General features: G+C 45.1%; 8 protein-coding genes, 1 long non-coding RNA gene and 2 pseudogenes across 29 annotated transcripts; 5 read left to right on the top strand and 6 right to left on the bottom strand.

Moving 5' to 3' along the window:
* Positions 1-4,713: 4,713 nt before the first annotated feature.
* LOC311583935 (small ribosomal subunit protein eS27-like) lies at positions 4,714-6,210 on the top strand (annotated as a pseudogene). Its single transcript has one exon. The product of its transcript is annotated as a small ribosomal subunit protein eS27-like (transcript).
* A 97-nt stretch (positions 6,211-6,307) lies between these two features.
* Positions 6,308-15,698, top strand: PIAS3 (protein inhibitor of activated STAT 3). 2 transcript variants are annotated; one of them, XM_084757920.1, is made up of 14 exons: positions 6,308-6,449; positions 8,873-9,290; positions 9,456-9,540; positions 9,689-9,739; positions 9,937-10,027; positions 11,189-11,323; positions 11,479-11,584; positions 12,073-12,146; positions 12,248-12,408; positions 13,299-13,432; positions 13,512-13,680; positions 13,856-13,989; positions 14,172-14,209; positions 14,568-15,698. In XM_084757920.1, exons 2-14 carry the CDS (start codon positions 8,876-8,878, stop codon positions 14,835-14,837), a joined length of 1,863 nt encoding a protein of 620 aa, XP_084614046.1. In that variant the 5' UTR covers positions 6,308-6,449; positions 8,873-8,875; the 3' UTR covers positions 14,838-15,698. The 2 variants fall into 2 exon arrangements, with proteins under 2 accessions (XP_084614046.1, XP_084614045.1); XM_084757919.1 differs by lacking the exon at positions 6,308-6,449 and adding an exon at positions 6,508-7,122.
* A 135-nt stretch (positions 15,699-15,833) lies between these two features.
* NUDT17 (nudix hydrolase 17) lies at positions 15,834-18,587 on the bottom strand. 6 transcript variants are annotated; one of them, XM_084757925.1, is made up of 8 exons: positions 18,128-18,587; positions 17,796-17,979; positions 17,579-17,604; positions 17,367-17,459; positions 17,022-17,120; positions 16,732-16,871; positions 16,146-16,220; positions 15,834-16,011 (listed from the first exon to the last, which is right to left on the bottom strand). In XM_084757925.1, the coding sequence occupies exons 1-7, from the start codon at positions 18,317-18,319 to the stop codon at positions 16,193-16,195; spliced, it is 762 nt and encodes a 253-aa protein (XP_084614051.1). In that variant the 5' UTR covers positions 18,320-18,587; the 3' UTR covers positions 15,834-16,011; positions 16,146-16,192. The 6 variants fall into 6 exon arrangements, with proteins under 6 accessions (XP_084614051.1, XP_084614050.1, XP_084614049.1 ...); XM_084757924.1 differs by having other exon boundaries at positions 16,191-16,220; positions 18,128-18,586; XM_084757923.1 differs by having other exon boundaries at positions 16,191-16,349; positions 17,022-17,042; positions 18,128-18,583.
* Positions 18,588-22,003: 3,416 nt separating this feature from the next.
* On the bottom strand, positions 22,004-39,269 carry POLR3C (RNA polymerase III subunit C). Of its 2 annotated transcripts, XM_084757365.1 has the most exons (14): positions 39,122-39,268; positions 37,275-37,440; positions 35,686-36,127; positions 34,328-34,413; positions 29,597-29,701; positions 29,380-29,472; positions 27,147-27,227; positions 26,893-26,944; positions 26,152-26,212; positions 25,627-25,777; positions 24,746-24,847; positions 24,571-24,620; positions 24,016-24,165; positions 22,004-22,549 (listed from the first exon to the last, which is right to left on the bottom strand). In XM_084757365.1, the coding sequence occupies exons 2-14, from the start codon at positions 37,419-37,421 to the stop codon at positions 22,468-22,470; spliced, it is 1,602 nt and encodes a 533-aa protein (XP_084613491.1). In that variant the 5' UTR covers positions 37,422-37,440; positions 39,122-39,268; the 3' UTR covers positions 22,004-22,467. The 2 variants fall into 2 exon arrangements, with proteins under 2 accessions (XP_084613491.1, XP_084613492.1); XM_084757366.1 differs by lacking the exon at positions 29,380-29,472 and having other exon boundaries at positions 39,122-39,269.
* A 187-nt stretch (positions 39,270-39,456) lies between these two features.
* RNF115 (ring finger protein 115) lies at positions 39,457-98,506 on the top strand. 2 transcript variants are annotated; one of them, XM_084757368.1, is made up of 10 exons: positions 39,609-39,695; positions 65,210-65,268; positions 66,043-66,094; positions 69,234-69,291; positions 84,355-84,554; positions 91,584-91,655; positions 92,960-93,032; positions 93,906-93,999; positions 95,937-96,052; positions 97,264-98,506. In XM_084757368.1, the coding sequence occupies exons 2-10, from the start codon at positions 65,259-65,261 to the stop codon at positions 97,393-97,395; spliced, it is 807 nt and encodes a 268-aa protein (XP_084613494.1). In that variant the 5' UTR covers positions 39,609-39,695; positions 65,210-65,258; the 3' UTR covers positions 97,396-98,506. The 2 variants fall into 2 exon arrangements, with proteins under 2 accessions (XP_084613493.1, XP_084613494.1); XM_084757367.1 differs by lacking the exon at positions 66,043-66,094 and having other exon boundaries at positions 39,457-39,695.
* An 8,219-nt stretch (positions 98,507-106,725) lies between these two features.
* Positions 106,726-148,184, bottom strand: CD160 (CD160 molecule). 5 transcript variants are annotated; one of them, XM_084757553.1, is made up of 8 exons: positions 147,899-148,184; positions 147,038-147,468; positions 146,388-146,441; positions 132,646-132,838; positions 116,666-116,807; positions 112,097-112,423; positions 108,938-109,069; positions 106,726-107,235 (listed from the first exon to the last, which is right to left on the bottom strand). In XM_084757553.1, the coding sequence occupies exons 4-8, from the start codon at positions 132,703-132,705 to the stop codon at positions 107,219-107,221; spliced, it is 678 nt and encodes a 225-aa protein (XP_084613679.1). In that variant the 5' UTR covers positions 132,706-132,838; positions 146,388-146,441; positions 147,038-147,468; positions 147,899-148,184; the 3' UTR covers positions 106,726-107,218. The 5 variants fall into 5 exon arrangements, with proteins under 5 accessions (XP_084613679.1, XP_084613681.1, XP_084613680.1 ...); XM_084757555.1 differs by lacking the exons at positions 146,388-146,441; positions 147,038-147,468; positions 147,899-148,184 and adding exons at positions 126,388-126,776; positions 128,454-128,582 and having other exon boundaries at positions 132,646-132,717; XM_084757554.1 differs by lacking the exons at positions 146,388-146,441; positions 147,038-147,468; positions 147,899-148,184 and adding an exon at positions 134,598-134,724.
* On the top strand, positions 144,580-177,437 carry PDZK1 (PDZ domain containing 1). Of its 5 annotated transcripts, none has more exons than XM_084757545.1 (10): positions 144,599-144,707; positions 145,274-145,344; positions 162,920-163,131; positions 164,170-164,416; positions 167,682-167,818; positions 168,551-168,746; positions 170,038-170,234; positions 175,065-175,289; positions 175,731-176,003; positions 176,866-177,437. In XM_084757545.1, exons 3-10 carry the CDS (start codon positions 162,922-162,924, stop codon positions 176,917-176,919), a joined length of 1,539 nt encoding a protein of 512 aa, XP_084613671.1. In that variant the 5' UTR covers positions 144,599-144,707; positions 145,274-145,344; positions 162,920-162,921; the 3' UTR covers positions 176,920-177,437. The 5 variants fall into 5 exon arrangements, with proteins under 5 accessions (XP_084613669.1, XP_084613671.1, XP_084613670.1 ...); XM_084757544.1 differs by having other exon boundaries at positions 144,600-144,707; positions 145,274-145,348; XM_084757543.1 differs by lacking the exon at positions 145,274-145,344 and having other exon boundaries at positions 144,580-144,707.
* On the top strand, positions 157,345-159,135 carry LOC311583737. The gene is made up of 3 exons (XR_014774654.1): positions 157,345-157,365; positions 158,057-158,232; positions 158,727-159,135. It is a non-coding gene; the product is annotated as an uncharacterized lncRNA (long non-coding RNA).
* GPR89A (G protein-coupled receptor 89A) lies at positions 177,379-209,764 on the bottom strand. Of its 3 annotated transcripts, XM_084757549.1 has the most exons (15): positions 209,591-209,726; positions 208,056-208,125; positions 200,277-200,336; positions 199,072-199,175; positions 194,347-194,453; positions 193,700-193,801; positions 190,648-190,768; positions 189,544-189,624; positions 187,438-187,547; positions 185,514-185,602; positions 184,657-184,749; positions 182,135-182,230; positions 180,116-180,205; positions 179,257-179,322; positions 177,379-178,315 (listed from the first exon to the last, which is right to left on the bottom strand). In XM_084757549.1, the coding sequence occupies exons 3-15, from the start codon at positions 200,301-200,303 to the stop codon at positions 178,109-178,111; spliced, it is 1,293 nt and encodes a 430-aa protein (XP_084613675.1). In that variant the 5' UTR covers positions 200,304-200,336; positions 208,056-208,125; positions 209,591-209,726; the 3' UTR covers positions 177,379-178,108. The 3 variants fall into 3 exon arrangements, with proteins under 3 accessions (XP_084613675.1, XP_084613674.1, XP_084613676.1); XM_084757548.1 differs by lacking the exon at positions 208,056-208,125 and having other exon boundaries at positions 209,591-209,764; XM_084757550.1 differs by lacking the exons at positions 199,072-199,175; positions 200,277-200,336; positions 208,056-208,125; positions 209,591-209,726 and having other exon boundaries at positions 194,366-194,453.
* A 4,353-nt stretch (positions 209,765-214,117) lies between these two features.
* Positions 214,118-225,793, bottom strand: LOC311583734 (gap junction alpha-8 protein-like; annotated as a pseudogene). The gene is made up of 2 exons (XR_014783561.1): positions 224,171-225,793; positions 214,118-218,637 (listed from the first exon to the last, which is right to left on the bottom strand). The product of XR_014783561.1 is annotated as a gap junction alpha-8 protein-like (transcript).
* Positions 225,794-247,822: 22,029 nt separating this feature from the next.
* On the bottom strand, positions 247,823-249,660 carry GJA8 (gap junction protein alpha 8; the record flags this gene model as incomplete). The annotated part of the gene is made up of 1 exon (XM_084757551.1): positions 247,823-249,660. The coding sequence occupies exon 1, from the start codon at positions 249,143-249,145 to the stop codon at positions 247,823-247,825; it is 1,323 nt and encodes a 440-aa protein (XP_084613677.1). The 5' UTR covers positions 249,146-249,660.
* Positions 249,661-285,222: the final 35,562 nt, after the last annotated feature.

A 285,222-nucleotide genomic window follows, 5' to 3' on the forward strand; every position in this document is an offset into this window, starting at 1 on the left:
GCCCTCCCTCTTCTGCCCCGAGTCCTTTTTCTCTACCTCCTGGATCCATGATCTTTTCATGTGTGTGTGTTTATGTGTGCACATGTGGGTGTGCTCCTGCTCTTGTGTGTGTAGAGGTCAGAAGTCAGTGCTGGTTGTATTCCTTGATTGCTTTCTACCACATATAGATGTAGATGATATAGATATATTTTTTTTCTCTCCTTGATCGCAGCTGCCTAGCTGTAACATTACAAGGAACCAAGCTTGATTTCAGTGCATTCACTAAAGAGCCCAGGGTGCTTACAGAAATGGGCTTCCTGTGGGGAGATATAAATAAAAACATAGCACTTCCAGGCTTGGAAGCAGTGGCCGTGGAGGCTTTACCTAGCATCACACAGGCAGGGCAGTGGAAGCCTTCCATTAATCACCATAGGAAAGAAAAGAAGAGCTGGTTTCAGAGTGTATGTGCATGGGAGGATCGAAGACAGGAGGACAGATATATCATTGGCAGTTGGGGGTAAAAGAAGGCTAGTGTGGAGTCACAGTGCACAGTGCACCTGAGACCTGTGTTACAAGCTCATAGATGCATTATTTGTTTGTTTGTTTTGGGCTTTCTCTGTGTAGCCGTGGCTGTTCTGGAACTTGCTCTGTAGGCCAGGATGGCCTTGAACTCAGAGATCTGCCTGCCTCTGCCTCCTGAGTGCTGGGATCAAAGGTGTGCACCACCACTGTTTTTTATTTTTGTGGTGGGGCTCACTCACTATGTATCCCAAGCTAGCCTTGAACTCACAGCTATACTTCAGAAGTCCCACACTTTGCTATAAATGAATATATAAAAATGAAATGTCTCTCCATCCCCTCCATGAGCTTTTAAAATGAAGATTGACAGAGGCAGGTTTTTATTTTTTCCTTTCAAAGATTTATTTTTATTTTAGGTGTCTGAGTGTTGTGTTTGCATGTTTGTCTGTGCATCAAGAGTATGCAGTGCTCAGGGTGTACCTGCTCCTCTGAAACTGGAGTCACATACAGCTGTGAGCCACCACGTGGGTGCTGGGAATTTAATCTGGGCCCTCTACAAGAGCAATACGTTGTTGTTGGTAGTTGTAGTATGTATGTATGTATGTATGTATATACGTATGCATGTATGTATGTATGTATGTATACAGTGCTCTGCCTGCATGTACATTTGTATGCCAGAAGAGGGCACCAGATCTCATTATAGATAGTTGTGAGCCACCATATGGCTTCTGGGAATTGAACGCAGGACCTCTGGAAGAGCAGTCCGTGTCCTTAACCTTCTGAGCCACTCTCCAGCCCCTCTCTCTCTTTTTTTTTTTTTTTTTTTTTTTTTTTGCTTGCTTGTTTGCTTGCTTGCTTGCTTGTTTGTTTGTCTGTTTGTGACAAGATCTCACTATGGAGCTCCAGCTGTCAAGGAACTTGTAGAGATCCACCCTCCTCTGTGGGAAGGATTGTAAGCTTTGTCACAGGTGAAAGCAGCCTTGGTGGGCTTTACCCTTGGGCACCCCATGGATACCTTGAGATAGACTGGGTGGAGCCATCCTGGGCTTGGAATTCAGGAAGTGGACCTGGGGATTCCACTTAGACTATTGTTTTTTTAATCGATCCTCAATGGGAGAAGGAGACCGCCCTTTTCACATGACACAGACAGGTGGAAAGCAGAGAGCAACAACAGGTTCAGACCGGACCAGCACTCAGGCCAGAGACACCTAGGGACCCATCCCATGGACCGGATACCAGAAGGTTCACTCTTTTTTTCCCTTTGACCTTTTTTCCCTCTTGTGTAAGCTAGTTGGGTTGTATAATAAAGTTTAATTGTTAAGAAACAGAGCCTACACTCCTCTGCCTCCAAGTGCTGGGAATCAAAGACTTAAGTCACCATGCCAGGAGGCAACAAGTGCTCTTAACTGCAGAGCCATCTTTCCAGTCCATAGATTTTTTTTTTTTCTTTAAGATGGTCAATCTAAGATAGTGTATCCAGGGCTGGAGAGATGCCTCAGCAGTTAAGGATGAATATTAAGCCTGAGGTGGTTGGTGCACTCAGGAGGCAGAAGCAAGTATATTTCTGCAAGTCTGAGGTAAGCCTGATCTACAGTGATAGATCCTTGACTTTAGAAAACAAAACAAACAAACAATAGAACCCAAGGGGCTGGAGAGATGGCTCAGAGGTTAAGAGCCCCAGCTGCTCTTACAGAGGTCCTGAGTTCAATTCCCAGCAACCACATGATGGCTAACAACCATCTATAATGTGACCTGGTGCCCTCTCCTGGCCTGCAGGTGGACATGCCGGCAGAGCCCTGTATTCATAATAATAAATAAATCTTAAGCACAAAAACAAACAAACAAACAAAACAAGAACCAATAGTGCTCCTGCAGAGCACCCCATTTCACTCCCAGTACCCATGTAGGACAGCTCACTCTTGCCCGTGATTCCAACTCCAAGAGGGCCTGACACCCCTAACCTCTGAAGGCAATCATGTGTTCTCTCACACATCATTAAAAACAAACAAACAAAACCAACCTGGAGCCTGAAGTTACCTCAGGTAGTAAACACGCATGTTTTGGGGCTTAATCTGCTGCTCCCACATGGTGGAAGAAGGAAATTATACAGCTGTCCTTTGACCTACACACCTATGTGGCAAGTGCACTGAGTGCACACACTCAGAGAATAAATGGAAAAAACAGAAATAAAACTTCTGTTAAGATCTTGCCTATATTTGACACACATGGTCTTGTGGGATCACCAGTCTTTGTTTTAGGTACATATAGGGATATGGGAGGGAAAGTCTGAATTAAAAAACAACACACACACACATATCCTAAAGGAGTTTTCAACATACAAGTGACTCTGGACCACAGTGAGAAAAGTCTGGTCCTTGAAGGAAGGCAGGGATACCTGGGTTCCGTTCTAGGACAGAAAGATTTGACGTCTCAGCTACCTGGCCCTCCTCTAGCCTGGCTACTACGGGACAATGAGATCATCCTAAATCTAGTGGCCTACAAGCAGACCCCTCCCTCAGCCCGCCCTCTGGTGGGTTAAGCTGGGTCAGGCAGCTGGGGCTTGGCAGTCGAGTCTAGCTCCAGAGAAAGAGTAAAGAGAGACTGCTGTGGAAAACTGGGGCTACACACGGGCTGCAGGAACTGCTCCAGAGTTTGGCTGCGGGGTGGGGGTGGAGGTGCAGCTGAGATATGTAAGTTAGATCAGTGAGAAGGAACGGAGCAGCTTTGGGGTTCATGGGGACCTCTTGGCACTTCACAGAGGGAAGCAGAAAATCGCCAGTGGAGGGCACCTAAAGGGCGCAGTAATTTATCTTAAAGAGAAAAACAATCGTTCTGTTTTTTCTCTCAGTTACTAGAGGGACTGGCACACTCACTCCTCGTTACATGGAGGTAAGGGTGGGAAAGCCAAGAACCAGCAGAGAGGAAGGTCGGAAGAAGATTTCTTTCTTTCTTTTGTCTTGTGTGTGTGTGTGTGTTTCGATACAGGGTTTCTCTGTGTAGCCTTGGCTGTCCTGGACTCGCTTCGTAGGCCAGGCCTGCCTCTGCCTCCCAAGTGCTGGCATTAAAGGTGTGCGCCACCACGCCCAGCATGGAGATTTCTTTTGGCTAAGTTCAAGTGTGTTAGGAAACAGCTTTGGTTTGCCTCCTGGGAGCTGATCCCAGCATGGCAGCTGGGAGAGGTCAGTGATGGAGTAGAATGTTCCCTAACTCCTGCCCTTTTGACAAAATCTATACCCCTACAGTGCCTTAAACTGCCTCTTCAAATTCAAGCAGTGCATTTTCCTGCCTTTCATAACTGCATGCAACCCCTCGCCCCCCCTCTCTAATCCTGATGCTCCCTCTACGCGCCCCCCCTCCCCACGGACTATCTAAGGAGATTTTTGGTAGGCACCTTCTGCTTTACTTCCTTTTCCAGGCTTTAGACTGTATATAGGTCTAAAGTGGGTGAGGCTTGGGGGTCCACAGTGTCAATCACAGTATGCTATAAAATACATGTGTGCTGGTGCCCTTGGAGGTCAGAAGAGGTTGCTGCGTCCCCTAATGCTGGAGTTCCATGTGGTTGTGAGTCCTGGGAACTCACAACCCCCACAAGTGTAGCATATTCTCTTACCCACTGAGCCATCATCACTCTAGCCCTCACACTGGGAGCCATGTCTGATCTGCTTTTCTTTCTTTTTTTTTTTTCTGAAATATTTTGTTTATTCATCTTACATCCTGAACACAGTTTCCCCTCCTTCCATGTCCAACTTTCAAATTAACATTTTAGGGATGTCCTCTTTTATTAAATCGCTAAGAATTAAGATGAGGCTGATTTTCTGTAGTGTGTTTCTATAGCTTTGTTGAGGTGTAATCAGAAGCACTGTGTCCTGTGCATGCCATCATGACATGTGATGCCAATGAACACTGTCTGAGAGGTCTTAGCTCAGATTCAACATCGTTGTTTATGAATGGCAATTTTTTAAATGTCCATAGAAAATTTTTGTTCTTATAATAAAAATATAATGGCTTAGCTATGGACAATAAATATTTAAATATTCTCCTATTATCACTCCCCAGAATGTGTCAAATTAGTTTATCTTTGGATTGTATTGTTAGAAAGTTTGGTTTGTTTTTTTTTTAATTGCCTTTTGAGTTTTTGAGTTTCATCAAAAAAGAATTCAGGGCCTTATTAAAAGTGTGTCACCTTTGAGGTGATGACAACCTCCCTATGAAAACATGCCTCTCGAAAAGGATCTCGTGGAGGAGAAGAGGAAACACAAGAAAAATCATCTGGTTCAGAGCCCCAATTCCTACTTTATGGTTGTGAAGTGCCAGGCTGCTATAAAATCACCACGGTCTTCAGCCATGCACAAACAGTCCTCTTGTGTGTCAGCTGCTCCACTGTTCTCTGCCAGACTACAGGAGGAAAAGCAAGGATGACAGAAGGATGCTCCTTCAGGAAGAAGCAGCACTGAAAAGACCTGATTCAAGATGAGGGGGAAACTACCCCAATAAACACATTTTGGGTTAAAAAAAAAAGGTGTGTGTCACCACACATGGCTTCTTTCATCTTTAATAAGTGATAAATTGATATACTTATTTTTATATACCTATTAATCTGGGTTCTGACGTCACAAGAATGTCTTGGGAAAAAAACAGGGATATCAAGCTTAGAGAGAAACAGAAGAATACGGATCAGCAATGAGCACAGGTGGATATGCTGGCAGTTCAATAGCACTGCTCCTGCCTGCCTGGCACATGTAAGGGGTTCAATGCCTGCAACAGACAAGCAGCGCCAGGGCCTGATTACAATTCAGACGCAGGAGGCAGCATATGGGACTTATGGCCAAATACTTAGCCTAATTTAGCTTGAGAGGCCCGTCATTCAGGCAGCAAGGACCCTGCCCCCACATCCCCAGTGTTAGCGAGGGTGATCATTTCCCTAGGAACAAACCCAGGAAGTAATCAAGGATAGTTTAACAGGCACCTAGGAAAATACTGTTAGCACCAAGCTTACTGCTTGGGTTGGGGCTCATGGAAACGATTACACTGAAGGCTTAAGCTAAACGGGATCACTCCTGGCATTTATTAGAGCTTTCCTTTTTTTTTTTTTTTTTTTTTTTTTTTTTTTTTTTGCATGTTTGTTGAACAAGTTGCCTCTGATGCCAGATTGAGGTTTTGAAAAGTTTTAAGCCCTCAGCATTATCAATCCCTGATTAGCATTTTAATATTTACCCCCCCCCCCTTTTCAAACATTTACTGGACAAATGACACTATCCCTGAGGCCCCAGACAACCATAACGTGGAGCCTTTACAATAACTAGTATGAGGCACAGTGCTCTAAAGTGGATATCCTCATAGAGCGGAAGTGAATCACTCAAGTCTGCAAATGAGTGGCCAGCTTGGGTTGAGACAAGGCCCTCTGGAGGGTCCAAAGCTTTGGATGGGGAGCAGGCATTTCTGAGCGGAGCAGAAGTGTCTCCTCTGTACGTTTTCATTTTGAACGATAGGAAGACTAGGATCCCTAGTTATTGTGAGCGTATTTGGATTGGAGTGCGGATAGAGGGCCATCTGTAGGCTTTGGGTTGCTCTATTTTCCATTTGTGGCCCAGGTTTTTCCCCAGACAGATGGAGATCTCATCAGAGAACCAACAGATTCTCCGTCCAGCCCAGTTCAGCCCTTACACTCACCCAAGGGGTCAGAGAGCCACTGAGACTTTGAATGCAGAGATTCTCACAGGAGTTATTATCTCCCGCCCGGCTCCTGGGCTCCGCCTCTCTCCCCTCTCTTAGGTCCTGGCGGGCTTCCCCGGGAGGGGGCGGCACCAACAGCAAGGCTAGGCCGGGCGGAGCTCTGGCCCGGGCGGAGCTGCGGCTGCAGCCTCCAGCTGCCGGACCGAACTCCAGCCGAGCGGACTGCGGGAGCGGCGCGAGCCCTTTCCGCACTGGGGCCCACCCCTGCAACTCTGCAGGTAAGTCTTGTTTCCCGCACCCAACTTTGTCGCTTGTCAACCCTAGAGTCGTGCGGCGCTAGCAGGAGCTACTCTCGTAGTTGCTGTGTGTTCGGGGTGGGGAGGAGATGAAGGACTGGGAACAGTTGTCTCCAACAGTTCACAAGTCCCCCAACTTCCCCAAAACGGACCAGAGCGCGTCACGCCCAGAGTTGGCAGAACTCAGGGGTTCCTCTGGCTAAACTTGCACAGATCTCCTGAGGACAAGGGCTCCAACTTCGCCGCCCCTCCCCCATTTCTCGGGGCTCCGGCAGTTCCGGATACTTTCTCTCCATCTTTCAAGTATCCTTGGCTCCCTAAAAGCCCATCCCTCCGGGCCCGCCTCCTCTTCGTTACCCGCCGGGCCCCGCGATCCCTGAGCTGCACACTCCCTGCGGGGGGCCACCGTGTCACCGGCTGGCCGGAGACTTGCAGGGGTGGCCGGGCTTGCGGAAGAAGGGGCGAGGCCGGCGGCGGTCCGAAGCCCGGCGGGCGGGGCCGGGAAGGGGAGGTGTAGGGGGCCGGACGGGGCGGAGCAGGCGGCCTTTGCGGCCGGCGCTGGGGCGGAGAGTTTGCGCCGGTCCCTGGGCCTGAGCTCCGGCTCGGGCTGGGGCGCCTGCGATGTCTCAAGATGGCGGAGCTGGGCGAGTTAAAGGTACCGGCCCCCCTCCCCTAGCCCCATCAGGACTCGCTCGGCTGCGCGCCGAGGCGGGGAGGCGACCGGGCTAGGGTGGGCGCCGGCGACGTGGCAGGCACTGGCTGCAGGGATGCGCTGGCAGCGCCCGCGAGAAGGGGCTGCGGCGGCGCCCCGGGGGCGGGGCCGCAGGGCAGATGCAGGGGTGGGGTGGAGTGTGTATGTGTGTGTGGTGTGTGTGTTGGGGTGAGGGCGGATTGTCGCCGCTGGGGGCCGAGGCACAGGGGGCGGGGACGCGGGCCGTAGCCTCTTTTAGTAGTAGGTAGTTGCCAGGTAGAGTCAGACGAGGGAAAGCTGCTGTAGAGGCGTAGGGGCGAGCCCATCAGGCCAAGAGATGCAGCAGGAAGGGGGAGACCTAGGGAATGGGATCCGAGGGCCAAATGTTGGCATGCTCCGGGGGACGCGAAGCTTAGGATGGAGGCTTTGGGGCGCCTGTTGGCATTTGAGCCTTGGGAAGCGGCAGTAGGCGGCTGAGATGCAGGGGGCGGGGCAGTACAGGAGCGCACCTTAGGAGCTGGGGCAGGAGCATCCTGGAGGCTGAGGGAGAGGAATTGTCTTAATGAGGCCCTGTCGTTGGAGAGGCGGAGAAGTGTGAACCATGGGATAGAAAGATAAGTTATAGAGCCGATGGAGAAATAAAAAACAAGTAGGAGGAGCTAAGGATGGAAAGGTAGAGGGACAAGGATTTCATCACATTCCTGAAAAGGAACCCAAGAAGAAAAGGACTTGGAGAGCTAATGGCCTGCCCGTGACTGGGTCTTCTAGGCATTCATAGAAGGAGCCCCACAAGGAGAGAGATCTTGCCCCCCAACACACCACCACCACCACCACCACCACACAGTCTTCATCTGAGGACATCCCACACGACCTGAGACCTTCATTTTCCCCATCCTTTGGCGCTGTTCCATCCTTGTCCTGGACGAGCTAGAGTTCTAGCCACTGGGCCGGCTCCTTTGAAGAGCTAACTTCTGTGCTCTGGTCCATGGACCCCCCCCCCCCATTTTCATTCCCCTGGGGTCTCTGTTGAGAACCTTGCCCTGGTTTCCACCCTGGTGGGCCTGCATACCATGTATGAAGGAGAGAAGTGAGGTGTTAGTTCCCCACAAATGGAATAAATCAGCCCAATTACATAGACTTGTGGAGTCACTCTCCTCCCCCCCCCCCACAAGTTTTGGTAGCTTCCTTCTAGTAAAACAGGGCTTTAGGAGTATGAGTGTGTAAATAATGTCAGAAGGGGTGGGGATGATGAAGATGATGATGATAGTGTTGAGCTCTGACCTAAAATCCCTAACCATGAAAGTTTCAATTCAGAGATTTGGGGAGCAGAGCGATGGATTAAGGTGATTGGGAGGGGTACCTGGGGGAGGGGGGATAAAATCCTCTTGCCACCTGGGTTTTCCTTCTAGGGCTGTCTGCCCCGAATCCTTCTCCTCCTCCTCCTTTCTTATCTATTCCCCAGGGGGCTCGGAATGCCCTGAGAGTCTGAGCTCTGGGAGCTGATAATCAGCTTAAGGGAGTATCAGGATTAGGGAAAGGCTGGAGGTAGGGGTCCCTGCCCATTCGTTGAGCTAGTCAGGTCAGCGACTCGGAGGTAGTGTGCACTTTTAGAGCATCTTTCAACACTGCGGGTGGAGGGGAGGGGCTCAGCATCCATGCCATCAGCAGGACAGGCCTTTGCCAAGCCGGATCGTTTCTGCGCTCTTCTCTCCAGCACATGGTGATGAGTTTCCGAGTGTCTGAGCTCCAGGTGCTCCTTGGCTTCGCTGGCCGGAACAAGAGTGGACGGAAACACGAGCTCCTGGCCAAGGCCCTGCACCTCCTCAAGTCTAGCTGTGCCCCCAGTGTCCAGATGAAGATCAAAGAACTGTACCGCCGGCGCTTTCCCCGGAAGACCCTGGGGCCCTCTGATCTTTCCCTGCTGTCTTTGCCCCCTGGCACCTCTCCTGTAGGCTCCCCTGGCCCCCTAGCGCCCATTCCTCCCACTCTTCTAACCCCTGGCACCTTGCTGGGCCCTAAGCGTGAGGCGGACATGCGCCCTCCTCTGCCCCAGCCCGTGCACCCTGACGTCACCATGAAACCACTGGCCTTCTACGAAGTCTATGGGGAGCTCATCCGGCCCACCACCCTCGGTATGGCTGACTGTGGTCCCCCAAGGCTTTCTGGGTTCTGGTTCAGGCTGGAATTGTTCCCTTTAGATTTTAGTCTCGGGGGATCAGCAATATGGGATGGGAGCAAGCAGCTTCTCGGGCCAGCGGCGTGGGCTTGGGAGTAACTGTGCCTTTGCGTCGTCCTAGCATCCACATCCAGCCAGAGGTTTGAGGAAGCGCACTTTACCTTTGCGCTCACTCCGCAGCAGGTGCAGCAGATTCTCACATCCAGGTACACCTCTCCTCACCTGCCTTGTCCCTAGAGACTTTCCTCACTGTTCTGCTTTGTCTCGGTCTTTTGCATGTCTCCTCTCTGCGCCCCGGGACAGCCTTCTGTTCACCTTCCGAACTGACGTTTCTGTTTCTCTTCCTTGTTGCAGGGAGGTTTTGCCAGGAGCCAAGTGCGATTACACCATACAAGTGCAGCTGAGGTGAGTTGTCGCTTATAGAGGGTGGGTGAGTATGACATCTCCACAGCCCCAGCCCACGCTGGCCTTTTGACTCTTCTGGGTGCTAATGGCTACAAATATCTATGACTGATTTTAGTTTTTCTGGAGTTCCCCACTTCAGTGCTAGAGTCACCTCAGAAAGCTGCCATTTAGTCATTCATCCTGTCCTTTCTCACCAGGTTCTGTCTCTGTGAGACTAGCTGCCCCCAGGAGGACTATTTCCCCCCTAACCTCTTTGTCAAGGTTAATGGGAAACTCTGCCCCCTGCCGGTAGGTAAAGATTCGTCCCCTTTGGCAATGAATATTAAGTCAAAAACCTCTTCTTGAAAAGACAGCTTGAGCTGTCTTCTTGAAAAGACAGCTTGAGCGTGGTGGCGCACGCCTTTAATCCCAGCACTCGGGAGGCAGAGGCAGGTGGATCACTGTGAGTTCGAGGCCAGCCTGGACTACAAAGTGAGTCCAGGACAGTCAAGGCTACGCAGAGAAACCCCGTCTCGAAAAATAAAAAAATAAAAAGAAAGAAAGAAAGAAAGAAAGAAAGAAAGAAAGAAAGAAAGAAAGAAAGAAAAGAAAAGACAAGACAGCTGAGGGGTTGGAGGTAAAGAGCACTATTTCTTCTTCCAAAGGTCAATTCCCAGCAACCACATGGTGGTTCACTACCATCTATAATGAGATCTAGTGCCCTCTTCTGGCGTCCAGGCATATATGCAGGCAGATCACTGTATACATAATAAATAGATCTTTAAAAAGAATAGGACAGTGCCTGCCATGTAATATTTGTATAGTTTATTGATGGAGTCAATATAGAGAGTATTAAAATAGGGCTGACTAGTAGGTGGACCGTGCTCCTGTGGAAGGCTGCACGTCTAAGAGAATATGGACAACAGAAACTGCTGATACCTTAAAAGAGATGAGTGGGGTGGGGGGAGCTGCTCAAAGTTTGTTGAGTAGAAAGTCGGGGAGGTTCTGGGAAGAAATGAGGATGGGGATGAACAGGATCAAAACACATTGTATGAAATTCTCAAAGAATTTGTAAAAAAAAAAAAAAGTAAGTAAAATAAAACAGGGCTGAATAATTTTTGTCAGAACACAGAGATGGACACTAGTTTAATACAAAGGTTTAGAAAAGACTTCTAAAAGGATACGCTATCAGATGAAAGTGGAAGACAAGACGTGTCCATTGTTCCCTGGGACCCAGTGGCTCGGTTTCTAGTTTTTGGTGCATAAATAAGCTCCCCCTATTACCCCCCGAAGTGAACCCCTCACATGGCCCTCCCTGTGCAGGCTCTTGTTTTGCACCGGACCCCTGTTCCTTCCCTCATGAGTGAGCTGGCCTCGCTCCAGGGGGTAATCTGAGACAGGATTTCTGTTGTTAGAGTTGAACCCCTTCCAGGTGTTCTGCCTCCACTAACAGATCCCTCGCTTCCTCAGGGCTACCTCCCCCCAACCAAGAATGGAGCTGAGCCCAAGAGGCCCAGCCGTCCCATCAACATCACGCCGCTGGCTCGGCTCTCGGCCACCGTTCCTAACACCGTGGTGGTGAACTGGTCATCCGAGTTTGGGCGGGTGAGCATAGCTGCAGCTGAGCAGTGCACAGGCCACGGGGGTGGGAGGGGGGCACACTTCTAGTTCCTCTGTCTCTGGTCTCTGTGGGACAGAGTACGCAGGGAAAGGGGAGGTGTGGGGACCAGAAGCTAACTCTCTCCCCCTTCCCCAAGTAGAATTACTCCTTGTCTGTGTACCTGGTGAGGCAGTTGACTGCGGGGACCCTTCTACAAAAACTCAGAGCAAAGGGTATCCGGAACCCAGACCATTCCCGGGCACTGAGTGAGTAACAAATAGGCTTTTTGCTCCTTCCACTTTGCGCTCAGGGCTTCCTTCTGCCCTTCAGGCTTTATCCACACGGCTTCCTGCCCTCCCCACTCCCCCTGGATGCCTCAGTCTCTGTGGTTGAGGAGTTAGGTCCTCACAGAGTGAGAATAGCTTTACTCTTCCTAGTCCTACAAGGGCCCCACCCCTACTAATACCGAGTTCTCAGTACTGAAAAGCCCTAAAGTTGATTCGGTCTAATCACCCTCCTCATGTGATGCTTCCCTCTCATGGAGATCGCCCCTCATGTAGCCCAGGCCTCACCCCGCAGCGTTTAACACCTTCAGGGATGGAGACATCTGTTCTCCATACTTAGCCTTCTTGATCCAGATTCACGCCGTCAGCCCCCAGAGACTCTCCTCAGCTGCCTGTCAGCTGGGGCTGTCCGCTGCCAGGCTGCTTCCAGCCTCACTGACCCCAAGGCTCTGGTCTCACTCTTGTTTCAGTCAAGGAGAAATTGACGGCTGACCCTGACAGTGAGGTGGCTACTACAAGTCTCCGGGTGTCACTCATGTGCCCGGTGGGTACAAGGGGAGGTAGGAGCCGGGAGGGCTAAATTCTGAAGAGGGTTCCTAAGGGTACTAGAGCGAGGTTTTCTAGAGTGAACTCTCCTCTCGTCAGCTAGGGAAGATGCGCCTGACCGTCCCATGCCGCGCCCTCACCTGTGCCCACCTGCAGAGCTTCGATGCTGCCCTTTATCTACAGATGAATGAGAAGAAGCCAACGTGGACATGCCCTGTGTGTGACAAGAAGGCTCCCTATGAGTCTCTTATTATTGATGGGTAGGGCTCTTCAGCTCCTCTCCCCCGCGTTATGGCTTACTTCTCATGAATCCCAGGTATCACCCTCTACGTCTCCTTTAGCCATCCACCATGTGTGTGACGTTAAGGACCTCAGCACTGTGCACGCATTGTCTCATTGAGTCCTCGTAGTACCCCCATGACATAGGTGCCATCATTACAGATGAGGAAAGAGACCTTGGCTGAAGGTCACATTCGTAAGTGGCAGAGCATGCATTGAATTGCTCCAATATATTGCTGATGACAACTACCTGAACTTCTTTTCATTTTTACTATTACAAAGGCACAGTAAGGTTTCTTTTTTTTTTTTTTTTTTTTTTTTGAGACAGGGTTTCTCTGTATAGCCATGGCTGTCCTGGACTCACTTTGTAGACCAGGCTGGCCTCAAACTCACAGTGATCCACCTGCCTCTGCCTCCCTTGTGCTGGGATTAAAGGCGTTTGCCACCATGCCCGGTGGGTAAGATTTCTTTTGTTCTTTTGTTTGTTGTGTTTGTTTTGTTTTTTGAGGTCCTGGGTGTACTTATATAGCTAGTCTTTCCCCCCTCCCCCCACATAAGCAAATAGTTTTCTTGGTCCTAAGTGGCCTTTACCCCCTTCCACAGCCTCCATTAGGGCTCCCACAGTGTCTTTTAAGAAGGTTTAATGCTGGACCTAAAATTTGTGAAGCTCTTTTATATCCTCCCCCACAATGCTGGAGACCAAACTCGGGGCCTGTGTGCTAAGCAGGTACTCCATTGTTGAGCTACAGTCCCAGCAACAACTCAGAGAGGTCCGGTAGGGTGTGTGATACAGATGAGGTGACTAAGGTGCAGGATGTGAGTCTCGGAGCCATCGCCCAGCCTCATGAGTCCCCATGTCCTCCTCCCCTAGTTTATTCATGGAAATTCTTAACTCCTGCTCGGATTGTGATGAGATCCAGTTCATGGAGGATGGATCCTGGTGTCCAATGAAACCCAAGAAGGAGGCATCTGAGGTTTGCCCCCCGCCAGGGTATGGGCTGGATGGTGAGTGACCCCCTGCTCCCCAATTGAGCTAAATCGTGAATGGCTCTTTTTCTGAGACAGCCTTCTTAACCACCCACAGGCCTCCAGTATAGCCCAGTCCAGGACGGAAATGCATCAGAGCAAAAGAAGAAGGTTGAAGTCATCGACTTGACACTCGAAAGCTCATCCGATGAGGAAGATGTACCTCCCACCAAGAAGCACTGCCCTGTCACCTCAGTGGCCATTCCAGCCCTTTCTGGAAGCAAAGGGTATGAGGAAGGCTGCGTCTGTAGCAGAGGGGACAGATGTCACAAGTGCCTTCTGATCCATCACAGGGCAAGCCGTAGGACAGGGAAGGGTGGAAGGAACGGGACCTTTGGCAACTGAGCTGGCAAGGGTGTCTCTCCTTGGCTAGTTTCTCCAGCTTCTTCTATCTACTCCCAGAGTCCTGACATCCGGTCACCAGCCATCCTCGGTGCTACGGAGCCCTGCAGTGGGCACCCTGGGCAGTGACTTTCTGTCTAGTCTCCCACTACATGAGTACCCACCTGCCTTTCCACTGGGGGCTGACATCCAAGGTATAACACTGACCCTAAAGGCGGGGGTGAGGTCCTGCCCTGCCATACCCTCTCCAGAACTATTTCCCTAGGGATGGGCAGGGGGAAAGGGATGGGGAGTGGGGGGCGGGGTGGGAGATTTTTTTTTTACGTGTGGTGAAGGGGTCAGGGGGGGTTGATTTTTCTTTTTCTTTTCCTACCAGGTCTAGATTTATTTTCTTTCCTTCAGACTGAGAGTCAGGTAAGTAGTCACATCTAGGAAGATCCAAGCTCTCAGATGAGTCCTTTCTCTCTTCCCCTGCCCAAGTTCCCTAAGGATTTAAAAATACTTTTCCGAGAGGGGAGAATGTGGCAGCTTATCCTCCTTTATCCTCACTGGCACTTTACGTTCACACCTGTGCCTTCCTAGCTCCTTATTGCCTGTCTCAAGGCCAAGACACAGAGGAGGGGCCAGGGGCAGTAGGGCAGAGGCAGGGAGGCCCCCTGCTTTTCCTCTTAAGAATGCCTTGGGGGTCCATACCCCAGGACACAGTTCACAGATGAGTATTGGGGGTGGTGAGTCAGGATAGAAGCTTAAACTGTCTCCTTCATTCCTCTAGCACTACGGTCCTTCTGTCATCACTTCACTAGACGAACAGGACACCCTTGGTCACTTCTTCCAGTACCGAGGAACCCCTTCCCACTTCCTGGGCCCCCTGGCCCAGACCTTGGGGAGCTCCCACCGCAGCAGTTCCACTCCGGCGCCCCCTCCTGGTCGTGTCAGCAGTATTGTGGCTCCTGGGAGTTCCTTGAGGGAAGGGCATGGAGGACCTCTGCCTTCAGGTCCCTCCTTGAGTGGCTGTCGGTCAGATGTCATTTCCTTGGACTGAGCTATCGGGATTCTGAAATCTTCACTGGCCCCCAGCACTGAGCAGATATGCTGTGGGTTCCCAACCCTGGCTGCCCTGATCCCTCCAGGGGTCTTTGGCTAAAGGCCAGGCCAGACCTCCATGGATACCTGCTTTTGGCCTTATCTCTGCCTAACAAGGCCAGTACTCAAAGGGTTAACATTTAACCTTTTTAAAAAGGATGCTGGGGTCTGTTTTTGGAAGCGTTCTTGATGGTGGCACATTCCTTTGGGTTTGGTAACCTAGGCAGTGGGAGGCAGAGGGAAGGATAGGACTTGAGGGAAGGAAGTGGTCCTCAGCCTGGACCAGATCTACAGCCTCTTGGGGAAAGGACACTTTCCCTTCCCAAACCCAAATGCCAGTTCTTTTATGTCCGTTCCATTCTCTGTGGCCACACAGCCAGGTGGCAGATCTGAGACTTGGAGTTTCAGAGATGGACAGAGAACTCTATTTTGGGTTGCAGTTTTCTTTTTTTGTACATAACTAAGAAAACCCCCAGATTTTCCAAAGATGACTTCCCCTGCCTTTTACTTCCCAGTGTGACTTGAGGAAACAAGGCCTTAGTTGTGAGTCCCAGGGGCTTGGGGGCGGGGCCTGGCCTGTCAGCTCCCTGGGTCTCTCTATTTATGTATTTAAGTTCACAATATTCTTATGCTAAACAGCCAAGGGCCTAAGCTTCTAGTGACCTATGTTGAGGCCTAGATCATTCTGCACCTTCTGTGGGACTAGGGGCTCTGTGCTCTCCTTCCCAATACTCAGGCCCCTTCAGGGCCAAGGCCCTATGATGTGATTTTTACTTTTTGTTCCCAGAGTTCTCACCTACAATAAAGGTTGTGAATGTTCTGTGAGCGTCATGGAGGGGAGGAGATTTTTGTACTTAGATTTCCAGACCCTTGATCTGTGGGGAAGAGGGTCCATGTTCCATCCTTACACTTTCAAAACTCGTTTTAAAATTTTTTATTGCTGTGTATGTGGGCATCTGTGTCATGGTTTTGCATGTGGGAGTCAGAGGCGAGCTTTATGGAGTAGGACCTCTCCTTCCATCTTGAAGGAGATCCCAGGTATTGAACTCAGGTCTCTGCCAGTCTTTCTACCATCTCACAGGCTGCCATCCTTCCTTTGCTGGTCCAGGATCCATGTGAACTTCACTTTTTACCTGGGAGGGAGTGAGGGCATTCACACAAGCATATCCAAAAGCCTGTTGTTCTCTCTCCCTTTGTCTTCTTGATGTCCATAAGAACACCAATCCATCCCAACCCAATGATGTGGTACCCTCAGGTCATCCCTTACCTTCATCTGCCGACAAGGATGTGGTACCCTCAGGTCATCCCTTACCTTCATCTGCCCAGATGTTGCAGCCAAAGCCTGAGAGCAAACTTGGTTCCATCACTGACCCTTTCTTTGTCCTCTGCGGTGGGTGGGGTTGCCCGCACGAGTGTGGACAGAGGCAGGGCCAGGGCCCGGGTTTCTCCATCATCTTTCAGTTCGGTTGCACTGGATTAGGACAGTTTCCATCTAGGTTGTGCCTGGTAGCTTACAATGAACTTCAGTATACTGAGCCATTTAATCCTCCAGACCATTGCAGAAGGCAAGGGAGTGTTAACTTCACTTAACAGGAAGGAAACACATTCGAGGAGGTTTAAGTGACTTTCTCTGGTGGGAGAGTAGGGCTCAAACCTAGATCTTCAGTGCTAGCTAGTTGGAGCATGAGTCCTTCCCATTTGGAGTCTTTGATCTCAGGTGGTCTTTGGTCTTTTAATTATCAGTAGGCTGACTCACACCCTAAATTTCTTCAACAACATGCAAAATGCACCCTTCCATGTATGCATGTACATGTATGTTGTTGTATGCTGATAGCTAAAGTAGAGGTTCTTACCAGAGAGAGGGTGGTAGGTCCTGGGAGAGAAACGTGGGTGTCTTTGTCCCCTCTTCTGTGGCGGCTGCAGCCGCTGCTGCTACATCTGGTCCCAGCCACATAAAGGCGCTCACCTCATTTGGGTTTATTTGGATCCTGGCCTGGGGTTAAGACATGTTGATCTTTAGGAGCTCACAGGTGCAGAGGAGACAGACGGGTGGTGGGGGGCAGGGGCAGCTTGAAGCTCCCCTTGTCCTATTCACAGTCACAACCAGGTCCCATCTCCCATCTTCCTTGCCTGCCACACCTACCTGGAGCTGCTGCTGTGACTCCTGGGAGATCACAAGGACATAGAGAATGAGGTGATGGTATTTGGGGGGACCCCAGCTCAGCCTAGGAGGGTAGGCAGCCTAAGAAAAGGCAAAACCGATTTAGCACATTGAGAGAGGGAGACTTTCTGTCTTAGAGACTTTGGAAATAGAGCTTAGGGAGACAAAATGCTGGCCCCAAGCCTAAGGTGTGGGTGGTAGGTGACAGGTAAGGGGGGCATGGGTGAGGGCTGTGCTCTGGGGACTCCAATCCATCTACACTCTTCCCCAGTGCCAAAGTCAGACAAGGATTAGTCACCTGGACTTCAGGGGGTCATTCTTTCTCACCTCCCATAACCCCAGAAGGACACAGGAGAACTGGTTCTGGGCCAGCTGCAATCCACACTCTTCCCTCAGCTCTCGAAGCCCACACTCCAGTATCTGTGAGCCAAGGGGAACAGGTCAGATTATCCAGAGCTCAAGCCTACCATGTCCTTTTCCTTGTCCCTCCCTTAGCCCACACCCAGGGGGACTCCACTCATAGGTCGGCAGCCTGGTACCTCCTCATCAAGTTCCATGTGCCCACCTGCAAGAAGAGTGGGCCCAATTAGTGAATGGTGGTCGTCTTCAACCAGGGACCCCATCTTTCAGTGGGGAGAGGGAGTTGTTTGTTGGGTACACACAGACCTTGGGCCACCACTGTAGGGGACTACCCGATAGCAATGTGGCGGGGAAAAGGGCAGGTGTTTTCCATAGCTCCTGTTCCTACGTGCTCACCTGGAGGGACCCAGACGTTGGGGTAAGTGCGGAGAGTGCATGTCCTTCGGGTCAACAAGACAGTCTGGTCACTGGACTGAAGAATGACTGCCACACTCAGATCCACACTTCGATTTGTGAGCAGCTCAGTCCCGGAGACCCCACGCTGCTGGTCCAGAGCCGCAAAAGGGCAGAATGGGGGTCTCTGACAAGAGGGGGTTGACTGAGCTAAGACTTCGGAAGCAGGGTGGGACTTGAAGAAATTAGGGGCGCCCACGGCTGGAGTTGTCCTGTTGCCGCCAGCCCAGCCCCCAAGCCGCCATCACTCTTCCCTGCTGGTTCCCTGTCCCAACCTGGATCGGAAGCCTCTCCGAGGCGCCAGGGAATGAACTGCTGGCGAGGACAAGCTGTCCTCGCTCGAACCTGCAATGCGCATACCACGGCCCAAGTCCCTGCTCGGCGCCCAGGAGGCCACAAACACTCTGTGTGAAGCTCACCGACTCCAAGCGCCCGGACAGGCGCAGGAGCAACCGTGCAGCAGCCATCGCGCCGCTTTAGTAGTCGCTTGCCTGGTGCCCCCTGGTGGCCCAGCGCGGTGAGGCGAGTCCCTTCCCGCCGGCATGCGCAAGCCTGGTTTTCCAGGCCCGCTGGGAAATTTAGATACAACTTTTGGGGACAATCTCTGAGTGTAATGTTCATAAAAACACAAGCCCGCCACATAGTCTCACTTCCTCTTGAGTTATTTCTGACTTTTTTGTTTGAGACAGTAATCCCCAGGTAGAGTGCTTTTTAAACTGGCCTGAACTCCACTTAAACCCTGTCCACCTTTCAACAGGGGGCACCTCAAATGATGTCCCAATTTTAAAAAGAAAACAAAAAGAAAAGTAAGCAGGGTGACATGTAGCCCAGGCTAGTCTCAAAACTTGTGTAGCTAAAGCTGGTGTTGGCTTTCTGACTGGTAGGCCTCCATGTCCCCCTGCCTGGTTTGTGCAGGTTTGAGGATCAATCCAGAGGCTTTATGGATACTATACTTAGTAAGAAATGGTGAATAGCTTGATAATTGCATGGATTTATGTCAATTTGGGGTTGGGGTGGGCACGGCAGGCTTGTGGAGATGGGAGAAGTTGCTTCTCCCCTTCCATAATGTGAATGCACGGGAAAACCTCAGGAATCGAGGCCTACCCCATGAGCCAGAACTCATGCCCAGTGCTTCCTGGATGGCCATTACCTGACACTAGATAAGCCATGGAGCCAGGGGAAATGCAAATACTACTGTCTGCTAGAGGAACATAGCACTGAAGTGACTACTAATGGCATTCTGCTAGATTCTTGGACCCGTGTCCTGCTCAGCCATCATCAGAGCAGCTTTCTCCTGCCACAGATGGGAACAAACACAAAGGCCCACGACTGGACAGTGTGCAGAGAGTGAGAGACTCTGGAATATTTAATCCTAAATGGAATGTCTTCATCCCTTCCCTTAGGGCTCAGAGAACCCTGTGGATGAGGAAGTGGAAAGACTATAGAGGCAGAGGGGGTGGAGGACGCCAAGGAAACAAGTGATGATGTACATATTCATATGAACTCTGGGATGAAGGATGGCTACATGCACAGGGCCTGCACAGGTGTAAGCTAGAGGGGGTCCCAGCACTGAGAAGGGAAGTAGACACATACTCATCCTTAACCCAGAAGCTATGCGTGCAAAGGAAATTAGTTTTCGCCAATGGACTTTCACTGGGTATGCAAACCACACTTAAGCGCAGGCCACATGCCCAGCAATAGATGGCCAATACAAAACAAACTCAATGGTATATTTGGAGATTTGTTTGTTTCAGAATGCTTTGTCTGCACCTTCTTCTCCTTACAGAGTTTGCTTTTATGGGTCTCTCTCTCTCTCTCTCTCTCTCTCTCTCTCTCTCTCTCTCTCTCTCTCTCTGTGTGTGTGTGTGTGTGTGTGTCTGTGTGTGTGTGTGTCTGTGTGTATCTGTGTGTGTCTCAGCATCTGTATGTGCTTCTTTTGTTCCTTGGCTTTTTGTTTATTGGGGATGGGCTATATGGCCAATGTTCAGCCATCTTGTCAGAACCTAGGTTCCTATTTCTCCAGAAGTCTGCCATTCACCAGAACCTAGCTGACCTTGTCGCGGTTCAGCAGTTAGACACCTGTTGTGGTTTATTGTGGGGGCTGGTCATTCCAGACACTGAGCTACTCCTTTTCTGGTGGGACTACTGATAAGATCAGATTAAGGGCCAGCTGCCTGCAAGCAGCAGTTTTGGGAGCTTTTTCCTGACTAACCAGATCCTTCAGGACTTTCCTAGAATTTCTCTCCTGCAGTTATAGCAGCTGTAAAGGTAGATACCTACCTGCTGGAGCATTCCAGAGTTAGGTATCCACAGCAACCCTTGCTTATGCAAATACCCATGCCTCTGTGCCTATATAAACTCTGTGAAAATTTTCAATAAACGGGGTTTGATCAGAGTGCAGACTTGCCCTCTTCTTCGTGTCTAGTGTTCTGTCTCCACACAGGAAAAATTTCCTCCGGAGTGTTAGTAGAACCCCGGCGGGCTGGGGTATTTGTTGTTTGTTTTGTCCGGGGGGGTGGTGGTGGGGGTAGAAGTGGGGAATATCTGGGAATAATTGGGGACAGAGAAATTGTAATCAGAATATATTGTATCAATAAATAGTTTTGATTAAAAAATATCCAGGTTGTCAAGGTTGGCAGCAAGGAACTTTACTTCTAGTCTAGGGCCCCCTGTTTATTTTGATAAGTCGTGTTAAATGTAGAAATGGGCACTACACTGACACTCAAGTGTTTAAAGAATTACAGCATTGGTAAGAGGGAAAGAAAGGCCTTATAAACAACACTTAACTGTATTAAATGAACTAAAGCCACTGGGACAAACTGTATTCAAGACACTGACACACTCTCGAGTAGACCAAAGAAAGGAGGAAAATAACTGTGTGTGTAAGTGTGTGTTCATCATGTTCCAGACATTAAAGTATTCTACATATATAATCTCAGGTATTCTAGAAGCCTAGAGTGGCAGATGTGTCTTATTTACATATTCAGTATTACTGCTTGGGCCATTTTAGCTGTCAGTCATAAAAACAGGTTTTCTTGCTGCATGTGCAGTGCGTGCTTTAACCCTAGGGTTTGTAAAGCCGAGGCTGGAAGACGGCTGCAAGTTCGAGGCCAGCCTGGTCTACACAATGAGTTCCAGGCCATTCGAGGTATATAGCAAGACCCTGTCTCAAAAACAAAACCAACAAAAAGCCCCAAGTAATGAAGTATTTTTCCTCTGCCCACAGCAGTCTTTGTCATTCTGCACTCTGTGTGCAGGTGTTAAACATTATAACTCAGTAAAATTGGCACACTACTGCACATGGAATTGGTACTTACGAAGAAATTTGAGGGACCAAGATGGTTTGAAAATGTCCCTCAGAGCTCCCCTTGGGTGTTTGAACAGTTTGAGAGGTTTGGGAAGTGTGGCCCTGTTGGAGGATGTTGCTGCTCCTGCCACCATGCCTTCATCCCGCCACCTTGGACTCTGACGCTCTGGAACTACGGCCAGGAACTATGCTCCTTGGTCATGGTCTCTATCACAACAATAGCAAGATATCCAATTCAGGGATGCTTCAACACAGGTTGGGATGACTTAATTTTTGTTTTGTTATCATAAGACAAGTTCTCCATTGCCCACACTAGTCTGAAAGGCATTAAAAGGCCCAGGCTAACCTTGAACTTGTAGTAATCCCCCCAATCTTAGCTTTCTTCTTGGTGTATGCCTTCATGCTGATTTGATGGACTTTAGTCGGGGGTCTTTCTTGATTGCTTCCTCTTATTATATTTACTTTTATGTATATGTGTACATACCTGTGTCTGCCATGGTGCCCAAGTAGAGGTTCATTACAGGATAATTTGTTAGTTTGTTCTCTTCTTTACCTTATGGGTTCTGGGGCTGGGTCATCAGCTTTGGTGGCAAACTTCCTTATCCACTGAGCCATCCATCATCTTGCTGCCCTTCACTTTATTTGTTGAGACAGGGTCTCTTTCTCAACTAGAAACTCATCAGTTTGTCTAGGCTGGCTAGCCAATGAGCTTCAGAGATGTGCGCATCTCCCAGGACACTGAGCATCTGAACTCAAGTTCTCATGCTTAAACAGGAAGTACTTTATCCACTAGGTCATCTCGCTGGCCCCTAGCCGATTCCTTGATAAGAACTGATACATATAATTTCAGTTAATCTTATTTATTTAAGGTTCTTCCCACCATGAAGATTTGGTGAGAGAAGAATATACTCTTTCAGGTGTAACATGAACAATATGGAAATACAGGAATGTGCGATTTAGCTGGGCATGGTGGCACAGGCCTTTAATCCAGAACTTGGGAGGCAGAGGCAGGAGGAGCTCTCTGAGTTCGAAGCCAGCCTGGTTACAGAGTGGGTTACAGGACAGCCAGGGATACATAGAGAAACCTTGTCTTGAAAGACCAAAAACAAACCAACCAAACAAAAACCCCAGGAATCTGTAACTTATCCCACTGCAAGGGATGTATCTAAGGACCACCTCTTCCTCCTCCTCTGCTTCCTTCTCTATCTCCTAGATCTTTGGAGAAGGGCGACAGTTTGTAGTTGGGTGTAGCATCAGTTGGCCAGCATGGGAAGGGTGGAGTTTGATGCCAGCATGGCTTCTTCTCGTTCACTGTCTCTTCATGGTGCTCTCGATGTACGACTCCAACAAGAAGATGGTTTCGTCTACCTGGATCTCACTGGCATCCAACCTAAGTGGAAAAGTGAAAGCATCTGTCTGGGTTAATACTCATTAGCATATTTGAGACTGGAGGCTGGGCTGGGTGTGGCCACACAGAACTTCCTGTTTATCCCAGAACAGATGGAAACTGAGAGACTCAGAAGATCCTCCTGCTACATCTCTCCCACGCCAGGCACCATGTAGCTCCTGAGGCTGCGAACACAGCGTATAGCCTGAGAGTAGTTAAGTTTTCCTGCAACTGAGAAAACCCAGCACTTATATGTAAAAGTGTAGGTAAAACGGTGGAGAGCTTTACAACCATGAGAGTTGAAGAGTCAGTGCCAGTTAGGAAGAGGAAGAGCCTTCCCAGCTCTGATAAAATCCAGCGAGGACAGTAAAACCACAGTTAACACTGCACTTAATGATGAAAAGCTCAAAGTTTTCCTCCTTAGATCAGGAACAAAGCCAAGATGTCCTTCAGAACCTTGCAATTAGGCAAGGAAAAAATAAAGGCACTCAGATTGAGAAGAAGTAGAACTAGTCACAAACATGGAGAGAACCTCTAGGAATGCACAAACAGATTCTAAGAGTTAATCAGCCCGCACATTCCCTGCTAACCAGCGAGGGGCAATGAAGACAGAAGTGAACCGCGTGCTACCACGCAAGGCCCCAGAGCACAGCAATGAAGTTGGAGTGCATGCTGTGAGAAGGAAATCAATCAATCAGCCAGGTGTGGTGGTGTGCATTTGCATCCCAGCACTTTGGCGATGGAGGTGGTGGAATCAATAAAATCAGTCCAAGGCCACTGTGGGCTGTATGAGACCTTTAATAAAAAAATATAGCCCCCTCCCAAACCAAAGGACGAACACACACACACACACACACACACACACACACACACACACACGTATACATGCACGTCCATGCACATGCAAGAAAGCTGATACTGATCACCTTAAAGATAACACGTAACTTAGGGGTTGGAGAATTGGGCCACTGTGTAAATTGCCTGTCATTCAAGTGTGAGGACCTGAGGCTGGAGTCCCAGAATATACAGAAAGCCAGATACAGTAACATGCATCTTCCTCTGACCTCCACATGCATACACACACACACACACACGCACGCACGCACGCACGCACGCACGCACGCATGCCTGGCATATGTGGACACACACACACTCACACAGGCACCTTCACATGCACACATACACATAGAAACACACCCATTATCTATGTGAGAGCACTGTGATACACGGGCTATAGGATGAGGTAATTGCAAAGCTCTAGGCAAGAGGTAATGAAGTTCTGTGCAAATGCCAGACTTGAGACCGAAGTAAAATTCTTAGTACTTGGTCAATGACAGAGACGCCTCTTGAGCGCTGGGATTAAAGGTATCACTCGCAGTAGGCTCATTCTTTCAGTTAGGGTAGGGAAGTCAGACTGGAGGAGACAGTGAAGCCATATCTGTCTGAAAGGCACTGTTGCCGCCGCTTACTTGTTCACATTGCGCTTCAGTGTCTCCAGCTGCTGCCGCTCGGGGGCTGTGACCATCTCCTCTACCTCCTGCAGCTGCACGTCCTCAGCACCCGTGGCCTGCATTGATGCAAGGATGGCTTCCACCCGCTGAGACTTTTCTAGCAGCCGCCTGTCAGACAGACACAGCCCCAAGGAATGTTCCGTCACCGAGATTCTCTTGCCCTTTATCCCAGAGGCCCAGCACCTCCCTTTCTGGGTTTCACCTGAAGACATTTTCCACAACTAATTACAAGTAGAACTTTGTTCCTGGCATTCACTGCCTCTCAGCTGCTCTTAGCTCTGGGGTCAAGTGCACACCTGATAAATCTGCAAAGTTATTTAACTGGGGGTGTAGTCAGTAAGGGTAAACTAAGGCATGGTTATGGCAACGCAAACCTACGACTCCATACAACTAGACTGGGTGTTTGGCTACTGTTTCCATTCCTACAGCGAGTTTTCCCTCAGGCTGGGCAGGGGGGTTTGGGGGGTGGAGGCAAGAAAGAAAAAAAGAAAATTCAACAGAGGATGCACTCACTTGTTCTCCTTTGTTTCAAACTGCCGCCTTTCTATCAAGTTGGCTATGCTCTGGGGAAAGAGAAGGCCGACTTGAGACAAGCGCGGTTGTTTAAGTGGCTTGGGTAGTGGGGACAAGGGAGGCAGAAGGGCACGGCTGGCTGTGTGAGGATGGGGAGACACCCACACCCTGTTACCTTATAGCACCTGTGCAACAGCATTCTGGCCGCCGACAGCACATTCACAGTATATAAATAGAAGGTCCTGGAGGGGGCATGGTCTGGTGTCTTAGGAATTTCCTGTGTGTCCACAGAAATAACGAGAGAAATTGTACTGTTCTTCAGATTGGCAAAATAAACACCCGCCCGCCTGGCACTGTCAGCCCTGACACTTTTTTCTTTCATAGACAATCAGTAGCTATGTTTATGACATACGCAGGCACATGAGACACGCTGCCCAGCTTTCAGTTTGTCTATCAGCATCCTGAGGGAAAGAAAGGGAAGGCGACTAATATTTACTGAGTAAACACTACAGGTGCCAGGTGGGTTGCATTTGATTTTCAAAACCGACCTTATTTATTAGTAACTGAGACAGCGTGAGACAATGTAGCCAGTGCTGGCCTTAGATTTTCAACCCTCCAGCCTTAGTCGCCTAAGTACTGGATCACAGGTGTGCATTACCACACTTAGTCCAAAGCACACTGTTCTGGTGTCAATAACCACCACCATGTTACAGACATCAAGATGATGGTAGTTCAGTTGCTTAGTGGATTGACTCCAAAATCCACTCAAGCGGCTTCCTCAAAGGGTCCTCAGCTCTACAAGGATCCATGATGGCTAAAGGCTTGAGGAAGGTGAGCAGCAATGGGCTGTGAGCTGATTTCTTGCTGTGCTCTGTCTGTCTCTCTCACTAGGCCAGTTAAAGTCTTCCTGGCCCTTCAAGGATTTGCTTTGCCTGTGTTAACCTTTCTTCCTGTTTCAGAAGTGGCTGCAGTATCTGTCTGGGGACCCAGAAGGACTTCCTCAGGAGTCTCTCCTGCCCAGGCCAGCCTTGCTCAGTATCCTGAGGCTGTGGTTACCTGGAGGGATATGAAGTTTTCCGAGAGCATCTTATACAACATGTCCTTTGCCTCCTTGGCAGGGATCATCGCAAAGTCCTCCACCTGCTTCTGCTCCAGGTGTCTCTTCTGCAACACCAGACGGAATATCCTGGCACAGCGAGACCCGAATCTAGGAAGAACAAGAGGGCTCACGGCTTGCCTTAGCTCCTGGTCTCAGGGTATGGACGGAGCCAGGAGCACAGAGGGTAAGGGCATTTGGAGTTCCTCCGGAGGCTGGGGAGGGCACTGTTAACCTGCTCCTTTGAGTGCCACCATTCTGACATTACAGAGCTGCAGGGTATTAGTTAATCTGCCTAAGTAGGAAATAACTTTACAAGGAAGGGCAGTTTCTAATGGAAAGATGAGACCAAGTGTGACAGGGTATGCCAAAAACAAAAACTGAACAAATAAACAAAAGAAACCAAAAAAGCTATATTACCTGCTCAGTGAGTGGGGTGTGGACAGGAAGTGTCTGAGCCCAACCCCAGTGGGCGACGCTCTTACCTCTCCTGGATGACAGACTCCAGAGTCGCAGTGGCCAGGGACGCTAACGCCTTGTGGAGGTCTTTATGTAGAGGGTTAAGGGCATTCAGTAATGCTTGGTTTCATGACTGAATTCCTAATTTATAATTAAAACTTAAGTGATATTTTGCTTTTCACCTTTCGTGTATGATATATGAGTTTATTAACATGTGTAAGGGTCTTGCTTAAGTAAACTTTTTAAAAAATATTTTCTTTTTCAGAGACAGGGTCTTGCTGTGTAGGCCAGATTGACTTTGGACGTTCAACTTTTCTACCTCTAATTATATGCATTTGCTATCACATTCACCTCTCCCCAGCCCCTTCCCTTTCTTATCTCTCCACCCCGCCTCCAGCCCTCCTCCTTTCCCTGTGGCAGTGAGGGTGGTCTGGCCCAGCACCTTGAACAATGTAAGTGTGGTGCTACTGAGCGACAGTCCAAAGATTTTTTTTTCATTAACAAAACTCACTGAGAATTCACAGAAAACTATTTCACTTTCTGAGCTTCTTTAGTGTATTAATCATTGACAAAACCTTTTCCTGTGGTGGTGGCACACGCCTCCAATCCCGGCACTTGGGATTGGATCAGGGGTTCAATGCCAACTTCTAGGATACACAGCAAGTTCAAGGCCAGCCTGGGCTACCTGAGACTGTTTCAACAAAAACATAAAGCAACCTTTCCTGGGTCACCTCTGCTTCCTAACTCAGGGGTCCTGGCAAGGATACTGATGACATACATTCCTCCACCGCTGTCGCCAGACTTTCCAATAAAATCGAGCTGTTAGAGAGAGTGTGAATGCTGTTAATTGAATGTAAAGCACAGCAATTCTGTTTCCCATAGAGTAAGTCTGGTGACAAGTCTGAAGCAGGATGAAGGGAGGCAGTTAGTCTAGGACGGCTCAGGAGATAGGTGGCCACAGGAGAACATTAGGATTTAGTGGCAGCGACAAACTGTGAACAGACCATGGGGCGGGACTTACGGGGTCATCTGCCAGCAGCGTGAGGTACTGATCCAGGACCTGCTTAGAGACGTTATAGCCGACGGGCAAGGATCTGAAGATCTGGGGAACAGAAGGAGACGCTGGAAATGGGGCAGGGGGACTCAGAACTGCTAATGTGACTGAAACGAGATGTCCTAATTTAGACTTCAAAAATCAAAATGTCTAAAAAGTACTCATAAGTATCACTGCTTATAAGAGTAAAACAAAGGCCAAAAGGACCACATGCCTTGAATCCCAGACGTTGGAAGCTAGAGGCAAATGGATCTCTGAGTATGGGGCCCGGTCTACATAGTGAGCTCTCAATAGCCAGTGCTACATAGTCAGACCCTGACAAAAACAGAGAAAATAGGAAACATCCCCAATGTCCAGCAATAATTAAAGTAAACTACGACAAGTACAGTGGTGCACACCTGAGATTAGACGCCGGGGCTAGAGACGGGCTGTTGTACAGCTGTAGTCTCCAAAGGTAAGCACTCCGTTCTGGGGGAGGCTGCTGAGACTCCGGAGGCTAAAACCTATGAAGCTTAAGAAACTCACGATCCTGGGCGTGGTGGCACATGCCTATAATCCCAGCACTCTGGGAGGCAGAGGCAGGCAAATCGCTGCAAGTTTGAAGCCTGGTCCACAAAGTGAGTCCAGGACAGCCAAGGATACACAGAGAAACCCTATCTCCAAACCAAAACCGAAACCAAAATCAACCCCTCCTCCTTACTCCTCCACCCCTCCCCCATCCCCCTACCCCATACCCCCAACCCCGGCAAAAAAAGTAAGTCATGAAGTTTTCAGGGGCCAATAACTAAGAGAGTTAGGCCTTTAATCATAGCACTAGGGAGAGGCCAATCTAGTCTACAGTGCCAATTCCAGGACAGCAGAGACCCTGTCTCAAAACAAACAAATCAACCAATTACAAAAAGCTTTGAAACAATATAACATATAGTAACAATACTTCAGTAAGTATAATTATAAAAGTGATAGAAATGCAATGTTCAAATGCCAAGGCTTTCATCAGAACCCAAATACAAAGATAGCCTTTTTGCTGTTCCCAGCCTGGCTTCGAATTCCTGAGCTCAAGCAATCCTTGTAGCCTTCTGAATAGGTAGGATTCCACGCATGCGCCAGCACACACATTGCTACTAGATTTTTTTTTTTAAGATTTATTTATTATTTATATGGTATTCTGTCTGCACATACAACTGCAGGCCAGAAGAGGGCATCAGATCATATAGATGGCTGTGAGCCATCACGTGGTTGCTGGGAATTGAACTCAGGACCTCCAGACGAGCAGTTAGTGCTCTTAACCTCTGAGCCATCTCTCCAGCCCCTCTACTAGATTCTTAAAACAATTAGAGTTAAGTTGTACTTGACAGATAGACATTTGACTATAATAGTGGCTTAACTTTTTTTTTTTGAGGTTTATTTATTTGGTTTTATTTGTTTGTTTTTGTTTTTTGAGATAGGGTTTCTCTGTGTAAGCCCTGGCTGTCCTGGAACTTGCTTTGTAGATCAGGCTGGCCTTGAACTCAGATATCTGCCTGCCTCTGCCTCCGGAGTATTGGGATTAAAAGTGTGTTCCGCTATGCCTGGCTTTAAATTTTTTTTACCTGTATGTATGTTTTGCTACATGAATGTAAGTGTACCATGTGTGTGCAGTGCCCAAGGAAGCCAGAAGAGGGTGTACGATCCATTTGAACTGGAATTACAGACAGTTGTGAGCTGTCTTGTGGTTGCTGAGAATTGATCCTGGGTCCTCTGGAAGAGCAGCCAGTGTTCTTAACTGCTAAACTATCTCTCTAGCCATGGGTTAACATTTGTAAAAGCTGGATCCTAAGGTGGTCAAATATTTCAGTGCTCACTATTTCAAAAAAATCCTTGCCCTACTCCAAGCAACAGAAAGCCCCCTTTCCCCAAGGCTCAGACATCAACGTAACCATACAAGCTTTGTCTAATAACTGTTATAATACCTATGTCTATCAGAAAGCTGGCACAATATGAGGCTAAACCTTTGTGCTGGTGGCGCACACCTCTAAACTCAGCACTTGAGAGGCAGAGGCAGGTGGATCTCTGTTAGTCTGAGGCCAGCCTTGTCTATAAGAGAGAGTTCCAGGACATCCAAGCAGTTTTACAGAAAAACTCTGTCTTGAAAAAAACCAAAAGTGAAAAGACCAAAACAAAACCCCCTGAAAACCAAAAAAGAAAGACCACTGAAGCATACCTCATTGGAGGACAGTGGCTGGGTAAATGGGGCAACAGAGGGTGTGGTAATCTCACTCATCCGGAGCATTGTCCGCACAATCTCACTGCTTGTCTGAAAAATAAACCAGAACTCAGAATTCACTGTTGCTGCCTCTGGCTCTGAGCCAGCGGCCACATCTGTCAACCACCCGGAAGACCTTCTTTGCTGAACCCTAGTTGACCCACTTGGGTATTACCTGGTCCATTCGGTTTGCTACTGCGCTCACAATGGCTTGGTCACGGAAGTGCTGGTGGAATCTGTCCAGGTTGACTTGCCAGTAAATCCCATCATCTGGGGTGGGCTGAGCAGAGAAAAGGATCAGAGAGAAATACTGGAATACAGGGCCACTTCCTAGTGAGTTTGATTTAAAGTTCCATTGTTTTGTCATATTTTTTGGAGTAATTAAATGGGCTAGACAAAAAAAAATCCAGAGTGTGGGTGTGTCCTGACCAATTCAAACGTCAAGTTCCCTGGTCATCTTCCTCCTCTGTAAATTCCTTTTCATTACCCTCCGATCTCTCACTTGGCACCTCGCTTACTCTCTGCAAGTAACGTTCCTCTTGATTTCATGGGGAAAAGAGACACCAGAACTCATTCAACTTTGAGCAAACATCTTCGCCATCTCCTTTCCTTCTTCCTGATTTCCCAGGAAACTATTTCTCCCCTTGGCTGAGGGCCAGGGCCACACTGCTGTTCAGACCCTGCCCTCTCACGGGGCTCAGGGTCCAGATCAAGTGGCCTCCTATCCTCTGAAACTGCAACCTCTCCTTTATTCTCTCTTCTCATGAGCTTTTCCCCTGCCCAAGTCTCTTTCTAGAACTTTCCTGCAACCCTACAATTCCCTTCTTCCCCTCGCCGGCTATTCTAGGCATCCCCTCAGCCCCTCCCCAACTCTGAATGAAACCTCAGTTGTTAGTGGCACTCTAGTCCCACCCCTGGCCTCAAGGACCTCCTCTTGGCTAAGGTCAGAGGACACTCCCCAGTCCTGATCTTATTTACCTTTTTTGAAGTCTGTGACATAATTGGACATTTTCTCAATTTACCTCCTAAAGCACAGGGACTAGAGCTTTGTGACACCATGCTCAGCTAAATGTCTCTCTATATAACCCTGGCTGTCCTGAAACTCACTCTGTAGACCAGGCTGGCCTCAAACTCCCAGAGATCCACCTGCCTCTGCCTCCTGAGTGCTAGAGTAAAAGATGTGTTCTACCACAGCGAGCCAAAATGTCTACTTAAAAAAAATTATTTATTTTATATATACATAAATATACACATGTGTGCATGTACATAAATCACATGTGTACATGTGATTGTCTACATTGATGTATCTGCACCAGGTACATGCTTGGTACATGTGGAATCCAGAAGAGGATAACAGATCCTCTGGGGTTGGAGTTACAGACAGCTGTAAGCTGTCATGTGGGTTTTGGAACCAAATCTGGGTCTCCCATAAAAGTATTCTTAACTGCTGAACATCTCTCCAGCCCTGCAAGATTCCTTTCTTCCTTCTTTGCTTGCTTTCATTTTAGTTTTCTTCTGAGACAGGGTTTCTCTGTGTAGACTTGGACTGTGTGAGTCCTGGACTCACTCTGTAGACCAGGCTGGCCTCGAACTCACAGAGATCCCCCTCCCTCTGCCTCCCTGAGTGCTAGGATTACAGTCATGTGCCCCTGCAGCCAGCAAAGATTTCTTTCTTTAATCGTGTTATGTATGGATGTCTGCCACATGTGTGTGGGGCCCAAGGTGACCAGAAGGTGTTGGAGCTCTTGGAATTAGACATGGGTGCTAGGAGCCAAGCTCTGGGCCTGTGGAAGAATAGGAGGTGCCCTTAACTGCTAAGCCTTCTCTCAAGAGCCTAGACATCTATTTCTATTTATTTTTGAGAGAGGGTATCTCCTTGGGCTTAAATTTATCATGTAGACCAGAATGGTGGCCCAGGCATCCTCCTGTGATTCTGGCTGGGCCATATTCATAGCCTGAAGATTAAACATGCCTGATAGATGACATTTGTAGACTTTTAATAGTCCTTAGCTTGCTTTTCTTGTTATTTAGAGAGGGTCTCATGTAGCTCAGCTGGCATTGAACTTACTACGTAATTGAGGGTGACCATGAACTCTGATCTTCCTGCCTCTACCTCCCAAGGGCTAGAATTACAGGCATTTACCACTACAGCTAGCTACAAAGTAATTTTGGCCACTAAATGGGTAAGAATGCAAGAAGGAAGGCCACTGAGAAGAGCATTGGAGACGTGCTGACAAGAGACGGTAGAATCTTGGGGGCTGAAGAGATGTCTCCGTAGCTAAAAGCATTTGTTGTGCAACCATAAGGGCCTGAGTTTGGATACCAGCACGCACATGACAAGGCAGACATGGTCTCTGCATGCCTGTAATTTCAGCTCTGTAAGGGAAAAGGATTGTTGGGGCTTGATGGCCTAGCCAAAAAAACCTACAAGATTCAGGCTCAGGGAGAGAACATGCCTCAAATGAATAAGGCAGGACTTGACAGAGGCCACCACGGGATACTCTCATGTGGCCTTATCAGTGCATATGTGTACAGGCATGTGTACCTACACAATACATGTACATATAACCCCCCTCTATATACAGAAAGAGATAACCATTTCTTAGACTAGGGAGAGAACAGGAAAGGTAAGAAACAGTTGGATGGGAGATAATTTGGAAATTGGGCTGACAGGTGTTAGTGAGATAGAAGGGATTTTACCTAAACTCATGGTAGTGGAATCTGCTTCCAAGATAAGGAGGCTTAGGAGGGAGCAGGTACGTGGGAATGGGAAATCAATTACTCTGTGTTGGTCATGCTAATTTCTTTTTCTGTTGGGGTGTATGTGCTTAATGCTGTGTCTATATAGGTGTATATGATGTGTGTGTGTGTGTGAATGCATGTGAGATAGTATGTGTGCCATAGCATGTGTGTGGAGGTCAGAGGACAACATCAGGGGCCAGCCTTCAAATTCTATCTTGCTTTGAAACATGGCATCTTTGCTTGATGTCTTATACAACAGGGTAACTGGCCCGTGAGCTTCAGGAGATTCTGTCTTGCCTCCCACCTCATTTTAGGAGCACGAGGATTACAGATGTGACCACACATCTGGGTTAAGTGGGGTCTAGGGATTTGAACTCAGGTTCTCATGCTTGCGCAGCAATTGCTTTGCCCTCTGAATTATTGCACCAGCTCCTAGCCATACTTCAGAGACCCCCTCACCTACCTCCCGGACGGGGACTCCTTGGATCTGCAGCAATCCTACTTTGTCAGTCTCTCTAGTGCTGGGATTATGAGGCACACCTCCACATCTGACTTAAGATGTTCATTAGTCAAATTAATAGGGGTGCTGTCAGGACATTTGCATGTAACAGTTCAGGCTTAAATAAATCTATCTATACTCAGACCCCACTACTAGCTCCACGTGTTCTACCCATACTGAACATCTTGAACTTTTTCTATTTTTTCATTTGTTTGTTGCTTTTTGGAGAACAGGGTCTCATGTAACCAAGGCTTGTAGAGGAATTTTAATTCAGTACATAATTACAGACACACCTAAAATCCCAGGAGACAGAGGCAAGCAGATCTCTGAGTCCAAGGCGAGTCTGATACAGAACAAGCTTTAAATAAAGAAAAGCTTAGGTCTGGGCATAACAGTACATGCCTTTCATTCCAGCATTCAGGAGACAGAGGCTTGCAGATTTCTGAGTTCTATTCAGGCAGGTCAGTTGAGTCATTGAGTTGAGAGAGATAGTTTAGTTCATGGTACAGAAAGCAATTTTACCAGGAGAGCTTTACAGAGAGAGGTTGAAGAGAGAGCAAACTAGATGCAGGTGAAGACAGTATGAGCCAGAGAATGAGGAGCCAGAAGATTAGAACAGATTGCCAAAGTTAGTCTGAGGCCAAGCAGAACAAGTTAGTGAGAAAGTGAGAGAAGCCAGATTGAATCAGTCAGCTTGGAGGGAAGTTTGAGTCAGAACAGCTGAGTTGAAGCAGCCAGCCAGAGCTCAGGGAAAAAAGGATAAAAAGGGGGCGTGGGGGTGAGCTTATTCAGCAATAAGTCTCAGAGGCTGAAAACATTCTGGTCCTAGATTAGACTGTACAGAGGCTAGAAGAGAAGCTTCCAGGTTCTAGGTTAGAGACGGAGGTAGTAAGCCTCAGAGAGGACAATTAAATTAGGCAAATAGGAATTACTTTTCCACAGGCTGGCTTTAGACTTACTTTGTCACCGAGGATAAGCCTGAACTTCTGATTCTCTTGCCTCTACCTTCTCAGTTCTGGAATTATTAGATGTGCAGCACTGGTCGTTTGTTTTGTTCAAGACAGGGTCTTACTATGTAGCACTGGCTACCTTGGAACTCATAGACCAGGCTAGCCTCCACCTCAAAGAGACCTGCTAGTCTCTGCCTTCCAAGTGTTTAAGTTAAAGGTGTGGGTCATCATACTGGGCACCACTTCTGCTTTTATTTGGTCATGGGGAATCAAACCCAGGGATTCCCGCATGCCAAACAAGTGATTCACCATCTGGGCTCTCTCTCTGTTGTTGTTGGTTTGTAGCCTTGGAACTCATACAGACCCTCTTGCATCTGCATCCCTGTTGGAGTTAAAGGAATGCGCCACCACACCCAGCCCTGCCTTTTCTGTTCAGTGCAACATGTTAACCCTCAGAAGGGAAATGGAGTATTCCCTCCACAAGGCCCCTCCTACTGTCCGGAGGCCTCACTGACCCTTAGTGAAGAGGGGGTAGGGGAGAAGTGGGCAGAGAGAGCAGTGGGCTTCTGCTCACACTGGTCAACCCCTGACCCACGTTTCCTTAAGTTCATATCCTTGTACTTCTTAGGGAGCACTCAGGTTCTGCGGGGCTTGTTATCTGAGGGCTGTTTCTGGCCAGCTCTAGGGTAAAGCCTGCCAGTCAGGAACCTGTTACCTCCTTGTCATCTGTGTATTTTGGTTTCTTGGCCTTGGGCTCTCCAGTCGCATCTTCTTCAGAAGATCTCCTCCTTTTACCTTTTCCTGACAGATAAAAGGATTGAACAATTAGACTATATATGTCACATGATGACAGGAGGTGAGCTGGTGCCTCTTCATCCCAAAGACCTTAGTAGCTGCCTAAGGGCACAGCTGGCTGTTAAGGCTGAGGAGGTATAAGAAACTCAAGTCAATGAGGGCATCATCAAGAAAATCCATGTCTGAACCGGAGAGATGCCTCAGTGGTTAAGAGCATCGGTTGCTCTTCCAGAGGACCAGGGTTCAATTCCTGGCACCCACGTGGCAGTTCACAACTGCCTGTAACTCCAGTTCCAGGGGATCTGACACCCTCACACAGAGGTACATGCACGGAAAACAACAATCTACATAAAAAATACAAATAAATAAATAATTTAAAAAAAAAAAAAAAGGAAAATCCATGTCTGCCCTCAAACTGCTTCTCCTCCTCCTAGTCTCCCTTCCGTGAATGGCACCAGGATGCTCCCACACGTGCAAGTCACACACACAGACGCCGCTCTTGAGCTTGGCTTGTCACTGCTTCCAGTTCCACGTTCCCAGGTCTGTCTCTGTTCGCCTTCGCCCAGCCTCTCAGCCTTTAGACAATGGACATCGTCAGTCAGATGGTGCCACTTCCCTGCTTTGCATGCGAGGAGTCTTCCCTTGCTCTTAGGTGAGAGGACAGACACTCCAGTGCCTTGCTGACCTAGTCCCTCTGATGCTGCTCTGAACCTTGCTCACCTTGCTGCGATGCTCACTTTCAGTTTCTCTAATGCTCTACTTCTTTTCCTAACTACACACTAGTCTTAAAAACACCCATCTTCTGCCGCCTCACTGGGAAGGCCTTACTTCTGCATGAAGACCCAGACCAAATTCCACTTTCACAGAAACACATAAGCCTTCCTTCCCCTGTACTAATTTATTCCCTCATTACATATTTTTGAAATAGCTAGCTCTGCCATGTTTTTTGTTTTGTTTTGTTTTTTGTTTTTGTTTTTGTTTTTGGCTTTCCCAGACAGGGTTTCTCTATGTAGCCTTGGCAGTCCTGGACTCACTCTGTAGACCAGGCTGGCCTCGAACTCACACTGATCCACCTACTGCTGGGATTAAAGGTGTGCACCACCATGCCTGGACTGATTAATGTCCTCCTGGCAGGGATCATGGCTTTTCCATCATTATGTACTACAATCATTGGGACACAGAAAATAACCAGACACTCAGATGCTCATTCAAACAACAGCCAGTGACGAAGAAGCCACAATTAGGGCAAGTCACAGTTCCAGGATGAAGATTCCTTACCTATCAAGCTCAGTTTGGGAACTAGGTACATGTCCTTTTCATTAATGACAAGGGTTGGGGCAGGTGGCGGCGGCCCAGGGTCAGAACCGTCAGTGGCAGGAACCAGGGGACAGCGCTGTACAAAGTGAGTATCTGCCAGTCGCACAAATGCATTGGACACATCAGCATAGTCCATGGTCTTGCCATCCTCCATGGTCTCTGTGAGTCGGTCTGCGACTTTCTTCACAATAGCTGACATTGTCATTTTGCCGTTCAGCAGGAGCTCCTCAACAATCAGCTCTCCGGTGTCACCGTACAGTGTTTTGGTAGTATAGATGTACCGGGGGTACCTAAGCATCCGCAGTACCCGGCTGCACTGGGCTTCGTACTCCACCACACCGCGTTTATGCACATGATAGATCACCAGGTTATGGTGGATGAGGACACAAAGGGCTTTTTTCACCTAGATAGGACCCAAACAGAAGAGTGGGAAGAACCGAAGCAATACAGCCCACCACTGCTAGCAACAGTTCCCCGCTCCCCAGATTAGTGAGCATCAACTCACTGGCAAAGAGGCTTTTGAATCTTTCTACATTTTTTATTTAAGCAGATGGGCCTGAGTTGAACAGCAGGACCTACCTTTTGTTTGCCCTGAGAACTCCTATGTCTAAAGAGTACAGTGTCTGCAGCCAAACTTATCTCCAGGTCCCAGGGCCCATGAACAGCAGAGCTTGTTCTGTCAGCCATCTGGGCCAGTTCCTGCCACGACAGGACAGGGACTGAACTTGACTTGACTGTACACAGAATCTCACTTTCTCTGTGCGTTAGCGGAGCTACTGTCAATGGAAGAAATCAAGAAAATTCCTTGCTTTGACATTCATATTATTCCAGATCTCTATCTATCTGATACTTTTCTGTTTTGAACCAGGGGTCTATGGAACCCAGTGTAGCCTTATACTTGTTTTGTTTGTTTGTTTTTCGAGACAGGGTTTCTCTGTGTAGGCTGGCCTCGAGCTCCCAGCAATCCGCCTGCCTCTGCCTCCAGAGTGCTGGGATTAAAGGCATGCGCCACCACGCCCGGCTGTGGTAGCCTTACACTTGTTATGTAGCTGAGGATGACCTTGAACTTCCGAGCCCCTCCTCTCATGTGCTGAGATCATAAACATAAGTCACCACACCCAGTTTTATGTAGTGTTGTAGCTTAACCCAGGGCATCCTACATGCGTTGTAGTCACTCTACCAACTGAGCTACATCCGCAGCCAGGACCTCCATAAAATCTTTCACGTCACAATGTCTTTTTTTCCTACCATTTTTCTTCCTTAAAGGCAATACTAGATGAGGAAAGTTCCTGTGACCAGAAGAGTGTGGCATGGGAACAGCAAAGGTTACTTACATAGTGAAGGTGAGCTGGGACGTCCCCGAGAAGCAGTGTGCTGGGGCCTAAGTACAATGCCACACCCCACCCCACCCCACTGTGGTCCTGTCCGTAGGGCAGGCTTTCTCTCTTTCTACTTTCTAGGGGAAGGAATACCACTGTTCAAAGGTGATTGAAGGAAATGAACTAAAGAGGTTAAAGGTTAAAGAGGTAATTGATAGTATCTAAACATACCTGATCCAGTGATGCTCTTGTGTCATGGGCAATTACTCTAAGTGGCTGGCTGCCAGTTCTGATTAGGTGGACTCCAATTTTTTCTACGATCTCACCAAAATGCTCTTGCAGCAACAAAGAACACAGTTTAATTTCTGCTTGAGTCATTGCACCTGGAGCATCAGACCTAGGAAAGAACAATATAAATTCATTTTCCCCCCAGAGGGCAACGTGACAATATACATCAAAACCTTAAAATCTTGAATATATTTGGCTTAATTCTTCAATTTGGGATCCTTTGTTCCAAGGAAGTAATAAAAACCCTGCCACCAGTTCTACTCATAATATTGACATTGACACAGTAAGACAATCCAGCATCACCTTTAATCCCAGCACTTGGGAGGCAGAGGCAGGTGGATCTCTGAGTTCAAGGCCAGCCTGGTCTATAAAGTGAGTCCAGAACAGCCAGGCCTACACAGAGAAACCCTATTTCAGAAAACAAACAAACAAACAAAAAACTCCACCACCACCACCACCAAAGAATCTAGCATCTATCAATAAATTATGTTGTAACCTTAAGTGAGTATATGCTACACCAACACTTAAAAAGTCTTTGTACACTATAAGTAGCATAGAATTATTTGTAATGTATATAGAGTAATTGTAGCAGTTGGGCAGTACGATGGTGTACACTGCCTGTAGTTCTAGTACTCAGGAGGCTGAAACCAAAGAATCAACACTTCTAGGACAACCTGGGGCACAAAGTTCAAAGCCAGTCTGTGTTACACAGTAAGACTCTGGTGGGTGATACACCTGCCCATCAAAACAAAGGACTGGAAAACGAGACAATGAATTTGCTTTCTAAAGCCAGGTATGGTGCTGCATGCCAGTAATTCTAACACTTGGGAGGTAGAAGCAGGAGGGTCAGGGGTTCAAGGTTACATATTGAGTCCAAAGCCAGCCTGGCTACCTGAGACCCTGTCTTAACAAACAAACAAACATGCCATCCTCCCCTTTATTTTTATAGGATTATATGTGGTTCCAATAATCTTTGAAGACTGAATTCATCATCTGTAATTCCAGCACTAAAGCTAGGACTCCATAAATCCAAGGCCAGCCCAGGCCACATAATAAATACCCAGCAAACCTGGTCCAGAGTGTCAGAACTCTAAAAATAAAGGGTGAGGGGAGTGCAAAGACTTTGCAATCTATCATAGATACAAAGAACTAAGGTTCACGACTTAGTAGGAGTACAAAGTATCGTTCCTAAACCAGAAAATACAACTTAGAAAAAGGAAGTAAAGCAGAACAGTGGTGGCGCACGCCTTTAATCCTAGCACTTGGGAGGCAAAGGCACGCGGATCGCTGTGAGTTCGAGGCCAGCCTGGTCTACAAAGCGAGTTCAGGACAGCCAAGGCTACATAGAGAGACCCTGTCTCGAAAAAAACCAAAGAAGAAGAAGGAGGAGAAGTAAAGGAGAGCTTCTTGACAGGGTGTTTCAATTAGGAGACAAAGTTATGTTCCTTTGAGAACCCTATTAAAATTTTACACCTTGACAAATGGGACCCAAGCAGGAATGGACATAGTTGATTTGCAAATTACCTCCCTATCACAAGCTGCTATCTGCCATTATTCATCTGTTTCTCCTACTCTTTAGAACCTAAATCTTTGTCCCTCTTGCCACGGTGTCGCAGGGGAGACTATTTCACTTATCCACGTCTTTGGAGAAACATCCTTAGACCAGTTGCCATCCTTGAAAAGCATTTCCAAGGCGCCTGGCTCCTCTCCCTTCACGCAAGTTCTTGTTCCAGACTTCGTTTCTTGGCCCAGATTCAGGGCCTCCTCATTCCGGCGGCGTTTTCACTAACCTCGGGGTCAGTGCTAATTTAGAAGCTCCAAATGTTACCCTCTCGAGACCAGCAGCTCACGGGGGAGCCCACTGCCCCTTCTTGGAAACGCAGTACCATGCAGGCGGACGCGGAAGAGGTCACAGCATGGACCGCTCTAGCCCGCAGTGTCGGTGGTTTCCGGGAACGCTCTTTCTTTCCTCTCGTTGGAAGGCTGGAGGACCGGCCAGGGGCTGTCTGAGGTGCTGGCGGGCGGGTTCTCCTCTGCTTTTGGTACCGGGAGGCGGGCCTCGGGTCTTGCGGCCGCTGGCGGGCGGGCGGGCCTCTGGGGGCCGGACGGGCTCACGTGACCCTTGCGGGCCCTGGAGCGGCGGGCGGCACAGAAGAGGCGGCGGCGGCGGCGGCGGCGGCGGCGGCGACCGCAGCCCAGGAGGTAGCGGCCTGGGAAGGGACCGCCAGCCGCCCTTTCGGACATCCGCGGCGCAGGCGAAACATGGCGGAGGCCTCGGCTGCGGGGGCGGACGCGGGCTCTGCTGTAGCCGCGCACCGTTTCTTCTGCCACTTTTGTAAGGGCGAGGTCAGCCCCAAACTACCGGTAAGAACCCCCGTACGTCCCGCGCTCGGGCGCAGCGCCGATCCCTCGCCCGGAAGGCTGGAAACTGGGTCTTGAGCTGCGCGCTCACCCGTGATTGCCCTGACACCGGTGTCCTCGGTACCTGCCGCCCGCTGTCTCCGGGCACTAGCCCAAACCTTAGGCATCAGGGCCCGAGCCGGTCACTTCTACCTAACCCTCATTTCCGCGGCGCCTCCAGTTTGCCCCTCATTTCGCTTCCGCTCTTTAATACCACCCACCCCCGTCTTTTTGTCTTCCTAGGTCAATTGTCACTACGTCTTGCGCCCAATTTGCTTGCAGTTCTCTTCCGTGTCTCCTTCCCGCGATGACCTATCCCCTGTACTCCTTCCGTGGTTGCATCTCACCTTCTCTTATTTTTCCCCCTACTTCTCAACCAGATCCTCCCCCTTCTGCATATCCTCAGTGAGACAAAATAGCGGATTGCTGAGGACTCTTTAGTAGGTTTTGTTGAAGTACAGGAGGAGGAGGAGGAAGAGGAGGAGGAGGAGGAGGAGGAGGTTTGGAAGGTAAAAGGGAAGAGGGAGATTTTGCTCTTCCGTGGTCCCTGTGAAAGTGAAAATAGTACCAGTGACTTGCACACTGCGCTCCCTGTTGCTATTGAAGGAAATGACTTTAGGAAGAAGGCAGGACGTACTGTTTCAACTTAGTTTATTTTGGATGTCACGCTACCAGTGTCTTTAGCTCCACTTTCCTAGCCCTCCTCCTCCTCCGTTCTTTCTGTTCAGAAAAAATACAGGACAGAATGTTAAGAGACTGCTTTCTCTGATATAAAATTGTTTCTCGCTGGTTTCTGCCAGGCTGTCAGCCACTAGAGAGGTAAGGCTATGGTTTGAGAAGAAATTGCTTCTGCAGCATGCTAGCCAATGCCAGCGCTTCTTTTGGGTTGGATTGTAGTTACTGTGAAGAGACTGACAAGGTGAATGTAATGTTAATTGCACCTTTGACTAATTGTCTTTGTAGAATTATAGGTCTTTTTTTCTTGGCGGTTGTCGAGGTTTCTTCTTAAAATGAGTGCCTATACCATAATTTATTTTATACTCATGATATCTTTTTGTTTGTTTGTTTGTTTTGTTTTTCGAGACAGGGTCTCTCTGTGTAGCCTTGGCTGTCCTGGACTTGCTCTGTAGACCAGGCTGGCCTCGAACTCACAGTGATCCACCTGCCTCTGCCTCCCGAGTGCAGGGATTATTGTTTTGTTTATTTATTTATTTTTTTTACATCAGGGTCTTATCATGTAGTCCTGGATGTCCTGGAAATTGCTATTCAGAACAGGTTGGCCTGGAACTCACAGAGATCTACCTGTTTCTGCCTCCCAACTGTGAGGGATTCAAAGTGTGCACCACCATACTAGTCTTTTGTTTGTTTGTTTGCTTGTTTTTGTTTGTTTGTTTGTTTTTTGAGTCAGGTTCTTGGAGGGATGGTCTGGTGTATTTTGATGCTAATTATTGTTTGTTGTCTCTGTGACCCACCTTTTGATTAATAAAAAGCCATCCTACCTGGGCAGGGCAAAGGAGATAGGTGGGGCTTAGAGAAAGAGGAATCCTGGGAAGAAGATCACCACAAGGCGGAAGGAGAAGAGACTAGAGGAGAGGGCCTCAGGAGGGAAGAGAGAGGAAGGCCACCCTGGGTTAGATGGAGGAGAAGCACATGGCCCAGATGAAAAACATTAGCAAGTATATGGGATTACAGATGGGAGGTAGCTTGATAGAGGTAGAAATTATGAGAAGCAGATGGCGTGGGATTGAGGCAGGGATCCTATACTTGGCCCACAATGAAAGTAATTTTTCGGGTTATGTCAGCCCTGCCCCAGGTTAACTAAGCTATTTTAAAGTATAACAAGTGTCTATGTCTTAATTGATAAGTAGCCAGACCTACTGATAATACTAATAACACTGGTAGTTTAAAAACAATAAGGGTTTCTCTGTGTAGCCTTGGCTGTCCTGGAAGTTGCTCTGTAGACCAGGCTGGCCTTGAACTCAAATAGATCCACCTGCCTCTGCCTCCCAAGTGCTGGGATTAAAGGTGTCTGGCACCATGCCCAGTTTTCTCGAGTGCACTCGAGAGCAGGGCTACTAAGTTTATGTGTTGGGGGTTGGTCTTATGCATTGATTTCTCTGCATGGTGAGATTAGGTTGCACTCCAGACCTGTGCATTATTGAAGAAACTCCTGTATCAATGTTGTATAAAGAATACTCCCCAATTATCTCTGATTGGCTAATAAAAAGCTTGAACAACCGATGACTTGTTATTTCTTGATAGACTCTCCAAGTGAATCACTTAGGAATTGCTCTTACTGGAAGAGTTTTCATATTTATGATGAAAATAATTCTAGCAAAAAGTGGTAAGTTGAGATTTGGGGGACACTTTTTGTTTTTAGACCAGGTCTCTATGTCTGGCTGCCCTGGATCTTAATATGTAGATCAGGCTGCTCTGCCTGTGCTGGAACTCATTATGTGGACCTAGAATTTTAAAATCAGAGATTCTGATCACATTGTCTGAAGAGTTCAGGCTTATATATGATAGGATAGAATGGAGTTATCTTGTTTTGTTTTGTTTTTTTGTCATCAGATGATAGAAGAAATATTTGAAAGAAATTTCCAGCAGCTTTTGCTTCATCTGACTATTCTATTGAAAGACCATGTGGGCCCAAAACTAATGGAGCTATTACACTACACTGGCAGGATGACTGGACAGAATCCCACAGAGGGTTGCTTCAAGGAATGTAAAGGTGTGCTTTAGTTCCACATACTGTCACCATCCCCCACTCTCCTTTAAGGCCTTAAAGGGTTGAATTTAGTATTCATAATAATTATATAGTAGAGTAGCCTGCTTTGCATATTGATGAGACTAGTGTGGTTCTTAAGTGTTTCATGGAAATCATGGCATTTCCCAGATCCAGGTGACAGACAAGTTGAACACTGATGGGGCATTGCTCACCTCTGGCTCAGCCGGAAGGCAGTGGTGGCCTCCTCACTTTCTAGTTCTCTGTTAGGCTCTCTTCTTTGATCTAGTAAATGTCCGTCTTTTTAGTAAGTAATGCTGTCTCATTTGGCTCCTTACCAGCTATTACTACAGGCATTATTCATTGTGTTGTACTTATAATGGCTCCAATATAATCATTGCCACATAATAATGGTAGCTAAATAGTAGATGTAGATTTCCTTTAGAATTTATACTGCTTAACTAGAGGAAAAGTATTGGTTTGGGATAAGCTTCAAAGATGCTAATCATTACACTGCCTTAATCTGGTCACTTGCTACTTAATATCTGTGCTCTCTACATGATTAGTATGTATTATTTATTAAGTCATTTTGATTGAGTGAAGGATAACCTTGATGTTTTGTGAGCTTTATATTTTGTTTAAAAATTGTTTTGCATTGTGTGTGTGTGTCATGGTGCACGTGTGGAGGTCAGAGAACAACTTGTGGAAGTTGATTCCCTCCTTCTGTTATACAGGCCCTGGGGTTCAATCTCAGGTTGACTTGGTGGCAAGTGTCTTTATACTTTGAGCAATACTATGAGCTGGCCCATTATTTTTAATTTTTTCTTATTATGTTTCTTTTTTAACATACATATTTATATTATGGGTAAAATAAACTACATGCAGCAGGAAGAACCATAGGACAATCAGGAATTATATAAATGTTACATTCATAGTGATTGGGCTATTTCTATTTGTCAAACTTTAAGTAAACATCTTTCCTATCTTGTTGGGTCTAAATTTCTGAATGGAGATTAATATCTATCATATCTCATCTCTATTAACTTAAAACATCTATCTTGATCTAAAAACATCTTTACCCCTGACCTATTAAGCTTAATTGACAGACTAAACTATCTGGTCTTCAAACTCATTAGAGACTTGAGAAGAGATAAAACTTAAATACTTGGAGTTCAGGTTAGCAGCTTCCAAAAGGGAAAAAAAATGGCTGAAACAATTTACTGCCTGAACAGTCACCAACACTATAACATTGGAGCATCATCTTCAGCCTTTTGGCCCAATATCTCTGACAGACATATTTGTGAGGCAGAAACTGTTGACGACTTGCTTACCCTCTCTTGGCAGAGTTTGGCCATCGACTCTGCCTGCATCTAAACTTGCCCATTTTTAGGCGGAATTCTATCTGTGGCAGAAATGAGGACGTTTTGCCCAGTGGCTAGTTTGCCACATTTGAAGCCAACCTCTATAAGGAGGTTCTTTGATGCTTGTCTTCTTCTTTGAGGCAGGCTGGGTGTTGCCAGGAGTTAACTTGTCTTACTGTCAGAGAATCTTTAGAATAATAAAAATGTCTTTAAATACCATATTCTGTAGGCCTCTGAGGTTTTTGAAGGTTTTTTGTTGTTGTTGTTGTTGTTGTTGTAGTGGAGTTTATTTAATGAGCATGGGGGGAGGGGTACCCCAGAGAGAGACAGAGACAGAGACAGACAGACAGACAGACCGACAGACAGACAGAGGAAGAATAAGAAGGAGAGGAGAAAGAGGAGGATAGAGAGGGTTTTGGGCTTTTTTGTTTGTTGTTTTTGGTTTTTTTTGTTTTTTGTTTTTTTGAGAGGGACAGTCTTGTTAGACAGGCTGCTTTCAAACTCATAGTGAGAGTAGCACAGAACTCCTAATCTTCCTATCTCCTGCTGGAGTTACAGATGCACTACCACCACTACCAACATCATACTCTTGAGCTCTTTAAGAAGCTATAATGGGGGTTGGGGATATGGCTCAATGGCAGAGCTCCTGCCTAGTATGTGCAAGGCCTTGGGTTCAATCCCTAGTAACTTTAGTCCGCTGTGTGCCTGTAACCTCAGCACTTGGGAGGTAGAGATAGGAGGATCAGAAATTCAACGTCATTCTCTGCTGTGTAATGAGTTCAAGGCCAGCCTGGGACACATGTGACCCCATCCAAAAACAAACAAAACAGCTCTAGTGACAGAAAATGCATTGCTGAGTTTGAACATAAAGTGTCAGCAAGTGTGTACCACATAAAGTCAAAAAATAACATTGTTTTATTTTTAAAAATTTTGTCATGTGTGTATGCATGCATCATGGCACATTGTCAAAGTCTGAGAACAACTTTTTGGGAGCTAGTTCTTTCATTCTCCCGTGAGTTTCAGGGGTTCAATTCTGGTCATCAGGGTGTCGCTTCAAACTCACTGTGTAACTCAGGATAACCTTGACCTGATTCAGATCCTAGGTCCTCCACCTCCAACACCCCTACTTGCTGATGTGCACCAGTATATCATACTTATTTAGACAGTGTTTCACTCTGTAGTCCAGGTTGGTCTAGAACTCGCTATCTCAGTATAAAGCCTTGAACTCTTGGCAGTCTTCTTGCCTCAGTGTTAGGATTACAGGTGTGAGTTGCCATGCTTACCAAATCTGTATTTTTAAGGATAGAAAGTTAGTTATACCCTCAAGATTCTGGTTAGTGCGTAAGTGAATACTGGAGTATTTTGGAGGACTTTCTTAGTATAAGAAAAAAAAAACTTTAACTCTATTGCAGATAAAGTTCCTTTGTGAGCATAAATGCTGACAGGATGCTTTTGTGTTTCTTTATGTTTAGTTGGCTTTTTAATGACCTTTGCTTTTGTTCAGGTCCAGACAGCCAGCTTGTAGAGACACCTGGGTTGCTTCTTTTTCTGTATTATCAAACTAAAAGGGACTTAATAATTACTGTGTATTTCATCTTTCTACAGCTTAGCTCTAAGAAATGAAGGAGAGATATATCAAAGTGGAGTTTGATTGGGGGCTGTTTTACTCCTCATGAAATACTTAGCAATCTCTGTAGACAGTTTTGATTTAACAGCTCAGGGCTGGGAGAGGACTGCAATTGTCATTTGGTAAGTAGCAGACAGAGCTGCTGCTAAACCTGCTGTAGACCCAAATGTCAGGAATGCTGAGGTTGTGAGTAAACCCCATAATGAACAAAAGGACGAATCGATGGGCATTGTCTCTGTGTGCTAGTGGGGCTTAAGGTTTTGTTCCAGGGTAGTTTTTATTGCTTTCTGACTTTGGGATCCTGATGAAAATTTTCAGTGAGATAACTGAGATAGTATAATTTTAGCCAAAGCCCCCATGGGATAGGATTGTTTAGAGCCCGGACTAGAGTTGGGTGGCTGGTGGCTGCCATTACATCAGAGCAGATCTGTTAGGCTGCCTCTCTCTCTGTCTTTGAGGTTAGGGACACCAGAGGCATTAGATTACTCACCTACAATTACACACTGTAACCTAAAAGTATCCAATTTTTTTTGTTGGTTGGAAATTTCATAACAGTGTATGTAATTTAGTAAAACCATCGGGGACTCCGTCTGAAAACAAAAGGAAAATATAACAATCATAACTTTTCCCTGTAACTCACCTTGGTATTATTTCTTTTGTTTTTTTCACACAACTGTTGAGACATTACATATGCACAGGAGATTGCATTTTTTAAATTGCATTTTAATTTATTTATTTATTCACTTTACATTCCCATCGTAGCCCTCCCCTCCTCAGTCCCACCCTCCCCTTTCCCCTCTCCCCTGTTCCTCAGAGGAGGGGAGCCCCCTAACCCACCCAGCTCCTCAGAGGAGGGGAGCCCCCTAACCCACCCAGCTCCTCAGAGGAGGGGAGCCCCCTAACCCACCCAGCTCCTCAGAGGAGGGGAGCCCCCTAACCCACCCCAGCTCCTCAGAGGAGGGGAGCCCCCTAACGCACTCCAGCTCCTCAAAGGAGGAGAGCCCCCTAATGCACCCCAGCTCCTCAGAGGAGGGGAGCCCCCTAACCCACCCCAGCTCCTCAGAGGAGGGGAGCCCCCTAACGCACTCCAGCTCCTCAGAGGAGGAGAGCCCCCTAACGCACTCCAGCTCCTCAGAGGAGGGGAGCTCCCTAACACACTCCAGCTCCTCAGAGGAGGGGAGCCCCCTAACCCACCCCAGCTCCTCAGAGGAGGGGAGCCCCCTAACGCACTCCAGCTCCTCAGAGGAGGAGAGCCCCCTAACGCACTCCAGCTCCTCAGAGGAGGGGAGCCCCCTAACCCACCCCAGCTCCTCAGAGGAGGGGAGCTCCCTAACACACTCCAGCTCCTCAGAGGAGGGGAGCCCCCTAACCCACCCCAGCTCCTCAAAGGAGGGGAGCCCCCTAACGCACCCCAGCTCCTCAGAGGAGGGGAGCCCCCTAACCCACCCCAGCTCCTCAGAGGAGGGGAGCCCCCTAACGCACTCCAGCTCCTCAGAGGAGGGGAGCCCCCTAATGCACCCCAGCTCCTCAGAGGAGGGGAGCTCCCTAACACACTCCAGCTCCTCAGAGGAGGGGAGCCCCCTAACCCACCCCAGCTCCTCAAAGGAGGGGAGCCCCCTAATGCACCCCAGCTCCTCAAGGAGGGGAGCCCCCTAACCTACCCCAGCTCCTCAGAGGAGGGGAGCCCCCTAACCCACCCCAGCTCCTCAGAGGAGGGGAGCCCCCTAACGCACTCCAGCTCCTCAGAGGAGGGGAGCCCCCTAACCCACCCCAGCTCCTCAGAGGAGGGGAGCCCCCTAACCCACCCCAGCTCCTCAGAGGAGGGGAGCCCCCTAATGCACCCCAGCTCCTCAGGAGGGGAGCCCCCTAACCTACCCCAGCTCCTCAGAGGAGGGGAGCCCCCTAATGCACCCCAGCTCCTCAGAGGAGAGGAGCCCCCTAACGCACTCCAGCTCCTCAGAGGAGAGGAGCCCCCTAACCCACCCCTCCTGAGTTGATGTTATCAGTCTTCCTTCTAACACTAATTCTTCTTGTGGTCTAAAGTGAATTTAAGGATACCTGTTAGAAGCTAGAGTCAGCTACTGAGGGGTCTTTCCTTTTTCTGCATAGAAGTCCTGGGAGGCAAGCCGCTCCAGCATTGGCAAGTGGCACCTCCGGTATTATAGTCTCCTTGCTAGCCTGGGCATGGGAACCCTTGGCTTTTAGCAGAGGTCCATTGGCATAGAACTCAGGCTGATTAACTGAGGTTGGCCCTGATGACTTCATAGCTCCCTGGCACTTTTCTGGTGACTGGCACCTGCAAGGTTTAATCTCTGATTCCTTAATAACCACCAGCAGCTTCCTGCTCTTCTCTGGCCTCTGCTTCTACTTCCCTTCCTCTTAAAGTGTTCTTTGGCTGTTGCCAGAAGGACTTCAGGTACTGGTTTCTGTTGAAACAGTATTAGGCAGCCAAGATGCATGTAGGGCAGCCTGGGTACATATGGAGGGCTGCCTAGGAACATGGGACTGTGTGCAGCCAAGATTGCTTAGGGGCGGGAATCCGCTCCTACCAGGGCAGGATCCGGGTAGGTGATAGGGGAATGAGATCCCAGGCAGAATTCCATTGGCAGCACAGCTTGTATGCAGGTCTGTGGGTGCAGCCGGTGGGTGGTTCTGAGATCTCCTCAAGCAGGCACTTTGGCTGGGCCTCTGGCTCTACTGTTTCTTCAACTATCAAATGGTTGGAGGTGTTTTTGCACTGAGGAGCCAGACTCAGGGTGCCAGAAACCAGGTGCTGATCCTATTGCCAGCAGCTTGTATCGGAACCCTGTAGCCAAGCTTTTGGGCTACTTTATTGGGTTCTACCACTCTTCACCCCAATACCTTCCAACCTCCCAACACTAGGTAGGCAAAAAAGGGTAGAGGGAAGTGGGGTGTAGATCTCATTAGACTGCTTCCTGCTGATTAAGTGTGCTGAGTTCCTTGGGGCAAATTTCATCTTGGCGGACAGGATATCCAATTTTTCTTCTTTGCACAAGGCCTCTTGACAAACTGCAACAGCAGAGAGAGTGGGATCGGCGTTGGAGTACCTCCAGCCACTCCCTGAGCAGGAGACACCATAGTTATCAGCTGTGGACAATCTGAAGCTGTCTCATAGCCCACATCTGGGATTAAAACAAAAAACACAGGCACATAGCTGGGTTTTTTAAAGGAACAAAATTCTTCTTACAGCACCCAGCATTGGGGATCAGAAGCTGCTTGGAGCTCAGAGGTTAAGGTCAAGGTCAACCTGAGAGTACAGACAGGACCCAGGTACAAGCTGTACTTCAGGCCTGGTGCCATCACCATGTTGGTGCAGCTGCCAAGCACTAGGCAGCTCTTAGGATACCCAAGGATTGGCATGTGGGGCAAACGGGTCTCAGACTAGAGGGAGTAGTCTTGGCTAGAGCTGGAATTATAGGTGTTAGCCACCGTGGTGTTCTGATATGCCTGTACGTAGTGAAGTGATAACCAGTCTTGCTTTGAGTGGTTTCGGGTTCCCCACTCTTGACAACTTAACCTGTTCGGAAACTTGGCTTAATCCTTATTTTGTGGTAAAGTACCTAAGATTACCATTTTCTTTCCCTAACTAATATATTAAAAAGTGTGATTTTATAGAGCATATTGTTTGTTTTGAGATAGGATCTCACTACATAGTTCTGGCTGTCCTGAACTTGCTATGCAGACTAGGCTGACCTTGAACTCACAAAGATCTGCGTGCCTCTGCCGTCCAAGTGCTGAGATTAAAGTCCTGAACTACCACATCTTTAAAGAGTAAAATTTAGTCTTTGAAAATATCTTACATTTATATGATGTGGGTTTTTTGTCTTTTGTTTTTGTTTTTGTTTTTGGTGTGTGTGCGCGTGCACGCACACACACAGATTTGTATATTGGTGTCCTGCCTGCATATATGTGTATGCATCACCTGTGTGCCAGGTGCTCAGGGAAGCTAAAATAAGGCCCCAGATCCCCTGGAACTGAACTTACAGATAGTTGTGAGCTGCCATGTGGTTTCTGGGAAGTGAACCTGGGTCCTCTGGAAGAATGGCCAATGTGCTTAACTGCTGAGCCATCTCTCCAGCCCTCCAGTCCAGTATATAATATATTTTTTTATCTTAATCCACCCAGCACTCTTCCCTCTTACTTCCTCCAGGACCTGTGTCGTCTTCTGTTTAGTGGAGTGCAATTAGTGCTGACCGTATGGTCATTAGCATGGGCCACCCACAGAGACATGGGCAACCTACTAGCAGCCACATCCCCAAAGAAAAGTGACTGTTCAGCTGCTGTCAACTGCAGTGTCTCCCCAGCTCAGAGTAGGACCTCAGGAGTTCTTCCCCAATCTATGCTGGAATTTAAAAATATATATGAATTTTATTTATCTAAAATTTATTTTACTTTTATTAGTGTGTGTGTGTGTGTGTGTGTGTGTGTGTGTGTGTGTGTGTGTGTCCTTCATAACCAGAGGAGGGCATCCGATCTGCTGGAGCTGGAGCTGCAGGTGGTTGTAAACTGTTTAGCAGTGTTGGAAGTGGAACTCTGGTCCTCTTGAAGAGCAGTGAGTGCTCTTAACTCTTGAGTCATCTCTCCAGCCCTATCAGTTGGTGCTCTTGGTTGTTTTTTTTTGTGTGTGTGTTTTTGTTTGTTTTTCAAGACAGGGTTTCTCTGTGTAGCCTTGACTATCCTAGACTTTGTAGACCAGGCTGGCCTCGAACTCACAGCACTCTGCCTGCCTCTGCCTCCCAAGTGCTGGGATTAAAGGCATACGCCACCACACCCGGCTCAGTTGATGCTCTGAAACAGAAAATGGAATAAGACTCTACAACAAATCAGGGCCTTTGATCTACAATTATCTCTTGGCTTGAAATTAAGGTACTTGTTTAGGAGCTGTGATGTGTTTAAAACACTTATGGTCCTGATTTTAATTAGGAGTTTCTTAACATGTGATACTCAAAGAGAATGAGTGGTAGGATGTTGCTAACTAGTATTTATAATCTCAGAGCTCTGTCAGTCTTGACTCTGTCAAACTAGACAGCAAATAGGCCATTTGTTTTAGATATAAGAAAACCATTTAGAGTTGCTAATGTAGACATAACACCACAGTGATATGCTGAACACTTGATACAAACTACAAACGTGTAGAAAATTAAAGAGTATGTAAGTTCTACAATATAGAACTTGATATAAATAGGCCCTGCCAAATGTCATATATTTTGATAACTGATCCTTGAAATGTAGGAGGCAAAGGCAAGTAATGCATTTAAGTCACCCTATTCCTTCTCTTGCTGAAGTGGTCTAGGTGTCCTCCCATGATGTTCTTATAACTGGGTAAATACTAAAGCTAAGCTGTGTATAGGGCGCTGCTCCTAATGCAGATTGTGAATGATGAGAAGTACATCTGCCTGTTTATAGCTTTAGATTAAATAGCTAATGAACTCTGAAACAGTTGAGTGTACCCAGTAGTAAGTATCTTTTATTATTAACTTCTATTTGACATGCAAAATAATAGGGTTCATTACTTTATAATGTGAGTGTGTGTACCTACGGGCCATAGCATATGTGTGGGAATCAGAGGACAATCTGCCAGATATGATTTTCCCCTTCTACCATATTTGTCCCAGAGATCAAACAGGTTCTTAAGGCTTAGCAGCAAGTGCTTTCACACTGTGAGCCATCGTGCCTGCCTACAATAATGGGTTTCAGTGAAATTTATTTTTATTTTTAAAAATTTACATTTCTCTCTCTCTCTCTCTCTCTCTCTCTCTCTCTCTCTCTCTCTCTCTCTCTCTCGCTCTCTCTCTCTCTCACTCTCTCTCTCTCTCTCTCTCGCTCTCTCTCTCTCTCTCTCTCTCTCTCGCTCTCTCTCTCTCTCTCTCTCTCTGAGACAAGGTCTCACTGTGTTGCTCTGGTTGGCCTGGAATTCTCTGTGTAGAACAGGCTGCTCAAATTCACAGACAGATCTGCCTGCCTCTGCCTCCTGAGTGTGGGGATTAAAGGCATGTACCATAACGTGTAGATGATGAGGATGGTGAGTGTGTGTGTGTATGTGCACACGTGTGTATGCATGCTATGGTGGGTGTGTGGAGGTCAGAGGACAACCTACAGGGTGGATTCTCTCTTTCCACCATGTGTTCTGAGGACCCAACTTAGGTTGTCAGCTTGGCAGCAAGCACCTTTACCTACTCAGCCATTTGGATGGCCCACAATTTTTATATGTATCATTGTGCTCAATCTTACTCCCCTCTACTATCTTGCCTGTCCCATGTCCTCTCTCCCACTATCACCCTAAATAATAATCTCCCCTTTGCTTCCCCCCCCCCATGTTGTGGGCATGTAGTTAATTGTCGATTCTGCTTATGGGAGAAAATAAGATGTTTTGTTTTTTCATCCATTATCTCTCTTGTTCCCCCCTCCCTTTAGACCCCACAGCTGCCCTGACCAGGGATATCCTCATATTCTCTAGTGGTAACATGAACCATGGACATCAACACCGACCCCTGCCCCTGCTTAGCCACGGACACAGACATAGCCCTCAGCGGCAGGTCAAGCTGGGACCTCACCGTGGCCCCAGCAGTGGGCTGGCCACTCATGACAGGGTACTCCTCTCCATTTTGGAGTCTCCAGTTCCATCTTTCTTCATAATGCTCAAGCTGCTTCACTTGTCTTTTTCATCCATCTGACTACCACATACGTTGTGCAAGCTGGCCATGCAGCTGGTGGGCCCCTAAGTGATACCCTTCATTCATGAATGGTGGCTTGGCGGCAAGCAAGTGTCTATGACCTGCCTGTGCTGTGCACTGGAGTACAGACTGGGTAGCATTGGCGGTCTACAGGTCTTTGTCTGTCTTCCTCCCCCTGCACTGCGCTGCCTGGATTTGATTTGATTTGATTTGATTTTTATGAGTCCCAGGTATAAGATAACTTTGGCCATCAAGCTAGGATGATTAGAGACATGCCATCTGCTCTGCCCTTGACTGATGTAACAATACCACCAGCAAGGTGTCTCTGCCCACTGCCATTGGGGTGGGTTTCTTTTCTAGTTATTTAAAAAATGTCATTGGAATTTTGGTGGGGAAATGCACTGAATCTATAGAACATTTTTAGTAATGTGACTATTCACAGTATTCTGCCAATCTGTGAGCATAGGCTGTCTTTCCATCTTCTAGTGTCCTGTGTATTCCTCCAGAGATTTTAGATTTTCATTTATAGAACTTAAATTTATTCCCAGGTATTTTTGAGTACTTATTTGTTTACCGTTTTTTAAATTCTTATTTTTGAGACACATTCTCACTCTGTAACCTTGGCTGACTTGGATCTTATTGTGTAGAGCAAGCTGGTCTTAAACTCAAAGAGATCTTCCTGCCTTTGCCTCCTGAACGCTGGAATTAAAGGCGTGTGACACCACATTTTGCCTTACAGACTATGTGTGTATATATGAGTATTTCACCGGTATGCATATATGTGCATCCTGTGCATGCAGTGCCTAGAGAGCCCAGAAGGGGACATTGGGTTCCCTGGAGCTGGAATTGCAGACTGTGTTGATTGTGATCTACCATGTGGGTGCTGGGAACCAAACCTTGGACCTCTGCAAGAACAGCAAGGATTTTAACAGCTGAGCCATCTCTTCACCCTCGTACCATTTATTTTTTGAGAATGTTGTGGGTAGCATTTTTAAAAAGCAATCTCATTCTTGGCAAGTTCATTACTGAAATATAGAAACACTGTTTTTGTAAGTTTTATATTTGCTATTTGCTGAAAGTATCAGGTCTGAGACTTTTCTGGGAGAATCGTAGGATCTTTTTGTCCTGCTGGATCATGGACTCTTGCAAATAGGAATGACTACTAGAGAAATGAGGCATGTGGAAGGAGTGAAAGGGCCAAACAGAAAAAGAAAAGTCAAGTCATTCCAATTATAATTCTCATTTTAATTTTGTTAATTCAGGTATTCTCTTCCAGTTAATTTGACTATTTTTTGTTGGTTTTGTTTGATTTTTTATTTAAATAATTTATTCTGATTACTTCTCAATTGTTATCCTCTCACTTGTATCTTCCCACTCCCCTTCCCTCCCTCTTGCACTCTGTTCCCCTCCCCTAGGTCTGTGACAGATGTGGACCTCCTCCCAAACCATATGACCTCAGCCTATCAGGCCTCATCCTGGTAGCCTGCTTACCCTTCCTCTGAGTGCCACCAGGCCTCTCCACCAAGGGAAAGTGGTCAAATAAGGGCACCAGAGTTCATGTCAGAGTCAGCCCCTGTTCTCCACACAACTTTGGAGAATGTCCTGTTCATTGCCTAGATCTGGATAGGGGATTTAGGTTTACTGGATGCATTGTCCTTGGTTGGTACAGTATTTTGAGCAGACACCCCCCCATGGGTCCAGTTCTGCGAGCCTTGATGGCCTTCTTGTAGGTTTCTAGGACCCTCTGGATCCTTCTATTTCTCTGTTCTTCCATACCTCTCTCACCTGGAGTCCCAACAGGAAGACCCAGCATCTATCCCAATCTCCTGCTAAGTGAAGACTTTCAGGGGGCATCCCTGTTGGGCTAGTGTCCAATTATAAGTGGGTATATACCATGTGCATCTTTCTGGGTCTGGGTTAACTCACTCAGGTTGATCATTTTAGTTCCATTTGCCTGCCAATTTCAAGATTTCCTTGTTTTTAATAGCTGAGTAGTATTCCGTAGTGTAAATGCACCACAGTTTCTTTATCCATTCTTGGACTGAGGGACATTTAAGTTGTTTCCAGAGTCTGGCTAATATGAATAAGGCTGCTATTTTGTTTTTGTTTTTGTCTTCTCCAAACAACCAAGTCTTAATTTTACTCTCCATCTCATTAATTTCTGCTCTGGTCTTCATTATTTCTTTGCATCTGCTAATTTTGAGTTCAGCTTGTTCTTTTCTTTTTTAAAGATCTTGAGGTATATTGTTACTTATTTGAGCTCTTTCTGAGTTTTTAAACATAAGCACCCGTAGCTGTAAACTTTCTCCTTGGAACTGGTTACTGTATCGTAAAGGTTTCTGATAAGCTATGCTTTCATTTTTTTCTTACTCTAAGAATTGTAAAATCATGTGTTTTCTTCAATGACTCACTGGTCTTTCAAAAGCATATTGCCCTATCTACAAGTATTTATGTAGTTTCTATGTTTCTTTATATTTACTTCTAGCTTTACTCCACCATGAAATGATAAATTATTTCAAGAATGGCATGGTGGCTCACACTTGAATCTCATTACTTAGAGACAGAAGCAGAAAGATTGCTCTGAGTTTAAGCCAAATCTGGGCAAATAGTATGTTTGAAGCCAGACTGGGCTACAGTCTAAGACTCTGTTCAATTCATTTATTTTCTTTTGTATTCATGTTAAAAATTGCCTTGTGTCTTAGTTTTTTGTTTGTTTGTTTGTTGTTGTTGTTGTTGTTGTTGTTGTTGTTTGAGACAGGGTTTCTCTGTGTAGCCTTGGCTGTCCTGGACTCACTTCATAGACCAGGCTGGCTCCGCAGGCCTCTGCCTCCCAAGTGCTGGGATTAAAGGCGTGTGCCATCACACCCAGCCTGTTTTTTGTTTTGTTTATTTATTTTTTTGCGCTTTTTTTTTTTTTTTGCTTGCTTTGTGTCTTAGAATGTGATATATTCTAGAAAGGTTTCATGTTCTATTAAGAAGAATGTGTATTTTGTATCTACTGGATGGAATATTCTGTAGGATCTTAATTCATTTGATCTATGGTACTACTAAATATTTCTTGTAGGTTTATGAATAGTATGCGTTCAGACCCAGGAGGAAATACCTTTAGTTTAGTGGAAATAACTGCATTTCTGTTTCCTCCTTCTCACAGCTGGTAAATTAGGTTTGATAGGCTTTTCTTATAGATGCGATGATGGAAGTAATTCATGGAATGTTTTTTTTTTTGATAAGATATAGCTCAGTGATTTAATGTTTTCTTAGCCTGTATAAGACTCTAATCCACAGTCCTTGGAACAGAGGAGAAAAAAAGGGCAAAAAAGCATGACCATGCTGGTGCATATGCAGTGGAGATATTGGGGTGCAGTGGTGCAGTCGAAAGGTTGAATAGAAGATTTGCTGTATTAACATGTGAGTAAACACAGGGAAGATTTCCACAGTGCCAGGCAATTATCCATGCTTTGCTGTCCATTCCTCACCCCAACATATACCTTTATCCTTACAGTTCACAACTCCACATTTGAAAATATCAGAATGATCCTAAGGCCAGTGTCCAGGTATGAGGAAGAGTGTGTAGACAGAAGAAGGCTGTGTTTGGTTCCTATTTGACCGACAGTCTCCTCAAGTCATGGAAAGTGTGTAAATGTAATTAAAATTACCTCTGAAAATATCAGAAGAATGTATTTAGCCATTTTTTTAGAAGTGATAGACAAACACTCAAAGTGCAGTGTAGTTGTAGTTGGTGTAAGACACAGCTATGTTGTGATTATAACTAAGAAAACAGCAAAGTAATTACATTATTTTTTTCAGAGGGAAAATGTGTACAGTTAGTCAAGGGAGGGTGGAGATTGGAAGTTAGCAATAAAAGCATAGAAAAGGAAGTCAGAGGCTGACATAAACTGATCTTCTTGGCATTGCCCAGAAAAGAGGGAACCTGGGTGCCTACATACCTGATTCTGAGATGTTGTATATACTTACCCTGGATTACCCTAGTAGTATAGCTGCTGCTGCTTCTGCTTCTTCTTCTTCTTCTTCTTCTTCTTCTTCTTCTTCTTCTTCTTCTTCTTTTTCTTCTTCTTCTTCTTCTTTTTCTTCTTCTTCTTCTTCATTATTATTTTAATTTCTTGAGACATTTTGTAGTCCAAAATGTTCAGTCCTTTTGCCTCAGCCTTTTCAATGGTAGGATTATAGATGTCTGCTACCATACCTACTTAAAAAAATGTGTGTGTGTGTGTGTGTGTGTGTGTGTGTGTGTGTGTGTGTGTGTTATATGTACTTCTTAGTATGGGTTTGTGCATATGTGAATGTGTGTGTATAAACTCAAAGTTGACATTTTGGTGTTTTTGTGCTATTGCTCTCCACTCTTTATTTTATTTATTTATTGAGATGGGTTTTTCACTGAACCTGAAGTTTATTGATTTGGCTAGGCTGGCCAGCCAGTGAGCTTCAGGAATATACCTGTCTCTGTTCCCCCAGGGTGGATGTTACAGGTGGTGCCACACTTGGCTTTTTATGTGAGTTTCAGAGATATCATCTCAAGTCCTGGTGCTTGCCTAGCAGTCATTTCACCAATGGAGCCATCTTACTAGCCCTCCACCATACCTGCTTATCTGCTTATTTTTATATTCCTATGGTCTGCTTATTAGAAAAAATTAATATTTTTATGGTACTAGAAAGTCAATAGGAAAGCTTGATTAGTGCTTGCAAATGAAAGGATTAGTACTTTTGCTGTTGGTTGTACTTATGGCACATCTTGTTCATGTGAAGGTGCCTGGTTTTTAGAACAAACCATGTCTAGGATCATGAAGAGAAGGTAGCATATTCTGTATCACTCAGTTCTTGATATTTACTCAGCTTCCCCTCACCCATGTTGTGAAGTCTGAAGTGACTTGAAGTGATCTTTTATCTGCGACAACTCTGAGCAGTATTTATTGTTTATATAAAAAAAATTTCAAGTAATATATTTTGATCATGTTTTCACCTCCTTCAACTCCTACCACCTTTCTACCCACTGAAACTTGTGTCCTGTCCCATCCTGTCTCTGTGTTGCCCAAAATTACAAAAACTGAAATCAAAACAAAGATGCAAAAGACCAAAAAGGGGGGAAAATGCTGAAGCTAAACAAAAAGAACCCAAAAGTCCACAAAAAAGCAAAAACAAAAGACAGACAGACAAACACAAACCATAGAGAGAAAAAACAAACAAACAAAAAAACCGGCATGGAGTTTGTTTTATGTTGGCCATCCACTCCTGGGCATGAGACTTATCCTGGAGTAGATTAATAGATCCAGTGAAAATCCACGGGAGAAAACTGGTTTCCCCCTTACCAGCAGGTATCAATTGCAAAGAGTTCCTTGGTTAGGGTAGGACTTTGTGTTTACTTTCCCCTCTCAGTGTTGGGACCGCATCTGGCTTGAATCCATGTTGTGCAGGCCGCCACAGTCTCTGAGTTCATATGTGCATCAGTTCTGCTGTGTCTGGAAGACACTGATTCCTTAGGGTCATCTGTCATCCCTGGCTCTTCTTCCACGTAGATCCCTGAGCCTTGAGGTGGATAGAGTTTGATGAAGACGTCTCATTTGGGACTGAGTGCTACAGGGTCTCTTGTTCTCTGCGCATTGTTCAGCAGTGGCTCTCTAGGTTAGTTCCCATCTATTGCAAGAAGGAGCTCTTCTGATGAGGGTTGAGTGAGGCCCTGAAGTATGTGCTTCTCTCAAGGGTTTGCCCGCTCGGAGTCTCAGGTTCTGCTTCCTTCAGGAATGATAGAGCACATAGAGCGAGGTCCGTGTGCAACACTCCCGATCTTAGCAGGGGTGTGATAATGAGTCTTTCCACTGTGTTATAATTAGCCCATTTAAATGAGATACTAGATGGCAGTGGACTTGGGAGTTCTAAAACCAGTGGTGACATTGCAGTGTTACAGCGCTTCAGTTAACCTGTTGTGCTAACGGCAAAGGGTGTGGGCAAACAGCCGTGCCTGGTCGGTTCACGGCTGGAATGCCGGTCTGCTGGCTGCTCTGTGGCAATCAGCAGCTTGAGGTGGTCAAGTGGGCTTCAGCAGAGACCCCACGATCCAAAGGCAAATCCTTCAGGGAGGAGGGGAGTCCTTCTTTCCCCAGAATAAGTGTTAAGTCTCAGATGGTGGAGTGATCAGGGATTATAAACCTGGGGCAGTGGGAGGGTTCCGGGGGCAAATGTGTTTGATTTGTGGGGTTAGGGGTGCCAGGGATACTTCATTTACATGCAGCAGCACAGTCCTATCATTTAAAGGGAACGAAGCACTCAATGACCCTGTGGGCAGCGGAAGATGGGGAAGAGCTCCAGGAACAGTCAGAGGTATGGAAAATGGCCATTGGTTGAAAGCTAAGGTACCAAGACATCTCGTTAACATGGGGGAGGATATTTCCAGGAGTCCCCAGTTGCACACTGAATGAGTTTGTTATCTGGAAAGGGTTGGGCCTGTAATCTCCCTGAGGGCTACATGACACTCCTTATAGGATCCTGGGTTTTTCCCAGATCAGGTGGAAAGGAAGGAACCCAGCTGAGAAAGGGAGGCCATCATTTAGCACCAAGCTCAGGGGCTTTCTGGTAATGCCTGGCTTGACCTTAACAGCACGGTCCAACCATGACCTAGTCAGTCTCAGATTCTTGGCCACTTTAGTGATGCCAGGTATGGGTTACATCTTATGGAATAGTCCTGAAATCCAAGTTTTAAAAAGCAGTTGGTTACTCCTATACAACATTTGTGCCACTATTGCAGTGTATCTATCATGCAGGCAGGTTGCTATTGCAGACCTCGGGATTTATATTTATAGCTGAGTGATACTGATGATTACCTTTCTTCTCTGGTATTATACAGAGAACCTTCCAGCACCATGAATACTTGTTAGTAGGGGTAAAGCTTCTACTTAGGCACTACTCAATGTCTCTGTATTTGATGACATAAATAAGTATAGTCTTCAGCAATGGGACCTTAGCATCACATTGCATCACCGTAGCAACTGATAGACTTGGCAATAACCTATGATAAAGCCTAAGTCTTTTTCTTGGTTATTGTTCCATTGCTGTGAGGAAACACCACAATCAAGGCAAATTATAAAAGGAAGCATTTAATTGGGCACTTGCTTATAGTAGCAGAGGGTGAGTCTCTGATTTTCATGGCATGGTAGAGAAGAGTGGCAGCAGGCCGGCATGGTGTGGAAGCAGTAGCTGAGAGCTTACATCTGATCCACAAGTTGTAGACAGACAGACAATGGAGGAGGGAGGGGAGAGAGAGAGAGAGAGAGAGAGAGAGAGAGAGAGAGAGAGAGAGAAGAAGAAGAAGAAGGAGGAGGAGGAGGAGGAGGAGGAGGAGGAGGAGGAGGAGGAGGGGAGAGAGAGAGAGACAGAGAGACAGAGAGACTAAGAGACCGAGACTGGGCCTGTCCTGTTCTTTTGAAGCCTTGTAGTTCACCCTCACTGGCACACCTTTTCCAATAAGGCCACCCCTCCTAATCCTTCCTAAACAGTCTACCAACTAGAGACTAAGTGTTCAAATATATGAGTCTATATGGGTCTCTGTCATTCAACCACCGCAATCTTTTTTTACATTCCAGTGCTTTGATTCTTTCCTCCATCCTCTCTATAATGTGTGGATGAATCTGGCATGTATTCTCAAAGCCACCCTTGTTCCAAAGCATTATAGAGACTTCACCAATGCCTATGATTGATGGACTAGAGGAAAATACCCGCCCTTACAAATATCATCAGCTGAGGTGTCTCACAGAGAGGTATTTTTTCCTCTCCCTTTCTCCCTTTCTGGACTGCCTATTCAGGATGGCCCTGATCCCTCATCAGTGCCAGAATATTGTTACCTAGTTCTATAAAGAAGAGTACAGGGCTAGAGAGATGGCTCAGTGGTTAAAAACACTGTGTGCTCTTCCAGGGGTCCTGAGTTCAATTCCTGGCAACCACATTAGTGGCCCCCAACAATCTGTAATGTGATCTAATGCCCTCTTCTGGCATACAGGTGTACATGCAAATAGAGCATTCATACAATAAATAAATAAAGTCTAAAAAAGAAAGAAAGAAAGAAAGAAAGAAAGAAAGAAAGAAAGAAAGAAAGAAAGAAAGAAAGAAAGAAAGAAAAAAGTAGAAGAGTACAGTGGGCTTAGAGAGATGGCTCAGTGGTTAAGAGCACTGGCTGTTCTTCCAGAGGACCTTGGTTAAATTCCTAGCAGCTTACAACTGTCTGTCCGGTTCCAGGGGATCTGACACCCTCACACATACAGACATACATGCAAGCAAAACACCAATCAATGCACATAAAATAAAAATAAACAGAGCATTAAAAGAAAAGGGAAAAAAGGAGCACAATAAACAAGGAAAATAATAAAGTCCAGGTAAAGAAACAGTAGATAGGACTTTGTTCTCTTAGACCTGGTTGTGTGTTCTGTGATAGGTGCCAGAGACAGACATACCTAAGACTTTAGCAGATGCAAGAACTTTGTATTCTTTTGAACCTTAGCTACAAACTGAAAATGAAATATAAGAGATAATAGAATAGCAGTTGGCCAAAGACTATGAGCAGCACGACACCCAAGGGCTGCTTAGCTGCTGAATATGCAGGCCTCCACTCTAATTGTCACCAGGGAGGCCAGGTGAGCATGTGCCCAAGCCTTCCACTGTGGAGCAGCTAGACCTGGAAAAGCCAGTCTTGCAACACCATTCCTGCACCGGTTACACTATACCCAGCCTGGAACAATCAGGCCTTGAAACCCATCTCATACTTGGAGAGTGAGTCTCTGCAGGCATTGCATTGAATTCATTTTAGGGTTGATTCTAAAATCAGCTTCATTTATATTCATTTTTTTAAGTGGGAGAAAGGAATGGAATCACTGTGCCAGGGAGGGTGCAGCTTAAAAGAGCAAGAGAGCGTCAGGGTTTATATGGCTTCAGTTTGTTTTACTTTTACAATAATTCACAGTACACCTGTTACAAGGGTGTCTCGGTGTGAGTAATGGAGGAAAACAGTGGAGAGCTGATCTACAGAGTGAAGTCCATCATAGCCTGAAGTTTTCCATAATCTAGTCCCTGTTAGATCCATCCTGAGTATCCACCTTCATTCTATTCCTATCTAACTTCCAAGCCTGCTATTTTCTTTCTTCCTCCCTGGCTCCCCGTCCCCCACGGTCTCACTCTGTAGCTTCAGCTGGAACTCACCATATAGACATGGAGACCAGGCTGGCTTCAAACTCCCAGAGCTTCACCTGCTGCCGCCTCCCCGGTGCTGGGATGAAAGGCCTGCACCACCATGCCTGACTCCCAAGTGCTAATTTTTGACACTAGAGTCCCACATACACAATTTCCTTCTTCACTGAACAGATTAATATCTTAAAACTCTGTTTTAGAAATACCTGTCCTGGGTCCTCTAGGCAAAGTCTAGAATTTATATTTTCTGTCCGATGTTTATTTGTTAAGGATTTATTTTACAAAATGTCATGGTTCCTTGATTTGACTGGCTCCTCAAATTAATCTTGATGTGAGGAATTGCTCTATCACTTTTAAGTAAATGTCTGGATATTTGAATTACTATTCCATTTTTGCTTGCAATAGTCACAACTATATCTACAGCAGATCAACCATGTTCAGTGTTCAGAAAGTAGATGGAATAAGGAAAGAATTAAAAATGTCTTTCTCAGGTATATTTGAATAGACAAAACACAGTTGTAAAAACTATAAGCAGTCTCTAAGGTGTATTCTTTCTTAGCGCCAAACTTTGATATTATTTAAAGAAGGATTAATTATTGAAGTATACAGAAACTAATTTGTAGTGCTACTTTGGTTATTTAAATTTTTGTTTTGTTTTGTTTTTCCGAGACAGAGTTTCTCTATGTAGCCTTGGCTGTCCTGAACTCGCTTTGTAGACCAGGCTGACCTGGAACCCACAGTAATCCGTGTGCCTCTTCCTCCCAAGTGCTGGGATTAAAGGCATGCTCCACCATGCCCGGCAAAAAATTTTTTTAAGAAACATTGTACCTATTACTGTTGTGCTTGGAGCACGCGTGTGGAGGCCAGAGCTCCTTTGTGGAGTTCGTTCCCCTTCACTTTGCTGTGGATTGAGGGCTGCCTGGCTGGTGTGCTGTGCTGCTGTGAGTGAGACTGCCCTATGTTTGAGGGCCTGGTCTCCAGTTGCAGGCTGTTTAGGCCGATTAGGAGATGAGGCTTTTCTGGAGAAAAGCTGGCCGACTTTGAAGTTTCAAAAGACTTGGCAATTTTGAGCTTCTGCCTCCTGTTTGTGGGTAAATGGAAGCTCTCAGCTTTACTTGCTGCTATGCCTTTGCTCCACCATCCTAGACCCCAACCCTCTGAAACCACCCGCCTAATTCAACACGCTCTTTCATAAGTTACTTTGGCTGTGATATTTTGTTACAGCAATAGAAAACTAAGACATATGGCATTGCCTTTACCTGCAGAGCCACCTCACTGTCCTTAGTTATTTGAACTCTTATCATTTAAAGAGCTGAGAACATTAACTAAGAAATAGACTAGAAAATCTGGGAATTGCGGCTTATATGTCTTTAATCCTAGCGTTTGAAAGACTAAAGAATGAGGAGCTCTGTGAGTTGAAGGCCTGGTCTTCATGGGAGTTCCAGGCCAGGCAGGGCATGCATAGTGAGACCCTGTATCAAAAACAAACCAAAAGATTAGAAATGTTTAAAGCCTCAGCCAGGCAGTGGCGGCCCCCACCCTCAATCCCACCACATGGGAGGCAGAGACAGGTGGATCTCTGAGTTCAAGGCCAGCATGGTCTACAGAGTGAGTTCCAGGACAGCAGGGGTACACAGAGAAACCCTGTGGGGCGAAGGGAGAAATGCTTAAACCCTCATTTAATTTCCTAGGCTATAAATTGATTTATGCTGTGATTTACTTTACTTCTTAGATATACATAGAACAAAACAGTAGTTTTTTATCTATCAACATTAATATTTTTCTACTACTTTGATATATTCATTGGAGCTGTTATTTTATTAGCTTTGAAGAGAAAATTAGATGATTAATTTATTCTAGTTCAAGAAATAACCAGCTGTCTTAGTTGTCTAAGTCATGCTTGGTCATGATGAAACATTAGGGAGGAAGGGTGTGTTGTGCTTATGTTCCACATTACAGTTCACCGTAAAGGAAGTAAGGACAGGAACTCAAGCAGGCCAGGGACCTGGAGGCAAGAGCTGGTACAGAGGCTGTGGAGGATGCTGCTGACTGGCCTGCTCTCCATGCCTTGTTCAGCCTGCTTTCTTTCTTTTTTTTTTTTTTCAGTGTTAAATATTTTTATGCTTTTCCTGAATCCAGTGTTATAAGCAGAATTAGAGTATGGGGCCATCACCCTTTGAGGATACAAGAAATTGCCATATATGTCACTGATAGCACTTCAGGGTTGACAGTAATGTAAGAATCTGGAACAAGTATACATTTTAAAGAATATTTGACCTCTTAAACAATGGGTATTGTACGGGCTTCAGTGGCATGATTTAGCAGCTCACCTCCATGAGTGGAGGTGATAGGCATGCAGCTGTAAGATCTATGTCTGTAGCCTTGACAGTAACTTGTTGGCTCATTTGATAGAAATCCAAATCAAAACAGGTTTGAAATGAGTTCTCACAAATCCTTATCTGAAATGCTTGGTCACTTGCTCTTACTCAGTCAGTTTATTTTTTTATTTTTATTTTTTAGGTTTTCATATTTAATTATAGCACACTGCAGTACATTTAGCAAGGATAAATTGCACTATTATTATGCTTCATTTTTTTTGACATTTTCTCCTATTTACAGTGCACACTTGCCCCACCGTCACCACCAGCACCACAACCTGTGCCAAACTAACATATCCGTGAATATCACACTTCTCTCAATGTCACCGGATCTTAGCTCAGCCTGCTTTCCTATAGAACTCAGGACCAGCAGCCCACGGATGGCCCCACCCACAATGGGCTGGTCCCTCCCCCCTCCCCCATCAATCACTAATTAAGAAAATACCCCATAGGTTTGCCCACAGCCCAGTCCCATAGAGACATTTTCTCAACTGAGACTCCTCTTTGATGACTGTAGTTATCAAAGTTGGCGGAAAGCTAACAAGAACATTAACCACCCTTTAGTGCCATCATCCCTCTCAAACAACAAACCAAAAACATTAAAAAAAGAAGAAGAAAACCCAAAATCCCAAATTAAAAACAAACAGAAACACCAAAGAAACAAATCCTTAGTACTCCCCCTTATTCTTTTAATGAGAACCACATACGTATCTATGAATCTATTCTGTAAATATCTTGTGAAATTATTTCCAGGGTGTATTAGAAAATAAAACAGCCTGGAAGTTAGCAAGTACATACTTTACCTCTTTCTTTCCTTCCTTTCTTTTGTTCATTCGTTCGTTTTTCAAGATAGGGTTTCTCTGTGTAGCCCTGGCTGTCAATGGAACTCACTTCAGAGACCAGGCTTGCCTGCTTCTGCCTGTCTAATGATGGGATTAAAGACATGCACCACCATTACCTGGCAAGTACGTACATTTTAAAGCCAGCTTTGATTTTTTTTTTACAAATGGAGCTGGAGAGGTGGCTCAGTAGTTAATAGCACATGTTATCTTGCAGGCACCTGGGTTCAGTTCCTGGCACCCACATGGCTCACAACCATCAATGACTCCAGTTCCAGGGTCCACTGTCATCTTCTGACCGCCGCAGGCATTACACACACGCGTGTACAGACATACATTTGAACAAAACACAGACATAAATAACCGCATCTAAAATGCTTAAAGCTTTTGTTGTATGTTTGTTTGTTTATTGTGTGTAGAGGTATGTGCATGAAAAGGCACAAGTATGGAGGTGAGAGGGCAATTTTCAGGAAGTCTGCTCTCTTCTGCTGTGCTCGGCTTGGGGATCAGACTGAGATCATCAGGCTTGGGGGCAAAGTTCTTCTGCCCTCTGAGTCACCCTGCCAGCCTGACCATTAGCTTCTGTATTTCATGAGCCCCTAAAGCCACATGCTTAGATTCCTAATGAAATAAAAAACTTTTACTTACTTATTGTTTTCTTTTATAGGAATATATATGTCCCAGATGTGACTCAGGCTTTATTGAGGAAGTGACAGATGATTCCAGGTATTGTATGAGCTTATGACTAAACCAAACTTTCTAGTATTAAAACTTTTCTCTTAGTGTTGACTGAGTGAACTGGAAGGAATTTGCTTTGTAGCTTACCCTCTCCTGGGAGTAGAGGCTGTGTGTGTGCATGCGCACGTGCACACACATGAGGACAGGAGAGCAGATGGAAAGGAAAGATGTGGAAAGAAATGTGATGATATGATTTTATCCATTGTCCCTTATTGTGTCACACCTAGTAAACCTCTGTAGCCATATCAGAATAAATTTACTAAATTTTCATTTGTTTCTTTGGGGGTCCTCTTGGATTATTAATTAATTTTTAGTGGCTACTTTGTTGCCTGAAGTTAAATTGCTGTTACACATATTTGGTGGCTATAGAGTGACTTCTGATAAGGATTCTAAGGAGGCAAACAGTATCTTCTAGCCAGGGAAACTGAGTTGTTTCTCTGCCTAGAGAAGCCATAGGTCCCTTGTTCAGATGGAAGATTAGTGTTGCCAAATGCCTTCCTGCTGTTGCAATATTAATAGTTGGGTTTGTTTTCTTGGCTTTGGTAAAGGTACAATATTGATAAAAAGAGGAAATGTTTTCTCTAAGTGATAATATATTTCTTGGTTTTTGTGAATAAAGCTGTAAGAACTTAATTCTAGCATTTGACTTGATTGACAAAATACTAACTGCTCAAAGCAAATTTGTAACCTGAGGTCTCTTAATCTTGGAGTGACTTTGGAGGTTTATGCCAATTCATAATTCCTTTATATTGCTGTTGGCAGAATCTAAAGTTGAAGGTCTCTTCCACAACCAGGAAAAACTGCACATTGTAAAGTATGTATTGTTAGTTTACTGTACTAATGGTTGATGGTTGTATATGTAAATGAGTTGGGGCTTCTGGAGCAGTGTGTGGTATGGGGTGTAGGATGGTGCAGACACTTGAATGGTAGGGTAACAGTTTTGGTTTTAAGTAACAATGCATAATGCTGGCATGACTGCAAAATTGCTAGTGTGGATGGCATGCTAACTTTGATTTTTTTTCTTATTTGTGTTATTATAATTGCATCAGGTATGTATTTAAGTACTTATGCTTTGCATGTGTTGAATAAAGAGTATAAAGGTTGTAGGGGAGTAACTAATGAATGTTCCCTAGCTTTAAAATAATAATTCTGGCTTCTTTAGATGTAGAGAACTTTTATATAAAGTATAGTTATACCTGAGTATGATGGCTAGCTGCAAGCTGAATCCTTTGCTAGCAGGGAACTCTGACTTCTGCAGATTCCATTTTCACTCCATTCTTGTATTTGTGCCTGTATTGGTCAAAGATTGTCCTGTATAGATGCTATTGGGGGCAACTGTTTGAATGTAAATACTGTGGATTTTGAATAAAGTCAATGGGTTTTTTGTTGTTGTTACTTTGCCTTTTTTTTTTTTTTTTTTTTTTTTTGAGACAAGCTTTCTCTGTGTAGCCTGGCTGTCCGGGAACTTTTAGATCAGGCTGGCCTCAAACTCAGAGATCTGCCTGCCTCTGCTTCCTGAGTGCTGGGATTAAAGGTGTGAGCTTCCATCACCTGGTGGTCAGTACTTTTAAAGAGGGAAGAAATGCTATTCTTAGACTCAGAGTCTTACAGGCGATGAATTATCTATAAGTATTTGCTGACTTTAGTACTTAGCAATTACAGTGATTAATAGTGGATGGTAAAAATTTATTGAAGCTGAACATGATTCTGCAAGCCAAAAATATTAGTTACTTAGAAGGCTGAGGCAGGATGACCATAAAGCTTGCCTGGGCTATAAAGTTCCCAGGTCAGCCTGGCCAACTTAGACCTTATCTCTAAAGAAAAAGTAAAAGAAAATGTTGCTCAGTGGTAGGTGTGTTGCAAACCTCAGTACCAGAAAAACAAATCAATATGAGGAAGTCTTTGCATGTAAATATAACATATTGGGCCCCATCTGCTTCCACACATACTAGAGCACATCTTGTAAACTTTCTTAAATTTTGTAAAATTTATTAGGATATTGTTGCTTTTATTATCCCCTCTCTATAGTTAGTTTGTTTACTCTTTTTAAAAATTATTTATTTTTAATTTTAGGTGCATTGTTTAGCCTGCATGTATATGTGTGAAGATGTCGGATCTTGGAGTTATAGACAGTTGTGAGCTGCTATGTGGGTGCTGGGAATTGAACCTGGGTTCTCTAGAAGAAGAGTTAGTTCTAGTAACCACTGAGCCATCTCTCCAGCTCCAGTTTGTTTACTCTTAAGGGGATGTAGAATTTTAAAGAAAGGGAATGCTGGAGGAGTCTCAGAGCAGCAGAACCTTAAAAGATAGAGTTAATTATTTGAATTATTAACATTTGAATTTCTGAAATCATGCAGTAAAGGTAGGAAAGAAGCCATATATGGTGGTGCTCACTTGTAATCCCAGCACTTGGGAGGCAGAGGCAGAAGGATCCTGAGTTTGAGACTAGAGTGGGCTAGTGAGTTCAGGGCCAGTTTGAACTAGATAGTCAAACTGTGTCTCAAAAACAGGACACAACACACACACACACACACACACACTATCACCACTACCAACTACCAACCACACAGCCTAGGAAAGATGATGCTTGGAAGCCTGTTAGATTTGGACAATAAAGTAGCTGTATAGGCATGTATTATATAATCTGGTAGTACAATTATTTATTTAGGATAGCTGTTAAAGTACTTTGTTGTACAATTAAAATGATTTTTAAAAGTATTTTTAATTTCTTATACAAACACACTATCAAGTGGTTTCTCATTGGAGTAAGGCTTGAGAATGAGTACAGAAAGGATAATATTTGCTTTTGGTTTTAGACTGACTGGGTCTGTCTGTTTCCTCAGTGAATCAGCACAGTGCCTGCACTAGTGCTGTAACACTGAAAATGACAGTAGCGTGTAGTGGTTCAAGGTCCTCTGGGCAGCATGGATACTTGCTTGTGTTTGTTACTTAAAGAGGCATCCAGCAGCTCTTATAATTCAGGCCAGCCTCCTTTCTCAAAAAGGCTAGCCAGTTTCTTTTCTGCAAATTTCATATGAGCAGTGGGGTTTCATTTCTTCCTATTCTCTAGATCCTTGAAAAGAGGTATTTTATCATTTAGACCCACACTATTGGTTCAGCAACATATGTTTTAGAGTTATAGAATATGCCATCACAAGGTTTTCAAACGTAAGGAGTGCATTTATTATATAACATCTGACAAATAATAAATGTATATATGTGAGATATTAATAATAAAATACAGTTTTTGCCTTTCAGTTTATGAGAGGAGGAAAGGGTTGAAATGGTTGAAGCAAATCCTAGCTATGTATAATACAAGGTAGAGCTCAAAAGCAGACTCAGGAGTGCAGAGGGATCTGGAGGAAATGTAGTTGGTAGGTGAGTTCAGAAGCAGTTAGTGGAGCAGGGAGCCCTAAGCATGGGCAGGATACTCTAAGAGTAGGGAGGCCTGTTCAAAGAAGAACTACGCAGTGAACTCTTCTAATCTGCTGATGTACACCAGGCCCTTTAGAGTACACAGTTAGTCATTCCAGAAGACGCTACCCTCAGTTGTCTCGATCATCTGTCTGGTTGGATGCTGAGATATTTTGTTTTCTTACACTCATTGAGGATACATGTTTACTTTTCTTCCTTGCTAGGCTAACTGACTTGTGTTACTGGCTGTGAATCCTTCTTTCTGTGCAATGGCCCTTCTCCCCAAATTTCCAGTTGCTGTAGCTTTAATTCATTTGAAAACCACTTGGTTTTGTTGTTTGCCAGTTTTCTTTTGGGTGTCTGTTACTGTTTTACTTGTTAGGATATTCTCGCAGACACAGTGTCGCTGGCAGCTGTCCTGTTGGGATGAGGTGCTTTTCCTTATTGAGCTTTGTTCTCACTTTGCCATTCTATATTTAGCTTCTGGGAAGGGAGCTCATTCCTGGGAATAGAATCACCACCGTTGCTTCTCTCTTTAGTTTTTTAGGTGGTGGCGGCAGCCGGATAGACAATAGCACACCAACACATTTTGCCGAGGTAAGTCTCCCTTTGACTGTAGAGATTGTTTAGGAAGTGGGTGGGATTAGAGTGATGACAGATAATCACCTCCTAGTGAGTGTGTAAGAACAGTGTGGTCAAGGGGAGGCCTGGGAAGATCCTCGTCCACAGTAGCTAGGGGCTAGCACATTTCTTCTGAGGAGAAGGTTGTAGTCTGTAAGTTGTCCTGCTGGGTACCTGATTGTTTTCCTTTTCTGCTGCTGCGTTGTGTATATGAACAAAAAGTCTGTGCTGTCTGCAAAACAGTGATGCTGTAGCCTCTGCTACAATAGCAGCCCGTATGAATTGTTACCCAAATTGCAATAAAGCAGTTTTCAACATTGTGTAGAACTAGTTTTTAGAATTTATCCTTTTTGTTTGTTTGTTTGTTTGTTTGTTTTTTGTTTTTCGAGGCAAGGTTTCTCTGTGTAGCCTTGGCTGTCCTAGACTCACTTTGTAGACCAGGCTGGCCTTGAACTCACAGATCCACCTGCTTCTACCTTCTGAGTGCTGGGATTAAAGATGTGCTACCACTCCCCGCCCTAGAATTTATCTTTTGTTAACATGGTAGTTTGCTATGAAGTAAATATATTTTTGGCCTTTCAGATGCTAATATGGGACCTTTAATTAATTAATTAACTTCTTTTTCTTTGTATAATGTGGAATCCATATGTTAAATATGCTCTCTCTCTCTGTCTCTCTGTCCCTTCCTCCCTCCTTCCTTCCCTCTCTGAGACAGGCTTTACTATATGGTCCAGGCAGGCTTCTTACTATGTAGCATTGGCTGGCCTTGAACCCATAATCCTCCTGCCTCAGCATCCCAGGTACTAAGATTTATAGACATATGACACCATGCCCAGTTAGAAAAACAAAACTCTGAATTATTATTTGAAAGTAGAGCACTAGGGCATTAGTCTATGTTCTTTAATAACATTGTTTTAAACTCAGAGTTCTTCCGGTTTTCTTTGAGCTTTTTCTTTTCTTTGGGCTTGTGTAACTGTTGAACCTCATGTTTCTGGAGGAAGAGTTTGTAAGGTTTCACTCTATGGCCTAGGTGTGTTTTGAACTCATGAGCTCAACTAATCCTCCTTCGTTAGGAGGATTAGTTGGAGAAGCTGAGACTAGACATGTGCCATCATGCTGAGCTCTTAAACTGTTTGCAGTACAGTTCAGTGCTGTCCATACTCTGCTCTCAGTCATTTAGAGACTGTTGGCCAGATGGGAAAACCCAGCTCACCGGACAGCAAACACTTTCACTTTCTTCTTTTACTTGTGAACTTTTCTGTTGCCACACAACTTGCTGGGTGCTAAAGCTGATATATAACCAAGACAGTTTATTAATGTTAAATCCCATAGTCAGAGTTCCTTTTTGTTTCAGAATCATAGTTAATAGGCCCATAAATCCCTGAACTTTTCTCTTTTTGAGAATTTTCTTAAGACCTATATGTGTCACCCTTCTCTGGTTGATACCACAGTCAGAATTGTGATAAGGATGTTCCCTTTTGTTAATGGCCTATGGTGATTCCTAACTCTAGTTCTAAGATTTTTAGGATGATTTGATGTGAGTGTGACTTCAGACAGATCATGTAGTTGAACACTCATTTGTATTTTCCTGTTGATAGATTGAGAGACATTTAAAGTCTTCTCCACATGAGGCCTGCAGACTTCTTGATTTCTTCATTGATCGTGCTATTCCTAAGAACACAGTCTGTTTCTGATTGTGTATATGCAGAAAAAAACTAAACTTGATTTTCTTTACGTGTTCTCTTTTAGAAATGGAAATAGATGGATCTATCAGTTTTGAATGTATGATTCATGAGGAGGAGATGCATTGAGTAAGAAAGAAAATAAGTACATGCAGTCAGCATACTAACTTTAGTATCCCTGTATCTGACACCATGACGTGGGCCACCCTTTGGGTGTTGATTTTGTTGTGAGTTCATGTTCCCTTAGCAGTGACAAACAGCTTTGTAGCAAGGGGTGTGATCATGCCCAATTTTCCCTCTGTAGAGGTCTCTTGTCACCATGCCTCAATTTAATTTTCTCCTTCTTTTCTTTCCCAAGACAGTGTTTCACTATGTAGCTCTGGCTGTCCTGGAACTTACTGTGTAGACCAGGCTGGCCTCTAACTCCCAGAGATCCACCTACCTCTTTCCTGAGTGCTGGGGTTAATTTTTTTTCTTTTAAAATGATGTTTTGCATTTTATAATTAGAAAATGTCTTTATAATATTATAGAAATTCCCAAGGAATTTAAAGAAGTAAGTGAGAACCGTTTTCATACATAGTACTTCTGCTAGAGGTAGGGGCAGGAAGCAAATGTCTGTTGCCTTGCCTGCACAGCATTACAGTGTAGCTGGAGAACACATTTAAACATATGAAGTGGGTGGGAAGAGACGGATACAGAGAGTCTCTGTCGGGATGAATGTGGAAGTACAGAGGAAAAGATCTTTTAGTCCAGGAAGGATCCTGAAAAGTAAAGTTATTTGAGTCCAGACCCTGACTGTGCACCCTGACTGTGCAACTCCAGCAAAATTTCCTTCAGTCCTTGTGTGCCTGTTTGCTTCCTTGGGAAAATATGGGGTAAATGGAAACATGTACTTCATAGAGATGTCATAAAGATTATGTAAGACAACAAATGTTCAGTGTGTAGACCTCATAATGTCTGTTATAAGGTAAGGGGCTGATACATTACAGCTGTGAATGTATTTCATAGAGAGGGGATTTAGAAAAATAGTATTCTTAAGCTATATGTTTAATACCCATGTCCCTGGAGACAAAAACGACTTAGACTTAGAAAAAAATGTTAAATAGAGCAACAACACTTACTTTCCATGTTCTCATTGGTTATTTCACCAAAGGCTTACACTTGATTTCACTGTGTTTTTCTTTAGTGAGTTGCTTAGATAATGAAGAAATTATTTTCTATAATTAGCTGAATCTATAAACAGATATGTATTTTAATTGTCCTTTTATATTATTTATCTAATTTTATTTTTTATTTGTTTTGTTTTTTGAGACAGTATTTCTCTGTGTAGCCTTGGCTGTCCTGGACTAACTTTGTAGACCAGGATGACCTTAAACTCCCATAGATCTACCTGCCTCTGTCTCCCTGAGTGCTAATATATGTATTTTTACTTCATGTACATTGGTGTTTTGCCTGCCTGTATTGTATGTCTGTGTGAGGATGTTGGATCCCCTGGAACCTGAGATATAGACAGTTGTGAGCTGCCATGTGGTTGCTGGGAATTGAACCCAGGTTCTCTTGAAGAGCAGCCAGTGTCCTTAATTGCTGAGGTATGTCTATTCCCCACCCCCATGGGTATATTAGAAAAAGCTTAGTCTAAGGAAACTTCTAAAATACTTACTGCTTATGTATTTATCCTTTAAGTGAAGCTGCAGTGGGAAGGGAGGCAGAAAGAGGCTTACCTGAGCAGCACTACACATGGGGGGACACACAGAGAGCTAATCTAAGATGGTGATACAAGTGTGGAGACTGAGAGGACAGTGCTATTCTAAAGTTGCTGATGATAACCTCAAGAAGTTACCAGAGGATTCACTGATTACCTGAAAGCCTTTGGCGAATACCTGGTGACAGTGACACATCTGATCTGAAGGTCACTGAGTGCAAGAATGCTTTGAGAGCCGGGCGTGGTGACGCACACCTTTAATCCCAGCAGAGGCAAAGGCAGGCAGGTCTGTTAAGTTTGAGGCCAGCCTGGTCTACAGAGTGAGATCCATGACAGCCAGGACTACACAGAGAAACTCTGTCTCGAAAAACAGAAAAAGAAAAAAAGAATGCCCTTGAGGCTAGAGTGAAAGTCCTGGGTTCAGTCTCCATGCATGCAGGCCTGCACCCACAAACCCGTAGAGCAAGGTGGGAGAGGGAGAGAGGAGAAAGAGGGAAGGAATGAGAGCGCCAAAGATACAGAGCAAATTGATTATGGCTGTTTCCTCAGATTGGCTGGAAGTAAGATAAAAGAGCTTCCAGGTATGCACAAGAGGACAGAGTGCTCTGAGCAGTTTATTCAAGTAAAATTTGTTCTGTTACCTAAGATGCTGGATGATGGCGGCCGATACCTTTCATCTCAGCACAAGGAAGGCAGAGGCAAGGATCTCAGAAAAACCAACAACAAAAAACACCAGCAACAGAAAACCCAAAACAGAATATCTCCATTTGCGTTATTTTCAGATTTCTTTGAATGATATACTAAGACATAAGTACTGAAAGTTTTTTTTCTTTTTAAACAGGTCTTACTATGTAGCCCTTGCTGGCCAAGAACTAAGTAGATAGACCAGAATAGCTTTGAACTCACAGATCTGCCAGCTTCTGCCTCTGCCTCCTGAGTGCTGGGGTTAAAAGCATGAGCTACCATGCCCAGCCTAAGAAGGCTTTCTGAAAACTAAAAATCTCCTATATTCTCATTATACTAAATTTTTCTTTGGCATAATGCTTCCCATTTCTCCTATGCATATCTCATAACTATCCAGTTGCAATCACTGCATTTAAATCTTTTGTAGTTTTGCTTTTTAAAATGTACTTAGGTATTTGCTATCTTTGCATTCCTAGTCATATATTTTTATGAATTATTATATGTTATTCTACATTTCATGACTTCATCTTCTCTTTGTGTTCATACTGTGCCTATTAAACTATCATCCTGTGTTAGCTATGTCCAGTTATGTGTGATGGTTTGTCATGGAATTATGCTTCCATGTGGTGCACAGCCATTAATGCAGACAAAACTCCCATACACTTAAAAATAATTATCAATGTTTTTTAAAAAGTTATTTTTTCTTGAACTGAATTGGACAATACAGTTGAACTGTGATTGTATGGATATACCCAGTTTATACATGATTATCCATCTGAGAATTAGGCTGTAGAATAGGCATGTATGCTCAGAACCACTTTAGAACTTTTTCCTTTATGCAGCTTCCTAATACAATAACTCTGTCCACTGGAGAACTGTAATTGGTAGCTGTTAGGCACTGGTACTCACCAACCAGACACATCATCACTGCAGTAGTGAAGATGAACGAGGAATGAGTGAAGAGGACAAAGCGGAGATGAAAGGCCAGAGTCTTCTGTTTTAGCCTCTGTGTTTGATAGTTCACATCTGTAGTCAGCAAGGCACTGGGAGTAGTGTGAGGTAGACTGGGGGGATCGATATCTGTGGGGCAGCTCTGCATTTACTTTCATCAGCAACTTCCACAGGACCAGTTCATAACCTGGTATGCTGGGGCCTGTGGGAGGCATCTTAACCTTTTGCCTGCAGAAAGCACGGAGTTGGTCAAGAATAAAAAAAAGGTACCTTGGATTGAAGTAAATAAAATTGTGGATATACACTTGTTTTGATCAAAGGCCATTGTAAATGATTAGGCACTTGCTGCTCCTCTGGAGGACCCAAGTTTGGTTCCTAGCACCCATACTGGGTAGCTCACAACCACCTGGAACTCCAGCTATAGTGGGATCTCACTCTCTGGCCTCCATGTGCAGGTACACTTATCTTAGCCCATGCATATATGTAACTAAAAATAAATCTTTAGTAAAAAAAAATTAAATTACCCAGCCAGTAATGGCACACTCCTTTAATCCCAGTGCTCAGGAGGCAGAGGCTCCCGAGGCCAGCCTGGTCCACCAAGTGAGATCTAGGACAGCCAGGACTAAACAGAGAAACCCTGTCTTGGGTGGGGGGAGTAAAAAAAATTTAAAAAGTCTGCCATGATGGTGGCCAATCTTCAGATATTTTTGGACTGTCCTTTTCTTTTATTGCGTTGGTATTATAATCATTTTAATTTTTATATTCCTTTTCTCTTGGTGGGGTGGGGGCTGGTCAAGAGTCCCTTGTAGCTCAGGCTGGTCTGGACCTTGCTTTGTCCAATGGCTGGCCTTGAACTCATGATTCCACTCTGAAATGCTGTGATTACAGCATACCCTGCTTTCACTTACCTTTTCTGTTTGTTTTGATTTGATTTTGAGACTTTGGAGTCCCCAGAACTAATTTTGTAATGCTGAGTGACTGCAGCCTCATAGTGATCTTCCTGCTTCCATCTGTGGTGCTGAAGAGGGGACAGGGAGGGGTCATCATGCCTGACTCCATTTGCTTCTTAGCCTTGTGTTCCAGAATCCCCAGGGCCCTGTTTTTATTTTCTTTCACTATCCCATTGTTCTTTTTCTGCAAGTGACTTTAAATGCTTAGTGTAAAAGCCATTATTTTTTCTAAATCCACTCTCCCACTGTGCATGCGTGCGTGCGTGCGTGGTGTGTGTGTGTTTGTGTGTTTAAAGATTTATTTATTGTATATAGATAAGTGCTTTATCTTCATATACACCTGCATGCCAGAAGAGGGCATGAGATCTCATTATAGATGGTTGTGAGCCACCATGTGGTTGCTGGGAGTTGAACTTAGGACCTCTGGAAGAGCAGACAGTGCTCTTGACCGCTGAGCCATCTATCTCTCCAGCCCTGTTTGTTTTTTTGAGAAATGTAGAAGACTTTGTGACTTTGGACTAGGAAAGTGGTTAAATGCTATAAGCCTATAAGTGGGGCTTAATGGGCCATCCTAGTAGGAGCTTAAAGACAGTAGTTCTGAGCGCAGTGTGGACTATGGAGGCCCTGCTTGAGAGGTTTTCAAGGGGGAACAATGTTAGCTAGAGACCATTCTTGTGATATTTTGGCAAAGAGTGTGGCTGCATTTTGCCATTATCTGAATAATTTGCCTGAAACTAAATTGAAGAGTTCTGTACTAATTTCCTTGGCAGATTTCAAGATGGCCTAATATCGACAAATGTAGCTATTAGTGATCACTCTTATGCAGATCTACAATGAAAGTTAACAAGCAGGGCAAAAAGAAATACAAAATGTACAATCTGAGGATAAAGGAAGAACTAGGAGATTTAGTATTGGGACCTTGGTTTGTGCTGAAAGAGATAAGGAGAAATGGAATTAAAGGACATGGTGCCCACATAGCAAGACTCCCACCCAGCTAAATCTGCAATCTGTCAAAGACCGGCCTAAGGAACCATCTGTTCCTAAAGAGCAGCAACAAAAGAAAGCTTACATGAATGGAATTCAAGGAGGGGACCAGGCTCATCCCAAGCAGGAAGCAGAACTTGGCTGCTTAGTGGTTCTGGCATTAGACTCATGAATGATACAGGAGTACAGGGACTGTGGACTCTTCCTCCATGGTTAAGGAAGGCTGCTGAGGCCAGGCATGTGGCAGGGAAGTCCCCAGCCTGGCATTACAAGTGTGCACTACTATGCCTGGTCTTTTTATGAGTTCTGGAGATTGAATTCAGATCTTCACATCTTTGCCATATCTGATATGGTTTCTTTTCTTGATGGTAGCCATTCTAACTGGGGGAGGGAGGGTGAAATAGAATTTCAGTGTGGTTTTGATTTGTATTTCTCTAAATGACTAAAGATGCTGAAAATTTTTTATGTATTTAAATTTTTTAGATTTGTTTATTTTATTATTTTAAGTGTACAAATGTTTTATCTGCATGTAGGTTTGTGTGTGCCTGGTGCCTTTGGAGGATAGAAGAGGACATTAAATACCTTGGGACTAGAGTTACAGATGGTTATGGACCACCATGTCCTCTGCAAGACCAACAAGTACTTTTACTTGTCAAGCCATTTCTTCAGCCCCTTAATGTATGCCTTTGCCATCTTTGCCAAATATTACTTGGTAGTAGCGGTGCCAACAAGCCCCAGTGACCCCCCCCCCATCTTATTCCCCAACAGTACTGGGATTACAGGTGCATGTGGTCTTGTACAGGTTTCTATGTAGGTATTTAGTTCTTGAGGCAGCATCTGTTGTTGAATTGAAAGCTTGGCATATTCTTCTAGACTTGCTTGTCCTCCTGTGTTTGCTTCCCCAGTGCTAGGATTACAAGCACAGTCACTGTGGCTTTTTACATGGGCTCTGCAGATCTGGGGGTGCTTCTTGCCCTTGACATCTCCTTAGCATCTTACTAAACTTTTACATTTACATAAATACATTTTCTTTACATTTTTAACATGTGTGTGCACACGTGCGTGCATGTGAGCATGCAGTGTTACATGTGTAGAAGTCAGAAGATAACTTACAGGAGTTGGTGGTCTCTTGCTGTCATATAGGTCCTGGGAATTGAACTTAGGTCATTCGCTTGGCAGCAAGCTCATCTACGCCCTGAGCCACCTTGCCGGCCCCAGTGCTGGTTTTTGAATGCTGGATTTGTATCCCACTACTTTGCAAAAATGTTTATCAGTTAAAAGAGTTTTCTGATGGAATTTTTTAATCTTTTAACTATAGGATCATATTATCTGCAATTAAGGTTAGTTTTGGCTGTTCATTCTCATTTACTTTTACTTTCTTTACTTTTACTTACTTTACTCATCCCTTTACTTTCTTTCATTATTGCTCTTGTAAAGAATCAAACACTATATTGAGTGAGAGCAGGGATTGCCATCCTTCTGTGGCTCATGATTTAAATATCTTCCTCAGTAAGTCTAAAATGGACTTAGGTTTGTTATATATATTGTTTAGTATGTTGAGGTTTCTTCTAATACCTTCAAGGCTTTTTATCATGCAGGGATACTGAAGTTTTGTCAAGAGTTTTTTTCTGCATCTATTGAGGTGATCATGTGATTTCTGTCCTTAAGGCTACTTATATGCTTCACTGAATTTACTGGTTTGTGTATGTTGAACTATCATGTCATCCCTGGAATGACGCCAACTTGGTCATGGCATATGAGCTGCTGTTGCTGCTGTGTCCTCCTCCTCTTCCTCTTCTTTTTCCTTTTGGGTTTTCTGAGACAGAGTTTCTCTATAAGCCCTGGCTGTCCTGGAACTCACTCTGTAGACCAGGCTGGCCTCGAACTCACAGAGATCCACCTTCCTCTGCCTCCTGAGTTCTGTAATTACAGGCAAGTGCCCCCATGCCTGGCTCATGGACTTGAATTTTATTTACATGAATTGAGGCATCTTACATCTATGTTCACCAGAGAAACTGATCTCTAGAATTTTTTTTATTTGTTGTCATGTGTTAATCTTGTTTTGGTCACAGGGTAATACTAGCTTCATAGAAGGAAATTGGTAATGTTCCCTTTTTATTTTATGTTGTTATGTGTGGTTTTTTGTTTTTTGCTTTTGTTTTTGTTTTATCGATACAGGGTTTCTCTGTATAGCTCTGGCTGTCCTGGAGCTAGCTCTGTAGACCAGGCCGGCCTTGGACTCACAGAGATCTGCCTGCCTCTGCCTTGCAAGTGCTGGGACTAATGATGTATCACCAACAACCAGCCATTTTATGGGTTTTTAAAAATCATATTTTTCTCTTTAATTTTTTTTTCATTTTATGTGTATGGATGTTTTGTCTGCATGTACACGTGCACACCAGAAGAGGGCACTGAATTGTATAGGACAACAGTTATAGACAGTTGTGAGCTTCCAGGTGGTGCTAGGACTTGAACTCAACGTGATCTGTTTTGGAGAAAGACCCATAGCTACTGAGAAGAAATGTGTATTTTGCAGGTGTTGGATAGAATATTCTGTAGATATTTGATGAGTGCACTTGATCTATGGTACAGTTTAACCCTGAAGTTTCTTTGTTAAGTTTGTTAAGTCTATTGTTGAGAGTAGGTTATAAGTTACTATGTCTTAGTGATATTTTCAAACTGAGAGGAATTCACATATAACATAATTCACTCTTTTAAAGTATATAACTCACCAGTTTTAGAGGCAGATGGATCTTTGTGAGTTGAGGCCAGCCTGGTCTACAAAGGGAGTCCAGGATAGCCAAGGCTATACAGAGAAACCCTGTCTCAAAACACCAAACCATACCAAACCCCAAAACAACAAACTCACTGGTTTTAACATGTTCATACCATTGTATAATCATCATCACTAATTCCAGAGCATTCACACATATCACACTCAAACACGCATCCTCCTTCCATCTCTCTCTCTCTCTCTCTCTCTCTCTCTCTCTCTCTCTCTGTGTGTGTGTGTGTGTGTGTGTGTGTGTGTGTGTGTGTGGGGTGTGTGTGTGTGTCTGTCTGTCTGTCTGTCTGTCTGTCTCTGTCTGTCTGTCTCTCTCTGTCTGTCTGTCTCTCTCTGTGTCTCTGTCTCTGTCTCTGTCTCTCTCTCTCTCTCTCTCTCTCTCTCTCTCTCTCTCTCTCTCTCTCTCTCTCTCTCTCGTAATCTCCATCATTTCTTTTGGGACAGGGTGTCCTACTGGCCTCTACCAACTAGGCAGGTTGGCTGGCCACTGAGCCCTAGGAATCTGCCTATTTCGACTTCCTCAGTGCTAGCGCAAGTCCATACTTGGGTTTTTTTTTTAATGTGGGTTTATGGAGATTAACCTTAGATCCTTGTGCTTGCAAAGCATTTTATTGATGGAACTATTTCTCCAGTCCCCAGAATGTTTTCATTGGCCCCAGTCTTTTAACCATTTATACTTATTTCTCCACAGTTCCCTCACTTCAATGAACCGCCAATCCACTTTCTGTCTCTATGTAGGACAGCAGCTATAAATGGAAACATATAATACAATACTTGACCTTTTCTGAATGAATTTTTTCTACTTAGCATAATGTTTTCAAGTTTCACCTTGTTGTAGCATACATTATTACTTCCTTCATTGTGCAGCTGTATATACATTGTGTAGAAATTCACTTTTTCCTCTTGGTGCTGGGAATTGATTTCAGCTTGAGTGTTGCAGGCAAGCAGTCTCCTCGCTAGTGCTATCTCCATATGACTTTCTAGTACTGTGTGTCTCTCTGTTAGCTGAGGGGCATGGGGCATTTACACTGGAGCTCTTAGGAGTAGTGCTGCTATTAATATATTTGTACATGGTTTTTATGATATATTTATAGTTCTCTTAATTTTAAAGCTAACCGTAAGATTCTGTGTCATATAATTAACTGTTTTTATTCTTAACATTTTAAGTGTGTGGAGGATGTAATTATAGCATGCTCAGAGCAAGTTCTGCCAGGTGAAAGACACCGTCTATCCTGTTCTTTGGTTTTTGGTGTGTTTGGTTCTTGTTTGGTTTTTGTATTTTAAGATATTTATTGTTCTATTTTCATGCATTTCTGTGTGGATGCATGTGCATATGAGTGTGCTGGTGTGTGCATGTATAGAGGTCAAAAGAGCACTTCAGGTGTCATCCTTTATCACCCTCTGCCTCTTCCACTGAGCTGGTGTTTTCTTGGCTAGGCTAGATGCCAGGAAGCCATAGTGATCCTGTCTCCTTTTTCCTGCTAGAGACAAGTGCTGGCATCCAGTCGCAGCCACTGTGGGGAGGACTGCTTAGCTGCCCCAGCTCCGTCTTGTTTATAATGATACTGGAAACTTTGTCCTTTTACTTCTATTCAGAGTTCTTTTGTTGTTCATCAAGACCAAATTTGTCAAACCATGTGATTCTTTTGAATGTTTTACTAAAACTCTGTAAGTGTTCAGTTAGTTTGTGCTTATGTAAGTTGTGTCCTGAAGACCCAGTTCTGTTAATGAGTTTGTTTCCCTTATGCTTGTGTAAGTCTGCTCTGAGACAGATGACCTGAAGCTATTCTTATCCTTCCTGTTGGTTTGGAACAAAGTTCTGAGATGGACTCTTATATCTTTGTTCTACAGTTAGGGCACACTGTCATCTAGGGGTGAAAGTAGGCTAGAAATACACTGTTACTATTCATTTGTACCAATTTGCATATCCAAACAAGTGCAATGTCCCTGGAGTTCATGCTGAAGGGGCTTTGATTTTCCCACTGTATTAGCTGTGATGATAATGGACAGTAATCTAGAGAATCTGGTTAGCTGGGCTGAGCAAGTGTGAGGACTAGAGTGTGGGGCCTAAGAAACCCATGGAAATGGAGAGGACGAAGCATTTTCCTCAGCTGTATAGCTACTGCTAAGGTGCCCATGTTCCTGTAAGTCTGTAAATAACCGCACATGTGCTCTTATAAGCAACCACACTGAAGCTTAGTGGGCCAACAAGAATACATAACCAAAGGAAAACAATACCCAAAGGAGAAAAATGAAGTAGAAGGGGCTGGTTTGGAAGAGGAAGAAGACAGCAGGAGTGGACGGGGGCGGGGGACAAAAGGATGTAACGGGGATCATATGTGGTAAAAGTATATTATCGACATGTATAATTAGTGTATGCTAATAAACATACAAAAATAAAAATGGGGAAAAAGCCAGTGAACTATAAACAAAATATTTGGATAACAAGCCAGGTGAGCACTCAGGGAGGCAGCAGCAGACAGATTGCTCTGAGTTTGAGGCCAGCCTGGTCTACAAAGCAAGTCTAGGAAACCCTGTCTTGGGGGGAAAAGACTTGTTTTTGGATAGCAGTTAACTTCTGGAGGTTGTGAGAGGGATGCATAGAAGGAATTTCAGTAGCTTTAGAGATACAAACTGAAAGATGGTTTATGAACTTATGATGTATTTTCTACATATTATTCATGTGTTATCTTACATGTATTGAATATATTGTGATAATAATCTTACTATACAAAGTATCCATGATATACTGCTCCTGAAAAGAATGCTACGGTGGCATCCTGAGGCAATACATGCATCCTTCATATCTTATGATACTTGCCCTGGCTAACATATTATAGTCTCTGTATTAGTTACTTTTGGATCTATGTGACTACAGTACCTAACAGAGACAGCTAAAGAGGAGAATGGCTTATTCTGGTTCATGGTTCATTGCGACAAGGAATGCTTGCTGGGACAGTTCACTTCTTGGTAGTAGATGCACATAACAGTGAAGCAGAGAGACAGATGGTTCCACATTCTCCCCAGTACCCCAAAGGGCTGTATGGGACTTTTGAGCTTCTAACCATAACAGTTTCCTTTTCTGTTCTAGGGTAGGGTGCTACTTGGGATTGGTGTCTGTATCTTCCTACTTGAAAATAAACTTCTTTTGAAGCAGAAGAGTCTCTTTTTTTTAAATTGAAAAATAAAATCATTCATATTATATCTCAATTGCTATCCCATCCCATGCATCCTCCCATCCCTCCCTCCCTCTCGCTTTCACCCCTTCCCCTTCTCCTTCCCCTTCCCCTTCCCCTTCCCTATGACTGTGACTGATGGGGACCTCTCCTCCTGAATATGATGCTAGGGTATCAAGTCTCTTCTTGGTAGTTTGCTATCCTTCCTCCAAGTGCCATCAGAACTCCCCATCAAGGAGACATGGCCAAATACAGGGCACCAGAGTTCGTGTGAAAGTCAGTCCCCAGTCTCCACTTAACTGTGGAGAATGTTCTGTCCCTTGGCTAGATCTGGGTAGGGGTTCAATGTTTACTGCACATATTGTCCTTGGTTGGTACCATAGTTCGAGCATAACCCCTGGCCTAGATCCGCCCATCATAGTGTTCTTCTTGTAGGTTTATAGGACCCTCTGGATCCTTCTATTTCTCCATCTCCTATATTTCTCTCACCTAGAGTCCCAATAGGATGTCCTCACATATCTATCCCACTTCCCTGGTAAGTGAAGACTTTCATGGGACATGCCCCTTGGGCTAATGTCCAGTTATAAGTGAGTATATACCATTCGAGGCTCTCTGCTTCTGGGTTAACTCACTCATTTATGATCATTTCTAGTTCACTCATTATGATCATTTCTAGTTCAGTCCATTTGTCCACAAATTTCGGGAATTACTTGTTTTTAATAGCTGAGTAGTATTCCATAATGTAAATATACCACAGTTTCTTTATCCACTCTTCTACTGAGGGACACTTAGGCTGTTTCCATGATCTGGCTATTATGAATAAGGCTTCTATGAACATGGTTGAGCAAATTTTCTTGTTGTGTGCTGGCACATCTTCTGGGTATATTCCAAGGAGTGGAATAGTTGGGTCTTAAGGAAGCCCTATTCCCAGTTTTCTGAGATAGCACCAGAGAGATTTCCAAAGTGGCTGTACTAGTTTGCATTCCCACCAGCAATGAAGGAGTATTCCTCTTTCTCCACATCCTCACCAGCATGTGGTGTCACTTGAATTTTTGATCTTAGCCATTCTGATGGGTGTAAGATGGAATCTCAGAGTTGTTTTGATTTGCATTTTGCAAAACAGTCTCTTTAAAATAACAACAACAGCAACAGCAAAACTTGATTTGGACTGGAGAGATGGCTCAGCAGTCAGTAGCACTCAGTGTTTTTGCAGAGGATGTGTGTTGGGTTCCCACATTTTCACAGCAGCCTCTAGCCTTAGGTCCAGGGGGTCCTCTGCCCTCTTCTGACCTCCTTGAACACTGCACTCACCCACTCACAGAGATACACATAGCTTTTTTAAAAAATTATTTTAGCCAGGCGTGGTGGTGCATGCCTTTAATCCCAGCACTCAGGAGGCAGAGGCAGGCGGTTCTCTGTGAGTTCGAGGCAAGCCATCCCTGCAAAGAGAGTTCCAGGATAGAAAGGGCTTTTACACAGAGAAACCCTGTCTTGAAAAAACAAACAATATCTATATACACACATACATACAATCATATATACATACATACATACATACATAAATACATATTTTAAATGTTAATTTACCTTTCCTTTTCCTCTTTGCTTACTGATTCTCCCAAACTCGACCTCTCTCCCTCCCATATTAACGATGGAAATGTGTACAACAGAAGCTCCTGTCAGACATAGCCATACTGCTTTGCTTGGACACAGCCTCTCTCCAATGTTAGTGCCAAGTCAAGAGAAGCATTTTACAGATATCATCTCTACTTTGTGCTGATGGTGTGTTTTTTTTTTCAAATGGAGGAACATATTTGTTTTGTTAGAAATGTAGATGCCATTTGTGCAAAGCACACAAGCATGATGTTGATCTGAACTGCTAGCTGCGCTTGGGGTGGGTGTCTACTTTTACCTTTAGCTCATATGTCTGAAGCGGAGACTGGTCAGAGGCATGTGCATTTGGATATCAGTAATGTTAAAGACATGACCTAGGCATTTGCTTTCTTATCTATGAAGAAAATTAGTTATCTTAAGGTTTTTTTGTTTTGTTTTGTTTTGTTTTTGCTTGTTTGTTTACCATCAACCAGTGCTAATGTGTACTTTTTCCCCCACTTGTTTTTACTAGTTCTGGGACACAATGTTTTTACAAGATTATAGACCATTTCTAAGTAGCATTCCACTGGACCAAGATAATAGACCCAATGAGAGAGGTCACCAAACTCACACTGACTTTTGGGGACCAAGCAGGCCTCCAAGGTTGCCACTGACAAGAAGATACAGGTCTCGAGGGAGCACTCGTCCTGACAGGTCACCTGCTATTGAAGGGTAAGTTGCTGGTTTGAGTTCTTTTTTTTTTTCTTTTTCTTTTTCCCTGTTCTGAGTTCTTAAGGGTTGTTTGAGTGAAGGATGTGCTGGCACAATCTAATCTTTATAAGGTTCTCAGATTTTTGTGGACAAGACAGAAATATAGACAGGATGAAAACGAATCTAAATTGAATGTCATACTCATGTAATTATCAGTTAGGAATTGGTAATAGAGAGTGATAAATCTAAAACACTTCTCTTAATGCTTTTATTAATGTCTCAGATTGACACAGAGGGGATTTATAATTTTAGAAGAAGCTGTGTTTGGTAGTTCATGCTTAAAGTGTTTGGCAGACTGAGAAGCATCATAAGTTTAACACTAACCTGGGCAAAATACTGAGACCATGTCTCAGAAAAGAATGTGGTTGCACACACCTTTATTCCCAGCACTAGGGAAGCAGATGCAGAGAGATTTTTGTAAATTTGAGACTACTCTGATCACTTAATGAGTTCCAGGACCACACAACAAGACCCTGGCTCCAAAATAAAGAAGTAAATAAATAGATAAAAAGGGGTGGGGTGGGATGGGGTGGGGGGGCGGCGGGCAGGGAGTAAAAAGAAAAAGAAATTTGGAAGATACTAAAAAGTATAGCAAGTATATTACATAACATTGGGATCTTTCTTAGTTACTTTTCTAATGCTGTGACAGAGCATCATGACCAAGGCAATGTAGAAAAGGAAGCATGTAATTGGCTTATGATTTCAGAAGGCTGAGAGCCCATCATGGCAGGACAGCATGCCAGCAGACTGCAGACAGGTTGGTTGGAGCAGCTGAGAGCTCTCGCCATGACCTAAAAGTAGGAGGCAGAGAGAGGGCACATTAGGAATGCCTTAGGGCTTTTGAAACCTCAGAGCCTGGCCCCAGTGACACAGCTCTTCCAACAAGATCACACCTCCTAGTGCTTCTCAAATACTTCCATCATTTAGGGGCCATTCTCATTGAAACAATCACAGAAGGCAAAGGTCGGGATTTAAAGATTTAAATAGATGAGAAAGTGGGCTTAGTATGAAATTTCTCCTAGGTTATTTAGATCTACCAGGTAGCTCATTCTGGTTTTGAATTCCAGATCCTTCTACCCTAGGCTCCCAGTTGCTGGGATTACAGGTGCGTGCCACCAAGCCTTCTTTATACTACATTTTTGTTAAAGGAAAGAGAATTTTTTCTACTGCCTCATATTCTGTGCTAAGAATATTTCCTTTACTGGGCACTGTGTCACATGCTTCCTGCCCACAGATGTAAAGAAAGCCAGATGAGTATAGATTTAACATTTTATCCTTTACTGAGAAGTGGCAAGGAGAACGGTGCAGAGAATGGATTTATGATTAGCCAGAGACAATGTCTGCTAATCATCTACAGTAGAATAAATGGCAATGCTTGAGCTGGGTGTGGTGGCACATGCTTGTAACCCCAGCATTTGGGATGAGGGCAAAAGAATCAGGAGTTCAAGCCAGCCTCAGCTATACAGCTCATTGCCAGGTCCTTCATTAAGATACTGATAGCACAAGCCATGCCATCAGCACCAACCCCAACAACTGTAATCTTGTTCTGGGGGCCCTGTTGTTCCATAAGAAGAGTCACAGTCAGCTGGTCATTGAGGGTTGCCATCTTGGACTTTGAACTTTTGGGGACCTCTAGTGGATGATGGTGGGCATTGGGCTCACAGCAATCTGGTCTGGCCTTGGTGTGTGGCTTCAGCACCCATAATATGGTTTTTATGTCTTACCTGGACATCAATATGTAACCCAGACTGGCCTTAAAACCTTTTAACCTTAAAAAAAAAAGTATAGATATTAGCAACTATACTAGTTATCTTATACATTCCTGGGACAAAATGCCTGGAGAAAGCAACTTAAGGGAGGAAGGTACGGCCTGTCACAGTGGGAAGTCATGGGGCAGGAGCTTCAGGCAGCTGGCCACACTTGCATCTGCAATGGGAAGCGGAGATGACTGCTGCTGCTCAGTCCTCATTCTCCTTTTCATACAGTTCAGACCATCAGTCATGGGTCTTCCTGCCTCCACTAAATGAGCCTGATATAGAAAACCCCTAACCCAGAGCTCTGAGCCTCAGTGATCCTAGGTCCTGTAAAGCTGATCATCAGGACCAACTGTCCTGATTTAAGAAGCAAACCTGCTTTAAGTAGACTGAAGACTCACTGAGTCAGGAGGAGTGCGTACTACCAAGCACTTCCTCAAACTCAGTCAGTGCAGGGCTGCAGATAGGATGGCTCAAGTGTTAAGCATGGTGGCTGTCTTATAGTGGATCCAGGTTCAATTCCCTGTGCCCACAAGACTGCTTTTCTTTAACTCCAGGTCCAGGGGATCTGATGCCATCTTCTGGTTTCTATGTACACTGCATGCACAGACATATAGGCAAAACACCCATACACATAAAAATAAATTAAATTTAAAATAAAAACAGTCAGTGTGACATGTAAGAAGAATCATAAGGCATAAGCACAGGATAGAAAAATACAGTCCATAAATGCAGATACTATGGCTACTTATCTGGGAAATTTAAGATAATAAAACATAAAAGAATCCAACTAAGTAGCAAAATGATAGGTAAACAAAAATCTTTTTAGTAATAACAAGTTTAAAATGAAAAGAAGCCAGAACTGGGTGTGGTAGCACACATGACCCCAGTACCTGCGTGGCATAGACCAGGTTTGCTATAGGTTTGAGGCCAGCCTAGTCCACTTTTTAAATTCTAGGGCAGTGAAGGCTCCTTAATGAAATACTGCCTCAAAACAAAAGAAAAAATAATTATTTTTTTAAAAAGGGACTCTTGAGGCAGCTTAGTTGGTGAAGTGCCTTCCTGGCAAATGTGAGAGCCTGAGCTTGGATCCCAACACCTATGTAGAAGTAGCCAAGTGTGGTCCATATGTCTGTAACCCTGAGGGGAAGGGGAGGAGACTGGGGATCCCTATAACAGTCTAGCCAATTTGTAACAGTAAAGTCACCAAGAGACCCTGATGAAATGATTAGTGTGGAAGCCAAGATAGTAGCAACAATGAAAGTATTTGCATTTGATGAGATTCTAAAGTGTTTGTCTATGCCAGATATTAGGAAATAGAGCCAGAGAACTTTTAGTCCAGTTGCTCTTGTCTTCATGCAAGTTTATCGTCTTCAGTACAGAATATTGCCAGGCATATTGCTCTACCCAGAGTGGCCTGCCCATTCCCCTGTGGCTATAGTGCTTGTCAATGTTTAATACATATATTAAATTTTTATTATTTATTTTTACTGTGGCTTTTTCTCATAACAACTTCTGTTCATTTGAGCAGCAGAAAAGCTTTTTACATGTGTTTGTCAAGCTCTCAACTATTGCTTTTTATGGGCTACGTCTTAGGATCCTGTTCACCTATTTCAATAGACAGTAGTACTTTTCATTTAAGAAAGTAGCTGTTGAAGGTTCACCTTTGTGAGAATATGCGTGTGTTCCTCCCAGGAGTTCCTCTGAAGTATATGTTTCTTGTGGTTGTTCATTAATGGAGAACGTTTGCTAACCTAAGAGGAAACTCATGTTATCTACTCGTTCTGCAGTTATTTATTGAGTGTCTAAAGTCCTATACAGTTAGGCATTCAAATTATAGCTCATCTATAAGTAACCAGAGCCTGACCACACTAGCTTACTTCACCTTCAGATGAAGCTGACTCGTGCCAGAAGGCCCACCTATTGTTTGACATCTGGGGTTGGTAGGTCCTGGTGGCTATCTACTATCACCTTTGGATTTCTCAGATATCAAGAAATAAAAATAAAAATGATCAGAGAATTGATTAGTTTATGTAGAGTTAATGATGGAAAGAAAATGGGCTTTAGGAAGAGTTTCATTCAGATTATTTATGTTTCATTTTAAAGTTTTAGAATGATAAAATTTGTATCTTTTAGTTTAATTTTTAGATAAGTAAGAGAGGTACATAGTTTGCACATAGTACATTAAATCTATCTTTATTTTAGTGCCCCCCATTTCAAGACAAATTCCATAGTCTAAGCTAGCCTGGAATTTGCTATATAGTCCAGCCTGGCCTTGGATTTTTGATCCTTCTGCATCCACCTCCTGATTACTAGCATCCAAGGCTGGCACCACCATGCCCAGTTTGTGAAGTGTTGGGGGTTGCTCCAGCCAGGGCTTTGTGCAAATGAGGCAAGCACTCCATCAACTAAGGTACTTCTGCACCCAGAAAGACCTTTGGTTGTTAGCATTAACCCTGCATCTAAGAAGCCTTTGTACCTACATAGGGTGCTTTCTCGAAGTCATCCCTAAATTTTGAAATCATAGTTTTCTGATACTGATCACAACTTAGATTTTGAGAATTGACTTTGGTTGTTTAACTTTCAGCCTTTACTTAAAAAAAAAAATGATAAGGTTTTCTTGGATTAGAAGGTAGCGTTACAAAGAAGCAGCCACAGTCACACTTTGCTATGTAATCTTATAAACTTTTTGTTTGGGGTTTTTTGTTTTGTTTTGTTTTTTAAGACAGGGTTTCTCTGTGTAGCTGTCTTGGCCTGCCTTTGTAGACCAGGCTAGCCTGAAACTCACAGAGATCTACCTGCCTCTGCCTCCCTGAGTGCTGGGATTAAAGGCATGTGCCACCACACACAGCATCTTATAAACTTTTAAATACACACACACAGTACAATATCTATGTAGTTGAAATAGGGTCAACCATATGCATGTTTTATGATTATTTTATATGAATATACCTTTTACTATATGCCTGTTTGGCCCCATCTAGGGGTTGTCTTAATTAATTCAACAAACATTGCCATTCCCCTGTACCTGTGGCTCTTTTAGATGTTGCACACACAATAGTGAATGTAGTAGTTAAAAAAATGTAACTTCCTTTGTGAATCTTAAATACCAAGGAAGAAAAATAAGCAAAATCAATAGTGTTCTGCAGTAGTAAGTGCTAGGTAGAAGGCAAGGAGGGGAGAGAAGGGAATGTGGGAGGCATAAAGTTTTCAGAAGGAATCATCAAAGGCCTCATTGAAAAAAATATTAAAAAAGTATTTGAATAGACAAAGTAAGTGAAGAAAGGAGCTAGAGTGCTGACAGGAGATACAGCATCATGGAGCAGCGTTAGTGAGGAGAATATTAGGGGATGAAGTCTCAAAAGTTTCTGGAGTGTGGGTGGGAAGGCTGCTACTCTAACTGTTAGAGTCTTGGGGCACTTACTTCAGTGGGCCCTAAGTTTAACTTACGTCTTGGAGTGGTCATTCTACTCACTGTGTGGGGACAGAGTGGAGCACCGTCTAAGAAGCTGTTGTCTTAACCTAAGCTAGAGATGCCAGTGGCTTAGGTGAGAATAATAAAGAGTTGATAGATTCTAACAGAGCTTATGGGCTATAGTGTGTAACAGAAAGAGAAATAAGGATGATACCAAGGTTGCTGACCTAAGCAGCTAGATAAGTAGGGCCACCATGATGTGGAGAACACTATAAAGGACAGTTTGGAAGAAAAAAAATTTGGGACATAAGTTTGAGGTGTTCATTACACATTCAAGTGGGGGTATTGAGGCAGGTAGAGTAGACACCTCATTTGGCTGGAAATAATGTTTGGAAGTTACTGCCAGCCAGTGCTACAGAGTGAGCTCTTACCTCAAAGAAAAACAAAACAAAACAAAAACAAACCATCAGAAAGAAAAGAAAAAGGCAAAACAGAACTCAGAACAGCACTGGGAGAACTGAGCCTGGTACAGCCCTGGGAACTGTGTGAAAATTCTTCCATGGGCTCAGCATGGGGCCGCCCTCTACACTTGTGGGTTGATTTTGCTCTTCTCTAAAAGTGTGTAAATCACACACTTTTAACATTTACCTTTAATAAGAAATTATGTAACCTCAATTATGATAACAGAAAAGTCAGAATAAATATGTATATTAGCTGAGAGTAATTTCTGAACAAAACTTACTGAGACCACCCTGAGTAGTCTCTCTTTGGTACTTCTGATGAAACAGAGTCAACTTCTGACTTCCAGAGAGTAAGTACATAGAAGGAAGAATGAGCACTTGCTAACGAGGTGACCCTGTCAACTCCAGCGCCTGTAACAGGCTGGCTGCAGAACTTCAGGGAACTAGGCTGCTTTCTCAGTTCTCCATCACTGATTACCTGCCAGTTCACTAGTGTGGTAATTTACTCTTCATGTTCCTGGTAAGCAGGAGAGCTTGTATTAGTTAGACTAGCTGACTTCGACTGTCTCACTGTCACCGAGAACAGCTTAGCTTGGTGGTTCTGGCAAAGATGTCATGAGTCAGCATTCCTACCCATTGTGGGTGTAGTCACTGAATACTTGAAATGGGTGTGGAAGATCCGCTTCCAAGATGGCTCCTTCACTTGAAACTTGCAGGAGGCCTTAGTTTCTCACTATTATGGTTCTCTATAGAGCTTTTCACTGTCTCCATGACTTGGCAGCCAGTTCTTTTAAAGTAAATGATTCAATATAGATGGGTATAAGGAAATAAATCATCATAACTTTTGGTCTCCTAATACTGCAAGCCACAGTCACTTCTGCCATATCTTACCTGTAAAAAGTGAATCACTAAGTCTAACCAAGTGTGAGGGGAGTGACTTGTAGACATGTCTGTCCTGTGGTCTAACATCGGCTACTGTCAAGGTTGTGTTGGTTAGCTTAGGACCCATGTTAAAAGGTGCAGAAATGGGTGCAGAATCCCACTGGGTCAGGATTATTTGAGCCCTTTCCCATATTACTGTCAGAGATCCAAAGAAATATTTTGAAAACCACATCATAACATCATGTCTTTTTCTAACCTAATCCACAAGACATCGTGTTAATCTCTAAGATGGCAGAACTCACAAAGAGCAGTAATGGACACACATCCTATGGGCAATGGCCTGGTTTCTCTTGCTGTCTTTTGTATACCGACCAGTGGGAAGCTCCTGTGGTTTAGGGTGTTGGTTGATTAGTGAGCCGTGATTGTCTGTAGAATATTCATGTGTGTTGCTTTATCTCACTTTCCCTTCCTTCAACAGAATAATACAACAGATCTTTGCAGGATTCTTTGCAAATTCGGCGATTCCCGGATCCCCACACCCCTTTTCTTGGTAAGTGCCCATTCTGTGCATTCCTTGTCTGTATTGCACTGCTTGAGCAGTACTGTTTTACACGGGATCATGTCTACCACAGCGAACGAAAACTCTGCATAGGTGAGTATGTGGATGTGCCTGGGACATTAGACTACCTTTCTCCCCCCACCACCCCACCACCCCAAATCCCAACTCAGTCAGAACTCACTTTTTCTTCTTGATGCTGAGGACAGCTGTCCTGGTCCCCTAAGATACTGCTGGACATGCCTGGTTGGCTTTCTGTCTTGGTCTGAGGACTATGTTGAGGTGGGGAAGGAGATAGTCCCTGCCGGGCCTGAGATCTGCTTTGTGAGTTTCCCTTATGAACCACATAGGAAGATTTTGTGCTTTAAGAATTCCTGACATTGAAAACATAACATTTTAGTTTCTTTTCTCAAAGTAAGAAAGTTTCTAAAAAGAAACCAAAGACACATGGAGGTCAGCATGAGAGTGACTGTAGGTGTGGCAGGGACTACACACAGGACTACCTGGGACAGCCTTTCCTCCAGCTATTTCCGACTTCTAGTGTTCCTACAGAAGGCTTTCTGTTCAATCCTTCCCCACATTTACTCCATCTTAGAGCCTCTGGTTACTTTACATGTGGTCTAGCTAGAGCCTGTGCACCAGTAGCACCAAGAAAGAAGTCCTGCCAAGTACCTTTGTGAGTGCTCTGAGTTGTAATTTACAGGAACCACTGTGGCTGCTTCTCTACCAGGAAGTCCTTACCATGAAGGACGGGTGTGGCCTCTTTGAATGAAGGAAGGAAGTCTGCTGTAGATTTGGGCCAGCCAAAACACAGACTTTCCTTAACCCACAGGCAGTGAGCTCTTTTGGCCCTAGGTGTCCTGTAGCATTTCAACTCCCTTCACATTTTGTCCCAGTTAATTAAAATTTGTTAAAGCCGGGCATAGTGGCACATGCCTTTAACCCCAGCACTCGGGAGGCAGAGACAGGTGGATCGCTGTAAGTTCAAGGCCAGCCTGGTCTACAAAAGAGAGTCCAGGACACCGAAGGCTACACAGGGAAACCCTGTCTTGAAGAACCAAAAAAAATAAATGAATAAATAAATAAATAATAAATAAAATTTGTTAAGAATAGAAGCATAGTTTTAGAAAATCTACTTGACCTCTCAAGTACAGAGGGTTTCTTTGCCTCTTGATTTTAGAATACTATTGACTTTTCAGCTCTGAGAGAGCAGTGGCCCATTGCTAGGCTCCCGTGTGGTATAAGGCAGAGCCTGCTCACCCTCCCCCCTAACCCTGTCTGTCTCATCTCACGTATAGGAGCGGAATGCTGCACTCCAACCCTGGGGACTATGCCTGGGGTCAGACAGGGCTTGATGCCATTGTAACCCAGGTGAGGAGCTGCCTTGTGAGAGGGCGTCTGTTTGATGTGTCTCATGGTTCCACAGGCTTCTGCATTCCTTCTGCTACTCTCTGACATGGCAATCCCTCTGCTTTCACTGATAGTGTGAGCTTTTGGGTTTCTGTTTTTACTAAGTGGATGGATGGGCTATGGGTGTGGCCAAGTGTCCATGCTTCTACTAGGCATCTGGGGATTTCTGGAGGGTGACTTTAACTCTGGAGGAAATAAAGACTTCTCCTATAGCAAAGAGTTCATTATAATTTGTCCTCTTGTTCAGTCCTGGGAGGAACAGATGCTTCACAGAAAAACAAGGTCTGCCATGTTGAAGCAGGGGTTTCTGCTAGACGGAGCCAAGTAGAGGAAGGAAGCAGAGACAAGATCTTCCCATGCTGTGGATAATTGCTTCACTCGTTTATGTCCATTTTAACTTGATTGGTTTCCATTTTCCTGTCACTGCTGAGAATAGAAAGCATGTTGTTTATTTCTTAGTCTTCTTGTAGACAGCAGTGTACCCATTTCTTGCCTTTTTGCTGCTTTTCATACTCTCATCCCTTCCCTCTGACCAAATGAAATTTTGAGCCAGTTTGCTATTGCTTTTTATTAACCTGTAATTTTATTCAGGGCATCACAACTCTTTTGGTACCGTACATTTACTTTATGTTATGAGTCCATCTTATAACCATGGTTTACACTGGTGTCACTCTGACATGGTAAAGCAGCTGTAAGTGTTCCAGCCCCCGGACGGAGTCCTACAGAAGTTGAGAGCAGCGAACATTCTTAATGCCTGCACTATTTGTTCTCAGCTGGAATGGCTCCCTCTCCAGTTACTGAGATAACGAGCGTTGCTGCTTTTTCCTTTTGTAGCTTCTAGGTCAGCTAGAAAACACAGGTCCCCCTCCAGCTGACAAGGAAAAGATCACTTCTCTCCCAACAGTGACAGTAACTCAGGAACAAGTTGGTAAGTTTGTTTTCATCTAGTCTAATGTTCAGTGCATTTCTATTCTAAAGCTATGGTTCCCTAACATTCCTGTCTGGCTACCAGCTGTGGAGGGCCTAGTTAGCATGCCTGCTTATAGATCTCAGAGGAAAAAAGAAATGCAGTCATTTGTACAAAGCTTGATTATAATTAGTATAAGAACTTACTACCAAAACTCACTAAGTGATTTAAAAAGCTGTTGGAAATAGTTTTGGCACATGATACCATAGGGAGGCGAAGAGGACAAATAAGAAGCGAGGGCTTGCTTCACGTTAAGGTCCAGTCAGGTAAATAAGGACGTTGTTTGTGAACTTGTCTACCACCCAAAGCACCCTGAAACTTCTCTTGGAGTTTGGAGCTTTTCTGAACAAGCCCGTCCCTTCCCTATCTGCTCAGACTCTCCGCTCCTCATATCAGAGTCCATTCCAGATTAATAGAAAAGCAGCTTACATCTGACTCAAACAACACAGCTATGCTGCTGTTCTTCGGTTCCTCCACTCTTCTGAAAGGGAGTCCTAGACAGAGTAGTGAGGGTGTAAGGGATCTTTAGGAAGTTCTAGAAATAATGTTACATAAAGTGAAAAGGAGAGGGAGCCAAAATGAAAATTAGAGCTACTATTGCTGTATTTCCAATGGGGTGCTAGTGATGGTGGCAATGCTGACAGAAAGGAAAAGGTAGATTTAGAAATTTAATTTTGAGTTGTCATGGAGGTACACACCTTTAATCCCAGCACTAGGGAGACAGATCTCTGAGTTTAAGGCCAGCCTGGTCTGCATAGTGAGTTCTTCACCAGCCAGGGCTATTTAGTGAGACATTAAGGGAAAAAAAGAGAGAGAGAGAGAGAAACTTCTATTTTGAAAAAAGTTAGCTTTATTACTGATTACATAGTAAGATGAAGGAGTCCTGAGTGCACTTGTCCTCTATAGTTCTGGGGTATAGCTCCTGGTACAGCCTTTAATTAACAACCACCGATGACCCTGGGACAGTCATACTGAAAAGAACAGGAAAAGAACCGCGGTGATGGTGCACAGCTTGCCACTGTTTTCTAGGCAGACATTGGCTGACAGAGGCTGTCACACATCTGGGAAGGTATTTTCCCTATTTTAACTTAATAGACAAATAAGTTTCTGCTTATATATTTTTTAACTTACAAAATTATATTTATTTTGTGTATGTGTGCATATGTACCACAATGCATGTGTGGAGGCCAGAGGATAACTTGAGGTAGCTGATCTTTCACCTTGTGGGTCCCGGGGATTGCACTCAGGTCATTAGGCTGAGGAGAAGCGTTTTATTCTCTAAGCTACCTCACCAGGCCAGCTCTCTGCTAGTTCTTCTAACTTGTCTCACTAAAAATGGAGCCTATTGTTGAGCATGGTAACGCATGCCTTTACTCTCAGCTCTCAGGAGGCAGAGGCAGGCAGATCACTGTGAGTTCGAGGCCAGCCTGGTCTACAAAGCGAGTCCAGGATAGCCAGGGCTACACAGAGAAACCCTGTCTCGAAAAACCAAAAAAAGGAAAACAACAATGACAATGACAAAAATTAGATCTATTATGATTCTCTTAGGTCTATTGGAATTGGCCCCATTTGTTTCCATGTCTATTAACATTTTTGTCTCCATTTTGAACAAAATTAAATCATATTTCTTATCTGCCTACCACTTACATAACTTTTCTCCACTCCTTCTCTGTGATGTTTTGGGGATCAGGGACATTTCTTGGGTTGTAAGAGACATCTAGTTTGGTATTCTTGTTTGTTTGCTTGCCTGCTTATGAGGTAGCCCAGGTTAGCCTTGACTTCCTGCTTCTGCCTCCCTAGTGCTGCGGTTATAGGCCTGCTATAACATGCCTGGCTCTTGGTTGTTTTTCTTTCTTCCTTTTGCTTGTTACTTTAAAACACATATCTTCCTCCAACAGATACGGGTTTAGAATGTCCAGTGTGCAAAGAAGATTACACAGTTGAAGAGAAAGTCCGGCAGTTACCCTGCAACCACTTCTTTCACAGCAGCTGCATTGTGCCATGGTTAGAGCTGGTGAGTACAGCCAGCTCTGACCTGTGGCGGAGCAGCTGGCATGTTACCTGTTGGCTGGGGTGAGGCTGGTCCAGAGGACAGATGTAGTTGCAGTTCAGAGAGCCAAGCAGATCAGATTTTAGCCTCCGTGATTGGCTCCAAGTGCCACCAACATTGTTTTGTCAATTATTATCCCTTTGTAGTGCTTCTAACCAAAGGACAGTGAGCTGCAGTGCACAGGCCACTGTGGCATGCCAGCAGCTTTTACAGATAGTGATTCTGAAGCACATTCAGCAGTTTGTGGTGTTCTTGTGCTAACTGGTGCAGTTGAATAATTATAACAGAGTTGCTCTAACATGCAAAGCCTAGAACACTCACTCTCTGTGCCTGTGCAGGTGCCCCTGGAGGCCAGAAGAGTGTATTAGATTCCTTGGAGCTTGGGTTTCCAGCCATTGTAACACACGGGTGCTGGGAACTGAACTCAGTCCTCTGCAAGCATAGTGCGTGCTTTAGCTGCTGAGCATCTCTCCAGCCCCCTCTCTGTCCCTTAAAAGAAAAAGCTTGCTTAATGTCATTAAGACGACATGAAGAAGTGGTTGATAGTTCAGGTCACTGCTGGCAGTTAGTTTTGGTTGCCATTATGAGTTAGTTTTTATTAACTTCTTGGCTTAGAATTCTGCTTAAAGTTCTATCCAGGAGATAACCTGGTATGGTGCCTTTTTAGTTGCCAGCTCATGATTAATTTTATTGTTTTGGTGGTACGAGGGCCTTGTGAATGCTAGGCAGGTTCCCTTAAGTCATAATTTGGGGTAAAGTGTCATGTGGCCACACAGGCTTGTGAGTGCATGGGGAGGCCAGAGAGCAGCCTTAGACGTTGTTCCTTAAGAGCTACTCACTTTGATTCCTTGGACAGTGCCAGGCTGGGTGGCCACAAACCCCAGGGATCTGTGTGTCTGCCTCCCCAGTGACAGGATTACAAACTTCTGTCACTGGTATTTTACATGTCATCTTGTAGGCTTTGAGCTTTTCCAAACCTACTTTATTTGGGGTTCTTTAATGCTTATACCTCCCTTCCAACCCACCTACCCTAGATAGGAGATCTCCACTTGTTTGTAAACATTTTACTGACTAAGCCATTTCTGCAGCTTGCCTGTGGGGTTTATTAAGTGTGTTTGGTACTCCTAGCTTTTCAGGTCATGGTGTTTACATGGATCGGTGTCATTTTGTTTCAGCATGACACATGCCCCGTGTGTAGGAAGAGCTTAAATGGTGAGGACTCCACGCGGCAAACCCAGAGCTCCGAGGCCTCTGCAAGCAACAGATTTAGCAATGACAGCCAGCTCCATGACCGATGGACTTTCTGAAACTCAAGACCTCACCTGAACCAAGGCTGCCTGTATTAGTCTTGTTATCATAGCTGTAAATTGTATCAAAACTAAACAAACAAAATAGTAGATGGATTTAGGAATCATGTAAGAAACCCCAACCCATAATATTAATGCAATGAGTGTATTTCTTCTCTAAATTTAAAGTTAAAACCTACAGATGGAATTGTATCTACAACCAAATGCCTCTTGTTCCTGAACTGAGTGAGACTTCTGTGTGAAACTTAATTATGTCAGTGTGCTCCTGCCTGAGCAGAACCAGTTCCTTAATGTCTAGCTAGGGTTCTGCCGTCACGTTGTCCTGTAATGGATGTCTCTACCTCCTCCTCCATCTCTGTCTCATCACTAGTGGATCTTGCAGCACATACAGAGAATCCAGAACCCTACAGTCCTGTGCAGAGCATCGTTTGTCTTAACTGTACAAGAGGACCTGCTCTTGGCCATGTGAACAAGGCAAGGATAGTTGGGGGCTGATGCTCTCATGCTGCCTTGTCTTGATCTCCAGAGACCAAGGATATGAAGGAGAATTAGAGTGGGAGGGACGAGTGGCCTGCCATCATACACTTTGATTTTCTTAGTTTAATTCAGGAAGTGCGGCTTCCCCAAAACCAGCACGGTGTATCTTAGTCTTGGGTCGGTAGAGATCTGATTTTGGTTCCTCTTTGGTATTAAGTTGAGTCGTATATAGTCATGGGAAGACAGACGCTGGAAATCTTTACCACTGAGATGTTTTTAATGACTATCAACTCACTGTTGACTGTCTTTCATACTATGGACCTGACAATAATTTCCCTCATCAAAATAGGATCATTTTATTACTGCTTCTATGCCAATTCACAGTTTTGGTAATTCACTATTATTTAGGAATTGAAATTTTATGTGGTCTTGTTTTAGTTTGTAAAGTTTATTTTTCATGTCTGAAACTTTTCCTGTTCTATTCAGTTTGAGCTGTACTTGGAATCAATCTGATCAATGTAATCATGCCCAAAACAACTTAGTCTGGGAAAGGTAGACCTCGCTTTAAGTTCTAACAGTGTCCATACATGTGCTTTGTATGTGTTTAAAGCTGAATAAATGGAGATTGTCAAGAGTGTTGTTGAGCTTCAGCGTCTCAGAAGGACATGATGGAGACGTCTATCAGCTGTGGTACCCAAAAGGATGCTGAAGGTATGCAGGACAAGTGCACAGATGATGTCTCTGTCTTGGCTAGGAGTCCTTCTCCAGTTTTTGATGACTCACACTCTGATTTGAGGGTCAGTGTGGAGGTTTTTTGTACTTGTTAGAGGATGAAGAAATTGGGAGGGAAAATTAAAAATGGGAGGGTGGCCCGATGAACTAATAGCATGCTTCTAAAGGGTGTGGTCCAAGGTATGGTTCAAATCCAGTCCTGCTGGCATGGGTCCTGCAACCCCAGCTGTCTGGGGGTGCTGAAGGAAGAGGGTCACAATGTAAAGGTTTGCCTGGGCTGTATAGTAAACTCAAAGCCAGCTGGACCACCTAGTGAGACTTCATTTCAAAATAAACAAATGAAAGGAGGCTGAGGCTATTGCTTAATGTGGTACACTTACATAGTATGTATAAGGACCTAGGTTCAATCCCCAGTGTTCCCAAAATGTGTGCACGCCTGTGTACATGTGCGCGCGTGCGCGCGCGCACACACACACACACACACACACACACAATTTAAATAGCTTAGAGGAAATGGAAAATGTTTTTCTTATATCCTCTCAGGCTATGCCTTTCTGGGGGTATGATCTGTTTATTGTGGTCAGTCCATAAAATACAAAATTACTTTGTATCAGGAGGAAATTGAGGAGAAAATGAGAATTCTGTAAGGAATATTTGATTGCTGACCTGGAGGAAGCTTTATTGAAGTGGGAGCATATTGCAGTTTTTGAGTAAAACATTATCAGTTGTCTTAGAAAGATTTTGATAGCTCAGATGCATTCATCTGCTCACTGCCAAGGTAGTTACAGTTGGGTAGCTATAACTAGAAATTAATTTTACACGATACGAAAACAAAGTGCTACGTAGGGCTCTGCCTCTCTGATACACAATGTACTACATAGACCACGTTACTTTAACTTTCTGTGACCTCTAGAACACATAAAGCCATTTTGCTGTTTCACAGACTTGCATTACTCAGTTTTTAGTGTTCTATAATGGAAGGCTCCTCTGATTTCCAGGTTAGTTTATGCTAAAGAATTAGGATTCTTCAGACAAACAGAACCAATCGAATCATAGCGAAAGGTTTGTCATAAGCAGTTGCCTGGTGCAGTGATGATGGCCAAGCAGCCCTAGGATCTTCAGGGAGCCAGTGCGTGTGGTTGTTGTCCAAGTCTGACAGCCTGCACACCAGAAAAGCCAGTAGACCCAAGGGGAACTGACGATTGAATTCAGTTGAATTAACAGGCAGGGAAGACAGACATTTGGGTAGAAGGCGTTAAAGCACCCCTAACCTGAGAATGAACAGCCTTTTTGTTTAGTTTTACATCATCAATTGTTTGGGGCTCAGAGTAATGTGCTGCTTTTCAGCCAACTGAGTCAAATGTTAATTCCATTCAAAACCACCTTCACATAAACACTAGGAACAATGTTTGGTTGAGTGTCTCAGGCCCCTGGTCAGATTTCCACATACACTTGGCCATCACAGGGAGGGAATATGGAAATGATTGTAGGGAGTGAGTTTCATGTCATGTGAGCAAAACTTAATTTCTGGTAAATAAATATCTGGGTTGGTTTAGAGACTACAGTGGGATGGCATATAGTCGGTCCTTAGCTTCTCTTTATCTCAGCATAGTTTAACCTAGAAATAAGAAATGACTTTCATTCTAGGAGAAAATAGAAGAAACATTTTATATCGTTTGCTCTTAACACCAGAATGTGAGCTAGGGTTAAAAACTTCTTTTCATAATGCATTTTCCTTAAAAGTAAACCAGTTTTGATATGGAGCCCACACCAGAAGGCTAGTAATAACTTAGTTTCATTTCTGTAGCTCTGATGGCAAAAGGCAACTCAAGGGAGAAAAGGCTTGTGTGCCTTGTGAATCCCAGGTTGCAGCCATGGTTGTGGGGACATCATGGAAGAACTTGAAGCAACTAGTCACGTGGTTAGCCAAACAGAGAGATGTCCAGTTGGCCCCACCCCCACTTCATCCTTACAGTTCAGTGCCAAGTCCATGAAATGTGCCCTCCGTGTTCAGGGTGGGTCTTCCCACCTCATTTATTCAATTAGAAAAACATTTCTTCCAGGAATGTCCACAGGCTAACCTGATGTAGGCAATCCCACATTGATATTCTCTTCTCAGATGTTTCTTGCCTGTGAACACGTGACAGTTCAGAATGAATGAGACCTTTTCTTTAATACTAATGTTCTTTGAACTCTAGGCAGAACTCAGTAGGTTTTCCTAGTCTGATTTTGCTTGTCAAATATGGATAGAAATAAATACCTCTCTGTATTTGTATAGATACAGATCTTTTTATCTGCTACTCCGAAACAGTCATTTGTACTTTCAGACCATAGTAGACTTGAAAGCTGGGAAAACTATATAGGCCAGAGCCTTATCAAACCCATTTTCATATTGATTAGTGTCTTAGTTTTTTATGGGTTTTGTTTTGTTTTGTTTTTTGGTTTTGTTTTGTTTTGTTTTGTTTTTATTTGTTTGTTTGTTTTTAGTTGCCTTGATAAAACACCATGACCGAGGCAACTTGTAAGAGAAGGTATTTAATTTGGAGCTCATGGTTGCGGAGAGTGAGAGTCCATCATGGTGGGGGTCATGGCAGCAGGTACAGCACTGGAGCAGTAGCGGAGCACTTACATCCTTATTCACAAGCCTGACACACAGCTAACGGAATGGCTGGGCTTTGGAAACTGCAAAGCCCACTATCATGCTTCCTCTTCAACAAGGCCACACCTCCTAGTCCTTCCTGAAAGTTCTACCAACTGAAGGCCAAGCATTCAAATTTGTGAGCCAGGGGGGCCATTGTCATTGAAAACAGCACAGTTAGATTGGCCAGATGTAATTGGAGAGCTGGGCGTGAAGTGCAGAAAAATGGACACTTAGCCTCATCTCCCAAGTCCCTTACAGTGTGAGGGCTGGCTTGCTGCAAAGAAGGAAAAGAATGACATGGCATTTAAAATTAATTTTCCCCCCAGTTTCTGTTTCCAATTCTTTGAAATGTCGAGAAACTGGAAGACTCCAGGATGACATGCCCCTGTTGCTGTGTGTAACTCTTTGACCCTTTCCTCAGAAAAAGTAATTTCTCTGCTGGAGAGATGGTGTAGGGGTTAAAACCTAATATGCTCTTCCACCTATATAAGTATGATATGCAACTTTGTGAAGCGTTCTTTTTGGAGGGGGTTTCAAGACAGAGTCTCTGTGTAGCCTTGGCTGTCCTAGACTTGCTTTGTAGACCAGGCTGGCCTTGAACTCACAGCAATCTGCCTGCCTCTGCCTCCTGAGTGCTGGCATTCAATTCTTACGTGGACCCAATGAAAGTGGTGCTAAGGAGAAAGTTCATAGCACTAAGTTCCTACATTTTTTAAAGTTTTTTTTTTTTGAGCAATCTCAAACTAGCATCTTAACAGCACATCTGAAAGCTTTAGAACACAAGTAAGCAAACCCAAAAGCAGTAGATGGCAAGAAATAATCAAACTGAGGGCTGAGATCATAAAATAGAAACAAAGAGAACAAGTCAAAGAATTAATGGAACAAAAAGTTGGTTCTTTGAGAAAATCAACAAGAGACAAACTCTTATCCAAACTAACAGACTGAGAGAGAAGATACAAATTAACAAAGTCAGAAATGAGAAGAGGAACATAACAACAGACACAGGAAATCCAGAGAATCATACATACTTTAAAAACCTGTACTCTATCAGATTGGAAAATCTAAAAGAAATGGATAATTTTCTCAATAGATACCACTTACCAAAGTTAAATCAAGATCAGATAAACAATTTAAACAGAGCTATAACCCCTAAGGAAATAGAAGCAATCATTAAAAGTCTACCAGCATTTAAAAAAAAAAAAAAAGCCTAGGGCCAGATATCTTTAGTTCTTTAATGCAGAATTCTAACAGACTTTGAAAGAAGAGTTAATACCAATACTCCTCAAATTATTCCATAAAGTAGAAACATAAGAAACATTACAAAATTCATTTTATGAGGCACAGTTACCCTCAAATCCAAACCACATAAAGAATCAGCAAAGAAAGAATTTCAGATCAATTTCCCTTATGAACATAGACATGAAAATGCTCAATAAACTTGCAAACCACCACGCTTTTAATCCCAGCACTTGGGAGTCAGAGGCAAGCAGATCTCTAAGTTCGAGGCCACCCTGATCTACAAAGTAGGTTCCAGGACATCCAAGGCTACACAGAGAAACCCTGTCTCTAAAAACCAAAAAGAAAAATAATAAAACAAAATTTGCAAACAGAATCTAAGAACACATGAAAAAGATTACCCACCATGATCAAACAGCCTTCATTCCAGAGGTGCAGGCATGGTTTGACATCTGTAAATCAGTACATGTAATCTACCATATAAACAAACTAAAAAAAAAAAAATGATCATCTCATTAGATGTAGAAAGAGCTTTGACAAAATCCCAATCCAATATATCTTTATGATACGAGTACTGGAGAGATTAAGAATACAAGGGACATACGTAAAAATCATAAAGGCAATTTACAGCAAGCCTACAGCCATCATCAAATTAAATGCAGAGAAACTCAAAGCAATTCCACTAAACTCAGGGACAAGACAAGGTTGTCTAAGCTCTCTGTACCTACTCAATATAGTACTATATTGAGTTTTAGCTAGAGCAATAAAACAACTGAAGGATATCAAGAGGATAGAAATTGGAAAGGACCCTCTGGATCCTTCTACTTTGCCATTCTCCCATGCTTCTCTCATCTAGAGTCCCACTAGAATGTCCTCCCCTCTGTCTCAGTTTCCTGGTAAGTGAAGGCTTTCGTGGGACATGCCCCTTGGGCTAATATGCAGATATAAGTGAGTATATACCATTTGAGTCTTTCTGCTGCTGGGTTAACTCACTCATTATGATCATTTCTAGCTCAATCCATTTATCCACAAATTTCGGGAATTCTTTGTTTTTAATAGCTGAATAGTATTCCATAGTGTATATGTACCACAGTTTCTTTATCCATTCTTCTACTGATGGACACTTAGGCTGTTTCCATGTTCTGGCTATTATGAATAAGGCTGCTATGAACATGGTTGAGCAAATTTTCTTGTTGTGTGCTGGAGCATCTTCTGGGTATATTCCAAGGAGTGGAATATCTGGGTCTTGAGGAAGCCCTATTCCAAGAAGAGACTTGATACCCTATGAACATATACAGGGGGAGGTAATCCCCCTCAGGAATAGTCATAGGGGAGGGGAATAAGGGGAAAATGGGAGGAAGGGAAGAATGGGAGGATACAAGGGATGGGATAACCATTGAGATGTAACAAGAATAAATTAATAAAAAAAAAGGAAAAAGAAAAAAAAAAGAAGTTGGAAAGGAAAAGAAATAGGGAAGCAACACTCTTCAAATAGCCTCAGATAAGATAAAATATCTTTGAGTAACTCAAACAAAGTAAGGGAAAGACTTCTTTGATTAAAAACCTGAAGTCTTTGAAGAAATTGAAGAAGATATCAGAAGATGGAAAGATGTCCTATGCTCATAGATCAGTAGGATTAACAGTAAAAATGGCCATCCCACCAAAAGCAACCTAAAGATTCAATGCAGTCCCCATCAAAGTTCCAACACCGTTATTTACAGACCTTGACAGGACAATTCTTGGCTTTATAGGCAAGCACAAAAAAACACAGGATAACTAAAATAATCCTGAGCAATAGAAGAATTGCTGGAGGTATCACCATTCCCTATTTCAACTTGTACTATGGAAATTAGTCATAAAAACAGCAAGGTTTAGGCATAAAAACAGACACATTGATCAATGGCATTGAATTGAAGACCCAGACATAAATTCCTACACCTATGGCACCTGATTTTTTTTTTTTTTATAAAGAAGCCAGAAAATGCACACCGGAAAAAAGACAACATCTTCAACAATAGTGCTGGTCAGACAGGATGTCTGCATGTAGAATAATGCAAACAGATCCATTCTTTTCACTCTGCCCTTCACAGAACTCAACTCTACATGGATCAAAGACCTCAACATAAAGCCAGATACACTGAACTTGATAGAAGAGAAAGTGGGGAATAGCCTTGAACACATCAGTACAAGAGGAGACTTTCTGAACAGAATGCAGTTAGCACAGGCACTAAGATCCACAGATAATAAATGGATACCTCATGGAGAGTACCAGCTGGGTCCATGTAGTGGTATGTTATTGGTTGGGGCAAGAACATAGAGGGTGGTTCATGTGCATACTGGGGACCAGCAGGGACAGGGAAGGAACCTTAGAAGGCCATGCAGAAACAAAGGGAAGTCCAGCCTGGTCAGATAAGCAGCACTGGCCCTCTTAGTCTTGGAGACGCATGCAGTGATGAGTTTCTACAATCCCCATGTCTGAGCATGGGGAAGCCTATCTTTTGGGGTCTGTAAGCTCCAGAGCAAGGGGGAGGGGCTGCAACACATCCACAGCCAAACTCCTGCTGCTGTCAGGATGAGAAAAATCCAGGGTTTTAGGCATGCTTTGACTTCTTCTTGGCTTCAGGCCAATCCTACAATAGAGGACTAATATCAAAATGTATAAGGAACTCAAGAAACTAGATATCCAAAAAAACCCCAAATATTCCAATTCAAAATGGGGTACAAATCTAAACAGAATTCTCAATAGAGGACACTAAAGTGGCTGAGAAAAACATCCTTATCTATTAGGGAAATACAAATCAAAATTAACCAATGCCTGACACTGCTTGGGTAATCAAGAACCAGAGACTAGATAGCCAAGAGACCTAGGGTAAAACCAAACCCTACTGGTCTTTATACTTATAGATCAGTGCCTTAGCCAGTCATCAGAGAGGCTTCCTCCAGCAGCAGATGGGAACAGATGCAGAGACACCCAGCCTCCCAAGTACTGGGATTATAGGTGTGTGCTGTACAAGGATTATTACTATTGATAAATTTTTGGTACCACATTGAGTCTCACATGACCTTTTGCATACAAGATTACTCAAGGAAAACTTCGCCTGTCTCTACATCACAACTGAGTGGCACTCTGGGGCTCAGGAGTGAGAGTGCCTCAGAAGGGGAAGCTAACGCTGATGTGCAGGCCCACTGACAGCAGTGAAGGACAGATCTTAGAAAAAGTGAGGTTTATATTCAATAGCTACTTAAATGTTAAGGGGAAACCCTTTTCCTCTGAAGTAGTGAAATGGGAAGGTAAAAGTGTTTGTGGTGGCTGTTCTTAGTTGGCAACTTGAATACATCTGGAATTAACTAAATCCCAAACTGGGCACACTTATGCCTACATTTAATCTGGATCCACCTTTGATCTGGACCACACCTTCTGTGGCATCCTATATAGTTTGAGGTTCAAGACCATACTATTAAAGATATTACTGCACCACATCAGCCTGGGGACATGATCTTTATAAATCTTAGTCCCCACATTTGGTAGGTTTGTGTCAAAAAGATGACAGGCGAGGTGTCTATTTTAATGGCTTGCCACTTTAGGTGCACTAAATTGTCCCTTCCTATCTTTATTTGTGTAGTCCCTGCTGTTGGAAATAGTCTGTCCCTTGTTCTGCTTGTGACAAGAGGTTATCTGCCCAAAGTCAGAGAGAGTCTGTGAGTTTAGGAACAGGAAAAGCCCACAAATAACTGCTTTGAGCATCTCTTAAAAGACCAGTGACCAGTCTGGCAGTCATGGTGCACACTTTTAGTCTCAGCGCTCAGGACGCACCAGGTTATCTTGCTCTCTCTCCTCCCCATATTTGCTTGTTTTGTCTCTTTTCCTTTATAGTGCTAAACACGTAGTTCTTTTTTTTTTTTAATGGTGTTTTCGTTTTTAAAGATTTATTTATTTTGTGGGTGTGGGTATGCATAAGTGTGTGTGCATGTGCATCTGGAGACCAGAAGAGGGCGTGTGTGTCCTCCATCTTTCTCAACCTATTCCTCTGAGGTATAGTCTCACATTTTCTCCACTATACTGGGAGCCAGCAAACCCAGAAGTCCTCCTGTCTCTGGCATCTTGGGGCTGAGGCTGCTGGTGTATATGTGAACGCTTGGCTGGTTATGTGGGTGCTGAGGTCCAAAAGCCATTCTTAGGATTGCATGTAGCCACTAAGCCATCTCTCTAGTGGTCTTAGTTTGATCTCCAGACCCCACGGCAGAAGGACACAACCAACTCCATATGCATTCAGTGCACTCACACATGCCTCACACATACACATGAAAGTAAAACTTGCTTATTTTACTGTGCGAAGAAAGAACATCATTCTGGGTTTGAACATGCCTGGTATTTAAGGACTATACACCAGCCACATTTGCAAAACGTTTTCTTTATTGGCACCAAGTTGGGAGGAGCCAGGCTGTCTCTGGCAATAAGGAAGGAGATGCAGAAATATACCAGCTGTTCTATCGGATTCTTAGGGTGCTTTTATTTCTTGGGGTGGAGATCAGAGGACAGCTTGTGGGAGGAGTCAGTCTGTCCCTCCACCACGTGGGTGCACAGGTTTGAGCTGAAGCTTAGCCAACAAGCATCTTTGCTTGTTTGACCATCTCGCTGGCCCTCTGGGTGACTGGACTACTTGGCCTCCGTTCCCTGTACCATTCCCTGTGATCGCTGTCAGATTTACTTTGCTTTGAAGTTTGTTTTTCTTTTTGTCACAGGGTTTGTGGAACTGTAGAAAGAAAAGGAAATGTTCTGTTACTACCTCACAACTTAGACTAGCTGCGAAACACCACCTGACGCGAGCAGTCTCCCCTGTCTGAGATGGGTGTTCGACAGGTTCTCATGGCTAAGGGAATGGAGAAATGTGTGAACATAATGTATGTGTTGTGTGGAAGGCATGGACGGAGGCACGGGGGATCCAGGAAACTCCTTCATCTTTCTCCTCACCTGAAAGAAAGCATTATAACTTGGGCTCTGAGATATCGCTAAGGGCCAAGAAAATGCATGCGTCTTTCTGCTCAACCCAGCCTTCTCCATAATTCTGCTAAGCCTTGAGCTGGAGAAAGATGAAGGAAAACAAAAGCTAGACACGGTTGTTCATAGCCATAAGAGCAGTGCTTGGAAGCCTGTGGCAGGCCTGTGAGTTGGAAGCCAGCCTGGGTGGGCTGCATGGAGAGACCACGGCTTGACCTCTGTCACACACACCTTCATAACGTAAGCAACCTGTGATGTAGCTTTGGTGGTTCCTTCTGTGTACCTTTAAAGCTCCTTGCACACAAGAGGAAACAACTGATTTCATTTAAAGTTTTGATCCTGACTAGCAAAGGGAACTAGGACAGAGAGGTTTGTTGCTCTAGGGTGGCTTTGGACTCAAAAGTAGTGGTGATAGTGCAAGGCTGGACTCAGTTTCCCCTTTGAGTTTGTTCTGTGCCTAAAGAAATAACATTTACTAACAAAACCATAGCTTAACCTATGAGGAAAACTTGTGTTCAGTAGACTATGAGTAAAGGGTCAGACTGTTGATCCCCACCCCTCCTGTGACAGCGGGCCCAGTTTTAGCATGTCTGTGGGTCACAGGTACAGGCTCGTGCCATCGATGCTTCGTAGTTCATGGGCTTGCTGTTTCTGCGTGTATGAAGAGGCCATGCCAAAGCGCAGTTGTGAGGCGCTTTCATAGTGTATAGCAAGGGCACGGTTCCATGTCGAAAGGATCTGTACCAGGCCCTGTGAGGGGCCACTCAATCCTCCATGCCTGCTTCCTGATAAATAATAGGGGTATTTGCTTGGAAGTGTTGTCTGGAGTGAGTGAGGTTCACCTTCCCGGCACAGAGCTTATGGTTTATTAAGCACCTACCCTCTTTACTGGGTAGAGAAAAAAAATCTTTGTGTTTATCGAGCTTACCTTATGGTATCATTCAAACTAGTAGTTATTAATATGAGAAAAGCTTCAAATGAATTAATTTCAAGGACAGGCAAAAACTTACACCAGTTACTTGTTATGCAAAAGCCTAGTGACAAATTGTTAAATGTCCCACTCCTTTGATACGCAGTCAGCACTGTGGAGGAGCTAGATTCAGACCCCTCCTTAGACGACCCCACATCCTCTTTGTTCATCTTTGTATACTAACAAGAGATCTAATGCTCGAACATGCAATGCTGTGTTCACTGGGAGGCAGCTGGGTTTACTGTCTCCCACAGGCCTGTCCACTGACCTCTGACCCAGTGGCAAGTCCAATCCAAATGTCTCCGTGCACATCTAGAGCGATGAAGACTTTAAGTGCTATGGAGCCAGTTTGAGCCAGTTTCACACGCATACTGGATTGCACCCTTGGGGAACAGTTCCCCTCCCTTGGAGCTTCCTTTCTGTACGTTCCCTCTTAGGAAATAATTAAGCCTGCAAGGATGCGAGCTCATACTTCTTCTGGACGTACCTTGAAGGGCCACCAGGCCGGTGACCAGCATCCCCCAGGCCTTCATTTGCAGGAAGCCTGAGCTGAGAGAGCCATTGATATGGCTGAAGTCGGCCTGCAGCCTTCCCCTCTGTCTTATCTCTGTGTGGTTTCCTGTTCCAGGTTCAAAAGAGAATCAGATCAGGAGAGCGTTTCAGAAGTCAGACCTTCTTCCTTTGGTGGTATTTCCTATGTGATCTCAAAGAATGCCTGGCAGCATAATTCACTTCCTGAGTAAATAATTCACTTCCTGATCTCTGTGGGCTATGATGATATGTCGAAAAGTAGTAAATAAACACAGAGTCTAGCGTTTACCAGATACAGAGAGCAAGCAAACCTGAGAGGAGCTCTAGAGTTTTGACTGAAAGGTAAAGCAGATGACTCCAGACTTGGGTTGCCCTAGAGGTCAGTCATTATAAACCGGGGGGGGGGGGGGGGGACACGCTAGAATAGAGCTGGGGCCTCTGTTGCTGCCTCTGCATGAGCTTTTAGTGTGAGTCCTCACAGGACAAACCTCCAGGGAGCCTGTGAAGGTTAGTGCCAGCACAGTGCCTGGCACATGCAGAGCGCTCAGTACACAGTGGTATTGTTTATTAATACCACCAGTTGCCTGTCTGCCCTTTCCTTCCGGAAGGACCTTATCACCAGAGTTGATGAGCCTATGCGCTGAATGCTTAGTAGCCTGAGAGGACGTAGACATTCCTTTTTAAGGAAATGTCATCTCAAGTAGAAACACTTGGGGTGCATCAGGAGCCTGGAAACACCAGGTCTTAAGGAACAAGGACTGTTGTGCCTCACTCTGCTGTCCAGCGCTTGGCACTGTGCTCAGGCTGTGCAGTAAGCATTCAGTATGTGAACAGAGAGGGGCTCGGTGAGAGCCATGCTTGCAGTTTAACTGGGGCAGAGTAGCTGCATAAATACAATAAAATTGCTTAGAGCAGTGCTTCTCAGCTGCCCTAACACTGCGACCTTTTAATACAGTTCCTTTTATACGGTGGTAACCCCCAACCGTAAAAGTTTCTGTCGCTACTTCATAAATGTAGTCTTTCTACTGTTATAAGTCATAATGTAAGCATCCGATATGAGACCCACCAGGTTTGCAAACCACAAGTGAGGCCTACAGCCTCATACTAGGCTAACATGATTTATACGTTGTAGACACCAAGAAGATATTAACTTTTTTTTGAGTGATGGCACAGCACATCATGCTAACCTTCTAGGTAAGTCTGCTGGCAGTCGAGAATGGATCGAGACAACGCTTAGAGTTGTAGCATGTGTGAAAGAGAAAAGGATGGTAACCTCAGGGACCTCACTTGAGGAATCTTTTACCTGTGATGAAAGAGAGATTTGGAAAGGAGAGACTACGTGTAGGAAAAACTCGTATTTTACTTGGATGAAGAAAATGAGGAACAAGGGTTTTAACCCAGAGTCATAGACATAAGTCTCAGGAATGCAAGTGTGAGGAGATGGTGGAGCTGTCCAGAGTTGGTTCAGCATTAGTGGGGGGCTTGGTTAAAACACTAGAAAGGAAGTAGAAGTAGAGAAGGTGATTTAATTAAATGAGGGCGGATGCAAGCTTGGGGGAGGGGTGGACTAGGTGAGGACTTAGGTTCAATAAATGGGAGGAAGAAATAGAGACAAAACAGAAGAATAAGAAGCCAAAGAGGCGTGCTGAGTGACAGGCCCTGTAGGCAGGTAGCAGCAAGCACTCAAACAAGGAAGAAAAGATAAATCAATTAGAGGGAAATAGAACATCTGAACGATTAGCAACCATAGAAGAGAATGGGAGTGTTAAAAGGCCCTACTTCTCAGGCTTTATTTACTGAGGGTGGAGGGCTGAGATAATGTTTGTTTGCTTGTTTATTAACATGATCTAGCTATGTACCTCAAGCCCAAAACTTTTCATCAGTCTTGGTTTCCTTAATGCTGAGATTATATGCTGAGTTGATGGCTTCTTAAAAATTTCATATGAGGGCTGGAGAGATGGCTCAGAGGTTAAGAGCACTGGCTGTTCTTCCAAAGGTCCTGAGTTCAATTCCCAGAAACCATATGGTGATTACAACCATCTATAATGAGATCTGGTGCCCTTTTCTGGCTTGCAGGTGTACATGCAGACAGAACATTGTATATGTAATAAATACATACATAAGTAAGTAAATAAATAAATAAATATTTTTAAAAATTTCACATGAGGCTGGCATATGGTTCAGTGGTGATGTACTGGCTAAGCATGCTCTAGGTCCCAGGTTCAATCCCCAGCAATGAGAAAAGCTCACACAGACAGCAAACTGTATCAAGCCATTGCATATCCCACAGTGTGTCACTTTTCACACATTGATAGTATGGCTGGGTATAGAATTATAGGTAGAAGATACATTTGGCTAGGGATATAATTCTAGGTAGAAGATACTTTTTTCACAGAATTTTGAAAGGCTTGCTCTCAGATAGACCCTTTTTAGAGCTTGACTAGGGTTGTCACATTTAGATTGTGCTGAGGCGGTAAGGGAGCAGGCCAGGCATGCACACCATGAAGGACACAGGTAGTAGTCAGAAGCCTTGCTACCTTGATGAGCTCAAGACCCAGAATGACTGTGTGGGGTCCTGTCAACTTTCTGACTTATGATTGTAGAAAACTGAACTCATGGGGGCAATCCACACTTTTTGCTTTTTTTTATTATCGTTATTTTAATGCAGTAGCTTGTTTGGGTTCCTGTTTCTTAGGGCCAAATGCTTCATAGGGAAATAACCCATTTTATTTCAAACCCATCTATGTCTGAGGAAAGACAACTTCATATCTGGGAGAACCCATCAAAAGGCCTAGGTTACAGACCTGCATTTTTACTAGCCCAGCCAATGAGTGGCATTAAATAATTCTGTTCACCTCCTGATGACTCAGTCTTCCAATGAGAAAGAAAATGCCATTCTAGAAAAAATTTTTGAATAGTAAAGATGAGATTACCTTTGTATATATACTTTGAAAAAAGGTATAACATAAGGTATATCAGCCACTTGGGGAGTGAGCAGAGGCCTAGGTAATAGGAGCAATGCCCAAGGGGACTGCTATTGAGGACCTCAAATAGCTACTTGAAACTCCCGGTGTCAGCCCTGCTCACTGCTCCTATGATGGCCTTAGGGACTCACCTGTGACTATAACAGTAAGAAGATGGTCATGAATGTAGAGTTCTGGCTTCTGGCTTCTGGCACAGCACTGATAGGTCCCACTGTCTGATAGTGTGGCTTGTTCTATGGTGAACACCAACTCTGATGACTTTTTAGTGATGCCATCTGTCCCAGCATCCTTCTTAACCCTTAGTTGTTTTAAGCTGGTCTCAGGGGAACAATCCGAAGATCTGTCTTTGCACCAGAAGAGTATCAGCCCCTCAGCTTCATCTTCCTGGTACCACAAAGTACAGGTGAAGTCCAGCTGCCCTCCTTTCTGGGATGCTGAGCTGGCAACATGGATGCATCCTGGAACAGAGTGAAGACGTTACCCGTGGGATGCCAGGGAGAGTTCCTCATGTCTCACCTAGCTGGTCCTCATCACTGAAATACAGTCTGACAGTGGCATTAGCAGATGGGAAACAACTTGTTTCGATGACAATAAGCACACTGCATGCCCCTTTTAATTCTCCTGGGGAGCTGAGAGTTAAGAGACAAGATACACACAGTAAAGCTTTTACACCATACTGCTGGTGGCCATGACAAATAAAATTACTTTTCTGTTGCTGTAACAAAACACTATGGGCAAGGTAACTTTTAAAAGAAAGCGTTTAATTTTTCTGGCAGGGTTAGAGTCCACAATGTCAGAGCAGAGGCATTGTGTTAGGACCAGCTGAGAGCTTACATCTCAAACAGTAAAAGAGAGCACAGTGAGAATGGTAAGGGGATTTTGGTACCTCAAGCCTGTCTCCTGTGACACATTTCCTCCAACAGGGCCATATGGTGTAATCCTTCCCAAACAGCCGCTAACTGGGGACCAAGTATTCAAATGCCCAAGACATATTTGGGACATCTCATTCAAAGCATCGCAGCTCTGCTCTCAAATATATGGCCCAAAGTAAAACTAGCAAAACCACATTGTGTTCTACTGTGAATACGGACTGAGATTCCAGGCAGCGATAGAGCAGCTGTGGCTAGAGGCAAGACATGCAAGATCCACTCTGTAGCGGTGGTGGCACTAGCAGTGATGTTCCCAGGCCTTGAGGTGGTAGAACAGATGACTGCGAGGTGGTACAGGGAGACCCTCCACCAATGGGGAAAATGTGTTTGCTCAACAAAGATCCATTCCTGTATGAATGCAAGTACGTTCTCTGTAATGAGAAATCAGTTGTACATCAAAAAGTCAAATTCCTGGGAAGGTGTAGCTACTTGATGGGTTCCTCTTTCTTCCACCTTTCTCCACCCCATTTCTTCCACCCTTTCAATCCCTTAGCACCAGATAGGAGAAAAGAAAAAAAAAAAAAGAGAGGACGGGGGCGACGTTATCATTAGACTACTTCCTGCCCACTAGGGACATCAAGTTCCCTGGGGGCAAGTTTCGATATCTAATTTCTTCTTGTTGTTTCCTCTTCGCACACAACTGCTTAACAAACTGTAAACAACCAACAGCCCACCCCAACGCTTGAGGCGCTAGCATTCATATATCCTCTGAAAAGTTTCCAGAATTCCAAATGTCACAGAATCGCAGAAACTACCTACTGCAGGGAAAAAAAAAATCACACCCCTGCCAGAGCACGAGGAAAATCATAGTCAGCTGCTGTGGTTATACTCTGAAGCAGCCCCATATCCCGCACGTGGGTTTAAACGAAGACATATTCTTATAGCAGTTCTGTGCTTTTCAAAGAAACCAAAATTCTCACTACAGGAAGGCCTTAGTTGGAATCTACAGGAAATAAGGAGATAAAAGAAATGGCGTGGGCTTGACAGGAAGCTCCATGTGGAACAGGCGATCAGAGATGCCAGGGCAGGTTCTCAGGCAGCTTTTCAAGCCAAAGATCAAAAACAATAACACCTTAAAAACTCTACTCTCGTGGTATGATTCCACCAATGTCGCTGTGGCCAGGCAAGCCCTGAAGAAACCCCTTCAGGGACAAACAGGTCCCTGAAAATAAGGCTGGGTGTGCAACAGCAGCAAACATGGGTTTCTACCTTGTCCAAAGGAGCCCCCAGGATGAGCAAAGTTGAGCAGCAAACTAAAAAAAGGAGATGTGATGAACTGATTGTGGCGAAAGAAGCCGTGAAGACTGATCAGTGGAAGACAGGAGCACGGTGGCCCCCAAGCAGGTCTCTCAGGGCACCTTTGTGGTGGGCGAATACCTTACTGGCTCCCTGACACCGTGAGTCAGGGGCCTGTGTATGCATTAGATCCCTCCATGGATTGCTACATGCTATTTTCCGCATCGGAGCAAAAACTGCTACATAGATGCTGCTGGAGAGATGGGTCACCTGGGCAGACTGACTAATCGTGACCAGTGCAGGAACTGCCAGATGGAACTGGTATACCTCGTGTCTGCTGCCTCCTGTCGCGATACAGTCTGGAGGGCTGGCTTCCAGCACAGTGATGGTGGCTGCTTCGGGGTTGCCTTGGCAGACCGCCCATGGTTGAAGCATGAACTATTTCTTGGCTTTCCTAGCCATCTCCCTCAAAGGGAAACGATTGTTTTAAAGCATGAGTGTGTGTGGGTGGGCCAGAGGACAGCCTCAGAGGCATCTTCAAGAACACTTTACCTCCTTTGAGACAGGGTCTCTGGCTAGACTGGCTGGTCAGCAAACCCAAAAGAGCCTCCTGCCTCCCTCTCCCCCTCCTCACTGAACGCCACTGTCCCTGACATTTTTGTGTCTGTTTGACAAGCACCTTACCAATTGAGCTGTTTCCCCACCATAGGTTTTTAGTGTTTTGTTTGTTTGTTTGTTTGTTTGTTTTGTTTAAATCAAAATCATAGGAAATTATTTAAGCTGCATTAAATTTTTAAAAGATTTGTCCATTTTATGTGTATGAGCCTTTTGCCTGCATGAATCTATATGTATCATGTGCATGCCCAGAGTCTAAGGAGGTTAGAAGAGGGTGACAGATCCCCTGGAACTGGAGTTATGCACGGTTATGAACCACCATGTGGGTATTGGGTATTGAACCAGGTCTTCTGCAAGAGCAGTAAGTACTCTTAACTGCTGAGCCATTATTTCAGCCCCTGGGCTGCTTTTAAAAAGTATATCCACATGCCTTTGTACTCTAGTATGTATGTATGTATGTATGTATGTATGTATGTATGTATTTATAAAGACTTTATTATTTATGCAATGTTCTGCCTGCATGTACACCTGCAGGCCAGAAGAGGGCACCAGATCTCATTGTAGATGGTTGTGAGCCACCGTGTGGTTGCTGGGAATTGAACTCAGGACCTCTGGAAGAGCAGACAGTGCTCTTAACCTCCGGGCCATCTCTCCAGCCCTACTCTAGTATTTTTAAGTGTTATCTGAAATTTTATACTCTAATATTTTGTATAGAAGTCGGATGTTTTTATATCCCAGTCAAAGCTGGCACTGATTTTAGAAGAAGGAGTCAGACATGGATGAGGGCACCCCAGGTCCCTGCCTGCGATAGCTTGAGCTCCTCCTCAAGCACAAGGTCAAAACCAGGCTGTTGTGAAGTAGGCATTGCCTGCATCGGACTTCAGTGGGATGGCTCCGAGCCTCTGTTCTCTTATACCTTGACAGATGCACATTAAAGTGTGTGTGTGTGTGTGTGTGTGTGTGTGTGTGTGTGTGTGTGTTTCTAAAAGGTTTCTCAGGAAGCTGGTCTGTCTTTCTTTCTTTCTTTCTTTCTTTCTTTCTTTCTTTCTTTCTTTCTTTCTTTCTTTCTTTCTTTCTTCTTTTGAGAGTTTACAGGCCCTATGTCCTAAAGGTACCAACCAGATAGGTATAAATCTCTTCTCTCACAGGTTGCAACTTTCCCTGGAACCACGGAGCATCTGGGTGAGTAAGGCAGGCAGGAAAGTGCTGCTTCCCAAATACACTGAGCTTATTTAAATCTATTTCTAAATCTGTAAGCCCCTCAAGGCTCTAGCAAATAGGCCCTGTCCCTAGACATCTCTACCCACTGCAATGGCCATTTCCAGCCCCTCAAGACAGGAGAGTAGCCAGGAACTGCACCACAGGAGGAAAATAAGCCCAAGATCTGGCCACAAAATCCCACCAGTCCCTGAGCTTGCCCCAAGATCAGGTCACAAAATCTCTCCAATCTCAGGCTACCCTGAAAAGATCTACCCACCCTCCCCAAGAACCCCTATGTAAAGCCTGCCTCTTGCTCAGCTCTTTACTACTGTTTCTCTCCAGCTGAGAAAGCTGCTCTCTTGTGTCTCTCCCAATACATCTCTTGTGTGAGACTTGTTGTGCGGTGACTTTGTGGTATTCCTTGGCTCTCCTACTTACTTCCACGCTACCTTTCCCCTCAGAGCTGTACCACTTACAAATCTAGCTAACTATAACCACAGAATTAAAAAAAATACTATCAAAGTATTCAATTACAATAACTGAGGAAGCTTAGGGGTTCCTGCATGTGTTTGGAAGAATTGGGGAGTCTTCGCAAATAAATGAGTGCTTCTTCTGAGACTTTTCCCACACACAAAAAAAAAAAACATGCATGTGGACCCTCCTTTCCCCCAGCCCAAGGTTCTCCTAGTGGCTGCCTTTGCCCGGGGGACCTATCCTCACCACCATGTTGGAAGTTCACAACTGCTAGCAGGATAGCCAGGGCACAGCAGCGTTGGCCCGGTGTCGTCAGGATTTGCATGTTGTCAGCAGGCTGCGGAGTTCCACGTAAATGCTGGCTTCGCTGGTCTGTGGCTTCACACTCCTGGAAGCACAAAGACACATTAGATGGCGCCCCTCCCCCACGCCTCTAAGACTGCCTCCCTAGTTCCAGTGATTGGTGGGGTTGCTCCAAGTGTGATGGAGAAGAGGAGAGCGTCAGCTTCAGCTGCCTTGGAAGTGGCATCAAAGAGCGAGTGACGTAAAGCATAAGTGGAGAAAAGAAAAGAGATGAGGGCTGGGCTGAGAGGTGTTGCCTACTTTTCCTGGGGCCATTTGGCAAGTCACCCTTTTATATACATCCATATGTATGTATGTGTGTATGTATGTATGTACACATACATACATATGTAAACAAATGTACATGTGGGTAATATATAATCTGAAGAAAGGAAAGTAAGCTAGGGCACATCGTAGGCTATGATGAAGGACTGAATTTAGGCTAAGGGCACTGGTGTCATGAGAGAAAATACAAAATTAATTTTGTTCTAGTTTCAACTCTACCATAGATATCTTGGTGATGGGTATTTGGATAGTGAAGGTGTAAAATCTGACACCAAGCTCTGTAGCTTCTGAGGGGTTGTTTCAGCTGCACGAGTTTACTGAGATGCAGACTTTGGGTCTGACTAATTTAGGTGTGTGATTTTTTTTTTTTTTGCAAATTCCTTACAATACAGTTTTTTAAAAAAAGATTTTATGTATACAGTGCTCTGTCTACATGTACACCTGCAGGTCAGAAGAGAGCATTAGAGGGATAGATGGTTATGAACCACCATGTGGTTGCTGGGAATTGAGCTTAGGACCTCTGGGAGAACAGACAGTGTGCTTAACTGCTGAGCCATCTTTCCAGCCCCTGCAATAAAGTTTTAATTAAAAAGTTGTTTCCATTATTGTTTTAATAAAATTTCCCTAGGGTTGAGATTATTTCTCTTAATATTTTTTATTATATATTCTAATCCTGGTTAAGCAAAATTATGTATACATTTTAAAAAGCACTCGAGCTGGGCAGTGGTTGGCACATGCCTTTAATCCCAGCAGAGGCAGGTGGATCACTGTGAGTTCGAGGCCAGCCTGGTCTACAAAGTGAGTCCAGGACAGCCAAGCCTACACAGAGAAACCCGGTCTTGAAAAACCAAAAATAAATAAATAAATAAAAATAAATAAATAATTAAATAAGGAATAAACAAACAAACAAAAAGCATTCAAACTAAAACAAAACAAAAAACAATAGGAAGCTTATTTGATAAATTTGATTCATCATACAAATGTTGACCTTATAGCAACATTTCGGCCAGTAACAAGCTTCATGTGCGTCAGTGGCACCAAGAGATTATGATGAAATGGGGACAGAAATGAGTGACAGAAAAAAGAACAGAGGAAGAGAGAATGGAGAAAAAGGAAAGCAAAAACAAAGAGGGCATAAGGAAAAAAGGGACAGCAGAACCCAAAGAAAACCCACAATGAAAGGTTCCAAAGCTTTGCAGACCTCAGCAAGCTTTAAAAACGGGGCCCCAACACTGTGAGGTATCTGCTAACAGTGCTGCTCATTAGCAGAAAAGCCAAGCAAGCAAGCACCATGAAGAATGTCACCCAGGGAAGCTTTGGACAGTTCCTTTATGAGGGATACCAGAAAAATGTTGTGGCATCTCAGGGGTTCCTAAGGCTTTTCAGTGGCACAGTATGAGGGGACGTAAGATAGCAATACTGAGGACCCTGGCGTGTATAGACCTAGGCTTATATGTGGGTTTTTAAAATTGAACATGTTACTTTTTAACAGAAATGTTTTAAAAAATAGGAAGGGCTTATTGATAAGAATTATATAGCCAGGCAGTGGTGGCACACACCTTTAATCCCAGTACTTAGGAGGCAGAGGCAGGTTCGAGGCCAGCTTGCTTTACAAATCAAGTCCAAGACAGCCAGGGTTACACAGAGAAAACCTGTCTCAAACAACAACATGAAGAATAAATATTATATACACATATATAAACATATAAAGCATTCTCATATAGCTGTACAATGTGGTCAATGTCTTTGTTGGGACTTTTTTTTTTTTTTTTCAGAATGACCTCAAACTCATAAGCCTTTTGCCTCAGCCGATCTAGCTAAGATTGCAGGCATGGGCCAACCAAACTGGCCTGTTTATATTTTAGGCTAATTTTTTTTCTTTTTGGTTTTTCAAGATAGGGTTTCTCTGTGTAACAGCCTTGGCTGTCCTAGACGCACTTTGTAGACCAGGCTGTTCTTGAACTCAGAGATTTGCCAGCCTCTGCCTCCCTACTGCTGGGATTAAAGGCATATGCCACCATGTCTGGTTGTTAAATTTAAAAATTAAGAAGGCTATAAAGTAAAAATGCTATAGTGAGATAAGGTTACTTTAACTTTTTTTTTTTTTTTGAAGTGCTGGTGATCAAGCCTCAGACTTGGGGCACTGTCTATTTAGAGTGGCTGATATTGAATGTTCATGTGCTCGGTCATGCCCCCGGCCATCCATCACTCCTCACTCACTGGCTCAGTCATCCAGAGAGATTCCCAGTCCTGCTGGCTCCAGCCACTGTAAGTGCTTTATCCAGGTGTTCCATTTAAAACTGTTGGATTTTATTTTTTCTGTGCATTGTCTGTGTCTAGATACATAAATACTAACTTGTGTTACAGTTAGTGTTACAGCATAGTAACCTGACGAGCAGCTGGGCAGCCCAAGAGCAAAAAGTTGTACCATATGGCCAAGGTGTGCAGGCGCCATGATGCATCTCTCAATGTGCCATCATTATTGCTGATACATAGTGTCTATTATTTTTTAAACAGAGTCTCTCCATTCTGCTATAATGTAGCAACAGGGCTCTCAGCAGAGCTAGTGCCACCCACTTGGACTTCTCCATTCCTAGAATAATAAGCCAAATCAACTTCTATTATAAAAACAGAGCCTGGTTAGTTTTATAAAAACTGATAGAAGAAATAATTTGTTTCATTTTATAATAGGGAGGGATACTGTCCCATTATGGCCAGGCATGGACCGCACACCTTTAATCTCAGCACTTGGAAACCTGAGGCAGGCAAGTCTCTGTGAGTTTGAGGCCAGCCTGGTCTACATTGAGAGTTCTAAGGAGGCCAGGGCTAGCTAGTGAGACTCTGTCTCAGGAAAAAATATTCAACCACAGACTACATGCAAGAGGGTTCTGAAAGAGCACAGAGGGCTGGTGAGATAGCTCAGGGGATAGTGGTGACCGCCACCAACCCTGAACTCCTGAGTTCGATCCCAGGACCTGCATGATGGAAGGAGAGAACTGACTCCTGAAAGCTGACCTTTGACCTCCACAAGTGCTGTGGGCCTCCCTCAAATCCACACTAAAATAAAAATAAATGTCATAAAAAAAGAATAATGGGCTGAGCGTGGTAGCACATGCCTTTATTTCTAGCACCTGGGAGGCAGAGGCAAGCAGATCACTGTGAGTTCAAGGCCAGCCTGGTCTACAAAGCAAGTCCAGGACAGCCAAGTCTACACAAGAAACCCTGTCTCAAACAAACAAACAAACAATAAAGAGTAAAGACATGGACAGTCAAAACTAAAAAGATGAAAAAATAGTAGTTAGGTATTAGGCAAAAAGAATTTTGGCACAATTAAATTAATATAAGGCAAAAATATAGTTTTATAAAGAAATACATAAGGTTACTGACACCCTTTGCTGGCCTCCTCATGGCACATAAATACATATGCAGGCAAAACACACATACACATAAAAATAAATTAATTTTAAAAAGACAACCCTGGCGCATAGTGGTGGTGTATACCTTTAATCCCAGCACTTGGGAGGAAGAGGCAGGCTGGTTGATGAGTTTGAGGCTAGACTGTGTACAAAATAAGTCCAGGACAGCCGAGGCTACACAGAGAAACCCTGTCTCCAAAAACAAAACAAAAAAGATAACTAAAAACTATATAATAACCCCTTAACTCCTAACCATATAAGTAAAATGTGAACCAACTGCTGGACAGACTGGGAACTACAATAATACCTATATGTCAACGCGACTTTCTCAACTGTTAACTGATTTAAAAGTTATGACGGTTTCAAGAATTAAGAATCCAATGGAGAGGGCTGGAGAGACGGCTCAGAGGTCAAGAGCACTGGCTGCTTTTCCAAAGGCCCTGATTTCAATTCCCAGCAACCATGTGGTGGCTCACAACCATCTATAGTTAGATCTGGTGCCCTCTTCTGGCCTGCAGGTGTACATGCAGGTAGAACACTGTATACATAATAAATAAACAAATCTAAAAGAAAAGAACGGAACCCAATGGGAATATAGAAGTCTTTCCATCATATATATCATTGCAGAACACATAATCTTCTAAGCAAACTCAGAAATTTAAAACTTGGTAGTATAATAGCAATACAGCAAATCTTGATAGTGTACTAGCCAATAGAGCAAATCTCAGACGCTCAGTATCGTAAGACCAAATTCTGTTTTACTCCTCTTGGCTTAGCTGTCAAAAACAATAAAGGTGAATCTTAAAAACTAGAGTCTGGGGCATCATCAAGTTTCTTAGGCTTCTGTGCCAGATCCTAGATCAAGTCCTTGGAAAATGAAACCATCTTCCTAGCACTTACCATCTTTCTCGTGCCAGGTACACGGGGGACAGGCGGGCCACTAAAACAGGCATCTACCTGTGGCTGAATTCACTAGAACAGCGGTTCTCAACTTGTGTGTCACCAACCACAGAGTTGCATATCAGATATCCTGTATATCAGGTCATATGCAACGAATCATAATGTAGCAACATTACAGTTATGAAGTAGCAACAAGATAACGACTGGGGGTCACCACGACAGGAGGAACTGTATTAAGCGGTCTCAGCATTAGGACGGCTGAGAACCACCGCTCTAGATTCAGGTCGGGTTTGAAATCTGGCTTGTCAATTACTAGTTGTCCGATGTTGGAAAAGTTTCTTAATCTCTCTGAGAATGAGTTTATTGATGAATAAAACGTTAGGATAGTGTCATCTTCCCAAGGTAGTTAGTTATGTGGCAGCTTTGGGAGCATAGCACAACTGCTCAACAGATGCTAGCCACGGTTAATCTGATGCCTGCAGCTCACATCCACACCCACAGTAGTATATAAAACTCTGAGCCACCGTTAATCACACGTTCTGTGCAGAAGTCTCAGAGAAGCCGTGGCTTGCTTAAAGTCATTGAGACTGAGTGGGGAAGCTGGGATCCCAACCCTTTCGGAGTCAGTCCCTTTGGCTTCTCTCCTCACAGATACCTCACTCTACTCTCAGTAAAGCATGAAGGGCTGTGACGACAGCAGAACGGGGGGGGGGGGTGCGGTTTACAAGGTTTAGAAAAGGAGAAATTCGGCCCCATGGCTCTGGGAAGGTTGCCGGGTGGCCGTGGAGTAAGGCCTTGTCAATTTTGCTGGCTTTAGGTACTGGTACCCCAAAGATGCGGTGGGAGAATGAACGAGAGAATGGGCTGGGAGATTGGCTTCTAACCCTGCCGTGTACTCGCTGGCTGTGAGATGTCTTCTCCAGGAGTGTGTCCTCAGGGGCAGGCGCAGTGGGATGGGAAGGACCTGCTGCGGGGAGCTGGTCACTCCTTAGGAGTGCCTTCGCTCCTGGAGTTAGACCGGAATGTGTAAGTTTGTTGGGCTCCTCAGCCAGGCGGGGGAAGGTGGGGGGACTGAGGTAAGGACTCTCTGGGCAGAAGTGACCAGGATGGCTCCAAGATCTTGGTCTGTCACAGGCAGGCATAGCTGGCTAGCGTCCTTGGCGCCGCTAGAGGGCGCTGCCTCCCACCCCCGGGTGTGACAGTCCCCTTGCAGTGGGTGCAGTCCTGCCCATCACAGCAGGAGCCAGGAGTCTGGCAGAAGGATGGAGGTGGGGCGACAATCTAACTAGAAGAGAAGAAAAGGAAAACAGTGCAAGACTGGGCCCTTTGAGCCCAGGAAAGTGCAAGAGTGGGACCGGTGAGCCTAGTGACTTGGGCTACTCAGCAGATGGCTCTCCTGGGGGAGAGGTACTTTCTGGGTCCATTGTGCCCCGTCCCCCGTCCCCCGTCCCCCCTCCCCCCCCCCCCCCCCCCGCTGCAGGTCCTGTCTCCATCATGGAATCTGGTGAGCTCTGGGTGGTGCAGAGAAGGTTGGTATCCTGGTCTTTGAGTCTTCCTTGAACTGCTCTGACCTCAGGGGCTTCTGGACTCAGAAATCTTTGGTAGGAGATGGGGGACAGCAGTTACCAACTCTCGTCTCAAATTTATGAGAAACCAGCCTTAGAAGGGGAAGCCTTGGCGCGCTTGCTTGGTGTTCTCAACCTGCTCCTCTGCTGGATCAGAGCTTTCTAACCTCAGCTCAAAGGGCACCATGGAGGGCGGCGACACGTAACCTAAGGACTTGAGTTCAGCTGAGATGCACATGGCAGAAGGAGGTAACCAATTCTTGCAAGTTGTTCTGTGCCTATCACATGCGCAGCATGCACATATACACACACACATTGAATAAATATGGTAAAAACTATTTTAAAGGAGCCCTGTGGAGACCTGGTGGGGCTTGTGCTCACAGGGACACAGCCAGGGCTTTTCAGTGATGTTTTTAGTGGAGTCAAATCCACATTATCTAGTTTTCCTATTTATTTATTTATGATTTGTACAGTGTTCTGTCTGCATGTGAGCCAGCAGGCCAGAAGAGGGCACCAGCTCTCTTTAGATGGTTATGAGCCACTATATGGTTTCTTGAACTTGAACTCAGAACCCTTGGAAGATCAGCCAGTGCTCTTAACCTCTTAGCCATTACTCCAGTCCTCTGTCTAGTTTTCCTCTAAGCTTGGGTATTTTGTTTCTTTCTGAGAATGTATTGAAACACTAGAGAGCCAGCAATCATATACAATGTATCTGCAAACTTGTACAGTTTTATATGTGGTCACAATGAACTTTGTCTGCCTTCTAATTTATTTTGCAAAACATTACTGTACAGTTGTAAATCACTTTTGGTTATGTGTAAAGGAATAAATTAATTAAAATGCTCTTTGTAAAAAAATTAATAAAATGGATTGGAGAAATGGCTCAGATTAAAAACAAAAACAAACAACAAAAAACCACTCACTCATTGCTCCTCAGAAGATGGCAGGTTGAGTTCCAGCACCACTGTCTGTAACTTCAGTTTGAAAGCATCCAACACAGTCCTCTGGCCAGTGTGGGCATAAGGCTCATGTGGGGTGTGTGTGTGTGTGTGTGTGTGTGTGTGTGTGTGTGTGTGTGTGTGTCCAAAATTAAAAATGAGCCTAAAAAGCTAGGCAGTGGTAGGGCAGACCATTGATCCCAGTACTTGGGAGGCAGAGGCAGAAGCAGAGGCAGGTGGATCTCTGTAAGTTCAAGGCCAACCTGGTCTACAAAGTGAGTTCCAGGACTGTTACCTTATCTTGAAAAAAAAAAAGACCAAAACCAAACAACCAACCAAAATGAGCCTAAAATTAATAAAATAAAATGTATAGGATAACAAAGGAAGCAAATTCTATAAAGACAGTTGTTAGCGGAGTTAGAGAACTGCATGACAGCACCATACACAGTTCTTCAGATCCACTGTCTGATAGCTATCATAACTTCTATTTTTAGATATTTGGTTTTATGTGTATAGCTGTTTTGCCTGTATGTATACATGGGCACCACTTGTGTGCCTGGTGCCTGCCCATGGAGGCCAGAAGAGGGCATTGGATGCCCTGGAACTGGAGTTATAAATGGTTTTGGGTCTCCACGTGGGTGAACCAAGTCCTCTGCAAGAGCAGCCACTAAGTATCTCAGCCAGTGAGCGGCCACTCCAGCCCTTGCCTGCCTTAATGAGGTGGAGAATGTGATAAAGCTGCCTTGAGGTTCCCCTGCTTTCTACTTATGGCAGATCCTACTGTGGTCCCTTGCCCTCACTCTTATGGAAGCAAATGCTTACTTCCTAGTAGAGACTAACACAAGTCAAGTCCCCCCCCTGCCCCACCCCCCCACCCCCATTCACAAATCCCACCAGTGATCTGACCTTTTGAAGGGTCACACAGCATTGGCTAACAACCAGCTCTGATTCATAAGCAGAGGGTTCTTCCCACTGAAGGAAGTAGCCAGAACTGAACTTAGGGCAAATTGTCACTTTTTTTTTAGACCCAGGAATTTACAGGTTTACTCTACCCAAATCATGCCATGGCTAAAGGCTGCCCTTGTTTGTGTCACCTCCAGTGCATATGACCCAGGACACGAATGTCTCTCGGAGATGCGCACAGAGGCAGTTCACACTCCAGGCCAGGCCTGAGGGCTTCAGCACCAGCTTGGCAGCATTTGGTAACTGTTCTTGCAGTACTTCTTTATCTCCTTCATATTTAAAAAAAATGTCTTCTCATGAACACAGAACCAAAAAGAGCAGCCTGGGGGATTTGGCCCAGCATGTGTGAGTTAACACGGTCAGGCTTAACTCTAAAGTACTCACTGACACTTCCTCCCGTGAGTGTGGTGTGACTCTTTCCCATTTAAGTCCTGCCTGAGCCAGCCAAGGATTTGAAGCCCATGAGAAGGAAGGATGGGCCTGCCAGCCCATCTGGCATAAGTAGCGCTCGCTCTCTCTCTTTCTGTCTCTCTTTCTGTCTCTCAGTATCTCTCTCTGTCTCTCAATCTCTGTGTGTGTGTCTCTCAGTCTCTCTCTGTCTGTCTCTCTGTCTGTCTCTCAATCTCTTTGTGTGTCTCTCTGTCTCTCAATCTCTCTATGTTTCTCTGTCTCTTTCTGTCTTCCATTTTTAGAGACAAGGTTTCTCTGTGTAGTCCTGGCTGTCCTGGAACTCACTCTGTAGACCAGGCTGGGCTTGATCTTAGAGATCTGCCTGCTTCTACCTCCCTAGTGCTAGAATTAAAAGAATGCGCCACCAGCAGCTTCTGAGGGCAGAGACCATTTATTTCCCTTTGAAAAGCAAGCTTCTCAGTGGCCTGACTGAAAGCCTGACCTCACGTGAGCAGTTCTGTCAAGTACTCCACCCCTCCTCCCAGAACCAAGGTTCCCAACAGGCCTCTTTACCTCAGGACAGAAGCTCTTCCTTGCTCTCAAGCTGGAGACTCGCGCTGATTGTGTTCTGGGTTCCTAAACTGGTTTCTTTTTCCCAGTCTTGTTTTAAAAAGCCTATCTCCCCACTTCCGTTATAGCTCATACTTTCATTACTTTCCTATTTGATCTTTGAAAAACCACAGAATGGGTTTTTAGCAGCTAGGGGGTCTTCCTGCCTTTCTTTCCTCCACCTCTATAGTTTTTCCTTTCCCCTGTGTCCCCATCACCTCCCCAGTGTCCCCCTTCCCCCCCCCCACACACATTAGAAATACACTAAGGTTCTGAGAGGGCTGAGACAAACGACAAATAGGTTTCTTTACCTTAGGAAATGAAGACTTGATAATTGGTAAGGATGGCATTGGTGATAGAATGACCAGAGGATGTAAGGAGACAGCATGAAAATCACGGGAAAGCACTCTAGAGTCTGTAGCCCCACCAGCTGGCCTCACCGAAGCATCCTCAGATGAGACAGATGCATCGTCCATTCCCTGTCTGGCTTTTTTGCTATGATGAGTAGATTCCAGGAGCTTGGTTGATGAGAACCCACATCAAGAAGGAAGGTCTCTCACCTCATCTCCATGTTTCTCATCAGAGTTAGATGGCATAGACACTGCTGAAGAAGCCTAGTCTCTGCTGCCCCGTGTTCTTCTCCTCTGACCCTATGACAGTGGATATGGTATTAGAGTCCAGTTATGTGCTTTTGCCAATGTTGCACTGATGTCAAGAGAAAAAACAGTATATAGTCCACCTGTTTTTAAATGATGTTTGGTTTGGTTTGGTTTGGTTTGGTTGTTTTGTTGTTGTTGTTGTTTTGAGGGGTTGTTGGTTTGTTTGGTTGGTTGTTGGTTTTTCAAGACAGGGTTTCTCTGTGTAGCCTTGACTATCCTGGACTCGCTTTGTAGACCACGCTGGCCGCAAACTCACAGCAATCTGCCTGCCTCTGCCTCCCTGAGGGCATCTGTTTAAAAAAATGGAGGAAAAAAATGAAAAGAAATTAACTGGGTAGATGGTATATTATACTTTTATTTTCTATAGATTTATGGACTTTCCAAATTGGAAACTGGACTAATTGGATAAATTGGACTAAATTGAACTATTGGGTGTGTTGGCAGAGGCTTGGGATCATAGCATCTGGGAGGCAGAAGCAAGAAGATTTCAAGTTCAAAGCTAGCCTGGACTCTTAGACCCTGTCTTAAAAACAAAATAAGTAAGTAACAAGTAAAAGACAGCTAAAGACAGAGTCTGCTAACCTGGTCTGTAATGATGCACAGATCTGTCTGTGTTAGTGATTCTCAAGCCCAAATGTGTCCACATTCCCAGGTGGGCTTGTTAAAGCAGCTGAGGAGCTGGGGTTGTAGTTCAGCATCTATGAAGAACACAGCTCTCACCTCAAAGGGCTAAGAGAAGTTATTCTTGAGCCAAATATGAGTGACCGTGGCTGGGGGATATGGATTTAGGTCACTGTGGTGGTTTGAATAGATATGTCCCCCATAGACTCATTTGTGTGAGTGCTTGACCCATAGGGAGTGGCACTATTAGGAGATGTGGCCTTGTTGGAGGAGGTGTGTCACTGCGGGTGTGGGCGTTGAGGTCTCCTATGCTCAAGCCATGTATGGTCAGTGTGACACACACTTTCCTTTTGCTGCTTGCAGATTGAGATGCAGAACTCTGAGCACCATGTCTGCCTGCATGCACACAGCATGCTTCCTGCCATGATGACAAGGGACTAAACTTCTGCAAGTGTAAGCGAGCCCCAGTTAAATGGTTTCCTTTATAAGGGTGGCTGTGAGCCGGGCAGTGGTGGTGCATACCTTTAATCCCAGCACTCGGGGAGGCAGAGGCAGCCAGATCTCTGTGAGTTCGATGCCAGCCTGGTCTACAGTGTAGGCTAGGACAGTGAGAGCTACACAGAGAAACCATGTCTCAAAAAAACCCCAAAACCAAAAACAAAAAAACAAAACAAAACAAAACAAAACAAAAAAAGAAAGAAAGAAAATTGTTGTGGTCATGGTGTCATGGAGTCTGTTCACAGCAATGAAACCCTAACTAAGACATTCACTCACCCCAAGTTCCATGTTCCAATGTGGAAAATGTTTCATGAAGCTTTTATGTAACAGAAAGTCATAAATCAGGGGACTTTTCAAGTACATTGGTGGAAACAATAGAACTCTGATCTAGTCCTTAGATGCTAACTGACTTCATTCCTGGCTCCCTGATTGGTGAAAACTAGGGTTTTGTTAACTTAATTCATTCCAAAAAGGCTTTTTTGCCTTTTAGTGTCAAGATGTCAGTCTGACACTATGGTGGGTGAGGAATGCCTGTTTAAGAAGGCTAAAGATGGCGCAAGATAAGTTGCAAATTGGCTCTTGACCTGCAACATTCTAAACTATACAATCACTGAAGTTCTAATCAGCTTTGCAGAGGCTTCAGTTTTAAGTAGGAACAGTTCTTTCTGGAAACCTTACACCTGCTGGTTGAGTGCTTGTCAGCCTTACCCGAAGCCCCGGATGTGATCCATATACAATGCATAAAGTAGGTGGGACAGACCTGTAGCCCTAGCACTGGAGGAGGACCAGAAGTTCACGGCCAGTCTGGGCTGGATATTTATACTAAAGGCCAATCAGTCTGCACTTACCGCTCATGACCGCTGAGGAGTGGCTCACTGAGAGCTGCCTGTGATCCTCACACAGATCTTCAGAGGAGGTATTGCTCAGATTACAGCCCATCTGCAGTCACTGTTCCCATGTGGATTCTGGGATGCCTGCTGCTACAGGGAGAGACAGTCGCCCCATGGAAGAGCCTGTCCATGGCTGAGTAAACACAATCCCTGCCGTCATGCCGACACACCCACCCACCTGTTGAATGGGTGCCCTTCAACTAGAGTACCCGCTCCTCCATACCTCTCCCACAGCCTCAGAGTTGCACATTTCTTCTCTGGAATTCTCTTCTTCTGTAGCCCTGACCACAGGCTATGGAACCTTCTGACTTTGAGACCCATAGAGGAAGATGCTCTCTCTGCCTCACAGGCCTGAACTTCCACTAAAGCCCCACCACGCTGCCTGTCTGTCACTGACACTAGAGAACAGACTCTTCCTGCAACCCAGACTAGGCTGGTCTCTGCCTGTCTGTATGTCTATGGCACTAAAAACTCATATGATAAACTTTTTCCTCCTCCCCCCCTCCTCCCCTTCCCCTCCCCCTCCCCCTTCTTCTTCTTCTTCTTCTTCTTCTTCTTCTTCTTCTTCTTCTTCTTCTTCTTTTTCTTCTTCTTCCAGGGGAGGGGTAGAGACAGTGTTTTTCTGCATAGCCCTGGCTGTCCTGGAACTTACTCTGCAGACCATGCTGTCCTGGAACTCACAGAGATTTGTGTGCCTCTGCCTCCCAAGTGCTGGTATTATAGACATGTGCCACTATGCCTGGCTCTGATAAACCTTTTAACCAAAAGGACAATCTGCCTCATTGTACCCCTTGAAATACACATATGAGAGCTTTTACACATCCAACACAGCTTTGAACCTTTGGGCGGACAAACAGTAGTTTCTAGTCTATGTTTCCAGCAGCTGCTGCTGTAATGGGCCTGCCAGAAATGAAGATATCCTAACGAGACGCTGTCTCTCAAGTTGACTAGCAGGTTATTGAAACTATGGAGCCAAAAAAGTAGGAATTTCCCCAAGGATCTTATGCTGAGAGAAGGAAAAGGCCCCACCATGAGGGGGAGATTTGGCTCCCAGACACATTCCACAGGCTTCTAACCACCCCAGGCCACCTTTTGGATGAGAGCAAAGCCTGGACATGGCTGCCTCAGTGGGAGGCAAAAGCACACCCTGGGGGGGGCTGCTGAGATATGCATATCTTTGGCCTTCTAATATATTTTTAAAGACTTTTTTTTTATTTTATATGTATGAGTATTTCTTTTTTCTTTTTCTTTTTGCTTGTTCGTCTGTGTACCAAGTGTGCCTGGTGCCCACTGCAGACCAGAAGAAAGTAGCAGATTCCCTGGAGCTGGAGTTGCAGTCAGCTGTGAGCTGTCAGGGCTGCTGGCAACCTGGTATTCTATAAGAGAGCAAGTGCTTTCAGCCATAGAGCCGTCGCTCCAGTCTCTGGGCCCTTAGGACCCAAAGATGGACATGAAGGGTCACCCAAGCTCTTTGTCCCTCTTCCTAATGTGGCCACATTAACTGAAACTCCATTTTCTGGATCTTAATAATTTGGGTGTTTTAACTGGCTACCTGAGGGCGCAGGTTTGGTACGACAGTTAGGATACTGCTTGCAAAAGGTTCCCTTCCTTCCTTCCTTTTTTTGTTTTTGGGTTTTTTGTTTTGTTTTGTTTTGTTTTGTTCCTTCTTTTTCCCTTTTTTACTTCTTTTCTCTTTCTTTCTTTGTTTCTTTTTTTTTTTTTTTTTTTTTTTTTGAGACAGGGTCTTACTATGTAGCCTTGAGTGGCCTTGAACTCCTAGAGATCTGCCTGCCTTACTCTCTTGAGTGCTGGGATTAAAGGATGTACCACCACTGTTGTTCCATACCTTGTATCCTTGCTTCCGTCCTTCTAATGGTGTATAGGTCACTACCTCCAAAACCATTCACCTAGTCTTTTTTTTATTAAAATTTGTTTTCATATAATATATTTGATTACTTTTTTACCCTCACTTCAAGCTCCTCCCTACCTCCCTACCTGCCAATCATTTCTCTCTCTCTCTCTCTCTCTCTCTCTCTCTCTCTCTCTCTCTCTCTCTCTCTCAAAAGAAAGACAAAAAAGAGCAAGAAACAAACAGAAAAACCACAAACAAACAAAAAATCAAACAAACAAACAACAGAGCCCAAGCAAAGCAAAACTAAGCAAAAAATATCATTGACTTTGTTTTGTGTTGTCATAAGGCCTGCCCTGAAATATGGTTGATATACCCAGTTAACATTCCATTAGAGAAAATGTACTCTCCCTTTGCTAGTGGCTATCAATTGCAGATAGCTTTTGTTTAGGGATGGGACCCTGTGTCCACTTCCCCCTATCAGTACTGGGGGGCTCTTCTTGCTTGAGCCTATGCAGGTCTTGTTCTGCCGCCAGTCTTCTTTGCCTGAAATACACTGTTTCCTTGGTGTAATTTGCTACCTCTGGCTCTTACGATCTTTCTGCCTCCTCTTCTGCATGGTTCCCCAAGTCCTGAGGAGAGAGATCTGAGGAAGACATCTTATTTAGGACTGAGTGCTCTACAGTCTCTCACTCTCTGCACTTCTTCGTTCAATAGTGGGTCTCTGTTAGTCTTCATCTACTGCAAAAAGAAACTTCTTTGATGTGGGCTGAGTAAGACATTGATCTATAGGTATAGCAGTATACCAATAGGGGTCATTTTATTGATGAGTTCCTTTAACAACATAATAGTGTTAGGTTTTCTCCTAGGCTTATGACCCATCTAGTCGCATGTTCTTGGCCACTTGAACAGTTTTGGTTATGAATTCCATCTCATGGAATAGGCCGTAAGTGCAATTTTACAAAGGAGGTTGGTCATTCCCACAACATTTATGCCACTCTTGCACCAGTATATCTTGCAAGCAGGTCGCTGTTGTAGCTTTCAGAGTTTGTAGCTGGATGATGTTGTTAATTACCTTTCTTCTCCAGTAGTGTGCAGGGTACTCTCCAGTACTCTGAATGTCAGCAGGGGTGGAACTTCTAGCTAGGTACCAACTCGACCTTCTCCATGTTCAATGAAGTAATTGTTGTCTTCAGCAATAGCGTCTTACCATCAGAATATACAGAAGAACCAATAGCCTTGGCAATAGCCTGTGGTGTTTGGGGATTTCAATGGTGCCCCTTTGGCCAACAGGTCAACAACATGTAACTGATTCCTCCTGTTGGAGGTTTTACTTGGTGGCATAAGACATCCAGTTGGGGCATTCTCTCCCCTATTTATTGGTGACTCTGGTAAGATTCCTTTCATATGTGGATAAATTTTAAGATACATCTACAGTAGTAGGTTTCCATATGTTTGGTTGGTTTTGGTTTTTTGAGAAAGGATTTCTCTGTGTAGCCTTGGCTGTCCTGAATTCACTTTGTAGACCAGGCTGGCCTCGAACTCACAGTGATCCATCTGTCTCTGCTTCCTGAGTGCTGGGATTAAAGGCGTGCTCCACCACGTCTGGCTCCATATGGTTTTCAAATGGCCTTTAGTGTTAGTTGTCCCTCCCCATAGTCCCATCTTTACTCCTCTCCCGCACCCCACCCCTCTTTAATTCTCCTATTCTAATTTCCCCTTTACCTTTATTCTATGTCCTCTCCCTTGGGAGAGCCTCTCCTTCCCTCAGCTTATTCAGACTGTAGCACACATATTGAAGGCTTAAAAGCCAACATCAACATATAAGGGAAAACTTACAATATTTGTCCTTTGGAGTCTGGATTACTTCAATCAGGATAATCTTTCCAGGATAATCTACTTATCTGCAGATTTCCATTTTTCCTAATAGTTGAGTAATACCCCACTGTATAAACAGGCTATATTTTCATCATGCATTCATCAGTTGATGGACATTTAGGCTGTTTCCCATTTCTGGGTATTATGAGTTGAGAAGTGCTGAACTTGGCTGAGCAAGTCTCTCTATAGTTCATCTGATATTCTTTGTTGAATTCCTCCATTATTATTGAAAAATTCTTCCTCAAAGTGCCGTCAGATTTCCCTTGGATTTCTGAACGTGGGTGCAAATTCTGCTCTTGGATCATGTCTGTGCTTGATGAGGTCACAAGCTTAAGGGTCAGACTGTCTAGGTTTATGTCCTGCCTTGGCCACTTTACTGTATGATTTTGGGCCGGTCACCTGGGTTTTCTGATTTTTACTCACCTGTGGAACATGAGCCTGGTCCTCAGCAGGGCATTGGCTGTTATGCTCACGTTGCTTCATCGTTTCCTTTGGAAGCTATCAAGTCTCTGAAGAACATTCATCTCAACCTAGACATAGTAGCGCAATGCTGTAATCCTTGCACCAGGGTGATAAGGTGGATTCAAGAGAATCCTGAGTTTGAGGCCAGCCTGGGCTGTAAGGTGAAACAAAAACAAAACAAACAAACAAATAAAAGACAACCAGCCAACCAAACCTTAATTATCCTCTTTTTTAGAGGCTAAATATCTCTAGTTCTTTTGATTATTTCTTGTGGGGTTTTTTGTTTTGTTTTGCTTTGTTTTGTTTTTTTGTTTTTCAGTGCTGGGAGTCTGACCTAATGTGGGGATTTCTGAAGTATCCCAACCTATGTAAAGGAGATCCTAGCCTTAAGCAAATGACCTTTAATAGTATCTAGAAATTCTTCCCCCCCACACACAAGATAATAACTAAGTACTGTGTTTCCCTTCTTGTGATAGGACCCCCCTGCTACTGCATGTAAATGAAGTGCTGTACCACTGCGTGTAGATTAAGCATTCCGGCACCTTTAGCCCCAGCTAATCAGTTCTGGTCCAGAAGCACCTGGACCTGCCCGCCAGCCACAGAAGCCAGGCCTTCTGCCAAGAGATGAAACTTCCACCCTCTCTGCCCTGTCTGGCCCCTGTGCTTCTTTGTGAGGCTTTGCTGGGCAGAGGTCTTGAGTGTGCTCCTCTCTGGAAAAGCAGTTTACTTGGGCGCAGAAAGAGGAAGCACTGCAGTTGCCCCATTTTTTACAGGCCAGGGCTTTAAGAAACCAGGGTCCCCAAGTGGAGAGTGCTTTTTGTCCTTTTCCCCTGGCCTCTCAGCCCCACATCTTTTGTCCTTTGTCCATTCTCCTAGGCTTCTCTTTATCTCTCCTTTTGTCAGCTTAGCTTGGACCTCACCTCGAGGCTGAATGTATGAGAGTTTGTACATGAATTAAAACCTAGATCTTTGTTTCTTGGCTTATTCGGGCAAATGCGGCTCTGCTACCCTGCACTCTCTCAAGCCCTGGGCTCCCTTCCCCCACAGCAGGGGAGGATCCTCCTGCAGAGAATGTGAGAACCTGGCCCCCCTCTGCCTGAGAACCCACAGCCACCTCCACCTCCACCGGCCCCACCACTACCCTCACCCCCACCCCCATCGATTCTCAGCCCTCTGTGCCACAGGATCAAGGAACAAGCCTTCGCCTAGACAGCCTTCCCAGAGCTCAGAGGAGCAGCAGCAGGTGCGCCTGGCTAGCTTCCCAGGGAAGTAAAACACTGCTCAGTTGCACAATTCAATACTTCCTTATTCGCTAGGACTGCTCACCACCATCAAAGCAGCACAAAGCCCTGGGAGGGGAGCTCTGATCAGGCCAACTCCTCACGAACACAGCCACAGCGGAGCCTCTCTTGAAGTCAGTCAAGGGAGCCACAAGGGCAGACAAGGCCAAACAGCAGCACTTACTCCTCATATGCAGGCTGGGCAGGCCCTAGCACCTTCACCTTCTACACATCTGCTGTGGTCCAGGGAAGCGCAGAGATGAGCTGTGGGAACCTTGGGAGCAGTGACCAAAAAAGACAGACAAAGAAGCAAGACTACGCTCCTGCAATTAACAAGGGAGCATGGCAGGCTGGGCTCTGTGCACAAGGGAAGAAGACATTGAACCCATGCCACTGGGCTCTGCGTGTGGCTCCTCTGAGAAAGGGAGTCTACCTTTATAGGCTGAGCTCAGAATCTACCCAGAAATGTCAGACTTCAACCTCACCAGCAGGGTTCTACAGTTAGGAGACTTGATGTTTCCCCCTAGAGAAGGTGACCTGCTCCTCTGGCACAACTAACAGCCTGCTGGAAGGACACCAATCCTGAGGCCAAAGGACACTGCCATCAAAGCAGTGTGAGTATTTCATCCTCACCTCCACGCCCTGTCTCTGTTGGCCTTTAGCTCAGAGTTCTTGGTAATCCAAGACAAGGAGGGAGCCGGGACTGTGTTATTGCGGAGACAAGGACCGCAACCTCAGGAGTTTGGGCAGCAGGCTGACAGAGCAGGTCTTGAGAAGACTATCTCAGCCATGGTACTGAATGGTTTGCCAAGAATTCTGACCTCCCTTTCCTTCCGCTTAAGTCAGAAGGCAGAGCCTCTGCCCAGTACTGTGGAGTCCTGAACAGTCTGTGCTTTTCTCCTGGACCTTAGAGGGCACCGGGTCCTGTTCCAAATAGCCTCTCACTGAAGAAAGACCAGGCATGAGGAGGCTGTTGGCTCAGCAGCTCAGCCACTGCCCCCGCCCCCGCCACACACTGAATTCCTCAAGGTTGCTTGAGTTTCTCTACGACATCTCAGCCTGGTGGCAGAAATGGCAGAGAGAGCCAAAGCTCTGTCTGAGCAGTGCACTCTGCAGCCCTCCCTTTTACAAAGCCACATTCTGCAATGAGGATAGAGATGTGCCTTTCTCCCACTCAGGGCCACATTATTTCCTCATACCAAGGTAAGAACATGTAAGATCACCCAGCCATGTCTGTTCAGCATCTCTTGAGCCTCATCCAGCCTACCCTGTAAATCCCGTAAGGTCCCCTCTCAGGATCCTTCCAAACTGTACCATCCCCATCTTCTTACAAACCAGGATTCCCAAGCCTTCTTAAGGCAGAACACCTTGAATTCAGGATTTAATATTTTGCTCTCCAGGACATTTCCAGTGTGGTCTTTATGAAGGGAAAGTCAGTGTTCTAGCAAAGGTGCGCTGTGAGGGTGAGGCAGAGCCTCCTGCAGTGGGACCAGAGGCTGCATGCCACCCTCCTTACCAGGAGCATCTTCATCCCGACTGACAGCCTCAGGAGGAAGTGAACCCTCTCAGGGCCTAATGAAAGTAAGAGATATCTTCCCCCTAGTATATTAGGGTTAATTTTTTATCTATTATATTTTATTTTGTGATGTTGAAGATTGAACCTAGGGCCTCATGCATGCACCAAAAGCACTCTGCTGCTCAACTCTGTTCCCCGCACTTTGACTGACTGACTGACTGATTGATTGATTGATTCATTGGAAACAAGGTCTCCGTATGTTGCCCAGGCTTGCCTTAAAATTGTTGTGGAACCCAGGACCCCTCATCTGGAAACCTTGCCCCCACCTCTTGAGTAGCTGAGATTACAAGGGTGGGCCATTAGATTTGATTCTGGCATGTCAGTGTCCTTAGCACAGAAGGAGAGCAGGCACGGTTGGCTTGTTCTCTGCGATGCTAGGGGTGCTGGGGTCTCTCATGGAGACCACTCTTTGAGGGACAGCATCTTTAAAGTCATGCCACAGATTCCTGCTCCTTCCCACAGGCCCTTCTCCTCTAGGTGGGGTGCTTCCAACTTCTCAGCACTTTTCTTCCTGTCCCTTTAAGGCAGCAGTTCCCAACCTGTAGCCCATGACCCCTGTAGGACCAAATGGCCTTTTCACAGTGGTCACCAGAAAACACAGACATTTACATTATGGTTCACAACAGTAGCAAAATTACAGTTATGAGGTAGCAACAAAAATAATTTTACGGTTGGAGATCACCACAACATGAGGGCTGTATTAAAGCACTGCAGAAGCTGGCTCTTTAAGATGGAATCCAGGCCACTCCCTGTCTCTGTATCCCTTAGAAAAATAATCAGAGACTCTCAAAACCTTTACTCCAAAAGTGTGACATTGCTACATTCAGGAGCCTAGAACATGGCTGCACTCTTGCTCTGTACCATAGTTTACCTTTTCTGGAGGCAGATTGTGTATTCTGAGCTGCAAAGAGAGAGGGGGAATGTCTTAGGGTTCTATTGCTGTGAAGAGACACCATGACCACAGCAACTCTTACGGAGGAAAAATATTTCACTGGGGCTGGCTTACCGTTTCAGGGGTTTAGTCCATTATCATCAGGGTGGGAAACTTAATGTTGGAGAGGGAGCTGAGAACTCTCCATCTCCATCCACAGGCAGCAGGGAGACTGTGTAGCCCAACTTGAGCTTCTGAGACCTCAAAGTTCATTCACTCGTAGTCACATACTTCCTTCAAAAAGGCCACACTTCTTAATAGTGTCACTCTTATGGGCCAAGCATTCACACACATGAATCAGCCCATAGGGGCTAATCCCACTCAAACCACCAAGGGAATGACTATACAAATATCCTCCATGGGGCTGGAGAGATCGCTCAGCAATTAAGAGCACTGGCTTCTCTGCTAGAGGACCAGAGTCTGATTTCCAGCACTCACATAGCGGCTTACAACAGTCTATAATACTCCAGTCCCAAGGGACTGTCTGTACTCCAGCCCCATCTTCCGGCCTCTGCAATCACAGTACACATGTGGTGCACAGACGTACATGCTGGCAAAACACCCACTGTACAAAATAAAAATAAAGAAAAAAAATCTTTCATAGCCAATTCACAAGTTGACCTGACTCTCCAGGGGTCCTCAGGCCTCCTTTGACCTAAAACCTGTTTGCTGTAAAAACTAGAAAATTGTCAGGTGTGGTGGTGCACGCCTTTAATCCCAGCACTCAGAGAGGCAGAGGCAAGCAAATTGCTGTGAGTTCGAGGCCAGCCTGGTCTACAAAGTGAGTCCAGGACAGTAAACGCTACACACAGAAACCTTATCTCAAAAAAACACAGCAATGACAACAACACAACCTAGAAAACTCTGATAAGCAACCATAAGGGCCTCAGTGTATACTACTGCAAAGAGAGGTGGCATTGCCCACATGCCATCCTTCTATCTACACAGCTGTAAAATGGTTATCTCAGTCCTGCATCTGGACCCCAGGATAATAAACTCCTCCAGCGGTGTGCAGCCTGCATGGGCAGCTTCCCATGTATGTTGGAGGAGGTCAGTTACACCAAGAGGCAAAGGGGAGCAGTCATAAAGTTGACTCAGGACAGGGACAGAGGACAGCAGGAGCTAAAGTGTCAGGGCTAAGTAAGTTAATGAGCTACTAAAAAGACCAAGTAATGTGGGATAATCAAATGTTGAGGTTGATATAAGAACTGGGGCTCTCAGGTCCCCCGTGGCCAAGATGACTTGTATAGTGGAAAGAGTATTGGCTACAGAGACAAAACAGAAGCCATCAGCTGCTGTATCTCTGCCATGAGCCTGAGATGTCCTTGGAGGAGTCATCTCATGTCTCTTGGTCTTTGTTTCATAGTAAAAAAAAGCTGAGGCAAAATGAGGCATCTCAATATTAGTAGAAAGAACAACTTTTTTAAAATGTGGGAGCAACCTGAATAGATGTTTCTGTCAACAAAGTGTATAACTGGCTAGTAGCACATAAAAAAAAACGCCTATCAGCATCAATCATTGGGGACATGCAAATGAGATGTGACACACACTAGAATAATGATTGCTAAAATAATAAACAGACAAAACAACAAACCAAGTGAGGATGTGGAGAAACTGGAATATTTGTGGGCTACTGGTGAAAAAGCAAAATGGCATGGCCATTATGAAAAGCAGCATGTGGTGGGTGAGATGGCTCCGTGGCTTACGGAGCTTGAGTTCCACAGTGGGAAGAAACTGACTCCCACACTTTGTCCTCTGACCTCCACACATGCACTGGGCCATGTTTGCACATGTGCACACACATTCATAAATACATGCAATAAGCAATTTAAAGGATAACAGTATAATGGTTCCTTTAAAAATATTAAACGTGTGATGCAGCAATCCACTTCTGAGCATTATTACCCAAGAAAATGGAGGTCGGAGGCAGCTATGGCTCAGCACTTGTAACAAGCCTGAGGACCAGAGTTGGATACATTGAAACCACATGAGGAAGGAGAGAATCAGCTCCAAGAAGTTGTCCTCTGGCTGCGCATGCCAGCCTCACGTACGCACAACAAAGTAAAGTGAGCAAGTGCAATAAACTTCCCACTTTACAAGAGTGGGAAGCAGGTCTTTGATGGATACGTGGAAGCAGCAACCTGCTCACTGCTGACTGGGGGAGGAAAATTTGGTATATGCCCAGGGTGGGGTATTGTTCAGGAAAGAATCCTGACACTATAAGAAGGATGCATGCTGAGAATATTAAGTTACAAAAGGTCAGGGATACCCAATTCTGACTATAGGAGGAACCTGGAGCAGCCACAGCTGGAGACAGACAGATAGCAAGGGCTAGGGCGAGAGAAATGGAGAGCTGGTGTTCAGAGCTTCAGTTTGGGAGAATAACATCACTATGGAAGTGAGTGGTGATGACGGCTGCCCAACAGTGTGGAAACACATGATGTCACTGCGCTTTACTCTCAAATCTTATTACATTTTGTATTATAGTATTAAACTTATAAAAAAGTGAGATCAAGAAGCCAAAGGATCTTATTAAATCTCAGGTAGGCCATGCATTCATGACTGGGTTGTCAACGTAGGTCTTTTCCACTTTAGAATAAAGCAAGACAAGTTCCTGATGGGTGAATCCCAAGCTCGGCCACAGGAAGCCTGCGGAGTGTCTTTTGTCACTCCAGTGTCCTCAATAATGTTTAAAGTTTATTGCCTGTGGCTAGAGAGATGTCTTAGAAGTTAAGAACTCGGTATTATTAGCTGGGTGTGGTGGTGCATACCTTTAATCCCAGCAGGCAGAGACAGAGAGGCAGAGTTTCCTGAGTTCCAGGAGATAGCCTGATCAAGAGAGAGAGAGAGAGAGAGAGAGAGAGAGAGAGAGAGAGATCTAGGGCTACACAGAGAAACCCTGTCTCAGGAAACTAAGACCTAAAAACCAAGACAGACAAAAATAGGACAACAACAAACACACACACAAGCTGGCTGCCTGTAACCCCAGCACTCGGGAGGCAGAGGAGGCGGATCGCTGTGAGTTCCAGGCCAGCCTGGTCTACAAAGCAAATCCAGGGCATCAAAGGCTACACAGAAAATCTTTTCTTGAAAACACAAAACAAAACAAAAAACCTAAGACAAAACAAAACCAAAAAACAAAGCAAAACCCTCTGAGAACATATATTGCTCTTGTAGAGAAGCCAAGCTCAATTCCCAGCACTCAAATTCCAACCCTAGGGTATTCAACACCGTCTTGTCTCTTCAGGCATTCACTCATATATACAAACCTACACACTTACACACTCAAACACAGACACAAACACACACACTCACACACATACACTCACTCACTCTCACATACATGTATCCACACAATTAAAAAATAACAAAATTAATTTTAAAAAATCGTATTTTCTTACCAGGCATGATGGCACACACCTTTAAGCCCCATACTCGAAAGGTAAAGGCAGGCAGAGCTGTCAGTTCAAGGCCAGACTGGTCTACAGAGAGAGACCCTGTCTCAAAAACCAAAAGCCAACCAACCAACCAAACAACCCCCCTCCCACACACAAACTTCTCTCCTAACCTCGTGGTCACATACATAGTCAGAAAAGAGAAGCAAAGAAACAGTCCAGGAAACCACCACACAGCTAAGGAGCCTGAACCCACAGCTGCATCCTGGAACTCAGATGAGCATCCTGACCACTGGTCAGGTAGCCCGCCATATGCTGCCGAGATGTAGATACTGTTTAAGTAGAGCGTTATCACAGTAGTAAATATCAATGTTAAAATGAAAGCAAAATATGCATGTCAACAGGGCTGAATCACAAATATTTGGTTGAAAGAAATAAAAACATACACTTTTATATAAATAAGTCCAGCTAGCCTTTTTGACCATTTTCTTTTTTGGGTCACGAAAAATCTATTTGTATGTGTATAGATTGCATTGGGAGCTAACATACTCAATTGACTCCCACATTGTAGTAAATGCTACCAATGCACGGCTCTGATATCCAGCTACAGAAACTCCTTCCTTAGTGTTGACACTTAAAAACATGTGCACAGGTGAGTGTGCATGGGCGTGTGCATATGCCGCAGCATGCTCCCGGAGGACAGAGGGGACTTGGTGGAGCTGGCTTTCTCCTTCTACCTTTTTCTGGGCTTTAGGGAGTGAACTCAGGTCCTCAAGCCTGAATGGCAACTGCTTCTACTCGCTGAGCTGTCTCTCAGGCTGCCTTCCTTATGCTCTTTATTGTTAAAACTAGCTTATCCAGGTCCTACTAAAAATGAGGGAAATCTCTGCTGGCTGTCTGATAGGTTTGGAGGGAATTGACAGCTTTCCATTATCCATGAAATTCTAGCTCAGTCATATTTTATAGTTTCCTAAGGATGCCACAATGGGGCCGGGCATGGTGGTGCATGCCATTAATCCCAGCACTCAGGAGGCAGAGGCAGGTGGATCACTGTGAGTTCAAGGCCAGCCTGGTCCACAAAGCGAGTCCAGGACAGCCAAGAACAGAGAGATCCTGTCTTGAAAAAACCAAAAATAAAATAAAATAAAATAAAACAAAATAAAGGATGCCACAGTGTGGTTCTCTCCAGCTTCTGGAAGGTCTGGGCAGAGTCAGGAGATCATTTCAGATCTGAGAAGCTTCACTCACCCACCCTAAGGACCTGCACCACTGTGACTGACCTCTGCATGGGACACAGTGAGAAAAGCACTAGGAAATAGTGGACTTTAGTTTTCTGTTTCAGAGCAGTTGCGTACGATACAGTGTTACCAGCAGGCCGAGTGCCCTAAACACCTGAAAGTCCTGCCTCACCAGGATGAGGAGCTGCAAGCTGTTCTAGAAGGTGTTCTCTGTTGTTGGGGAGACAGAGTTGGCATTTCCTGGGTCACTTCCAACTCCAAGATTCAGTGATTCTAAATTTGCTGGGTTTTAAGGTGTACACACACACACACACACACACACACACACACACACACACACACACACACACACAACCTGCCTATTCATTTTCATAAATATTAGTACACTGTGTCCTTAGAAGTTAAGAGGGCTGATTCTTGCAAAGATGAGGTAATGTTATGCACTGAACTGGATCTGGATGGCTACGAAAGTCTTCTTAGAAGCTGGAGAGATGGCTCACTTGTCAAGAACACGCACCGCTTTTGTGGGAGACTGGAGTTTGATTCCTGGTACCCACATGGGGTCTCTTACAACCATATGTAAATCCAGCTCTAGCACTCTTCCGCCTTCTGGGTACAACCCACCCCCACCACACACACATAATGTAAAAAGGAAAAATAAAATCTTAAGTCCTCTTAAGCTCTGAGGTTAAGTGCTCTGAGATTATCAATACTATCCATATTTTTCAGATGAAGAAGCCAGATCTTTAAGGAGGAAGAGTGACTCTGAAGTGATAGGATCATTTTTATTCTAGAATAATCTTAAAAAACCTTCCCTCTTTTAAGTCCATAGAAAATACTGGACAAAATAAATCTAAAAATTTTTTCCAAATTGATAGTTGAACGTTGAGGGGATGGAACGCTATAGATTCCATAAATGAAGAGAAAGAGGAGAAGCAGCAGCAGAAGTGACACTGGGGAGACGAGGCTTACAACCACAGACTGCAGAGAACCAAGGCCTCGAGGTTACATAGTGTGAGGGGATAAGCCCATCTTGCTGGTAATTAATTTAGTGATGCATTCATTCACACTTGAAATATTAGCCCATGATAGTCTTACACTCTAGGCATTTGAGACAAAGTGAGAAAAATATATATCTTAAGAGCTGGAGAGATCACTGAGCAGTTGAGAGCACTGGCTGCTCTTCTAGAGAACCCAGGTTCTAGTCCCACATGGCAGCTCACAACTGTTAAATATGAAATATGTGCTATACAACATGTATGGAATGAGATTTATTGTCAAAAGGAAAAAGGGAGAGAGGGAAGAGGGGGCTACCCTAGGGGGAGAGAGACAAGGAGAGAGGGAGAGAGGGAGAGAGAGAGAGGGAAGGGGAGAGGGAAAGGGGGAGGGAGAGAGGGAGAGAGGGGAGGGAGAGAGTGGAAGAGGGAGGGTGGGAGAGGAGGAGGGGGAGGAGGGAGAGGGGAGAGAGAGGGAGAGAGAGGGAGAGAGAGGGAGGGAGAGGGGGAGGGGGAGGGGGAAGGGAGGGGAGGGGGGGAGAGAGGAGTAAGGGGAGGGGGAGGGGGAGGGGGAAGGGAGGGGAGGGGGGACAGGGAGGGGGAGGGAGGGAGGGAAGAGAGAGAGAGAGAGAGAGAGAGAGAGAGAGAGAGAGAGAGAGAGAGAGAGAGGTGGGTTGTCCTTTTATATGCTGGGTCCCTGTGGTGGTGGGTTTTAATGATGTCAGAGGTTGTTAAGCAACCTAGAGGCGGGTATACTAACAACAACTGTCTGCAATCCCAGTGCCGGGGGGTCTGGTGCCGCCTTCTGGATTCCTTGAGCACCAGGCATGCATGTGGTGCACAGACATACATGCAGGCAAAACATCCATGCACATAAAATGAACTTTTAAAAAAATCTAAAAGAAAATACAAGCTTCTGTCCTTGAGGAGTTGATAATTCTGGTAGGAGAGAGAAAGGCATCAAATAATACAATATGTGTGTGTTGAAACATAGCAAGGTTATAGACAAAATGGAGCACGAATAAAGAGATCAAGAAGGCAACAAGAAAATAGCCATTTACCCCAGATTCTGGGAAGAAAGAAAAATTTCTCTGGCAAATTTCCTAGTCACAGACCACCAGCCTTGGATGATGGGTTGGAGTGGACGGCTGGGGCGGGGAATAGTTGCCTTGCATTCTCTCCTTAATGGAAATACCAAGGTGAGTAATCAACAAAGACCGCAGGTGTAGACCAGTACTGCCTGACCAAAGATAAAGCCCCAACCTGAACGAACAAACAAACCAAAGAGACCATTACTGACAGCTTTGGGACTCAATTTTAGGCACCATTTTGATGCCAAAGCCAGGACTGGGCTGGCTCACTGCAAAGAGCTTCCGTTTCATGGCTAGTGCTTAGAGAAACAAACCACCCCCACATCCAGTGTCACAGCCTGTGCTCACAACTCTTTATCTGCAGGACTCTACAAAACAGAGCTTATGCTACCCACCCTCAAGGGCACTCGTGTGTGTGTGTGTGTGTGTGTGTGTGTGTGTGTGTGTGTGTGTGTGTGTGTGTACCTTAAAACCCAATAGATTTAGGATCACCAGGTCTTGGAGTTGGCAGTGACCCAGGAAACCCCAATTCTGTCTCCCGGAACAATGGAGAACACCTTCTAGAACAGCTTGCTCACATCATCAGCCCAGGCTCACATACACCTGGTGAAGGCAAAGGACACAGTGAACACAAAACTATTCCAGACAGCAGGAGGCCTTATCACAGCTGTAAACAACTCATCTAAGAAGACAGGGGCGGAGTCCAAGGCTCTCCCTCCTGTGCTCCTGGTCAGATGATCCTGGGCAGGACTATTAAGCAGATGAGCTACGCTTTCTTACCTAGAAGATGAACACTGTGTCACAAGAAGAGGGCTGATGTGAGGACCAAACGTAAGCTTTATAGGGCACATAAGAGATACAATGCCTACTAGATCTATACAATCAGTAAAAGATATTAATCAGATCAGACTCACTTATAAGCACGGTATTAACATTTTATAATGTTATCGTGTGGGGGAAGGTCCTGTGTTTTATCCACAATGCTGTAAGACAACCAGCCCCGACCAAACATCTGGCAACTGCAAGAGTCAGAATTTGAACTCAGATGCTCCCATCCTAACTCTAGAGTGCCTCAGTCTACCCTAATGCTTGGAAAGTCATATGAGACGTTGAGTGGCTATAGCCTAAAGACGGATATGATGGAGCCACTCTGACCCAGTTCTTCTTAACCACTGGCTTAGGTCACGTCTGGGTTGAGGGCAAAGCCAAGACCCGGGGAAGACAAACGGCCAGCTCCTCATGAGTTGGAGGAAAGATGAGGCCACCCAGCCCACAGCCTGGGGCTTGGCTGCTCTCACTACTGTGAGAAAGTCTCCTGCCCTGAATTAGAGGAGTGTGGGCCAAGAATCCAGGTGAGGACAGTTTGTGTGGGTGGGACTGATAGAGATCAGCTGCTGCCCTGGCTGAGGCTAGTGGCCTGTTCAGCAACACCAGGCCACAGGGGAACTTCTGAAAAATGCCTTCCACTGCCCAGCTGCCTTCCTGAGAGACCGCAGAGCGCATGAAGAGAAAGACAGGTATCAGGGATTGGAGGACAGAGGCAGCATCCGGAGAGGGGAACCCTGGTGTCTGCTGCTGACCCCAGTGAGCTGGAGTGAGAGCTCCCGGGGGTGGGGGTGGGGGGCAGTGGAAGGTAGGACACATAAACAGGGGCTTTGTTAGCTTCCTGGTGGCTTTCTGGGTAGGGAGTGCTGTGTCTTGCTCTCAGGGCTGCATGAGTGAGGAGGCTGGCTGGTGACTAGCCCACCCTGAGCCTAGGCTAGGGAGGATCCTACTGGGACTGGAGATTCCTTTTGTGTGACCCAGGTCTCTGTTCATTGGATAGAACAGGGAAAGCCAGGCACCTCCTCTTCATCTGCCTTTCCCACCTTCTCCCCCTCTGCTCCCTCCCCCCACACAAGAAGCCCTCCCACTCCCTATGCTGTTAGGCTGGGTGGGGGTAGGGTTTGTTTTCGCTGAAGGCCCTTGAAGGTTTCTAGCTCAGGACCCTACCATCTGGCAGGGAGCAGGACAGAGGTCACTTGAACTCAGACCACAGGTCCCTGTTAAATACATCAGCTTTTAAATCAATCTTTGTTCAAAGTCCAGTGAGTTCCAAGACTAGAAGAGTTCACAGCAGGGAGAATTCCTAGTGACTGAGTGGATCCTCCTCCGGTAGGTAAGAAATGGCTTCTGTGATCTGCCACTGGGCTGGAGCCACTCTTTTCTCTAGCAAGCAGCTATGGGGAGGGGTTGAGGCCTTTAGTGGTGGCTGGGGGCAGGCTAAGGGTGGTGAGGACTGTCTTTCAGAGGTACTGCCGTTCTTTCTGCTGGACGGGTGTGGGCTCTACTTCCTGAAGGCATTGGGGAGTTCTTCAGGGGGTCATATGAGATGTGTGGAGGTGTGTGTTGTGTGTGTGTGGGGGTGTTGTATGGAGATTTGATGGACAGCCAAGAGAGAGAGGTCACAGACCTCACAGGCCACCAGGAAGTTTCTCCTGAGACTTTACTACCAAAGCCTTTTGGGTGTAAGGGAGACTTCTTCTAGAAGGCAGCCAGCCCTTAAAACATACAGCCAAACCTACCTTCCCACAGGCTAGTCAAACAAGCACCTCCTCTCTACCTCCCAAGACGGTGCTTAGCCTCGAGGAAAGCATGGATTCCTCGGCTAGCTGAGTAGAAATTCAAGTCCTCCAGTCTCCCTTGGTGGGCTCTCTCAGTCTCAATGACGTATGAACCTGAAATGCCTGTGGTATTCTGAAGGTGCCCTAGATCTGCTGTGTGTAGGCACATTTGGAAGGAGCTCATTTGCTAAGCATCATCGGGACTTTTACCTAGGGCCCATCAGTTCTGGAGACTCCTAATCTGGGTTGTTTATGGGTGTGAAGACTCCCAGGGTGGCTTTGGTGTAGGAAGCATCTGCCTTATCTGTAAGTCACAGGGCCCTCACTGCCTCAGGCCACAGGTGTCTAGTCACATAGAACCACATATTCTTTCCCATACAAACAGCTTGGGAACACTGAGTTTGTGTGTTATGGCTGAGCAAATTGTTCTCATCTTTAACTCTGGTTAGGTCTCTGCCATATGAACTTGTTGATGCCATTGTATGTCTCTAGACCACTTGGTAGGCACCCACGAGAGAGAGAGAGCACAGGTGTGAGAAACCAATGCGTAAGGTCTAGAATAATTTGTGACAAGTCGTTAGATATATTCCTTACCTCAACTTTGTTATTTGTCAAAGGAAAGCCAGGCATCATTTTCCAAAGATTGGTCTGGAAATAAAATTATAGATGTGAATGTGTTTGAGGGAATTGAAAGCACAAATCTGGGCCAGGCGGAGGTGGCACATACCTTTAACCCCAGCACTCGGGAGGCAGAGGCAGAGGCAGAGGCAGGCAGATCTCTGTGAGTTTGAGGCCAGCCTGGTCTACAGAGCAACTTCCAGGACAACCATGGCTACACAGAGAAACCCTGTCTTGGGGCAGCGGGGAGTACAAATCTAAGACGCTTGCCCTCCAAATGAGTAAATCCAAATGACTGAGGGGAAGTGGCATCTACGCAGTTAGCAGGAGACCTTGTGTAAGTCTTTTGGTCTCATTGAGTCTTTATTTTCTCACCTACGACTAAAAGGAGCTGAGATTTGATGTCCATTAAGGCCCTTTCGTGACTAAGGTGGATCTGCACTTTGAGAGTGGGCTCCTTGTGATTTGAGGATGAATTCAAATGTTTCCTTCCCAGGACTTCCTAACTGAAGCCTCCCTCCATCTTGCCTCTGTCTCATAACTCTTTATAGCATCTGTCATCAGAAATCCTTGCTTATGTTGTTGGGTATTAAGCTTCAAGAGGGTAGGGTGCTTGCCTTTGTTACCTGCTGTGTTCCCAGGTCTTAGGGTAGCGCCTTGATGCTTAGGTGGTTGGAAGTTGGTGTGACGGGCAAGGAGCCGGCAGTTTCTATCTGCTACGCCTTGGGACAGGAGGCTGAGGAGCATGGATACTCTGCCAGGTTTTGGAATGTGGAAGTGGACTTCTCTGCTCACATCTTGGCTAAATGACTCTCCTGTTTTTGCATGGAAGATGAGTGCTGAGAGATGGAGACAGTTTCCCCTCAAGCTCTCAGCAACTAACTCTCTTAGGAGAGACCCCCCCAGCCCTGGGTAACCTCCTTGCCTGGTAGGCATCCTAGAGACGTGGTTAAGAGCAAGGCCACCGGGACAGGAAACCAAGCTGCAGGTTCGATGTGTGCAGCACTTGTAGAGCCACTGTTTGTTTCTCACATGATAAGGTGGGACCCAGGTCTTGCTGTTGGGAAAGTTAAATATTTATGCAACTTACATACCACATCACAATGGTCTTTAGTTCCCTTTGTGATTCCAAAGACTGCGGGATGCCTGGCAGTTGCAAGAGGTTTGCAATAGGGAGGGTGACATCTTGCCTGCTACACAGCTGATGTTATGATTTGCTCTAGGTCTTTAAGCAGCCACTGCCTGAGCCTGGTTAGAAACAGAGACTGGATTTATGAAGCTGGGTGAAACCATAAAAACACAAAAGCAAACAAAACAAAACAAAACACCAACCGAACACACAAAAGAAACAAACAAACAAAAAGCCAAACCAACAGGAACCGCTCCTGGAATTCCTGCCAGCTACACAGAACACTTCCGCAGCATGCTTGCACAGAAGAAGCTCTAGGTCTACTCTGCAGGCAGCTTAACTTGATGGGGACACTGACACAAACAACTAAAATGTCATCTGCAATCCTCAGGCCTGAGTCCAAGGCGCTTCGCTGTCTAACCCCACCCGTGTCCTTTCTTTCATCCTGTACACGCGCTGGGGTGACTGAATCATTCACTGTCCCATGAAGATATGTGTGCTCTTTGGTCTGGAGATGGCCTCCTTGCCTCACATTAACTGCACAATCCCACAGCACAGCACACCCCTTGGGGCTGCGGAGCAGAAGGAACCCAGACCTCACATGACAATCTAGGCTCTAGTAGCCGGCCAGGGGAAAGCAATTTAACCTTCTAGAGTCTGTCCCTCCCACTCCCTCCCCACGTGAAATGCCTCAGTACCTATATGTATGTGGCCTAGGAAAGGACTCGGTGCATGTTTAACTTAACAGTAACACATTTTAACTATCCTGGCAGTAGCTCTGTTTTGTAACACCCTCCACTGCATTCTGGGTACTCTAGGGGCAGTGCACTGTCTTATCTAATTAGGGTTGAGCCTGACACCTGCCTCAATGTAGGTGCTAAATATACCTTCACGGGCATAAAAAAAAAGGATGCTTAACGATGGAGTGGTACCTACAGAGTGTGCTGGTCAGGCAAGGATGTGAACACATGTTCACTTGGGACCTGGGAAGGTCTGGAACTCATTCACATGGAAAAAATGTTTAGGTAGCACCTCCTATGAGTAAGTAGTCAGCAGGGTAATCCTGGCAGAGCACAGGGTATGAGCAAAGGGCAGGCTGGGTGTGGGTGGTCATGCAGAGTCAGCTGCGTAGTTGCCTATGAGCAGCAGAGGGTACTGAGATAAACAGAACCCAGGTCCTCTGCAAGAGGAAATGCTGGATGCCTGAGCAAGGCTCTATGATTTTTTTTTCATTTTTTATTAATTTATTCTTGTTACATCTCAATGGTTATCCCATCCCTTGTATCCTCCCATTCTTCCCTCCTTCCCATTTTCCCCTTATTCCCCTCCCCTATGACTGTTCCTGAGGGGGATTACCTCCCCCTGTATATGCTCATAGGGTATCAAGTCTCTTCTTGGTAACCTGCTGTCCTTCCTCTGAGTGCCACCAGGTCTCCCCCTCCAGGGGATATGGTCAAATATGAGGCACCAGAGTACATGTGAAAGTCATACCCCACTCTCCACTCAACTGTGGAGAATGTTCTGTCCATTGGCTAGATCTGGGTAGGGGTTTAAAGTTTACCGCCTGTATTGTCCTTGGCTGGTGCCTTAGTTTGAGAGGGACCCATGGGCCCAAATTTGCTCAACCATGTTCATAGCAGCCTTATTCATAATAGCCAGAACATGGAAACAGCCTAAGTGTCCCTCAGTAGAAGAATGGATAAAGGAACTGTGGTACATATACACTATGGAATACTATTCAGCTATTAAGAACAAGGAATTCCTGAAATTTGTGGACAAATGGATTGAACTAGAAATGATCATAATGAGTGAGTTAACCCTGAAGCAGAAAGAGTCAAATGGTATATACTCACTTATATCTGCATACTAGCCCAAGGGGCATGTCCCATGAAAGCCTTCACTTGCTAGGAAACTGGGACAGAAGGGAGGACATCCTATTGGAACTTTAGATGAGAGAAGCATGGGAGAATAGCAAAGGAGATGGATCCAGAAGGTCCTAAAAACCTACAAGTAGAACATGATTTTGTTTTTTGATTGATGTCTGAGAGGCTGACAGGCGAGAAAGCTTATCTAGAGGCAGGAGGATGCTAACAGGCCAGGCACGTAGACAATTGAAGCGGGTAGAAATACAAGTTCAGGGACTGAGGAGAGAGCTAACCCTGCATTCACAAGCCCCTCCCCACCCTCCACTCCCCCACCCCCAGGCCTGGTCTCTGGGCTCCACCCCCAGCGCCACATAAGCCAGGTGCCATGGTATATGCCTATAGAGCAGGAGAACCCGGAGGTGAAGGTAAAATTTAAGCCTGAGCTACAGGAGATGCTGCATAAAAAAGAAAACCCTTACGTGCCATATAAAACAAGGGGCTGACTTGGTGGGGGAACCCCGTTACAGCAGACCTTCAAGAGGGTTTAGCTATTTCGCGTACTAGTTCCATCAGCAATATGAGGGTGTCTTCTCTCAAGGAGTGCCTCTTTCTTCACAGTGTTGACTGTCTCCCTCTCCCTCTCTCTTTCTCTCAGTTCCTGAAACTCTTAGGTAAGCAATCAAAGTGTGGAGGGCACTGAACTCCACAGCAGAGTCCTTCCGTATAGTACAGAACACCCTTTATGGAGGGGTGGTGAGGATATTAGGTACCAGCAGATCAAACGACCTTTGATATGACATTCTATTCTTTATCATAAAAGAGAAATAAAAATTACTCACTGGGCCTTGCCATCACTTCCCTCTAGATAATATTCAGTGGGGGTGCCTCCATGAAATCCCTGCATTTAAAATCTATCCCTGGCTGAGACCAAACAGCAACTGTCACAATGGGGAGGTGCAGCTAGCAAATCTGTATTTTAGTCTTGTGTTTCCTTCTGTTTTGGTAGTAGCCACTTAAATATACTTGACTGGTTGAATTTACACAAATGTTGCTTTTTCAAAGGAGGATCCCCTAGTGGCCAAGGAGGAGCTCCTAGTGGCCTAAGATCTGACCCCTGCACAACTGTAAGGTGCGCTCCGAGTAAGTCATTTTTGAAGCATGAAATCAAAGTGCTTCTGTGTCTTGCTGGCCAGAGATTTTATTATAGTAACTGCTGAGATACAGTAGTGTCTCCTCCCTCCCCCCACCTCTCCTTGAATTTACTTACACTGTGCACATGACTACATATGTCATGCATGTTCATACACTGCATATGTGCCTGGTGCCCATGGGGCTCAGAAGACATTTATTCAAGTATAGATGGTTGTGAGGCATCATGTGGGTGGTAGGACTGGACTTAGGTCATCTGCAAGAATAGCAAGTACTGTTTGTTAACCATCTCTCAGACCACACAACATGTTTTGGTTTTTTGTTTTGTTTTGTTTTTTTTCCTAATGCCCTTAGCAGAGACAGCCTGTGCTAGGCTCTGACAGCTGAGCGTGCCTATCTAGGTTGGGAGGCCCTTTGCCAGGCTTGATCGCGTTGGGAATGTCACAGCCTGCCTATGATTTTGGACTTAGCCCCCACATTCTCCTACAACTATATATTTTTTTCCTAACAGAAGCCTGGCAACTTCTGTTCCTTCACAGGAGGAGCAACCTTCCTCTCAGGCACACGTGGGCAGACACGCTGGCTGAACTTCCTGGGAGTGTGGCTCACTTCTTGTTGAAGGGCTCAGGTTTTATAACAGGCATGGAGATCAGCGAAGGTGGATCAGGTCCAGATGGAACGTCACCAGATAGACCCTGCTCCCCGACTTCCCACCCCCACTCCTTCTGCCTTAGTGGAACAGCTTGTTCACCAGACGGTTCCGGCCTGGGTTATATAAGCGAGGACCCTTCCACGGGCTCAGGCACTAGGTTAAACATTATTCACTAGCTGGCTTGTGAACCTTTACTGTCCAGTGAGGTTGTTTCCTAGAGCAGCTGTTTATATAGGTGCCTATGGGAAGAGGCTGTGCAACTCCTGTGATTCTGATCACACAATTGACTTTTAATTACTATTAGAGAAGATGATGGTGAGGCTAGGTACTTAGGACTAATGGCGGTAGGTTACCATGCTTACACTGACGTCCTACCGCAGCCAGAACATCAGATAGGTGAAGATGGCAGCACTTGGGTTGTCATTTCTGGGGCTGACCACAGACAAAGTTTCACTACTAGGTAGACGCCTTCCTTCTCCTACTTCCGTTATAAAATCTTTTTGAACTTTGATGATACTTTCTAGTTGAGTAGACTCCTCCCCTAAGCACTCCCTGGTGGCCACAGTCTGCACACAGGCCAGATATCAGTGTATAAAGTAGTGCTTTGCTCCCTCCAGCTTCTTCAGGTCCCTGGTTGCTGGCTCCCCCTTGGAGCTCATGCATTCTGGGTGGGGCTCTGTTGGGAACTTCAGCTGAGCCTTGAACTCGGTTAGATCCCCTTGGTACACAACAGGAGGCTCTCTAGCTTTCAGACTGACAGGTGCTCCTGAGTCAGGGCAATTCTCAGTGTTATCCATTCTTCCCAGTGGCTAAGGTAGGAATAATAGTTCTCAAACCCGTGGATTGTGACCCCTTTGGGGATCAAATGACCCTTTCACAGGGTTCACATATCAGATACTCCTGTTATGATTCATAACAGCAGCAAAATCACAGTTGTGAAGTAGCAATGAAAATAATTTTATGCTTGGTGATCACCACAGCGTGGGGAGTTGTATTAAAGGGCTGCAGCATCAGGATAGTTGAGACCCACTGCTGTAGAAGAATGCCCTTGTGCTGAGTCTTCCACTACTGGTCAGGGCAGTGTTTCTCATGGACTGGGCATCAGTGCTCCGGAACCTGTGCTCCCGAGATGTCAACATTCTGCCTGCAGTGCCACTGTCTCCATCAAGGGGTACCTTCATCTTCACCTTCATCCTCGCAGTTAGCAGATCTTTGAATTCAAGGCCAGCTTGGTCTACATAGTGGGTTCCAGGCTAGCTAAGGCTACATGAGACCTTGTCTTTAAAAAATAAAAATACAAGGCATCTACAGATGTGTCTGCATTTGCTGCCTCTGTTTGGTATCCGCTTGCTTCCCTGGACTTGTAATCTCTCAGCTTGGCTGCCTTTCCTGTTTTTGTTCCTCTCCTGGTGTTGTTTATTTAGCACTGTTACGTGTCTTGTCTTGGAATTCCTCTGTGGGTGGCATTGTTATCCTGGGCTTTCTGCTGCTGATTCCTTTCTGCTAGGAATTCCTCAAGGCTGCTATCTGTATCTCTCTTCCTGTCACACTGTCACCACAGGCTTCACTTGGCACATCCATGCAGACTGCCCTGGAGCATGAGTCCAGTCCAGTGTCACCAGAGCTGCAGGAGAACCTCTGCTGTACCCCCCTGACTTAAATCCATCACAGACTGACTGTGTCACCCCATTCCTCAACTGTACCATTGTACTTTGAAACAAGGTCTCCCTATGTCACCCAGGCTGGCCTCAAACTCATGCTCCTCCTGATAAGCCTCCCAGATGTGGGGATGGCAAGGTGTGTCACCAATGCCTTTCAAAAGCTATGCCATGCTGGTGTCCCCGAGTCCTACCTCACGAGGCAGAAGGTAGTAGGGCTGCTATAATAGAATTCTACAGAGTGTCATTTTTCTTGTATGTCTAGAGGCCAGAAGTATAAGACAGAGGTATCATTAGGGTTGGGCCCTCTCAGGCCTTTGCCCTCAGCTTTCATGGTGGCTACCTTCTCATGGTGCTTTTTTCAGTGTGAGGGCATCCCTGGCATCTCCCTCTCATTTAAAAGGGACATCAACCCTACTGGATTTGGTCTCATCCTCATGACCTGATTTAACTTTAGCTGCCACTTTAAACTTCCTGTCTCTGAATGTGGTCACACTGGAGATACGGTCACTGTTGGGGTTCAGAGGTAGGGCCACCATTCAGTCCATCCAAGAAAGGGAGACCTCAGCTAGGAGGGAGGAACAAATATGAGAGTTGAATAGTAGAATGATTTGGGTAGGATAGGAAATTCCAGGTGAGTTATAAAAACATGCCCTTGTGGCTAAGCAGACAGGCTAAGCAGATGGCTGGGGAGTGCCTGTGTGAGAGCAAGCAGGCACTAGGGGAGGAAGTGTGTGACCCTGACAGATACCTTAATACTGCATGTTGCATTCCTGCAGCAGCTCTGTTCTGCAAGCCGGTCCAGGCAGTGTTCACATTGTGACACCTGTGTTGTTGCACCTGCTCTGTCTGATACCATCTCCTTGTGGAGAAATCTGAAGGGGCAGGGTTGAATGAATGTAATCAAATTGCTTAGGGATGTGTAGGCCCTCTGCTTGCACCTTTCTTTCTGCTGTCACTGTGTTTTGGCCGAGACAGGCCTTTATCACCGGCTGGATCACTGCCATAGCCTTTTCCCTGGCCTGTCTCCAGGATGTCTGTTTTGGTCCAGCCCACCTGCCATTCCCAATCCCAACTCTGATTTTACTGTTCTCTTGATTAATGTGCTGAGAGGTCTCCAAGTGCTTTCTTATCACAGTCAGATAGATATCTTAGGCTGGAAATGAAGTTCTTCCGTGATTCCACCCGAAATCTTCCTTTGGTTTGATTTTAAACTCTTCTTTAAGCATACACAAGGATTTTCCTACTGCATGCCCTGATAGCCATACCATTCCCTTTCTAAAACAGCCATGCCCTACCTCTGGTGCTGCTGAAATTCTGCCCATCTGTTGTCAAAGTCAAACCCTCATTAATTCATAAAGTACTCTTTAATTTGTCCCATGGTGCAGCTCTGTGCATTTATACTCTGTTTGTAGTGGTGACTTTTTCTCCCCTTCTCCTCTTTAATTTTAATTTTTACATTTCAAAGATAACCATGGCTGTCTTGGACTCACTTTGTAGACCAGGCTGGCATTGAACTTACAGAGATCCACCTGCCTCTGCCATTCCAAGTGCAGGGATTAAAGGTGTGTGCCACCCTGCCTGGCTTCTTTTCCTTCCTTTCTTCCTTCCTTTTTCTTTTTCTTTCTTTAGATTTTATTTTATGTGTAAGGGTGTTTTGCCTGTGTGCATGTCTATGTATCGCATGCATGCCCAGTGCACATGGACATCAGGAGATGTCTGATTCCCTGGAACTGGAGTTACAGGCAATTGTGAACCATCATGTGGGGGTGGGGAATTGAACCCCAGATCCTCTGTCAGCACGGTGGTGAGCTCTCTTAACCACTGAGCCATCTCTCCAGGGTTGGAAGTATCTACCAACCCTTTTCCTTAACCTAATCGACTCTGAAGCCCCCTGAGAACTGGATGCTTTCTGTATTCATATGAGGTGGACATAGTTGGTGCAAACACATGAGTTAGATGTGAGGTGAAAAGCCCTCTTCTTATTAGTGGAAAATTGAAGGGATTGTGTTTGTGCTCTTAATCAGACTTCCCTGCCTGAACATGCTGACTGAGAAACTTTATCTGGGGGGAAGGAAGAGGCTGAAGTAGGACACAGCAGTTAGTCTCCTCAGGGCTGCCTGGCTGGGTTTCTCAGCCTTCAGTCCAGATGGGTGAGAGAGGGTCTAAATATGTAGACCTGGGTGATGTGGACTGCCGCGTCAGGTCAGGTAGCCTCCACTCAGAGTTCGGCCTGCCTCTGCCTCCTGAGTGCCAGGATTAAAGGTGTCCTCCACCAAGTCTGGTTAGCTTTTAGGCAGTTAGTTTTTGTGCTGGCATCAGAGATCTATTAAAATCCTTAATTTAAAGGTCATTTTCATCTTTGCAATTCTGTGTCTGCTTGGCTCATAACTGCTTGGATCTAGTGTGTGGAGAGGAAGGCAACAGGCATAGACTTGTAAGTTGCCGTGTGTTCCTGTACCAGTGCTGCCGTCAGACACCCACTATAGGCACAGGGTGACCGAGGGCCTCTCCTAGCCAGACTGTCAACAAAGGCTTCTTAAGGGAGTAAAGGTTGAGCTCTGGGTGACTCAATAGTTCATCTGACCCATGAAGTTCTCTGTGACCCATGAGAATTGTCTTTAATGTGGGGTGATCTTAAAGGTTAATTTCTTTACTTATGCCCAGAGAATCTCTGCCCAGAGATGTGAGGTGGGGACTAAATGTAGATTTTTATGGGTCTGTGTGGGAGATTCTAAGGGACAGCTGGGATTAAAATCCAATTTGTGAGTGACTGTGAGAATTGAGATGATATCCTTTACCTGATGTACTTTATGTATATAAGTATATACATATAATTTTATGCATATGAATATTTTGCTTGTATGTATGTATGTATGTATACCACATACATGCCTGGTTTTTTTGGAGGCTAGAAGAGGATAGCAGATCCCCTGGAACTGGAGTTACAGATGGTGTGAGCTGCCATGTGGGTGCTGGGAACTGAACCCAGGTCTTCTGGGAGAGCAGCCAGTGCTCTTCATCACTGAGTTTTCTCTAGCCCCTGAGCTTTCACATGCATGACTGTGAAGATAATTGGGTTTATGTAGTTTAGACTCGCCTTCTGCTCACACAGAGGGAGGCAGCAGGCATGTTTGGGAGGGCTGGACAACTCCTGGAGTGAGGAGAGGGTGCTGGAATTCTTGGTAATCTTACTTCTCTATGAATTGCTACTTATTTTCCTTGGAGAAAAGATTTGCCTGGGACTAGTGCCAGTGGTGGAGCACAGGCCTTGGGTTTGAACCCGATCACCACAAAACAAAAACAAACTCCAAACAAAAAACCAAAATAATAAGATCGCAAATGGCAGCACAGGCCTTTAAGCCCATCACTTGGGAGGCAGAGGCATGTGGGTCTCTGTGAGTTCAAGGCCATCCTAGTCTCAGAGTGTGTTTCCAGGACAGTGAGTACCCTAACCCTATCATCTATCTGTCTGTCTGTCTTTCTTTCTTTCTATCTATCTAATTAATATAAATAGGCTTGCAGGAGTTAGAAAAAAACCAGATTTTTTTTTTGACATGTGAGTCCATGTGTCTGTGCAGGTGCACATGTATGGGTATGTGCATATGGAGATGAGGTCAACCCTCAGTGATGCTTTTCAGGCACTATCTTTTGTTGCTTTTTTTTGTTTTCTTCTTTTCATCTTTTGAGACCTCTCACTAGCCTGGAGCAGGCTGGTTGGCCGATAAACGCCAGGAAGCTGCCTCCCTCTACCTTCCCAGTTCTGGGGTAACAAGTGTGTGCTATCATATTAATGGTTCCCAGGGATCAAATTCAGGTCCTCTTGGCTTGCAAGGCCAAGAGCCAACACCCATATCTGATTCCTGTGTGTCCTGGCTCTTGCTGTGTAGACCAGGCTGACCTTGAACTCAGAGATCTGCCTGCCTTTGTCTCCCAAGTGCCGGGACTAAAGGCGTGCACTACCACTCCTGCTCCTGTGTTTTTTTAAAAAATAATTTAATTAATTTATTCAGATTATAACTCAATTGTTATCCCATCACTTGTATTCTCCCGTTCCTCCCTCCCTCCTGCTTTCACCCTATGCCCCTTCCCTAGGTCTATGACCAAGGGGACCTCCTCCCCCACTATATGGTCATAGGCAAGTTTCATCTTGGTAGCCTGCCTGTTCTTTCTCTGAGTGCCACCAGGCCTCCCCATCAAAGGGAAGTAGTCAAATATGGAGCACCAGAGTTCATGTCAGAGTCAGTCCCTGCTCTCCACATAACTGTGGAGAATGTCCTGTCCATTGGCTAGATCTGAGTAGGGGTTTGATGTTTACTGCTTATATTGTCCTTGGTTGGTGCAGTAGTTTGAGCAAATTCCCCTGGGCCCCAATCTACCCTTCATGACGTTCTTCCTGTAGGTTTCTAGAACTCTCTGGATCCTTCTATTTCTCCATTCTCCTACATTTCTCTCACCTAGAGTCCCAATAGGATGTCATCACATCTATCCCAATCTCCTGGTAAGTGAAGACTTTCATTGGACATCTCTTTTGGACTAGTGTCTAATTATAAGTGAGTATATATCATGTGAGTCTTTCTGCTTTTGGATTAACTCACTCAGTATGATAATTTCTAGTTCCATTCATTTGTCGACAAATTTTGGGGTTTCCTTGTTTTTAATAACTGAGTAGTATTCCTTGGTGTAAATGTACCATGGTTTCTTTACCCATTCTTCAACTGAGGGACATGTAGGCTGTTTCCAGGTTCTGGCTATTATGAATAAGGCTGCTATGAACATGGCTGAGCATATGTCCTTGGCTTCTGTGTGTTTGAGCATGAAATGTTTTGGGGACCCCATGTCCATGCTTCTGTCAGGGTCCCACTGAGGTTGAGACTTTCAGATCCTTTCAGGAGGTCATGAAGCTGATGTTTAAATGGCTTTAAACAGCTCTTCACCCCGCTTCTGTCTGGGCTGGCTTGTGAGCATTCATGCCTGCGACATTTCTCAGTAGGACATTTCCACCTACGTGAAACATGATCTTAGAACAGAGCCTTGGGATAGAAGTTTGTATGGAGCAGGCTGGCTCCACTCATGGAGGGAACAATGAAACTTCCTCCACATAGCCGGGTGAGGAAAGCCCTGCAGCTTCCAGCCCCAGACACACAAACTGAGGCCAAAACAAGATTTCCTTTTATCCTTTGCCAACTAAGCTGGACCTGCTGGCTGTTTAGGCCTTGGTGGCCTTGACCTGTGAAGACACAGCTTCCAGCCCTGGCCTCCAGCTTGCCTGTGCAGGGAGAACCACCTGAGGACCTGTGGTCACTGTGTGGATAGTAAGCTGAGAAGCCCTGGCCTGCCTCTGCCTTAGCAGCTGTCTTCTGGCCCTGTAAGCTATTTCTTTTCTGTGGGAAAAGCCTATCAGTTTGAATCCTTTCTACTCTGATGCCTGGCAGAGGAGCCTCTTAACACTCTGTGTTCCTTACCTTGCCTTCCTAACCTGCAAAATGCACTGCACTTTTCTTCTTTCTTTTGGGGGGGGGGGAGGGTTGGATTTTTTGTTTTGTTTTGTTTTATTTGTTTTTTTGAGACAGGGTTTATTGGTGTAGCCTTGCCTGTCCTAGACTAACTTTATAGACCAGGCTGGCCTCAAACTCACAGTGATCCACCTGCCTCTGCCTTGAGTGCTAAGATTAAAGGCTGGCGCCACCACACCCAGCTTGAACTTTTCTTTTGGACCTAGGTATACCATTCTTTCTTGAAAGTAAGAACCCAATTGTTCTGGAAGAAAATGGAATCTAGAGGTGAGAGACACATTACCAAGAACAGTATCAGACAATCGCAGGTGAGCTGTCTGCTTGACCTTCTTCCTTTTTCCCACAGATAAGTAAATTTGTTGCCAAGAATTGACCTTTGGAGCTGGTGTTGTGGCACAGGCCTTTAATCCCAGCACTCAGGGAGGCAGAGGCAAGTGGATCTCTGTGAGTTCGAGAGGCCAGGCTGGTCTACAGAGTGAGTCCAGGACAGCCAAAGCTACACAGAGGCTGTCTCAAAACAACAACAACAACAACAACAACAAAATCAACAAATTGACTTTTCCTTGTCAGTCTCTTTAGAGTGTCAGGTGCAGGTCTCACTGTGCTCAGCCTAGATCTCTAGAAACTTTGAACAGAGCCACCCAAGCAAGACAGAGCTTGAGAATGTGCCAAGAAAGAGGCACACATCGTCTTGGTGTGTCCGGCTTTTGAGTCTCCAGTGAGACGGGAGAACATCCCCAAGTACAGTCCCCTTTCCCTCTAGGGAAAGGATCACACTTTTCATCTCTGTCCTGCTGAGAGAGAGAGGAGGGATCCGGTGCTGGCCGCCACAGGGTGTGAGACAGCCGATGTTTAAGGTGGGTGCCTTAAAGATGAACATTCACCTCTTGACCAAACCAGCCACTTCTCTTGATGAACACATGCAGCCCAGCACCCTGTGTCCTGGCTTAAGGTGCATTTTTGAATTGGAAGCATTTGCACAAGGTTGTCCAGTGTTAACCGGAAGGGACTAGGGGGTTTAATTGACTCCTTCAAGGCTTTCCAGCCCCCGTGGGGTTGAGAAGTGACAGGGCCCTACAGAGGGCACCCTGGTCCTCTTGCTTGTGGTGGGAAACTGAGATGATGTGTATAGGCAGAGCAGAAAGAGCAGTTACACAGTTGACTTTGGGAGAGACTGGAAGCAGGCGCCTGCAAGTGAGGAGTCCTGGCTGGAGATGCCAGGGGCCCTTTTCCGGGTTGTGCCTTTTGATGTGGGAGAGCTGCTGTGCTCTCACAAGGTGTAGGCAATGGCTATTGGTGAATGTGGCTTTTTTTTTTTTCTCCTCTTGATGCCTGAGAGGGTCTGGGTTTTTTGGTTTTTGTTTTTCTTTTAATCACATGAATCTTCACACCCAGCTTTGCAGAGAGCACTTGAGGTGGCCGAGTTATAGGTGGTGGCAGAGGCCTTCCTGCCTCCTGGTGCTGCCTGTCTCTGTGGGTACCAAGGTGAAATGACATCTGAATCATGCCAGCAAGCCTCTAGGGAGCCTGCATCATACTGTCACCTGTTCTCCATTCTGCCCCCTCCATGTCTTATATAGTCACCTCTTCCCATCCTTCTAGAGTAAAGGGACATGTCCCCAAGTAGGAGTCGTGATGATGGGAACATACACAGAGCTCTCCCTGAAGACAACCGAAGAAGCTGGCTGCAGCCATCTTGGCCCTTTGCTTCTGGTGTCAGCGTTTTTGCTGGGCTTGCCTCCCCTCCTACGCTCCTATGAAAGGACAGTGCTGAGCTGGGAAGCCTGGGAGCCCCTAGCTGTCTCCCCACTTCACCAGTAGGCAGCTAGCTGTTGTTCACACGTTCCTGTGTTCCTGTTCTCTTCTGTTTCCCAGCCCCCTTCCTGTAGTGGGACAACAGGAAGGGGAGGGTGGGTGGAGACAGAAGTGGCCACTGGAGTCATTTCTTGGGCATCCTTACTTTGCTCTGACTAGAAACTCCTGCATCACCTACAGCCATCTTCCTTCCTTCTTCCCCGCCTCATGCATTCTTTCACAGATTCATGTGTGTATTGTCATCATTTTGATCCTGATTCCTGGTTACCCTCCTGTCCTCCACTACTGGGCCCCTCTTCCCTGGACCACCACCCACTCTCACATGTTTTTGTTGTGTGCCCTGTTGCATCTGCTGAGGGTTGTTTGCACAAGCCAGGGTGTCATCTTAACAGTTGTATTACCAGCTGATCAGCCAGCTCTGAAGCCTGGCTTTGTTTTTTTTTTTGTTTTGTTTTGTTTTGTTTTTGGTTGGTTGGTTGGTTGCTTGCTTGCTTGTTTGAATCCTGCCTCACCAGATTCCCTCTAGCCCTGTCCTTCTTAGAAAGTTATTTCTCCAGAAAGCCAGTCTTATTTCTCCCCAGCCCATCCCTTCTTCCCCCAAACTCTTCATTGTGTCATCTTGTGTCTCTCAGTTCTTGTGCAGCATGACAGACAACACATTTTCCTTAAAAAAAAAAAGGTTATGAAAAAAATATTCTGCCAAGTTTGAAAGGCAGCGTGTGGCTCCTCTTATTCACAGGTCTATCCTCAGCGTCTAGACCCTGAAAGGTTTATCAGATATCTGAGTGTAAGTGCACATCTTGGAGGTGGATGTAGGCAGATCACGTGTGTCAGGATATCTTTTAAAAAATATTTATTTATTCACTTTACACCCTGATTGCAGCCCTGCTCCTATCACAAGAAGGAAAACACAGTACTTAATCATCCTGTGGGTAGGGGAAGAACTTCTAGGTATGATTAAAGGTCTTTTGTTGGATGCTAGGATCTCCTTAGCATAGGGTAGAGTACCTCCAGGAATTCCCAGGTTCTTTCTGAATGGGAGAGGGTTGGAACTGTAATCTTCCTTGCTGTCTAGGTGATGCTTCTTAGAGTATCTAAGGTTCAGAAAGGGAGTCTATTGTAATAGACAGAGCAGTTCAGGTGGCTATCCAGATATGCTAGACTTCGATCTCTCCAGCAGAGCCCCACCCATGGGCCCAGTTTAGTTGACTCTACGTTTTTTGTGGAGTTCTTGACCCCCCCAACTCCCTCAGTCATTTCCCCAACTCTTCCATGTGACTGTCTGAGCTCTGTCTAATGTTTGGCTGTGTGTCTCTGCATCTGTTTCCATCAGCTGCTGGGTGAAGCCTCTCAGGGGAGTTATGCTAGGCTTCTGTGTATACGCATTAGCAGAATAACATTAATGGCGTCAGAGATTGGTTCTCTCCTGTGGGATAAGGTGTGAGAATGTCTTAATGAAACTCTTGCGGGGTGGGAAGGTGGAGCCACTGGTTCAGAGTGATTTCTGTGCAAGTTTAAGGACAGGAGTTTGTGACTCCAAAAAGCCTGGAAAAAGCTGGGCATGGTGGTGTGTGTCTGCTGGACCTGTTGGCCAGATCTATGGTCAGATCTATGAGCTTTGGGTCCATTCAGAGAACTTGTCTCAATAAATAAGGTGGAGAGGAATTGAGACAGACACCGGACATGACCTCTGATTTCTAAACAGACAGACAGACAGACAGACACACACACACACACACACACACACACACACACACACACACACACACACCAGTACATGCCCAAATGAAACCTATTATTTTGTATGGTAATTAAAAGAAGGTAGATTTGACTTCTTAAACTTTCTGGATCGTGTGCTTTTAGACTTACCCTCTTTAGGGCAGAGGACAAAGTTGAGTTTGGTTGGAGCTACTAAAGCTAGAGCATCTGTGTTAAGTACTTGGTTGAACATAAATGTCAGAAACTCAGTTAAGAAGGCTGCTCTTGGGGAGCAGATCTGGAACTTGTGAACATGGTCTGCGCCAACACTCCCTATGCTGCACACAGAAGAATGGAACTGGACAAGTGTTGCAGGATATTTGATCCCATTGAGAACCCTGAGATTGTGATCTATAAAACCCTGTTTCTTGTTTGGTGTGGCTTAGCCCTAACACACACCTTTAATTCAAGAACTGTCTATTTATTGTAAATAGGTGATTACAGTGTGGTTCAGCCAGCCCTAATACACTCTAAAAGCTTCCTGTACACAGGATTATATAAAGTTAACCCTAGATCAAGAGTTGGAGCAAGAAACCAGCTGACAGGGATGAAGGAGTAGGAGAGAGGTTGAGTTGAAGGGTGTTTAAGACAGGGTGGAGAAGAAGGTGCTTGGTTTTTTGAGCTTTGAGCTTACAAGCCTTTGGCCTTGGATTGTTTGTTTGTTGTTTTTTTTTTTCTTTTCCTCTTGGGATGTCAGCTGAGCTAGTGAGCTTCTTGGGCTTTTTCCTGAGACTTGAGCTGTGTAGGAAGGTACGTTGGGTGCTTTCTCTGCCTCTCTGAACTAGCAGGTTTTCCTCTCCAGCATGTGGCTCCTGAGTCTCTATTGGTAATATTGAATGTTTGGGATTTTTGTTAACTTAAAACAAGAGACAGAAGAGGTACAGGCTATGTCTGCAGGTGCTCAGGTTTTCACACGCCAACTAGATTTCCTTGCTCATGGATTTATTCATTTGTTTTTCATCGCAGAAATGGCCTCCACCTTCAATCCCAGAGAGTGCAAACTGTCCAAACAAGAGGGGCAGAACTATGGCTTCTTCCTACGCATTGAGAAGGACACTGATGGTCACTTGGTCCGGGTGATTGAGAAGGATAGCCCAGCGGAGAAGGCTGGGCTCCTGGATGGGGACAGAGTTCTCAGAATCAATGGTGTCTTTGTTGACAAGGAAGAGCACGCGCAGGTGAATGGTCATCTGGGGTTCTTATCTCTCCAGCCTCCACATCTCTGCCCATTATGATTTTGGGGATCAATAGAACTGGCTTCTCTTCTGGCTGCCACTGGCAAGGATTTATTATTATATTTTATGTTGGACAGTCTAGCTGCTTATACTTAACCAAGAACTGTAAAAATTATTATACATTAGGGGCTTCCAATATGGCTCACTGGGTAAAGGTGCTTGTTGCCAAGACTGATGACTTGAGTTCAAATCTTGGGACCTACTTGGTGGATGAAGAGAACTGATTTCCACAAGTGTCCTCTGATTTCCACCTCCATGTACCCTATTATAAAACCCTATTAAAAAATCAATAAATTTAAAAAATTATACTTTAATAGTGTCAGGTTGAACATGCATTGCCCATTTGCTGCGTGTTAGAAATTGTGCTAGACACCTATCAGCCCTCAGCACAAGCCTATCCTGTAAAGCAGTCATACATAAGCGACTTACTTGTTAACATTCATGTAGTGAAATATAGGACAGGCTTGCCTTGCCCCATTTCAGCATCATTCTCCTTTCACTACACCATGTTGCTCCTCTAGACCTGAGATGCCCCATTATGTGCTCCAGAACAGTGGTTCTTAACCTTGCTAACGCTGCGGCCCTTTAATACAGTTCCTCATATTGTGGTGACCCCCAACCATAAAATGATTTCTGTTGCTACTTCATAACTGTAAGTTTACTGCTGTTAAGAACTGTGACGTAAATACTTGACTTGCGCCCCACATGCTGAGAACAACTTCTCTAGAGAGAGCTGCTCTGGGAGACCCCAGTCCTTATAAGGCCTTCCTGGATTCCTATAGTGCCAGGGGCCCGGTCTAATCCTCCCCTAGATACTGGGAGTGTTGGGGTGAAGGTGTCTGGTATTCCTCTGCTTAGGATATGGGTATCAGATCAGCCGTCAGATCTTTAGGGACACATGATGAGCATCCTCCTCCTGCAGTTGATTGGGGGCTAGGGGTAGTGGTAGGGTATCTTTTAACACCTCCCCTTTCTTCCTAGGTGGTGGATCTGGTCAGAAAGAGTGGGAATTCAGTGACTTTGCTGGTTCTGGATGGAGACTCCTATGAGAAGGCTGTGAAAAAACAGGTGGATTTGAAAGAATTGCATCAAAGCCAGGAGCCGGCTTTGAATGATAAGAAACCGGGCCCTGTGATGAATGGAGCCGTGGAGAAGTGCACCCAGCCACGGCTCTGCTACCTGGTGAAGGAGAGCGGCAGCTTTGGCTTCTCTCTGAAAACTATCCAAGGTGAGCTTGGGGTGGGGGCTGAACAACAGGCTTCTGGAAGACAGACGCTGTTGTGAATACCCACAGCAGCACTTTCTTCCTTTTCCTCCAGCACCAGCCCACTTCTCTGTAGTTGTACAGAGAAATCGGGCCTTTGGAGCCATTGGACAGCAGCAAGGGCTGAGCAGGATGCTGGGGTGCTGGGGTGCTGGGGTGCTGGGCACTCGTTCCCCACCTAGTGTTTGTCAGGCTGGTCCTTTGAGTTCAAAGCTCTTCATTGTTCGCTTGGTTTTGTGGTTTTTTGAGACAGGCTTTACTCTGTGTAGCCTTGGTGGTCCTGGAACTCACTCTACAGACCAGGCTGGCTTTGAACTCAAAGAGATCCACTTGTCCCTGCCTCTTGAGTGCTGGGCTTAAAGGCGTGCGCCACCATGCCGGGCTTCATTGTTCTTTTCTAGCTCATATAGGAGAGGTTTTTTTCATCTTAGCTACCTTTGAGTAAGACTGAATTTCTTCTCATGGCCCAGAGAAGCCAGGTGCTCATTCACTTAGTCAATAAAATGCTGAGCATCTGTTGTCATGTTACAACCCGGTGGAGTTGCTGAGGCTGCTGTCTAAACCCTGTCCTCCTGTGTGACATTACAGTGCTCTCAGGTGAGGTCCAGTCTCAACTGTCCTCAGACATGTCCCTGACCTATGGTGCAAGGGACATACTTGATTGTTTTGGTTTTTTGAGACAGGGTTTCTCTGTGTAGCCTTGGCTTCCCTGGACTCACTTTGTAGACCAGGCTGGCCTCAAACTCACAGAGACCTGCCTGCCTCTGCCTCCCTACTTCTGGGATTAAAGACATGCGCCACCACACCCAGCTGGGTCATACTTGAGAATCCGTAGCCCTCAGGAGTACACTGCTGGCACTGGAGCTGGAATCTGGAGCCATGCTAGCTGGCTGGCTGGCTCCATCATTAATTGTTAAACAGATAGGTAGAAGAGGCTGGTAGGTTCAGAAAAGATGCTGACACATAATTAATTGCCTTTCAGAAATTAGCTTTATTATGAGAAAGGGCCACAAGGTGAGTTCACCCATCACCTGACCCTAGTGGTGCTCTGCCCACTTTCTCTCTGCTGCTGATGGTGGATCATGGTTTGATAAGTGAGAAAGGAGAAGACCATTTGCCAATTTAAGATGGTTTTCAGAGGTTAAGTGACCTCTAGCAAGAGACAGACATTAGCTACTAAGAGGCAGTCCTCACATCTCTATTATTAAACAGTGGTGCTGAGGGCCACAGAACTTTGGTATTTCTTAGAAATCTACCAATAGTAAAATAGTGTTAAACAAAAGCCGAGGGCTGGTGCACTGGCTCAGTGGGTAAAGGTGCTGGCTGCCAGGCTCGATGACCTGGGTTTAGTCCCCAGAGCCCCACTTGGAGGAAGGAGAAAACCAACTCTGACCACCACATGCATGTTGTGGTGTGCATGCATATGTGTGTGTGTGTGTGTGTGTGTGTGTGTGTGTGTGTGTGTGTGTATACATGTGCATGCATGTGAGTGTGTCCATACATACAAATAAATATAATAATGACCTAAAAAGTCAAACTTCTACTCTTTTGGCTCTTGTACTAACACATGTAGGGAGTGGTTAGCTTTATGAAGAGAATGTTTTCTTTGTGACAAACTACAACAAGATTATGTTGAATTATGAAAGAAACCAAGCAGCAGTTGGCTTGGAGAGGACGTTGACACATAATGAGGTTTATTAGAATGAGAGAAGACCTCAGGGCCATGGTGGACCCTCAGGGTGGGAGGGGGTGTGTTCGACAATGCACTATGTGGACAGTCAGACATGGTGGGCTCTTAACTGGAAGGGTGGGGTTCCCTTTAAAGCCTGGAGAGGGGAAAGAGAAGGGAAGGATGAATGAATGAATAAGTGATTGTATTAATGAATCAACCAACCCCATGAGAAGGAGGGCAAGGAGACTAGGGGAGCTGCCTTTTCAGAGACCAGCTTTCAGAGCTGTCTCCAAGCCCCAGAACAGAGGAAAGGTCCGGCTTTTCATTACCTTTTAAGGGCAGTGAGAAGTTTCATATCATACATTAGTTCACCACAGCCTATGTGACAAGGAGCGTTGAGGGGGCCCAGGTATGAACTAAGAGCTGGCAAGTCCCTTCACAGATGCTTCGTCCCTGCTTCAGAGAGCTTCCGGGAGGCGTGCTCTGATCCATGGCCTGAAGAGGCTGTCCTTGTGTTCTTCTAATGGGAAGTAGGGGGACTCTCACAAGGGACAGATGTAGCCATAGAAAGCTACCTTCAGTGGAGATAGACATGTCTGGCGTTTAGAAAGACTCACTAGCGTGCCTTTAGAGTAACACCTAAACCACACTGCAGGCATGTGCTCCATTTCCTCCACTGCCGTCTCTCTCTGACCTTGCTGCCCAGCAACAGGAAGGCTTGTGGACCCCAGCAGTGGGTGATGGTTGGTGAGGGGACCGTTTAAAGGGGAAGGAGTCAAGCAGATGACTTCTAATTCTACAGAAGCAAAGATGGAACAACAGGCTGATGCAGCGTGGGCATGGATCAGTACTTTCTGGTTCAAGAGGCCAAAGCCAGATATATTTGTTTTGAAAAATTTACGTGTGTGTGTGTGTGTTTGTATGTATGTATGTATATATATGTGTGTGCGTGTATGTGTGTGCATGTATGTGTATGTGTGTATATGTATGTGTGTGTGTGTGTACACATGTATGCCATGCTGAATGTATGGGGTCCAGAGGACAACTTGCCGGAGTCAGTTTTGTTCTGTTCTACCACGTGGACCCGGGAATTGAACCCAGGTGGTCAGACTTGGCACCAGGTGTCATTCATTCCCCTCCGAGCCATCTCAGGTGCCTGTCACCGAGCGTCTGGCTTTCCCTCAGACTGAGAAAGTCTAATCAAACCAGCAGACAGGTGCTGAGTAAGGGCCCTGCCTAGCCTGCGCTGGGAGCTGTGGCTGAGTAAGGGCCCTGCCTAGCCTGCGCTGGGAGCTGTGGCTGAGTAAGGGCCCTGCCTGCGCTGGGGCTGGGCTGAGTAAGGGCCCTGCCTAGCCTGCGCTGGGAGCTGTGGCTGAGTAAGGGCCCTGCCTAGCCTGCGCTGGGAGCTGTGGCTGAGTAAGGGCCCTGCCTAGCCTGCGCTGGGAGCTGTGGCTGAGAGCTGAGGCGAGGGGTCACCTCTAAATGCATGCACAGGGAGCTCTTTCCTGCCAGATGGGAAGCACCCCTGTGCAGCGGACTCCCCTACTCTTCTTCCAGGTAAAAAGGGCGTGTGCCTGACTGACATAATACCTCAGGGCGTGGCCATGAGAGCTGGCGTCCTGGCTGATGACCACTTGATCGAAGTGAATGGAGAAAATGTACAGAATGCCAGCTATGAGGAAGTGGTGGAAAAGGTATGCTCCGGAATAGCACTTTCCTCATCTGCCTTCCCCTCCACTTTCTTCGGAAGTGACAGGGAGTTGGGTGGTAGGGCCTGGGTGAGTGTGTAATGGGAGGGCATCCATCCCCGGGAAGAGAGTCCGTGTAGAAAGGCTGCGCAGAATCACGGGCGGCATGGGCAGTGCCAGACGGCTCTGGCCTTCTTCACTTCCCATCAGTTTCCATTTCTGCACTTTTCAGTTACTGTGGTCAGCTGCATCTGAAGTAATAGAAACTTCCAGAAATGAGTGGCTCAGAAGTTTAGATAACTGTTGCTACAATATATTGTTACAATCAATTATTATTTACTGTTAGTCACCATGTCTGACTCGAGAGTTAAACTATCACAGGGCTGGGTGCCGAGGAAGGAACACTACAGATAAGGCTTAGCATTGTTCCCTGTCTCTGGATGGCCCGCTTCCTTCAGTGACTGACAGATGTAGTGCACAAGGATGGGTATGCTACACACCTTCTGGATGGCGGTGTCGGCCGGCAAGGGGTGGGTTTCGTCACCACTCAAAGCAGTATACAGCCTAAAGCTTATTGGGGCTTTCTGAAGTCTCCATTTAGTACCAGTCTGGCTGGAGGGAGCAGCCCAAATGCTCATGCGTGGGCCACGTGCCGAGTGGGCCTTCTGCTCTGCATGGCGACCTTCCTCCTGGCATCCTTTGTGGACGCCCCGTCCCTGGTCTGCCTGTCTTGCGCAGGTGAAGAAGTCAGGAAGTCGCATCATGTTCCTCCTTGTGGACAAAGAAACTGCCAAGTGCCACTGTGAGCAGAAGACCCAATTCAAGAGGGAGACAGCCAGTTTGAAACTGCTGCCCCACCAACCCCGGGTGGTGGTAATCAAGAAGGGAAGTAATGGCTACGGTTTCTATCTGAAGGCAGGCCCTGAACAGAAAGGTGAGGCGGGGGCGCTGGCTCTCCAACCCTCTAGATCCTGCCGGGGAAGTCCGAGGCAGGGCTGCAGAGGTTGCCCCCTGGTGGCCTGATTCTGGAGTCCCGGGTTCTGGATAGACAGGTGGGACTCGGCTCTAAGAGAGAAATATGAATCGAGAGCATTTGTTGATTTCTGTGGTGTGAACACCCCGCCCATGTCTGACTTTACATTGCCAGCATGATGGCCTTGAACACAAGCGTCAGTACGTTGTGCAGAATTGGCCTCAGGGAATTTGCCCAAGGAAGTCCCCATGCGACTTCATGCTAGGAGAAGAGAAAGCCTAAATCTGGGGGCATTGGGCACCCAGGAAGGGATTCACAACTTATCAGACCACCTTGCAGGAGAAGACAGGATGTGTCAGTCGGGGTGGGGCTTTAGCCTGACTTCAGGGCCCTGAAGATGGACTTGAAGGGTGTCTCTGGATACCTCTGTCCTTATTACCAAGGTGGCCACATTGCATAAGTGCCCCTTTTCTGCTTTTCATTATTAATTTGGCTGTTCTGATCAGCCTATGGAGGATATAGTGGCCAAACCTTGCTTGTTGGGGTATAGGCTGTGACCCCCAAATTGTGCAGTGCTACTAACATAGCAGCACAGCTCCAAGGGAATCCTGGCTGTCCATCTCCCTCCCTGCCTTCTGCATCAAGATCTTACTGAGAGCCGGGCGTGGTGGCGCACGCCTTTAATCCCAGCACTCGGGAAGCAGAGGCAGGTGGATTGCTGTGAGTTCGAGGCCAGCCTGGACTATAAAAGCGAGTCTAGGTCAGCCAAGGCTATACAGAGAAACCCTGTCTCGAAAAACCAAAAAAAAAAAAAAAAAAAAAAAAAAAAAAAAAAAACCTCACTGAGTATGGACTAACCTTGAACTTGAGACTCTCCTGTCTCCTGTTTCCACTTCCTCAGTACTGGCCCCTGCCCCTTCTGTGGCTTACCTGCTGGGTAAAACTTGTGGCGTGGGTACACCCACTGACTTCTTAGGAACTTGTTTGCCTGCCACTTTGTCAAAAGCAAGCATCAGACAGTGCAACTAAACACTGGGTTTTCAATCTTTTAAGACCCTTTCTCTGTTAGATGTTGGGTGTGCTCCAGGCACAAGCTAAAGAGTATATTTATTTGTAGGCCCCTGGGGTGGAGAAGTGGGGAAGGAGTTGGCTTCATTGTGCCTATTCCTTCAAGGCCTGGGACCCAGCAGAAATCCCAGGGCTTATGTATGGGGGTGTTTTTCTGGTAACTTTTCTTTTTGGGGGAGGGTAGGTCAAATCATCAAGGATGTAGAAGCTGGAAGCCCAGCAGAGGCAGCTGGTTTGAAGACTAATGACTTGGTAGTGGCTGTTAATGGCGAGCCTGTGGAAGCCCTGGATCATGACAGTGTGGTGGACATGATCAGAAAGGGTGGAGACCAGACAATGCTGTTGGTAGTGGACAAAGAGGCGGACAGCATCTACAGACTGGTAAGTGAGCCCAGTAATGCAGACTCATGCTTTGAGCTTGGGTGCCTTGACTCATGCCCTTCATCTCTGGGCTGAGTTACTTTGATCATCAGCCCAGAAGGAGCATAAGAATCATTAATGCCAATTTGTGACTCAAATTGGTAGTGACAGAAGAATGTTAAATGAATTGTGAATTCCTGGATAAAGGCTTTGGATGTGTAGATTAGCTGAAAACTTACTCTTGCTGATTCTAGGATAAGCTATGAAGAACAGGAATCTGAAACCGGGCAGAGGCGGCCTGGACTTCTCCAAGCTGGCACAGGCAGAAATGGATTTAGTTTTAGATTTGTTTTGTGTGTGTGAGTCTGTCTATGTGTATACACATATGCATGCAGGCGTCGCAGTCAGAAGAGGGTGGCAGCTCTCCTGCAGCTGGAGTCACAGAGGTTGTGAGCCACTTGTTGTGAGAACTGGGAACTGAACTCAGGTCATCGCAAGAGTTGAGCACTCTTAACTGCTGACCTGTTTCTCCAGCCTTGATAAATGGATGTGATACTGTTGGTCAGCAAGCCTCATCAATCTTGAGTAAAGATCTGGAAAGGTTTAATAGTTGGTTGTTGATGCAAAACAACAGCTCTCAACCTGAGCAGGAATAAGCACATATCTGGGAGTTAAATTTAAGTGACCATGGTCTGAGGACATAGATTTAGGCTACTTCAAGTCACGTTCCAACATGGAAGCAGTTAAGTGGAATTTTTTTGTTTTGTTTTTATAGTAACAGAACAAAGAAAAGTATAAATCAAGGCTTTAAAAAAATTAGATTTGGGCTGGGTGGTGGTGGCGGCGGCGGTGGCGCACGCCTTTAATCCCAGCACACAGGAGGCAGAGGCAGATGGATCGCTGTGAGGTCAAGACCAGCCTGGTCTACAAAGCAAGTCCAGGACAGCCAAGGCTACACAGAGAAACCCTGTCTCAAAAAACAAAAACAAATTAGATTTGAAACATCAGAAGCAGGTTAGTCAGGCAGAGACTCTTCAGACACTGTGACAGCATTTAGCCCTTTGGTTGGTGGAGAATACATTTTATTAATACATTAATACATTTTTTATTAATACATTTTTTTTCATTCCGGCTTGTTTATCAGGATGTTAGAGGTGGACAAGGAATCAATCTTTAGGCTAAAGATCACCCTAGAGAAACTCATTAGGCCCGGGAGCTGCAGCATTCTCACCTCTCCACAGTCATGGAAGCTTTCATCAGCGGAGATGCTGTGGGGGTCTGGGACTTCAGTCACATTGTCCTTGGTAAATACAGTAGACACAGGTTCACCAAGAAGCTCAAGAGCTGCATTCCTTCTTAGTTCTTATTATGACAGCTGTTTGTATGTGTGTTGGAGGCTTTAAAATAATGTTTCCTATTTTTAAGTTGTATGTGTGGTTATATGTGGGTATACATACATGAGAGCAGGTGCCCAGCAGCAATACCCCACAGGGTGTGGGGGTCCCCTTGTAGCTGGAGTGACAGGTAACTGTAAACTGTCTGATGTGGGTGTGGGGAGCCTTTGCAAGAGTGGCATGTGATCTTAGCACGTGAGTGTCATGTGAGCATGTCATGTGAGCATCTCCAGTCCCAATCTCAAGGTTTTAAAATATTTTACCCTGAGAATTGGGGTTCAGTCTAGTTTAAGAGATGTCTGGGGGCCAATGGCGTCTTCCTTTCTGGACATTGGTCACACATACACAGATGATAGTAGCAAAAGCACCTCAGAAGAGTATGGGTGGTGACACTGCCTCTTCATAGTTGGGAGATCATGCTTAGGCGACTTACTGAGGCACCCAGCTTAGCAGAGATCAGATCAGTACCTGAACCCAAGTTCTCAGACTCAGTTCATTAGACACCCATGTTTCCGCAAATCTTGATTAGATCTTTCATGACACTTCTGTCAACAAGATTAATGAGTTAACTGGGGTGAAAAGAATGTATTTGTTAGCTAATTGAGCAACCATAGCTAGAGAATCTTTGGTATTGGGATAGTAACGTGAACTGAAGTCTCTAATGGCACATGCACACACACAAGACACACAGACACATTGGGGCAGAGACATGGCATACATATTTAATGTATTTTCAGAGGATTTAAAGGAATGATGGGTAATTGATAGGATGATGTAATTAATATTCAAGATTACCAGCCAGGGGCTGGGGTGACAGTTCAATCAGTGAAGTGGCAGCCTTGTATGAGGACAGAGTTTGATCCCAGCACCTGTGCATCAGAGCCAGGTGTGGTGTGTGTGCCAGTCATCTGAGAGCTGGAGAGATGGGGACACACAGGTTCCTGGAGCCCAATGGCCAGCCAGCCTAGCCTAATGAGGAAGTACCAGGCCAGCGATATCACAGAAAAGGCAAGGTGGAAGGACAGCCTAGGAATAACATCCAAGGTTGTCTCCCACATACATGTGTGCACCGTCATATCCATGAACACACACCCTCCTAATCAGATTAGGGGGAATAAAAACAAGACAGACTATGGATGCTTTTCGAATACCATTCTAACTTGAAAGGAAGTTGTTGGAATGGGAAATGTTGAGAATATATTTAATAACCCAAAACAATTTAAGGTGACATAATTGGCTTTTGGAGGTAGCCACCTTTCTGCACTGAGTCAGACCAGCCATGCAGGCACTGGTAATGAAACTGTGGGTAAGCTGTCTTGAGCCCGTTTTCTTTATTGTATGGTACCATGAAGGGTACTGAGAGGACTAAATTAGACTACTTAAGATATCTCACATGTATGTCCAATAAATTCATACTGTTCAGTTCTGAGAATCAACTTTGACAAGTCCTGCAACCAAAAAGCTGATGACAGAAGGATTGGGAAGACACCAGGCATTACCTTGAATATAAAAGGCTGGCAGGCAGTAAGTACTCATTACTGCCCAGCCTGAATACACCTGCTTTTAAAAAGGAACTAATTTGAAAGGCTTAGAGGGCTACTTTGGCTTAAGAACTAGTGTAGCTGTTAGAAATGGGGCAGCTAACTTCAGCAAGCCAGTTTTGCTACTATAAGTCGACACTGGCCTTGAGGGCTCCGTTGTAATTCCTGAAAATAAAATCTATGATAGAATATTCACAGAAGGATGTACGTGTGATTTTTCCTGTTTTGGTTAATGTGAGAGGGGAGCCTGCCCCTCTCTCCAAGAAAGGTTTCATAGGTTGGCATGGGGGTGGGTTGGATTTTTGAGGTACAGCAGAGAGTAACTCATTCTAACAGTTCCCGACAGAGCTAGATGCTAGATCCGAGAGGACTCAAAAGGATGGATAAAAGCCTCCTGCTTCTTCTTTCATACTGGTGTGCTTTGACACCAGCAGTTCATCCCCAGGCAGACACAGCTGCTGTGCCTGCCAGGGGAGCTATGCGTCACTTTGATGATTGCTCACACTGTCTAGCCTACATCTGTGAACATGTTCCTGAAGGATGCTTGGAGCTGAGCTGCAGGGCACCGGCTTCTGAGCTGCTGCTCAGTGGGTAGAAAGGCAAACGAACCCCACCTCTCACTTTTTGCTAAGCTGCTATAGTGACAAGGTAGATAGTGTTGCTCTCTCATTGCTTCATGTCCTCTGTTTCTTACCAAATGTCCTGGAAACCTGTTGACATCAATTTAACCCCGGAGCAGGTCCGTAACACACCCAAGTCTAGCCCCCAACTCAAAATTCTCAACCAGGTAAGTTAATTCTAAAATTAAAAAACCACCACCAACAACAAAAACCAGGGATGAGGCTCTAGTTTGATAAAGTGTTTGCCTCAAAAGTGAAGACATGCTGGGTGTGGTGGCACATGCCTTTAATGCAGAGGCAGGCAGATCTCTGTGAGTTCGAGGCCAGCCTGGTCTACAAAGTGAGTCCAGGATAGCCAAGGCTACACAGAGAAATCCCCAAAAAAATCGAGTGAAGATTTGAGTTTGATCCCCAGGGTGCATGCCAAAATGCTGAGCATGTGGCACTAAAATGCAGCCTCAGTGCTGGAGAAGCAGGAAGGGGTCCCTGGCGCGCTTAGCAGGCCAGGCTAAACACACTAAGGAGCTTCAGGCCACGGAGACCTGTCTCCAGAGCTTAGAAGGAGTTCCTGAGGACAAGTCCACAAGGAAAAGAAGGAAACTGCCAGGAAACTAGGACAAGCACAAAGACATCAGGGACACGTGCACGCACAAGCAGAATAAAAACAAAACCCAAAAAACATTACGTTTCCTGTTCTGCTTCTGTATCCATCATTGCTTTCTTCACAACCATGGCTGTGAAAGGAAGAGGGACCAGAACCGGCAGACAGGAGGAAGGCTGGAATGAAAGAAGTGCCAAGGTCATTTCAATAAGCGGCAGGCGCCAGCCCTGGGAGATGAGGGATGGAGGCCACTGCTGCTGCTGTGTGGTCACCTCCTCCTCACCAGCCTGTGGAGTTGGTCTTCTCTGACATCTTTGAGTCTTCAGTCTTTAGTTTCTCTAACACGCTTGGAAAGCATCTTACCCAAGGGCAGGGGAGAGCAAGGCCTCCTCTGTGGGCTAGCCCCTCAGAGGCATTTCCTAAGGCAGACAGTGTTTGGTGATCTGCCTGCTTTTGTGGAGTTAAGCTTGTAATTCTGTTAGCCAGCTTTGAGGTCTGGTATAGAACTCTACACTGTTTCTATCTTAGGCACATGTATGTATCTCTGTACATCCCTCTTTCTACCTTCTCTGGTTGTAGTTAAGAAACTTTAGAGTCTATAATTGAGGAACAGCCATGTATGACACCCTGTGATTTAAGCCATCACATTCATGTAACTGCTCATGTGTGTATTTTCTCCCCTTTATTTTCAAAAGGCTCGCTTTTCTCCACTTCTCTACTACCAAAGTCAAGAATTGCCCAATGGTTCTGTCAAGGAAGGCCCAGCGCCCACCCCTTCTCCTCCAGAGGCCACAAGCTCAGACACTACAGAGGATGCAGGAGATCAGAAGCCCAAGCTCTGTAGGCTGACTAAAGAGGATGACAGCTACGGCTTTCACCTGAATGCCATTCGGGGTCAGCCAGGCTCCTTTATCAAAGAGGTATGGCAACTGGTTGCAGCAGCCCAGCATACACAGCCAGTTACGATGAGGACTTTCAGTGCAGGCCATGAGTAGGCATGATACTAGCTGCAGTCGCACGCCCCACCTCCGGCAGTGCTACACGTCTGCTTCTCTCTCTCTCTCTCTCTCTCTCTGTGTGTGTGTGTGTGTGTGTGTCCTGGTGCCTGTAGCCTGCAGGGATGGGCTGGGAGGTCACCGTGCAGCTCTCAAGGTGGGATCCTAAGATGGGGCTTAATGCCTTCAGCCCAGCAGTACAGTGCTCAGTCAGTGTGGAGCACTGCTCACTGGAGTTCAGGGGGTGTAGCCCGTCAAGGAGAGACATGGGGTGAAGAAGTCTTGAGGGTCTTCAGGAGGGAAGCGGCCCCAGCACACCCCCATCCTCACACACGTTTGGAGCTGACACTCAACTTCTGTTCACAGGTCCAGCAGGGTAGCCCCGCCGACAAGGCTGGGCTGGAGGACGAGGACGTCATCATCGAAGTGAATGGGCAGAATGTGCAGGAAGAACCCTATGACGAAGTAGTGGACAGAATCAAGAGCAGCGGGGAGCACGTCACACTCTTGGTCTGTGGAAAGAATGCCTACAGCTACTTCCAAGCTAAGCAAATCCCCATCGTTTCCTCCATGGCTGGCCCGCTGGTCACCTGCCCTGACGGCAAAGGAGAACCGTCAGCAGAGCTGGAGAAAGAACGAGTGAGTGTGACCATGCTGGGTGTGTGACCTGCTTCTCTGGGGTACAACCCCCCCCAAAACAGTAACAGGGTAACCGGCCTGTCAGGGTTTTGTGAGGAGAGGAGGGAGCACTAGGACAAAGTTATTGTCTTCTTAGAAATGTGGCCTCAGTGTGGAGCCCAGGCTGGTCTGGAACTCACAACCCTCTTGCCTCAGCCTCCTGAGCTTGGGGACTGTGGTGTGCGTGGTTAGGTTCTTAGCACACGGAGAAGCCCACTTGATGATGGCTAACCGGTTCTGCTTCTGGCGCACATCAGCTATGCGCCCCGAGGATTTCCTGGCTCCACACTTCAGCTTCCTACTTAAAAGACAGGGATAATGTGTGCAATTGCTTTCAGAATAAAAGTATTTGAACCATGCCTGGCTTCACAGTGACTAAAAACACAGAGGTGGTCAGGCTCTGTAGGAAGTAAGTGGCAGACATTACAATTATTTTTGTCAGAAGATTTTTTTTTTCTGGTTAATTTTCTCTTCATAGATGAACTGGTGTTTCAAAAGTGAAGTGACATCCAAGTTTATAAAAGGACATTGATAGCACTCAGGCCTCTGATGGGAAGTCTCACTGTAGTTTTCAATTGCTAATTCTATTAATAGGCAATGTCAGTTACAGTGCTCAAGTGGTCTTACATAAGTCTGTGTATAGACATACACACACACACATCTAGGCAATAAGGAACTTGTGTTTAGGAAGCTGGAACAAACCTAGTGTAGATGCAGATCACAGTTTCTGAAGTGCATGGCTCTGCCTGACCTAAGCACACAGCTCTATAGACTGGGCTGTGCTTTCCTGCTGAGGTAAAACCTTCGTTTTCCTTTTACACAGAGTCTCAGCACAGCCTCACAGTCTTCTTCCAACTCCGAAGACACAGAGATGTGAAGAGAATAAGCCGTGGTTTCCTTTCGGGTCCAGGAAGGCGCTCTGCTGACTGTTGGGCCGCTGGAGTCCTCTGTCCCACAGGACTGTCTGTTGTTGTAAGGGCTGCTGTCGCAGGGGCCTTATTTATGCTCCGCTGGAGGGAGGGAGCAAGCTATTTCTACGTGATGTCTTCCAAAGTGTGACTTTCCATTTCTGTTGATGAACCCTCTTACTTCTGTAGGTTTGACAACGGCAATGATTCATGTGTGTGTGTGTGTGAGAGCGCTGTGGCTAAGCAGCACTATTAAAAGTGCTTTTGAGTTGCTTGCAACTTCCCCTTTGGCTAACAGAAGCTGAATCTGAATAGTGCCTTTGTTCTGTATAAACATTTCATGCTTTTTCATTTGCTTCTAGAAGCCCAAAACATGGCAAAATGTGCACTATGACTTTAGTAATGAAATGAGACTTCCAGGCAACAGATTTCAGAATTGTCTTATATTGCATTTGAATATTAAAAAAAAATCAACACCTTCCTTTTATTGATGGAGGTTTTGTTTCTGATCAGGGAAGGGCTTGTCCCAGGTAACAGCCACTCACCATTTCATCCCACAACAGGAGGGGCAGAGGGAAAGACAACCCGAGTGGCCCCACTGCTGCAGGGCATTCACGCTTCACTAATTTACAAAGAATTAAAAGCTGGCATGTCTAAAATCTCGTTTGGTAAACTATCTCAGTTGCTATCCGTTTCCCAGAGAAGAGCAGACAGCCTTTGGCTATCTCTGTGACCGGGTAAAGCTGGGTAAAAGGGGGGGAGGGAGGGAGGGAGGAAGGGACTGAGGGAGGGAGGAGGGAGAGGGGTGCATTTCACATTACACTAGGCAGTGCTCAGAGTGAACCCAAGGCCAAAGTGCTACAACTTAGATTTTACTGACAGTTTTCAAGGGAAGCCATCTGCTTAGGAGCTCCAGGGTGTCTTCGTGCTCTGTCCCCCACCTCATTCCGCAGTCTCAGATCCACATGTGCTCCCTGCTGAATGCTGGGCTTTTCTCCTTCTTGCCTTAGCTGAAGCTGCTCATGACTCCGGCATCTCAGGAGGATGAAGGCATGTGCTGGAGGCAGAGTGGGCCACTGCACCAACCCAGCTGTACATAGAGCGTTAGGCCCTGGGAGTCCACTGTGTCCTTTCCGGACACCTGTCATGGGTCTGAGTTCAGGGCGCCATATGTTTCTCTGGGGCCTGTTTGTGAGCCAGATAGAGGAACAATATGCTGGACAGGGCACTGACCAGGAAGATGACATCAAACCAACGGTGATAGAAGTTGAACTGAAGTTCTCCCAGGACTTCTGTGATTATGGTGCGGTACTCTGGGGGCATGCTCATTCGGATCAGCAGCACGGAGGACACGAAGTACATGCCCTGTCAAATCAAGCCGATTAATTCAGAAGTTACTCTGAGTGCTTCAAGGTGCAGGTCAGGGAAAATTTAATTTAAAATCTAATTAAAAAAAATTTTTTTTATTGGAGTTGGAAAATAGTACAGTAGTTAAGACTGGCTGCTTTTTCAGAGGTCCTGGGTTTGATTACTAACACTCAATGGTGGCTCACCATCTGTTCCCTGGGGGAGGGGGAGTTAAACACCCTTTCCTGGCCTCTATGGGCATCAGGCACACGTGTACAAATATGTAGGCAAACACCCATAGACATAAAATGAAAATTCTTCAATTATTTGTGCACATAGGTGTGTGGTTGTGCATCTTCCTCAGTGTGCATGTGGTCAGAGGACAGCTTGCTAGGGTTGGTTCTCTCCTTCTACCATGTGGGTCTGGCTACTGAACTCAGGTACTCAGGCCTGGAGGCAAGCACTGTTAGCCACTGAGCAAGCCACTGTACTGGCCCAACTTAAACTGTTTACACATTTCTGGGCTGGAGAGATGGCTCAGTGGTTCCTCATGCATGTGCTATTTATGCAGATAGCCTATTTTGTTCCCAGCACACACACTGGGTATCACGGGCTTACAACTGCCTCTTAGCTCCAATTCCAGGGGATCAGATACCATCTTTTGGAGTCCACAGGCAACCAGACTTACATGTATATGCATAAACACATAACTCTTGACCCCCCCACACACAAAAAAAACCCAAGTCTCCAAACATTTCTAAGGTGGGTGTGGTGGTACATGCCTGAAATTTTAGCACTTGGGAGGTAGAGACAGGTCAGGAGTTCAAGGCCACCTTTCACTTCACTGAGAATTTGAGGCCAGCATGAGACCTTATCTCAAACAACAAAAAACCTCCCCAACAAAATCACATTTCTGACATTTTACAATTGTAGACATAAAAGCAGGCCAATAAGCTTACCATGATCTGTGCTAACAGCAGGACAATGACATTGGAGGACTTACTGCTGGAGATGGCATAGAAGAACTGTTAAGAAAGGGGGAGAGATGAGCAGGAGGTACAGCAGGACTCCTGTCATGAACAGCATGCTACGTGATCAACCTTGAATAGCATCTCTTTCATGGCACAAAAAGTACAAGTTCAGGTGTTAAAGCTACAGAGAGGGACATAAGATACAAGAAAAACAAAACAAAAACACAACAAAAAACAACACTGTTCTCCCCTGAGGTGGTTGGGGTTTATGTGTGACACAACAAAGGAACCTTCTGTTGTCAAACCAGAGGCTGTGATGCCCTGACATCATCAGGACCACACCAACCACCTGCGGCTGCCCAGGGCCCTGAGCTCTTTTCAGATTGTGTTAGATTATCTGCAGTCCCTCCCTCCCTCTCTCTTCTTTCAGTGTTTGGATCATCTACCAGGGAGAGCCCACTTTCCTCATCCTGTGACCTGCCCAGTGCTCTTCTCCCGGACTTCCCCATCTTCCTCACATGTGGTTTACAGTCATTCGAACCTTGTACCAATTTAGCTTACAGGTGATATGACAGAACAAACAGAATGGGCCTTTTATCAGCTTTGGAATGCATCTGTGGCTGGTAGATGATGTCATATTTTACTCACAACTCATAAAGAAGTTTAAGTCTGTGTGTGTGTGTGTGTGTGTGTGTGTGAGAGAGAGAGAGAGAGAGAGAGAGAGAGAGAGAGAGAGAGAGAGAGAGAGAGAGAGAGAGATCTGAGTTGTTCAGGTTAATGCTGAGGATTATCTAACTCTGATGTCATTTAATTAAATAGGCTTTTTAAACATGGCAATACAACAAACCTTGGTAAGAGTGATCAGCAGTCCTCTGATGGATGTGACGATGATTATTCCAACCAGAATGAAGGAAATGTGTTGAGACCAGAACTTCACCTGACATCAGAACAGGAAGAATAGGCTATCACATTTCTGGGCAGAGCCGAGAGCTAATGTGAATTCTGAGGACTCATGTGACTAGGAGAAGGAATTCCATTGGGTTCCTCAAGGCTGGTTTTGAAAGTAAATACCTATAGGTGTTAGGTACCAATGGGAAGACTGCATTGGATTCCTTAGTCAGCAGGCTGAATCAAGTCCTGACTGAATCAAGGGTCAAAGAAAGCAGGTACAGAGAAGCGAGGGTTCAGCACTAATCACTGAAAGACCACAGCTGATGAGGTGGTCCTACTGCGAGGGGTGCAGAGGAGGGATTAAAAAGAAAAGACCCAGCAGCAGCCTGATTGTTCTCAATGCCTGAGTGGAGGACTCAAGAGGTGCACGTGAACCACATAATGGAGCTCTTTCATCCTGCACTGTGACAGGGAGAAGCCATTTTGGGGACCTGAGCTTGACTGTTCTCAAGAATGTGAGGCAAAGGCACCAACATCTAAAAGGCTTGCTCATCAGAAGCATGACCATGGAGGAAGTAGGTGAGCCAATCAAGCTAGAGTAGACATGAGTGAACAGCCTCCGAGTGCTCACTTCTAGAAGTATAGTCCACGGGGGAAAATTTGGTTTTGAGACAGGACTTTACTATGTAGCCCTGCCTGGCCTAGAACTTGCTCTGTAGACCAGGCTGGCCTTGAGCTCTGAGATTTACCTGCTTCTGTCTCCTTAGTGCCCCACTTCCAGTGAGCCCAGTAAGCAAGGTGAAATTTAAATAAGAAAATCACACAGGTATCAATGATAAAGCACATGGACAGCTGGAATCTATAGGACCCGAAGGAAAAGATGCCACACTGTCACACGGAGAGAGAACACACTGTTGACCTATCATTAAAAATGTGTGTGTACTCTAAGGGTTGGGGAGACAGCTCAGTCGCTAAGGGAGCTGAAATTCCACACACTGCTGTAACAGTGGGCATGGCCATGTGCACCAGGAACGGCAGCATTGGGAGCTAGGGACAGGCAGGTTCTGGGAACGTGCTGGCCAGTGCTGCTGCAATGTCAAGGTATAAAAAGTGAGGTGGAGAGAGGACATCCACAGTGCCCTTACCTCCACAGGAGCACTGTGACTTTGAGCCCCTCTCCTGAAGAAAGAACCAAAGCATCCCTGTGCTGTTTCTTCAGGACTGCATCTCAGTTTGCTTGCTTACTTTATGTAGCTGCACTTGAGGTGAGGTCATGCTAAGCTGAGATAGGGGACCAAGGACAACAGACACTCCTCATGCCAGTTCAAAGTAAGCTAAGCAGTCCATACCAGGACAGAGGTGAGATACCAGTCTTACTGTCAAAGTGCTCATCAGCTGGAGTGATGTCATCTGGTCTATCCTTAAACTCTGGATAGAGACACTGAACTCAAGATAAGGTATGTTTATGCCTGGTTTTATGAAATAGGGAGATATGATTTAAAAAAAAAACCTACTTTGTGCACAGGTGACAATTCAACTTTAGTCCAAGGTCCCTCTTAGTTCACTGATAAAGATCGTTTCTTACAGCAGAGGTTATTTTTGCTTTATCTCAGATCACTAATTAGTTGTTAATGTTCTACCAGGAGATCAAAGGTGAGTTGTGAGTTTGGGGAGCTCATCTCGTACCATAGGGAAAGACTTGAGCATTTGGTGGGGAGACACTGGCAGAGTGGTACCTGGCTTGGGCAGGCTGACGAGGGCCTGTAGTGGCAGGTAGCACCCATGAAGGTCACTACCGGTCACTGATTATGGTTTTACAATAAGAAAGCTAATCCTGGCTGCGTACACATGTGCTGTGTGAGCTGTCAACACACGTGAGGACAAATGGCCCCGAAGTTCAGGAGTTAAAACCTGAGTGTCAGGCTACGGCTGGATAGAGCAGGACACTTAAACCAGGAGCTAGCATGGCTCTTACGTCGAACTGGATCCCCAGGTAGTTCACAGTGATCTCGATGCCTCTGGTGACAGGATCAGTCTTCCCAACTCGATCAAGAACAATATTGATGGTTGCCTGCGGAACACCAGAACAACCCTCTAAGCCGTGCATCCTGCCCCGACGGCTCGGTGAGCAAAGGCCAAGGCCACCAAGCCTGAGCGCCTGATTCAATTCCTGAGCTCCATAGGGTGGAATGAAAGAAACGGCCCTTGTAACTTGTCCCTCTGACTGCCACACATGCCCCATGTCACCTGTGCCCAAACACATACACACACAAAGTAAAAAATGTAATTTAACAGCAACAAACCCAAAATGATTCCACACAAATCAGTGAAATTATCTTACAGGTTGATGTTTCCCCAAAATACAATTTAATTCTACTTCTAACCTAAATCATGAATAGGAAATTTACTTTGTCTACTCACACACAGGCAAATAGTCTATAAATTAAATTTCTATAAAGAGTCAAGGGCAATAAAACACATGCGCTGTATGATTCAGAGGCCAGAAGGCTAACATCTGGTAAATGAACGCCAGGGTCATTGCCTGTGGTGACTCTGTGGATGCTCTAAGAGCAAAGACAAAGGAGTGCGGCTGCTGAGCTAACGAGATCACATGGAATGAAAGGCGCCCGACTATCTCAGCGGAGGCAGTTTAAAAAACTGGCGGGCTAGAAGTGGCTTGACAAGTGCCAAGGCCGCCTCAGCCACATGGGAGCTTCAAGTGTAGCCATCAGCACCACCACTACGTGTAAAGCGTGTAAGTCAGGTCAGCCTCTGTGACAGTGACAGCGACACTGACAGTACAGGAGTGAATGGGCTTGGCTCGGCGCCAATGAAACCTGTTTACAGAGGCAAAGTGCAGCTGGGCTCTCCTGTGGACCACACACTGTTAACTCCTGCTTTAAACACACCCGTGAAATGGCAGACTGTCAAATTGAATTAAAAAACAAAAACAACAACAATAAATCCTGACATTTGCATACGGTCTAAAAGAAGTGTGAAGATACAAAAGTAAAAAGCTGGGAAAACATATTTTACTGCAGCATTGATCACGATAAAGGTGAAATGTCTCTGTTAACATCAAATATGTGCTTCACAGCAGCAACATTGCCAGTGCGGCATTAGAAGGGTCATCTTATAAACACAAAGGATGTACAGTGATTCTAAATGTTTTATAGCTGATAAGCTTCAGAATGTTACAATGAAACCCATTATTTCATACATTGGCTAAAAAAAAAAACATTAAAAATTAATCCATTATACATCTCAGAATGTCTTGAAGAGGAATTCAGGTGGATCAATGCACACATAATCACAGCACCACACCGCACGTCACGCAGTCTGCAAGTGTGTGTCAATCCAAAGAGCAATAAAGAGCTACGGGAATTGGCATGGTGGCACGTGCCTGCAACCCCAGCACTTGGAAGCCAAAGACAGATTCGTCTCTATGAGTTCAAGGCTAGCCTTGTCTACATAGTAAGTTCTAGTTCAAGGCTAGCCTTGTCTACATAGTAAGTTCTACTTCAGCCAAAAGTACACAGTAAAACTTTGTCTCAAACAAACAAAAAAAATCCCAGAACACCACTACCACCACCCAATCCAAAAAGAGTGAGTCAAAAAATAAACAACAATAACAAAAACAAAGCTTCAAATTGGATGAAGCAGGGAGCTGGGGAGAGGTTCAGAGGTGAAGAGAGCTGGCTGCTCTTGCAGAGGACCTCAGTTTGGTTCCCAGCACCTACGCCAAGTGCCTCACAACCAACCACCTGCAACTCCAGCTCCACAGGAGTCCAATGTCCCTCAGCCCCACAGACACCTGCACATCCCCCTTAATAGTAGTAAAAATGGATCTTAAAAAAATACAATAAGCAAATGCTGACAGAGAAAAAGTAAATCCAGAGGACTTGGATTTGTTCCCTAAATAACTAAAAAAAAAAAAAAAAAAAAGCCAGCAGAGAAGGCTGGAGCGATGGCTCAGTGGGGGGGGGGGGGGGGAAGAGAAGTGTTCTCTGCCGACTCAATCTGATGTGGAACTGAGCTCAATGTATCTGTCAGTCAAGCCCGTCTAATGTCTGTCACTGTCACTCCTGGGAAAAGTCACCCAACTCTGCCCATTAAAACCACAGTTGCTGGGGAGACAGTTCAGTGGAATAAAGTGTTTGCCATTTGCAAGCCTGAGGACCCAAGTTTCTAGAACCACTGCCCCACCTCAAGCTGGATATGGTAGCCTGAATCTGTAATCCTTGCATTCCTCTGCCAAGATAGGAGGTGGATTCTGAGAAGGGCCTAAAGCCAGCCAGCTTGGAGTACTCAGCTTATAGCTGCCTCAACAAAGTGGAAGGAGAGAACTGAGCCCCCAAAGTTGTTCTCTGACCTCTACATGTGAACCTACACTCACACATAACTGTTATTACTAATAAGCACTAATAAACAATAACATAAATGACTAGAGTACTAATATTAGTGATGATAAACAAAGTAATTCTATGACATACGTACCATGAAAATTTTCCAGACACAGTAAATAGAGAAAAAATAACCCAGGAAATTAAAATATTTTCCCTTGAATGTTTTGGAGTATTCAATTCTTTCCTAGGAAAACCAAACACAAAACATAGTTTTTAGCAAAGGAAACACTCTCAACGAAAGCGCTGCCATGTCTATGACTCACTGTTGAGGCGGAGTCAGCATGACACACATGACTACAGCATTAAGTGATGCTACCGGGGGCCAATTGTGCCAAGTGCTGACTGTCAGCCAGAGACACAGCAGCCTGCTCTCATGAGCTTCCTAATCTCCACAGACTTTATGAAGCATGTTCTAGAACCTTCCCCTTACAGATGAGAAATTGAATCTGAGAGGTCAACAATTCACTGAGGATCGGGTGGTGAGTGGGCTCAGGCCTGTCCCTGAAGCATGCTGGCGACCTGGCGACCCTCTATCCTTCTAGCCATCTTGGAAGTTACCCTCAGAAAAGATTAGGGTAGCCTGTGCACTTAAATCATACTGCATTTTAGGTGTGCCTTGGAAGCTGCCAGTAAGACAGGTAACTATCACTCTTGTGACTGGTCTAATTTGTACAGCAGTAAGAACCAAGGGTCGCCATCTTAATCCTGGGCAGCAGGAAGTGGAGTGGGCCAGCCTCCCAGGTGTTGAGAGGCCTCCTCCATCCCTCCTATTCTTTTGCTAAGCAGGATGCAGGAATGAGTTCGGCCAGTTACAGGAGTGATTTCACACAGGTTTCCTAATACCACTTGGCTACACAGAAGCACTTCCTGCTTACAGAGGGCCCACAGGCAGTGAGGTCTCATATTCGCACACGACAGGTAAACCATAGCTGTCTCCTTGCTCTGTACCTTAGTAGCATACAGATCAGCTGTTTCCAGAAAAAGCTGCCTGCTTAGTTCTTCCAGAGCATCTACTTCCTGTTGGATAAGAGTCAGATCTGGCAGAAAGTGGGCATCAAGGTTTAAACCACAGAGACATTTCAGGAAATAACGAGAAGAAAGGATTTTCTGTAGCTCTTTTATAGGGCAGCCGTTGGGAATTACCTGTGTCTTTAATTTCCCACCTCAGGCAGCACTGGTGCTTCAGAGCAGTGTCCCCAGCCCCACAGAGGTGGGAAGGAGCGCCCCATGGGCATCTGCCACCTGCAGTCTCAGGCAGGTGCGTTCACGGGCTTGCTTTTTGCTTTATTTATCTATTAAGCCAAATTCAGTCTCCAAGGCCTCAAAAGGTGCACAGCACAGCACAGTAGTTTCACGCTGAGTGGTACTGTGCTGGGAAATGGCACAGTAGGCCGTGGTCACTGAGCCTCAGCAGGCTGCGCTTTAGGCACTGCCTGCTTTACTTCTTGCAGATGCTATCTTCTTTTACTCTCCCACAATCCCACGAGACAGCTGTTACCCATCTCTCAGACAAGGAAAGAGGCTCAGAGAGTTAACAACTTGTTCCACGTCATACATCTAATAAGTGTGCATGCGCAGTGCCATCTGCCTCACGTGAGCCGGGTCTTTCCACTGCCAGATGCTATCTTCCATAACTCAGTGAGGAGTGCCAGCATTCCCCCACTAAGGAAGGGAAGTAGGAGCTCAGAGAGCTAACAGCAACTTGATGCCTTGTTGATGTATTTCTTAGCCTACATGTTGGTTTTTATGTGTTATAAAGTAATATAGTAAGACAGACAGTCCCAGTAATTCAAATCTTCCTTCCTGAGAAGTCAACACGTGCCCTTCCGTACTTCCCCTCACGGTGGCTATCAGGGAGGCCATGGCACTCAGCAGCAGAGAGGGGGTGAGCTGTTTGAGAGGCAAGAGACGTCTATAGGAGACTCAGAAAAAATGCTGCAGGGTTACTTGCTTTCCTTTTAAAAGAAGGACCGATCTTACTTTTAAGTGTGTGTATGTATGTAAGTGTTGGGGTACATGCATGGGTGCAGGTACCCTCAAACGGCAGGGGCATTGGCGCTCCCGAGAACTAGAGTTACAGGTGGCTGTGGGTCACCTGACGAGGGTGCTGGGAACCGAACTCAAGCCCTCTGCAAGAACAGAGCACTCTTAGGTACTGAGCTGTCTCTCCAGCCCCAATTTCTAAGTTTCCTTTCTCTGCTATAGTCACCCTTGCTTTCTTCTCTAGTTCTTATCTGCAACCTCCTCGGAATGGTGCCATGAGCTATCACAGCAGTCCGCGTCCTTCTCCAACCGACGACGACACCAGAGAGAAGGAGGTAAGTCACCTCGGCTCAGCCTTCAGTGGTGACACTAGTCAGCCTCCAAGCCACAGGGCCAGGGACGATCTATTAACCCAGTCACCCTGTTTTTGTTTTTTGTTTTTTAAAGGAGGACATGGAGCTACTTGACATGTGTGTGAGCAATAACTAGGTTAGAGGTAGGCCTTTTCACCACATACGTGAGCCAGCCACTGCTGTAGGACGCCACCGTGCTGTGTGGTCTCACAGCACTAGGAGCAGAACAAGTTATAGAGTGGGGGCCACATTTGCCACAAATCACTGTGTGACTTCACCTCTCTGGGTCCATTTTCTCATCTGTAAATGGAAAGTGATCTGACAGGTTCCCTCCAGCTCATAGACGATGTGTTTGTGGTTGGGAACAAGTGTAGCAAAGATGACATAGCCACTGTACTGTCCATGCCCAGTGCTGGCCAGCCTGGCCTGGACCCTGATGTGGTCAGGCACCCTAGAGGGGACTAAGCCAGCACTACTTCTTTTTCTGCCCCTGGTCCAGAGCGGAGAAGAAGAGTGAAACAGAAGATAAAGGATACTTTCGCTTCCTGGGGCTGATGTAGTAACGCTCTTGAGCATGCCCCAGAGGCCTGACGGCTTGTTCTGCACTTCCCCCCTCTGGAAAATGGTTCTCCGTGCCATGGCCATCCTGAAATAAAGAAGACAGAAGCCTGAGCAAAGACGTGTGACTTACAGCCTCACCTCATCACCTTCCAGTGTCACAACTGTCTCCACTGGTTCAGGCGTTATGAGGGAGGAGACACTCCCGAGGTGAAGCTGCTTGGCCCAGGGCACAGAATGAAGAGGAGGTGATACATTTGAGGAGTGGCTCTGCCATTTGAAAGCTGAGAGGCATACAGTTTACTTCCTCACTCTGGATGGTTGTAAAGATTAATAAAATAACACTGTTAACCACATCCTCGCCATATGTTAATATCATTTAAGGAACAAAGCAGCTTACAAATCTAGATAAAGAACCAGGCAGAGGAGGAACACAAGGGAAAGTGGATGACAAAAAAGGAAAAAGGAAGATCACTTAAACTGGGCCTCAACTCACTGCAGTCCACCTCCTGCCATGACTGTTACCTGAGCCACTGCTAGATAAGGTGACATAACGACACCACTCCTTCCTCTCCTCCTGGCCAGTTGTCCCACTGTCACACTGTTGGTGCTAGGCCAGCTGTCTCATTCTCATGCCCTTGGGCTGTCTCGCTTGTAACCCTGCAACCAAGGCTAGTTCTCCCAAGTGCTGTAGCTGGGGCGGGCCAGGGCCAGCTCTCCAGCCTGCCTTAGGTAGCACCGGCCCAATGGGGGAGGAGGGTATTTCTTCCTCACCCATGCCACCCTATGGCAGACAAGTTGTGGGGCCAGATTTCCCAAGTTCACCTCTTTGGACTGGCTCACCTGTACCCCTACCACCAGGGTCACATCTACTGTGCTGCCAAGGTGAGGTACAGGGCCTGAGTGTTGCATTGGCTACATTTTTATTGTCTGGACCTATTTGGATTTAGTTTATTTTACTTTATTGTTTTCTGAGATAGGATTTCTCTGTGCAGTCCTGGCTCTACTTGAACTCACTTTGTAGACCAGGCTGGCCTTGAACTCAGAGATCTGCCTGCCTCTGCCCCCTGAGTACTGGAATTAAAGGCTGGTATCACCACTGCCTGGTGGTTGGAGTTAGTTTCTACTGCCCAACTTGTACAGTGAAACGCTCACAGTCCATCTCTTTACAGCTGAATTAGAGTTTGGAGTAGTCTTGCTCTGGCGGGTATGTGTGACTGCTGAGTCTTCCCTCGAGTACTGCAGCGTGTGCCATAGCAGCCACTGTGTCTGCACAGTGCACCTCTGAGCTGCTGCTCCTCTAGCTTGATGCTCTATGGCCTCCCTGAGCTGAAGCTTCCGTGAACCGGTGCTTAACTAAAGACATCATCAGAAGTAGTTTTGGGCAATTTTTATGTAGCTTTTTGTTTTGCTTTGTTTTTCAAACTATAACATTCTAACGTAGAAAAAAGGGTCTCAGAGCTTATGAGATTCACAAGATACAGGACTCAATGAAGTCTCTCCTATGTACAGTTTACAGAAGTACTGAGCAACTGCTGGAGGCAGGGAAGGGGGGTGGTGGAGCACAGACGGGTGCTCAGACAGACATTCTTTGATAGAAAGCTACCAGAAAGCTGCTGGGTTGGGGCTCTAGTGTTAGAACTGAAATCCTCCTTTGGTCTGTCACTGCCCTCCCCCCCTCTCCTGGGTAGACAGAAAAACACTGTAACAGAATTAAAAACAATTGCTAGAAGACTTAAAGGATTCATAGGTAGTTAGAGAAAAAAAGGTTGAAAAAGAATCCAAGTCAAGCAAGGAAACGTATGTAGAATTGTTGGACAACATAAGGTACCTATCCTTGTCCTCTGCACAGTGACATTAAATGTGTGAAAAAACAAGATGAAAATAAAAAAAAAAAAAATCACCCAAATATCAAACATTAGTCTAACAATTTATCTAAAGAGGAACGCTGAAATTCCGAAAAAAAGGACTTGAGACGTTCCTTCCCCTGAGGCGAGAGCAGACCCTCAGTGGCACATTGTGCTATGTGAGAATGAGTGGAGTCTCCCGGCAGCTCTTCACCGCCATCACTGTGCCTGCCTCACCTTTTCTTTTTGTTTATGATCATGTCCATCGTCTGCAGCAGCCGCCGTTCCAGTGCAAGGATATCTGTGTCAGTCACGTTCCTGCAGCAAACAAAAAATTAGTGATGGTTTTGAGTCCCTCCCTTGGGTATCATGTAAGCCATCTGGAGAAACATAAACCCCAAATCAATAATTCAAGGACCCGCTTTTCTAGAAAACATTAAAATGCTTTCATTAAGCTAAAATGCCTGTACTGCCACTTCTTAATTTTTCTGTTGTCCTAGGGTAGCAGAGGGTACCCTGTGCTCTCAGCCTGAGCTTTCACCCAGACACATTTAAATATGTCTAGTGGCCAGAGCAGCAGTTCTCAACCTGTGTGTTGTGACCCCTTTGGCAAACCTTTATCTCCAAACATATTTGCATTATGATTGAAACCAGTAGCTAAGTTACAGTTATGAAGTAGCAATGAAAATAATTCATGATTGGGGTCATGAGGAGCTGTATTAAAGGGCTGAAGCAATAGCAAGGCTGAGACCTGAAGGGCTGCAGAGGTGCCTTGGGGTTAAGAGTACTGGCCACTGCTGCAGAGGACCTGGGTTCCCAGTACCTCCATGGTGGCTCACAAATACCTGCAAGTTCCAGAGCATCTGATGTTCTCTGTGGGCACCAGGCACACACAATGCATATCCATACACACAGGCAAACACTCATATACTTAAAAATTAAGAATTGCTTCAGTTGGCACTGATGTCTACCTGAGTAACCACCTTCCTGGAGTTGGGAGAAGTTCACACTGTTGTCTACTGGAAATATGCTTCCCAGCAGCATGTACACATGGCATGAAATAATAAACAAGCCAGATGCGGCTGCACACACCTGTAACCCAGTATTCAGGGGGTTAAGGTAGGGGAATCTAACTTAAAGCCAACTTGGGCTACCTGCTGAGATGCTGTTTCCCAAGAAATGAAAACAGAAAACTTGTTAGGAAGGCTTCAGATAAACAGCCATGGACACAGGAAGGGAAGAAAAATGCAGTCCGAAATGTCCTATCTGAATATTAACGATGTAGCACGAGACACATATTCCAATAGAAGTGAGGAAGAAAAGAGACAAAGCATGTCTCACCTGAGGAAGTAGGACATGTACGTGTATGGGCAGTTGACAGCACCAAATCCGGAAAGCAGAGCCATGAGCGTCACCCCGATCACGCCTACCCGGCTGATGAGCTGCTCTATGGACAAGATCCCTGAAAACACGGAAGCACGTTAACGCCAGGCAACGCGCGGACCACGTCTACCTGTGCTGCGGAAGCAAACTGCTTAGAGTATCAGCCAGCATCTTATACAGCCTAAGCCTATTAAAACCTTTGTTTTGGATTTCTTTATTTGCTATGGGTATGGGTATTTTGCCTGCATGTGTGCCTGGGACCTGTGGAGGTCAAAGAGGGCTTGGATCCCCTGCATTGGGAGTTACGGATGACTGGGAACTAAACACAGGTCCTCTGTAAGAGCAACAAGTGCTTTTAATCACTGAGCTACCTCTTCAGCCACAAGCACATTTTTAATTATTAATGGTGTGCTGCTGAACTTTGCCTTGTTTATTATCTGAATGCTGAAATGCACATATTGTTATTTCATTTTAAAATTTAATTAGGCATGCTACACATGCTTTCATTACAATTGTTATTAATACCTTATTAATTTACATTGACTTGTTTGCATGTGTTAGTACCACAGTGCACTTGTGATTAGTGGACAACATGTGGGAGTCAGTGTTCTCCTATGAGGTGGATCCCACATGAAACGCAAGTCATCAGGCCTGGCAGCAGATGCCTTTCCTGCTGAGCCATCTCTCTGAATGGCTTTGTGACCTTAAAAACTACATGTTTCCTCTGACCCAAGAAGATTTTTTCCCCCAAATCCAAGCTACCCGGTGAGGTGTAGACATAGAAAGATGCTGGGAGGGGTGGCAGAGTGTAGATGCGGGGAGGGGTGACAGAGTGTGGATGCTGGGAGGGGTGACAGAGTGTGGATGCTGGGAGGGGTGACAGAGTGTAGATGCTGGGAGGGGTGGCAGAGTGTAGATGCTGGGAGGGGTGGCAGAGTGTAGATGCTGGGAGGGGTGACAGAGTGTAGATGCTGGGAGGGGTGACAGAGTGTAGATGCTGGGAGGTGTGGCAGAGTGTAGATGCTGGGAGGGGTGACAGAGTGTAGATGCTGGGAGGGGTGACAGAGTGTAGATGCTGGGAAGGGTGACAGAGTGTAGATGCTGGGAGGTGTGACAGAGTGTAGATGCTGGGAGGGGTGACAGAGTGTAGATGCTGGGAGGGGTGACAGAGTGTAGATGCTGGGAGGGGTGACAGAGTGTAGATGCTGGGAGGGGTGACAGAGTGTAGATGCTGGGAGTTGTGACAGAGTGTAGATGCTGGGAGGGGTGGCAGAGTGTAGATGCTGGGAGGGGTGACAGAGTGTAGATGCTGGGAGGGGTGACAGAGTGTAGATGCTGGGAGGTGTGGCAGAGTGTAGATGCTGGGAGGGGTGACAGAGTGTAGATGCTGGGAGGGGTGACAGAGTGTAGATGCTGGGAGGGGTGGCAGAGTGTAGATGCTGGGAGGGGTGGCAGAGTGTAGATGCTGGGAGGGGTGGCAGAGTGTAGATGCTGGGAGGGGTGACAGAGTGTAGATGCTGGGAGGGGTGACAGAGTGTAGATGCTGGGAGGGGTGACAGAGTGTAGATGCTGGGAGGGGTGACAGAGTGTAGATGCTGGGAGGGGTGGCAGAGTGTAGATGCTGGGAGGGGTGACAGAGTGTAGATGCTGGGAGGGGTGACAGAGTGTAGATGCTGGGAGGGGTGACAGAGTGTAGATGCTGGGAGGGGTGACAGAGTGTAGATGCTGGGAGGGGTGACAGAGTGTAGATGCTGGGAGGGGTGACAGAGTGTAGATGCTGGGAGGGGTGACAGAGTGTAGATGCTGGGAGGGATGACAGAGTGTAGATGCTGGGAGGGGTGACAGAGTGTAGATGCTGGGAAGGGTGACAGAGTGTAGATGCTGGGAGGGGTGGCAGAGTGTAGATGCTGGGAGGGGTGGCAGAGTGTAGATGCTGGGAGGGGTGACAGAGTGTGGATGCTGGGAGGGGTGACAGAGTGTGGATGCTGGGAGGTGTGACAGAGTGTAGATGCTGGGCGGGGTGGCAGAGTGTGGATGCTGGGAGGTGTGACAGAGTGTAGATGCTGGGAGGGGTGACAGAGTGTAGATGCTGGGAGGGGTGGCAGAGTGTAGATGCTGGGAGGTGTGGCAGAGTGTAGATGCTGGGAGGGGTGACAGAGTGTAGATGCTGGGAGGGGTGGCAGAGTGTAGATGCTGGGAGGTGTGGCAGAGTGTAGATGCTGGGAGGGGTGGCAGAGTGTAGATGCTGGGAGGGGTGGCAGAGCGTAGATCTGGTTCATTCGTCATCATTCCAACCCCTTTCTAGCTTTTCTTCCTGCACTACAGGATCTGGAAAGTGCAAAGCTCTTTCATTCCCAGATTTTCCTGAAACTAAGGCCCAAATGTTTGTAGTTTCACAGGATTCACATGCCCTGTGAGAACTAAACAGGGAGGCCTAACAACCCAAGTTTGATCACTGGGATCCCCATGGTGGAAGGAGAGAACGCACTCTCGAAGGATGTCCTCTGACTTCCACATGAGTGCCCTGGCATGCAAACACACATGAGGGTCAAGAGGAAAACAGACAGGGCTTACCCAGGGAGGCATGCTCTTGAAGAGGACAGAGGCACCCAGCCCCAGCGCCTCTTCCTTTTCTGTATCCCTGGCTGTCAGGACGGGAGCTGTTTCCTTTGCCATGTGCTCTCACAACAACACACTGCCTTGCAGTAGACCCCAAAGCAGCAGGCCAACTGACCACTGACTGAAACCTCTAAACTGTGAGCCAAAATAAGTCTTTCTGCCTTTTAGGCTGATTAACTCTTGTTACACTAACAGAAAGCTGAGTGGCATTCAATATGTCCTGTAATTCTTCTGCAACCAAACTAGCATTTGATGCCTTTAGAAAGAAGGAAAATCAAAATACTTCTGAGAGAAATAACTTGCTCTATTTCCCTCAATCAAAAGTTGAAACAGTTTTTTGTTTTTGTTTTAATTAGAAAACGAAACAGCCCCTCTTCCCACCTCCACTCACCGTGCTTTGGGCTGAGGATGGGGAACGGATCTCCCAGCTTCCAGAAGAAGTACATGAAGGTCAGCCACAAGAGACAGGAAAAGAGCAGGCGCTGTTTGTGCACTGAGACGGGGAAAATGAGACTGTTGGGAGGACAGCTACTAAACAGCTTGCTTGTCACAAACACGAGTGTATGGAATGAATATGCAAATACGAGAACCACATCATGTTGGCAAGAGCATTCTAACCACCGTTAGCCAACCCTTTCTGTGTGTAAGGAGAACATTTCAAATATTAGTTATGAATTTCTTCTCTTATTCAGTCTTTAAAACTGTGATTTTCATTTAGTCTTTAAAAACTTTATCTAATCTATTTTGATCATATTCTTTTTCCTCCCCGACTCCTCTCAGATCCTCCCCCATCATTAGAAAAATTTTGGCAAAATAATGATGTGGACCAAATTCAAGGAGATATAGTAGAAGCAGAAATAAATCTGGCAGGAGGCACAATCAACTCTTTCAGACAGAACTAATTCTGTAACTGCTTTAAGATGCTGTGGGGTCCACTGATACCAGTATAAAAGAAACGTAGAAATGAAGATGTCTATAATTTACTCCCAATAACATGCACCCCATTTATGTGCTGCCACAAGAAGGGAGAATACTCACACAGTTGGATGTTACTCACGATAAAATAACCAATGTAGAAAGGCACCATGAAAACCAGGATGAGCAGAATTACACACAAGTTCATTTTCCAGTGAAAATAACGGGAGCTGAAATTAACAACACAGGCATTTGGAGGGAAGGCCAGGAACTCTCATTTGTTCTCTATTCCAAAGGCTCTCTTGCTCTTGGAGCCAATATCAAATATGAACCATCTGATCAGCCAACTAGGCTGTTACTTAGCTGGACACCTTTAATTCCAGCACTCAGGAGGCAGAGGCAAGAGAATCCTTGTGAATTTGAGGCCAGCTTGGTCTAAATAGTAAGTTCTAGAACAACCAGAGCTATAACAGCCCTGTCTTAAAAAGTACACAGACAGACACACACACACACACACACAGCTGGCTCATGTTTATAATCTCAGCGTTCGGGAAGAGGAGGTAGGACTGTGAATTCAAGGCCAGCTTAAGTGACGTCTTTGGAACCTTGTCTTACAAGAAAAAGGCAAAAACCAACAAAACAAACTATCTATGAATTTCTGAATAGCACATGACCACCTTAACCTGAGATTTCCATTTTAAAAAAGAATATTAATGCTTTAACCAAGCTCATAGGTAATATGGATAGCATACACACCTCACATATACATCATCATCATCATCATCACCACCACCATCTTCATCATCAACATCAAATTAAAGGAAAGCTTAACCTTGCACACCTATAATCCAGGACTTGAAAGGTAGAGGCAAGGGGGTCACAAGGCCAGCTTTTGTCACATAGTAAGTGTGAGGCCATCCTAAGCTACATCACATTTGTCTCAAAACCAAAGCAAAACAGGGCTGGTGAGTTGGTTCAGTGAGTGAGGGCACTTGCTGCCAAGCCTGATGATGTGCTTTGATTCCTGGGATCCACGTGATGGAGGGAAAGTACTGACTCCTGAAAGCTGTCCTCTTAGTGCACACTTCTGCAGGAACTTACATGTGCCTCTCCCCAATAAATAAATGTGATAAAAATTAAAGTAGAAAAGAATAAAAGGAAGATAAATGTTAATAGCAATTCTGAGCAAAAGACTCTGAAATTCTTTTGTGGTTTGAGCTTAACATCTGACATGCACGACTTTCATTAATATTTATAAAATACTTTATCTATTAATTTTTTTAAATGCAGGGCATGGTGGCACATAGCTTTAATTGCAGTACTCAGGAGGCAGAGGCAGGTAGATCTCTGTGAGTTTGGGGCCAGCCTGGTCTATATAATAAGCCAGCCAAGGCTTACTAAGACCCTATCTCAAAGTAAGTAAGTAAAAAAAAAAGAAAAATTAAAACGTAGCCCTTTTGCTTTTGACAACAGCTTTCTGGAGAAACAATTTACTCACTTAAAGTGTATAATCCAATGGTCTTTAGTATACTCACGGATATTTGTAGCTATCATGTTAATTATTTTAGATATTTTCAGGACTCCATAAAGAGCCCTTGTGCCCACTAACAGTCACTGTTCACTTCTCCCATCTCCCCAGTCACCACCAGAGTCAGTAACTGAAGGATCTGTCTCCATGGACATCTCCCTGAATGGAATCCTATCACACGTGGTGCTGCTGGGAATGGCTGTTTTCACTCAGCACAGGGCTTGCAAGGTTCATGCCCGTTACAGCATCTATCAATAGTTCATCCTTTATTATGGTTGAGTAAAATTTACCCCATTCTTCATCATTTCAGCAGCCAATCTATATTTGATTGTTTTAACTTTACACCATTATAATAGTGATGCTACGAACATTGTGTCAGGTGTAACTGGCCATGCTTTATTTCTCTCCATGTGGAGATGGAATGGAGTGGCTGGCCACACTGAGTCTGTACTTCAGGTCTGGAGGCACTGCCATTGTAGCATTGCACACTGCCCCAGCAGGGTCTGAAGAGTGCAGTTTTCTTTGGCTCTGATACCATTTGCTGCTGTCTGTCTTTTGGTTACAGACACATTGGTGGCAGCACTATGGCACTGTGGTTTTGGTTGGTGTTTCTTTGATGGTTAATGACACTGACCATCTTTTCATGTGCTTACTGGCCATCTGCATATCATCTTTGGACAAATGCCTATTCAAATCTTTTGTCTACTTTTTATATTTTGTTCTCTTTCTTTTTTTAAAAAAAGATTATTTAATATTATGTATACAGTGCTCTGCCTGCATGTACACCTGCAGGCCAGAAGAGGGCATCAGATCACACTGTAGATCATTGTGAGCCACCATGTGGTTGCTGGGAATTGAACTCAGGACCTTTGGAAGAACAGTCAGTGCTCTTAACCTCTGAGCCACCTCTCCAGCTTCTCTCCTCTTTCCCTTTTGTGGCACTGGGGATTGAACCTAGGGCCTCACATATGCCAGGTGACTACAGGGAGCTGTATTCTATGACCTTTGTACACTTTTTAACTGCATTATTTTTACTACTGAATTGTAAGAACTCTTTATGTGTCTCAGAAATAAATTCCTTATTCCATAAGTGGTTTGAAATAATCTTCTCCTGTTCCTGGGAAGGCTATTCATTTAAACTCAAGCCTTGTTACACAAAAATGGGTAAATGGCTAGGGGGCTTACTAGGATGTAGAAAATACAGGATAAGTAAATCAACTGAGGAAATAGGAGAAAAAAGAATGACAATAGTGAAAGGCAGCTAAAATACTGGGTTATGGGTGGGACACAAATTTTGCTCTGAATCGTCTAATTATCTATGTGATAGAATAGATGATTTGACCACTTGCATAAATCAGTGCCTGTAAAAACAAAACAAAACAAAACAAAACAAAAACCAAGTTGGTCATACTTACACTAATTTATTACCCAGATAATGAATTTCCCCAAAGATTCATACAATTTCACTTAACAATGTCTTGAATGTTAATATCCTTTCCAAAGAAACCTGCATGTGCTACAGAGGGCTGTCCTTGCCGTTTCCCCTATTATAGGAGGCCGGCATCATCAAGGCCCTGTAAGTAGCAATGAGCCTACAGGGAGCAAAGCCATTTAGTGTAGATGTGTTTGTTTGCGTTGCCAGCTTTCTGTTCTCTGAATCATCCCGCTAGAAAGTCCAGAGGCAAAGGAGCTAACATCCTCCAGGCAATCTAATGGACACAGTGCTTCAGCCAGCTTCTTGAACATGCTAGGAGGCAGTAGGTTTGAAATCTAAGTGTTAAAGCTGGAGAGATGCTCAGGGGTTAAGAGCGATTAGTGCTCTTGCAGAGGATCCGGATCTGTTTCTGGCATCCACATGGCAGCTCACAACTCACATACTCACTGGAATCTGTAAGTCCAGTGTCACTGGACCTGGTGCCCTCTTCTGGCCAACCTGGGTACCAGGCATACACATGGGACACTATGTACAAGCACGAAGGCAAACACCTAAGAAAAGCTAATCACATGTTTTAGCTGGTCTTTTGAGCTGAAGATAAAGTGATGTTCTCTTAAAAAAAAAAAAGGATCCAAACAATAGTCTACATTTGAAGAGAATGCCACCCATTCTTTACTAAGAGGTAAGTCAACAGAACACTCATATTCAGAGGCAAGACTCTCCTTTGAAAACTACTCTGATCTAGTGAATGCACATAGACCACGTGGCCCAGACTCACCTTTCTGCCTACAGCCAAATGTTAGAGTGAAGAAACAGGTGTAAACGAAGACATGTTTCAACCTAACCAAATCCAGTCTGGAAATGAACCTAAAGCAGAAACAGACTTGAGAGGCACGCATCCCTCCCTACACTCGAAAGGAAAGTAACAAACATGAGACGTGTGTGCCAAAGGGAGCCGGTTTCTAACCATACAGGATTAACTATGAGTTAGAAGGTAAGGGCACAGTGCAGCACAGACAGCAGCCGTGTTCTTACCACCACTACCGCTCACAGCAATGGCAGCCAACTAGGACTGTGCTCCCAGCAATTTTCACAAATGATGTTTTCCCTGGAGCAGAACTGAGTCCATTTGTTTACACACTACCTATTGCTGCTTCTGCTTTACACTGGCAGGCTGGAGTGTGAGGGTAGACACCCTATGGCTTACAAAGCCTGAAATATTTACTATCTGGTCCTTCATACAAAAATTTGCTAAATTCTACTTGGAGAACAGTAAAACATCCATATTGTAATAATGCAATTTAGCAAACAGCATAAAAAAAAAAAAGCAACCTGTCCATTCTCAGTAGCTCATCACAACAAGGTCTGGACTATTAGATGAACAAGTCTGAAAGCAAGGGTTCATGGCTCTACCACCAGGCCCCAGGAGCGACTTTAAAAAGGTACTTTCAGAAACATTCTTAGTTCAATCCACTGGACTCCGTGCAGAACTAACCACGGTAGTTAAAACACAAGAGCTGGAGATGAGTCTTCTTTGAAGTCCTTAAATAGCTGAGGAATTTTGATCTTTTCAAGTAGTAGGCCAAGTGAGGGGCATGACTAGATCGGCCAGACAGTCTGAGAAACAGGAAATTGCTGGGAGTAAAGCCCAGGGCCGAGGCTCCCGCAGCCTCACGCTCAGTGGCTTCTCTCTGCAGGGCTAATGGTCAGGGCAGTTTCCCCCTGGAGACTCATAAAGGCCAAACCTGTTACTAGGTGACCAGAGCCCGCACTCTGGTCTCTACAGCTCCTAAGGCTAACCAATTTCCTCACAGTATAGTCCCGCCATGAGATCCCGGTGGCCCTGCTACTGTAAGTGAAAAGCACACGTCCAGACGCCACTGACCTGCTGTTCAGGACGCCCAAGATCTCGAAGATGATCAGCTCAAACATGGTGCACGAGAACGCAAACGTCACGGAGAAGATCACCTGCACAACATACTGCCGCACCTGTTGAGAGCCAGGTGCACAAGCCAGTCATTTCCCTGCCTGGAACCCTGAACGGATAATTTTCTGAAGGCAAATGAGAAACCCTGCGTTGAATTCTCCAGTCCTTGAAGAGGAACTCGGGTTAAATGATGGAGGCGGGCTGCACTTCCAAACCATGGCTGCTTCTTTCCAGAATCTTCTTGTGGTTGGGGAATTTAAAGCACAAGAGCACGAAGTGATAGGCCTACGGATAGCACTTAGATTCTTGATATCAATGACCAAAACAAAACACATCTGCAGGCATGTTTAATGCTAAAAGCATTTCTTCGACACTGTAGCACTCACATAAGCTCTGGAACTTTCCTGAGAAGTGATATAGTATTGAGCTGAACAGAACTTCCCACTACAGTTCTGGGCTCTTCCAGCAGCTCTCCCAATCCCTGGGGAGGCTTAATACAGAACATCTTAGAAATGCCCCCAAGTGTCCAGATAACTAAGTAATGAAAATTATATTAGAGAATGTCCAGTATAGGATGTGGCTCTTTTTGGAATCTAAAACTTAAAATAAGAATCAGAATAGCTTTGGGAATTGGGTAGTAACTTAAACTTGAAGGCTGGCAATTGTAGATTGAAAAGAAACTTCCAAGGCATTAGAAATTAAAGCTCCTCCTGAAAATATGCATCTGCCATTGTGTATGGCCCCAACATGACTACGGGATGACCTTCCTTCCTCTTAGCCATGTGATTTTTTTAAATTTTCTTTTCTTTTCCTTTAAATCACCTAAAGCAGTAGGGCCTGATGCTACATCCTGTAACGTCACCACTTGGGAGGTCAAAGCAGGAAGACTGCTGTGGGTTAGTGGTCAGCCTGAACTATATAGTGAATTCCAGGCCAGCCTGAGTTACACAGCCAAGACCCTGTCTCAAAAATCCATGATAGAAAGAAGTTAGTAATAGACAGATAAATCAGTGTATTACTGAGGCCTGATCATCACATGGAGTTTCATAATTACACATTCTTGATGGGCCCAGGCCCATCTGAGGAACTGAAGACTATTATTATTGAACCATTTTTCTTGTTCCATTCTAAACAACCTAAAGCATAAAATGGTTTCTTCTCACCTCATAGTCCTTAAACAACTGGCGCATGAAGAAAAGCCATCCAAATCCAAAAAACAGTATCTAGAAGAGAAGAAGACAAAATGCTATGATATACCTTCTTTTGACAAATGCCTTATAGAAACTGTTTTATGATACAATGTCTGCTATCTAGACGGTTATTTTTAAGATATTAAAAATGAGGCTCACATTTAACATTGGAAAGACACAAGCTCTTAGAATTTTTAAATGATTCACTGTATAGAATGAGTTTTAAGGTAGACAAAAAATAGAAATACATGTATTTTCCTATAATGCTATAAACCAGTTCATGAGCTAACAAAGTCAGCAAATGAACAAGAACTCTACTCAGTGTCAGGCTGCTGTCATGGACCAAATACCAACCACGCAGAGCATTACAGCATCAGGTGAAACAGAGCCATTTATCCCCAGAACAGAATCCTGGCGCATTTATGTCTTTACAGTTCTCCCAAATGATCATGCCGAGTCTCTGCTGTAAGATCAACTCCAATTCCCACTCACCGGTTACCTCTTACACACATGTTCAGGAAAGCCTGGCTCATCAGCAGTTTCCTTTATATACCAGCGAATCTGCTAGCAATACCCGAGCCTAAGAAGCTGTGCTGGACTGCCCTCGCCTGCCCCATTATATCTGCTCAGCCACCTGTTTCCACAGAGTATACCTACAGCCTGTGCCCAAGTTGTGGGTTTCTCCTATACTTTTCCCCCCTATACCTTACTCCAACGCCTTCCAAGGTTATAGACACTGTAAAAGCTGTAACTACAGAATGTACTGAGCATCCAGGGCAGGTCTTCCCATTGTTCTGTTATCAAAGCAGGAACAGTAACAGAAGGCCAGTAGCACCCAAACCTCAGTTCTTGAAGTAACATCCAAAAAGCGAAAAACCACAGGAAAAGAATACTAATAGTCAGAAAGAAACCAAGGCACTGGGTCCTGCTACCAACCAAAACCTGTGTCTTTGCACGTTGCATATGAACACAGAGACTGACAGCATATACAAGACCAGACACAAGTCCTAGCACAGAGAGGAGGAAGTGCACATAATGTCCCTCCCATAAGGATGAAGCTATTTGTAATTGACACTTGCTAGAAAAGGGAAACCCAGTTTTCTCCACTGGCAGTAACTGGGTCTCCCCGCCACACACCAGGCCCATGCCAGGGAACAGATGGCTAACACAAAACAGACTCCATGTTTTGTTATTTGTTGGCTTATTGATTTTCTTTTCTTCTTTTTTTTTTTTTTCTTTTTGGTTTTTCAAGACAGTGTTTCTCTGTGTAGCCTTGCCTGTCCTGGACTCACTTTGTAGACCAGGCTGGCCTTGAACTCACAGAGATCCACCTGCCTCTGCCTCCTGAGTGCTGAGATTAAAGGTGTGCACCACTACCTAGCTTTATTGGTTTTCTTGTTTTGAGAGAACAAACATGCTGCTGGGTGAGTAGGGAAGTGAGGAAAATATGGGAAGAGTCAGGAGAGGGGAAAGAATATGATCAAAATATACTGTATGAAAAATTATTAAATTAAAAAATTATAATCTCATAGATAATTCACAAGAAACTGACTCCTCATTAGAGGTCACTAAGCAGTCTCTCTGAGTGCAGGTACTGCCAAGTGTTCTAGAAGTCCAAAGGCAGGAAGAGAGCAGCTCACTCTACTGTGGAGCCCTCTGGGGAGAAAGGGCTGGTGAAGCTGATGCTGACAGCAACAGTGCACTGAGCCCAGCCACAACAGTAACCAGCCTGAGGCTTCTGTGAAATCCTGACTCTGGGACTGGGAACTATGTGGGGTTATTGTTGGGCAGGTAGCATGAGCGGTTCAATGTAGCTTGCAAAGCAGCTCAGAAAAGAAAACAAGGACAGGAAAACTCCCAGACATTTTTCAGAGGCAGAAGGCAATGTGACAAGGAAATGGTTCACGGCTGGATTTGGACACCAAGGACATGGGATTTCCTCTTAGAAAGATGGAGTTTGCAAAAGACACACAATAAGGAGCATTCTAACCCCAGTCAACCTCACAGAAGTGGCCCAAAATCTCAGTCTTTGCATTCTGAAGACAAAGATGGGTTTCAAGAAGCAAATGAGAATGGAATACTAAGATGAGACTATTCAACAGAAACTTTCTTCAAAAGTTTTGGATGATTTAACGGAAAACGTACCCATCAGTATAGTCTGGACCCCAGGTCTCACCGCAGTCCCCAAACACGCAGGGTCAAGAAGAGAGCATTAGTGCAGCCCTCACCATAACTCACACAGTCGGAAATAAGGAGAGGAAAGTGCATGAAGCTTTATCAAAAGCAGCTGGAATAAAAGACCTGTGCAGCAAGACTCTGGGACCATGCTAGCTGCTCTGGGAAGCAGGCAGTGACAGGCAGTGAGTCCAGACCCCTGTTGTATATGGTGGTCACTGTGGCTTCTTCTCACAATGGAGATTCTCTAACAAGCCACAGACATGTATATACCTGTAAGCTCAATTTTCTTTTCTTTCTTTTTTTTCCCCAATTTTCTTAACAACTATAATTTATTGTGAACTTATTAAACGAGCCTACCACCCCTATAACCCAACTAGCCTAAGTAAGAGGAAACAAGAATGAAACCTGGGTATCAGTTGCTAGGAACAATTCTCCTGGCATAGTCAGCAGACCATGAATTCCACCAAAGTTGCTGCTGGAACCTGGAGCAAGTGGAACCTGAAGCCTCAGCCAGAGTCCAAAGCCTTGAAGCCTTCCCTGGAGCAGTTCTCTTTAGGAGCCTCTCGAAGGGCAGGGATGAACAGCCAAAAACCAAGTCCCAACAAAAAGCCCAACCCTGTTTTGGGTGCGCGCGCGCGCGCACACACACACACACACACACACACACACACACACACACACACACATCCTCTCAGTCTGTTCAAGGACGTTTTTCACCAAGCTCCCTCATGAAGTAGTTCAATTTCTAAGTGGAAAAACATCCTGCTCCCTTCCCCATCCCACACTTGGATCAAAACAAAAACATGTTTATCTCTTCTATGTATACCAAGAAAAGTATCCACACAATAAAGTTGGCTTTATCTCAGAGATGCAGGGATGGTTCAACATGCTCAAGTCAATAAATAGAATAAATTGCATAAGTGAACCCAAGGACAAAAATCATATGATCAATAGATGGAGAAAAGCCTTTGACAAAATCCAATCTCCCTTCATGACAGCAATGCTAGCGGGAGTAGGATGGAGAGAACAAACCTTAACACACGCAGTGAAGGCTACATGTGACAAACCCACATTAACCTCACTTCAAATGGAGGAAGACGTGCAAGAAAAGAAAATTAGAGGGGTACAAATAGGAGAAGAAGTCAAACTATTTCTATCTACAGATGAAATGAGACCCCCCCAAAAGTCCATTAGAGAACTCTAGAAATGATTAACAATTTCAGCAAAGTGGCAGGATATAGAATCAACTTATACACATCAATAGCTTTTCTAAATATGAACAACAAACACACTGGGCAAGAGGTCACAGGCACACGCAACTTCACAACACCTTTAAAGAAAGGCACCCGGTAAAAGCTTATCCAAGGAGGTGAAAGATCTTTACAATGAAAGCTTTAAGTCTCCGGAGAAAGACACCAGAAAATGGAAAGACAGCCCATGCTCATGAACTGGTAGAATTAATATTGTGAAAATGACCATTCTGTCAAAAGCTATTTGCAGATTCAATGTAATCCCAACCAAAAATCTCCATCTCATTCTTCACCAAAATACTAAATAACTATCCTAAAATTTATTTGAAACCCTACAAGATCCTGGATAGGTAAAGCAACCCTGAACAAAATGAGCAATGCTGAAGGGGTTAGCATTCTAGACTTCAAGATATATTAAAGAGCTGTGGTAATAAAAACAGTATGGTACTGGCACTGAAACAGACATGTAGGCCAATGGAACAAAATAAAAGACTCAAACATATATATGACATTTGACATTTGATAAAGATACCTCTGTGTGTGTGTGTGTGTAGGAGAAACAATAGCATCTTCAACAAATGGTGCTAGGAAAACTGAATGTCCATATACAGAAGAATGAAATTAGACCCATATCTATCAGCTTGCAAAAAAAACTAAAGCCAAATGGAATAAGCCAACCACCTGGGGCTAGTGAGCTCACGGATCTATTCCTAACTGCATTCTACAAACTTAGCAGTACCCACAGAGAAGTATAGGCCTCAGCATCATAAAATCAGCTTTTCTTTAAAGATGGCAGAGATCATCACAGAAAACCACAACTGGTCAAAATACAGAAAACACTGATCATGGGGGGCCCGGCCTTAGTGGATACACTACTATTTTTCATGTGTCTCCTTCAGTCAGTTTTCTTTTCTCCATTTTCCTGCCTAATCTATGGAAAGTGGTTTCTATCTTGCTGTAAGATCTAGTATCCAATACTACATTTGAAAGCTTCTATTTATAGGCGAAAGCTGTGACAGTTGATGACATGGCTTTTTTAGAACTACCTACCTACACATGTGTGTGCTGGTGCATGTGCGCACACACACCCCCCCCACACACAAAACAAACAAACTCATCTTTCCTTCTTGTATTGTCTCTGAATTTTATAAATAAAATTCTTTTATGCCCTTCCTATTGACTATACATAGCAGGTCAACACAACTACTCCAGCCTCTTGTGCCCTTCCTGCCAAGCAAACATTTACTTAGACACAACTCTTCTGGCTCTATAGACACATGCCCTTTCATACTGAGACTGCTGTGGTCCTTGACAGGAACTGCTCTGCAGCCCTCTCCCCTCGTAACCTCACAGGGCTTGAGGTATGCATTGCTCGCCTTGGAAGACCTTCTCAGCTTCTTGACTAAAAACAAGGCATTCTTTGTGTATAATCCTACTCTAGTTTCCCTTACCAAGGCACTGATCGCACAGTTTTGTAATGCCTAATCAAATATCTTTAAGATGTCACAAAAAGGACCATGTTTGGCTGGTTGCTCTTTGTAAATACTCCCTGTAAGAATGTCTATTATTGCCATGTGCGATGCTAGCCACTGGAAATTCAAAGATGAGTAAGACAGTCATCACCCCCAAAGAGCTTACACTACAGTGGTGAAGAAAATATACAAGCAATGTAATATTGATGAGCAATAGAGGTATATGAGCCTGATTTGATAAAACACACCAGAGGGAGACCAAACCTATCTCTATAGGGTTGTAAGGTTTCCTGGAGATGACACCTAAGATAGTTGAAATCTGAGGCAAAACCCTAATATTGTGTGCAAATTTGGGGAGTACTGCAGTTTTCTACAGAGGTTCCAAGGGTTTTTAATCGTTAAAATATTAAAAACTACTCTCTTAAGTAATGAATAAGCATCAGGCAAATAAAAGGCAAAGGTGGTAGGGACAGGAGAATAGACAGACAGTTCTAGACAACAAAGAACATGAACCAAGGCATGCGTACATGGTGTTGGCACACACTGGCAACCACACAGCTGCATGGTACCAAAAGACAATGGTTTATTAAGGTGGCAGTTTAAAAACAACAATAGGGAGGAGCTGGGTGGTGGTGGCACACACCTTTAATCCCAGTACTCGGGAGGCAGAGGCAAGTGGAACTCTGTGAGTTCAAGGCCAACCTGATCTACAAAGTTCCAGAACAGCTAGTGCTACATAGAGAGCCTGTCTTGAAAAGCAAAACAAAAAACAAACAAACACACACACACAAAAAAACCCCAACAAAACAGAATGAATATGGAGGAGAAGCAGTAACCAGATACCAAGAGCCCAGCACACCACCTGAGACGCTTTAACTGTTCACGAAAGATGAGGGTCACTGAGGCAGGAAATGGCATGGCGAGGTTTGTTTCATATAATGGCTATGGTAGCTTGTGGGGGGGTCTTGTTTGAAGGCAACAACTCTAGGAAGAAAAACTGTTCTAGGAGGTTGTTGGAGGAACTCAAATGAGGATGACAAAACCCTGAAATAACGCTGGTTCCAGAAGAGGAGGCCACAGACTTGGGAACTGCTTTAGAAGGTAAAATCGGCAGATGCTGTCGAGAATGAAAAGATCCAACAGAAATGGGGCCTTAGGCAAGAGAAACAAACAAAAATTATGCTTTTATGACGATAGGGAATGGGAAAAGGGAGAGAAGGATAGCTTTAGTGTGTCATCAGCTGCGCACATGACATGAAGCTGGGAGTAAAGGTGCCAGGTTGGGCAGTAAGGAAGGGGGAGGTATGTATGGTCAGATGGGTAACTGAAGGAAAAGAATCTGCAGTAACCAAACGGACACAGGACAAAACAAAAGATAAGAAGGATGGGACCTCAGACAGGAAACCAAATAAAAATTATGTTTGGATGAGATAGATATGGAATAGGGAAAGGCATATAGCTTTAATGGGTTCTCACACGTCCACTGACAGAGCCTGAAAGGACTTGAAAGTACAAGCACATGAACGAGCCATTGCAGTTGATGTGGTTGCTCCAGTATGCACTGTGGCTACAGGTTTGTTATCAGCTTTGGGCAACATGGTGAGACCCTGTCTTAAAAAAGAAAAGAAGAAGAATGAAAAGGAATTGGAGGACTTATTATATTCAGGATGAATATAAATTCTGGCAAGGCTATGGAGGAAAAAACAGCAACTTCAAATAAACTGGAACCAGTTTATCTTTCCAACAAATTGGAATCTGCATGGGTTACTGAAAAGGAGGAGGAGGAGGAGGAAGAGGAGAGGAGTTTTACAACTGTGCACAGTAGACCCTCGACCTTGAGCTTAAACTGTACTGCTGGGATTTATGAGTGCACTCTGGAACTGATAAGTCTTAACAGCTGAACCAATAGCTCAACACAAACTAGATGACGGTTGCTTTTATGGAACGACATCAAGTTTGGTTACTAGGACAGATTAAGGAGAAAACGAAAGACAACGATTGGCAGAATAGTTATCAAGAACTGGAAAAGATACCTTTCTTTATTCATGTGTTTAGTTACCGGCCAATATTTATTAGCGACTAGTATGTGCCAGGTGCCAGAGATACCAAGCTGAGTGAATAAGCAACAATGCTGCTCTCAGCAGGTGTATAACCTACCAAAGTGATAACTGGTAATTACAAGACAGTTTGGCGGATCCATCAGGGAAGTGGTAAAGGGTATTATGGTGATAGGAATAGAAACATCCATCTAATCTAGGCTGAACAGCAGTTGGCCAGGAGAAAGAGGGGAAGGGATGAGAGAGGTCCCAGAAAGAGAAAAGACACTCTGGTAATTCGAAGGCAGGACAGCACAGTCAGGTTAAGAAACTAACAGAAGTTTAGGAAGTCTATAAAGTATAAAATAAAATGAGGACACAGTGAGTGAGAGCCAAGGCTAAAGAGCTAAGGTCAGGTCCTAACGTAAGGGGCTGTGCAAGACATATTAAGGACTTTGTGCTTTATTCTGTGGCATGAACAAAAATGTCTGAAGTAATAAGTTTTATAATCTGATTTTATTTTGTGTGTGTGTGTGTGTGTGTGTGCGTGTGCACGAGTGTGTGCATGCACATCACACAAGCAGAAACCAGAGGAGAACTTTTGGGCGTTGGTTCTCTCCTTCCATTGTGAACACCAAGACTCTAGCTCAGGTTGTCAAGCTTGAGTGGCAACTGCCCTCACTTACTTAGCCAGCTTACTGGCCTGAGGTGACAGCTTTGATATGAAGCCTTTGAGTTCATTCCAGATAAGCCTTTCAGTTCATAGGAAACTGGGGGAAATGGCCGATGTGTCACTTTCCAGTTAACCCCACTTACCTGGGGAGGTGCTTTCTATTCAAGCAAGACTTACTAGATCTCTACTCCTTGCTACCGACCGAGTCAGGTGCTAGGAATACAAGAAAGGGTAAGAAAGATACTATCTTGGATTTCATCTTGGAAAAGAAAGATAAAACAGAAATGAGAAAGAAAGTGGCCAGAATGAAAGGTCACTTTATTTATTGATTGGGGCAAGAGAAGCTTCCTTGAGATGACATTTTCATCTTCGTTAATACCTCAGTGATGACAACGCAGCCACACACAGACATATGGACAGGGAACATTCAATACAAAGGACCGTTTGGGTTATAGATCTCAGCAGGTTGGGCCATTCGATTTAACAGGTAATGGGGATATAGTTGTAAAAGTTAAAGGTTACAAGCCCAGTCCTTTCACATTTACATTTTTCTGTGGGGAAAAAAAGCCACTTAAAACTTACATATTGTTATTTTTCTTGAGTTGGCAGTCAGGCTGAAAGACACTCTGTCATTACTAAAGACGACAGGGAGGTGTAGAGAGGATTTTAAGCAGGCTATGTGTCCAGAGTCTGTGTACTTACACACTTGAAAACTATGCTGCAACAGAAACAACTGAATGTCCTTGAAAGGTATTCATTTTTGAAAGAGGAAAAATACGGTATTAGAGTAGTGAGATGGTGTGGCTTTTTCTTATTTCATATTTTCTTAAGTTTTCCCAAGAGGGCAACTCTCCACAGAGGGAAGCATTAGGAGGTAGCAGGACAGACCCTACACCCAAGAGCATACCTTACTTAGGTCCCTGAAGGGAATCGTTTCTTTCACTTGCCATTTGGATGCAATGAAGAGAAATCTTTTACAGGAAAGATGAGGAGAGTAATATGGCAAGTCTGCAGCTGCTGCTAGTGAATGGTTGTATTTGAAGGTGAACACACAGCTAGGTACGTAAACACGTACATGATATCAAAGCTATCATAAACACTGGGGGGGGGGCGGCGAGAAACACTAGTGATAGGGAAAACAAACTCACTAGACGAAGCTACCGGAGAGAGCAGGGCCTGCCAGTGGTTCGTACTCCCTCAGTTTTGTATAATCGTAGATGTCGACTGTGTGAAAGAATGAAGGTGACCAAACTGAGGAAATGGGGCTTTGATCGCGATCAGCAAAGAGTGAGAAGCAAGCACAGGACGAAAAATGAGGTGTCACTGTGGAAGTCGCAGAGGCAAACACGCTGCCATCACGATCCAGCGCTCAGTGCTAGTTGGCACGCCAACGCGAGCCTCCATGGGCGGAGGGGGGGTGCGGGGGGGGGGGACACTTCTCCAGGGTCCGTGGTCCGCGGCGCTTTCCGGAAGCCTTGGGGCTCTGTGGTAACTGACGCCCGCTTCCCTAACCCCACGTGGTACCGGCTCCTAGAGCTGGGGCCAGCTGAGACCTCTTCAAGGTCTGGGGTGCACGCTAGGTGAGTGATAAGGCCACAAGTCAGCTCTGCCCACTTGGGGCTGGGGAACAGGCGGAGCAAATCCGGGTTCTCCCGAGCCCGCGAGGGCGGCGGCTCACCTGGGAGGTGATCATGATGCTGGAATCGATGAGGAAGCTCATAGCGAAGCCTCGGGAGGCCCATGCCCAGCGGTCTACCCCTCCAGGAAGCTGCTAGTTACGACCATCCACCTGCAGTAGTAAGTGGCCTTCGCCCCCCCAGCTATCCGGGATGGCCGGTCGCGTGATGACGCCATCAAGCTGCGCCCCGGCCAGCCAATCAGCGGTCGCATCCTGTTTGCGCTGCAGGTGAGGGTGGGCGTGGCTGGAAACCCAGTTCTGCCGGACAGCTTGGAAACCGCTGGGTACACGTCAAAGCTCAAAGCAGGTATGGTTCTTCTTAGCGCTTAGAAGGAGGCGAAGAGAGGAGACGTCTTGTTTTAAGTAGTACTGCCATTAAACACAACGATCATATCTAAAAACGCCGGGCTGAGAGTTACGCGAGGGCCTGAGTTACACCCCTAGCCCTGCAGAGAATAAAAATAAGTTGATGTAATGAATTTGGCTTTAAGTCAAGCCGTGTGTTTGTAAAGCTTTTACTTAGCTTTAAAAACAATGTGACAGGCCCGGCGCAGGCCTCTAATCCCAGCACTCTGAGAGGCAGAGGCAGGCGGATCTCTGTGAGTTCGAGGCCAACTTGGTCTACAAAGTGAGTTCTGGATAGTTCTCTATACGGAGAAACCCTGTCTCGAAAGAACAAAAAAGCAAAATGAAACAAAAACAAAAGCAATGTGACATCTATAAGAGAAAGGACAGTGGACAGGTAAGATTCTTCTCAGACATAGCTAAGTAAACAACAAAAGCACACATTCTGTAAGAGTGCACCCAGTGGACCCTAATGAGACCACTGCAATAGTTGGGCGCTTTTGGCTGTGGAGTACTAGTCCAAAGGACTGGAAGTTACATAAAAGCAGATTCTAATTCAAAATAATAATTATTTAGGTCTCTGAAGGTGGGTTATTGTTAGAAAGTAGTTTCCCCCTTCCTTTCACAGACTATGTGGCTGTGGCTCAAATTCGAAGTGAATTACAATTTTCCCCGCTGGGTCCTTATTTTGTGAAAGCTTAATGTGCTCAATGGGGCTTATTCTTTTCCCACTAGAATCCTAGCTAGTCTTTATAATTCATGTGGTCTCCTAGTCCAGTACACTGGCTCCAGCTCTGGCAATAACGCTGAATGGGAGAGGCTGCAGTCAAGATCTAAAAGTGTGTCCGAGTATGCGTGTATGTGCATTTGCATGTGGGTGTGCATGGGTGCGTGTGTGAGTGTGTTTGCGTGCGTGCGTGTGTGTGTGTGTGTGTGTGTGTGTGTGTGTGTGTGTTGGGGGATGTTAGTATCTAGAATCTGAATGCTCAGATTTCTACAATATGAATAAATGAGAACATATCCCCAGTTTGCTGCACATAGAGAAAGACACCTCTTTCTCTGATCTGAAATCCGTCTTACCGAGCAGCCTGTCCTATATAGGGTTACAATTGTGTGATGAAACACTGTGACTAAAAGCAAGTTGGGGAGGAAGAAATTTATTTCAGCTTACACTTCCACATCATAGTTCCTCAGTGAGGGAAGTTAGGATAGGAACTCAGACGAGGCAGGAACCTGGAGGCAGGAGCTAATCAGAAGCCATGGAGGGGTGCTGCTTACTGGTTTTCTCCTCATGCCTTGCTCAGCCTGGTTTTTTGTTTTGTTTTGTTTTGAATAGAATCCAAGACCACCAGCTCAGGTGTGGCACCACCCACAGTGGGCTGGGCCCTCTACCATCAATCACAAGTTAAGAAAATGCTCTATAGGCTTGCCTACAGCCCAACCTGATGGAGGCATTTTTTCAATTGAGTTACCCTTCTTTCAGATGACTTTAGCTTGTAAAGTCAACTTGACATAAAAGTAGAGTGCACACTGCCCAAACTACCTGTCAGATACCCAATGCCTGTTCCAGAGTACCAGGGAACCGTGGAGGCTGCCTTACCAGGATAGTGTCTTAAACCTGAGAATTTGTGTTCCTGGCTGCATCTATAGGGAAGCGGATATCTGCCTTCAATGCAGCACTAAACTGTCATCAACTGTAGGATAGTGCAGAATGCTGGGGAAACTTACTTATATAATTATCATGCCTAATTAATTTGATCTATATAATTTGTGAACAAAAAGAAGCACACACAGAGATGAAAGTTAAAATTGGATATGTAAGTTGAAATTGATAAATGAAAGAAACATTTATCTGAACATCTGGTCACCTGTCCTCTGTGCCTGGGTGGAACAGAGAGTACTTCCTGCGCCAAGACTAATGACTTTTCAAGCATGTGGATAGTCAGCAAGGCATTCACCTTTATATAAGTACCTACCTTTACCATGGCTCGTTCTAAGACGCATGGTTTAGCACTGTGACTTTGGCAGGACAATTGGACAGGAGTGTGATGCTGGTGTATTTTGAGGTCTGAGGTACTCATTATTTGTTTTCCTGACATATAGCCACACTCATGCGTAGGCTTCAGCCTTTTCCAAACCTACTTTATTTGGGGTTCTTTAATGCTTATATCTCCCTTCCAACTCACCTACACTATATAGAAGAGAAATAAGGTTAACTGGAACAGGAGAAATAGACCTTTTTGGACTCAGTTCCTGGGAGCAATTCCCCTGGCATAGTCAGCAGGATTTCAGCAGACCAGCAATTCAAACAAAGTTGTTCCTGGAACCTGGAACAGTAGCTGGAACACGGAACCCTGAAGCGGTTCTCTCTAGGAGCATCTCGAAGTGGAGCAATGAACAGCCAAACAATACCAAGACCCCCCCAAAGTCTCGCCTCTTTTTGGGGGCTCATATATACATATCTCCTCTCAGAGTCTGTATTAAGATGTGTTTCAACTGGCAAAAACCAAGCTCCCACACAAGGTGATTAGTCTTCTAGTGGATAAACATCACCTGATCTCTCACAAGTCTGTTCCTCATCCCACACTTGGGATGTTTATATCCACTACACTCATGTACTTTTCATTTTCTACAAAATGGACTAAGTGAATGCAGTGGACCAAATGTTTGTCTCCCTGAAATTTGCGTGTTGGATCCTTAATGTGATGGTATGAAGTGGGCCTTTGTGGGGTAATTACATTTGATAAAGTCATGAGGGTGAAGCTCCCATCATCAAGGCTGTTATAACCAGGTAAGCAGACTGTCCTAAACATGCTCCTTCTCTCCTCCTTTCCACTCTGCCATGGGAAGATACTGAGAGAACACAGCTGAATGTGAGGCAGGGGGACAATGTTAGGACCTTAATCTTGGACTTCCAGGCTCCCAGAACTGTGGGAAGCAAGTGATGTTTAAGCCACCCAAAATATAGTATTAGCTTGAAACATGGCAATTAAAATAATAATAATTTCTCATATAGTCTTCAATTTAGAACAAATCATGAACATTTTCTCATGCTAAAAACGTTTCATTTTCATTAACGCAATAATATTCTAACATATGGTCATTACATGATTTAACTAGCTACATCTGTGGGGAAGGGAAAGTGTTCCTATGTATGTGTGCACATGTGTGCATGTAGAGACCAGAGGTAAACATTCATTGTTGTCTGTCTTAGTTTTTCAGTGAACCTGGAGTTTGCAGTTTGGCTACACTCGCTGCCAGCAAGTTCTAGGGCCCCTCTGTCTCCACTTGTCTGGCACTGGGATTACAGCAGTGGGCTGCCCAGCATGGCTTTTTACTAGGCTACAGGAGATCCCACTCTGGTTTGCATGCTCTCATGGCAAGTAGTTTCATGTCCCTAGTCCCTCAGCCTACATGTTTGATGCTTTTTGTATTGTTTGCTATCATAAAATTATACAGTAAAATATTTAATTTTAATGCATGTGCGAGTGAATTTGCACATGCTTGTGCTCATGTATGTGTGTATATGTGTGTATAAATAGTCTTGAGTGTCATCCTCAGAAACTCCCATCCAAGTAGGATTGTTGCAGGCAAGCAATGTAAGTGATCTGGGCCTATGTTAAATTGAAAAAAGAAGAGGAAGAAGCAGAAGAAGAGGAGGAGGAGGAGGAGACGACTCTGGGGCAGCTTGGCAAATTGAAGGAAGGCAAAAACAAAACAAAACAAAACAACCCCCCCAAAAAAAAACAGTCTAAAAAAAAAGAAGAACATGGTATTTCCCAGAGGAGGTCTAGATATTCAAAGGCTTGTGGCATCATGAATGAATTCCAAACAATTTTCAGTTTCTGTTATTCCACATATGAGTGACATTCAAGAGACTGTGTCCGATTGGGCCAGTGAATCCCCAAAGCTGAATTCCACTAAAAATCCACCAAAGGCTTGTCCTGGAGACCAGCTCTGAGGACCAGTGAAGAGGGAAGAGAATGTCTTGGTGGTTCCTCAGTAGCGAGAATTGAACAGGCAGTGAACAGCTGGTTAAGGGAAAACAACCAGTGGTTGAAAAACAAGCTATAGGAACTGATTGTTGAGAGATTTAGGAATGGAGGAGAAAAGAAATGTTGAGACCCATGCATATGTGGTACAAACTGAAAGGTCTTGTAGCCCAGGGGAACTTTATTTTTCTTCTGCGTTTGTTCTATTACTCACTTACTTTTCTGTCTCTGTTACACCTTGGGCCAACCCCAGTACTTTATTTAAAGTGAAGTTCAATTTTTTCATTACAGATTACATCACGATTTTTCTCATCTTTAACAACCAATAGAACATTTAAAAATCAACAGAGCAATAGAAGTCTAATGAAGAAATACAAACAGTTCTGTATAACCTACAATAAAGCATACAGCAAAAATCAATCAATTTCCAAGTATGGTCAGCATGACCTGAATATTATTTCTTAAACAATACTCAGAAAAGTTTAATCATAAATTTCCCTGTGCTTTAAGCCATTGTGTTTACATGATTGTCATAGCAACATAGCTTGAAATTAAATGTTCTCTAATAAAGAGGAAAAAAAGTCCCAAACCAGCAGGTGTATGATCCAAGTCTAGGCTAACTGCCAAGGCATCCTCTATTGTAAAATATCTGTAAAGCATGATGCTCCAAGCCCACATTTTATTCCTCCTAAAGCAGATTCTAAAAAAACAAAAAACAAAACAAAAAAAAAAATCCCCAATTTTACTTTTCTACCGCTAACAATATCTTACTAGATATTGTTATATCAAAGTCCTAACTTTCTTGCCAAACAGTTTCTGCCAGACTGCTCACAATGGTCAGAGCCCAAGCCTTTGGCCAGATGCCTCCTTTCAATATTTTCTGTGGGAAAAAGAGTTTCCAGTGTAAATTTCATTAGGGCTAAGAAATAGAGAGAAAGATAGTTTTAGGAGAAAAGGAAAATTTCAAAGTAGTTTTTAGGCAAAATTATTCCTGGACCAAATATAATATTTAAGGGCAGTGGTGATCAGCTAGAGATATTTGGAACTTTTTCAAGCAAAGCCTCAACAGCCATTCTGGATGTCTAGAGATCATGCTGAACAGTTGGAGGTCTCTGGAACTTTGTCAAACAAAGCCTCTATGCCTTGTCTTTATGTCTCTAACAGGCTAGAGAGAGAGCTCAGCACTTAACAGCACTGGCTGCTCTTCCAGAGAACCTGAGTTTGTTTCTCAGTACTCACTTGGTGGCTCACAATCCTGGAGGATCTGATGAGCTCTTCTGCTCTCCTCAGGCACTGTGTACACGTAGTGCACAGACACACATGTGGGGAAAACACCCATACACACACAACAGAGGAGACAAAAGGATCTGCCAAGTCTATCCAACTCCTGTGGATAAGTGGAGCTGTTAAAAGTAGGGACATCAGCAAGTCAAAGGAGAGATTCCCTAAGTGAGAGGCGCAAGCTGTGAAGGGCTTTGTCCTCCATGGTAGAGTGAAGAGTCACTAAAGAGTTTTGTGTGGAGAAGACATGATGAATCCTAGGCAGAAGCTTCTGACTATTTAACCTGGGCAGAAGTTTATTTTCATACTTAGAGCCAACGCGTCCCTCCTTTAAATTCTCACGGGCAAGCACACAGCACGTGTTATTCTTTTGCTTCTTCTTCCCATGGGCTGACCAGGTGTGCCTTGTTCCCCCCCCCCCCCCCCCCGCCAGGAATGACTAACCACACTCTGTGACCGGGAGATCCTTCTCCTTGGGCAGGATCCTATTCTCTCTCATTTCACCTCGATGTATGCTGGATCTGCCGAGCAGGCCATTGCTGACCTTTAGGACTTTTGTAAGCCAGCTCTTAGGTCCATTCACTATTAACAATTGAACTGTGTAAACCTAAAAGTGGAGCAGAAGGTAACATGTACTCAGAGCTTACCACTTCCTAATTTGCAACAGGTTTTTAGTACCCGAGTCAGTTTTTCATCACGGTAACAAAATACTAGTCACAGGCTATGAGTAAATAAATGCATTGCTACTTAGCCCCTAGTTTGGGAGACCCAGTGCCATAGCACTTGCATCGGCTCATATCTGGTGAGGACTTTGCGGTAGATGGCAGACAGTAAATGTGTGTGTTGGAGTGAGCAGCTGTGTCTCAAAGCCAGGAAATAGAGATATCTAGGAGGGGCCCTGGGACTTCACTCTCTGTGAAGAACTACCAGGATGTCACCTGAGAACCATGAAGGGGTTAGATGAGAGATACCATGTGAGAATAATGGCCTCATGCCACCAGGGACCTAAGGACCCCACCCCTTAAAGGTTCCACCACCTGCTAATACCATCACCTTCAGGACCAGGCCTCCCATCACCTGGACTGTTGGGGACATTCACACCATAGCATGGAGGTTACTGCTATCTACTGTAGGTTGCATACACATTGGCAGGAAACATTATAATGTGCTATTGGGCATCCCATACATCTGCCAGTGACATCATCTTGGTAGCTCAAAATTGAAAACGATGAATGAATTCACATGAATCAAGCGAGGAAACCCCACAAGCTAGGGATTTACTATCCTGGAGAGAGATGTTAAACATTTACTAGCATATCTGGACTTTTTTTTGTGAAGGGCAAAAGGGAAATGGCAGGTTATGTGGGGGCCTGAGCAGGTGTGGGCAGTGAAGCGGGGCACTGCTTCATCTGAGGGAACAATGCACTGCATCAGCCAAGGAATGAGGCCAGCAACCCTCACCCCCACCCCCAGCTCTGCAAATGATTCAGAACAGCAGTATCACCTTAAAATTGGATTTAGTGTTTTCTTTCTTCGTTTAAAATGTGGTCTTGTTTGAGGTACTGAGGATTGAGCTCAGGGCCTTGCACAACAGCAGGGGTGATAGGTGCAGGCAGCCTATGGGCGTCTAGAACACTCTGGATTCTCAGTGTTGGGATTTTTGTTTCTGTTCTCACCGTACACAGCAGGGTCTGTGCTGGCCTGTTACTGCCTGGCAGGAGTTAGAGTCCAAGGGTGACCAGAAAGGCACATGTTCAGAAACAAAATGTGTTCTAGTCAACATCCATTGCTGGATACATCCCGTCCCCTGCCTCCCCCGCCCCCCACTGCCACTGAAAGTCTGTTACTTTGGTTTTCTAGGTAACTATATAGTTAGTCCTTTTCTTTTAAATAGAGATTTCCTAGGGAAGACTATAAAGATTAAACCAAACCTTTTAGTGAAGTTATATTTGGAGCTGTCTGGCTTAGAATGTGGCACCAGACAATGAGAACACTAACTTTCACAGGGAGGAATAGGTTTAGGAGGCTGATGCAAAGTAAACATGTTAAAATGAAGGTGGAACTAGAAGGTGGCAAAAGGACCTTTCCACTTCAGGTGGTGTTGGCAGGGAGTAGAGCTGGTCAAAGGGCAGTTTTTCTGGGTCCTTTGGTCTCCTGTCCCAGTCTCTGCCCCTATTAACTGAGTTCCTTCACTTCCTACCCATCCTTGGCACATAGCCCATGCGGTGTAGGCTCGGGGATGTACAACCTCTTGACATTGTGATTCCATCACCTACAAAGTTCACCCTAGAGAATCATGCCTTTGAAGTACACACACAAACAAAAATTACAATAGATCTGCTCTTCTGGGGTCAGCTTCTCTGCTTCCTGCTTCTTCTCTCCCACTTCCGGTTCCGCAGCCTCCTATTACCCCTCCACTTCCTGGGCCCCAACTTGCGCACAAGAAGGCAGGGTTTTCTGGTAGCCCCGCGACATATCTGCCAGGCTATTATCTCCCCAAAGGGACTGAAAGGCTTGGCTGAAAGTGGGCCGGTCTCCACCATTTCAACTTCCGTCAAAGGGAAATAATGTGATACAATCGTCTCTTTTTCTAGGAGCTGGTAGCCCTTGGCTTTTTAGTTGGGTGAAAATGCAATGGAGTGGAGGGACTTCTAAGCAGTCTCCCCCAGGGGTTGCTCTACGGGCCTCTTGAAAGCAGACCGGATTCCCTTCAGGCCCAGGTGGCTCATCTCCATGATGTTGAGGAAGAGGGACACAAAAGCGACTGACAGCATGAACAGGATGAAGATGGTTTTCTCAGTTGGCCGGGACACAAAGCAGTCCACCACATTGGGGCATGGCCACCGGCTGCATTGATAGAGGGGCAGGATGCGGAAACCATAGAGGAAGTAATGGCCCACAATGAAGCCCACCTCAAAGAGGGTCTTGAAGATGATGTGGCAGACATAGGTCCTTAGCAGCGTGCCCTCCAGCCGGAACTTCTTGGTACCTTTGCTACTGCTGCTGCTCTTGCTGCTGCTGTCTTGGTTTTGGACCATTGGTAACTTCTCATCCCCATTGTTGCATTGTTGCTCATATGGCTTCTTAGCTTCCTTCCCCTTCTCTTTCTCCTCTGTGGGGTTGTTATATATGTAGTGTCCTAAATAAATTAGTGATGGAGCCGAGACAAAGATGATCTGCAGGACCCAGAAGCGGATGTGGGAGATGGGGAAGGCCTCATCGTAGCAGACATTCTCACAGCCTGGCTGCTGGGTGTTGCAAACAAAATCAGATTGCTCATCACCCCACACAAACTGGGCTGCAGTGCCAAGGATGAGGATACGGAAGATGAAAAGCACTGTGAGCCAAAGCTTGCCAATGTTGGTGGCGTATTTATTGATCTCCTCCAAAGTGTCTCTCAGGAAATTCCAATCAACCATTGCTTACCACCTAGCAATCAGAGGCAAAACTTAATTGGCCTGTGGTGCAAGCCACAGACACATATAGACATAGACAGACAGACAGAGAGACAGACAGACAGGCACACACACACACACACACACACACACACACACACACACACACACACACACAATTGGTTCTGTTCCTCTAGAGAGCCCTGTCAAACTCAAGGCTGAATAACAAGACATTCCTGCCACTTAGGTAAGCTCCAAATGTTTCAGAGCTCTGTGCCGAGAACAATGTTAAAAGTAATATTACTTCTTTAAGTAGCTCTGAGACAGGGTCTCTGCCCAGGCTGGCCTTGAGCTTCCTATGTAGCCGAGGTTGGATATACACATCTTCAAATAGCTACTTGAGAAACAAGTGTAGTCACCAGTAAGAAATGAAGGAGAGGTGACTAAAGTAAAGCAAGGGAGTGAGTGGATAAAGAGCTGTTACCATGGAGATGAGAATGTGGAAAGATAAGAAGGAAAGATGGTGGGAATAAGGCTCTCCGTGTCCACATTCCGAGATTCCCAAGGGAAACTGCCTGAATATAGAAGTTAGAGCAAAGGAATTGAGCCCCAACTGCTTAGCCGTGTTCCCATGTTGGGTATATCTGGCCCTCGGGGGACTGGCGGTGTCTGTACAATGTCCCCGCTCACACAACAGAAAGAGGACTCCAAGTCCAGGGTTCCCAGTGCAATGGTCTTTTCTTTTTTGCCTTGAAAAGATTGCTGAGGCATGAGATACTTCCGTTCTCCCTTGGCATCTTTGCACCGTGCCCCCAAAAACAATCATATCACATTCAGGAAGGCTGGGCCAGCAATGGCAGAGAAACAGGAACTGTCCCCACGGATGTCCTCCCCAGGGGAGACAGCCAGGGACTGGGAACAAATACTGTGTGAAAAGGAAAGCCAGATTGTGCTGAGACTCCAGGTTGAGGAGGCAGCCCTTCCCAGCATTCAGTGCGGCCCTCTGCAGTCAAGTCCGGAAACAGAACGTTATTCTTAGTGTGTGAGCTTTTCCTTCCCTAGCCCCACACATGCCCCCTAATTCCTGGTCTACAGAACACATTCCAATGCTTTCTTCCCATAGACTCCTCAACAAGGAAAGTGTCCATTTCCCTCTTTTTATTAATTTATGTATTTATTCATAAATATATATTACATCCAGGTCATAGCCCCTCCCTTACTCCTCCCAGGCCCACCCTGCCACCCCCAGACCCACTCCGATTCCTCAGAAAAGGGAAGCCTCCTATCCACCCCCTGGCTGCTGGGTGTTGCAAACAAAATCAGATTGCTCATCGCCCCACACAAACTGGGCTGCGGTGCCCACCCCCCACCCCCAGCTCATCAAGTTTCTTTAGGACTGAGTTCATCTTTTCAGGCAGTCCTGTCAGTGGGAAGTGATCAAAAGGCAGACAACAGAGTCCTTGTCAGAGACAGGCCCCACTCCCTTTACTAGTGGACCCACATGAAGCCTGGGCTTTCCATCGGCTTCATCTGCGTAGAGGACCTAGGTCCAGTCCATGCATAGTCCTTGGTTGGTGCTTCAGATTCCACAGGCCCCTCTGTGTCCTGGATAGTTGGATCTGTTGGTCTTTTTGTGGAGCTTTTGTAACCTCTAGATCCTTTCCCCCTTCCCCTCCACTTTTCCACTAGACTTCCTATGCTTTGCCCAGTGTTTGACTGAGCCTCAGCCTCTGTTTTTAACCACTGCCAAGTGGAACTTCTCAGAGGACAACTCTGACAGGCTCCTGTCTGCAAGCATAGTGGAGTATAATAGTGTCAGGGGTTGGCTTTCTTCCATTGGGTGGGTCTTGGGTTGGGCCAGGCATTGGTTGGACATTCCCTCAATCGCTGCCCTGTCTGTTCTATCTTTATCCCTGCAGGTCTTATAGGCAGGGTCATCTTTTGTGGGTGAGTTGGTCTTCTCCTTCCTCCACTAGTCTTGTCTAGTGAGAAGGTGTCCTCTTCAGTTTCCATGGCCCTTGATACTAGGAGTCTCAGTTTCAGTCCCCTCATATCCTCCCAGAGGCCTACTTTGAAGTAGGTCTCCAGCTTGTCACAGAGATGCTCCCACCTCAAGACCCAGCTTTACCACTCCTGGGCATACACCCAAAAGATGCTCCTCCATACAACAAGGACATTTGCTCAACTATGTTCATAGCAGCGTTATGAGAAATAGCCAGAAAAACCTAGATGTCCCTCAGCCAAAGAACAGATAAATAAACAGTGGTACATTTACACAATGGAATACTACACAGCCATTAGAAACAAGAAAATCATGAAGTTTTCAGAGAAATGGATTGAAATAGAATAGATCATCCTGAGTGAGGTAACTCAGACCCAGAAAGACACACATGGTAAGTACTCAATTCTAAGCAGATTTTAGCCATTTAGTACAGGATGAACATAATACAGAACACAGTCTCAAAGAAGATAAGTGACAAGGAAGGCCCAAGGGAGGATGCACAGATCTCCCTCAGAAGGGGAAATAGAATAGACAGAGGTAATAGTTGAACAGAGGAGACAAGGTAAAAGAGGGAGCACAGAGAGAAATAAGGGTGGAGATCAGACCTGGGGAGAGTGGATGGAAAGGGGCAAACAGAAAGCATCCATTTCCCTCTAGAATAATCTCCACAAGTCCAGCTGTAGCCCGGTGCTCAGCTTGTTGTCCCGGCTCATGCGCCAAAAATCAAGTATCACCCATTCCTTCTCGTTCCCTTCTACACTGTCTTCGTTCCCTCTCTAAGTCACAAGGTCTTTCCAATGGGGCCTTGACCACGAGCATCTTGGACACTTTGATTCTGAAGTCCAGGAGCATGTCCTAGCCAAGCACTGCGTCCTTATCTTTCTGGAACAGAAAACGACGCTGTTTTACAGCACTGAAGCTAATGTCAGCAAGGGCAACAAGACCAGAAGCTTGGTGTGGATGAGCCGGAGCCTAGACGCACCGCTAGCTTATTCAGTTGCTACAGGGGAGACATGGCTCAGTTGCCTAGCAAGCTTCAAGACCTGAGTTCAGACTCCCAGAAGCCACCTGAAAATATGGTAAATATGGTACGGTGGCAGAAGCATCTAATGCCAGCAAGGGAAAGGCAGAGACAGGCACATCTCTGGAGCTTTGTAGCCAGTTTGGCAAAATTCCACACCAGTGAGAGACCCAGTATCAAAAAAAAGGTACAGGATGCCTGAGAAAGGACACCAATGATGTCCTCTGACCTCCACGTGAGAACACACACACACACACAAACACACACACACACACACGTATGTACATACACACAGAACACTGCTATTAACATTCTTGCACAAATCTTTTTGAGCATGCATTTTCATTATTTATGAGAAAATATAAATATTTAAGAGTTAAGCTGTGGGGGTGGGTTTGTTTTGTGTTTTTGTTTCCTTTAGCATTTGCTATCTTCCAATTGTCCAGAATTTTTCGGGCTAAAGTTTCCACCAATGAGTAGTGAGTCCCAGTTGCCCCTTGTCTTTGCCAGCACTGAGCATTGCTGGTAGTTTCTGATTTAGCCATTCTGGTGGCACGCTGCTATTTTAATTTGACTTTTCCTAGTGATGACAGTGAGCACATTTTGTGTGCTTATTAACCATTCCTGTATTATTTTTTCTTTTTTGTTTTTTGAGGCAGGGTTTATCTGTGTAGCCTTTGCTTTCCTGGGATTGCTTTGTAGACTAGGCTGGCCTCCAACTCACAGAGATCCACCTGCCTCTGCCATCGAGAGTGCTGGGACTACAGATGTGTGCCACTGCACTGGGCTCCTGTTATTGTTTGTGTGTGTGTGTGTGTGTGTGTGTGTGTGTGTGTGTGTGTGTGTGTCTAATGTCTGTTAAAATTTTTGTACCTCTATTTGTTCAATGATCTTTTTGTGATTTCCAGAATATAGACATATATTCCTACATATATTCATATATATTCATACATATATATATGTGTATATATACACACACACATATATATGTATGTATGTATGTATGTATATATGAAAAGAATTTTGGTGTGATACATATTTTTGCAAATACTTTTCCTAAATGAATGCATGGCTATATTTTCTCCAGAGACCCAGTGCATTTAGGAATTGACTGACTGGAGTGACCCGGCAATGAAGAAGTATAGACAGACATACAGAAAGCTGGAATGAGTTGGCTGTGCACTCTGATGGAGAAAAGCCTAAAAATTCAGTTCACTTATTTTATACACCAGGAAGAGAGGAGGATGCCTTGTATACAGCTCAACAGGGAAGGCAGGTTTAGGTGATCTCAGTAGGAGGTCTCTATGAACAAGCAGGCTCAGGTTTGTCATCTGGAGGAGGAAGCTAAGATTGACAGTCTCTGCAAACACTAATCAAGTCTCAGTTCCGAGGGGAGATTTTGCCTTTTTTCTGTTGAAAGCGACGGCTACTGCTATAAATATTAACAATACAAACTGGAATGACTCCTTTTTAAAAATCTAGTGCAAACTTCTCCTTTTGTACATAAGGAAACAGGCCCAGGGTTTCTTCCCGTGTCCATGGTGGCAAGAACACAGGACTGCAAAGCCCCAGGTAGCGGCTGTTGCTCTGAGGGTGGCATCTGCCTCCCTCCGGTTACCAGAGCCAGAAAGTGAGGGTAAGATTTAACCACCCAACACAAGCCCTGTACCAGTGCTACAGATGTGTGCTGGCAAGGATGAAGGGAACAAGGATTTGACCTTAAAGAAGAGACTGTAGGTTTCCTAAAAGGAGCAGGAAACTAGCAGGGTCTCCGTGTCTCTTAGAGGCTTTGGCAGAGTGGGTGGCTGACTACTGCATCCTAAACCACCCGCTCTCGACTCTAGCCTCTTCAGGTGCACTCCACTTCTGCTCCTGTGTGGACTATTCTCCACACAGTATGAACTCTAAGCCAGCTCTGCTGCTGCCCTTCACCTCCAAGCCCAATGACAGCTGATTACATGAGAATCTTCTGGAAAAACCCATGCCTGACCTTGACACCACTGAGACTTACAGCTGTGAGAACAAGAAGCACCATCAGTTGGGATGCCTACAACAGTTGGGAAGAGAAACTAGATTAAATATTTAAAAGAAAAACATCAATTTGAAGATTCTGAGAGCCACTGATGTACAAAGGACTTAAAGAAAAAGCTTGTTGACAAGAGAGAAAATGGCTCCTCTCCTAGAAACACTTGTCACTTGCACCTAAGGCTACGAGACTGAACACAGCTAGTCGCAGCCCAGACAGCAGGAAAGCAAGACATGTTTTAGAGTTCACCAAGGAGAAGGAATTCTACTAACCTTAGCTTAAGTTTAGTTAGAACCTACGGAAGGTGTAATAGTCAGGGCTCTCTAAAAAGACCAGAACCAATCGAGTGAACATACATATACATATACATATACATATACATATACATATACATATACACATACACATACACATATACATATATACACATACACATACACATACATATACATATACATATACATATACATATACATATAAAGTGCATATATAATTCATTGATTATTAGAGTGGCTTACAGACTCTGGCCCGGCTATTCGAACAATGGCTGTCAAGAATCTGGTAATTGTTCAGTCTACAAAGCTAGATGTCTCTGCCAGTCTTCTGTCTAGGTTAGAATCCTACAGAAGCTTCTTTCTTCTGTGTCCTTTTATATGTGCTGCCCCTAGAGGGTGTAATCCAGATTTAGGGTGGGTCTTCCTACCTCCTAGGATTAAATCAAGAAAATCTCTCACAGGTGTGCCCAGGTTGCTTAAGTCTTAGTTGATTACAGATGTAATCAAGTTGACAACCATGGTTATCCAGACAGAAGGCTGCCCTTTGTAGCAACTGAGACCTAGGAATATACAGTCCACCCATCAAAAAGAAATATGGCCTGTGAGATGGCCCAGTGGGTAAAGGCTCTTCCGGAGAAACCTGACAATATGAGTTCATCCCTGGGACTCCTACTGTAGTGAACAAAAACTTATTTTGACAAATTGTTCTGTGATATTTACATGTGCATTGTGCCATATCCATAACCATGTAGAAAATACATAATGCATTAATTAATTAAACTAAAAATAAATCTCAACTTCTAACAAATTCAAACACAGAGCGAATGAAGATAATTTGATGGCACCAAATATTCAAGTGTGAATCAAATCACACCCATCTTGTGTTTCACCCAAATGCAAGTATGTGTTTAGGTAAGACTTGGCTATAGTTTCGACTGGGAAATTGAGGTCAGCCTGGTGTGTAAACAGGGCACTCAGCACTTTCAATTGTTGTTTTCTGAGAAAGCTGCTGGTGTGTTATCATTATATCATGAGTTACTTTGTGTTGATGAGCCCACGACTTATCCAAACAAGTCATGGAGCCCCGTGGTTATGGGGAGGCTTACAAAAGCAGCTCCTAACAGTAAAAGGTTTCTGAATAACAATGACCAATAATAAACTCAACATAAAAAATATAATGAGTAGTATTCCTTGTGGCTGAGATGTGTTTCTTATATGCAGAAGAATGTTGGGTCTTGCTTATGCATCCATTCGATTAATCTGTGTCTTTTTATTGGGGAATTGAGACCATTAATGTTGAGAGATATTAGTGACCAGTGACTGTTAAGTCCCTTGAGTTTGATGTTGGTTAGAGTAGAGTAGTTGTGTGGTTATGTTTTTTTATGACAGCATAGTTATCTAATTCCCATATAGTTTCAGTTGTAGTTTGTCACTTTGGTTTGGAATTTTCCTTCTATTAACTTCTGTAAGGGCGGATTAGTGGTTAGGAACTGTGTGAATTTGTTTTTATCATGGAAAATCTTGTTTTCTCCATCAATCGTTATTGAAAGGTAGAATAGTCTTGCCTGGAACCTATGGTAGGCAGATCTGGGCCCAGGGGTTCTGCTCGAATTATGGCACCAATCAAGGACAATACATGCAGTCAGCATCAAACCCCTACCCAGATCTAGCCAAGGGACAGAACATTCTCCACAGTTAAGTGGAGAGTGGGGACTGACTTTCACACGAACTCTGGTGTTCTATATTTGGCCATGTCCCCTTGATGGGGAGGCCCAATAGTACTCGGAGGAAGGATAGCAGACTACCAAGAAGAGACTTGATACCCTAGCATCATATTCAGGGGGAGGAGGTCCCCCTCAGTCACAGTCATAGGGAAGGGGAGTGGGGTGAAGCTGTAGGGAGGGAGGAATGGGAGGATGCACGGGATTGGATAACAATTGAGATGTAATATGAATGATCTTAATTTTCAAAAAAAAATTTAATGAATCTGAGGTAGTTCTGGCAGTGCTGGACCATGCTTGTCACATGACTCTGCTGCAGTCATGGCTCCTAAGAACATGCCACTGTGCACTTTGCACACCATCACAGCACACAAAGCCAAGAAGCATTGCCAGAACACTTTGGTTCACATTAGAAACTACAATGTCTTCTTGACTACAGTATTCTACACTGCACTCTTCTCTTGGCCACATTTGGTGGTCCACACTCAAGAGGCAGAGGCAGGCAGGTGTCTGTGAGTTCTAGACCAGAGGGAGATCTACACACACATACACACACACACACACACACACACACACATACACACACACACACATACACACACACACACACACACACTTTTATAAAAAAAAATAACAGTTCAGCTGGGCAGTGGTGGTGCACACCCTTAATCCCAGCACCCAGGTGACATAAGTAGGCGGATATCTGTGAGTTCAAGGCCAGCTTGGTACAAAAAGGTGAGTTCCAGGGCAGCCACCGCTACACAAAGAAAAGCTGTCACAGAAAAGCAAACAAACAAACTCACAAAACAAAACAAAAAAACTCAAAAACAAAATAAAAAGAAAAACAAACAAACAAAAAGCAGCTTACCTATAGAAAACAATTATAATGTTTCCTGGTATCATCCTCCAGCATATAGTGATCAAATTGGTATCTTGGACTACATTTTATTAGAATATTTGATTTTTAAGGTTGCAATTTGAGTTGGTAACTTGAGTTTCATTTAAAAATTAACCATTTAATAGATTTTTTTGGTCTGGGGTTAGGATAGATTTCCAACAGTGTCTGAAGTGGCCATAAACATGCTTCTGCTATCTTGTACTATGCATTTCTGTAAAGCAATATTGTCAGCATTGACAAATATAAAATTTAAACATGGATGGACTCTGAAAAACTTTGAACGGCCTATACATCATGTGATACTAAATAGTCAATGAAACTTTATTTCCTTTTGGGGGATGGGGCAGGAGTTGAGACAATGTCTCATGTAGCCAGGCTGGCTTCACACTCACTCTGTAATTGAGGGTGGCCTTGAACTCTACCTCCTAAATACTGGCCTTGCCACCACATGTGGCTCAAGATTTAAACCCTTTTATAAAAATAAATAAGCATGTCCAGCTCATTTTTTTGCTGATTTCCTTTCATCTTTAATAAATGATAAAATGCCATGTATACCAAACAATTGTTTGAAGATAAATTTCTTTACGATTTAATGGTAAATATAAACCTATCTATATGCCCACATACCTGGAGTCATGAAAGACTTCTCAGGTCAGTTTGCCCAAGGAACAACTTCTGAAGCCCTACTGAAGATGTTTGATGCTTAGCGACACCAAATGTTGATCTCTTTTATTGTCTAACCCTGTAAGATGTTCAAGTCACTGCTCAGTGGTGCTGAGTGAGACAAATTGTACTTATTCTTTCCTAATAAGAAGCAGTCCTTGAGTACCCAGTACTGTCAAACTGAGGTACCATGGCCCCGGGAGGTAAGAAGCTTGGAGGCTGGCTCCCAGCCTTCACTAGTCTCCCACTCTAGACATCATGTTGCACTTATTAGCTGAGGGAAGGGAAGAAGTTCTCAAAGGAGGGAAGAGGGTTGAGAAAAAATGGGGGAAACAGTAGATACAGAGGAAGGGAGCTAAAGGGCCATTTGTAGCATCCCAGGATGTTTCTTAAATGTCTACTTGAATTATGGTAATAAATGAATGTTCCTAACCAGGGGATTTCTGAGTCGCTACTTTTACCCTAGAAATTTGACCAGGACATGAGTACAAGAAAGCTGGAGTCAGTAACTGCCACCAGAAGCTGCTCAAACACGGATGCATTTGTGTGTGTGTTCCCTCTGGCTAACTATGCAGGCTGGAATTTTCATTGATCAATTAATTTGACCCTTCATGTTTTATTATCAAAACTTTCTTACCCTACTTAATTAGGGCCAGCAATAGTTTATTAATATCTATTTTAAATAACATACCTTCAAGGAGCTTACATTTTATTGAAGGTACCTGTCAAGTTCACCAAAAATCATCATACAATTGAATGAAATCCGTAAAAACAGGTATGGACAGAACGAACCACCCCAAAAAACAAGAGGCTTCTGTTCCTTTTTTCTTCTATTTTTTTTCCAGAAAACCAGAATGATCACACTGACGGCAAATAACCAAACAAGTCTGCCAAGGATAAAGTAGTATAGATATTTGCCAGAGCAGCAAGTGACTATATTAAGACACATGCATCAGCTACCTTCCCCTACTGTGGCACTAGCTTCTCTCATTGATTATACTCAGCGTTATATTATAGTATTGTACTTATCACTTCATTGTTCTTGAGTTAGAGTTAAGGCCAGACAAGCTCATTTCCTTATTATTATCTTATTATCTTAAACTAAGTTAATTATCTCATAAATAGGCATAAACAGGCACTCCACTTGATTATGCCGGTGGGGAAAAAAGACCAGTTAGTTTAGGGACATTATGAAAATCCTTAAACTTAAACTAACAAAAAGGAGAAAAAAGATCCCTTTGGGACCAAAGCTATTCTGTTCCTGAGAATGGAAGAACCGGCAGCTTGGAGAATCACAATGGTAGAAATGTAACATTAAAAGGAAGCTGGAGAGGACTCAGAGGAACAGATCAGGCTGATCTCTGTGATGGTAAATTTGCATCATATTTACTGGGTTGATGGATGCCCTGATTACTCATCAAATGTGCCTGGGTGTGTCTAGGAAGGTTTTCGAGAAGAGATTAGCATTTGAGTCAATAGCCTGGGTAAAGAAGGTCTGCAGTTCCCAGTGGGGGTGGACATCATGGAATCCACTGAGTCCTGAGAAGAAAGAAGGAAGGAAGGAAGGAAGGAAGGAGGGAAGGAAGGAAAGAAGGAGGGAAGGAAGGAAGAAAGAAAGGAAGGAAGGAGAGGTGAATTCTTTCTCTCCTTTACACTCAGACATGCATCTTATCAGGTCAGTCTAGCAGGCCCTGCAGCTATAACCCACCCCATCCTATCCAACCCCATCACCCCAACACTGTGCCAACCCCTCAGCCAGCTCTAGGAGTTACACCATCAGCTCCTGTCCCACCTGACAAGCTGAGATGCTAAATCAAAAGGGGCTCCATGTCATAAGGGACAAATGGTACCTGTGATTCCAACTGACATACCAAAAAAGGGCCCTCAGTCCTGTTCCTCCAGGTAATGCCTTATGCCCCTTGGATGATAAATTTCATTTTACATTTTTTCCAAAAGCACTATAATTGTATCAGACTTACAATTTTGGGGAGACAATACAATCCCTTATATAGTGGACAGAGGTCATAACATCAAAGACTTGACTACTGTACAAAGATAATAGGGAAATGTTGGGGACAAGCAAAAGAAACTTATTCGGAGTACTACCATTTCATTTTCAGACTCCATTTAATCACAGGAAGGAACTAAGTTCAAGATCCTAGGCCCTATGGGAGCTGGGGACTTCTCAGAATCTGAAAAGCTTCTGTTGTAAGAAGACAGTTGTCTGAATCCAAATATCTCAGAAACAACTTGTAAGGAGACAGTTGTCTGAGTCCAGCCATCTAAAGGACAACTTCTCCATCTTTCTGGCAGGGTTAACTAAGGCATGTTCCCAAGCCCAGGGGCCTACTCCTATCCTCATGGATGGAAATCCCTTGTTCAACCCCTTACATCAAAATATGATTGGACAATGCTGCACTCCACCCTGTAACTACTTCCAGCTTATATTAGGACATTGTTATTGTGGCCCAAGAAGGCTAGTCAAAGGCTGGGTAATGGGCACTTATCAGTATCTAATTAGCCAATCTAGTTGAAAGACATGGAGCAATCATATCAGCTGGACTGGTTGACATCAGCAGCTTGTAGTCCTCAGGTGATCCCTGGATTGAGTCTGTCAGCCAAGTAAAAAATCTGCTGAGACAAATATAAACTAGGGACAAAATTAAATTTTCCTAAGTAATTGGGGAAGGTGAAGCATCCGAAGACCAGGGGAAAATTCCCATTTTCAAGGACAGGTAGTTATCCTTATGTGGAGTTCATTTGACCTGTGGCAGGTGGATCCAAGTTACTCTCTGAAGCTTATAAGAACTTTTTAAGTTTATAAAAAATGATAAATTTTAGACATGTTATTATTACCATCGTTTGTAATCTGTATTGGAATCCATATTGTAGAGAAGGCAATAGATTCATGTCTTTGTGTCATAGTATAAGCTTGGGAAACAATTTAAAATCTTCAGCTTGTGACAATGAAGTGGATTGTGTAGTGGAAGGCTTTATGAGAGTGAGACTAATAATTTATCAGTGCTACCTTAATTATGTCAAAGCTCTGGCCAGTCTTACTACAACATTGGATAGCACTAGGAAGAAATCTGAAGCATTTTTCATTCCTTCTGTCTACCTTAAAATATTTTATTTTTATTAATTTACTTATTCACTTTACATCCTGGTTGTAGCCCCCTCCCTTTCCCCATCCCAGTCCTATCCTTCCTCCTCATCCCCCTCCCCTATTCCTTGGAGAAGTGGAGCCCCTCTACCCATGTTCCCTAACTTATCAAGTTGCATTAGGACTGAGTTCATCCTCTTCCCTTGTTTCCTAGCAAGGTAGTCCCACCAGGGGGAAGTGACCAAAAAGCAGACAAGAGAGTCCATGTTAGAACAGCACCCCAACTCCCCTTACTAGTGGGCCCACATTCACCAAGAGGACACCTCAGTCCCGAAGGTCTATGTCCCAAATAGAAGGCCACCTGCATTTGTAAAAGAAACATTAAAGCTTAAATCATACATTGATTCCCCATACATTAATAGTATGAGACTTTCAACATCCAATTCTCACCAATGAACAGATGACCAAAACAGAAACTAAGTAGAGAAATAATGAAACTAACATAGGTTATGAATCTAATGGACCTAATAGATGTCTACAGACTTTTCACCCAAACACAAAAGAATATGCTTTCTTCTCAGCACCACGGGAATCCTTCTCCAAAAATCAACCACATAGTCAGTCACAAAGCAAACCCCAACCAATACAAAACAATTGAATTAACCCATTGGTCCTCATCAGATGATTATGGACTAAAGCTAGACCTCAACAACAACAGAAATAGTAAAAAGCCTACAGCTCATGGAAACTGAACAACTCCCTCCTAAGTGACACTGGGACAGGGAAGAAATAAGGAAGAAATTAAAGACTTCTTAAAATTCAGTTAAAATGAAGGCACAGTATACCCAAACTTATGGGACACCATAAAAGCAATGCTAAGTGGGAAGTTCATAGCACTAAGTGCCTTGATAAAGAAATAGGAGCTATCCCATAATAGCAATGTAGCACCTCACCTGAAAGCTTTAGAAAAAAAGAAGAAGCTGACACACCCAAGAGGCATAGATGGCAGGAAATAATCAAACTCAGGGTTGAAATCAATAAATTAGAAACAAAGAGAACAAAACAAAGAATCAATGAAACAAAGAGCTGGCTCTGTGAGAGAATAAAAAAGATAGACATACCCTTAGCCAATCTAACTAAAAGGTAGAGAGATAGTACAAAATTAACAAAATCATTTTCTTATTACCATTGAAGTTTTTATGTCTTTAAGCCTTCATAACTTGCATATTCCAACCTTAAAACATCTTCTTAGACCCTCAAACATATAAGCTTTCATATCCTCAGATCTGAGATAAATTTTACATTTTTTCCTATCTAATTATTCACCATGAGGTACAGGTGGCTGATTACTGGAAGCAGTCACTGTAATAGTGAGTTCCTTTAAATAAAGAAAATAGAAGTTACTTCTTTCATTAGTCTAGTCTTCAAACCCATCAGAGACCTGAGGAGGATAAATTACAGCAGGAAGTATAATCCAAAAGTCCTATGTAACAATTAAAATGACAGAGACTTACCAGACTACACAGACAGCCATCCTATTAGCCATCCTGTGGTGTCAATGACTCATTGGGGCACAGGTCTGAAGACTTTTGGCAGTCGGGCCCTGACAGACTTTTCTGTGAAGCAGGAACTTGGGGAGGCTGTCCTATCTTTGTCTGGGCAAAGTAAGGCAGTCAGTTTTCCAGTGTCCTTCCTGTCCACAGTTTGGTCAGGGGGCAAGGCATTGGGGCAGACTTACCCAGTGGCCAGCATTACCACAATACAGGTGGAATCGTTGGTACCTCATCTATCTTCTTTGGAGACCTTGGGGTCACCACTAGGAGCTGGGGTCTCTGTCGTAGTAAGCTTTTTCATTAAACATTTAAATGCCGTGCTCAGCAGATCTCTGAATTGCTTGTGGTCTGTCTATCTATCTATCTAAAGTATATTTGGATAGACAAACTTTGCTTGTTTTATAGTTATCCCTCCCTGGCTTAACCTTGAGAACACACACAGGCTAACTGTGGCTTACTCCTGTTAGGTCTGAGCTTTAAAAACTATGACTTAGAACGGAATCTCTTTCAGTATCAACATAAGATTTCCTAATATAGAGACTGGGCAGCTTCTTGATCCTTGCTTGGATTGTCACTATAAAACATTACAGTTCCTTGTATGACTCAGTTTATAAAAAAATAGCTCTAGCTTACTAATGCTACCAAAAGCAAGGAGGTTGAGTATATTTCTTTGAATCTGTCTCTGTTGGCCTCATTAGACCTTATGAGGCAGTGACTCTCATTTTCTTTAATGTTGTAGCCCTTTAATATAGTTTTTTAAAAAATGTTGTAGTGGCATCAATCATAAACATCTGATTTTCAGCCATTCTTAGGATACCCCTGTAAAAAGGTCTTTTGACCCACAAAGGTTGAGACACATAGGTTGAGAAACTTTTCCAAAGTCTTTGTCAGACTGCCCAGGGTCATTGTCTTATTGCATCATATGATAGGAATTCTTAGTCTCTGGTGCTTATCTTGTAGTCCTAATTTTTAGTTTTTTATTTTATCTATTCATTAAGCTCATATATTAATAAAGACATTATAATAAAATGCCTATAAACTTTAAAACTTCCCATAGACTTATTAATTGAAATAGTTTTAAAAGCTATTTTTTACGATATCAAAATAAGCTGCCCCTTTAAAGAGTGAAGTCACAGAGCATAACGGTAATTTTTAGAAGACTAAACCATATTTAACAGTGTGTTCAGTGTCTCTAAAACCAATACCAAGTGCATTGTTTTGATGTTATAAAGTTTGGCTGCAGCAAGAAAAGTTCTTGTATATGAATGCATGCAGGTACAGCTTTAATACCTCATTAATCAAACATAGTTTTAGACACTTTTTTTTCCAGACAGGGTTTCTCTGTGTAGCTTTGGCTGTCCTGGACTTACTTTGTAGACCAGGATGGCCTCAAACTCAGAGATCCACCTGCCACTGACTCCTGAGTGCTGGGATTAAAGGCGTGCACCACTACTGTCTGGCTAAATCTTAAAAAACAAAACAAAACAAAACAAAACCTGGTTTTTAAGAGAAGGACAAAATTATGTAAAATCTTATCCCAATTAAAAAAGTATCTTTGGAGACCTATTTCTTTGCTTGGCTCATGCCATTTGTTACTGCCTCGAATAGCTTAAACCCTTTATTATTAGTTTAAGCTAATTTTTTTGTTACAGATGTTACAGATTTTTTACTATATCTAGTAATTTATAAGCTAATAATTATAACCAAGATATACAGAACATAGTAAATGTATATTTAAGACCAGTGAAAAATAAACTGTAGTGACCATACGTATTTATGTATTTAAAGCAGACAGACAAAACTTTCCTGATTTCCTCCAGCTGTAATTTCAAGGGAGGAGCACCATGCTGCCTGCTGACTGCAGTTCTCATGGGCATGGCAGTTTGTAGCAGGACACGCAATCAGCTTTCTTGCCGGAGGAGCTGAGAAGCTGCTGATGCTCCTTTAAGAGACACTTGCACATATCAGGCAGCCCCAGGCTTGCTTCAGCCCAATCCAGGGAGGAGGTGGAGCTCTTCCAGCAGTGGCAGGGCTCCAAGAGCCCCAGCAGCTGGTTCATCAGTTTTTGTTCTGATTCAGCCTCTTTTTTTTTTCTTCTGAAAATTCTTGAAATGAGTTAAAGTTAAGTCAAGGGGTGAATGGCCAGCAGATGAAATTTGGCCCTTCCCTCCAAATAAGAAACACAGATCAACAATCAAGCAATTAAACAAAATTATAGACACAAATTGGCAGGCACTGACAGACTGAAGTACCAAGGACAACCAATAGAGTTGGGGAGGAAAGGGGGAAGAACCAGATGTCCCCCACAAGGGACTCAGATGTCCCACACAAGGGACTGAGCTGTCCCACACAAGGGACCCAAGACGTCCCACCAAGAGAACTCAGATGTCCTGACAGCACAACCCAGAGCCAGGACCAGACCCAGGTGTTTGCCGAGTGCAATCAGTGAGGAAGCAGGATGTCTCCTGAGCTCCTCAGACCCCTTCTCCTCTTTTGGGTCTGAGATTGGTCACACAGAACAGATCAGAGTCAGACTTACTGGTGTGGATCCCTAAAATAGGTTACAGGTTTTGGACTTCAAAATGAAGTCCCCAAATAAAGATGATTACAAACTAGGGGCCTGGTAGAGTGATAGGATTCCTGGACAAGGCTCCAAATGTTATGGGGTCCATTTAAATCCAACATAACTCAAACACCAGGGCAATGCAGGTGACAAAATATTTATTGTAATCAAGCTGATACCGATCAATCAGGACTGCAGGACACATTAAGGTGCTGAACTTTGACCGTGAAGGAACGTGGTACAGCTTATTTCAAGGATGAACTCATAGAGCCAGGGTGGGCTATAGCATCCATACATACTTCCTGAGAAAATGCTTCTTGTTGGCCTGAAGATTACCATTTTTGTCTAGACTGGCAGGCTTATGACTCTGGGGATCCCCCTGTCTCTACTTCCCCAGCGTTAGGACTACATGTGTGCCTCAGCAGGAGCTTTACAGACTGAACTATCTCTCCATCCTCTGTGTGGTGAATAATTTGAACCACATGTCATAGTTATCCAAATTTCCAACTTTCTCTAGGCAAGGGACTTTCACTGTGAGTGTCCCCAGATCCTTTAGCTAGCTGTGTTGGAGGCCCTTCTGCAGAGTGGTGGTGGTGGTGGCAGAGAAACCAGCTGTTCATCCCAGCAGCTGCTTCCCAGAACATCTGCTCATCCCAGCAGCTCCTTCCCAGAACATCTGCTCATCCCAGCAGCTGCTTCACAGAACAGCTGTTCATCCCAGCAGCTGCTTCCAGAACAGCTGTTCATCCCAGCAGCTGCTTCCCAGAACAGCGCTGTTCATCCCAGCAGCTGCTTCCCAGAACATCTGCTCATCCCAGCAGCTCCTTCCCAGAACATCTGCTCATCCCAGCAGCTGCTTCCCAGAACAGCTGCTCATCCCAGCAGCTGCTTCCCAGAACAGCTGCTCATCCCAGCAGCTCCTTCCCAGAACAGCTGCTCATCCCAGCAGCTGCTTCCCAGAACAGCTGTTCATCCCAGCAGCTGCTTCCAGAACAGCTGCTCATTTCAGCAGTTGTTTCCCAGAAAAATCTCATTTCATTTTTGGGGGTGGGGAAGCACAGCAGTTTTTTCTTCTCTGATAGCTCTCCTAAAATACGGCACATTTCAATTAAATCTTGTCTTTTTCTTCAGTAAACTGGAGTGGTTGGTGGACTATGAATTCCCAGACAATTTGAGAACCACTTGAAAAAAACAATTCTGAACCATCTGTGCTGGGTACTGCTCTTGAGAAGATGTAGTTACAGGGGATCAACGTCCTTAGATTTTGTGGCTTTGTCTGAAGGTCCAAGACTTAAAATGTTGACTTAACATTCATGACATGTTCATCAATTCAGTCTGTACATTTAGTCAGGCTTTCTGTGATTTTGTCTTCTACCAGTTGCCTAAGACTGAAGGGTACTGGTCAAGTAGCTCTCTCAGAGCTACTCTATTTCTCTCATATTTATGATGGTTTTCTAATTTTATATCTTTTTTCCAGTGTAAATGATTCATACTGTGTCTTTACATCAATGAAGGTGAACATTTGTGTTGGCTCTGTTTTTTTAACAATTAAACTTTATTATACAACCCAACTAGCTTACACAAGAAGAAAAAAAGGTTAAAGGGACAAAAGAGTGAACCTTCCGGTATCCATTCCACGGGACGGGTCCTTAGGTGTCTCTCAGGCCGTGCTGCTCCGGCCTGGTCGCTGCTCTCCACGCGCTCTCACCCGGGTTGAACTTGTTGTTCTCTCCTCCCCACCTCCCTCAGTCACATGGAAAGGGAAGTCTCCTTCTCCTGTTGAGGGTCAATTAGAAAAACAATAGCCAAGGTGGGGTTCCCAGATCTGCTTCCTGAATTCCAAGCCCAGGACGGCTCCACTCAGTCTATCATCACAAGGTATTCACGGGATGCCCCAAGGGTAAAGCCCACCAAGACTGCTTCCACCTGTGACAAAGCTTAATCTTTCCCACACATTTGCTTTTGTTTTGGTGGATATGGTTTCTTATTTTCTCTTTTGTTTATTTGGTGTGTAGACCCTGTTTCTTGATGTTTTTTTCCTTTAGACCTTTAGAAGCTACAGGGTTTGCTGTAAAGTCACAGGTGTAAGCTTTTCTATATGCCAACAGACTCAATCTGTGGTGAGAAGGAGGGGGGCACTTCTACTCTCTCATCTTTGTTCTTCCCCCTTAATTCCTTCACTCGCAGTTCCTAAATTTATGTTCATATAATCTAGGACTTCAAACCTTTAAACAATTACATAAGAATTAATATATAAACTGTGTGGTGGAGGTGCACACCAAAGCAGGCAGATCTCAGTGAGTTCAAGGCCATGCTAGTCTACAAAGTGAGCGCCAGGACAGCCAGGGCTACACAGAGAAGCCTTGTCCTCAAAAACCAAGATAAAAAAAGAATTAACACATAAGATGTAGCTTGCAAGTATGCTCACAATGACTGTATTTAATTCACTTTATGCTTGAATGTATCTAGTAGTTACCATTGGCTTCTTGCACACTTTGCTTCTGGGAATGCTTTAACAGTTCTTTTATCTTTTGGCCTGAGTACAATAGAGAGTGTCTTTGTTTACTTATTTATTCCTTAAATTCATTTGTTTTGTCAAGTCACATGTGTGTGTTAATGTCATTGTGCACCTGTGGCAGTCAGAGGATAATTTTCAGGAGTCAGTTGTCTCCTTCCCCCATGTGGGGTCTGGGGATTGAACTCAGGTCATCAAACTTAGTGGCCAATACCTTTACCCACTGAGCCATCTCACTGGCCAGAGCGTGCTTTCTCATTGCATTGACCCCTGAGTGAAACTTTGCCTCTTTGGAGTTCCTGGCCTCTATTTTCATTCTCAGGATCCTAGAGACATTCCAGTCTTTCTTAAGATTTGATATTATCACCAAGAAGCATGGTGTCAGCAGATGTCCTGTTCTTTCCTGGTAACTTAGTCTTCTTATTTATAGCTTACTCCTTCCCTCGTGTTGGGAGCAGTCTGAGGGAAATGGCCAATAAAATGTGGAAGAGGGGATGGTACAGGATGTCCAAAGTTAGGTCACAAAAGATGGTGAAGATCCTCCTTGATCTTTTGGGTCACTTGCTCAGCGGTGGGTGTGTAATCAGCCACCAGGTCATTAGGACACTCAAGTGGCCTCATGGAGAGGCCTGAGTGGAGGGGAACGAACTTGGAAGCACTGACTTACTCCTCAGGTGGCTCCTTGAGTGAGTGGATCCACTAGCGCAGTCAAGGCCAGGTGCCACCAATACTGGATTGTAACCCCATGAGACAGCTCCAGGCTGCTCCAGACCTGACCCACAGGAAGGCTGAAAGATCATAGGTACTTCCTGTTAAAGCCACTACGATCTGGAGTGATTATTACACAGTAATATGTAACTCATATATAAGTCACCACAAGTAATATTTTTACTGCCTCCTTGTGTGGAATTATCCGCAGTTCTATTATATAGTCTTGATTTTTGTTTCTTTACTACTCCCTAAAGCAAACACTAAGTGTTGTTGTTGTTGCTACAGACATACTTAGCTGCAATGTGAACAGCCACTGTACCATAAATCTTGACATCTCAGTGGATTTATACAAGAAAGGGTTAGTTTTTGTTTGAGGCAAAGTTCAGATGACGAGGGTTGTTAGGCACGGAGAACTCTCTGATCTCTAGTTGCCCAAAGATGGCATCTTCTTAAGATGGCTACCAAAGTTACCCTGCTGACAGACTCTTTAATCTGGTGGCTTCCATTTTCAATATGTGGACACCAAGATTTCTCTGATGACATGCAGGAATTTATATTTACTTATGACAAAGGAAACCTGCTTGCTTTTGAAAGGGAAAATTTTTAATTAACATTAAAGCAACCAGAACAGCAGAGCTCTCTAACTCATAAGTGCAGGTCGACAGGTATGCTAGCCCAAGGACCTAGATGATAAGTCACAAAGAATGTGGAGATAAGAGACAAAGGCCTACTGAGTGTTCCAGGGACCGGCTGGCCATAAAAGATAGGGAGGATACACAAGGACAAATTCCTGAGAGAAGCAGGTACCGGACATGATCAAGTGAGTAATGAGCCAAGACCCCTCATCCAATTTTATGGTGTTTGCTTAATCCTCTTTGAGGCCCGCACACAATGTTCCAGGTTTGAGTTTAACCAGATGTGTTGTCAGCTCAGATAAAACATCTACCCTCAGGTTTCAAGAAAAACAGGAACCAAGGACTGTTCCCGTATGATTAAGTCTGAGCTTACCCCAGATCTGCCTACGCAATTTGCTGATGTTCAAATGTTTGAAACAACCAATTGTGTGTGGTCACGCCGAAACTTCCCACTCCCCCCGACCCTTGCCCATATAAACCCCAAACCCCTGGGCTTCTGGGTCGACCCCTCTGCTCCTGCGTGAGATACGTGTCGACCCGGAGCTCTGCCAATAAACTACCTCGTGTGTTTACAGCAAGACGGTCGTTTGTGTATCTTTGGGTGTGCGCCATCCCAAGGCTTGAGTGAGGGTCTCTCTTCAGGGGTCTTTCACTTTTAAACCTGAAACCCTGGGATCTTCAGGGACCATGTCCTGAGACATATCCTTAGTTAGTGCCAGCCTGCTCTGTTGCTCTGGAGAGCTCAAACAGTTACTTCAGTCCTGCTTTGGGTGGTCTGGATAGCTCACTCATTTATTCATCAAAAGTACTGAATATTCAGCGATATGTAGGATTAACTGTCTGTCCCAGTAAAGTAAAACAATTTATAAAATTATATGTATTTACTTAGTGTGGGTGTATACTCTCTTTCTCTCTCTCTCTCTCTCTCTCTCTCTCTCTCTCTCTCTCTCTCTCTCTGTGTGTGTGTGTGTGTGTGTTATGTGTGTGCCTGAACACACCACACACACACACACACACACACACACACACACACACACACACACAAATGCACTCGTGCACACACTATGACATGCTTGTAGAGGTAAGAGATCATACTCAGGCCCTCAGGCTTGGTGACAAATGCCTTTATCCACTGGGCCATCACTCCAGCCCCAATTAAACAATTTGATAAGTACAAAAACAGAATGATTCATGGATATCAGGGCTCTGCAAAGGAAGTAGCAACGAATTTTGTCTTAGAATTTGTGAGATTTCATAAACAAGGAGGCACGGATCTGAAAGAACATGGCATTTGTTTGGTTCTGTGAGCCGGAACTGTCTATACTGGATACAATGTTGGTTCCATCAGATTAAAGCAAATGCACGAAGAGAGATGTGGGAGATGAGGCTTCAAGTTGGTGCATCCATGTAAGATTGTTGCAGGCAGGCAATGTAAGTGATCTGGGGCTATGTTAAATTAAAAAAAAAAAAGAAGAAGAAGAAAAAGGGAAGAAACTCTGGAGCAGCTTGGAAAATTGAAGGAAGTTTAAAAACCACAGTCTGAAAAGAAAAGGAGAGCCAGGTATTTCCTGGAGGTCTACATGTTCAAAGCATGTACCATCATGAATGCATTCCAACCAATGTTCAGTTTATGTTACTCCACACGTGGAGTGAAATTCTAGAGTCTGCTTCTGATTGTACCAGTGGATTCGAAAGGCTGACTTCCACCCAGGAGATCAACTAAGAATCCATCAAAGGCTGGGGAGATGGCTCAGCACTTAGCAGCACTGGCTGCTCTTCCAGAGAACCTGAGTTCGTTTCTCAGCACTCACGTGGTGGCTCACAATCCTGGAGGATCTGATGAGCTCTTCTGCTCTCCTTAGGTACTGTGTGCACGTGGTGCACAGACACACACATACACACACAACAGAGGAGACAAAAGGATCTGCCAAGTCTCTATCCAACTCCTGTGGATAAGTAGAGCTGTTATAAAGTGGGGATATCAGCAGGTCAAAGGAGAGATTCCCTAAGTGAGGGGCGCAAGCTGTGAAGGGCTTTGTCCTTCATGGTAGAGTGAAGAGTCACTAAAGAGTTTTGAGTAGAGGAGACATAATGACTCCTAGGCAGAAGCTTCTGACTATTTAACCTGGGCAGAAGTTTATTTTCATACTTAGAGCCAACGCGTCCCTCGACGTATGCTGGATCTGCCGAGCAGGCCATTGCTGACCTTTAGGACTTTTGTAAGCCAGCTCTTAGGTCCATTCACTTTTAACAATTGAACTGTGTAAACCTAAAAGTGGAGCAGAAGGTAACATGTACTCAGAGCTTATCACTTCCTAATTTGCAACAGATTTTTAGTACCCGAGTCAGTTTTTCTTTTTTTTCTCTTTTAAAAAATTTTATTATTCAGATTATAATTCAATTGTTATCCCATCATGTATATCCTCCCTTTCCTCCCTCCCTCCCTCCCTCCCTCCTGCTTTCACCCTATTCCCCTCCCCTAGGTCTATGACCAAGGGGGACCTCCTCCCCCACTATATGGTCACAGGCTATCAAGTCTCATCCTGGTAGCCTGCTTATTATTTCTTTGAGTGCCATAAGGCCTCCCCACCAAAAGGAGGTCGTCAAATATGGGGCACCAGAGTTCATGTCAGAGTCAGTCCCTGCTCTCCACATAACTGTGGAGAATGTCCTGTCCATTGGCTGGATCAGAGTAAGGGTTCAATGTTTACTACTTGTATTGTCCTTGGATAGTGCAATAGTTTGAGCAGAGCTCCCTGGTCCCTGATCTGCCCATTATGATGTTCTTCTTGTAGGTTTCTAGCACCCTCTGTGTCCTTCTATTTCCCCATCTCCTATATTTCTCTTACCTAGAGTCCCAGTGGGATGTCCTCATATATATCCCAATCTCCTGGTAAGTGAAGACTTTCATGGGACATGCCTTTTGGGCTAGTGCCCAATTATAAGTGAATATATACCATGTGAGTCTTTCTGCTTCTGGGTTAACTCACTCAGTATGATCATTTCTAGTTCCATCCATTTGTCAATAAATTTTGGAAATTCCTTGTTTTTAATAGCTGAGTAATATTCCACAGGGAAATCTATATAGTGCTATCTCAGTAAACTGGGAATAGGGCTTCCCAAGACCCAGCTATCCCACTCCTTGGAATATACCTGGAAGATGCTCCTCCACACAAGAAGGACATATGCTCAACCATGTTCACAGTAGCCTTATTCATAATCGCCAGAACCTGGAAACAGCCTAAATGTCCCTAAGTTGAAGAATGGATAAAGAAACTGTGGTAAATTTATACTATGGAGTCAGTTTTTCATCACTGTAACAAAATACTGGTCACAGGCTATCAGTAAATAAATGTGTTGCTATTTGGCTCCCAGTTTGGGAGACGCAATGGCATAGCACTTGCATCGGCTCGTATCTGGTATGAGAACATACCCCAGAGGACTCTGGGGTAGATGGCAGACAGCAAATGCGTGTGTTGGAGTGAGCAGCGGTGTCTCAAAGCCAGGAAACAGAGATATCTAGGAGGGGCCCTGGGACTTCACTCTCTGTGAAGAACTACCAGGATGTCACCTGAGAACCATGAAGGGGTTAAATGAGAGCTACCATGTAAGAATAATGGCCTCATGCCACCAGGGACCTAAGGACCTCCTACTAGACCCCACCCCTTAAAGGTTCCACCACCTGCTAATACCATCACCTTCAGGACCAGGCCTCCCATCACCTGGACTGTTGGGGACATTCACACTATAGCATGGAGGTTACTGTTATCTACTGTAGGTGGCATACACATTGTCTGGCAGGAAATGTTATAATGTGCTACTGGGCATCCCATACATCTGCCAGTGACATCATCTTGGTAACTCAGAATTGATAACGGTGGATGAATTCACATGAATCAAGCGAGGAAACCCCACAAGCTAGGGTTTTATTATCATGGAGAGAGATGTTAAACATGTACTAGCCTACTATTCTCCCTTCTTTTCTGGAGCCCCAACTTCAAAAGAATAATAATTAGAAACTGAGACAGTCCTTTGACTCAAGAGAAAAACCAAAGGTTAAAAGGCAGGTTAGTTTTATTTGTTTCGTTAACAATCTCACATGTGTCATTAGTTCTGACCCAAGGATGGGGAGGGTTGAAAGATCCAGCACCAGAGTCTCAGTGTGCAGCCCCCAAGAGGTTCCTAGGTAAGTCACCTTCAATGCCTTGTAGCTCATTTTTTACTTTCTTTCACACATGGAAAAGAAAGAGGACAGAGAAGGCAATGGAGCTCCTTCCTTTTCTCTCCAGGCAAATTTCTGAATTCGTCTAGACTTTGTTTTCTGGCCTGGAAATCTCCAGAAGGCAGTGAGACTAGACATTCCAGTCTGTCCCCTTCTGCCTGGTGGCCTCTGCTCGTGTTGAATAGCATCCTCTCCCAGGCTCTGGGAGCTGCAGTGTCAAAAACAGTAAGGACTGAGTTGTTTTTAATAGAATTTCCCCCATCTTACTTAATTGGTGAATCTAGATTATGCTTAGTTTATCTCCTCCCTTCCCCAAAGACATATTTAGTTATACTACAATAATTTCAAGAAGGGGAAACCTCCCTTTCTCTTCTGTCATAAATTTTAGGCACACACTACGTCTTATGGAACATATTTACACTCAGAGGAGTTTTCCATCCAACCTGTCCCTATACTTTTCATCCAAAGCTTTGCTGGGCAATTCTTTTTGCTTCGTATGCATGCAGGGATAGCTCGGAATCAGAGGAAGAAGACAGGAATGGGTGGAGTAGGAAGTGCTGTTGATGTCTGGGCTCATTCTCACCCCACATGTGCCCATTGCCCCCTCAGGAACTGAAGAGGAGCAGTGTTCTCCGCTAGTCCTGCCTGTAGCCTTCTGTGGGGCTTCAGCTGAGCACTTCCTGTCTGCTCCTCTTTCTTCTGTCTGAGTCCGTCTCAGGGGTGGAGATGTTCTTCCTTCTGTGTACATGAGGTCCGGTAAGAGTGACCATGGATTGCATGGATTGCAACAGAGTCTCATGTGACGAAAGTTCTCTATAGTGTGATTGTTAGACTGTAGGAGTCTCTATTTCACCCATGGTCCCATGTTTTATCATCTCTTGGTTTGATAAGCTGTGTTTTATTCAGGAATGATGAATGTTGTTGCTTGAGGATGTACTTTACAATAGGATCTTTACAGTTTGGACAACCCCTTCTTTCTTTCCTTTTTATTTCCACATTCATGAGGTTTTGAGAAGACAAATTAGACCTTGTAAAGGAGGGGCCTTATACTCCCTATTAACCTAGAGAAAACTGTCACAGAGAGCAGAGAAATGGTACCTGGCATCTCCAGAGTTAGAAGAAGGCAGCCAGCACACCTCACAAATGCCCAATTTTTGTGTGTCTCCAACATATACTGATCTTCAGGAGTATTTATTTGTTCAGTGCTGTATTGGATGCATCACCTGAACATCAAGGGCTAAAGTCATGAAGCCAGATAGGTTTTTCACAAGACCCTAAGTGCTAGGGATTACTCAGACAAGCTTGATTGAACTTTGAGTAACTCCATGCTTCCTGGTACTGATTTCCCCTATGGTGGATCCAGGACTGCTATCAAGTCATTATCCCATTCTCTGGAAGGAACCACACTCCTTGGTAGCCAAGGCATCTTTCATCAGCAGGATCATGTGCTCCGGGGTTTTTATCTAATGAGTAAATCTGGACCTAATGGAACCCAGCAGCATCATAATCCTGCATCAGTCATGATAATTCGCCATCAAAAGGAGAGCAGGGATGTGCCACAAAGAGCACAGACACTGAGGTGCCTCTGAATGGAACCTGATGGGAGCTACATGGCAGCTGAAGAAGGGGAACCGTATTCCGATCACTGAAGCAATTGCCCACCTGTCTCCGGTCATTATATGGAATCAAAATTTTGTTGAGTCTTTTCTGAGGAAACTAGTTTCTAGAATATGTACCTTGAAAAGCCCTCCCCAGCTAACTGGCAGGCAGGGAGGCAGTTGACACCTGTCTCTAAGCTGCCTTACAGCTGTTGGAGGAACCTCTCAGGAAGTGGTGCCACAAAGCAGGCTCTAGGTGTGGCACCCAACTCATCCATCGTTCTGATAGCCTTGGAGGTAGGCAGGCAGCACCGTTGCTTGTTTTTGGGCAGAAAACTGAGATATAGAGAGGAAAAGTGACAAAGATAATATAGCCACTAACTGGAAGAAGAAGGAAGAAAATCCCTATTGTCAGGTGCCTGTGTCCTCCAAACTGGGCTCTTTTTTTTTTTGTGAAGGGCAAAAGGGAAATGGCAGGTTATGTGGGGGCTGAGCAGGTGTGGGCAGTGCAGCTGGACACTGTTTCATCTGAGGGAACAACACACTGCATCAGCCAAGGAAGGAGGCCGGTGACTTGCCACCCCCATCCCCAGCTCTGCACCTAGTTCAGAACAACAGTGCCACCTTAAAGCAGGATCTAGTGGTGTGTTTGTTTGTTTGTTTGTTTAAAATTTGATCTTAGTTGAGGTACTAGGGATTAAACTCGGGGACTGAGAAAGGAGGTTCTTTTTAAACTATAAGCACAACGTCAGGGGTGATAGGTGCAGGCAGCCTACGGGCGTCTAGAACACTCTGGATTCTCAGTGTTGGGATTTTTGTTTCTGTTCTCACCGTACACAGCAGTGTCTGTGCTGGCCTGTTACTGCCTGGCAGGAGTTAGAGTCCAAGGGTGACCAGAAAGGCACATGTTCAGAAACAAAATGTGTTCTCGTCAACATCCATTGCTGGATACATCCCGTCCCCTGCCTCCCCCGCCCCCCACTGCCACTGCCCACTGAAAGTCTGTTACTTTGGTTTTCTAGGTAACTATATTGTTTGTCCTTTTCTTTTAAATAGAGATTTCCTAGGGAAGACTATAAAGACTAAACCAAACCTTTTAATGAAGTTACATTTGAAGCTGTCTGGCTTAGAATGTGGCACCAGGCAATGAGAACACTAACTTTCACAGGGAAGAATAGGTTTAGGAGGCTGATGCAAAGTAAACATGTTAAAATGAAGGTGGAACTAGAAGGTGGCAAAAGGACCTTTCCACTTCAGGTGGTGTTGGCAGGGAGTAGAGCTGGTCAAAGGGCAGTTTTTCTGGGTACCTTGGTCTCTTGTCTGTCTCTGCCCCTATTAACTGAATTCCTTCACTTCCCACCCATCCTTGGCACATAGTCCATGAGGTGTAGGCTCGGGCATGTTCAGCCTCTTGACATTGTAATTCCATCACCTACAAGTTAACACTAGATAATCATGCCTCTGAAGCATGAAAAACTTACAACAGATCGCATACTGTTTTAAGTAAGCGTGCTGAGAGTTTTATGTCAACTTGACCCAAGCTACAGTCTTTTGAGAGGAAGGATCCTTGATTATGGAAATGCCTCCAAAAGAGCTGGCTGTAGGCAAGCCTGTAAGGCATTTTCTTAATTATTAAATGATCTGGAAGGGTCCAGTCCTTTGTGGAAGAAGCCAACCCTGGGCTGGTGGTCCTGGGGTCTATAAGAAAGCAGGCTGAGCGAGCCACGTGGAACAAGTCAGTAAGCAGCATTCCTCCATGGCCTCTGCATCAGCTCCTGCTCCTGTCCTGTTTCAGTTCCTGTCCTGGCTTCCTTCAATGATGGATGACAATGTGGAAGTGTAAGCCAAATCAACCCTTTCCTTTTTAGGTTGCTTTTGGTCATGGTGCCCCATCACAGCAATAGTGACCTGAACTAAGACAGTATGTGTATGATTTTGTGTTGGGCTGCGTTCATGACTGTCCTGGGCTAGATAGGAAGCCCGCTATCATGAATTTCTGCCTTCTTTGATAGCTAGGTATGAAGGTCATCATTACCTGATTTTAGCCATATTACCTAGTATCTATCTATCTATCTATCTATCTATCTATCTATGTAACATCTATGTATTTAACATCATCTGTCTGTCTATCTATCTATCTATCTATCTATCTATCATCTATCTTCTTTTCTGGAAATCAATAGACTGAGTGAAACTGTTCCCTGTGTGCAATATGCATGTGTACTTGACATTTTTCCCTGATTGGACTCAGTGAGGTGGGTTGGCTGAAGGCTTATAGGGCATAAAGCCTAAGAGAGTCCCCTGAGTCTCTGCATCCTTTCAGGGATAAGCTTGGACTGGATATTGACTCAGCATCCAGTCTGTAATTAATAAAATAAGATACTTTCTCCCCCATCAGTTCCTGCCTATAGCTTTTTGGTGCTCACTCTGCCTGAGCAAAGCTCCAGAGCTGACTCCCTCAGGACAGGCCTGTGGGCAGACATGTTCCCAGCTCCAGGAAAAAGAGATGCAGATTTTAGGTTGAATACTGATGTTTGAAGAGGGGAAATTTTAAAAAAGGATTCTTGTTGCTTCAGGGAAGAAAACTGCAATCGGCCTAAAGCCATTTCATTCACAGGGAGAGCTTTGATAGCTAGCTCACTTTCCTTTGCTGTGCTCAGGGCAGAATTTTTTCAGATACAAAGACTCTATTGCTCTAAAACTGGGGGTGGGGGTGGGGGGAACCGTACCCAACTGAATGGTCAGCAGGAACTCTGGGCATCTCCTGTTACTGATGGCTTAAAACATTTCAAAGTAGTAAAATGGGGTTGGAAAAAAGACGAAAATAGGCCAAGACTGAGAGAGAGAGAGAGAGAGAGAGAGAGAGAGAGAGAGAGAGAGAGAGAGAGAGAGAGAGAGAGAGAGAGCGCAATTCCTTGGCAAATCTAGGCTCATTAATGTAAACTGATATCGCAACTTGATACCACACAGGTTAAATTTGGATCTATTGCATTTGGTCCACATGTCCAGGTATCGAAACCATTGGCCAGAAGCAGTCAGCTGTTAGTCCTGTAGTTTCACTTTCTCCTCTCTCCGTGTCTCTCTCTCTCTCTCTCTCTCTCTCTCTCTCTCTCTCTCTCTCTCTCTCTCTCTCTCCACCCCCTCCCTCCCTCTCCCCTCTCTCCCCCTCCCTTCCCTTCTTCTCTCTTCCTCTCTCTCCCTCCCTCCCTCCCTTCCCCCTCTCATATTAGAGCAGGGCTACTTTAGCTATTTAAATTACTGGCCTGCATCCTGTAGGCTTTTGAGTTTGAGATCACTCATGTAGGATCAATAGCTTCTGCTGGGGAAGTGCTGGGTTCACAGAATCTCACTGAGTTAGTGAGCTTGAGAGAAGACTAGTAAAGGTGATGAGGTGACCACAATTCTGACTGAAGGGTCTCCATGGAGAGCGGAGGAGGAAAGCAAAGCCCTCACGGCAGTTGGAATAGAAGACTGGGGCAGGCATATGAACTTGGGAACTTCCCTAGGACAGGGGGTTACCATGATAGCCTGTACAGGCACAAAAGGCAGCCCCCTAGCTGTACAGAGAGCATTGTTCTAGAACAGCTTCTATCCAACCAGGGCCCGGGATGACCCAAGGGACACAGAAGGCTCAAAGTATATTGGCACCAGCTGGTTTTATCTCGGTCTGTATTAGCTGAAGGTGGGCGGGGGGTACGTTCTTCTGCACCACGTCATATGGTGAGATCGTCCGACCTGGCCCTGCTGCTGGCTTTGCTCAACCTGCTCAAGGGCCTGTTGTCGTCGGTTGTCAGCTCTGGACAGAGCGAAGGCGCCTTCTCCACTGGTAGCCCTTGTTTGGTTACCTTTTCAGCTTGCGGCTCTTCTTTCTCACCGTCCTTCCCTACTCCCGGAGTCTCTACTTTCTGCCCATCAGGCACTGCAACTGTCTCCTGCACTTCTGGGGTCAGCTTCTCTGCTTCCTGTTTCTTCTCTCCTACTTCCGGTTCCGCAGCCTCCTCTACAAGCTGCTCTTCCCCCTCCACTTCCTGGGCCCCAACCTGAGCATAAGAAGGCAGGGTTTCCTGGTAGCCCCGCGACATATCTGCCAGGGGTCCTGTGCCGATCTTCTCCTCAAACTGACTGAAAGGCTTGGCTGAAAGTGGGCCGGTCTCCACCATTTCAACCTCCGTCAAAGGGAAATAGTGTGACACGATCTTCTCTTCTTCTAAGAGCTGGTAGCCTTTGGCTTTCTGGATGGAAGAAACTGCAATGGAGTGGAGGGACTTCTCAGCAATCTCCCCCAGGGGTTGCTCTACGGGCCTCTTGAAAGCAGACCGGATTCCCTTCAGGCCCAGGTGGCTCATCTCCATGATGTTGAGGAAGAGGGACACAAAAGCGACTGACAGCATGAACAGGATGAAGATGGTTTTCTCAGTTGGCCGGGACACAAAGCAGTCCACCACATTGGGGCATGGCCACCGGCTGCATTGATAGAGGGGCAGGATGCGGAAACCATAGAGGAAGTAATGGCCCACAATGAAGCCCACCTCAAAGAGGGTCTTGAAGATGATGTGGCAGACATAGGTCCTTAGCAGCGTGCCCTCCAGCCGGAACTTCTTGGTACCTTTGCTACTGCTGCTGCTCTTCCTGATGCTGGCCTGGTCTGGGGCGATTGGTACCCTCTCACCTCCGTTGTTGCGGGACTGCTGACACAGCTCTTCAGCTTCGCGGTCCTTCCGCTTCTCCTCCATGCGGACATGGTGTACAGCGTGTCCCACGTACATTAGTGATGGAGTAGAGACGAAGATGATCTGCAGGACCCAGAGGCGGATGTGCGAGATGGGGAAGGCCTCATCGTAGCAGACATTCTCACAGCCTGGCTGCTGGGTGTTGCAAACAAAATCAGATTGCTCATCGCCCCACACAAACTCAGCTGCGGTGCCAAGGATGAGGATGCGGAAGATGAAAAGCACTGTAAGCCAAACCCTGCCGATGACGGTGGAGTGTTCGTTCACCTCCTCTAAGATGTTTCCCAGGAAACTCCAGTCGCCCATTGCTCACCACCTAGGAAGCAGAAGACAGAACCTAATTGGCCACAGTGCAACCCCATATGACCACCGTCACAGCTCTTGGAGTGCCCTTCATTCAGAGCTGATGGAACAATTGGAGGGGTAAACTGTCTAGTCTGTGTGGACTAGTGCTAAGAGATGAAACGAATCTTCAAGTGTGTTTAATACTGATCTATAAAATAGGGTTACTAATGACATCTGTTCTCACTCACCCCACACGTTGCTAGAAAGGATCCATGAATCAGTATCTATTAACTCCTAGAATATATTACGATTTACTGAGGACCAGAAGTAGAGAGCTACAGTAACATGAATTTAAATCAAGACCACATGCTGATGGGAGACTCATGATTTGTAATGCAGAAGACAATTCCCTGTACCGCTGGCTCCCAACGACACTCTCATGAGAATGAAATTGTAAATAGCCACCTTACTTCGGGCTGTTTTGGAATATATAATGATCACATATATGAAATGAATTGGAAGAGAATAAACACGTATTGAACACCTTTTATGGACTGACAGACCTTTGATGTTGCATTATTTCATTTACTTTAGACCTGTTAGACCTTAAGGTCTCTGATAGTAGGGAGCAACTGCTGTATTTAGCACTACACAGCCAACTCCTGCACACGCAGCCTAGCACACAGGACTTTATATGAGGGGATTTGTTTTGTTTTTTAACTTGCTTTCAACATATGAGAAAACAGGGTCATTCATAGCTAAATGGGTGGTCTAAGATCAGACAACAAAACACAGGCAGTTCCGTATCTGATCCCGAAGGCTGGATTCTGAAACCATTAAGAAATACTGCCTGCAGTGTAGGCTACACGTTTCTCTGACTTCCACAGTCCTAATTTATGCTTTCTTTTCCTAAGGTTGAGAGTTGGAAACCCCTCTTAATAGTTTTACAAATTGTGGGCAGTATATTTTTATTATTACCCTTTTAAATCCCAAGAGCGGAGCGAGTGCTTTAGGAGGGAATTGCATTACGGGAAGTCCACTAGGACACATTCAGGGTTTCACAGAATGGATAGGCTGCAGGATCAGTTACAGGTGGTTGCTTCAATACAGCCAGAAATTTCTTCTATAGGGAAAATGTTATTAAACACAATAATATATAATGCCTCTAGCACAGCAGGGGCCAGTGGGAAGAGGGCTGGATTGATTGGGGAGATGTACACATTGGGCCACTCATTCAGGACTATGATGAAAACAGAGCCTCCTACATCACTTTAGGTCCGTGTTCCCTCTGAGCTGAACGTCTCTGGATCTGTGGAGCCTGCCCTTAGGTCAAGGCAATAGCTTGTGTCGGAGGGCCCTGCTCTGGGTTCCTTCTGGCCGTCATCCAGAAATAAATGGGAAACCTCACAATTGGGTGAACCCATTGGAGCATCGAGCCACAGGGGAGACAGGCCTAGGGAGGTCCATTTCTTACCAAACAGTTCAAGTCTAGCTTTAGTGTCTTCTAATCTGATAGCTTATTACTAGCAGTACTTCTTACTCTCTCAGAACAGGGCATGCTGGCGTCACATTAGTTTCATCTTCTATGTCCCATCACAACATAGAGCAAAGCACATCATAGCGTGGGAGCTCCGCAGAGGCCTGGAGATGGGGCTGTGAGTGATGGAATCTGATTTAAGATCTGAAATTCTCAGCTCCCTAGTAAGGACAATTCCTACCAAAATTTAGGGACACTCCCCTGCCCCATGCACACCCCAGTCTTCTTCCTACATGGTAACAGGAGAGTGCATAATAAATAAGAATCACATTTATAAAATTTAGAATCAAAGAGAGAATGTGCAAGGAAATGCAAATACAGGGGGCAGGGAGAGTAAGACGATACAAACTGGCTATGTTGATTAAAAAACAAAGGCAAAATGACCCTTCCCACACCTGAGGCAGATGATGCTTATTTTTGTGATACATACCAAATATAAATGTGTAGACCAGTGACTTTTAATGCACAGTGTCATGATACACGGTCACGATCCAAGACCTTCCTGATGACCTTGTCAGTAATTTCTAAATGAAAGCCAGAGCAAAGCTCTGTCCTTTGTAACCTACCCCACCACATTAGGATTGTTTTGAAAAGTTTCCCCTTTTTTCTACTAAGAGACTGTTCCCAATTGCAGAATTGGTCTGTTTCACTGCCATATGCGTTGAGAACAGAGCATCAAAAAATTTGGGGGAAGTGTTTGGGTTATTAAAATGTGTTTTAGATTTATTTATTTATTATTTATTTAGTGTGTGTGTGTGTGTGTGTGTAGAGGTCAGAGAACAACTTTTGGGATTGAGTTATCTCTCCCTCCCCCCCACCCCCCGGATAATTGAAAAATGTTCTAATAAAACACTAGTGGAATCTGGGCTTCACGGTGCATGCCTGTAATCCCAGTACTTGGGGAGGCAGAGGCAGGCGGATCTCTGTAAGTTTGAGGCCAGCCTGATCTACAAAGTGACTCTGGGAAACTCTGTCTTGAAAAAATAAAAAGTAAATAAAGCTCTAATGATATGCTTAGATATTAAAAGAATTATACCAGAAGAATATACCAAAACAAAACACATCTAAGTTTTACATGCAGGATTTGCCTCCTGCTTAATTAGCCACGAACTTGCTTGATTATCACAGTTGCAAAACTCTTGACAGAGAAGCACATAAGTCAGAAAACAGTGTCATCATTAAGTAAATTATAATATTTGTTTACATAAATAAATGCTCTTTGGGTCTATTGTATAGGACTAAGAAGACAAATCCTGATTTTTCAGACAGTAAACACAGAGGGGAAAGTTTTGTAGTATAAAAATAAATAATACAGTAAATTGGATAGTATAACTACCCAGGTAATTAATACCAATAGATTGATAATTTATTTGAACATGTCTTAGAGAAGATATCCAACAAAATTGAGAACATTCAGAATAGTCAATATTGGGTAAGGAAAAGGAAGTCTCAGCAAGAGAACACTAGGGTTGAGCGGTAGATGTGAATCCTCCTCTGCGCTGTGGATCTCTGAGAGGCGCTCGCTCAGGTCACCAGGTTTGGTGGCAAGATGCTTTACCTAACCTGCTGAACTCTCCTGCTGCATTTCTCCTCTTAAATTTAAAGAAATTATTGAGAAAATGAAAAATAAGTATTTATGTAATGTTTTTGGCTGTTTTGTCTGCGTGTATATCTGTGCACCACTCTGCCTGGTGCCTGCAGAGTCTAGAAGAACTCCTCAGATCTCAAGGGACTGGCACTGCACATGATTGTAAGCTGCCATGTGTGTTAGGAATTAAAGCCAGGTCCTCTGGAAGAGCAGCAATCTCTCCTGCCACCACTCCCTCCTCCTTAAATGTTTATGTATTTGAATTGTTGTCTTTTCTCTCTCTCCATTGATAAAGATTGGGCTAAACGTGCCAGACAGGCAGCTGTGGGACGGACTCATTCCCAGCCCTGGTCTTAACTTGCAACAATGAGCATTTAAGGAAGTGAAGGCACAGTTGCAAGCTGGAGTGCGGAGAGAGCTGAGGCACAGGAACCACCCGCTTTTGTCAGCCTCCCTGCTGCATTTTGCTTGTGCAGATGGAGTGGACCAATGTAGTAGAGATGGAAAGTAACTGATGTTTATTTTCAAGCTCCAGGACTTCAATATATCCAACTTCCCACTGGAGAATTGTGGGTACAGGTGATAATTGAAACAGTAACTTATGTCAGAGCGTCCACCTCTTTCCTAACAGTGATGTACATAGATGTGTCCTGCCCATCATGACAAGCTGGGAGTTGAGCAAGTGGCTCTCCTATTGAGATCCCAGGTTACTAAATACAAAGAGCACAACAAAATAGCATACAGTTGCCAACTCCTTATTTTCAAAATAAGAAATGGTTTAGATCACTAAATGGTGTCTACAGTCTCATCTCACCCTCACTCAATGGGAGGGGTCGCTTTAAGACCACAAAACTTAAAGAAGACATAATCTCAGAATGAAAGTCAGGTCTTTAAATTGAACTTTTAACTTGGTGAGAAATCTACCTGATTCTTCCTTTCATTACAGTCAAATTTTTGTCATGGGCTGCCAAAATTTTGCCTTGAGCTAAACTGGACAGATCTACAGTCTGAGACTCAGAGGATGAAGAATTATTGACACTAGGGCGGGGGAGTGACAAGCCGAGGGGTTAAATGAGTCTCCTAAAGTGGCCTGGCTAGCAAGGTAGAGCTTCCCCACACCAAACTCCAAGAGCATCTCTAGGGCAGGGTGGCCTTGTCCCGGTCTGAAGAGGCACAGGACCACATGAACACTCAAGCTTACAAGTTTCTCCAAGTGTCAGCCACTCTGCCTGGTAGTGGGGAGTCAGTGTGCCTCCGTCCTTGTATGTAGAGCAACCAGGCAGCACCTCTCACCATCAGACAGCAGAGCTGGCCCCAAGAAGAGTTTTGGGATCTTCAGCAGATCCATTCCTGTACTCACTGAACTGCTTTAACACTGCAAACCCTCAGCACTTGGCGCCCCTTCCACCCACAGCACTCAACAGTTCCGACTTTTCCTCCCATCTCAGAGTTGTGAGTAGAAAATAAAACAAAACAAAACAAAACAAAACATTGCTAGTTCAAATGTTCCTTTTTAAGAAGTCAAGAGTTGGAGTTTGAACAGTTCAATTACACCCACCATAACCCAACACTCCCCCTTCCAAACCTCTCTGCAAACTCTGGGCTCCCGGGAGAGGAAACAAGGGGTCAGGGGAGCTGACTTGGGAGCTTAGAGATATTCAAGGATGAGGCGTAAGGGCATCTGCCTCAGCCCACTAAGAAAACCTGGTGGCAACTTCTTTTCATCTCGGAGGAAACTCTGTATGGCCTCAATCAGGCTGGGAAAAAAGGGAAGGGAAGCATACAGCCTAGCATCGCCAGAGGAAAACTTGCCGGTATGAGCAGTGTCCCACGGAGAAACAGGTGCTGTCTGTCTTTCTCTCTTCTGCTCAGCAGTAAAATGGCAACTTTGGTGTCTTTCCTTCACCACTAAAAGCCCACCTCCCACTTCTTTACCCCGCCCCTAAAGTGCTGCACGACTGAGCAGATATGACTGGATCAGTCCTGATGGGTAGGTTTTACTGTCCAGCAATATTTTAAGCTCCCAGCCAGACAGCTTTTATGAAGGGAGGGATGTTTGGAAAACAATGGAAGGGAGAGAATGGGAGAGCTGTGCTGGGCACAGGGTGGTGGTGGTGGGGAGGTGGATGGGGGGAAGCTGACGTGGGAAAGATTAGCTGCTGCTTCTGCAGGCTCTAAACGTCTCTCTCAACTACAGACCGTTCCTCCACAAAGGGACAATTTTGGCTTCTTGCAGAGGACAGGTGTGTAGGGATATATTCCCAGGCCTTGAAGCCACTATTTAGGAGACTCTTGGTGATGTAGGGAGAATAAGAAGGGACCTGTGTGAGACTTTCTGCTTCAAGTCAGACTGAATGAGAGTGACTGGTTCCTTTCAAAAGATGGCATTTCATCCTCCACTGGGGGTTGATCTGGTGACTCAGCACCTAAGTACACAGCATCCCTGATGATTCTGCTCCTAGAAACAGGGGAGTGCTGAATATAGTTTTCAATCCCAGGCATGAGATACATTCTCTGGGTGGGTCAAGGAATCCGCAGAAGCCCCTCAAACAGCACAGTCTTGCCATTCCTCTTGGCTGAACTAGAGCCTATGTTCACACTACTGAAGACTCCATACTCGTTGGTTGTAGGGTAGAGAGAAAACAGGTGGGCACTGAGGTAGACTTCCTCCCGTGTTGGCTAGCAATCAAAGCCCAGGAGGGTGCCAAGCAGGATGCTGTAGGAGAAAGGGTAACCGTTGACCTTGCCCAGTTCTGAACTCTATGAAACAAATGTTCAACCTGCTGGGCAAAACAGGCCCGCCTCACCTGAACACAAGCAGCTTGACTATGCTGATTGGAGTGCTGTAGCTGTGATGGGAAACAATCCATTCCTGGTACTTTAAGCTCAGCTAACAACTGAGGTCTAGGAGGACTGCCAGCCCCAGTGAGAAACTTACTACTGATAATTAACTAAATCGACAAAGCAGCAAACTGTCTTCTAAATGTCGAATCTTCTACCCATAGACAAAAGCCAATCCTAGCAAAGCCTCTCTCTGTAAACACCATTGGCAGAGACCCATGGCTCCCCAAGATGCTGAGAATGAGCAGCAGTTGTGGGCTCAGCTGAAACAAGACAGACATGCCACTCCCTCTAAGCTCAGGGAACATTGAGTAAGAGAGGATCAGAAGGTAGGGTCAAGGGCTAAAAGTAGCGTTTCTTTAGACTCAATACAACTTCTGTCCCTGTTAAACTCTCAACAACTGTAGCTATCTGCACTGGGCCCACATGAGACTGTCCCCATCAACTGTCAATCAAGGAAGGAGGAGGAGCTTATGGGGTTCTACCCTTTACCCCTGAGTTATAGACTATTGATAGATTCTGAGAGAGGAGAGACCATTCTCTTTGCTGTGTACCCTCTCCTGAGGCCACCAGGTTCCAACAGATAGCATCAACCCCATGGCCACACAGACAGGCATGGTTCATCTCAGCGGGTCACAGAGCAAAAGGAATAATTATGAAGACCAGGGAGAGATTTGTGAAGAGGAGGGATGTGGGAAAAGATGGTGGGGAGGTAGGGGTGAGAGTGGTCAGTATGTATTGTGTACAAGTATATAATTGTCTCAAAGAAATGTAATGAATAAAAAAGTAAACTTTGGCCTCTAAAGGGCTTAGGTATTACTTGTCAGTTTTGTATCATTTCTCACAGTTACACGTATCTTTGAGATCAGGCAGTTGAGTGGAGGCATTATGCAGGGTTACACACTTCCTGTAAATGATGGTGTGATGTTTTGCTTATTACGAGGTACTTGCACGGATTATCACTATGGCCCCATAAAGAGCGACGCAGGGAAGCCAGTTCAGAGGACAGACATGTGCTCTCTGAGATTCTCACCTTTCCATTCTCTGGGACTACTACACAGCTGTAAAAGTGACTTTTTGACCATTTTTCCCCAGTGAAAGATTTAAAACAATTTATTTTCTTTCTAATTGTGTGTGTGTGTGTGTGTGTGTGTGTGTGTGTGTGTGTGTGTGTGTGTGTGTACCCCTGGGGTCCAGAAGAGGGTTCAGGAGCCCCTGGAGCTGGAGTTAGCAGGTGGTTGTAAGCTGCATGACATGGGTTCTGGGAATAAATTCTGAGTCCTCTGCAAGAGTAGTAGGTGCTCTTAACAACATTTATTTATTATTTTGTTGTTGTTGTTTTCGGTTTGGTTTGGTTTGGGTTTTTTTTTTTTTTTTTTTTGGTCTTTTTTGTTTGGTTTGTTTGTTTGTTTTTTAAGACATAGTTTACCTCAATTGCCCAGGCTGGCCTCAAATGTGCAGTGTCCCTACCTTAGTTTCCCAAGTCTCTGGGAGTATAGACATCCACCATTATTTGTAACCAAAATTTGGGATATTTTATTCCACAAATTTAGTCATGGAAATAATGGAGCAAAAGTAGTTGTTATTTAGACTCTTTTTGGAAATATCAATGCACAATCACTCAATTAAACACTAATTAAGAGTAAAAGGCAGGCTTCCCAAGAGCTGGGTGCTTGCTTACCACCTCCCTTCCATGTGTGTTATTCTTTCTGTACTCCATGGTCACAGACATACTTAGTCTTAACTGTCGCAGGGTGAGGGGAGTGACATCATAGGGACACACTTCATCATTACTGTAGCAGGTTAGGGGGAGTGACATCAACCGATGTAAACCACAGGTTCATTAAAACCTCCTCATTTACTTGTGATTTCTTTTGAACTCCTGGGTTTTGAAGGGCTGCATCTCCTCATTTACTTGTGATTTCTTTTGAACTCCTGGGTTTTGAAGGGCTGCATGCACTTGGACATTGCAGACCAGGGAGCCTTCCACTGACAACAGGCGGTCAAGACTCAGTATCAGCAAGGTGGGAGAGCGGACGTGAGGAGCAGTGAGTGGCCCTTTGAGAGTATTTGCTCACTTGCTCATCCCTGTCATTCGGCTTCCTCTAAGAAATACCAGAACCTGTAGAGCTTGTCTTCGAAATGAACCTCCCTGGCCAGGGGTGACCATAGGACCTTGGCTAAGGTACTGCTAGGCAGTATCATGTGCCATTTCATGAGGGCATTTGTGGAGGGTGTGTTTGGGTGCAGACAGACAGAATGACAAATAGCTCTGATCACAGTCAGGTTTGGGACACACCTCCCTTTCCTCCTCTCTTCTTTTCTGTCTTCCCTCCTCCCTTCTCTCTAAACTTTCTCCTTCCCCTCCCCTCCCCTTCTCTTTCTTTACCTTCCCTTTATTTTCTTGAAGAAAATGTAGCCCAGATTGCCCAGAACCTATTACATAGCCCAGGCTGGCCTTGAATGTATAGCAGCCCTCCCGACTCACAGTCCTGAGTGCTAGGATTAAAGTCACTACCTTTGGCTAGATTTCTAACTTAGCACCTCCCTTGCTTATTTACTTGGTTAACACAGAACATTTTCTTAGCAAGGCCCAGTTAACTGATGGTTTTTCTGTTCTGTTTGTTTTTTGAGAAGAGGTCTTGCTTACTATGTAGCCAGGATGGTCTGGAATGTTGATCCTTTTGCCTCAGCATTCCCATGAGCTGTGGTTATGTGTGCCAACACTCCTCGATAACGTTTGTTGTCAGTTCTATTTGCAGCTAAAAATCCCTTGAAAATCTTTGCACCCAACCTTGTACTGCCAGAGACAAGTTGGAAGGAGGCGGGGGATGAGGCTCACCTTAGCGTTTTGCTGAGAAAGTTCCTGACAGGAACCCAGAGCTGCTCTTATAGTTCCTCAGTGGGAAACGGAAAGTCTTCTCGGGGAGGCTGCATTGCTTTCTTTTTTTCTTCTCTTTTTCTTTTTTGAGACAGAGTCTTGCTGTTTAGCCCTGGCTGGCTGGGAGCAGGTTGCTGCGAAGCCCAGGATGGTGTTCTGACTCAGGATCCATCTGATTGCCTCTGCCTGCTGAGTGCTGGGATCAAAGGTGGGTGCCACCACGCTTGGCATCATTTGACCCCTAAGTTTGGAAACATTAGACATGATCTAAATTTAAAGACAAATTTGAACTCAAGCCACTTAAGTAGCAAAGCTTTGTTGGCAGAAGCAGGTAGCTGGAAGATTCAGGGGCCCGAGGAAGCTCCCCAAAATCTGACCTTTTGGAGACTCAGAATAGAAGATGAATAATCTCTCTGTTTGTGCTGTATACAAGGGGGTGTGAGGCCCTGAGAAACACACACAGGGCTGTGTGCAGACTGGATCACTTCTTTGTGATGTAGTGAGCAGTGTCTGGACACTCATACAAGTATCTGTTGAGGACCCACCCTTGAGGTTGAGTGGGATAGCTGGTTGGGGAGGGTGGTGCTCAGATAGATGTCATTGACAGGGTAAGCTTTGGGTCCATGAGGGCACTAACCCTCATGGTTAGTGTGGGGGCAGTTAAGACAGGGTGACAAGGGCAAACATGTTGAGAAGTGTAATTTTTAAATTTTCCTTATTTTTTTTAAATTCATGTACAGTTGCTTATTGGCATATGTTCCAAACTCCATCACAATAAAGTCATGAGATGCTACATGAGGTCCAACATGTGACAGGCCCATTTCTTTCCACCACACACTTTTTAAAGCCACCACTTTGCCAAAAATGTGGAGACGGACAAAGCTTGGGCCCTGGTGTGATGCCTATAGTACACGGAGTATGCAAACAGGCCTCACACACACATCTGCTCTGAGTTGAGGAACAGCAGCAGGAAAGGTGCAAAACCAAACCAAACCCTGTGCATGCTGAACCCCGGGCCTGCCTGTCCATCTGCAGAAAACCGAACAGCAAACTGGTGGATGTGAAGATGGCGAGTGAGTGCTCTCAGCTGAGCACCAGGCAGCTGCCTGACCTTGAAGAAGAGACTTTCCCTTCTTAACTCGAAGGGAATAGGCCTGGCCTTCCAGTCCAAGTGACTAAGTAAAACAGCGTGTAAAACTGAGCCCAGAACCCACAAGCATCACTTGACAAATGGTAACTGCTGTCATTGCCCTTGCTAGGAAGAAGGTCAGGATACCTCTGGAGGGAGATCGAGGGTTCTTTGCTTCACTCTCATGAGAATCAATGTTTGCTTTTTCTAGGTTGTGCTGCCTGGAGAGGACCAGGCTTTGAGCTCTGCCCTCTGTGTTCTTTCTTCCTGGCTTATCTGGCTGTAAGCCAGATTCTTCGCTATCAGACCATTTGGCTGAAATTCAAGGGCTCCTGTGCCCTGAGGGATGCAGGGAGGGCTGGAGGGGGAGCAGGGGGCACTTTCACTCTAGAGAGGATTTCCAACCCAGACAGTTGTCAGGGTAAGGCGGGGCCCTCTATTGAACAGAGCAGTTCATGCATGAGAGCGGACATGCCAATTCTATAGAGCGCGACCCCTCGGCCCAGCCCTTTGCAAACAAAGTTATCTTTCCCAATCTGCTTAGGCAGAAGGGGGACACACTTCCTGTCCTTGTGCTGAGCATGCAACACAGGCAGGACCCAGGCCAAAGCTGGGGCTGGCTTACAGCTTTATTCCAGTCTTGAGTTCACTCAGCCCCATCACCACCTTGGACAGAGTTGGCGAATACTTTGGTAACTGTCCTCTGGTCACCTGCAGACTGTGTGTGTGTGTGTGTGTGTGTGTGTGTGTGTGTGTGTGTGAGAGAGAGAGAGAGAGAGAGAGAGAGAGAGAGAGAGAGAGAGAGAGAGAGAGAGAGATACCAGAGTTAGGTTCTCAGACAGAGGGTAAAGAAAGGGACCATATCACCTTGGTGCTCATGTAGGTGGGTCTTAAAGTGTGATTGATACGCTACACCCCCAAGTGTCACTTGAGATAAGCACCCATGATCTTTCCTAGACCTAAGGAGTTAGAAGTTCAGGATGGACTCCTTCAGGTTCATGACAAGCCCTTCCCAAGACTCTAAAGCATGTACAATGCTGGGTCCTCTGCTGGCCGTAGCCCACTTCCAGGTTCATCCAGGACACAGAATATCTGTGCTTTATTCAGCCTTTTCCCATGCCTGCTGTATTTCTAGACCATTGCCAAGATAAGGCCTAGAACTTTTGTACTTTTGTAGGTCTGTTGTTGTTGTTGTTGTTGTTGTTGTTGTTGTTGTTGTTGTTGTTGTTGTTCTTCTTCTTCTTCTTCTTCTTCTTCTTCTTCTTCTTCTTCTTCTTCCAAATGGGGAGGGACCTGTGAAGACTTCTCTGCCATTTCCCAGCTGCTGCATTAGTGCACCCTACACTTACCATGTGCTTACCTTACACTTACCTTATACTTACCATGCACTTACCGTGGTAAGTTTACCATGTGCCTAACCTACACTTATCATGTGCTTACCTTACACTTACCATGTGCTTACCTTACACTTACCATGTGCTTACCCTACACTTACCATGTGCTTACCTTACACTTACCATGTGCTTACCTTACACTTACCATGTGCTTACCTTACACTTACCATGTGCTTACCCTACACTTACCATGTGCTTACCCTACACTTACCATGTGCTTACCTTACACTTACCATGTGCTTACCCTACACTTACCATGTGCTTACCTTACACTTACCATGTGCTTACCTTACACTTACCATGTGCTTACCCTACACTTACCATGTGCTTACCCTACACTTACCATGTGCTTACCCTACACTTACCATGTGCTTACCTTACACTTACCATGTGCTTACCCTACACTTACCATGTGCTTACCTTACACTTACCATGTGCTTACCCTACACTTACCATGTGCTTACCCTACACTTACCATGTGCTTACCCTACACTTACCATGTGCTTACCCTACACTTACCATGTGCTTACCCTACACTTACCATGTGCTTACCTTACACTTACCATGTGCTTACCTTACACTTACCATGTGCTTACCTTACACTTACAATGTGCTTACCCTTACACTTACCATGTGCTTACCTTACACTTACCATGTGCTTACCTTACACTTACAATGTGCTTACCTTACACTTACCATGTGCCTACCCTACACTTACCATGTGCTTACCTTACACTTACCATGTGCTTACCTTACACTTACAATGTGCTTACCCTTACACTTACCATGTGCTTACCTTACACTTACCATGTGCTTACCCTACACTTACCATGTGCTTACCTTACACTTACCATGTGCCTACCCTACACTTACCATGTGCTTACCTTACACTTACTTTATACTTACCATGCACTTACCTGTGGAGAGTCACAGATAGTAGCACCCCCTGCCGCTTCCCCGGCGCAATGCGCCCCCTCTTGCGCATGCGCAGTGCACCCCTCCTTGTGCATGCGCAGTGCACCCCCTTTTGCTCATGCGCAGTGAGTAAACCTTATGCGCACGCGCAATGAGCAAGCCCCTTATGCGCATGCCTGAAGGCATGGCGTGAGGTGGTGTGATTCGAACAAGGCATAGCATGAGGTGGTGTGATCTGAACAAGGCATAGCGTGAGGTGGCGTGATCCGAATGCACCAACCAGGAGTGACGACGTGGCAGTTTCTGATAGGACAGGCACATTATAAAGGTTCTGTGGGAGCTTTTTCCGGGGTCACTCCAGGATCCTGAATAAAAACTGCTGCAAGAAGAGTTCCCGGTGTTGGTGTCTTTCCTGCTGGACGGGAGCGGCATCGGCACTTACCATGTGTTTACCATGCACTTATCATGTGTCTACCTCGTGCTTACCATGAACTTACCATGCATTTACCACGACACTTACCCAAAGTTGAGAGTAACATGATATGCACACTTCTCTCTCCATTTTATGGAGACCCAGCAAGGGCTAGGTCCCAGCACAGGAGGAAAGGGCAAGACCAAGGCTGTCGCAGAGCTGCTTGTCTCCAAAGTCCATGTTTGCGCTGGGATGCCCATGTTGTCTCCGTTAATTACATGATTTGGCCCTGACCTTCCCTTGTAGCTGGGGTCTTCAGTCTCTGTGACTGTCAGTAACATTTGAAGAGCCAAAATGTTGCTGTTGTTCTGAAAAACCAGCATCACTGTGAACATTTCTCAATACTGCAGGCCATTTCACCTTGCACACCTGTATTTTCAAATGGGCAAGCATACGGTACAAATATTATACACTGGGGGGAGATGGAATCAAATATATAGGCAAAACCATTCAACAACAGGAGCGTCTTCCTCCACAGCCCCCACTCCTGTGCCGGCCCAAAGCATTGTGTGCCCCAGCCCACTTTCTGTTCACACGCTTGTAAATGCAAATGGTACCAGTGTGTTGCATGATTGTGTCACTTACACCCTGCTAGTATTTGCAGACATATATATCAACCTCATTTGGCTAGCACCCAGAATAATACTCCAAGGTAAGGCTGTCTTAGGATGTACCCAGCATGCTCTGAAGGTCTTTTCATACTGGGCTCCTTCCTCCTCTTCCTCCTCCTCCGCCTTCCCTTCCTCTTCCTCTTCCTCCTCTTCCTTTTCCTCTTCTTTTTCGTTGTTGCTCTGAAAAGCCAGCATCATTGTGAACATTCTCAAAGTCCCGCAGGCTGTTTCTCTCTGCACACCCGTAGCTCCTTTCCTGTTACAAATTTTGAAGAAGTAATATTTTTGCGTGTGGCTCTATTTTGAGCGAATTAACTTTTCAGAAGAGATAGAACCAAAAAGTTGCTGAGTAGAACAATTGCTCTTCGATCAGATGCCCCAGAGGGCACAGTGCCATTCAGGAGGGCACCTCAGCCAGCAGCATTCCGATGGTCATTGTCCTGCTCAGTAGTCTGAGAGACTGAGGGCAGGAAGCGGCCTGCTGATGGGCCTTTTCCTGATTACCTTACAAGTAAAGTTACTTCTAAAATGTTTGTTAGTTTTTTGTCTTTCTTTCCCCCGGGGCTGTTTACACACTGCTTTTTAGTGCATGTGTCTTGGGTGTTTGCTCCTATGCTGATTTACACACCCTCTTTATAGACTCTGGCTATTTTTCCTCATCACACACGTTGTAAAACTTCCAACTGATCACTCATCTTGGAACTTTGCTTTTAGTGTGTTTTGCTGTGCAGAGAATTTATATTTTTATCAAATCAAATCTGTCTTTTAAAAATTTATGGTTTCTTGACTTTGTGCCTGGCGTAGAAAGGCCTCCGTATGTCATTAAAATTCAGCAAGCCAAGTTCGGAGTTTGTTTTTTTTTTTTCCAGGGTAGCTTCTTTTTCAGCATTTCAGCCTGGATCTTAAAAAACGGAATACTTTAGAGCCAACCTGAGTGCCTCTCTTCATAGATTTCGGTCTTCTATCTCAACAGGGATGCATATTTTATTTATTACCTCACCTCACTTGACAACAGGCTCCATCATCACCCCCTCTGCATTTGCTCCTTCCCATTTGCAAATCAGAACATTGAACTTGGGCATCCTGTATCTGATGCTCACAATAAAATACACACTTCAGCTTGTCTCCTTATGGCTCCAGACGGTTGAGTTAAACTTGTTTCTGAGAGAGATGGGGAGAGACACAGAGAGACAGACACAGAGGGACAGAGAGTCAGACAGAGAGAGAAAGAAAGACAGAAACACACACTGAGAAAGACATGTGAACACGCGCGCGCACACACACACACACACACACACACACACACACACGAGAGAGAGAGAGAGAGAGAGAGAGAGAGAGAGAGAGAGAGAGAGATTCTTTTCCTTTTTGAAAGAGGGAGCTTTGCAAGATTTTCTTTTCTCTCTCTTTCCAGTTTACAATTTCTTGTCTCTGTACCTCTAAGATTGTCATCAGGCCTGTACCTTGTCACCTAGGAGCAGCACTGTGCTTTCTATCACTCAGCTAAGCATTTAGGTTGAGCATCCCCCCCCTTTTTTTAGACAGGGTCCATCACTGACTGGCCTGAAACTGGCTATGTAGACCAGGCTGGCCTGACAGCGATCCACCTGCCTCTACCTCCCCAATGCTGGGATTAAAGGCTTAAACTTCTTTCTTTCTTTCTTTCTTTCTTTCTTTCTTTCTTTGTGAGACAGAGTCTCATATAATTGGTTTTGAACTCACCATGTACTTGAGGATCTCGAATGCCTAACCCCCCCCCATTCTTCCACCTCTAAATGCTGGGATTCTAAGTGTGCACTGGCACCTGTGACTTGGGTTCACCCTATTTCTACGTACTCAGTCTCTTATGACTCCAGTATACATGGACGGCAAAAATGTGAACCCCAGCGATCCATGTTCTAAGTCCTGGAGCCTGTGAGTATGCCGATGCAACCTTGACATGGCGTAGTGTTCTTTGTGCATTTCTGTGTATGTACTTGTATGCACTTTCTGCATGAGTGCGTAGGGGAATTACACAAGTGTGCACATCCATGTGGATGTCAGGGGTCAGACGTGGGGGTTGTTCCTCAGGAGCCATTGCCGTGTTTTTTGGTCTGGGGTCCGTCACTTGGCCTGGGGCTTTCTGATTAGGCCAGGTTAACAAGTCTTAGGATTGCCCTGTCTCTGTCTTCCTGGAGCTGGGGTTACAAGCACACACACCACCACCCTGTGCTTGGGGATCAAACTTGGGTTCTTCTGCTTGCAAAGTAAGTAAGCAATTTCCTAGTTCAACCCTAATTATATTCTTCTTCTCTTTTTCCTCTTCTCTCTCCAATGTTTGTATTTGTGGGGCGCTGTATATATGCATGTGTACATGTGTGCGTACGTAAACATGGGGGTTAGAAGTCAACTTAGGTATATTCTATAATAGCTCTCCATTTCATCTTTTGAGGCAATCTCACTGAACTTGGTGCTCACCAGCTGGCCAGCAAGCTCCAGGCATGTGCCATCATGCCCAGTTTTACATGGGTGTTGGGGATCTGAACTTGGGTACACTAGTGCAGGCATTTTACCTGCTGAGGCATTTCCTGATTATTCTTAGAGGATAGATGAGCCTGGTACAGTTTCAGGGGTCCTTCGGTGGAAACAGAGAGACAAAAAAGAGGGAGAGAAGATGGAGTGGGGACAGAGGGAAGCACGTGAATGGCCATGGATGCTAAAGTCAGGATATGAGCAGCCCCCCAGGGGCAGGAGAAATGGTGCCCCTGAGCCTCCAGACAGAAACAAAGCCTGAGGCGCTTTGTTATCTCAGTGAGACTTTTACTTCAGACTCATAACTCAAACAGTTGTGTTGACCAGGACCTACTATGTGAAACACGGAACATGGCGACTGATCCTGCCACAGGTGTGACCACTGTAGTCACACAGCTTATGACTCTCAGGCTACAATTTCCACATCCTTCTCTGGTCCTCGGAAGCACTTTGTTCTTCGGAAAGAAGCAGCCACGCACTCTCTAGAACAAACCCTCTTAACTTCTGATTGGCATCAGGCTCATAGATGTCCCACACTTTCCATATTCTGGTTGTAATTATTCTTCCTAGACCCATACTCAAGTCTAGCCTGCAGCTGTACATTGGATGGCATTCGTGACAAACAAAACAAATGCAGTCTTGGACAGTTGCCTTGAATTGACAGAAAAGAAAAACAAAGGAAGAAAGAAATGTAGGCTTCGACCTTTCCAAACCTACTTTATTTGGGGTCCTTTAAATGCTCATATCTCCCTTCCAGCCCACCTGCCCTAGGTAGGAGGGAAAAGAGGTTAACGGGAACGGGAGAAGTAGACCTGTTTGGACTCAGTTCCTGGGAATGATTCCCCTGGCATAGTCGGCAGGATTTCAGCAGATCAGCAATTCAACCATAGTTGCTGCTGGAACCTGGAACAGCAGCCGGAACACGGAGCCCTGAAGCGTTCTCTGGAGCAGTTCTCTCTAGGAGCATCTCGAAGTGGAGTGATGAACAGCCAAACAATACCAAGATAAAAACAAACAAATAAACAAACAAAAAGCCCAAAAAACAAACCCTGCACACACACATACATACATATACATATATATGTATGTATGTGTATATATTTCTCTGTGTATGTGTGTGTGTCCTCTCAGAGTCTCTACTACGATGTGTTTCAGCTGACAAAAAAACCAAGCCTCCACAAGAGGTGGTTCATATTCTAGTGGATAAACATCATCTGATCTCTCACAAGTCTGTTCCCCATCCTACACTTGGGATCATAACAGAAACATGTGTACATCTACTACAAAGAGAGAAAGAAAGAAAGAAGAAAAAAAAAAGCTTGTCTGTCTCCTTTACCATTTCATTTTATTTCGACTTGAATAAATGTTTTGAATGTGACAACATTTTTCCTGGGGGAAAAAATATAGAAATGGAGGCAGGAAAACCTCAGTGCAGTTAGTCGGCCAACCACGGGAATAGTGGCAAACAACTGGAAGCCCTGAATGTGGTCCCTGAGCCCCAGGAGACTCCAAGTGAAGTGAACATTCCTCGGGATCCCGGCCTTTATCATGGAAATAATAGCGAGGCATTTCACCACTGAGCTGTTTTGGGGATTAAATAAGAGAGTACAAGCTTTTAGATAATCCTTCAGAAGCAAGCTTGAGTCAATCTACAGTTCTAACACTAGAGGGCAGCATCAACACAGCCAGAGGAGAAGTTCCTGCAGATGTTCCAAAGAAGTTTTCTTTTCTCTACTCTGTGTGTGTGTGTGTGTGTGTGTGTGTGTGTGTGTGTGTGTGTGTGTGTGTGTGTGTGTGTGTGTGTGTGTGTTACATGCCAGGCCAGAGCTTTGTTATTTTCTGTAGAACTTTTTTTTTTATGTAAACCTTATTATGGTCAGAACTTGTCTTGGGTTATGGGGTCTGGCAATCAGAACAGTCTTTCTGAAACACAAATCCCGCCATATCCCTCCTGCACTTAACCCTCCCTGTGGCTTGCCATCAATAAGTCTCTTGAAGTCCTGCTGGGAGGCACCAGGAAAGGCAGCAGCAGGAGAAGGAGGCGTGGTGTAGCAGGTGCACAGCGGCCTCTCCGCCTGTTTGTTAGTCCTGCCCATCTCTTGCCACTGATATCTTTGTACTCAAGTCTGGGCATCTATGATGCTACTGAGGTCCTGACTGCTGTCACCCTCCTTCCGGCCTCCAAGCCTCTGCCTGTGCAATTCCTCGGTTTCGAGTTTCCCATCTCCCAGCTCGGACGCATCTCTTGAGGCCTCATTCAAACTTTATTTTCTCCAGAAAGTCTCCTCTGACCCTCCACTTGTCCTGTTCTTTTTTTTTTTTTAATGTTATATGAGGTTTATTAAATGAGCATGGGGGGAAGAAGGAAAAGGGGGAGGGGTGCCCGAGAGAGAGAGAGAGAGAGACAGAGACAGAGACAGAGACAGGAAGAGTAAGAAGAAGAGAGAGGAGTGAGTAAGAGGAGGAGAGGGAGGGGGAGAGAGAGAGGGAGAGGGGGAGAGAGGCACTTGTCCTGTTCTTAATCGTTCATTTATTCTCTGTCTCTGCCATTAGTCCATGAGATTGCTGAGGCAGGAGATGCAACTGTAGCAATTTGATGAGGCCTTGCAAAGGAGAACCTGGCGATGTGTATGGGAGGCAGCTGAGTGGTAAGCAGGGAGGAGGCCTTCTGGGTAAAGGAGACTAGGAAATGAAACAGAAAACAAGAGAGAACAGTGGACTTTCTGAGGTCTCCAAGGCTTGAACTGGGGCCCAGGGGAAGCTTTCCAAGGTTTTCTCCTAGTCCCTGCAGGAGACCAGGGTGAGATACCTCACTCGAAGCCCCAGGGACTCTCACACTGGGCTCAGAGCTGAGTGCTCTTAAAAGTGGCTTGCTACTAAGGGCCGTTCTGACTGACCTTCATGGTGCCCAAGGTTGAAGGCCTAGAGCTGCTAGCCTGGCATCCCTGAAGGCAATGGTCCTACCAGGGGTGCCCCTGCCAGAGAGTCAGCAGAGAGATCAAGGGGGCTCCTGGCCTGAGATGGAGAGGAAAGCACAGGGTTTAAGAAAAAAAAATCACTCTTACTGCATCTTCTTCCAAGCCAGTCCCCAGGCATCTAAACAATGCCTCTCCAGGCAGCCTGGCACAGCTGTCATAAAATGCAAGTGAAATCGGTATCTATGGAAACGGGCTGGCTCCTAGCTCCCTTTTGCCCAGCTCCCTCTCTGCCTGTGGCCAGGATAGGTCTAGACTTGAGGCCCTGCCCTCAGATATTGGGGCCCCCCACATCTGTGCTCAAACCACTCTCCTGTATCTGCTTGCTCCTTACTTTCTCTTAACAGGGCAGGGGAGCAACTGTGGGGAGGATGACCTTACAGGTGAAGCTTCGGGAATCCAGTCACAATTACTATGCCGATGATTTGCCTGCATAGACACAGAAAAAGCAAATGGGAGCTCAGTGGGGCTACCCCTGACTTGACCCTGGGGGCTGCATTCTTCTATCTCAGCTCTTGAGAAAGCCCAGACTTTTACTTGGTCAGCATGGTTAACTCCCCACCTCCTCTACCCACCTTATGCCTGCCTGTGATTTTCCTGGTCTTTTCTTTTCTTCTGCCAAATTAATTATTTATTAGAGGTTCGTATGTGGTGGGGGCTTGATTTAAGAGCTTTATTTATTTATTTGGGTTTAAAATGAATGAAACTCAGCCTGCCTCAACTTGGCAGAACGGCCACAAATGGGACCGAAGATAGATTTTTCTTTTCCTCTTCAGGCCTGATCTATTGACTTATCAAACCATGAGGATTCACCCCAAGAGCAATCTGTCATCAGAATGCATTGTAGAGGGCTGGAGAGAGGTCTGCCCTTCAGAGCACTTGCTATACTTGCAGAGGGCCTCCACTGGGTTCCCAGAGCCACATGGTTACAGCCAGCTACAGGGAACCCAGTGCCCCAAGCATGTACCCAGTGCACTTACATGCAGACAAAGCACTCACTACATAAAATAAAAACTAAATATATCTTAAAAACAACAATAGGGTCTCTGCCCCTCCCTGTTCCTGACACAGCTACATCTTCCTATGCCAGCCAGCCTCACCCCTTAGACACAGTGGTGAAAGTCAGAGTGAATGGATTTGGCAGTATTAGGTGGCTCGTTACCAGGGCTGCCTGCTCACATGGCAAAGTGAGATTGTTGCCATCAATGACTCTTCCTTGACCTCCACTACATGGTCTGCATGTTCCAGTATGACTTTACCCATGGCTAGTTCAATAGCATGGTCAAGGCTGAGAACGGGAAGCTTGTCATCAACTGGAAGCTCATCACCATCTTCCAGGAGGGAGATCCGGCTAATAGCAAATGGAGAGAGTCTGATGCCAAGTATGTTGTGGAATCTACTGGTGTCGTCACCACCATGGAGAAGGCCAGGGCCCACTTGAAGGGTGGGGCCCAAAAGGGTCATCATCTCTGCCCCTTCTGCTGATGACCCCATGGGTGATACACCGATGAGTGTGAACCATGAAAAGTGTGACAACTCACTCAAGATGGTCAGCAGAGCCTCCTGCACCACCAACTGCCTAGCCTCCTCCCTCCCCTCCCCTGCTTGGCCAAGGTCATCCATGACAATGTTGGCATTATGGAAGGACTCATATCCACAGACCATGGCATCACTGGCACCTAGGAGACTAGATGGCCCCTCTGGAGAGCTGTGGTGTGATAGTCATGGAGCTGTCCAGAACATCCCTGCATCCACTGGTGCTGCCAAGGCTGTGGGCAAGCGCATCCCGGAGCTGAACGGGAAGCTCACTGGCATGGCCTTCCGTGTTCCTACCCTCAATATGCCCATCGTGGATCTGGCATACAGACTGGAGAAACCCACTAGGTATGGTAACATCAAGAAGGTGGTGAAGCAAGCATTTAAGGCCAGGAAGGGGCATCCTGGGCTACACTGAGGACCAGGTTGTCTCCTGTGACTTTAACAGTGATTCCTTCTCTTTCACCTTTATATTGGGGCTGGCATTGCTTTCAATGACAACTTTGTAAAGCTTATTTTGGGGTATGGCAATGAATACAGCTACAGCAACAGAGTGGTGGACCTCAGGGCCTACAGGGCCTCCAAGGAGTGAGAAGCCCTTGGCCACCCACCCCAGCAAAGACACCAGAGCAAGAGAGAGGCCCTCAGCTGCTGAGGAGTCCCTGTCCCAACTCAGCCCCTGACACAGCATCTCCCCCACATTTCCATCCCAGACCCCCAGGATAATGGGAAGGGCCTAGGCCTACAATCAATAAAATTCACTGTACTCACCAATTCACACACACACCCTCAACTCACCACCAACAAATCACACGGGAGCATTGTAGATAGCTATATCTTATCTGTGAGTCAAGCTGCCTGGAAAGGCAGAGGGAGCAAGGCGATGCCATTTGGACTTCATCATTCGGACAAAAGCCATTTAACAGCCAGAAAGTCTAAGGAAATGATTTCAGCTTCAACCGGCTTGCCTGCTGCCTGTGCAATCCCGCAAAGGGCCCGCCTGGCACAGTGGTGAGCCTGGACCACTAGGGGGCGATGGTGTTTCTCTTTTGCTTCTCTGACATTGTAGGATGTCTTTAGAGGCTGAGAGCATCAGGTGAACTCTTTAAGCACACCAGAATAAATAGGCATGGGTTCACAGAGGAGCTGAGCGGACAGGGAATGCAAGGATGGGAGCAGCGAGGGGGTAATCTTTTATTGGGGGGAGGCACAATTCTCCTGGTCTTCCAATGTCCTCTCTACACTGGTGGGGTCACATGACCCAAAGGGGTGATGGTTGTGGTTGTTCTTCCTCCTCTCTCCTCCTCCTCCTCTCTCAAAAGCCCCCTTCATAACTGGAATCTTTGTCCTATCACCTGCTGCTCTCAAGTCCCAAAAGACCAAATCCAAGTCTAAGATTCACTGCTATACCTCACCCCCACCCTGTTACCTCTCTCAGACCTGCCTGCATGTCTTCTGGCTGGTCCTGCACAGCTCTGCTGTGTCCATGCCTGTACCAAGAGTGGTAGTTAATTATGAACAGGAGGGAAAATATAGTGGGTGTAGGTTCATGTGACAGAAAAGCAAGGGGGAAACCACTGAGATTAGAGCAGGAGACAGAAACATCCCCGGGATGTTTTGGTTAGCGTTGTTCAGAACCTATTCTAAGAGTTAAGCCTGAGATTGTGTGAATTTAATTCACAAACCTGCAAATCAGATACAGAGCTGACTACAGGAAGCCTCTGCAGCATTAGCCAGGGCTGATGGAGGTGGTGGCGAGGAGGCTGCTGGTGGTGGTGGTGGTGCTGCTGCTGCTGCTACTGCCAGTGCTGGTGCTGGTGCTGCTGGTGCTGCTGGTGCTGCTGGTGCTGCTGGTGTTGCTGCTGCTGCTGCTGCTGCCGCTGGTGCTGGTGCTGGTACTGCTGCTGCTGGTGCTACTGCTGCTGGTGCTGCTGCTGGTGCTGCTGCTACTGCCGGTGCTGGTGCTGGTGCTGGTGCTGGTGCTGCTGCTGCTGGTGCTACTGCTGCTGGTGCTGCTGCTGGTGCTGCTGCTGGTGCTGCTGCTGGTGCTGCTGCTGGTGCTGCTGCTGTTCCTGCTGCTGCTCCTGCTGCTGCTGCTGCTGCTCCTGCTGTGAGCTGTCCCTTCAGGTCCCACCCTCCAAAGCTCCTTTCCTGACCACTATCTGATAGGATAGCCAAACCAACAGATACCTCAAGTTCCTGGCCAAGGGTCCACTCTTCTCTTAGCCTATCTGTAAAGTCCAGCAGAGTGGCGAGTCCTGAGGAACTTCTGCCCTGGATCCAGCAGCTACATTTTCATGTGCTTCTGACAAAAGTCTTCGAGGGAGACTGCAGTTCGAACATATGTTTGGCTTACTGACATGGCTTAGTATTTTCTGTGTTCTTGGTTCTGTCTGCAGGGGAATTTAGCTATAATGGCACCTCTCCTTTAGGAAACAAAAAAGAGGAGTTGTGGGACACATGGACTGCCACCAGGGAAACTGGCCTGGAACTAGAGTGAGGTCAAGATGTGTCCAAACCCCTAAACTCTCAATCTTTAGATGGACAGGCATAAGGACCAATCCTTCCCTGTTCTGGGCCTGCATGCCTTGGTGCATGTAGTTTTGTGACACCCACCCCCCCTCCCCAAAGTCCTTGAGATAGTCACAGAGCCTAGCAACTGGAATTCCTCTCCATGCACCTAGCCCCAGCCAATGGTGTATACTTGTTCAAAACCCCCTCCCCACTTTCTCAAGGTTGATATAGCCTTTATTCCACCCTCCCCCAATAAAGAGCTGTATCATTGGAAGAGCTGTGTTGCTCAAAGGGCTGTAATACTAAAGAGCTGTACCGGAGAAGGTTTTCTCCCTCCAGGCATCCACTGCTGACTGGGATCCTGCAAACTACCCTTCCAGCTAAGCTCCATTCCTTCCAGTAGAGCACATGTACACCTCGGCACCTGGATGCTCTGAGGGGAGGTACAAACAAACCCTTTCTTATGTAAGTGGCTTTAGTCATGATGTCTCTTCACAGCAGTAAACAAGTTAGGTAAGATACCTCTTCTGACATCCATAGGTACTATACATACATGTGCACACAAACTCACACATATGCAGTCTCTTTGAAATCTTTTTTTAAAGAAAGTAATTCAGAGTTGGGCAGTGGTATTATATGCTTTTAATCCCGGCACTTGGGAGGCAGAGGCAGGTGGATCGCTAGGTTTGAGGCTTGCCTGGTCTACAGAGCAAGTTCTAGGACCGCCAGAGCTGCACGGAGAAACCCTGTCTCAAAAAACAAAAAACAAAAGAAAGAAAGAAAGAAAGAAAGAAAGAAAGAAAGAAAGAAAGAAAGAAAATAGTTCATTAATAGAACCATACCCTAAGGTACTTGCAAGGACCACATAGCTAAAATGTACATTTCCTGGCACATAATAAGAACCCAAGGAAGTCCATCCTTACTCCCTGTGTCCCTGTGGGGCTGTGTCCTGGATTACCCAAAAGGATCTGCACTTAGCTCTGGAAAGCCATGATGTGTGCTTAGCACAAGAGTTAGTTTTCACTTCACTTTGTAGTAACATGAATCTGTATTTGTTGTTTGGACAACTGCTTGATACTGGGGGTAGGGCCTCAAAACCTGACCAAAGGAGACCTAAGATGTTCATAAGATGTGTGATATAGTTCAATTCAAAATTTATTTTAAAGCATTTGTGTTGTGATGTTCAACAGTGGCCCTGTATGGCTTTTCTTTTACTGCATGCCAACTTAGAAAGACCTTACGGTTGCACCTCCTCCCCCGCCCCCCCCAGAAACAGATGAAAGAGACAGATTCTGTGCCCTACACAAAGGTTGCAAAGGAAAGGTTCTATACTCATACATTAATTGCATTCAAAATAAAAGTTAATCAAAGAAGTTTCTGGTATTGCCTGACAGGACAGGTTGGAGACAGTGTTTGATGTGCCATTTGACCCTGTTGGATGCCTTGGGCACAGCTGCAGTGAATCTAGAGTAAGACCAGAAATAGAGACCATCTCAGGGTTTGTATTGCATAGTTCTGACTGTTTATTTATAGAGTTATTGCCAAGAAGATTTGAAGAAGAAGAAAGAAAGAAATAAAAAAGAAAGAAAATGTCAGGGAGAATTATTATGAATAAAATCATTAGAATAAGGATAGTGTGTTGTTAATTCTGAAAATGTGAGAAAAATTAATCTAGAGAAGCAGTCATTGTTAACAACTTTTATGATCACAAATTACTTATCTGTAATACTGGCTTTGCTGTGACATTTTCATACATGTACATAGTGCATTTGGATCACACTAACCCAGTTACTGTCTCTTAACCACTGACCCACCCCTTCTGCCCAACTGCTCCTCTTCATACTTTCATATCTTTTCTCCTCTGTGGCCCAAGGACTTTAATTGGCTTGCATACAGAAGCATGGGTAAAGGGCTATTTTCAGCATCCTGGGAGGTTTACTAGATGCTATAACACTGAAGAAAATGACCCTCCTTCTTTCAGAAACCATTCATTGCTTATAGATCCCCAGGGAGGATCCCCAGGTGCCTTATGAGCACCTCTCCCTTCCAAAACAGAATGCTGCCAGGACCCCTTTTATGCAGGTGATTACAGCTGCTGTGAGTTCATAAGCACAAGAACTGTGTCCTTTCACCCCCTCTTCTGTGATGTTCCCCGAGCCTTGGAGTGGAGTATGTGATACAAATGTTCCCTTTAGGGCTGAGCATTCTACAGTCACCTACTGCCACCTACTATAAAAAGAAGATCCCCTGAACGCAGCTGAGCAGTAGTTATCAATAGGTATAAACATACCTAGAAGATAATTTGATGAGCACATCTCTATTTAGAAAAACAATAGTAATAGATTCTGCGCCCCGCTCACCACCACCATAGGGCCTAGGACTTACCCAGCCACAAAATGAAGATCAAGTTTACAGACCAGACACAAATTCCCAGAAAGCAATTGGTTATACCCGTAACCACCATGCCATTATTATACCACATCTTGCCTGGCAGGTTGGGACTGTAGCATTGTAGCTGACTTTGTCCCCCAGGAGCCTGCATTGCATCTTTAGGCATCATGAGAGTGACTCCACAGGGAAGTTCCAGCTTGATTTCTCTATGTCCAAAGCTTAAGGTGCAACTGTTGTCTAAGTAAATCTGGCAACATGGATTTGGGAAGAAAATATTTTGTTGGCTTCCTCCATAGGATGAAGATTCATTAGCAGGGAAGGTCAGAGGTGTCTATGGTGCCTTTGTTGATTATCTGTAAAGTAGTTGCCTGGATTATTTGAAATAATACTGACATTGGGCTTTGGAAGGTGTTATGATGTTTGTTTGGGCAATAGATCAGTTTTCCAGCTAAAATGTTTAGAGCTCTTAAAATATTTTATTAGTGATGAGTATATAAATGCCATATCTTATTTTCATGCAACACATATTTATGAAGTGCTTACTTCCGGTAGAAGCTTTGCCTTAAAATACAATAGCAAAAGAGCTAAACATGGCTCCTTCCCTCCTGTAGATAGTCACTCAAGAAATAGTACACATAAACAAATCATTAACTCCCTAGGAAATATTCCGAGTTCTAAATGTCTGTAGAATGGAAGGTTGACTTTTTGGGGTGTGTGTGTGTGTGTGTGTGTGTGTGTGTGTGTGTGTGTGTGTGATATGAAGGCCCTTCTATAGATGTGAAGGGCTCACCAAAAGACTGAATAATCCTCACACCATTCACGTTTGGATTTGTGTAAATCTCTGCATGGGCATAAGTTTGCTTCTATATAAAGCCTGGGTACTGTTTCATCCTGTATTTTCCCTCTTATTAAAATTAATTATTTTAGCTGGGCGTAGTCCCAGCACTCAGGGAGGCAAAGGCAGGTGGATCTCTGTGAGTTCAAGGCCGGCCTAGTCTACAAAGCAATTCCAGGACAGCCAAGGTTACACAGAGAAACCCCATCTCAACAAACAAACAAACAAAAACAAATTTTAAATATTGATTACTATTACATCCTGATTGACAAATCATAGCTACATACGTTTATAGAGTATGGTGCTATGTTTTGATATATCTATGCATTGTACTATTATTAGATAAATATAATTAACATTTTTGTCGACTTCACTATTACTTTTCCTGGTGATCATTTGAAATCTTTTCTCTCAGATATTCAGAGATGGCCTATACCATATGCTATCACTGACTGTAGCCAAGCTTTTGTGTAACAGACCTGGAAACTTACTTCTGTCTCTATTAAACTTCCTACTTTTTGATCATAGACAAGCTATAGGGACAACCTAAATGGGCATCAGTGGGCGAGTGGATGAAAACAATGCTGAATAAGCTGAGCCCACGGCTGTGCACATCTGTGGCCCCTGCCACTCAGGAGGCAGAAGTGGAAGGTAATTCTCACCTGCTGACCAGCACCAACTGGGGACAACATAGCAAGACACAGCCTCAAAAAGAAAACAACAAAGAGCGAAGATATAATGTAGACACAACAGGACACTAGGTGGCTTTATGTGGGGGTGACATCCCATCACTTGGTACAACCCAGGTCAATCTGGAGGACATGGTGCTCACTGAAAATAAGTCAAGCACGAAAAGACAAACACCGCAGGACCTCACTTATAGTGCGAAATCTACAGCGTGGAACTCAGAAGCAGAGAGGCCACGGTAGTCACCAGAGGTTGGCAGGAGAAGAGAGATGGGAGTGAGGGTGGTTCCTCTCTTGAGGGCAGCCAGTTTCCTTCTCCAGATTCTCCCTGAAGAGTGAGAAGGGCCCTGAGTGCTGGAAGTCATGTGAGAAGCAGCTTTATCAGTTCCTGGACCAGGAGGCCCAGCACAGCTCTCCGAATGCACTGGCTGTTGGTGATTGGTAAGCTGACCAAAAATAAACCTTTCAAAAAGGAATACAATTTACTGATCAAAATTATAGAGCAGAAAGGTGGGCTATTGTCTACCTCCTGTTGTTGGGGACTGACATCTATTTCTCATTGGTCAATTATGGTTTAAGGGACGTCAGTGGTGGCTGTGAGCATTAATGTGAAAACTGAGAAGTCAATTTACTACTGCACTTACCAAATATGTACACTACGGCTGGTGCCTTTATGTATGTCCTTTCATTTGCTCATCTTGTAAGATATTTAAAGTATCTCATTTAAACTCACTTGACAGAGAGGGGAGTGTGTGTGTTTGCGCGCACACACAAACACACACACACACTATTTTTGGATCATTATATTTTTCACTGCTGGATCTGTCATGAGCCAGATAAGCTGTCTACCACTGATCTATATTCTTGGCTCTGGAGTAAATCTATCAATCCTCTTGTCCAGAGTCACTATGCTAAGAAGTGTGAGAATCAGGACTTCTGTCCAGACCCACTTCCACTATAAATGTGTGTTCTCCATCATGTGGTACCTGCTTTTGGAGGTGGAGACAGAAACAGCAGATGGAGGCCAACACCCTGGAGACTTGCTTCACTTTCTCTTAACAAAGAAACAGGGAAGGGAGGAGAGAGTTCAAATGGAGTTGCAAACTAGGAATTCGTGAAAATAGGTCTTAACCTCATTTTATTTTATGTGTATTATTGCTTTGTCTGTTTGCATTTATGCGCATCATGTGCATGCCTGGTACCTGCAGAAGTCAGAAGGTGGGGTCAGATCCCCCAGAACTGGAGTTACAGACGATTGTGGGTCACCTGTAAGTACTTCAAACTCAACCCAGGCCTTCTGCAAGAGGAGCAAGTGCTCTTAATCACTGAGTCACCTCTCTGGCCCTTCACCCTCATTTTTTAAAAGATTTATTTATTTATTAAGTATACAGCATTATGCTTGCATGTACACTTGCACAAGAGAAGAGGGCACCAGATCTCACTATAGATGGTTGTGAGCCACCATTTGGTTGCTGGGAATTGAACTCAGGACCTTTTGAAGAATAGACAGTGTTCATAACCTCTAATCCATCTCTCCAGCCCCTTCAACCACAATTGAAATTGAACAACTTTTCTTTTTAAAAAGTTTGTGGGTCTTGAAATGAGAGGATGATAAATAAGATGCCTTCTTGGAGATGGGGAGTGGTGGAGATTTGCTCTTCAGTCTGAGAAGTGCTTGGATAAAAGGAGCAGACATGCCAACCCTGGCAAATGTAGAAGAGCGCAAAAGACCAAGACCCACAGGGTCATGCAGAAAGGAGACATGTGACTCACTGGCACACTGGAGCCATTTCTATTAGAGAAATACCAATGTCCTCGTTAGCCGTCCTCCCTTACCTTTGGTAGTGTGAACTTCTGCAGGTCACTTCCACTGTCTCTGTCACCTTTATGGCTCCCTGTTGTAATTAGATCCAGCATTTTAAGAAAGAGGGCCCTCGCAGATATGTCTCATGTTTATGCATAGCTCAGTTCCTTTCATGTTTCTCGCTGGAAATTTGTGCTTTTAAATTGCATTTCAGAGAGCCTATTGTAACTGTTCGTGGGGTTGGAAATTTCCTGATAACGAAGCCAGTTGGCTGCTGTTTTGACGACTGCTGAGGTAGACTGTGAGACGAGGTAGTGAAAGAATTGTGTAGAGAAAACAAGGGAAGGACGTTGGGAGTCTTAGTATCTGGTGACGTTTGATTTTGATCTCTCATCTGGTGTTAGCTGTTGGAAATTATCTTACTCAGGGTTTTTCAGAGAAGCAGAGCCAATAGAATGGGTAAATAAGTAAGTAGGTAGTTAGATATGTTGGAAACAAGCAAAAGAAACTTTTTCTAAGTACTTCCATTTCATTTTTCAGACTCCATTTAACCACAGGGAGAAACTAAATTCAAGAAACTAGTCTCTAGGAGAGCTGGGGACTTGCCAGTGGCTGAACAGCTTCTGTTGTAAGGAAACTGTTGCCAGAATCCAAACACCTCAGGGAGAACTTGTAAGACGACAATTGTCTGAGTCCAGCCATCTCAAGGACAACTTCTCCATCTTGCAGGCAGGGTTAACTAAGTTCATGTTCCCAGGCCCAGGGGCCTACTCCTATCCTGATGGATAGAAATCCCTTGCTCAACCCCTTACATCAAAATATGATTGGACAGTGCTGCACTCCACCCTGGCTTTAGGATCTGATTCTTTATTTTTTTTTATTATTTTATTTTATTTTAGTTTTTTGGGGGTCTGATTCTTTAAATGTACTGTACACTGTCCTTTTAGGGTCACAACTCAGCTCTGATCCGTGGCTTGCTTACAGTAAGCTTGTCACCTTTATTAAGCTGGGATTTGAGTTATGTTGGATTTAAGTGGACCCCATAACGGATAGATAGGTACATAGGCAGGAAGGCAGGTAAATAGGAGACATCTTATTACAGAAGCCACAACAGGCTCAAGTGATGAAAGAGGTCATAAACCTGGTAGAGTTCTTTAGCTCAAGTCCGAAGATCTGAGAGCTACAGGAGCTGATGGTGTAACTCCTAGAGCTGGCTGAGGGGCTGGCACAGGGCTGGGGTGATGGGGTTGGTAGGATGGGGTGGGTTATAGCTGCAGGGCCTGCTACTCTGACCTGATAAGATGCATGTCTGAGCGTAAGGAAGGGAAAGAATTCACCTCTCCTTCCTTCCTTCCTTCCTTCCTTCCTTCCTTCCTTCCTTCCCTCCTTCCTTCTTTCTTCTCAGGCCTCAGTGGATTCCATGATGTCCACCCCCACTGGGAACTGCAGACCTTCTTTACCCAGGCTATTGACTCAAATGCTAATCTCTTCTCGAAAACCTTCCTAGACACACCCAGGCACATTTGATGAGTAATCAGGGCATCCATCAGCCCAGTAAAGATGATGCAAATTTACCATCACAGAAATCAGCCTGATCTGTTCCTCCAAGTCCTCTCCAGCTGCCTTTTAATGTTACATTTCTAACATTGTGATTCTCCAAGCTGCCGGTTCTTCCATTCTCAGGAACAGAATAGCTTTAGTCCCAAAGGGATCTTTTTTCTCCTTTGTGTTAGTTTTAGTTTAAAGATTTTCATAATGTCCCTAAACTAACTGGTCTTTTTTCCCCACCGGCATAATCAAGTGGAGTGCCTGTTTATGCCTATTTATGAGATAATTAACTTAGTTTAAGATAATAAGATAATAATAAGGAAATGAGTTTGTCTGGCCTTAACATTAACTCAAGAACAATGAAGTGATAAGTACAATACTATAATATAACGCTGAGTATAATCAATGAGAGAAGCTAGTGCCACAGTAGGGGAAGGTAGCTGATGCATGTGTCTTAATATAGTCACTTGCGGTTCTAGCAAATATCTATTCTACTTTATCCTTGGCAGATCAGTGTGATCATTCGGTTTTCTGGAAAAAAAAATAGAAGAAAAAAGGAACTGATGGCCTCTTGTTTTTTGGGGTAGTCCAAACCTGTCTTTAAGGACGTCATTCAATTGCATGGTGCTTTTTGGTGAACTTGACAGGTACCTTCAATAAAACATAAGTTCCTTGAAGGCATGTTAGTTAAAACGAATATTCATAAAAATTTGCTGACCCATAATTAAGTAGGGTAAGAAAGTTTGATAATAAAACACAAAGGGTCAAATTAATTGATCAATGAAAACTCCAGCCTGCACAGTTAGCCACAGGGAACACACACACACACACACATCAGTGTTTGAGCAGCTTCTGGTGGAAGTTACTGACTCCAGCTTTGCTGCACTCACTTCCTGGTTGAATTTCTAGGGTAAAAGTAGCAATTCAGAAATCCCCTGGTAACATGGAAACAGCCTAAGTGTCCCTCAGTAGAAGAATGGATAAAGAAACTGTGGTAAATTTACACTATGGAATACTACTCAGCTATTAAAAGCAAGGAATCCCCAAAATTTTGTGGACAAATGGATTGAACTAGAAATGATTATAATGAGTGAGTTAACCCAGAAGCAGAAAGACTCAAATGGTATATACTCACTTATAACTAGACACTAGCCCAAGTGACATGTCCCATGAGAAAGTCTTCACCTACCAGGAAAGAGGAATAGATATGAGGACATCCTTTTGGGACTCTAGGTGAGAGAAGTATGTTAGAATGGGGAAACAGAAGGATCCAGAGGGTCCTAGAAACCTACATGTAGAACATTATGATGGGCAGATCTGGGCCCAGGGGTTCTGCACAAACTATGGTACCAAGCAAGGACAACACATGCAGTAAACATTGAACCCCTACACAGATCTAGCCAAGGGACAGGTCATTCTCTACAGATGAGTGAAGAGTGGGGACTGACTTTCACATGAACTCTGGTGCCCCATATTTGACCACATCCCCTTGATGGGGAGGCCCGGTGGCACTCAGGGGAAGGATAGGAAGCTACCAAGAAGAGACTTTATAACCTATGATCATATTCAGGGGGAGGAGGTCCCCCTCAGTCACAGTCATAGGAGAGGGGAATAGGGTGCAAGTGGGATGGAGGGAGGAATGAGAGGATAGAAGGGATGGGATAACAATTGAGATGTAATATGAATGAATTAATAAATAAATAAATTTAAAAAAGAAATCCCCTGGCTGGGAGCATTCATTTATTACCATAATTCAAGTAGACATTTAAGAAACATCCTGGGATGCTACAAATGGCCCTTTAGCTCCCTTCCTCTGTATCTACTGTTTCCCCCATTTTTTCTCAACCCTCTTCCCTCCTTTGAGAACTTCTTCCCTTCCCTCAGCTAATAAGTGCAACATGATATCTAGAGTGGGAGACTAGTGAAGGCTGGGAGCCAGTCTCCAAGCGTTTCACATCCCAAGGCTATGGTGCCTCAGTTTGACAGTACTGGGTACTCAAGGACTGCTTCTTATTAGGAAAGAATAAGTACAATTTGTCTCACTCAGCACCACTGAACAGTGACTTGAACATCTTACAGGGTTAGACAATAAAAGAGATCAACATTTGGTGTCGCTAAGCATCAAACATCTTCAGTAGGGCTTCAGAAGTTGTTCCTTGGGCAAACTGTTTGACCTGAGAAGTCTTTCATGACTCCAGGTATGTGGGCATATAGATAGGTTTATATTTACCATTAAATCATAAAGAAATTTATCTTCAAACAATTGTTTGGTATATATGCCATTATATCATTTATTAAAGATGAAAAGAAATCAGATAAAAATTGAGCTGGACATGCTTATTTATTTTTATAAAAGAATTTAAATCTTGAGCTACATGTGGTGGCAAGGCCAGTACTTAGGAGGTAGAGTCAAGAAGATCAGGAGTTCAAGGCCACCCTCAACTACAGAGTGAGTGTGAAGCCAGCCTGGCTACATGAGACATTGTCTCAACTCCTGCTCCAGCCCCCAAAGGGAACTAAAGTTTCATTAACTATTTGGTATCACATGATATAGAGCCTGTTCGATGTTTTTCAGAGTTGATCTATGTTTAAATTTTATATTTGTCAATGCTGACAATGTTGCTTCACAGAAATGCATAGTACAAGATAGCAGAAGCATGTTTATGGCCACTTCAGACACTGTTTGAAATCTATCCTAACCACAAGCAAAAAAAAATCCATTAAATAATTTTTTAAAAAATGAAAGTCAGGCTACCAATTCAAATAGCAACCTTAAAAAACAAACATTCTAATAAAATGTAGTCCAAGATACAATTTGATCGATACATACTGCAGGATGACACCAGAAAAACACTCCAATTGTTCTCTATAATTAAGCTGCTTTGTTTTTGTTGTTGGTTTTGTTTGTTTGTTTTTATTTTGTGGGGTTTTTTGTTTGTTTTTCTGTGATAGTGTTTGTTTGTGTGGCACTGGCTAGAGCTCACTTTTTATACCAGGCTGGCCTTGAACTCACAGATATACACCTACTTATGTCACCTGGGTGCTGGGATTAAGGGTGTGCACCATCACTGCTCAACTAAACTGTTATTTTTATAAAAGCATTTGTGTGTGTGTTTGTGTGAGACAAGGTCTCCCTCTGTAGACCAGGCTGGCCTAGAATTCACAGACATCCGCCTGCCTCTGCCTCTTGAGTGTGGACCACCAAATGTGGCCAAGAGAAGAATGCAGTGTAGAATACTGTAGTCAAGAAGACATTATAGTTTCTAATGTGAACCAAAGTGTTCTGGCAATGCTTCTTGGCTTTGTGTGCTGTGATGGTGTGCAAAGTGCACAGTGGCATGTTCTTAGGAGCCATGACTACAGCAGAGTCATGTGACACAGCATGGTCCAGCACTGCCAGAACTACCTCAGAGTCATTATATTTTTTATGTTGAGTTTATGATTCGTCACTGTTATTCAGAAACCTTTTACTGTTAGGAGCTGCTTTTGTAAGCCTCCCCATAACCGTGGGGCACCATGACTTGTTTGGATAAGTCGTGGGCTCATCAACACAAAGTAATTCATGATATAATGATAGCACACCAGCAACTATCTCAGAAAACAACAATTGAAAGGGCACATTGGCCTGTTTGCACACCACGCTGACCTCAAATTTGCAGTCAAAACTATACTCAGGTCTTGTCTTTTGGTGAAATGGAAGATGGGTGTGGTCTTGATTCATACTTGAATACTTGGTGCTGTCAAATTATCTTCATTCAATCTGTGATTGACTTCCATAGAAGCTGAGAATTATTTCAAGTTTAATTAATGTATGTATGTATGTATGTGTGTATGTAAGTATGTACATATGTATGTATGTATTTTGTGCATGCTTGTGGATATGGCGCAATGCACATATAAATATCACAGAATAATTTGTCAAAATAAGTTTTTGCTCACTACAGTAGAGGTCCCAAGGATGAACTCATATTGTCAGGTTTCTCTGGAAGAGCCTTTACCCACTGGGCCATCTCACAGACCATTTTTCTTTTTGATGGGGGGACTGTATATTCCTAGGTCTCAGTTGCCAGAAAGGGTAGCCTTCTGTCTGGATAACCATGGCTGTCAACATGATTACATCTGTAATCAACTAAGACTTAAGCAACTTGGGCACGCCTGTGAGAGATTTTCTTGATTTAATCCTAGGAGGTAGGAAGACCCACCCTAAATCTGGACTACACCCTCTGGGGCAGCACATATAAAAGGACCCAGAAGAAGGAAGCTTCTGTAGGATTCTAACCTAGACAGAAGACTGGCAGAGACATTTAGCTTTGTGGACCAGATTCTTGACAGCCATTGTTCGAATAGCCGGGCCACAGTCTGTAAGCCACTCTAATAATCAATGAATTATAGATGCACTTTATATGTATATGTATGTGTATGTGTATATGTATATATATGTGTATGTTCACTTGATCGGGTCTGGTCTTTTTAGAGAGCCCTGACTGTTACACCTTCTGTAGGTTCTAACTAAACCCAAACTAAGGTTAGTAGAATTCCTTCTCCTTGGTGAACTCTAACACATGTCTTGCTTTCCTGCTGTCTGGGCTGTGACTAGCTGTGCTCAGTCTCGTAGCCTTAGGTGCAAGTGACAAGTGTTTCTAGGAGAGGAGCCATTTTCTTTCTTGTCATCAATCTTTGTCTTTAAGTCCTTTGTACCTCAGTGGCTCTCAGAATCCTCAAATTGATGTTTTTCTTTTAAATATTTAATTTAGTTTCTCTTCCCAACTGTTGTAGGCATCCCAACTGATGGCGCTTCTTGTTCTCACAGCTGTAAATCTCAGTGGTGTCAAGGTCAGGCATGGGTCTTTCCAGAAGATTCTCATGTAATCAGCTGCCATTTGGGCTCGGAGGTGAAGGACAGCAGTAGAGTTGGCTTAGAGTTCATACTGTGTGGAGAATAGTCCACGCAGGAGCAGAAGTGGAGTGTGCCCAAGGAGCCTAGAGTAGAGCGTGGATGGTTTAAGATGCAGTAGTCAGCCACCCACTCTGCCAAAGCCTCTAAGAGACATGGAGACCCTGCAAGTTCCCTGCTCCTTGTAGGAAACCTACAGTCTCTTCTTCAAGGTCAAATCCTTGTCCCTTCATCCTTGTCAGCACACATCTGTAGCATTGGCACAGAGATTGTGTTGGGTGATTAAATCTTACCCTCACTTTCTGGCCCTGGTAACCGGAGGGAGGCAGGTGCCACCATCAGAGCAACAGCAGACATCTGGGGCCTTGCAGTCCTGTGTTCTTGCCACCACAGGGACAGGAAAGAAACCCTGGGCCTGTTTCTTTATGTACAAAAGGAGAAGTTTGCACTAGATTTTTAAAAAGGAGTCATTCCAGTTTGTATTCATAATTGCAGCCATTGCTTTCAACAGCCATGTCTAGGACACCAGGGCCTCAGACCCAGGGAAATGGTGAAGCCTTCCCCATGTCAAGCTCACTGAAACAGCAAAACCTTCTTCTAGTCCAGAGAATCAATCAGTGTTTGCATAAACTATCAATCTTAGCGTCCTCCTCCGGATGACAAACCTGAGCCTGCTTGCTCATAGAGACCTCCTACTAAACCTGCCTTCCCTGTTGAGTGGTATACAAGTCATGCCCTTTCTTCTCAATGTATAAAATAAATGCACTGAATTTTTAGGCTTTTCTCCATCAGAGTGCACAGCCAACTCATTCCAGCTTTCTGTATGTCTGTCTGTACTTCTCCGTTCCTGAGTTACTCCAGTCAATCACTAAGGCACTGTGTCTCAGCAGAAATCATAGCCACATATTCATTGATGAAAAGTATTTGCAAAAATATGTATCTTAGAAAAATCTTTTCATATATACAGATATATCCTGGAAATCACAGAATGATCATCCAACAAATAGAGGAGCTAAAAAAAATCCAACAGATACTT

The sequence above is a fragment of the Acomys minous genome (assembly GCF_964271855.1).
Source record: "Acomys minous genome assembly, chromosome: 14".
NCBI lineage: Eukaryota > Metazoa > Chordata > Mammalia > Rodentia > Muridae > Acomys > Acomys minous.

What these genes read in the sequence shown, in the direction of transcription:
- PIAS3 (XM_084757919.1), top strand. Translation starts at nt 7,099, where the DNA reads ATGGCGGAGCTGGGCGAGTTAAAG. An exon ending in CGGAGCTGGGCGAGTTAAAG is followed by an intron (nt 7,123 to 8,872) that starts GTACCGGCCCCC and finishes TCTTCTCTCCAG; the next exon opens with CACATGGTGATGAGTTTCCG. An exon ending in ACCATACAAGTGCAGCTGAG is followed by an intron (nt 9,740 to 9,936) that starts GTGAGTTGTCGC and finishes CTTTCTCACCAG; the next exon opens with GTTCTGTCTCTGTGAGACTA.
- NUDT17 (XM_084757922.1), bottom strand. Translation starts at nt 18,319, where the DNA reads ATGGCTGCTGCACGGTTGCTCCTGCGCCTGTCCGGGCGCTTGGAGTCG. An exon ending in CGGAGAGGCTTCCGATCCAG is followed by an intron (nt 17,980 to 18,127) that starts GTTGGGACAGGG and finishes CCCTCTTGTCAG; the next exon opens with AGACCCCCATTCTGCCCTTT. An exon ending in TCCTTCTGGGGTTATGGGAG is followed by an intron (nt 17,121 to 17,366) that starts GTGAGAAAGAAT and finishes GCCTTTTCTTAG; the next exon opens with GCTGCCTACCCTCCTAGGCT.
- POLR3C (XM_084757365.1), bottom strand. Translation starts at nt 37,421, where the DNA reads ATGACTCAAGCAGAAATTAAACTGTGTTCTTTGTTGCTGCAAGAGCAT. An exon ending in GAGTCTGTCATCCAGGAGAG is followed by an intron (nt 25,778 to 26,151) that starts GTAAGAGCGTCG and finishes TGTTCTTCCTAG; the next exon opens with ATTCGGGTCTCGCTGTGCCA. An exon ending in AAAACTTCATATCCCTCCAG is followed by an intron (nt 24,848 to 25,626) that starts GTAACCACAGCC and finishes GTGGACACACAG; the next exon opens with GAAATTCCTAAGACACCAGA.
- RNF115 (XM_084757367.1), top strand. Translation starts at nt 39,594, where the DNA reads ATGGCGGAGGCCTCGGCTGCGGGGGCGGACGCGGGCTCTGCTGTAGCC. An exon ending in AGGTCAGCCCCAAACTACCG is followed by an intron (nt 39,696 to 65,209) that starts GTAAGAACCCCC and finishes TTTCTTTTATAG; the next exon opens with GAATATATATGTCCCAGATG. An exon ending in TCCCCACACCCCTTTTCTTG is followed by an intron (nt 91,656 to 92,959) that starts GTAAGTGCCCAT and finishes TCTCACGTATAG; the next exon opens with GAGCGGAATGCTGCACTCCA.
- CD160 (XM_084757552.1), bottom strand. Translation starts at nt 126,303, where the DNA reads ATGGACGATGCATCTGTCTCATCTGAGGATGCTTCGGTGAGGCCAGCT. An exon ending in TCAAGTCTTCATTTCCTAAG is followed by an intron (nt 116,808 to 126,138) that starts GTAAAGAAACCT and finishes TTGTGCTTCCAG; the next exon opens with GAGTGTGAAGCCACAGACCA. An exon ending in TCTTACTGTTATAGTCACAG is followed by an intron (nt 109,070 to 112,096) that starts GTGAGTCCCTAA and finishes AACCTGGAACAG; the next exon opens with GAAACCACACAGAGATAAGA.
- PDZK1 (XM_084757543.1), top strand. An exon ending in GGCAGGCCCTGAACAGAAAG is followed by an intron (nt 168,747 to 170,037) that starts GTGAGGCGGGGG and finishes GGGGGAGGGTAG; the next exon opens with GTCAAATCATCAAGGATGTA. An exon ending in CAGGCTCCTTTATCAAAGAG is followed by an intron (nt 175,290 to 175,730) that starts GTATGGCAACTG and finishes TTCTGTTCACAG; the next exon opens with GTCCAGCAGGGTAGCCCCGC.
- GPR89A (XM_084757548.1), bottom strand. Translation starts at nt 209,632, where the DNA reads ATGAGCTTCCTCATCGATTCCAGCATCATGATCACCTCCCAG. An exon ending in ATCAGCCCCAGGAAGCGAAA is followed by an intron (nt 185,603 to 187,437) that starts GTATCCTTTATC and finishes ACTTTCTGCCAG; the next exon opens with ATCTGACTCTTATCCAACAG. An exon ending in TGCTGTTAGCACAGATCATG is followed by an intron (nt 178,316 to 179,256) that starts GTAAGCTTATTG and finishes TTGATTTGACAG; the next exon opens with GGCATGTACTTCGTGTCCTC.